This window comes from Leptodactylus fuscus, chromosome 7 (genome assembly GCF_031893055.1).
Source record: "Leptodactylus fuscus isolate aLepFus1 chromosome 7, aLepFus1.hap2, whole genome shotgun sequence".
NCBI lineage: Eukaryota > Metazoa > Chordata > Amphibia > Anura > Leptodactylidae > Leptodactylus > Leptodactylus fuscus.
The window spans coordinates 23,460,532-23,748,889 of NC_134271.1; the positions used below are offsets into that span (position 1 = coordinate 23,460,532).

The 288,358-nt window shown below is 45.3% G+C and overlaps 4 protein-coding genes and 1 long non-coding RNA gene across 15 annotated transcripts; 3 read left to right on the forward strand and 2 right to left on the reverse strand.

The window, feature by feature from the left end:
• Window positions 1-5,722: 5,722 nt before the first annotated feature.
• IFITM10 (interferon induced transmembrane protein 10) lies at window positions 5,723-12,738 on the forward strand. Its single transcript, XM_075281420.1, has 3 exons — window positions 5,723-5,972; window positions 6,981-7,328; window positions 12,109-12,738. Exons 2-3 carry the CDS (start codon window positions 7,068-7,070, stop codon window positions 12,256-12,258), a joined length of 411 nt encoding a protein of 136 aa, XP_075137521.1. The 5' UTR covers window positions 5,723-5,972; window positions 6,981-7,067; the 3' UTR covers window positions 12,259-12,738.
• An 11,821-nt stretch (window positions 12,739-24,559) lies between these two features.
• LOC142212531 (uncharacterized) lies at window positions 24,560-34,555 on the reverse strand. The gene is made up of 4 exons (XR_012717199.1): window positions 34,511-34,555; window positions 34,368-34,416; window positions 34,073-34,158; window positions 24,560-24,609 (listed from the first exon to the last, which is right to left on the reverse strand). It is a non-coding gene; the product is annotated as an uncharacterized LOC142212531 (long non-coding RNA).
• A 14,627-nt stretch (window positions 34,556-49,182) lies between these two features.
• Window positions 49,183-88,444, forward strand: MOB2 (MOB kinase activator 2). Of its 3 annotated transcripts, none has more exons than XM_075281416.1 (5): window positions 49,183-49,328; window positions 84,945-85,105; window positions 85,650-85,743; window positions 86,424-86,548; window positions 87,423-88,444. In XM_075281416.1, exons 1-5 carry the CDS (start codon window positions 49,312-49,314, stop codon window positions 87,713-87,715), a joined length of 690 nt encoding a protein of 229 aa, XP_075137517.1. In that variant the 5' UTR covers window positions 49,183-49,311; the 3' UTR covers window positions 87,716-88,444. The 3 variants fall into 3 exon arrangements, with proteins under 3 accessions (XP_075137517.1, XP_075137516.1, XP_075137515.1); XM_075281415.1 differs by lacking the exon at window positions 49,183-49,328 and adding an exon at window positions 73,732-73,902; XM_075281414.1 differs by lacking the exon at window positions 49,183-49,328 and adding an exon at window positions 84,434-84,600.
• A 13,695-nt stretch (window positions 88,445-102,139) lies between these two features.
• On the reverse strand, window positions 102,140-201,114 carry BRSK2 (BR serine/threonine kinase 2). Of its 8 annotated transcripts, none has more exons than XM_075281367.1 (21): window positions 200,716-201,114; window positions 159,311-159,405; window positions 139,398-139,483; window positions 138,286-138,426; window positions 136,412-136,528; window positions 136,161-136,194; window positions 135,987-136,055; window positions 129,604-129,750; window positions 128,203-128,234; window positions 127,652-127,816; window positions 125,708-125,805; window positions 125,453-125,603; window positions 123,661-123,721; window positions 119,879-120,395; window positions 118,911-118,959; window positions 117,204-117,327; window positions 116,901-117,081; window positions 115,202-115,291; window positions 111,798-111,845; window positions 106,160-106,196; window positions 104,087-104,262 (listed from the first exon to the last, which is right to left on the reverse strand). In XM_075281367.1, the coding sequence occupies exons 1-21, from the start codon at window positions 200,807-200,809 to the stop codon at window positions 104,202-104,204; spliced, it is 2,397 nt and encodes a 798-aa protein (XP_075137468.1). In that variant the 5' UTR covers window positions 200,810-201,114; the 3' UTR covers window positions 104,087-104,201. The 8 variants fall into 8 exon arrangements, with proteins under 8 accessions (XP_075137474.1, XP_075137475.1, XP_075137467.1 ...); XM_075281369.1 differs by having other exon boundaries at window positions 104,232-104,310; XM_075281373.1 differs by lacking the exon at window positions 106,160-106,196 and having other exon boundaries at window positions 102,140-104,262; window positions 119,879-120,086.
• A 25,498-nt stretch (window positions 201,115-226,612) lies between these two features.
• Window positions 226,613-257,633, forward strand: TOLLIP (toll interacting protein). Of its 2 annotated transcripts, none has more exons than XM_075281411.1 (6): window positions 226,613-226,729; window positions 242,194-242,343; window positions 242,688-242,870; window positions 245,101-245,253; window positions 245,881-245,971; window positions 254,026-257,633. In XM_075281411.1, exons 1-6 carry the CDS (start codon window positions 226,616-226,618, stop codon window positions 254,235-254,237), a joined length of 903 nt encoding a protein of 300 aa, XP_075137512.1. In that variant the 5' UTR covers window positions 226,613-226,615; the 3' UTR covers window positions 254,238-257,633. The 2 variants fall into 2 exon arrangements, with proteins under 2 accessions (XP_075137512.1, XP_075137513.1); XM_075281412.1 differs by lacking the exon at window positions 226,613-226,729 and adding an exon at window positions 237,241-237,370.
• The last annotated feature ends 30,725 nt before the right edge of the window (window positions 257,634-288,358 follow it).

Sequence of the window (288,358 nt, forward strand, 5' to 3'; positions counted from 1 at the left end):
GTGCTGCTGCCACTGGAAAGGAACTGGTGATGTCACTTACATGTCACTACGGGTTTCTTTACGGATTGGCCTCAGCAGCCACATGTAGTGCAGGACTAAGACTACTGGTGCCCAGGGCCCCTTTATTCATTGGTGCAACAGAGTTACCTTCAGTTTCCCCGAATCGAGTGGGAGAGTCCCACACTTTGGATCCTGTCCTGATGTTCCTCCCCAAACCATGTTCCCACAGACCTGCAGGCTCTGACTGTAATGGCTGCAGACATTACAGTCAGTCTATGGGAATGTGGTTCAGTGAGGTGTGGGTTTTTAAAAAAAAAAAAAAAAAAAAAATTATTATATATGTAGATTGTGCCCCATATAGGGCTTACAATGTACTTACAAACTCCTTGCAGATGATGTTCCTGGTGGCATTCGAACCCAGGACTTGAGCATTGCAAGGCTGCAGTGCTAAGTCTGAGCCACAATGTTGCCCTGTGTTTTTATTTTTTATAGCATTTGGGGAGGGGGGATAAATGTTGTGGAGGGTCTACTTTCAAAAAGTTTGCACAAGGCCACCAGTACACTAAAGCACCCCTGCTGGTATTGGCTAGTCAGTTAATTGAGTGGGGGAATGACATAAAGCACTGCAGGGGGCAGTATGTTTTCAGCTCCTAGGACGGGTAGGCAGCCTTCGGCACTCCAGCTGTTGTATGATGACAACTCCCAGCATGCATACTTGTTCTTGGAACTCCCATGGAGGTGAATGGAGCCTGTTGGGAGTTGTAGTTTCACAGCAGCTGGAGGGCTGAAAGTTGCTGATCCCTGTCCTAGGAGCTGCAAACCTACTACCCCCAGCAGTCCATTGTCATAGAATTGTATGCACAGAAGCTATAGACCTAGAACTATAGGAGCGCACTTCTGCAAACAATGTATATATGTATTCATTTAACACAGAAGCGAACATCGGCTTTATAGGGGCTATGCGGAACTAGAAAAAAATGGTTCCTCTTCCTCTTTTTAGGAATTGTCTTCATGTCTGTTGGTCACATGGCCATGCTCCATCTCAGTCCATTGTAAAGGCGACCGGTCCCCTCTCCTGACATGTCTCTTTTAGTAAGTAATGGATTTCTCCCAGAGATGACAATTCTGGAGGGGTTTTTTTTCTTAAGCTGTAAATTTTTCCGTTCCTACCATGGAATTTCTCCTTGACCAAATTCAGAGGCAGAATTTTCAAATTTCACCCCATCCTGATGGAATTTCTCTGCTATCCATTTACTTCAATTGGAATTATCTGACTCCATTAGAAGATTGAGTAGGACGCTTATTTAAAAAAAAAAAAAAAAAAATTTCCCACTAGTTGAAAAATTCCACATCTGATTCCCATTGAATTCACTGGAGGCTGGTTTCAGGTGAAAGTTGATCTTGAGGCTCCAAATTCTGCCACGTGAACATACCCTTAGGATTTTATTGACATCTGCATTGGTATTCCATTCGGGGGAGTCCACATGGGACGGGCTACTAAATACATTTGAAAGCGGTGTGCAGCAAAAGCACACGGACCCCATAGACTATAATGGGGTCCGTGTGCTTGCCATGAGATATCAGCACAAGTTATGCAGACAGAAAAGTAGATTGTGAAGTACCTTCCTTTCCACATGTTCCCTTCGGAGATCTCACGGCAAGCACACGGACCCCATTATAGTTTATGGGGTCCGTGTGCTTTTACTGTACAGCTCTTGAGATTGCGTTTGGTACTCCTTTCGGGGGAGTCCCCATGTGGATGTGAACCAACCCTTAGCCTGTCTGAGGGTGAATGTTCCTGCACAGTCTGACACTCCCCAATCGTTGCTGACAATTCAGATGGCAGGGGCACACCCCTGTGACGAGAAGTCACACCCAGTTGCCAGTTTAGTTAGAAATTTCTAGGAGGAGTAACAGAGGAACGTCCCAGTTCGTAATTCTGAGAAAAGACTCTCTAGGTGACCTAATGGGGAATCCCAGTATTTACTAAGCAGACGTGAGAGCTGACCGATCCTCTTTGTGGCCTATCATCCTATAAAGGGGATTTTCATATCATAGGTAGGAACTGTAACGTGGTCATATTATTATTATTTTTATTTTATTTTATTTTTATTTATTTTTTTTACTTTGTTCTTGTTCACACAGCGTCTGTAATTCTACTACTGGGTAATTGAATTTGCTGCCATGAATAAGCCCCATCAAAACCCATCACCACCCGGGAGCCTATGACAAGGATGAGAGCGTTGTAGTAAACGTCTTGTCTTCTTCTTGGCTTGGGGTGAAGCCAATCTCCATTGTGTTAATAGAAGCCGATTTCTCCTACGGTGCCCCCTGATTAACAGTAAAGCGGAGCACAGCAGGCACGCTTGACAATTTATGCTGCAAAACCAATTGCCGTAGTAAAATTAGATTAAAATTGGACATCCTGTTGACTACAATCTAGCGTAGTAATAAAGTGTCCGGCAGCGGAGTGCTGTTCTATCCTTGGCTCGCCGCCATGGAGTCTCCAGGTGCTGTGGCAATGCTGTTGGGACTTGTAGTGCCACCACTGCTGCAGAGAAGTATCTCCTGACTCGTACTGTACTGTAGAGGGGGTAGTGTCTGCACCGAGACATCCTGAGCGCTCTGCAATTTGGGACGGGGATATTTAGGCAATACATCACACCGTAGCACGGCAATTATACTGTTGGCAGCGCGGACATATTTCATCTGTGATTACATTGAAGACGATTTCCACCAGGTTGCACAGCAATGAATTAAAGCTCACTGCAATGCAGGGTCTCCACTGTTTAATGGAGTTTTGTTCCAGGCTTTCATTAGGGCGCATTGGGGCAGAGAGAACACCGAATCCGGCCAGCAAGGCTTGGCTCATTGTAAGTACAGATGAGGCGGTGAGGAGACGCCGCAGCAGAGTCATATCTGTTTGTGTAACATTTTACTGCTTGAATAATATGACAGCCAGATGTCACATGCATCGAAATGGGAAATTAGGAAATCTCATTTCCAGATTGTACGTTGGCCTCTTTATTAGAGACATCCATCTTGTAACGCCTTGGATCTCGCAGCAAACATTGTGACACAGGCCCAGATTTATGGTTGTGGTTACGACTAGACACTGGCGTAAACCTGACGCATCTAGTTTGGGCTAAAAATTTTCACGTGGTGTTGAATTATCGAAAAGGGGACATGGCTTAAAGGTGCCAAAATTCTGGGTCAAATCAGCCAACTGAAAGATGGTATAAGCGTAGAATAGACAGCCTAGTTTATCATCCAGCATCAGTCACTGCTTGTCTGAGTGAGTTCACACTACTGCTGTTAATGTCCGTTGCTGTCATCCATCGGAGGATGAGAGCAACAGACAGAGCAGATAGAGACTCAATGTAACAAAAAACCTTGGCCTTGCAGGGGACCCAACTGACAGTTATACGTGGATACCGGTAAACCCTATTGACTATAATGGGGGTCCATCAGGTATCTGCTGTTTTTATACAGAAACGGGACAAGAGAGAAGTCTGTCTCTGCCTCCAGCTCTGTTCTCCCGATCCAGGTGCTGCGCCCCAGCCCTTGCCTTTTGGGAGTGCAGACCTCACAGCTCAGCATTTTTGACGGTACACTTCTATAGTCTTGTACTGTGAATGGGGAGAGGAGGTAGAGCGGGTTCTCATATATTCTCAGCTATATGGCTGGCCCATCCAACAGTTCAGTGATATCGGTAGCAGTAATGGCACCAATATCTCTGGAACTGGGGAAGAAACCTGCAAAACTAATGGTAGACTGAATTCAGTCCACTGTCAGCTTTGCAGTAGCATATAACATTAAATGTCCTCCTTAACTCAGCTTTTCCCACAGGAAGCTGCCTGAGCAATTTTGGTTCCTAGCTTGCTAGTTCCCTGTCATGGTGTGTCTGTGTCCATATCTGTGGTTAATCTTGTTTGACCTCAACCTGTCATCCGATTCTGAACCTGTGCCCCCTGCCCTGCCCTTGGCCTGGATTACCATTGTGTTGCTGGCTCTGACCTCTGGGCTCCCCTCGCAACAATATACTGCAGCAACTCTAGCAGTGTCGTATAGCTGCAGTGACAGGTCGACCCTTACAAAAACTCAACCTTATACTACGTGAGCCTGACATTGACTCCAATTAAGCAGGGTGAGGCAGGTGAACATTGAGGGCAACTGGGGGTTGGTATGTGGCAAAAAGGAGAAAGGGGCCCCAAGACCTTTAGCTATATCTCTGCCATTATGAATAAAGATGAGCAAGTACTGTTCGGATCAGCCGATCCGAACAGCACGCTGCATAGAAATGAATGGATGCACCTGGTACTTCCGCTTTGATGGCGGCCGGTCGCTTAACCCCCCACGTGCCGGCTACGTCCATTCATTTCTATGCGAGCGTGCTGTTCGGATCGGCTGATCCGAACAGTACCGCTCATCTCTAATTATGAACTCCGCCTGCCCTGACCTCAGCCTGTCTCCTGACCATGCATTGGCATCTCTTGCTCTTCCACAAGTACTGTGACTACTAGAGGTAGTGACTAGGTGGGAAAGTTCAGATCCCTGTATGGGGCTAAAGAGAGAAAATCAGGGGCCGATTTAGTCAACACTAGTAGCTCACAGTATGTCGTCTAGTTAACCCACATGTTACAGCTTAAGGCTAAGGCCCCACGTAGCATGCTACAGCAAAAAAATGCTGCGGGGAAAACTGCAGCGCTTTCGCAATTTTTCACTGCAGATTTTCTGTTTCCATTATACCTATAGGGAAACCGCCAGCAATGGTTTTGGAAGTCGCAGCATTTCTGCTGCGGGTATTTTTCTGCCCGTGAGGGCTTACAATGTATGAGGGAAGGGGGTAGAGACAGAAGGAGAGGGGGAGACTGTACAGATGGCAGTGCGGTGATAGTGTTATTGGGGGTTGTAGGCCTTCCTGAATAGGGGAGTCTTCAGGGTCTTCTTGAATCCTGTAAGTTGTACCAGTTTGGTCGGTATTATACCAAATGTGACCAATCCAGCCAAGGCTTCCGGCAGGAGCACATCACATAACATGGCAGGTCGTTCCTTACTGGTATTTGTTGGTATATATGGGGGGATGAGATTTATGGGTCCCTAATAAAGAGGATAACTGCAACCTATGAAATATTAAGACTGTGTTTCTGCAGGTTTCAAGTACTTTTTCCTGAATCTGGATTTAGTATATACGTGACATTCTGTACATCACGGCCATGTCAGTAACACATGCATTCACTGACGTAGTGAGCGGTGGATAGAATTTGACAAGTGACGCCTATTTGTTGAATTGTCACTTGCTTGCTCTCCAGCAGTGACATGATTTGTGCTTGCTGCTGGCTCCCTCCAGCTTTCCCTGCGGCTATGCTTTCTTGGACAAGGAGCAGAGTTACTGGGGGATTAGCATTGTATCCTGTGTGCAAGTGACTCAGTCTGCAGGAGCCGGGCATTGCAGTATTGTCAAGGAGACTCTGCCATTCTTGCACAGGCAGCAGTAATGTATACCTGCTGTCTGTTCATCCAGGCATGGCATCACAGAGGTGGCAGAAGCTATTAGGCTGTACAAATGTTCTAACCAGCAGACGGGCTGGAATTGCTCCCTAAGGTAGATATTTAGAGGTCAACTTACTTTTATGTTTTATTATGTCCGTCATCCCCATTGCAAACCATTCACGGATGTAATATTTGATTGATTCAGTGGTTTAGAAGGTGTTTACATGAATCATGTGTGAATCTTTCTATGGACACCCCTGTCCGATCTCCTCCCTTACTGCTCCTCCTTCCTTTCTTTCGGTCATTCCAGCATCCTTGGACACCCCCTTTTTCCTCCTCCCTCCTCTATAGTCTGTCTGACTGATACAGACAGTCTCTTGTTTTAAGACATGCAGCTGTTCCTATCTGCACTCTCTCCCTGGGGGTACCCACTTGTCACGGACAGGCGGTCAGAGTGGTCCTAACAAGAGCCCTGCGAGGTGAGTAGAGAACCTGCAAATAACCAGAGCATCACGGTGTAAGCTGATACCAAAGGGCATAAAGGTGTGATGTTCTGCAGGGGTCAGACTGAAAATCCATGAAATGCAGAGTGTCGTCCTTGTAATTGCTGCAGTGCTTTGCAATAATGATTCACTGTTATAGACAAGTGTATTGTGTCATTTCTTCTGAATCCGTCGGGAGACTGAAGACAGGGACTCTGTTGTTTACCGCGATGTAGTGGCAGTGACACACTTTGGACAAGGCTCAATACTTTTGATGAAATGTTAGTTCTGGTAACTATAGGAAGCCTTGGTGTATTTTGTATACCCGGATGGGTTCCGGTTGTCTCGGGCTGGAATGTTATGGGAGATGCTGGAAAAGTCTGTTGAATATAACAGGATCCTTAGTGCAATGGGATCCTGTGATAGATATGGATCAATGATCTCAATTCTGTGGGGCGCAGCGCAATAGGCTGCAGGTTATTGACAAGTTAAGATTTCTCCTGCAGTGCCCAAAGCAAAACAAAGAATGGATGTGTTGCTGCAGGATCATACTGCAGAACAGGAAGATGGGAGGATAGTGCATGGAGATGGATGGATGGATGGATGGATGGATGGATGGATGGAGAACTACTTATGGAAAGAGAGAAACAGGTTTATATTTCACTCTCTACGAGATGACTCGGACGTGCAGGAGCCCGGCTCGGACAGTGTATATGTATTCCTATCTATTACCGAAATATTAGTCATCCTGCTATGTGTACCTTTACCAGGTCACTTTGCTGCCTCCGTCACCCAGTGCACTTTCCGATAACCGCCATGACCTTGCCTGTATCACATAACCATATTAGACTGCTATCCTTATCCTCTGTGTCTCCTGTGTGATATATATGTTATGCCATTACATAGATGTATACTAAGTGTACAAACCGACAGAATGGATCTCAATAAACAGAGACCATCTATTCATATGTCATTTCTCTGTTACTTTCCCTCTTTTGTCTCCAGCCGCTTCTGCTCCTCGTGGGCGGGCTTAGGCTCTGGGCCTCCTCAGTAGGAATAGCACTCCCATTTCTTGCCTTCCTTCTATGAGACATGGAAAATAAGGCATATAAAGTTGAAGGTACGTGGCACCTACCACAATGTAAACACACTCTGGAGCGTGAGAAGAAGAAGACCAAGCCTCCTCCAGGGACCGTGTCCGTGGCCACCGGGAAAAGTGGGCCTGCAGTTACAGTCATAGAGATTTCCCCTGAGACAACCGAGGTCAACGATTATTACTTGTGGTCCATCTTCAACTTTGTCTACCTGAACTTCTGCTGCCTGGGCTTCATTGCGCTGGCCTACTCTCTGAAGGTGAGTGTTATGGTAATATTGTAAGAAATTGCAAGAATAGTGAGTGCCACTTGTTGGAGTAATCCAAACCTATTAAAAAAAATAAAGGGCGGGGGCAACAGCCAGGCCCCTAAAGTTGCAGGCCACATAGCAGTACATTGACCAGCTGCTGTAGGTCAAACATAGTCCTCTGGCAAGTCTTTATTGTTGAGGTTTCCGAGTACATGGCCATTACTGTGGCTCCAAAGCGCAGATTTGCTAATTCTGTTAGATCGCATGGAGTTTTTTCGCAGGTAGTATTTTTTTATGCCTTCTTAGGGCTAGTTCACACGTGGATAAGCGCCGTGCATTTTCGTCCTGATTCTGATATGGGAAGCCACATCAGAATTGGACCAAAATACGCCTGCCACGACTGCCGCGACTTCCAACAGTCGTGCCTTCCCCTTCCGGAGTAGGCTCAAATGAATGGGCTTAGTCCGGAGGGTGCTGTTGTGAGGCGGACGCCAGGGCTGACTCAATCGCGGAATCCGCCTGAAGAAAGGGCAGCTCGCTTCTTTTTTTCCGTGAGCCAGAACATACCGCTCACAGAAAAAAGGAAACTAGTGGTCTACATAGACCTCTATTGTGAGGGGGCGGATTCTGAGGTGGATTCGGCGTCACAATCCGCCCCCTCTTACCCCGAGTGAACGAGCCCTTAGGGTAAGTTCACATGGGGTTTTTTGGACCGGATTTTGGTTTGGCGTGGAGGCCGCCTCAGAATCCAGTCCAAAAAACTGCTAGCTGCGACTGGATGCCGGTGTAGTGCACCGGCATCCAGTTGCGGCATTCAGCTCCGGATTAGGCCCAAATGAATGGGCCTAGACGGGAGGGAGTCTTGCGCCGCAGAATCTGCAGCAAGAAAGGGCAGCTCGCTTCTTTTTTCAGCGAGCGGAATAAAACCACTAGGGGAAATAAAGAAGTGAATGGCTCCCAATGAAGTCAATGGAAGGTGTTTTTTGGAGCCGAATTCTAAGGTGGATTCCGCGTCAAAATCAGGTCCAAAAAACCTTGAAAGATATCGTAATGATATAATGCCACCTCGGCACCCACAACTCCGTCTCCCACAACTCTGTGGGTGCTGTGGTGGCATTATATCATTATGGCGCTGTAGTGGCAACAGGGAGAGGTTAAGTCTGTGACATCCCTGTATATATGTCCTCTGGTCTATTTATCTGCATAAATTTTAGGACTTGGGACTACTAAAGATTTGGGATCTCAAACCTATATTGCTTTTGGGTTTTGGAGGTCTTTTTGGAATGGGAATAGTAGAGAAAAAAAAAGACACCAGTACACAATCTGGAGAGAATATTTTAATAAATTTAATATATTTATACCCAAGATATACATTTTTTAACGCATATCAATAACAATTTATTATTTTATTATTTTTGCCATTTTTTCACATAGAAATGGACCATCTGAATACACCCCTATTTTAGCGGATCTGTAGCTTTTTGGAACGGAATTTGCAGCACTAAAGAGCAGGCGCTTATTATTTTGTCATGAAATTTCCTGTGTGAATTGGGTTTACATAACGCTATTTACAAGCGTTGCCAGCAGAATGTTGGCGGATTACCATGAAATCCACACCTAAACCCTAACAAAATCGTCAGCATGCAAACGTGGCATAGGAACAGGGATCCAGATTGTGTACTGGGGCTCAGGAGGTTCATAGTATACCTTTGCTTAGGAAGGTAAGAGTATGGGAAGAATATGCAAATATGACTTCCATGATGTAATTAGGATGCCCCTGGCTCAAGTATGCACACCAATAGAGGGCGCTGACTGAGAATGTGCAAGTCTATCTTCCATGATGTAATTAGGAAGACAGAGTCTCAGTCAAGCAAACCAATAGAGGGCGCTCCCTTTAACATCATGCCGACCTTCTCAGAGGCCTTTGTTTGCAATGATGTTGGGATTATACCAGATACAGTCTTCTCAGCCAAGGACAGCTGTTTCGATGTACTTGGATCTCGTCAGCTTGGCGCAGAGAGGACTGATCTGGTGGGAGCGCCCTCTATAGGCTTGCTTGACTGAGACTCTGTCTTCCTAATTACATCATGGAAGACAAACTTGTACATTCTCAGTCAGCGCCCTCTATTGGTGTGCATACTTGAGGCACTGGCATCCTAATTACATCATGGAAGTTGGATTTTCATATTCTTCCCATGTTCCTTTGCAGTGGAGCGCTCATGGCATAATAAGACTCCACACACATATATGGTGGTCACTCCCTATGGAGTGATGATATCCCCTTAACGAAGGTAAGAGTAGTTACATTTCATAGCAAACATGCACTTTGCTATGGGTAATGTCATATATTCTCTTCTCAGTAGCATGGGGGATAAGTGTCCGATCACTAGGATCAGCAATGATCACAAGAATAGGGACTGACACGTTTCCCTTAGCGTTCCATGTGTATGGTGTGGCGGTATACATGGGTAAGGAGCGATCTGCAGCATGCACACCATTGCTCCATTGGCATAGAAGACTTGTAGGAAGTGGTGGACCCCTGTTTCCAAGACTGGGACACTCATCACCAGTATGTTCTCCTATAGCTTCTGTGGTTTTCCCCTGACAGGTAACGTCTAATTTTCTGATGTTTACGACAAATATACTGTTGAGGGTAAGCCCTTGGGCTGAGGCCCCAAACTGCCAAAAATTAGCCTTTTTTGTTGCAGATTTTGCTACTTTTTTTTGAGCCAAAGCCAGGAATGATTTTGGTAGAAGTATAAGGAGCTTCCTATATATCCCATTCCTTTTGTAGCCACTACTAGGTTTGGCTCAAAAAACTGCAGCAAAATCTGCACAAAAAAAAATTAAAAAATCTGTGTTTCCGCAACGTGGAAGCCCCCGTATTATAAATGCGCACCATGGCTAAAAAAAAAAAAAAAAAGGCAGCGTTTTGCATCACCTGCAAAGTGGATGAGATTCTGACTAATCCCAACCACACATTGCAGAAGAAAAAAATCTGCCGTCGGAAAAGCCGTGTTTTCAAAATGGCAGCATGTCAATTCTATCTATGGAAACCCCGGTATTTACCATAGTATAATAGGGACAGAAATTCTGTAGAGGAAAACTCTGTGAAAATGTGTTTGAGCTGCGTTTTTTCCACAACATTTCTCTACGTGGGGCTTACAGTGTAAGCCTAAGGCCCCACGTTGAGGAAACACAACTTTTTTGTTGTTGCAAATTTTGTTGCATTTTTTTGAGCCAAAGCCAAAAATGGCTACAAATGGAATGGGAAATGTATACAAAATTCTTATACTTCTAAATTCTGCCCAGTGGCGTAACTACTGCCATAGCAGCAGAGGCAGCTGCCACAGGACCCGGGACATTAGGGGCCCGGTGACAGCCGCCACCGCTGCTATCATTATACTCGGGGGTCTTTTCGGACCCCCGAGTATAATGATCGGCGGACCGGGAGAGGTAAGAAACATAAAAAACACTGTTACTTACCTCTCCACGATCCTGCCAGGCCTCCTTCCTGACGTCTCTGACGTCACATGAACCCGGCCTGCGCCCCGGGTCATGTGATGTCCGACATCATAGAAGAAGGACGGCAGTGGAGAAGACGGCGTAGGAGCCGGGGGACAGGTAAGAAACAGTGTTTTTTTATGTTTTTATTCCCCGGTCTCCGATTATTATACTCTGGGGTCTGAAAAGACCCCAGAGTATAATAATTGTTTACGAGTGTCCCCAGTGGGACATAATACTGTGTGCAGGAGCCACTATGGGGGATAATACTGTGTGCAGGCGCCACTATGGGGTACAATACTGTGTGCAGGGGCCACTATTGGGGATAATACTGTGTGCAGGGGCCACTATGGGGCATAATACTGTGTGCAGGGGCCACTATGGGGGATAATACTGTGTGCAGGGGCCACTATTGGGGATAATACTGTGTGCAGGAGCCACTATGGGGCATAATACTGTGTGCAGGGGCACTATGGGGTACAATACTGTGTGCAGGGGCCACTATGGGGGATAATACTGTGTGCAGGGGCCACTATGGTGTATAATACTGTGTGCAGGGGCCACTATGGTGTATAATACTGTGTGCAGGGGCCACTATGGGGGATAATACTGTTTGCAGTGGCCACTATGGGGGATAATACTGTGTGCAGGGGCCACTATGGGGCATCATACTGTGTGCAGGGGCCACTATGGTGTATAATACTGTGTGCAGGGGCCACTATGGTGTATAATACTGTGTGCAGGGGCCACTATGGGGGATAATACTGTTTGCAGTGGCCACTATGGGGGATAATACTGTGTGCAGGGGCCACTATGGGGCATAATAGAACGCGCAGGAATGCGTAGGAGGGGGTTAGTCAAGGTCTTCGGTGTTGGTTGGGGGGGAGGGGGGGCCATGTCAAAAAACTGCAGCAAAATCTGCAACAACAACAAAAAACCTGTGTTTCCGCAAAGTGGGGCCTCAGTCTAAATGCCGTTTCCCTAGCAAGATTCACCCGCTGTTGCCAGATATAGCAAATATCAAAGGAGGGTATTACTTCAAGTGGCTGTATCTCGGGTTTTATACCATCTTGAAAGCCGCACCATATAAAAAAATCACCTTCCCTACGGCCGAGCACAACCCCTTGTACTAATATGCCAATACACATTTATTACCATTAAAGAGATTGTGGCTCTCACTGGAGCACCACTGATATTTGGGGGTCGTAGGGGTATTAGGGAATCGCATGCTGAGCCGCCATATCCTAGACCTATCATTGCTTACCGTCATGACTTTTTTTTGTAGGTCAGAGACAAAAAACTGTTGAACGACCTGACCGGAGCTGTGGAAGATGCAAAGACGGCACGACTGTTCAACATAACAAGCTCAGCGCTTGCGACCCTCACCATCATCATCGTGCTGTTGTACCTGCGCTCCCCACCTGCTCACTATTAGGAGCGCGGTTCTCTGTATACAGACTGAGAGTGATGTCCATTTTAGGGTGAGATAGCTCTTCATCTTATACTGAGACAGTGAGTTCTGTGTGGTATAACTAGTAGCAATGAGCGACCGATATCTCCTTTCCCTCTAAAATTTCAACCACATCTTTCTCCGGACCACACTGTGATGTCATCATGCCGTGCCGTATGGCAGCCTCCAATTGGCTGATGGCAGCTTATATGCAAAACATCATCAGCGGGAGAGATATACACCTCAGCACCGCAGGGGGAGGAGGCCCGTTCTGTGAGATTGGGCTGTTCCCTCGGCCTCTCCCCTACTGTGCCTCGTCAAAACTGACCAAGCCTGTGAATTTAGAGTGTCATCTCTTTGGGCAAGTGATCACATCCTATCCAATAAAGGACTAATGTTTTCTTAAAGAGCGTGTTGGTGTCAGGGGGGCAGGGATATGTTTGTAGAACATGGTGTCTTTAGATGATAGTTGCAGTTTTCTTGACAACTGGGGGTTAACTACGGTGACATTACTAGTTTATTAAGTGTATAGTCAGATATTAATGGCCTTGTGCGGCAGAATAAATTTTTTTTTGCCAAAGTGGCAGAATGGGTTAAAAGAATGGTCCTGCATTACTGCCATTCCAAAACTTTTTGCACCCCCCCCCTCCTTCCAAGTTTCTCTGGACCACAGGAAATGGAAATACCCATCAAGTCAGTCATTGGCTGAGGCAGGTCAATCGGCACTTCCTGTTTGTAGACACAAAAACAGGAAGTAGAGACTAGAAGGCATCCATTCTGCCCCTTTTACTAAAAAATTTTTTATCCTGCCTGACAACCCCTTGGTTGACTGTCCAATAACCCAAAATATTTGCTAGTCCAGCGCCCGTCAGATCCCATTGAAGATGAATTAAAGGATTTTTACATTGTGTGAATGGAATATAAACAGCACATGATAAAATTAATAGGAAAGGACAACTGCAATAGTATATAGTTTGTTGGATTGAAAACTAGATAACAACTTTGTAAACTCTGGATAAAAAGTTCAAAGAATAAAATATATGAAATGTGTCTTTAAAATATGATCGTGAAGTTCGCCATATCAGTAAGTCGTATTATCGTCGCATGGTTGACATTGAGTATTGTTTCCTACCGTAGCGATGGGCTATTGCTACCTATCAGATTCTTAGAGGGAAGCCTTGATACAGGTTGGTGCATCATCTTGCAAGTAAAATGCTGAAGGGACCGTCCTCTCATTTTGGGATCAACAGTTCCCAGAGGTCCAATGCCACCCCCCTATCCTAACATTATGCCATTATATTCTAAGATGGGAATACATCTTTAATACTGCACATATTAGTGCAGGGGCGTAAATATCAGCGTAGCCGCTGCCACTGGGTCTGAGACATTAGGGGCCCAGTGCGTCTATGATGTATTTTTTTTTAATAGGAGTTACTCCAGCAGGTAACGGGCCCTAATTACTTACCTATCCTGGCTCCTGGTCACGGCTGCCCCCTTCTGCAGGTACGGCTGTAAGTTAGGCCGTGGGCCACAAACCCCACAAACACAGCCATATTTCAGACCCCGAAATATAATGATCAGAGGCCCAAGGGAGGTGAGGGAACATAAAAACACTATTACTTACCTCTCCTATGCTCTGGAAGGCTTAAGGGATGTTTGGTGACGTCACAGACATCATATGGGCCAGCATCATTATGCATCACGACCTTGCCTGAGTCAGGTAACATCTGGTCCAATACTAAAGAGATCTACTGGGAATGCGCCGGAGCCCGGAAGAGGTAAGTAACAGTGTTTTTCATGTTTGTATCCTTCCCTGGGTTTCTGATCATAATACTAATATAATAATAATTGTTCATGGGTGATCCACAATGGGGCATAATACTGTGTGCAGGGGCCACTATGGGACATAATACTGTGTGCAGGGGCCACTATTGTGCATAATAGTGTGTGTGTGTGTGTGTGTGTGTGTAGGGGCCACTATGGGGCGTAATAGTGGGTGCAGTAGGTGGGGTCAGGGGGTTGGGAGGGCCCCATGTCAAATGTTCACCTTGGGGCCCCACCATTCCTATTTACGCCACTGTTATTAATGGATTTAAAAGGGTTGTCCCATTACAGACGTTTAAGACAGACACAAGTAGTATCACATCACCGGGGGTCCGACCACTGGGTCCCCCAGTGACCAAGAGAACAAAGGACTGAAAGACCCCTTTCATCCTCCCAGAACGCTTGCATGAACGGCGCTCCATTCACTGCTATAGGGCTTTGTAATTTCCATCAGACCCATAGAAATGAATGGAGCGCCTGTCACACAAGCACACTTGTGCTTCACAAGGAGGATGCAGGGGAACGTTCTGTAGTCCCCTATTCTCCTGAACAATGGGGGATCAAGCGGACAGACCCCCAGCAATGAGACAAACATGATAGGGAATAAATGTCTCTAATGGCACAACCCACGTCAAAGACGTATAGAAAATGCAGTTTTATATATTAGTTTGTGAATTAAAAAGTTTTTAAATTTTTTTTACTTATTTTTTTTTTATAGATTTTTCTAATATAAATACATTTATGATCCTGCTCAAATATAGTTATTCTATCAGTGCAAAAAAATAAATAAAAAAAAATCAACGAATAAACTGAGGAGATTCACGAAGAACAGAATAAGATTTTCTGCTCTACAGACATGATGATAGGATGGTGCTGTAGTAATACTGGATGCCTTCTGCTCCTTAATATATTACTAATGACCCTTCGTCCTGGACAAATGAATGCCAGGGATCACATGACTGACGCCATGTTTCATCCTATTCAGTTCTCCCTTTCACAGGACCAAAAAAACCGTACCATCCCATCTTTAGGGCTGGACTACTGTACGGATAAAGATGTGTGAGCAAAAATTTACATTTTTAGTATACGATATCCTGTTCTCCACATATGTCAATGATGTCATGAAACTCTCTTTAAAAGATGGGGGACCTCCGATCACAATACTGAGTGTCTCTGGCGCTGGAGGACCTGTCCTATCCACCATTACACAGATAACTTGAATTGGCACAGTGTAATGCTTAAATTCTCCTGCGGTGGTGCTGTAGGGAAATTGAACACTTACGGACAGATTTCACCATAGACTATAATTGATCACTGGAGGACCAAAACTTTGTGATCAGTTTATTTTTATGGGATTATTGACCTATTATGAAGAACACAGCAGTGTTCTTAATGCAGTGGTAAACAGATATACTAATATACGTGCCAGTCCACCGTCACCCCAAATCTGAGTTTGCCATAGCATGGCGGGGGTGACAGAAGTCTTCTAGTCCGACATCCCTGGTCAAACTCCAAATCTTCATCACATGACCAACCCTGCAGTACTCCAAAGTCAATGTGTAATGTGTAAATGTAGGGCCATGGATTGAAGATCCTGCAAACAAGAAGGAATAGGTTGGGTACCACATTGTCAGACAGCTGGGGACCCCGAGGAGAAGACAGAAGCTCCATTCACCCAAGAATGTAGGTTTAATCTATCAAGGTGACCGAACACAATAGAGAACCCCTTGTAGCTCCTTATGTATGGATCAGCTGATCACACATACACAGCTGCTCCATTCATTCCTATGGGACTGCCAGAGATAGCTGAGCACATCTGCTGTAGTATCATAGAAAGTGAACGGAGCGTCAGCGGGCAGGTTTGATCTGCTGATCCATAGCATTGAAACAGGGAGGGGAATGGAGTCCTCGTTTTTATAATTGGTGGGGTCCAAGCAGACACCCCCCCCCCCCCACCAGTCAGTTAGTTATCCTCTATGCAGAAGATACCCCTTTCATGACATATAGTAGGCAAAGGCCCTATTACAGATTTTGCATTTGGGCAAGACCTTCAAGTTATACCTCTGCCCCCAACTCGTATGTCATGTCATGTCTTATTATTACTGTTATAAACAGGATCTGTGAACTCTCTTAACATGTAATAATGTAGTAATCATGCCCACCTTATCTTAGGCTACAAGCACAGGACCATGTCCTTAGTCAACCTGATGCCATGTATTTTACCGCTAGCACACTGACGCTAGGTTCACATCTGCGTTTGGGTTTTTGTTCTTCGGGTCCACTTAAGAACTAGAGATGAGCGAACACTGTTCGGATCAGCCGATCCGAACAGCACGCTCCCATAGAAATGAATGGAAGCACCTGTGACGCTGACTTTGCTGGTGGCCGGCCGCTTAACCCTCCGCGTGCTGGCCGCTTCCATTCATTTCTTAGGGAGCGTGCTGTTCGGAATGGCTGTTCCGAACAGTGTTCGCTCATCTCTATTAAGAACCTGAAAAATGGAAACTCAATTCATTTAAAAAGTGGTTACACGAGGAAACCTCTGGACCTCAGACTATAATGGGGTCTGCTGGGTTCCTACCCGAAAAATGCAGAGAGAAAAAGGACTCTTTTCCAGTGGATCTAAGGATGAAATCCCCGAATAGAATCTGGGGGCAGCTGTGAACCTAGTCTGACCCATTAACTTTTATGTCCACATACACACGCAAGTGTATTATCACAGGCCTGTGTATGTGGCAGTGAGCAATGAATGGAGATGTGTAGGCCCAGGCGGCATACAGGTGCCATCCATGCTTTTTAATTACCCTAACTACATGTAGCCTAACCCCACTGTTTCCCATTCCAATTTTTTGGTCCCTGGCCAGTCTTGTGTATCCATGCTTATATGGCGTTTATGACCTGACACATATGTGTGACTGCTGCAGCCGACCACTAGCTGTAGCGGTGACATGTCAGCTCCACCAACGTCACCATTGCAACCAGTGGTTGGAGGCCGTGGTCACATGGAGTTCAGGATACAGAGACTGGTTCCCCAGCACGGCGAGGGATCACGATCCAGCAAATAAAATGGGATTACAAGAATAGGAAAGAATAATACCAAACAAAGTTGTGGTCTGGTTCTATGGGCCTCACTCCTAGGCCTCGGGGCACTTGCTTAAGTCAATGGCGCGACTTGTTTCCTAGGACGGATCAGAACAAGCATAAAGGGTCTCTGCCAAGGAAACAAAATCAGAACACTCAACCACATCAAGAAGTTAAAGCTGGAGACGGTGTGACAGGCCTGGGGCATTGGACCTATTGTCCCAGGGAGACCATACCCTTCAAAATGTTTACATCCCCTTTAAGAGAACCAAAGAAATGTGTCTTAGATTAAAATGTTTTGCGTTAAGGAGAACCTATCACATACATGCAATTCAATCTGCAGCGTATTATACAGCAGACGGAGCTGAGGTATAGTTTGTGGAAAAAAATTCTGAATAAACCTTATAAACACCGCTGAATTGGAAAAAACTTGATGCATAAAATTCGATACATTCTTCGAGATGTGATTCAAACATAAAGAACCACCTTTCACACCCTAAACCATATCCGGCCCTCTGACTGATGTGGAGCATGTCATAACATACTGAGAGATGTAAGGAGAGAGAGAGAGAGAGAGAAGGAGAGAGAGAGAAGGAGAGAGAGAGAAGGAGAGAGAGATAAGGAGAGAAGGAGAGAGAGAGAAGGAGAGAGAGAGAAGGAGAGAGAGAGAAGGAGAGAGAGAGAAGGAGAGAGAGAGAGAGAGAGAGAGACACTATATGTGTGTGTGTCTATATGTGTCTGTATGTGTGTGTGTCTATATGTGTGCCTGTCTATATGTGTCTGTATGTGTGTGTGTCTATATGTGTGCCTGTCTATATGTGTCTGTATGTGTGTGTGTCTATATGTGTGCCTGTCTATATGTGTCTGTATGTGTGTGTGTCTATATGTGTGCCTGTCTATATGTGTCTGTATGTGTGTGTGTCTATATGTGTGCCTGTCTATATGTGTGTCTGTCTATATATGTGCCTGTCTATGTCTGTCTGTCTATATATGTGTGTGTGTGTGTGTGTGTGTGTCTCAGTAACCTAGGGGCAGAGATGGAAGGGGAATGTTATACTAGGGCAGAGATGGCAGATGGAGGGGGGGACATGAAATGGGGAAAATAAAGGGGGATATGAAACTGAGGGAGAAATGGAGGGGGGGGGACATGAAACTGGGGGTAGATGAAGAGGGCACAGACTGGGGGGACATTAAACCGTGGAGGAAGCTGTAGGGGGACTTGTCTGCCTCTAGTTGCCCCCAGTTTAATGTCACCCTCCAGCTACCCCTACGGTTTAATGTCTGCTTCCAGCTTCCTGATTTTAATGTCCCCCTCTAGTTGCCCCCAGTTTCATGTCCCGCTCCAGCTGTCAATTTATTGCCGCCCTCCAACTACCCCCACTGTTTAATGTCCCCCTCCAGCTGCTCCAGTTTCATGTCCCCTCTAGTTTCCACCAGTTTATACTGGGGCAGCAGGAGAGGGGCTTAATACTGTGGGGCAGTTGGAAGGGAACATTATAATGTGGGGGCATATAATGTACGGGTGACTGTAGGAGGATTATACTGTGTGGGGGCACATGGAAAGATGATTGGGAATGGGCGGAGTCAACGTAGAAGTGGGTGGAGCTAAATTTGTCGTGGCACGGCCCTCTAGCATAGTTTCAATTTCTTATACGGCCCCATGGGAAAATTAATTGCCCACCCCTGCTCTAGGGGTATTGTTGTGAGAAAAAATATAAATGGCCACGACTGTTCTCTACAGTAACCCTGCTGCTGGAGCGGAGGGGAAGAGTTGTTGTGGGAGCAGGGAGAGTTCAGGCCAGGATGTTCTGTTCAAGCTGTGTATCAGTCTGGTAGGATTCTAAGGCAATAATAATGGCTGCACTAATACCAAAAGATGGTGAAGCAGCAAAACCTCTTTTCTCAGCTCCATATTTTGGTATTAGTGCAGCCATGGTCATTGCTTCAGAGGTTATTTCACAGAATAGCTCAAATGCAGATGTGAACCGGGCCTCTGTACTGTATATTGAGATGTTAAAGGGGTTGCCCAGGAATTACAGTTTTCTGCAAGGAGATAGGGGAAGGGGAAAAATAAGAAAAAGAAAACCCGTACTCACCTGTCTCCGATGTCTTACGTGGCTGTCTGGGGCAGCGGCGCAGGCTTTTTCTGGCAGAAGTCCTTGCCGCACATGACTGGTGAGGCCAATCAGCAGCCAAAGGAAAGGACATGTCACAGGTGACCTATGTGAGACATCCCAGTTCCTTTCTTTAGGCTACTGTGCCCCCTGATTGGCGTCACTGGTTACTTGTGGCAAGGATTGCTGCTGGAACAAGCCTTGGGGCGCCGCTGGACCAGACAGGGGTTGAAGGACCAGGGACAGGTGAGTGTGGGTTTGATTTTTCACCTTCCCCGGCCTCCTTGCTGAAACCTGTAGTTTCTGGACAATCTCTTTAAGGCTGGGACCCCACAGGAAAAAGCTTGGCATTTTACAGTCAAGGAAAAGTGGATGAAATTCTAGCGAATCCCATGCCCACTTTGCGGTAAACACTGCGGTGCGGACACGCCGCAATTTCCAAAACTGGTGTGATTTTAGAAATTGCAGCATGTCAATTATACCTATGGAAACACCGGCAGTTTCCCCATAGGTATAATTGTAAGAGAAAGTTTGCAGGGGAAAACTCTGCAAACTTTCCGTCTAAAGCGCTGCAGGAAGAACCGTGATGCATTGCTGCCGCAGTTATTCCCACGGCGCTTTTTTGCTGCGGGACGACCTGTGGGGTCTTAGCCTAAGGATTAGGTCAAGCACAGCAAAACGAAGCAAAAACAACACAGGAGAAAAAAAGCAGCAACAGGTTTTTTTTCGCCACAGTGTTTTTCATTGAGCTTTTGCTGCCTTTTTCTCTGCAGTTTCTTCCCCTATTAAATACATGTGGTAATGCTCGCGACCCCACAGCTAAAATTAACCTGCTGTGGATTAGATTAAAATACGACATTTTGTACACTTTGCTGGCATTTTCTTCAGCCGCTATAAACGCTGTGTGTCATTACGGAAAATCTGATTTTTTTTGCAGATTTTGCTGCATTTTTTGTGCAATGTGTGTATGGGATTAACCAGAATCTCCTCCACTTTGTAGGTACTGTAAAATGCTGTTTTTTGCTGCAATGTTTTTGCTGTGGCCAAAATGGTGTGTTTTCGCAATGTGGGGCCCTGGCCTTAACCACTTCAGTACCGGGCCAATTTGTGGTCCAGGACCAGACACATTTTAGGTTTATTATGTATGTGCGGTTTTGAGGTCTGTAAAATTTTTCTCGTGTGTCTTAGTCAACTAATTTTTTCGTCTTTTTTCGGGGACACATAGGGCTTTATTTTTATGTTATTTTTATTTTCAAATGTGTTTTAATTTTTTTTATATCCAGGAAAATATAAACAAAATAGGAGGGAAATTGTGTCTGGTTTTCAATTTATAATTTTTTTTAAATTTAATAACACAAAGTGTCACTGAAAAACTTTATAAAATAGTTTTTCCTCTCCGTTACGGTAATTTTTATTTTGTATGGTGTCGTCGGGGGCGGGGCTATAACCTTTAATAACGGCGTTTTATTAGTGTATTATTTATTTATTTTTTATTATTATTTTATTTACATTTTTTTAAAACTTTTTTATTATATTTTTATTTTATTTTTTTTCCAGATTGTGTCCCCATAAGGTAATAAGAGACCTTTGGGGACATCTGATCACTTATTTTTTTGTACTGGAGGCTGATTTCTCCTATAACTGGGGCTGGTACATTTAACCCCAGATACAGGAGGAATCCAGCCTCCTGCACGCTGTATATACAGCTTACTGAGCTGATCTGAGTCCTGTAGGACCCAGCAGCTCTGGTAAGACTCTGCTCCCAGCGGATCACGTGTCTGCCAGGTCAGAGGGCAGCTGATTTATGGCTGCGTCCATAGCCGTGTATACAGCGTTCATTGAGCGCTGTATACACAGCGATCGAGAAGGCAGGGGAGGTAATAAATCTGCCCTGTCTTCTCTCTGGGAGCTCCGGCTGAAGTTACAGCCGGCTCCTAGTGAAAGCAGCTACACGATCTCTGTGAAGCTGCTGTGTTCTGATGGACGTACAGGTACGTCCTGGCAGAACTAGGCAACCACTATCCGGACGTATATAGTCTATGGGCGGTCCGGAGGTGGTTAAAGACCTTGGGAACACTTCACTAAATACCAGTGATAGGCAGTGCAGGACATCAAATTAATAATATAAATATGTAGTAGGTGGGGCCCCACTTTTAATTTTGCCCAGGGCCCCGTCTTGTCTAAAACCGGCCCTGAGTGTAGTTTCACAACAGCTGCAGGTTTCTGATCACTGTCACACACAATGAATGGAGAGACAGCACAAATGTCTGAACACTGCAGTCTGGCGTATACATGAGGAGAACACTCCCGTCTCTCCTTTTCTGCCCCTCTTAGTGTTGACTTATGGCTGGCTGCTGTATATCTACATACAGAACATCCCGTCCAGCATTGCGAGGAGGGTGGGGAGGAGCGTGCCCCTCATGAATACACCGGACTCATAACTCTAAGGACCTGTCCCAGTGGCGTAACTACCACCATAGCAGCGGTAGCAGCTGCCACAGGGCCCGGGACATTAGGGGCCCGGTGACAGCTGCTACCGCTGCTATCATTATGCTCGGAGGTCTTTTCGGACCCCCGAGTATAATGATCGGGGCCCCCTGTTGGTGGAATACTTTCCACCAACAGGGGGCCCCGAAGCTGCAGCAACGGCTGAGACACAGGAGCTGCGGGTCTGTCTCCTGTCAGCGCTGCAGGACGCTCCCCCTCTCTCCCCCCTCCCTTTCTCTGCTGTCCTCTGCCCACCAATGAGAGGAGGAGGCGGGGCTTATCCCTGCCGTCCAGCACAGAAGAGAAGAGGAAGAAGCTGCTCCAGGAAAATGAAACTGAAGCTACACAGGTACGTACTGGGGTTACTTATTACTATCAGGCATTTGGGGGGATTACTTGTGTTTTAGTAACTCCATGTGCCTCATAGTAATAGCAGTTAACTCCATCATCTCCCTCACATTAACCCCTGTTTGCCTCACCATAAGAGTTACTGATATGTGAGACATATGGGGGTAATAATAATGAAGATACTTTATTATTACCTCCATGTCTCTCACATATCAGTAACTCTTATGTGAGGTACACAAGGCTTAATGTGAGGGACATGATAGGGTTAACTGCTATTAATATGAGGCACATGGAGTTACTAAATTGTAATGCACAGGACCAGATTTTTTTTTATCCACAATTTGTCCTGGTATAGCGGTCAGCGGGTGACAGTATTTAGTCCTGTAGGGGCCACTAAGGGACATAATACTGTGTGCAGGGGCCACTAAGGGACATAATACTGTGTGCAGGGGACACTATGGGACATAATAGAGCGCGCAGGAATGCGTAGGAGGGACTCGGTCGAGATCTTCGGTGTCGGGGGGGCCCCATGTCAAAAGTTCGCCACGGGGCCCCGCCATTCCTAGTTACGCCACTGACCTGTCCCCATACTATGCTGCTCCTAGGGACAGTGAAAATGTATAACATATATGTGAAATGTTTGTAGGGAACAAAAGGAGACGACACATAGTTACACTAATAAGAAATAATTTATTTCTAACAATTATATTACCCTAAATGATGCTATAATATTTTGAAATTAATTTTTTGGATTATTATATATAATAATAACTATCATTACTAATATTTCTTTTATAATTCTTCTCTGAATGCTAAACTACATCCCTATCCCTAAAGCTGTTGATCCAGAAGAAGGCGAAAACCCCTGGACACATTCAGCCAATTCGTGTCACAGGGGGAAAATTCCTTCTTGACCCCGGGAAAAGGCGATCAGTCCGAGGACCCCGGATCAAACCTGCTAAGTCCTATTAAGGACGTATTAAATATCATATATATTAAGTAAATTATGATGAATATTTTCTTATTAGTAACTGTTACTATGTTATTTTTGCTAATATTATCATAGCTATCCTTATATTATGTATTATCATTATTACTAATAATTCTATTGATATAGTGCTATAAATATAAACTACATCCCTATCCCTAAAGCTGTTGATCCAGAAGAAGGCGAAAACCCCTGGACACATTCGGCCAATTCGTGTCACAGGGGGAAAATTCCTTCTTGACCCCGGGAAAAGGCGATCAGTCCAAGGACCCCGGATCAAACCTGCTGAAGTCTATTATAATAATAATTATTATAGTTAATTAACTTAAAACTTCTAATATTAGAATTATTATTGAAATCACTATTACTATTCTATATTGTCATTTTATAATTATCACTATCAATATTGTTAGTTGCCTATTATATTTTTTTTACTAGTTTTATTCCTGTTTCTATTATTATGTTACTATAAACTACATCCCTATCCCTAAAGCTGTTGATCCAGAAGAAGGCGAAAACCCCTGGACACATTCGGCCAATTCGTGTCACAGGGGGAAAATTCCTTCTTGACCCCGGGAAAAGGCGATCAGTCCGAGGACCCCGGATCAAACCTGCTGAAGTCTATTATAATAATAATTATTATAGTTAATTAACTTAAAACTTCTAATATTAGAATTATTATTGAAATCACTATTACTATTCTATATTGTCATTTTATAATTATCACTATCAATATTGTTAGTTGCCTATTATATTTTTTTTACTAGTTTTATTCCTGTTTCTATTATTATGTTACTATAAACTACATCCCTATCCCTAAAGCTGTTGATCCAGAAGAAGGCGAAAACCCCTGGACACATTCGGCCAATTCGTGTCACAGGGGGAAAATTCCTTCTTGACCCCGGGAAAAGGCGATCGGTCCAAGGACCTTGGATCAAGCCTGCTGATTCCTATTCTAATTAATAACTAAGTAACCTTGATATTAATATTATTTTATACTATTTTTCTCTAAGATTATTATTATACTACTATTACTTTTATTAATATTCTATGGCTATTAATATAATTACTATTAATACTATTATATCTGCTGCTGATCTTATTACAGCTTGGGACTCCCATACTTTACCTGCACCATGGATGGAGGAGAATATTGGACAGGATGTTTTTCTTTCCTCCAAGCATCATGTGGATGTACCGGAGGAGGGCATATAGATGAGTCTGGCTGGTTTCTCCATCTTCCCTTTTCTTCTTCCTCGCCATCTCTTCTTCCTCTTCACTGGTCTCCTCAGGGGTCTTCTTTTCTTCTTTCTCTACTCGCTTCCTCTTCACTTGACACTTTTGAGCCTTTTCTTGTATCTTCTCTGTCTCTTCCTTCTTCTCTTGGGACGGCCCAGGTTCTTCCTCCTTCTCTTGGGACGGTCCAGGTTCTTCATCATCCAGCGGAAAAGGCAGATATTTCTTCTGGGCTTCACGGTTGGTCGGCATGAGGCGCTAAAGAATAAGGAATTAGTCAAATGTCTATTGAGACTTTCTTATACAACTTTTACATCTATAGTAAGGACATGTGTGAATCTAATGATAACATAGTAGGCAGAATCAGGGGTGAACCTAGCCCCATGATGGCGAACCTGTGGTACACATGGCAATGAGGGCATGCAGAGCCCTCTCTGCTGGCACGTGCGCTGTCGCCCGGATCGCTCACTATCGAGGAATCTGGTTCAGATTCCCTGTTAGTGAGCAATCTCTGCTTTCAGCTGTATGTGCAAATTCACATACAGATGAAAGCTGTCAGTGTAAGCTGCGGTTTGCACGACTGCGGTCTACACTGATTGCAGAGAGTGTTCTCTGGCCTGACGCAAGTGCGATGACATAAGTCATCAGCGCCTTCTATCAGAAAAAGGAGGATGCCTGGCGGCTCTTCATGGGTAAGTTTAACCCCTTAGTGGCCAGCCTATTTTGGACCTTAATGACCAAGCCAAATTTTGGAAATTTGCCCTGTGTGACTTTATCAGTAAATAATTCTGTAACAGTTTTAGGCATCCAAGCGATTCTGATATTGTTTTTTCGTGACATGTTGTACTTTGCTGAGAAGGTAAAATTAGACTGATATAACTTGTATAAATTTATTTAAAAAACTCGCAAATGCTGAAAATTTTGAAACTTTTTCAATGTTTTCCATTTTCAGCTGCGATATCTCACATATGCACAATAATACAGGGCAAAAAAGTTAGTAGTTATATATTTCTAAATGTTCCTTTTGTGTTTCAAGCATATTTGAGTAATTTAGACAATTTACAAGTTTATAAGAAAATTTTGGAAATTTGGAGTATGTGATTTTTTCCTGTATGTTTGCAGACAGGAATTGGTGGCATAATGACAGAAACTCCCATTAAATGACCCAATTTGTAAAACTAGACCCCTTCAGGTATTCTTTGAGGGGTATAGTGGGCATTTTGATCAAACAAATATTGTTTTGCAAGAATTATTACAAATGATGAAAAAAATTACATTTTCATTTTCTTCAAATATGTGTCATATTAAAGCCAGTTTTTTTGCACACAACACATCAAAAAGAAGAAACACACTCCAAAAAATATCACCCCACTTCTCCTGTGTTATAAAATGTACACTTTGTGGCCTTAGTCCTATGTACGCACATACAGTAGGGCCCAAGAGGTAGAAAGGGCCGAATGGATTTCAAAACACAAATTTTGCTTGCAGATATTTTAGGCCCATTGCACATTCAAACAAGATTTCAGTTACCAAAGCAATTGAAAACCCCCATAAATGACACCATGTTATAAACTAGACCCCTTGAGGTATTCATTGAGGGGTATAGTGAGTACTTTGACCCCATAAGTTTTTAGAAAATTTGCGTCAAACAAAAAAATTTCATATTTTTTTTACACAAAAGTGTCATTTTATAGGCAGTTTTTTTTGCACTGAACACATGAAAATGAAGAAAAACACTCCAAAATAGATGACCCCATTTTTCCTGTGTTCAAAAATGTACACTTTGTAGCCTTAATTCTATGTACGGACGCACGGTAGGGCCCAAAAAGAAGGGAGCACCAACTGGATTTCAAGACACAAATTTTGCTTCTAAATGTTTCAGGCCCATTGCACATTCAAACAAGATTTGAGTTACCAAAACAATTTAAAACCCCAATAAATGACACTATTTTATAAACTAGACCCCTTGAGGTATTCATTGAGGGGTATAGTGAGTATTTTGACCCCATAGCCATCTCACAGATTTTACTAACCTTGGGATGTGTAGGTTAAAATTTACTAAAATGTCCTTTTATCTCCAAAGTTTTCATTTTCACAAGGGGTTAAAGGAGAGAAAGCCCCCCACAGTTTGTTACACAATTTCTCCTGAACACGGCAATACCCCATATGTGGCCATAATCTGCTGTATGGGTACATGGTGGGGCTCAGAATGGAAAGAGCGCTATTTGGGTTTTGGACGGCAGATGTTGCTGGAATAGTTTTCAGGTGCCATGTCGCATCTGCTGAGCCCCTAAAGTATCAATACAATGGAAACCCCTCAATAGTGACCCCATTTTAAAAACTACACCCATCAAAGAATGTATCAAGGCATATTATCATTTTGAGCCTAAAAATGCTTCCCAAAAATTAATGTACAAAATGAAAATTGAAATTTTGAAAGAAATATGCCATTTCGGTGCCCAATACGTTGCCCCCACTTTGTGTTGTCAGAGACCTGCACTCCTAAAACTATTAAGGGGCCATCCCGAAGGGCAAAAAATTACATATGTGGGTGTAAACTGCTGCTTGGGAACACAGCAGGGCGCAGAAGGGAAGGAGCACTGTGCTTTTTAGCTTTTGGGGTACAGATTTAGAGGGACCCTCTGGGCGCCATGATGTTTTTGCAGAGCCCTGGAGGTTCCAGTATACTGGAATTCCCCAAGAAGTGACCCCATTTTGTAGGGGCAATTTTAGGGTCTCTGCAAATGTGACATGGTGTCCAAACACCAACAATCTAAATCTGCACTCCAAAAGCACATATCGCTCCTTCACATCTGCGCCCAGCTGTGCACCCAAATGGCGGTGTATGCCCACATGTATGACACTGGTGTACTCCGGATAACGGACTTCATGCCATATGTGGGTAGAAAGGCTGTTTGGGCACAGCCGGGCACAGAAGGGAAGGAGCGCTATTTTGGTTTTTGGCGCATAGTTTGGTTTTTGGAAGTCACTTTTGCAAAGCCCCTGAATTGCCAATAAAGTGGAATCTGCAGACATGTCACCCCATTTTGGACACTACCCCACTCATGGGATTTATCAAGTGGTGTAGCGAGCATTTTTAACCCTTGAGTATTGCATTTATTTAGTTTCCAGAAATGAAATCGCAGCTGATAATGAGAAGTTAAAAATGAAATTTTTCCAGAGATTCGCCATTTTAGTGCCCGATATGTTGTGCCCAACTTATGTCAGCAGAGATACCGTTAAATATTATATTTACAATATTCTCTAGCAGACATGGGGTTAACACTCTACTGACATCATATCTGTAATATTCTGGGAACATGGGTGCGGTTAGAGTACACCATTTTAGAAATCTCCTTACATAGCAGCAAGATGGAAGGTAACACCCCCTCTCATGAATATAAATGAGTAAGAAATACACATGTCTGGGTCTGTCTTTGGGAAGAAGACCAGGAGGTCGGTCGTAGGGAAGACCAGGGTAGGTGGTCCTGGCAGGTCGTCATCATCCATGAGGGGAATCCATGGGGAATCTATGGCAGGTCTGTCTGCTATCCCTCTCTGTCATCCTGGACAAGATGTCATGAATATCCCAGATGACCAGACCAGATGATCAAGCATGAACCAAGCTGTAACCACAAAATATCCAGATAGAAACCTAACTTATCTGAAGATGTAAGCTATTGACATTGACTGATATTTGTGTTATTTGGACATTTTCCCTGTTCCTGTGTTTTCCTTCAAGATATTAATAAACCCCTACATTTTTATAACAAGTTGACTCCTTCCTATCGTGGATAAGGCCTATAACACGTGGCACGAGTCTCACCCGCAACTTCAGAGATATTTAACAGATACACACTCCAAAAACTGGTAAGCGGGTATCCCGGGCACAACAGCTTTCAGAGCGTTCATCTCTGATACAAGTCGGACACAACATATTAGGCACCGAAATGACATATTCCTGGAAAACTGGTCATTTTCACTTCACACAATCAGCTTCGTATTCATTTATGGATAAGTTATAGCGACACTTGGGGGTTAAAAATGCTCTTTTTACCCCTGGATAAATCCTTCAGGGGTGTAGTTTCCAAAATAAGGTCTCATATCAGGGGATTCCACATTACTGGCGTTTCAGCTCTACAAAAGTGTCATGGCATCCAAAAACCAAACCGTCTGCGCTCCAAAAACCCAATAACCCTTCTTCCCTTCTGTGTCCGGCTGTGCCCTAATTTCAGTTAATACTTACATATGACATTACGTCCGTTATCCTGGGTACACCAGTGTCATACATGTGTCATACATGTGGCATAAACTGCAGTTTGGGCGCACAGCAGGGCGCAGAAGGGAAGGAGCGCGATGCGGCTTTTGGAGTACAGATTCAGATGTTTGGTATCTGGACGCCATGTCATGTTTGTAGAGCCTGTAAGGTACCAGAAAAGTGGATTCCCCAAAGGAGTGACCCCATTTTGAAAACTGCACCCCTCAAAGAATGTATCAGGGGGTGTAGTGAGTATTAGTATCCCGGACGTGACTGCACAGCGGATGGCGAAGAGGGAATATATAAGAGGTGCGGAGGACATTGCAGACACCAAATTCCCTACTATGTTCCAGTAGCTCCTATGATTGGGGGAGTCACTCTGGGGGTCACTTCTGGTGTCTGTTCCCTCGTAAGCTGTAAATATGGGGTGTCCCCTGATATTCGCTCGCACCGCTTATATATTCCCTTCCTGCTGCAGCCAGTTGTGTTCTAATAATTTGGCGATTTTTGCGGGTTTTTGTCTTCACATTACTAGATGTTATATTTTCTTTATTTTTCTGGTGACGTGGCCATATAAGGGCTTGTTATTTGCTGGATGCGATGTATTTTGTAATGACACCATCTTGGGCGCCTACAACTTACTGATTACATTTTATTAACTCTGTTTTTGCTGGATTTAAAAAAATAAAATCAATTCTGGCATTGCATCTTCCCTTTTAAATTTTGCACCATGCGGCGTACAGTATAAGTAACATGTTCCCTTTATTCTGCGGGTCGGTACGGTTACGGCGATACCTCATTTATAGTATTTTTTTATGCGATACTAATTCTGCAGAACAATAACACATTTGGGGACATAAATCAGTGATTTTTGCATAGCATCTTCTGCGAGTCGTAACATTTTTATTTTTCGGTTGACAGTGTTGGTTGGGGGTTTATTTTTTGCGGGAGAACCTGTGCTTTTTATTGGTACTATTGTGGGGTGTATATGACTTTTTGATCACTTTTTATAGCATATTTTCTAAGGTGAGATGGCGAAAAATCATTACTTCCGGCGGGTTTTTTCCAACATTTACCGTATACATTAAATATTATTTCAGTTTTATTGTACAGATTGTTACGGACGCGGCGATACCAAATATGTATTGTTTTTATTAATTTTTAGGTGTTTTTTTTACATAACTCATTTTCTATAGAAAAAAGGAGATTTTGGGGGCTTTATAACTTTATTCATTTTTTTCAAAAGCTTTATTTATTTATTTTTCACTTTTTTTTCACTTTTTATTTCACTTTTTTGTGTGTCTCTTTTAGGACACTTGATTCAGCAATGATTTCAATGCTGAATCAATGTTACAGGCTGGAGACACAGGCTGCACGTGTCTCCAGTCTGTAACAGGAAGCCAAGCGATGTAGACGCATCGCTTGGCTTCCTGAGTACTGGGGCAGGATCAACCAGGTAACGGGGGGCTTAGGCAGTCTGGGGTCACTGGCCAGACCCCAGGCTGCATGTTTTTCATATCGGCACCCCCCGATCTGACCGGCACCATCACGGAACCGCTTCAGTTCCATGATCATGTTTGATCACGGAACTGAAGGGGTTAAAAAAAACCCATCGGAGCCCCCTCCGATGGGGGGTTATGAAGCAAGGTCTTAGCTATAAGATACAGCTAAGACTTGCTCCAACTACGTGGGCACTGACAGGGAATCCTTCCTTGACTGCCCCACGTAGTCTTCCTATAGGGCAGTCAGGAAGGACCTGTCAGTGCCGACGTAGATTTCCTATGGGCCGGTCGTTAAGGGGTTAATACTGTGTGTGTGTGTGGGAAGAGGGGGGGTGTATTGAGGAGCATATAATACTGTGTGTGTGTGCTGGGGGGGAGCCCTACTAAACAGCATATAATACTGTGTTTGTGGGGGGCTACTGTAGAGCATATAATATTGTGGGGGGGGCTACTGTAGAGCATATAATATCGTGGGGGGCTACTGTGGAGCATATAATATTGTGGGGGGGGCTACTGTAGAGCATATAATATCGTGGGGGGCTACTGTGGAGCATAAAATACTGTGGGGGGGGCTACTATAGAGCATATAATACTGTGGAGGGACTACTGTGGAGTATATAATACTGTGTTAGGGCCCCTTCACTATTTGTATCACACAGTATCTGTTGCATAGCAGACATGATATTATTACAAGCTGTAATAACATGGCACGGTGACTATAAAACAGATCCTGTGCAATGTAAATAGTGAACATTAATTGTTCAAAAGTACCAAATGCAGAGACCTTTACCTTTCAGTACAAAGTTGTTGGTATTACTGAAAGCTCTGCAAAGCCCCATTCATGTGATTTGTGAGTCCATATCTGTCTGCAATTGTGGATTCGCACAGTATTAAGGTTAAATAACCGTGTTGGCACTTTGCGATAATTTTGTGGGTTGCAGTTTGGGCACTCGGTCTCATAAATAAACCTTACTTACTTACATCACTGATCTAGCCTCTCTGCTGCCTGAGGCGAACTATAGAAAGGTGACCCCCATACCCTTCCCCCAAAAAAATAAATAAATTTGAGTTTACATCCGACTAGCATCACATACTCCTATCGTCACACAATAAATGTACTATAACTCATGACAGAAATCTGAGAGGAGATCCGTGCTGCGGAGGGGAGACTATAACGTACTGACAGCTTCACTGTAAAATTATTTAGTAACGTTGTACTACGCAAATGTTCATTTGGAAAAAAAAAATAATAATAAGACCGCACACAGACCCATTATGGTCAATGGGGCCTCTCACATATCCACTGTCTTTCAAGGATGGAGAGACACTGAGAAAAAAAAAAAACCTGTCAATTCCACCTGCCACCTCCCACTTCAATGCAATTGGGTTACTCGCAGTCATATTGACAGTGACACAGCTAGTGCAGGGATTCCTATGTAGCATTAAGGGTATGTTCACACTGACAAATTTCCCGCTGAATCTGCCTCTCATTTAGTATCTACCTGAGGTACAAGCCGGATGCTTCCTTTTTCTGCTAGCTGGAAAAAAATCAACTGCCAGAAAATTTCTGCTTCTTTCTTCCATTAAAATGAATGGGAGGCAGATTTCAGGTGGCATTTGGAGGTGATTTTGAGGCAGAATATGGTCCAAATTTCTCTGTATGAACATACCATAAGAGTTCTTGCAGTAATTCATTCTGACAGGGGACATGCAGATGCATCAGTATTAACTAGTGACTCCTAAAGCTACAAAGGAATCCCTGCATTAGCTGGGTGACTGCTGTTACTGTCAGACAGATTAAAATTAACCTACTGAAGTGCCTTACTGTCATTGTGACCAGGAGTAACCCAATCCCATTGAAGCATTAGTTGGGAGGAGGGGGGAGCAGGAGCAGGCTATTCATAAGAATTGCTGGGCAGCTCCTGACATACAAATAAACAGGGACCACTCAGCAATTCAAATGAATAGCTGGCATCAAGATAACACTAACAACATACTTTTTTTCTGAATAAGGGGTTCTTTCTTTACTACTATTTGCAGCAAGGAGGCATCTTTTTACATAAGGCTGAGGCCCCACATTATAGAAATGCTGCATTTTTTGTTGCAGATTTTGCTGCAATTTTTTTTTTTTTTTTTTGAGCCAAAGAGTGGCCTGAAAAAGTGGAAAATATAAAAGGAGTTCTTAGACAATACTCTTCTGTTATATATACTCCTGACTTTGGCTCAAAAGAAAAGCTGTGTTTCCACAGCATTGAGCCTCAATTTAGGGCCCCACGTGGCATAAATGCTGTAGTTTGCTGCAGCCGAAAAGTGAGGGCAAAAACCACAATATTTTACAGTCCTTGCAAAGTGGATGGGATTCTATTGAATTCCATCCACACATTGCAGAAAATTAACCAAAGCAGAAATGCTGTGATTTCCAAAACCATTGTGTTTTTGGAAATCTCAGCATGTCAATTATACCTATGGAAATGGTTTCCCTATACATATAATTGATGCAGAAAAGCCCTGCAGAGGAAAACTGCTGGCTTTCTGTGAAAAGTGCTGTGTGAAAAACCCGCGATACCTTGCCGCCACGGTTTTTCCTACAACACTTTTTCACTGCGGTCCACAACATGGGGCCTTAGCCTAAAGGAGTTTATGCCATGAGAAATATTTATCCTCTACCCTTAGGATAGAGGATAAATACCTAATTGTTGGGGGTCTGACTGCAGAGAGCCCCAGTGATTCTGAGGACGGGTAGGAGTAATGGTAATTATTATCTCCATTATGAATTCAGCCTGACTGCAGAAAGCATGACTATAGGAGTACCACTTGGCGGATATACAAACCTGCGCTCCTATTCACTTGGATAGCAGTGCCAAAGATAGCCGAACTACAGTACTCAGCTATCTGTGGCACTCCCATTGAAGAGAATAGGAGCGAGGATTTGTATATCCACCAAGTGACACTCCTATATTCAGGCTGGCTGTAGTCAGGCTGAATTCACAACAGAGGGAAAAAGACCCCCGTCCTCAGGATCAGTGAGGATCTCAGCGGTCAGACCACCACCTATCCAGTATTTATCCTCTATCCTAAGCATATAGGATAAATACACTTCTTAGTATTACTAGTATCTATATTTACATAGTATTGATGCTTTCGTGTTGTGTAAGGTGGTGAACCAGGGGGCACAGGGAGGGCTCCAGGCAGACAGAAGGACTAGACCAGATATAGTTGGGGTGAGAGAAGAGAGACTGCAGGAGCCTTACAGCAAACTAGTGCTGGACAGACAGAAGGAGTTTTCCCCACTGTAAGAGTATGTTCACACAGAGTTTTTTTGCAGGCGGATTTTTTTGTGGAATCCGCCTCCAAATCTACCTGCAAAAATGGCTCCTATTCATTTGAATGGGAGCCGCTCGCTAGTGGGAAAAAGAAGCGAGATGTCCCTTCTTCCTGCGGATTCAGCGGCGTGAGACTCCCTCCTGGTTAGGCCCATTCATTCAGGTCTAATCAGAAGCAGAATGCTGCCACTGAATGCCAGTGCACTGCATTGGCATCCCGTCGCGGCTAGCCGCGTGCAGTTCACACGGCAGAATTTGGTGACCTGGGCTGTGTCACGTCACTCCACTGCTCAATTGACCTGGTTGATGTGGCTGATGGCAGCAACAGAGAGATGCACTGAGGAGGCGGAGCCAGGGGAGCAGGGATAAGTCATCATCCAGGAGGCGGAGCCAGGGGAGCAGGGATAAGTCATCATCCAGGAGGCGGAGCCAGGGGAGCAGGGATGAGTCATCATCCAGGAGGCGGAGCAGCCCTAATGGAGCAGGAGCAGTGCTGGTGATGCTGCTGCTGAGCGAGTGTGCAGCGCTGTGCTAATATCTGTCTACACACTGCCGAACTCCCTTCATGTCCGTCTACTCCCCTGGTGTCTACACCTGCCCAGCACTGGTCCCGCTCAGCATGTTTTGAAATCACTAACCTCCATATTGAAGATAGGTAACGGCAGGAACTTGACGGAGTAGATGAGGAGTTGTGCGTTTCTTTCTTCCACGGTGCAGGGATAATCTGAAGAGAGAAAAAATAAATAATGGGATCAGTCATAACAGTAATCATAATATCCAAAAAAATACAGTAAAATTCATTTATCCACCAACAATGCAGCCTGCTAGGTGCTGGATTATCAAATATGCTGGATTATAGGATGGGCATAAAAACATATAAATAAACAAATCATTCCATTTCATCAATGAGATTATGGGGTTAAAAATACTCACTTAAGAAGGGTGTCAGTCCGTACACGCACTCCTGGCGGCGGTAGACGTGCTAAGGAGAAGAGAATACAGTAAGTGTCACTTATCAGGGATGGAGGAGCAGAGGACAATAGGACAAGGGATCAGGGTATAATGAAGACACTCACCTCCATTGATCTGCAATCCATAACTGTAATCCGTAGCAAAATCTGTAAACCCAAAAACAAACTCACAGATGTGATAAAGTCTCAAACACTGCAGCTTTCCGATGTACAGATAGGGGGTGTACGTCCTGGTGTCGCCCCCCTGTATAATGAAGTACTGCTATACTATCCCAGTGGTGTTACCCCTCTCATTTCTTATTATAGCTTTATAGCAGTCAGACAGTTTCTCTCCCCTGAAATACCACAGAATAAAACTATAAATTCTAGCTGCCTGCAGCCACCACTAGGGGGAGAATAGAGGCATACTGGTGACTGTTATGTAAGTTCAATGTCTAAGTCAGGGATCGGCAACCTTTTATGTACAGCGTGCTGATTTAAAGCAACACTGATTCCTGATAATGTGAGTGAGGCCCCATGGGAGATAAATCGGGGTCAGTCCTATCAGATGATGGGAAGATCTTACCTCGGCGTCGCTCTGTAACAAACTGAGGAAAACTGGCAGTTGTTTTTTTTTCAAATTCTTTTCCAGCGATCCTATTGGCTGCTGGCCAGTTATGTAAATTTAACCCTTTAATGACCAGACACTTTTCTAGCATTTCTCTGCACATGGTGGTTTATTGGCCCTTTCTCATTGGTTAGGCTACCAGAATAATTTTACAACATTCCTTCATGAAATATAGGGCAGTGTATTAACACATTACTTAAAGATTTTCTGTCTTGCTAGCTTTATTCTGGGTTACCTGTATAAAAGGTGAGAAAGCTAGCCTCTTTTTTAATTTGTAAAGTTGGGTATGCCTCAGTTCTGCCATGCCAAGGGGCACCTGGTAAATATGTAATGGCTGAGTCCTATAGAGACAGTGGCTCTGCCCCCTCCGCTACTCACTACATAGCAGACACTGAGCGATATTTACCCTGGTACAGAAAAGACAGTAGTGTTTATCTGTGTGACGTGGGCACTAGATGTGCTCGCCATGTCCCCTTTTCAGACGTGATCAGAACATAAAGTGTACAAGTTACATATAACATGTCTGCTACTCTGCTAGCGTAGGAGATTTGCCTGCTGTTTGTGAAGACATTCCTTTCTTCACAAGCTAACTGTATATATGGACACTGTACAGAATCACTTCTCCTATACTGTATATGTGGACACTGTACAGAATCACTTCTCCTATACTGTATATATGGACACTGTACAGAATCACTTCTCCTATACTGTATATGTGGACACTGTACAGAATCACTTCTCCTATACTGTATATATGGACACTGTACAGAATCACTTCTCCTATACTGTATATATGGACACTGTACAGAATCACTTCTCCTATACTGTATATATGGACACTGTACAGAATCACTTCTCCTATACTGTATATGTGGACACTGTACAGAATCACTTCTCCTATACTGTATATATGGACACTGTACAGAATCACTTCTCCTATACTGTATATGTGGACACTGTACAGTATCACTTCTCCTATACTGTATATGTGGACACTGTACAGAATCACTTCTCCTATACTGTATATGTGGACACTGTACAGAATCACTTCTCCTATACTGTATATATGGACACTGTACAGAATCACGTCTCCTATACTGTATATATGGACACTGTACAGAATCACTTCTCCTATACTGTATATATGGACACTGTACAGAATCACTTCTCCTATACTGTATATGTGGACACTGTACAGAATCACTTCTCCTATACTGTATATATGGACACTGTACAGAATCACTTCTCCTATACTGTATATGTGGACACTGTACAGAATCACTTCTCCTATACTGTATATATGGACACTGTACAGAATCACTTCTCCTATACTGTATATATGGACACTGCACAGAATCACTTCTCCTATACTGTATATATGGACACTGCACAGAATCACTTCTCCTATACTGTATATATGGACACTGTACAGAATCACTTCTCCTATACTGTATATATCAGACCTGGGCAATGTGTGGCCCGCATAGCTACTGTAAGATTCTTCAAGGACCTGTGATGATGTCACCAGGCTGCTGGCAATGGGGGCTGCTGAATGATAGAGAGAGGACCTGTGATGATGTCATCACAGCCTATCACCAGGATAGGTTACGGCTCGTTAGTGGGCGGAGTCACACGGGACTGTGTGCTCTCTGTAAGCTGCCGGCAATGGAGGCTGCTGTACAGAGAAGAGACAGCATGTGTGAGCATGAAGAGAGCATGTGTGAGCATGAAGAGAGAAGAGACAGCATGTGTGAGCATGAAGAGAGAAGAGACAGCATGTGTGAGCATGAAGAGAGAAGAGACAGCATGTGTGAGCATGAAGAGAGAAGAGACAGCATGTGAGAGCATGAAGAGAGAAGAGACAGCATGTGAGAGCATGAAGAGAGAAGAGACAGCATGTGTGAGCATGAAGAGACAGCATGTGAGAGCATGAAGAGAGAAGAGACAGCATGTGTGAGCATGAAGAGAGAAGAGACAGCATGTGTGAGCATGAAGAGAGAAGAGATAGCATGTGTGAGCATGAAGAGAGAAGAGACAGCATGTGAGAGCATGAAGAGACAGCATGTGAGAGCATGAAGAGAGAAGAGACAGCATGTGAGAGCATGAAGAGAGAAGAGACAGCATGTGTGAGCATGAAGAGAGAAGAGACAGCATGTGAGAGCATGAAGAGAGAAGAGACAGCATGTGAGAGCATGAAGAGAGAAGAGACAGCATGTGTGAGCATGAAGAGAGAAGAGACAGCATGTGAGAGCATGAAGAGAGAAGAGACAGCATGTGTGAGCATGAAGAGAGAAGATACAGCATGTGTGAGCATGAAGAGAGAAGAGACAGCATGTGTGAGCATGAAGAGACAGCATGTGAGAGCATGAAGAGAGAAGAGACAGCATGTGTGAGCATGAAGAGACAGCATGTGAGAGCATGAAGAGAGAAGAGACAGCATGTGTGAGCATGAAGAGAGAAGAGACAGCATGTGTGAGCATGAAGAGAGAAGAGACAGCATGTGAGAGCATGAAGAGAGAAGAGACAGCATGTGTGAGCATGAACAGAGAAGAGACAGCATGTGTGAGCATGAAGAGAGAAGAGACAACATGTGTGAGCATGAAGAGACAGCATGTGAGAGCATGAAGAGAGAAGAGACAGCATGTGAGAGCATGAAGAGAGAAGAGACAGCATGTGTGAGCATGAAGAGAGAAGAGACAGCATGTGAGAGCATGAAGAGACAGCATGTGAGAGCATGAAGAGAGAAGAGACAGCATGTGTGAGCATGAAGAGAGAAGAGACAGCATGTGTGAGCATGAAGAGAGAAGAGACAGCATGTGAGAGCATGAAGAGAGAAGAGACAGCATGTGTGAGCATGAAGAGAGAAGAGACAGCATGTGTGAGCATGAAGAGACAGCATGTGTGAGCATGAAGAGAGAAGAGACAGCATGTGAGAGCATGAAGAGACAGCATGTGTGAGCATGAAGAGACAGCATGTGTGAGCATGAAGAGAGAAGAGACAGCATGTGTGAGCATGAAGAGAGAAGAGACAGCATGTGAGAGCATGAAGAGAGAAGAGACAGCATGTGAGAGCATGAAGAGAGAAGAGACAGCATGTGTGAGCATGAAGAGAGAAGAGACAGCATGTGAGAGCATGAAGAGAGAAGAGACAGCATGTGAGAGCATGAAGAGAGAAGAGACAGCATGTGAGAGCATGAAGAGAGAAGAGACAGCATGTGTGAGCATGAAGAGAGAAGAGACAGCATGTGAGAGCATTAAGAGAGAAGAGACAGCATGTGAGAGCATGAAGAGAGAAGAGACAGCATGTGTGAGCATGAAGAGAGAAGAGACAGCATGTGTGAGCATGAAGAGAGAAGAGACAGCATGTGTGAGCATGAAGAGACAGCATGTGAGAGCATGAAGAGAGAAGAGACAGCATGTGTGAGCATGAAGAGAGAAGAGACAGCATGTGTGAGCATGAAGAGAGAAGAGACAGCATGTGAGAGCATGAAGAGAGAAGAGACAGCATGTGTGAGCATGAAGAGAGAAGAGACAGCATGTGAGAGCATGAAGAGAGAAGAGACAGCATGTGTGAGCATGAAGAGACAGCATGTGTGAGCATGAAGAGAGAAGAGACAGCATGTGTGAGCATGAAGAGAGAAGAGACAGCATGTGTGAGCATGAAGAGAGAAGAGACAGCATGTGAGAGCATGAAGAGAGAAGAGACAGCATGTGTGAGCATGAAGAGAGAAGAGACAGCATGTGAGAGCATGAAGAGAGAAGAGACAGCATGTGAGAGCATGAAGAGAGAAGAGACAGCATGTGTGAGCATGAAGAGAGAAGAGACAGCATGTGTGAGCATGAAGAGAGAAGAGACAGCATGTGAGAGCATGAAGAGAGAAGAGACAGCATGTGTGAGCATGAAGAGAGAAGAGACAGCATGTGAGAGCATGAAGAGAGAAGAGACAGCATGTGAGAGCATGAAGAGAGAAGAGACAGCATGTGTGAGCATGAAGAGAGAAGAGACAGCATGTGAGAGCATGAAGAGAGAAGAGACAGCATGTGTGAGCATGAAGAGAGAAGAGACAGCATGTGAGAGCATGAAGAGAGAAGAGACAGCATGTGTGAGCATGAAGAGAGAAGAGACAGCATGTGAGAGCATGAAGAGACAGCATGTGAGAGCATGAAGAGAGAAGAGACAGCATGTGTGAGCATGAAGAGAGAAGAGACAGCATTTGTGAGCATGAAGAGAGAAGAGACAGCATGTGTGAGCATGAAGAGACAGCATGTGAGAGCATGAAGAGAGAAGAGACAGCATGTGAGAGCATGAAGAGAGAAGAGACAGCATGTGTGAGCATGAAGAGAGAAGAGACAGCATGTGAGAGCATGAAGAGACAGCATGTGAGAGCATGAAGAGAGAAGAGACAGCATGTGAGAGCATGAAGAGAGAAGACATAGCATGTGTGAGCATGAAGAGACAGCATGTGAGAGCATGAAGAGAGAAGAGACAGCATGTGAGAGCATGAAGAGAGAAGAGACAGCATGTGTGAGCATGAAGAGAGAAGAGACAGCATGTGAGAGCATGAAGAGACAGCATGTGAGAGCATGAAGAGAGAAGAGACAGCATGTGTGAGCATGAAGAGAGAAGAGACAGCATGTGTGAGCATGAAGAGACAGCATGTGAGAGCATGAAGAGAGAAGAGACAGCATGTGTGAGCATGAAGAGAGAAGAGACAGCATGTGAGAGCATGAAGAGAGAAGAGACAGCATGTGTGAGCATGAAGAGAGAAGAGACAGCATGTGTGAGCATGAAGAGAGAAGAGACAGCATGTGTGAGCATGAAGAGAGAAGAGACAGCATGTGTGAGCATGAAGAGACAGCATGTGAGAGCATGAAGAGAGAAGAGACAGCATGTGTGAGCATGAAGAGAGAAGAGACAGCATGTGAGAGCATGAAGAGAGAAGAGACAGCGTGTGAGAACATGAAGAGAGAAGAGACAGCATGTGAGAGCATGAAGAGAGAAGAGACAGCATGTGTGAGCATGAAGAGAGAAGAGACAGCATGTGAGAGCATGAAGAGAGAAGAGACAGCATGTGTGAGCATGAAGAGAGAAGAGACAGCATGTGTGAGCATGAAGAGAGAAGAGACAGCATGTGTGAGCATGAAGAGAGAAGAGACAGCATGTGAGAGCATGAAGAGACAGCATGTGAGAGCATGAAGAGAGAAGAGACAGCATGTGTGAGCATGAAGAGAGAAGAGACAGCATGTGTGAGCATGAAGAGACAGCATGTGTGAGCATGAAGAGAGAAGAGACAGCATGTGAGAGCATGAAGAGACAGCATGTGTGAGCATGAAGAGACAGCATGTGTGAGCATGAAGAGAGAAGAGACAGCATGTGTGAGCATGAAGAGAGAAGAGACAGCATGTGTGAGCATGAAGAGAGAAGAGACAGCATGTGTGAGCATGAAGAGAGAAGAGACAGCATGTGTGAGCATGAAGAGAGAAGAGACAGCATGTGTGAGCATGAAGAGAGAAGAGACAGCATGTGAGAGCATGAAGAGAGAAGAGACAGCATGTGTGAGCATGAAGAGAGAAGAGACAGCATGTGAGAGCATGAATAGAGAAGAGACAGCATGTGTGAGCATGAAGAGAGAAGAGATAGCATGTGTGAGCATGAAGAGAGAAGAGACAGCATGTGAGAGCATGAAGAGAGAAGAGACAGCATGTGAGAGCATGAAGAGAGAAGAGACAGCATGTGTGAGCATGAAGAGAGAAGAGACAGCATGTGAGAGCATGAAGAGAGAAGAGACAGCATGTGAGAGCATGAAGAGAGAAGAGACAGCATGTGTGAGCATGAAGAGAGAAGAGACAGCATGTGAGAGCATGAGGGGGGAACTAGGGGCAGATGTAGGGGGGCAGTTAAACTGAATACACATTAAACTGGGGCAGCTGAAGAAGGATATTATACCATGGGGGGTAGCTGGAGGGGGACATGTCTGCCTCTAGTTGCCCCCAGTTTAATGTCCCCTCTAGTTTCTGCTGGTTTATACTGGGGCACCAGGAGAGGGACTTAATACTGTGGGACATTTGGAGGGAAACATTATAATGTGGGGGTGTATAATGTTAGGGTGATTGTAGGAGGATTTTACTTTGTGGGGCACATGGGAAAATGATTGAGAATGGGCGGAGTCAGCAGAGAAGTGGGTGGAGCTAAATTTGCCACGGCGCACATGGCCCTCTAGAACCATTAAAATTTCTCATGTGGCCCCATGGGAAAATTAATTGCCCACCCCTGCCCTAAACCCTACATGCTGGATCCAACCTCATATAAAATAAAAAGGACTAAAAATATCCGGACATATACCGTATATACTCGAATATAAGCCGACCCGAATATAAGCCAAGGCCCCGAATTTTACTACAAAAAACTGGGAAAACTTATTGACTCGAGTATAAGCCGAGGGGGGGAAATGCAGCAGGTACTGGAAAATTTCCAAAAATTAAAATGGTCGGAGTTTTGGGGTGCAGTAGTTGCTGGGGAAGGGGAGGGATACAGAGATACCTAATGTATTTGTGTCTCACAGTCATTTTCTACTTTTATATGTATTCTAGGGAAAGGAGGGATTTAGAACTTTTATTTACTTTATTTTTTTATTATATATATATTTTTTTAAAGCTTCTTTTTTTTGGGACTATTTTATGGGAGATTCTCTACATTACTATTGCGGCTGGTCATAGACATAGAAAATAAATTGTTCCCAGAAATGTCTATAGGATAAAATGAGAGGGTTCCCACTAGATGGCAGTACAGAGCAGGCAGATGGATGTCTTACTCGGCTGCTCCTCCAAACTTCCCAGTAGTCGCCAGCTGCTTCTATAAATACTTGTCAGTCTTGGGATTGCTGACTTGGCTCCTGAGCACCGCAAATGTCCAATGAAAACAATTTAGGTCTATCGAGTGATTTCTCTTTCTGAGCAATGACACACCACTGCCACTTCTAATATTGTGGACATCTAGAAAACTGACAGCCCTTTTATGTGTCCCAACCGCCCTGTCACTTGTTCTGCGTTACAGTCGGCAAAACAACATCTGATACTTAATAGTTGTATTTGTGCCGGTGTGACCCAACCAAGTGCAATCAAACATTGACCCCAATGCTACCATACACTAATACAGCCAACACTGGGGCAAATTGTTGGCATAATTTAACGGGGTATCCACCACTCTTATGGCCCCTTCACACGGCGTAAGCGCGCCGCTCATTTAGACACGTATACACGTGTCCGAGCGCGGCACTTCAAAATAGAGCCCATTGATTTCAATGGGAAGCACGCGTATATCGGCATAGAAATATAGAACATGTCCTATTTTTGGTCCTCCGTACACTCATGTATGGGTGACCCGTAAAAGAGGGCGCCCCCTCGGGTGCAAGATGGATATGAAAAATGGACATTATTCAAGGCTCACCTTAGGCTATCTGTACACAAGATATTTATCTGCAGATCATTGGCACATTATCTTAGTAGCAATCCTATGTGTATGACCACCACAGGCAGCAGAGTCTGTCAGAGGATCTGCCGAGGGTCTGCAGATAAATATCTTATGTGTATGGCGAGCCTTGTTGGAGGTAAAACAATCACAGCATGGGAACCAGAGCCATTCGCCCTGCACTCCAGATACCAAGCCATGCCGCTAAGCCAAAACAGACCATGGCAACTAAACAGCCATGGTGTCTACATACTTAGTCTACATTTACATCTACATTGGGGTCTCCAATCTGCTGGTTACAGGGGAAGTCATGGGGGTGCATGGTTGTCAGATACCGCAACCTGTTCTTAGGAATATACTTGTAAGAACGACATATTTCATGTCTAACCACTACTTGTACCAGGAAGAAGTTTTTGCAGTTCACTGGCTTCACAATACAATACATTCCATCTTCTCCAAGCCCAGTGGTAGTGGCAGGGTCTCGGATAACCAACTGGCCAATCTAATCCTGCAATGGCAGTGCGCATATACACAGAATAACAAGGCGGTAATGTGCAGGGACCATGGATGCAGAATAAGAGGATGTGACACTTATTGTACAGATACAAGACCCAAACTTAATACATAGATACAAAACCAAGTTTTTGCCATAACTATGGCATTGGAACCATGCAGTACCAGGACTAAAACGAATGCATACATACAGTAACAAAACCTACGTGTCAGCATAGACACAGCAATATTACCAAGCTTACTTGATATACAGGATAAGAGAAATGGAACAGTGCAGTGACCATATACGCAGGATCAGGGGTACGATTTGACTACTACACAACCTACACCAAGGAGATCAGGGGGTCCCCAAAGCGGTGGGTTGCATTATAGCCTTTAAAAAAATAAAAAATCATCAGGCCAATATTTAAATCATCCATTTCTTCTCACCTCTACTGTGGCCTCTAGGGGGCACTACATACTATTGCCAGGTGTTGAACACAAGACATGGTAACTGGTACTGGGCAGTGACAATATACACAGTCCAGTCATATTAATGTGACCACCGCCTACTTTGACGTCAACGTTAAAAACCCAATGGCAGAAGACACGTGTCATCAGCCATCTGGGTGCACTCATCATTGTGGAAGGCACGATGGATCAACACAAGTATGCATCTATCCTTGCGGATCATGTTCACCCCTACATGCGAATTGTTTTTCCTGAGGATGATGGCATCTACCAGCAGGACAATGCGACGTGTCATAAAGCTCACAGTGTACGTGCATGGTTCGAAGAGCACCAGGATGAGGTTACCGTACTCCCTTGCCAGCAAATTCCCCGGAATTGAACCCAATCAAGAATCTGTGGGACCTCGATTGGGTTGTTTGCGCCATGGATGCTCAACCACATAACCTAGCGCAGCTGGACACGGCACTGGAGTCGGCATGGCTCAACATCCCAGTGACATCATCACAACATCCACTCTCTTCCTGCACGTCTCGCAGCGGTCCGCTCTGCCAAAGCTGGTTATTCTGGATTTCGACAGGTGGTCACATTAATGTGACTGGACTGTGTAAGTAGGATAAGATTATGGTACCTGCCCATATACACACAGGACAAGAGAAATCATAATGTTCAGTGCCCAATCATATACAGGATAAGAGACGTGGTACTAATGGTGGCCATACATATACAAGATAAGAGACGTGGTACTAATGGTGGCCATACATATACAAGATAAGAGACGTGGTACTAAGCATTGCCTATACATATACAGGATAAGAGACATGGTACTAAGCATTGCCCATACATATACAAGATAAGAGATGTGGTACTAATGGTGCCCATACATATACAGGATAAGAGACATGGTACTAAGCATTGCCCATACATATACAGGATAAAAGACGTGGTACTCAGCGGTGCCCATACATATACAGGATAAGAGATGTGGTACTAAGGGGTGCCCATACTTATACAGGATAAGAGACGTGGTACTAATGGTGGCCATACATATACAGGATAAGAGACGTAGTACTAAGGGGTGCCCATACATATACAGGATAGGAGACGTGGTACTCAGCGGTGCCCATACATATACAGGATAAGAGACGTGGTACTAAGGGGTGCCCATACATATACAGGATAAGAGACGTGGTACTAAGGGGTGCCCATACATATACAGGATAAGAGACGTGGTACTCAGCGGTGCCCATACATATACAGGATAAGAGACGTGGTACTCAGCAGTGGCCATACATATACAGGATAAGAGACATGGTACTAAGGGGTGCCCATACGTATACAGGATAAGAGACGTGGTACTCAGCGGTGCCCATACATATACAGGATAAGAGAAGTGGTACTAAGTGGTGCCCATACATATACAGGATAAGAGAAGTGGTACTATGTGGTGCCCATACATATACAGGATAGGAGACGTGGTACTCAGCGGTGCCCATACATATACAGGATAAGAGATGTGGTACTAAGGGGTGCCCATACATATACAGGATAAGAGACGTGGTACTCAGCAGTGCCCATACATATACAGGATAAGAGATGTGGTACTAAGGGGTGCCCATACATATACAGGATAAGAGATGTGGTACTCAGCAGTGCCCATACATATACAGGATAAGAGATGTGGTACTAAGGGGTGCCCATACATATACAGGATAAGAGACGTGGTACTCAGCGGTGCCCATACATATACAGTACAAAAGAGAAGTAATAGTGTGCAGTGCTTGTATACCTGTATCCTACGCAAAAACGACTGAATGGATTTAGATGTAATATGGCACATAGATAGTTTGTAACCTTGATTAAAACAAAGGCTACTTTTTATCCCGGTAAATGACATGTCTTCACGACTGTTATGAATTTATGTTCACATACTATATTAAACTGCTTTTTCAACAGCTTATCTCAGGTTCTGATTTTTCAAAGGTTTGGATTTTTTAAACTATAAACATTTGGTTTTGCCATAATTGTAATGAATGTACACCACAAAAAAATGCAGTAAACAAAAAACATATATCTTTATTATTAAAAAAAACATAAAAAAAAACATAAAAAAAACCCCTGTTAAATACATGGTTAACCCTAAAATAGGGGCAACCCACAAAATAGTGTAAAATCCACAATAACACTAGAGAAGCACCTAGTACAAAAATAGTAGAAAATGCCCATAATTACTAAGAGACGGGACAGGACTGGTTCTATAGTTCATGAATATAAATGCAAAATTCACCATAAATAGATACACCTATAGACATAAATATACACACCTGTGAATATACCATATATGATCAATGATGCGACTATATACCTAAATGTAAGCAAAGTTCAGGCTCAAATAAAAATCCATAAATGCAAAACAAATAAATACGCCAAAGATTTAGCCCATGCAAACACTGGCTGGGAAATGGGCAAAAGGTAGGTTTCCGTTCAGGGGGTCCCCAAGCAGACTTCCCAAATGGAAACCCGAACGCAGATGTGAACCGGGCCTCATACAAAAAGGACATGTATACACAAGTGCTGGATGAACCAATTAAAAATTGTACAAAATTTTCAGCTTCTACGAAAGCTGAAATTTTAGGGAGTTGTCTTGCATGAATTCCGCAAAGTTGATTATTCCCTGTTTTTTTTTACGGGGCCCTGTGGTATAATGATTGAGGCCAGGAAACGTGTCCACCATATTCTCATTGACACCCCTATGTGGATGCAAAGGTCCAATCACAGGCCCCAACAGTGACCTGGGCATACCTCCCAACTTTTGAAAAGTAGAAAGAGGGACAAAATGTGCAGATTCATATCCCTCCATCTCTGCCCCCAGATTCAAGTCCCCCATCTCTGCCCACAGATTCATGTCCCCCCATCTCTACCCACAGAATCATGTCCCCACATCTCTGCCCCCAGATTCATGTCCCCACATCTCTGCCCCCAGATTCATGCCCCCCATCTCTGCCCATGATTCATGTCCCCCCATCTCTGCCCACAGAATCATGTCCCCACATCTCTGCTCCCAGATTCATGTTCCCCATCTCTTCCCCCAGATTCATTTTCCCCCATCTCTGCCCCCAGATTCATGTCCCCACATCTCTGCCCACAGATTCATGTCCCCTCATCATTGCCCCCAGATTCATGTCCCCCCATCTCTACCCCCAGATTCATGTCCCCACATCTCTGCCCCCAGATTCATGTCCCCCATCTCTGCCCCCAGATTCATGTCCCCCATCTCTGCCCCCAGAATCATGTCCCCTCCATCTCTGCCCCCAGATTCATGTCCCCTCCATCTCTGCCCCCAGATTCATGTCCCCTCCATCTCTGCCCCCAGATTCATGTCCCCACATCTCTGCCCCCAGATTCATGTCCCTCATCTCTGCCCCCAGATTCATGTCCGACATCTCTGCCCCCAGAATCATGTCCCCCATCTCTGCCTCCAGTGTCATGCCATCCCCTCCTTCATCTGCCCCCAGTTTCATGTTCCACCTCAATGTGTACACACATTAAACTCACCTTTTCCTCGCTCCCCCGCAGCTCTCTCCGCAGTCTTGCTAATACTGTTGTAGGCGCGATGTGACGTCATCACATCGCATCTATGCAGCCATTAGCCGTAGCACAGCGGCAAAGCAAGGAGCTGAACTGTGACAGCTCCTTGCTTTAGTTGCGTATGTATTCAACTCAGATCTGCATCCTCCGGACCAAGATCTGAGTTGAAATTGGGACACACCTCCCTCCAACCAGGACCGCGGGACACGTCACCGAAATCGTGAATGTCCCGCGGAAATCGGGACGGTTGGGAGGTATGGACCTGGGGGCCAGACCAGATGTTGGATGCCTGGGAAGAAGACCCGATCACTGGAGGCTGCTGTGGCTGAATCCAGGAAAGAACTAATTTTTTTTTTTATTTCTATACACCCTGGCCTCAACCATGAGCCTTGAAGATTCTCCAGAATATAATAATCAACTTTACTCTGGACTTCCAGTTTGGAAGTTGGATCTAAAACAAAAATTCCCCACGGAATCACAAATATTCGCAAAGCAAAGCTTGCAAGGTTCGCTCATCACTACTATGTAACAAACACTGTCACAAAGACAGCACTTAAAGGGGTTGTCCCATCATGAGGATCCTATCTATACTGCTAGTTTATGTGGATTTAAGACTTTTACTAAATGCATTGCTTTATCAAAACTGCTTTGTTTGGCCGCTATCTTAATTTATTCACTTCATTGTTTACACTTCATTTCTATGGCCCTTGGGATTATCTGCTCATTTGTCAAGTGATGTAGCTGCCTGCTCTCCAGGGGGGAGGGAGGGGCTGGGAGCAGCTCTGAGCTATTTGTGTCTTTTAAGTAGTGGAACTTCTCAGAGCTCTTATCAGTCAGTTTAATTGAATTTGGCTGATAAGGGCTGAGATAGGGAGCCCTTTACCTCTGCATGTAATGCAAACTGACTCAAATCCAGCTCTGCTACATCAGCTTCACACTGTGGTAATTCATTTACAACCAATCCCGTGCAAGTGAAACCCTGCCCACCAATGTGCCGAGAAAAGCAGGAAGTGAAGAGAGCAAAACAGCCTGCAGGTTAGTGAACAAGCGTCATGGGAATACCCCTTTAATCCTCCGTGGTCTGATCCTGCAGTCATGCTCCATTCCATCTGTCCCCTATCTCTTGATCACTTAAAGGGGTTGAACCAAGTTTTAAGGTTATTGATATTCAATAGGATTGGTGATAAGGTCATGATGAATGAGGATCCGACTGCTGGGGCCCTCACCGATCTCAAGAATAGGGATCTAATTCTGCCCTACTATTTGCTCAAAGAAAATTTACAGTGCAGCACAGTCCTGCTCCACCAGGACGAAAGGGATAAAGCCTCATTCTTGAGATTGGTGGGGGTCCTAACGGTCGAATCATGATGTTATCCCCTATCGATGGGTCCTGACTGCTGGGATCCCCATTGATCTCAAGAACTGGGCTCTGGTTCTTCCCCCAGTGATGTGGCAAGTCGATCTCCCATAGAGAATTAATGTCTTCTCCTTATATCAGCTTCCTGCTTCTCTATGGGGGTGTTGGGTGTCAGCCCGCCTATGAACTCAAATCGATTGACCCATCCAATACGTTTTTTGTTGCAAATTTGTCATAGACTTGACCCTGTTACTTGCAATGAAAATTCTTGCCCCGGGTCAATCTGCACGGGAGATAAATGTAGTATACGGATAAGATTTGGTAAAGTACACTGTCCATTAGGATTGGGCGATCGGGTTCGGAAAAGATCGGATCCTGATCGGCGATCGAGCAAATTTCACGATCGCGATCGGCTGGAAAATGATTGAAAATCGGATTTTGAAATCAATCCTGAAATCTCAACCCTACTGTTCATCCTTTATCACTCTGCACCTGGGAAAGCTGGGTGGCTTGAGTGAGTTCTGAATTACAGTGTGGGGGAAGGATGTGGGAAAGCTGGGTGACAAAGCCTATGACAGCATTAATGGCCGTCACATGGGTTGTCACCCAGTCTCTTCCTGTGCCATGACTCAGTAGAAAGCAGCAGCCTGCAGCCAGTGCTAAGACTACAAATCCCAGCATGCCACTAGTGGTAGCCCCGCCTCCAGCTGCAGCACTGCCAGGAGGCCCCGCCCACCAGCCGCAGCTGTCACTACTCCTCCCACAATGCCCCGCGCCGCTCTCACCCACCTCCCATGCTGCACCGCGCGGTGACGTCGGACCCGGAAGTGTGCGTGCTGCGGGCGGTGCTGTGTTTACTTCCGCCGGAGCCTGAGCCGGGGAGCGGGAGACACCGAGGATGAGCTGAGCCGGAGGGGGCAGCAGACATGGAGTGGCTTATGGGGTAAGACTGGGGAAGCTGGGCATGTGGGGGCATCAAGGGCAATGGTGGGATTGAACTGGTGCAGGGGGTAATATGAAGGGCAAGGGGTGAGAGGTGATACTGGGGGCAGGAGCTGAAGGGAACATGTTATGGAAGGTGCAGGGGGCCCTGTGAGGTAAAAGGGCTGCCAGGGGGGCAGGAGGTAACATGGAGGGCAAAGGGGTGACTGCTGAGCCAAGCCTCATAGGGCATCATGGAGGGCAGAGGCATGGCAGGTGATGTGGAGAGAAGACAGCACCAGGGGGGGCAGGGGGTAGTAGTTTGCATTGGGCAATCTGATGATATTTCTGGGGGACAGCTATTTTGGGGGTGACTAATCTGTCACTGAGGGCAGAACGGTGACAACTATAGTGATGGGGCCAAATAGGGGAGCAGCGTCTCTGGTATGGGGTGAATGAAGCAATAGAATGGGGGATGTATAGCTGTCAGGGGAGTGGGATCATAGGAAGGAGACCATGGCCCTAGTCAGACCAAGGGTACATCAGTTAGGGGTAAGTCCACAACTTTAAGGAATAAATAGCGCCACACCTGACTAAGGGTTGCCTCTGGTATTGCAGTTATGCTCCTTTTAGACCAAGGGGACTGAATGGCAATACCAAACAACACCCATGGACAGGTGTGGCGCTGTTTCCGGGAGAAAGCAGATGATACCGGACCCTGATGGGCACCAAAGGTCCATCCGTCACATTAAATATACCGCTATTCTAAGTGCCAGAGGAGATAGGTAGGGGCCCGCACGGCCCTATAGTGGATCAATGGAGAGAGAGAGAAAACCCCACAAGGCCTGTCTATATGTTGTGCTGCCATATTGTGCCTTTGCTGTTCCTCTGACGCTGCACTGATACAACCCTTTTACGGGCCGGACAGGAGACAACTGGAAGTTGGCATTTATTTTTAGACAAATCCTATTAATAATGCAGGCTGAGATGGGAATGGCATGACACCGCTCCTGCCAAGCTGCGTTTTGCTTTCTCGGCTGTCAGCACGGTGCGGAGCAGCTGGGGCAATTGAGACAGACTGGTTTGTATGGAGACCCTGCCTAACATCCAAAGACTGTTGATAGGCTGTATGTCCCTGGCAACTGAATCGGAGGGAAACAACGCTTGACATCAGTGACCACGTTATAAGAGAAGTCCTGGAATATGAAATATGTATATTTATACATAAAAATGTGAATTGAAATGACAAACCTAGGACAACACTTCCTGTCGCTGCTCTGGCAGATTAGTGTTATGATTGGGTCACATAGAAAAAAAAATATGTATCAGAATTCAAGTTTTGCAACATTACAGATATTAAACATCATGAGAACCTATGAGGAAATGTGCCTAGGCAGGGGTGCAGGAAGTGTTGTCATGAGGAACGTACCAAAAAACTGGAGAATGGCTGTAGTGAGGGACGTTTGATGATTCTTTTTAGGCTTCATATGGATTGTATCATGGCTGGATTTCCTGGACTGAACGGTGAGGACCCGGTTTCTCAGTATCATGGCCATCTCCGATGCTGTGGGTCACTCCGGACTGTACCATTCAGCATAGTACAGTAGTCCTGCAGGGACGGGGTATCTGTCATCTTATAAGTCTGGGTCACCGACACTGTTCAGTCTGGGAAATACAACCAACATACTGTCTGTACAACATGGATTGAATATTCCCATATAAAGGAGTTTGCCAGGACTTGTATATCTGATACCTGGGGCCCCACAGATCCACTGTTTGAAGAACCTGCAATGTTTGGGGGAGTGCTGTGGCCCCTAACTTAATATCACGCACAGTGTCCTATATTGCTATGTACCTAAAGGTGACTGAGCTGCTTTTATACCATTTGACCAACAAAAGTGATTCCATCAGTACAGGGAAGACTCTGCAGCCTCTTCAAGTAGCTAATAAGACAGGTCCTGGTTATCGGACTGTCACTAACCTTATATATATATATATATATCTATATATATATATGTAGAATATATATGTAGATTGTGAGCCCCATGTAGGGATATATAGGGATCACAATGTACATTTTCCCCTATCAGTATGTCTTTTTAGAATGGGAGGAAATCCACACAAACACGGGGAGAGCATACAACTCCTTGCAGATGTTGTTCCTGGCGGGACTCGAACCCAGGACTCCAGTGCTGCAAGGCTGCAGTGCTAACCACTGAGCCACCGTGTTGCCCCCTACTAATCTGATATTTCTGACGTATCCTAAGGATCAGTGTTTTAGACCCAGAGCGCCCCTTTAAGGTAAAGCTTTCTGCTTGGTTTGGCTAATAATATTCTATGTGACCTGTAAGAGGGATTTGGTGGTGGCCTCTCAAATAAGCTATATACAGTGTAAGAAGCATCATTATCTCTCTTTATAGTGGTAGGGGGCAGGTTTCCTTAGACTACGGCCCTTCCCCCCCCCCCAGTAAGGAGACTCTGATCACCCAGTATAGCAGTGGTCACGTTCTTGCACACGGTCTGGCAGACTTCAGGCTTTCAGTTCCACTTGAGGTTACTTATTGAGGATGTAGCGGAGGTGCCGATGACTGGGCCAGGACACTATGGCGGACTGTGCACTTCTCACATCACTTGTGTTATTTCTTCATCGCTTCTTCTGACATGTATTATTGTATTCCATCTGGTGTCCTTTCTGGATACAACTGGCCAGGGATCCGTACGGCATAAGTCTCATTACATTCGTGTGTCTTTACCCATCATATATCTTTGTTTTGTGTGGCATCTATACCTTGCTAGGGTGCAAAGTGAGTTATTTGCTCGTTATACCATTTGGTGGAGATTGTTATCATCTTGCACATAATAGATCACTTTTATGGAAATCTTGTCTTCAATGAGGTCATGTGGCTGCATTAACCCACTCCCTGAATTGCTACTTAGGAGGAGAATGTAATGTCGGCCGCTTATATACACAAGCATCGGCTGCCATGTAGGCTCGTCCCCGAGCCAGTGTGACTGTATCATGGCGTGCCCTTGACTAACATTGGTGGCTCAGTAATGGGATGTCCACACAGCAGTATACATTAACTGCACAATGTCAATTTAGGTATTGACCCTCAATTGACTCTGCAAGGTCCTCTTTGTAAGTGCAAATGCATTAACTGGGGGTAGGGCTGGAATATTAGTCAATTGAATAAATTGCCCAGCCCCATCCCTGTTACGGTGCTGCTGCCGCCGGCCGGGTGCATTGGTCCTCCTGCAGGTTCGCACACTTACTGGAAACCCACCGGAGGCAGCAGAAGGCATCTTGGGCTTAAGAGACTTCTCTAAAACAAAAATATCTGATCTGTCTGCATATGTGTAGTATATAGTTATAGAGAGCAGGACTAGACCTCCTACAAGTGGCATATATAATGATAGAGCCCTGCTGCAGTATCTTGCTAGCTGGGGTCTGTCTGTAGCAGAAGAGCTGGATGTCCCTGGGACCTCTACCAGATATGACCCTATCCTAGACCTTACATCTTACAGACAGAACTTACAGATCGGTGTGAGGGCTCGGGTGGGATCAGGGGCAGTTGGATCGCCCATCCTTTAATTCTCCAGGATATAAGCCTGTGACCAGCATGTCTGACTGTGGCTTTGTCTCCCCAATTCCCAGGTCACATGCAGTGGAGTATACATGTGAGGATGTTGTAGCGACACCTTTATAAAGTGTATGGAGGAACGTGATGGCGGATGCTCCTGCACAGATATACCAGCGTCTATAGATCTGGTTGTATAGAAACTGAAGGTGCTTTACGTAGATCATACACAGAATGCAATGATAATGTCAATGGGACCGGGCATACTTCTGTATAAAGATAATGTGGTATAGAGATTGTACTCTGTCCTAGGTATATTGTGCCCCAAGTATACGGCCATGTTGGGTGCTAAACCGTGCTTTGTTCTATTCACAGTGTTATACCCGACTGAAAATACCGTATCTGTAAACCAAGTCGGCTGGTATAAAAGTATCAAGGCTTTCAGGAAACCTCTCTTATGGGTGTGGGCTGGTTTTAGTGCTAAATTATTGACACAACTGTAAAACCCTGAAGTGCGTAGCCGCGTGTTCAGACTATCACCTCTGTCTGTTCATTGCCACATCCTGGAGCTGAGGTGTGTACAGGGTTATATAATGTGCGGCCTACACAATGCCTGGTGGAAAGGATTCTTCCAGGATTGTCACCTTATCTATCCCACCAGGGGGCCAGGGGTATATTTAGATGTTGATGTCATAGGATATGTGTGGCTGCCTTAGTTTAAGCTATGCTTAGACAGCCATATAGGCTACAATGCTCCTGCTCGATCACACGTAGGAATAGCCTTAAGAAAGGCTATTCTTCTTCTACCTTTATATGGCTTCTCTGCGCCACCGTTCTGTAGAAATCCCGTTTTTTGTTTGTGTGCAAATAAGTTCTCTCGCAGCAATGGGGACGTCCCAGCGCCGCCTCCATCTTCTTCAGGAACGGCCTCTCTGCACGTCTTCTTCCAGAGCTGCGTTCAAACTTCTAGGCCTCAGGCAGAGCCGAGTGCCGGTGCCCACAGGCCACAAGAAAATGGCTGCTTACTTGCTGTGTAATCGGGCATTTTTCTTGTGGCCTGGGCATGCACAGTCGGCATAGAAGTTTGACCGCCACCGCCGGAAAAAGACGTGTGAAGAGGATGGAGGCGGTGCTGGAGAGTTCTCTCGCAACATTGGGGACTCCCCCAGTGCTGTTTGAGTGCTAGGGCCCGCCACCAGTGCTGCGAATGAGCTCATTTGCATACTGACGAAAACCGGACTATATACCGAACAGCGGCGCGAAGAAGACATCTTTGCTGTAATACATCGTGGCTAGAGATGAGCGAACACTGTTCGGATCAGCCGATCTGAACAGCACGCTCCCATAGAAATGAGTGGAAGCACCTGGCACGTACACTTTGCCGGTGGCCAGCCGCTTAACCCCCACATGCCGGCCGCTTCCATTCATTTCTATGGGAGCGTGCTGGTCGGAACGGCTGTTCCGAACAGTGTTCGCTCATCTCTAATCGTGGCCTCAAACCCCCTTCTGACTTCAGGTCCTATGACTCTGTGATGCAAGTTTGAGTCACATGACCCACCGTCGGGACAAAATTTTCAGTTCCTTAAGTGCTTGTTCACACAGGTCCATTTTACACGTTGGTCCATGAAGAAAATAACAGAGACCTGCTCTGTTTCGGATCAGTCACCCCCATTAATAATCTAGAGGTCTGTGAAAGTCATGGATGCCGCCAGATCCGAGACCTTGTCAAGTATAAGCAACTTTATTTAAGGGGTTCTCCAAGTCTAAATGAATTTTCGGATATTGCTGAGCTATCCCCGGGGTAGACCATCAGTCTGTGACTTGTGGGGTCCGACTCCTGCACAAACTGCTATAGTGTAGAAACCTTACTGTAACCGCCAGTAATACAGAAAGCATCAGCAAGCAGTTTGTTACACGACACAGACGGGGATATCGGCCATTTCTTCTATCACCTCAGGACCAGCTGCAGAAACCCTCGGCCGTCAGCAGTTTCAGTCGGGAGAAGCTGCCACATTACGTCGTATCACAAGGTGCCCATTCATGTATTTGGCTGATGGTGTAAATTATGGGCAAGCTCTGCGTAATAGAGGGCGATCCTGAGTGACCCCGTTCTATAGTCCGTAGGCTCTAAGATAAGATATATGGACGTCATTTGTCATGGATTAGGCTTCCTGCACACAACCAGAGGCCGATAAAACTGCGTCCCCGGTCATTCCTATGGACCCATACACACACACAGTTTTATTCAATTTATACCACAGTTTTTCTGGCCATGTGTCCACGATGAAGCAGGTCCATGTTGGCGGCACAGACAAGTGTAGGGGATGATACAAGTCTTTGCAGATGACAAACTGACATGCTTGTTGCAGATTATTCGTAAACCGTAAAAGCTACTATGGTCATTCACACGTGGGGTGAATTTTGGCACCGAGAGTGACGCGGGGAGCCGTGTCACTCTTGGGTCAAACCCCTCCTGCCATGACTGTCGCGGTCACGGCTTCCCCCTCCGGAGTTGGCTCAAATGAATGGGCCGACTCCGGAGGTTGCTGCCACCAGGCGGAAGCCACGGCTCAGCGGGCCGCCGAATCCGCCTGAAGAAAGGGCAGCTCTCTAGTGGTCTCCATAGACCACCATTGTATGGAGGCGGATTTTGAGGCGAAAGCCACTGTCAAAATCCGCCTCCTTGCCCCCGTGTGAACTAGCCCTTAAAGGACAAGTTCTATCTATATGGCCTACTAGTGGGTCTTGTTCTGATCCGTATATATGTATTACATGGACTGCTATTTATTTCAATGGCAATTGCAGCTTTTAAGGCATTATGAGCCGTTTGCAGATGGACTCAGGAGTTAGATCCATTGTGGCTCTTACAGTAAGACCTGGTTCACATCTGGGTTCAGGTTTCTGTTCGGGGAGTCTACTTGGTGATCTCCCCCCCCCCCCCCCCCAAACGGAAACCTATCCGCATAAAAAGCCATTACCTAAGACTAGGCTGTAATGGGGTCTGTGTGATTTCCGCATGAAAAATGCAATTGTATATACAATTGTAAGAAATCTAATGAAATAAGACACATCTAGTCTACTTTTAGAGGAACCACAACTCCTGGAGAACATCCCGTCAAGACGTCTTGACACATATAGCTGGAAAAGAAGACGTAGCAGAAGGTGGCGTACATCTCCTGTGTTAGTCGGTACGGCCACCACATGTACGTTGTTCTCTGCTCATCACTTACTGCAGCCATTGCTCTATTATAAGGAGGATCAATAGATACGAGGTTGGACGCTGCGGCAAATGGCCATAATGGTCCTCAGACATTGATCCGCGCTTCATTCAGGGGATAAACACTTTCCAGTTCTGATCTCACACCAAGAAATCTTTACACAGATTCGGACCCTTCATAGTTTTTAAGGGGGCTAAGGACCAAGTGGTTCTAAATAATAAGGTGTAATATATGTATCACTTAGATCCCAGGTTGTTACCTCGCCCTCGACATCACCACTACGTATTGTATATAGGCACAAGGCCACATAGGCGACTTGCCATATCACTTGGCTTTCAAAAAGATCCAACCAGAATCTTAGGAGCAGACCATATGAGCACGATAACGCCATCTTGAATGGTTTATGGGGACGTATAGGAGGACATTCTCCATTTTAGGATTTTTGTAGGCCCACACATTGGGGGTTATTTATCATTGGCACAATTTATTGAGCCTTTTTTATTCCTCTGCATTCAGTGTGCCTAATAGAGCAAAGCCGGGCGAGCCTGATGTAAAAGGGGGGACGGAAGCCCCAACACAGATGTGAATAGGACCTTAGATGTCCCTCGATGGTAGACGTTGGCTCAGCTGAGTACGGGGGCTCGGGAGGAATAACTGGTTTAGTTGTAAAGCAGGTCCATGGAACGTGCCGGAACAATAGATCCTATATTTCTCTCCGTACAAATATTAGTTTTATTCTAATTAAATACGGCCCATAGCCAAGTACCGTGTTTATGGAGGTGTGAGCGTGTCTGCTATAATAATTTATGGGTACATCGTGTACAGGTCTATCCTGTCGCCCCCACCTGCTTGTACTTTACTCTATTTGCAAACACTTTTTTTTTTTTGGCTACTGCGCGTGCCTGTCAGCAAAAGCGACATAAGAAGTCTAGAAATGAGTTTCTTATAGACCGAGCAGGTTTCAGCTGCAGCAAGCTGCTCCTGTGTCTCATCTTTAGATGGCTGAATGTCTATACCTAGTGCAGGGTCCGCTCTGTGCCCGTAGGCCTTACATGATGTATAATGCAGTGGAAAGGAGCGATTTATAGTTATACCCTGTCTCCCTGAAAATAAGACAGTGTCTTATATGAAATTTTCTTCCGAAATATGCGACCTGTCTTATTTTCGGGGGATGTCTTATGCAGTGTCTGGAGTGGGGGACAATCTGCTTAGCAGAGCCCCGGCATGACTGTCGGTTGTAGATGGTCCAGGAGGTGAAGGGGGGGGGGTGTCTTATTTTCGGGGAAACTGTATATGGTATATAATGGTATTTTTGGAACATTTAGTCTCCCAGTCTCTGCTCACATCTCTGTCAGAGGCTCGCTGCAAAGTTCAGTGATATTTGACAAGTAATGTTCACTGTTCTCATTGAAGTGATGGACACCAGGACAAAAACCCGACTGACCTGTTTTTTTGGATGACTCTATTGACAGCAGAAAACAGCAAAGCCACCGAAGTGTGAACAGGAGCAAGAACGTAAGGGTACAACAGGTGCGGCATGTCCTGTTAGGCCGAGTTCACATGGAGTTTTTTGGTCAGGAAAATTCCTGAGGCGTTTTTTTTTTTTTCAGCGTTTTCCGCCTGAAAAAATCAATGGGAGGCAGAAAATCCACCTGTTTTATTTTGAGGCAGTTTTTGTACAAAAAAACGCCTCAGAAAAACGCTAGTGGTTTTTCCGCCTCCCGTTGACTTGCATTGATTTTTTTCAGGCGGAAAACTCCTGAAGAACGGACATGTCACTTCTTTTTTTCCTGCTAGTGGAAAAATAAAAGCAGGTTACATAGGACTGTATGGTGAGGTGTTTTTTGGAGGAGGATTTTGAGGCGGATTCCTGACTAAAAAAACTCTGTAAACGCAGCCTAAAGTTTTTCTGGTTCAATAATTTTTTTTTATTAAAGAAGTGTTTAAATTTAACGCAGCCTATAGTTAAGGAATGGGGGCATCTAAGGCTAAGTTCATATGGGTTTTTTTTGGCCGGAACCTGAAACGGAGGCTGCCTCAGGCTCCGGTCCGAAATACAGGTAGTTGCGACTGAATGCCGCCATCCAGTCACACACTCCGCTCTGGATTAGGCCCAATGAATGCGCCTAGTCGGGAGGAGGGAGTGTTTTCAGGCCGAACCGTGAGGCGACTCAGCCTGAAGAATGAGCATCTCAATGGGAGCCGTCCTTTTGGTCAGGATTTCGAGGCGGATACGGCCTCAAAATCCTGACCAAAAAACCCCGTGTGAACTTACCCTAAAGGAATTGTGGCCCGGACAGTCTAATTTTATTCCCATTCATCTTATTTTATTTCTACCTAAATTTAAAGGTGTATACCCTAAACTTCACCCTTAAATGGTGACATTTATTACCCAATGTGCTATTAGGTGTCCCTATCACAGGGGTCGGCAACCTTCGGCGCTCCAGCTGTCGTGACACTACAACTCCCAGCATGCATACCTGCTCTGCTGTTTTTGAAACGTCCATAGAAGAGAATGGAGCATGCTGGGAGTTGTAGTGTCACAGCAGCTGGAGGGCCAGTGCTTGCTGACCCCAACACTAGTAGATGGAGATTTCAGCAGAAAGATGCCTAAAAATGGCGCAGCGGCCTTGCGTGACTAGAGATATACGTCAGGCATGTTTTCATCATAGAGGAGGGATCTCCGCTCAGGACACCCTCTGTGAGCCAGGACAGAGAGACGCTTGTAAGAACGTCACTTGTTTGGCCAAGCAAACCTTGTAACAAGGCTCTGTCAATTATACCTACCCATTCCCTTATAGGTATAATAGACACAAAGTCCGCAGAGGAAAACTTTTTTTTTTCTGTGAAAAACCCTTCAGAAAAAAAAAGCGATGTTTCCTCAGCGACTAGCTAGGCTAGCTATGTGTGGCCTTGGCCTAAAGGGGTATTCCAGCCCCAAACTGATTTTTCTCACTGATGACGTATCCACAGGACACACGGACCCTGCACAAATCAGCTGCGGATGGGCAGCGTGCGTAGCAATGCCAAACCGTAGATCCACTAACAATCTCCGGATCTGTGCGCGGGTCTGGGTGTCGGACCCTGGCAGACCACATCCTGCGGATAGGTCACCAGTATCTAAATTTGATTTTGGCCAGAAACCGCTTTAGGGTAAAACCTTACGTTGTGGAAATGCAGCTTTTGTTGTTACAGATTTTGCTGCAGGTCTTCGAGCCAAAGCCTGGAGTGGACTGAGCAGTAGGGAGAAGTAGAAGAAGTTTCCTATAGATCTGCCTTTCCTTCTGTAGCTATTTTTGGCCTTGACTAAAAAAAACCCCCAAAACAGCAAAATCTGCAACAAAAAAAGCTGCGTGGCCGCAATGTGGGGCCTTAATGTTGGTTCTATCTGTTTATTTCAGCAGGACTAGCCAACCATTGAATGGGACCTCTCCGCTCTCCACTATGGAGGAGATAAGGATTGGGCAATTGGTATTGATCTTTCCTGATCCTTTAGTTCCTCCCCTCTCACCATTCAGATGACATACACTTCTATGGGGCAGGTAAGGAGTAGAGATGAGCGAGTACTGTTCGGATCAGCCGATCCGAACAGCACGCTCGCATAGAAATGAATGGACATAGCCGGCACGCGGGGGGTTAAGTGGCCGGCCGGCGTCAAAGCGGAAGTACCAGGTGCTTCCATTCATTTCTGTGGAGCGTGCTGTTCAGATCGGCTGATCCGAACAGTACTCGCTCATCTCTAGTAAGGAGATGTCGGCCATATGTCTGTATATGCTCCAGCCTCCCTTTAACACATCTAGAAAAAAGGATGTTGGACTGTAAAGACCCATTATATATTTCAGGATTATACCTAAATGATGCCACCAAGATCCATTCTGTGTACATGAATACGTCCGTAGAGTCTCCGTCCCCTCCAGACCTCAGGCAGCCGTCGCCTCGCAGGCTGGAAGGAAGCCCTCTGTGGGCGCTATTGTTACCACACAATGCAATGGGATTCTTTATATGTTTTTGTGTTTCAGTGAAGCAGGAAGGGTGGCGGACTCACAAATACCGGCTCCGGCTTTGATTCCCTTCTCAGTAGGACATTGTTCTTAACTTTTTTTTTTTGCTTTTATCCTGACAAATATAACCAGCTGTTCTCCAAATGCATCTGCAGCTCTGCCGTATACTAGGGTATGTCGGCCTATTGACTTCAGCTGTAAAATCTAGATTTATTCTAGTATATACGCTCTGCCAGAATAAAACCTTTCATCTCTTACAGGGCCCCACGTCGCGTTTTACGGCGATACAGAAACTTATGCGTAGTGGAAGCGCTGTAATTTCCAAAGCCGTCGCTTTTTGGAAATTGCAGCGTATCCCTATAGGTATAATGGAAGCGGAGAGAGGAAAACTCAGTGGACGTTCTGTGAAAACGGTGCGGGAAAAGTCCTGATGTGTTTCCGTCGCGGTTTTTAGCACAGTGTCTTTTGGCTGCGGCCTGCTAGATTGGGTCAAGACAAGCCCTGTCCATATGTCATCTGAAAGGCTGCGGTGTAGCTCCCATGTGACACGACATGACCAGACTGTCCATGTGCCAAGCATGCATGTGTTCTGAATGGGGGGAGGGGGCCTTATCTCCACAAGCAGGGTAGAGTCAGGCATGTTGAAATCCAATGGTCCAAACCTTACCTCCGACTACATCTACATTTGATGATACTGTTGGTTCGGCCAGGATTGTTCTCGTAATGAAACTTCACAGTCATACGTGTTTCTCCATCAATGGTTCCTAGTCCCTATGTATCTAGTGCGGTCAATAGTTTTGAGGGGTACGGGGTGTGTTTTCCCAAGAAACATGGCTCCTACATACACTAAGATCTTGAGGTCTGGAGGGGATGGAGACTCTATGGACGTAGGTCCTGTGTTTGCCAATGATGCATATACATTTTTCACCAACTGTGTAGGACATTTTTCTTGTTTTTTTGTACATCGGACTGGTCCATGTACCTCTGGAGATCCACACAGAATTGGGCAATGTTTCCCAATTACATCAGAGACGACACTCCTTGGGGGAAAAAAAAATTCCTCTGTGTACCCCTATCATATTTTTTCCCAAAAAACTGGTGGCAGGTAATGTTGACTGAAGACTTGTGGTCATCTTCCCAACCCAAGCGGCCCCCTGGTGGGTTTCGAGGCAGCCCTGTTAGGAATTGCTGGAAATGGGCCTGTACATCCATCTCTAGTAGGCTGTGGCAGTACTGCCGCTATGGGACCCGCACTCCTGTCTCTGTTCTCTTTTCAGCCCTTCAGGGGCCCCATGAGTCCCCACATATTCAGCATGACGCATGGGACCTCCTGGGGGCTGAAGGGAGGAGCAGGGATCAGTAAGTAGGGCCACAGCACTTAGAATATTGGTTGGACGAGTCTCATGAGGTTCACCCAATGGTTTTGTTTCACACCTGAAACTATTTTATACCCCGGGGTCTCTCCAGAATATATTTTATACCCTGGGGTCTCTCCAGATGGCAGAGTATAATGAGCGGAGGCCCTGGGAGGCCACAAACAGATATTTGGGCCTGTTCAGTGATGTCGCAGACCTATTACAGGCATCAACGGTCTGTGATGTTATTGACATGGCCCACAGACCGGCCCAGGACAGGTAACACTTTTTGTGTATGTTTTTCCCTCCTGGAGGGGTAATTCTGGTTTTCGTTTTGTTTTTTTCCCCCGCTAGCAATAAAAATGTTTTGTTTTCACTTTCTACCATGGATGAGGTTAGGACGCGATAAGAAAACAACAGCGTATTATAATAATAATAATAATAATATTATATAATATTAAATATATATAGGGTATAATAATAATAAATATATAATAAATAGAATAATAGCGTATAATACTTTTTTTTTTTTATATATGTATATTTCAAGAACTATAGGGATATGAGTGGTTCCAGTGTATGTCATTTGAGTAGGGGTCCTGAGTTCCCCGTTGCACATGCCTATAATCCTCAGCCCTTGGCTTGTGATGCCTCTGCGTTCTCCCATTGTATAGTATGGGGCCGGTAGTACTCTCTATAGGACTGCAGTAGCCGCTATATACTATTTATAACTTTGCTCGGCTTTATAAAATCCTGACAGCCGCTGATCTCATGGAAAATTCTCCCTCACTACAGGCGGAGCGGCTTTCTGCTGAGTGAAGGTGTTGAATGGAGCAGATTATCCTCCCTTTTCCCTCCAGGTCCGTGTCTGCTCCCGTCTCCCCCTGACTCTGCTCTGCTATATTTTGCTGCCACAGTATTTATAGCAGGTGGGGTGTGGTCCTCCCTGCCTGGCACCCCCGCCCCTCCTCCTGCTTCCTGCTCCTCTGGTTTAACCCTCTGCGGCACACGTTAGATAGATGCCATGCCCCCTGGCACACACTCCTCTTACTGTGCCCACTCCGTACATGCCGGATCATACAAGTCCACAGTCTGCTATATAGTTGTATACCTTTCTAGGTGATGAGCACTCAACCCATTGAGAAATCCTGCAGTCGCCTTTTTCCCCCAGTCAGAAGTGGTTGATAACAGAGAACAATAGAACAGGAAAAAAAAAATGTCGTTCTAGGCAAGTTTTGATTCTGGAGGTGAAATATGTTCAATAAAATTAGGAAACTGCAACAAAAACAAAGAAACCTGAAACCTGCATGCAGTTATGTGACTGTACCCGGCCGTGCCATAGGGAACGCACGCTAAGGCCTTATTCACACAATGTGTTTTTTTTTTTTTTTTTTAAATGCACACGCTGCAGATTTTTTGTTGTTGTTGATTAGAATACAGACGCGATTCATCAATCCGTTTACGCCAGTTTTCTTCCCAAGCCCCGATCCTGTGGGAATGTGAACATGGTGCGACAGATTCATTATATCGCACTCCGGGATTCGACGCCAGTTCCTAACCGGCCCCGGGGCACCAGACTGATATTAAAAGACCCCACGGCCTCTTCTTAAGTCTCGTTGCCTGCGCCAGTCGGGGCGTTTATTAAGACTGGCGTACAATACTCCCGTTTTAATAAATGGAATGAATGAAGATTCAGCTATTCTCCCCCTGCCATGATGATTTTGGTGTAACTGTTTAGTTGCAGTCCATAGACTTGCGCTGTGTTGGTCTATTTTACATGTTACGGACACTCATATATGGGTCAGCGGAAAAAAAACCGGACAGCATACGTGTCGCATCCATTTTCACTGATCAGACACGACATAGAAAGCATATAAGCTTACAAGGCAGTTTTCAGCTGAGGGGTCTTTACAGATAAAACCTGTAAGGCCCGGTTCACATCTATGTTTGGGCCATTGCGTTCCCCTTTCTGCATGAGAAAAGTCCTGCAAGCAGCAATGTTCTCTCTCCATCTTTCATGTGGCACACGGGACCGTGAAAATCACAGTCGTGTGTACAGGGCCATAGAAAAGAATGGGTCCGTGAAATACCCAGCACACTGACCTACACCATGGGCGTCTTTAACCAGCCAGACCTTTAGGGTAAGGTCACACGGGGTTTTTTGGTCCGGAACATGAGATAAGATAATCCTTTAATAGTCCCACAGTGGGGAAATTTCAGTATGTTACAGCAGCATAGTAATACAGATACAGGATAATACACAGTAATATATTACAGACGTAGTCACTCACATATGCTGAGAAGATATACAAGGAGTCCATAGCAGCTAAGGAACAGAAGAAGAAAGAAGGAAGACTTCAGAATCATTTAGTTCTCTGTGCAGAGTGATCTTCGCTTGGTCTGATGTAGATTATACAGCCTGGTCGCAGTTGGAAGGAAGGACTTGCGATAACTCCTTCTCACACTTGGGGTGGAGCAGACGGTCACTTACATGCTGCCAAGTGCCACCTCAGGTTCCGGTCCAAAATACGGGTAGCTGCGACTGAAAGCCATTGCACTGCATTGACATCCAGCTGCGCACTCCGCTCCGGATATGAATGGGCCTAGTCGGGAGGAGGGAGTGTCTTCAGGCCGAATCGTGAGGTGAAACAGTCTGAAGATTGAGCACCTCGCTTCTTTTTCTGGGAGCCGTCTTTTTGGTCAGGATTATGAGGCAGATACGGCCTCAAAATCCTGACCAAAAAACCCTGTGTGAACTTACCCTGAAGTGCAGTTCTCCTGACTGTGTGCTGCAGCTCCCTACACTGTAGGGCTCCGTCTCTGCTCCTCCCCGGCCTCATCAAGTGATTAATTAGACACAATTAACACTGCAGTGAAGCTCTGGCCTGGTGATTGCTGGTGCAGGATAACGGGGCAGACAAGGCCGCCACTCTGGAGATCTGGGCCAAGTTGCTGGCGCTTATGATGAGCATCAGGCGCAGCGGCTCCTATAAGATCAGAAAGTAAGCGGTGAGCCTGTAACACATAGCGGGGATGTAGCAGAGCTGGCCTGGTTATTACCATATAGTGAGGTGGCCATGTGTTATCTATGGTCTTACACAGGACTGCAGGTGGCTGGAAATCACAGGTGTTGTGACCTTGTTCACACAGTGCAGTGTTTTGTAGTCTTAGTTCCAGGTTTATGATCAAAATCTGCCTGCAAAGCTCAATGCATTTGTTTGAGATTGTGCAAAAGTTTGCAAAAACAGCCTGACCTGCTCTGGAAGGAATTGCTTTATGATGATGTTTATAATCATGTTCACACTGTGCATTTTGTTGCTGCTTTTTTAATGCATGTCTTGCTGAGGTAAAAGCAGGAGTGCCGGCCTCCTTATTACATAGCCTAGATCTGGTGCTGTATCTGTACAGGGCTGGCCAGGATATAAAAAAAATTAATCTAAAAGCAGGAAATGGGTGAAAATAACAAAGGACCCCCCTCCCCTCCCCCACCCACATGTCTGTTTAACCCTTTCCCACTGCATCCACGATTTGGTTTTTGGGGGTTTTTTTTTACACTAAAAGCCAAATTTCTCCCCCCGGGGCTTCTTTTTTGCAGGACAAATTGTACTTGGTAATACTAATGGGAACCATTTAATATTCCATGCGGGGGGGCGGCGGGCATTTATCCTTCACACGATTGCATCACAGATTTTTGCCCAAAATTGCAGTGCTGTCAGATTGAGTGGGGGAGGGTTTACGCTACCTAGGTACGGGAGTGCAGTGGTCCTTTTTTTTTTTTTTTTTTTTCTCTTTATTTAAGGGACGTTTTATATACTACAGATAAGCCACATCCACGTTTGTTCCCTAATAAAGTATGAGCGCTAGCACATGATTTATTTTGCTCAAACCAGCAGGGGGAGCCACAAAGGTTTAAAACCCACCCCCTTTTTTGTGGGACTTGTTGTTATATTGGCCCTATTTTAGGTAATGTGTGATGTTTTGATGACTATTTATTAAATTTCTTGGTAAGTTAGTGAAAAAAAATGACAATTTGGCTATAAAACCAATATGATGATCGGTGTATGGGATACAGATTTTTCGATTGTGCTTTTGGATGAGGAAATATTTGATATGTATTTTAGGGAAGATGGTGAGTGGAATTTTCTATTTTTTATGTTTCTAAGAATATTTAAACTTTTATTTTGTATATTGCTCACACAATATACTGCAGTGCTACTGTATTGCTCATACAATATACTGCAGTGCTTCTGTATTGCTCATACAATATACTGCAGTGCTACTGTATTGCTCATACAATATACTGCAGTGCTACTGTATTGCTCATGCAATACACCGCAGTGCTACTGTATTGCTCATACAATATACTGCAGTGCTGCTGTATTGCTCATACAATATACTGCAGTGCTACTGTATTGCTCATGCAATATACCGCAGTGCTACTGTATTGCTCATACAATATACTGCAGTGCTACTGTATTGCTCATACAATATACTGCAGTGCTTCTGTATTGCTCATACAATATACTGCAGTGCTACTGTATTGCTCATACAATATACTGCAGTGCTTCTGTATTGCTCATACAATATACTGCAGTGCTGCTGTATTGCTCATACAATATACTGCAGTGCTACTGTATTGCTCATGCAATATACCGCAGTGCTACTGTATTGCTCATACAATATACTGCAGTGCTACTGTATTGCTCATACAATATACTGCAGTGCTTCTGTATTGCTCATACAATATACTGCAGTGCTACTGTATTGCTCATACAATATACTGCAGTGCTTCTGTATTGCTCATACAATATACTGCAGTGCTTCTGTATTGCTCGTACAGTATACTGCAGTGCTACTGTATTGCTCATACAATATACTGCAGTGCTACTGTATTGCTCATACAATATACTGCAGTGCTGCTGTATTGCTCATACAATATACTGCAGTGCTTCTGTATTGCTCACACAATATACTGCAGTGCTTCTGTATTGCTCATGCAATATACCGCAGTGCTACTGTATTGCTCATACAATATACTGCAGTGCTGCTGTATTGCTCATACAATATACTGCAGTGCTGCTGTATTGCTCATACAATATACTGCAGTGCTACTGTATTGCTCATACAATATACTGCAGTGCTACTGTATTGCTCATACAATATACTGCAGTGCTACTGTATTGCTCACACAATATACTGCAGTGCTACTGTATTGCAGTATATTGTAAAATCCCCAGACTTCTATTACACGCTGCTTTCGACAGTGTGTAATAGATATTCTCTGTTAGGCCTGGGAGCCTTCAATCGGGAGATCCTCATACCCCCGGCCTTCCCCTTTGTAGTATCACGCCAAGTGCCAGGATAGGGTTAATCCCCTCCCCCAGTGATGTCTGTCAGTCTCTGTTATCTGTGCAGTTGATCAGTGGGAGGATTTTACTATGGCTGACCTTACCTGCCCCTGTCCTAATATATTCCCGACTACATGATATTCATGTGGTAGTTTTAGGTCTTTGGTCGCCATAGGGGTTTATGCAGGCGACACAGTGAAGTTGTGGTTTGGACCATGAAACCATGTCCGTATGTTGCGGTTTTGTCCATCTCATGGCATCAAGTATCACAATGATGGCAGTATTATCTGTAACCTGACCACACCGTCTGACTTATGCTAGGTGTGTGCGGTGTCTTTACCCGCGGCGTGCCCAAAGATCACCACACCGCCAAGCAACACTAAAACTGATATGTGAAAAATCCCCTATATACCGCCTTATACTATAGGAGATATACAGATACAGTCTTGTGATGGGAGCAGAGTATTGATGGTCTATCCTTAGGACCGGTCATCTGTATGGGGTCTCTATGGGTCCGTCTCTCGCTGTCCCTTCTGATCAGTCAGACATGGCAGCCTCTTTATTGTTCACCTTGGTCTTGGTGATGGATATAAACCATGAAGAGGCGGCTGTGAGCACTGTGGCCCTATAAGCATTGTCCAGTCAGCGGCTACTAAAGAGGACCTTTCAGCAGCCCTGCCAAGCCCAGCTCTTTCCATCATATAATAGTCGCCGCTCCACTGATCCTGGCACAGTTGGAGTTTATTCTCTAGCCCGCAGTGTTTCCGCCTGGTGTCCTGTTTACCTGACGTATCAGGATCATTGGGACGTACTGTAGGGTCTAGTCCATGGTGGGAGCAGGATTGTGGCTGTAATGCGGCCCATATAATACTGACATTGCATGGCCTCTCCTCCTTATTCTCCCTTCTGTAGTATGGCTTGCCATGATGTATACCGTGCATTTCTCCTCGCCCCTATATAACAGTACGGATAGGAGACCCTCAGTGTGACTTTCCCTTAGGTTCCCCTCACCCCTATATAACAGTACGGATAGGAGACCCTCAGTGTGACTTTCCCTTAGGTTCCCCTCACCCCTATATAACAGTACGGATAGGAGACCCTCAGTGTGACTTTCCCCTTAGGTTCCCCTCACCCCTATATAACAGTACGGATAGGAGACCCTCCGTGTGACTTTCCCCTTAGGTTCCCCTCACCCCTATATAACAGTACGGATAGGAGACCCTCAGTGTGACTTTCCTCTTAGGAGACCCTCAGTGTGACTTTTCCTGTAGGTTCCCCTCACCCCTATATAACAGTACGGATAGGAGACCTTCAGTGTGACTTTCCTCTTAGGTTCCCCTCGCCCCTATATAACAGTACGGACAGGAGCCCCTCAGTGTGACTTTCCCCTTAGGTTCCCCTCGCCCCTATATAACAGTATGGACAGGAGCCCCTCAGTGTGACTTTCCCCTTAGGTTCCCCTCGCCCCTATATAACAGTACGGACAGGAGCCCCTCAGTGTGACTTTCCTCTTAGGTTCCCCCCGCCCCTATATAACAGTACGGACAGGAGACCCTCAGTGTGACTTTCCCCTTAGGTTCTCCTCGCCCCTATATAACAGTACGGACAGGAGACCTTCAGTGTGACTTTCCCCTTAGGTTCCCCTCGCCCCTATATAACAGTACGGACAGGAGACCCTCAGTGTGACTTTTCCTTTAGGTTCCCCTCGCCCCTATATAACAGTACGGACAGGAGACCCTCAGTGTGACTTTCCCCTTAGGTTCCCCTCGCCCCTATATAACAGTACGGACAGGAGACCCTCAGTGTGACTTTTCCTTTAGGTTCCCCTCGCCCCTATATAACAGTACGGACAGGAGACCCTCAGTGTGACTTTTCCTTTAGGTTCCCCTCGCCCCTATATAACAGTACAGACAGGAGCCCCTCAGTGTGACTTTTCCTGTAGGTTCCCCTCGCCCCTATATAACAGTACGGACAGGAGCCCCTCAGTGTGACTTTCCCCTTAGGTTCCCCTCACCCCTATATAACAGTACGGACAGGAGCCCCTCAGTGTGACTTTCCCCTTAGGTTCCCCTCGCCCCTATATAACAGTACGGACAGGAGCCCCTCAGTGTGACTTTCCTCTTAGGTTCCCCCCGCCCCTATATAACAGTACGGACAGGAGACCCTCAGTGTGACTTTCCCCTTAGGTTCCCCTCGCCCCTATATAACAGTACGGACAGGAGACCTTCAGTGTGACTTTCCCCTTAGGTTCCCCTCGCCCCTATATAACAGTACAGACAGGAGCCCCTCAGTGTGACTGCGGCCTTAGGTTCCCCTCGCCCCTATATAACAGTACAGACAGGAGCCCCTCAGTGTGACTGCGGCCTTAGGTTCCCCTCGCCCCTATATAACAGTACGGACAGGAGCCCCTCAGTGTGACTTTTCCTTTAGGTTCCCCTCGCCCCTATATAACAGTACGGACAGGAGACCCTCAGTGTGACTTTCCCCTTAGGTTCCCCTCGCCCCTATATAACAGTACGGACAGGAGCCCCTCAGTGTGACTGCGGCCTTAGGTTCCCCTCGCCCCTATATAACAGTACGGACAGGAGCCCCTCAGTGTGACTTTCCCCTTAGGTTCTCCTCGCCCCTATATAACAGTACGGACAGGAGACCTTCAGTGTGACTTTCCCCTTAGGTTCCCCTCGCCCCTATATAACAGTACGGACAGGAGACCCTCAGTGTGACTTTCCCCTTAGGTTCCCCTCGCCCCTATATAACAGTATGGACAGGAGCCCCTCAGTGTGACTTTCCCCTTAGGTTCCCCTCACCCCTATATAACAGTACGGACAGGAGCCCCTCAGTGTGACTTTCCCCTTAGGTTCCCCTCGCCCCTATATAACAGTACGGACAGGAGCCCCTCAGTGTGACTTTCCCCTTAGGTTCCCCTCGCCCCTATATAACAGTACGGACAGGAGACCCTCAGTGTGACTTTCCCCTTAGGTTCCCCTCGCCCCTATATAACAGTACGGACAGCAGACCTTCAGTGTGACTTTCCCCTTAGGTTCCCCTCGCCCCTATATAACAGTACGGACAGGAGACCTTCAGTGTGACTTTCCCCTTAGGTTCCCCTCGCCCCTATATAACAGTACGGACAGGAGACCCTCAGTGTGACTTTTCCTTTAGGTTCCCCTCGCCCCTATATAACAGTACGGACAGGAGACCCTCAGTGTGACTTTCCCCTTAGGTTCCCCTCGCCCCTATATAACAGTACGGACAGGAGACCCTCAGTGTGACTTTTCCTTTAGGTTCCCCTCGCCCCTATATAACAGTACGGACAGGAGACCCTCAGTGTGACTTTTCCTTTAGGTTCCCCTCGCCCCTATATAACAGTACGGATAGGAGACCTTCAGTGTGACTTTCCTCTTAGGTTCCCCTCGCCCCTATATAACAGTACGGACAGGAGCCCCTCAGTGTGACTTTCCCCTTAGGTTCCCCTCGCCCCTATATAACAGTATGGACAGGAGCCCCTCAGTGTGACTTTCCCCTTAGGTTCCCCTCGCCCCTATATAACAGTACGGACAGGAGCCCCTCAGTGTGACTTTCCTCTTAGGTTCCCCCCGCCCCTATATAACAGTACGGACAGGAGACCCTCAGTGTGACTTTCCCCTTAGGTTCTCCTCGCCCCTATATAACAGTACGGACAGGAGACCTTCAGTGTGACTTTCCCCTTAGGTTCCCCTCGCCCCTATATAACAGTACGGACAGGAGACCCTCAGTGTGACTTTTCCTTTAGGTTCCCCTCGCCCCTATATAACAGTACGGACAGGAGACCCTCAGTGTGACTTTCCCCTTAGGTTCCCCTCGCCCCTATATAACAGTACGGACAGGAGACCCTCAGTGTGACTTTTCCTTTAGGTTCCCCTCGCCCCTATATAACAGTACGGACAGGAGACCCTCAGTGTGACTTTTCCTTTAGGTTCCCCTCGCCCCTATATAACAGTACAGACAGGAGCCCCTCAGTGTGACTTTTCCTGTAGGTTCCCCTCGCCCCTATATAACAGTACGGACAGGAGCCCCTCAGTGTGACTTTCCCCTTAGGTTCCCCTCACCCCTATATAACAGTACGGACAGGAGCCCCTCAGTGTGACTTTCCCCTTAGGTTCCCCTCGCCCCTATATAACAGTACGGACAGGAGCCCCTCAGTGTGACTTTCCTCTTAGGTTCCCCCCGCCCCTATATAACAGTACGGACAGGAGACCCTCAGTGTGACTTTCCCCTTAGGTTCCCCTCGCCCCTATATAACAGTACGGACAGGAGACCTTCAGTGTGACTTTCCCCTTAGGTTCCCCTCGCCCCTATATAACAGTACAGACAGGAGCCCCTCAGTGTGACTGCGGCCTTAGGTTCCCCTCGCCCCTATATAACAGTACAGACAGGAGCCCCTCAGTGTGACTGCGGCCTTAGGTTCCCCTCGCCCCTATATAACAGTACGGACAGGAGCCCCTCAGTGTGACTTTTCCTTTAGGTTCCCCTCGCCCCTATATAACAGTACGGACAGGAGACCCTCAGTGTGACTTTCCCCTTAGGTTCCCCTCGCCCCTATATAACAGTACGGACAGGAGCCCCTCAGTGTGACTGCGGCCTTAGGTTCCCCTCGCCCCTATATAACAGTACGGACAGGAGCCCCTCAGTGTGACTTTCCCCTTAGGTTCTCCTCGCCCCTATATAACAGTACGGACAGGAGACCTTCAGTGTGACTTTCCCCTTAGGTTCCCCTCGCCCCTATATAACAGTACGGACAGGAGACCCTCAGTGTGACTTTCCCCTTAGGTTCCCCTCGCCCCTATATAACAGTATGGACAGGAGCCCCTCAGTGTGACTTTCCCCTTAGGTTCCCCTCACCCCTATATAACAGTACGGACAGGAGCCCCTCAGTGTGACTTTCCCCTTAGGTTCCCCTCGCCCCTATATAACAGTACGGACAGGAGCCCCTCAGTGTGACTTTCCCCTTAGGTTCCCCTCGCCCCTATATAACAGTACGGACAGGAGACCCTCAGTGTGACTTTCCCCTTAGGTTCCCCTCGCCCCTATATAACAGTACGGACAGCAGACCTTCAGTGTGACTTTCCCCTTAGGTTCCCCTCGCCCCTATATAACAGTACGGACAGGAGACCCTCAGTGTGACTTTTCCTTTAGGTTCCCCTCGCCCCTATATAACAGTACGGACAGGAGACCCTCAGTGTGACTTTCCCCTTAGGTTCCCCTCGCCCCTATATAACAGTACGGACAGGAGCCCCTCAGTGTGACTGCGGCCTTAGGTTCCCCTCGCCCCTATATAACAGTATGGACAGGAGCCCCTCAGTGTGACTTTCCCCTTAGGTTCCCCTCGCCCCTATATAACAGTACGGACAGGAGACCCTCAGTGTGACTTTCCCCTTAGGTTCCCCTCGCCCCTATATAACAGTACAGACAGGAGACCCTCAGTGTGACTGCGGCCTTAGGTTCCCCTCGCCCCTATATAACAGTACGGACAGGAGCCCCTCAGTGTGATTTTCCCCTTAGGTTCTCCTCGCCCCTATATAACAGTACGGACAGGAGACCCTCAGTGTGACTTTTCCTTTAGGTTCCCCTCGCCCCTATATAACAGTACGGACAGGAGACCCTCAGTGTGACTTTTCCTTTAGGTTCCCCTCGCCCCTATATAACAGTACGGACAGGAGACCCTCAGTGTGACTGCGGCCTTAGGTTCCCCTCGCCCCTATATAACAGTACGGACAGGAGCCCCTCAGTGTGACTTTCCCCTTAGGTTCTCCTCGCCCCTATATAACAGTACGGACAGGAGCCCCTCAGTGTGACTTTTCCTTTAGGTTCCCCTCGCCCCTATATAACAGTACGGACAGGAGCCCCTCAGTGTGACTTTCCCCTTAGGTTCCCCTCGCCCCTATATAACAGTACGGACAGGAGACCCTCAGTGTGACTTTTCCTTTAGGTTCCCCTCGCCCCTATATAACAGTACGGACAGGAGACCCTCAGTGTGACTTTTCCTTTAGGTTCCCCTCGCCCCTATATAACAGTACGGACAGGAGACCCTCAGTGTGACTTTTCCTTTAGGTTCCCCTCGCCCCTATATAACAGTACGGACAGGAGACCCTCAGTGTGACTGCGGCCTTAGGTTCCCCTCGCCCCTATATAACAGTACGGACAGGAGCCCCTCAGTGTGACTTTCCCCTTAGGTTCTCCTCGCCCCTATATAACAGTACGGACAGGAGCCCCTCAGTGTGACTTTTCCTTTAGGTTCCCCTCGCCCCTATATAACAGTACGGACAGGAGCCCCTCAGTGTGACTTTCCCCTTAGGTTCCCCTCGCCCCTATATAACAGTACGGACAGGAGACCCTCAGTGTGACTTTTCCTTTAGGTTCCCCTCGCCCCTATATAACAGTACGGACAGGAGACCCTCAGTGTGACTTTTCCTTTAGGTTCCCCTCGCCCCTATATAACAGTACGGACAGGAGACCTTCAGTGTGACTTTTCCTCTTAGGTTCCCCTCGCCCCTATATAACAGTACGGACAGGAGACCCTCAGTGTGACTTTCCCCTCAGTTTCTCCTCGTGCAGCGGGTGTCTGCAGGTGCCGGCACTTTCCTTACATAAGTGAGCCATCTTGTGCATCCTGTTATTCTCCTGCCTTGTGCGGCCGCTCCGCAGGGACACCGCATGTCCTTCCTACCTGAACAGAGCACCAAATAAATATTAGAAAAGTCTTCCCGAACTTTTGGCTGTGGCTGGTGTTGAGGAGGAGGGAGGGGGTCTTGGATGTGCGCGCTCTCCTCCTCTCTATGAATAAGACCTTTCAGACTGTTTGTTTTCCTCCCTTTCTCCTCCTCGCTCCACCATTGGAGGAAGGTCTGGGAGGGTTTGGTTTCCCCCTTCTGTATGTGCTTGGAAGTTTTGGAGCAGGTCCTGTCACTGTGTATGGTAAGGTGGAGGGGGAACCCTCTGATGTGACAATGCTGGGGGACCCCGCACCTCTGTCTGCAGACAGGACCCTGCTGGTGGCTGGCAACAAATCGGGATTTACTTGCAAGATGGTCCTGCAGGCAGTGGGGAGAGTCTTAAGGTACGATGCTTGGGGTTGGCTTCATGACATAGCCCTGTGAAGAATTCGCTGTACTTCCAGACATGTTGGGGATTAACCGCTTACTTTCTGGTCTGCTGTACCTGGCATAGGTGTTGCCCATCCTGAGCTTGTTTTTTGTAGAGTGTGTGTGTGTGTGTGTGTGTGTGTGTATATATATATATATATATATATATATATATATATATATATATATATATATATATATATATACATTTATTTATTTATTTTATTTTTATTTATTTATTTTTTTAAAATTGTATTGTGTTTTGTGATCTGTTTTTTGCATTAATTTTGAATCCAGAAATTTGCTCCTAAACTGGCAGGAGCGTCAATATGCATGTATGTAAGGAAAATGGGAAAGTTAGGTATTAGGTGGACGAGCACGCAGCCGACGGGTAACCTAAATGTATGGCCGGCAATAGTCTTTGGGTTGTTTTGTATTGATGTCTATGGAGGTTCTTATCGTCTTGTTCTTCTAGTCTCCGCCAATGTCTCCTGACTTCTTTCTGCACATGAATTATTCTCTCCGCTTGTTACATCCTCACCTGGAGCCAGAAATCGCAATGATCAGATATGTTGTGTATCTAAATGTCAGCCATATTTCTATTGTATGTGACTAGTGTACCTATATGGCTATCTGATCAGGTCTATAGGTGTAAAGGTGGCCATAAACACCCAGAGTAACATTTATAAGCCTTATGGACACAAGCTCTTTCTTCTCCTCAGGTTCTGGCTGATGGAGGGGTCAGTATGGAGTATGTATAGTCATAGAACGCTCTATAGATGCCACACTGTCCACCTACTGCTCTCTAATGTGTATGGCCACCAAAAACACCACTAGTCTGTTGGCTGCGTCTGGTAGTGTAGATCAACGGCGATACCAGACACAACCTATGAACAAGAGGGGGGCGCTGTTTCTGATGTCAAGTATTTTTCCTGTTCTATAAGACTTGGTTATACGGCTCCATAGATGGCATATAGGAAATATCCCAAAAAGTTAGGCTTCACTGATGTGATTGAGGATATGGAAGTATCGCTGCTGGTATATACTGCACTACCTCACCTATATATAAGCACTGCCGGTATATACTGCACTACCTCACCTATGTATAAGCACTGCTGGTATATACTGCACTACCTCACCTATATATAAGCACTGCCGGTATATACTGCACTACCTCACCTATATATAAGCACTGCCGGTATATACTGCACTACCTCACCTATGTATAAGCACTGCTGGTATATACTGCACTACCTTACCTATGTATAAGCACTGCTGGTATATACTGCACTACCTCACCTATGTATAAGCACTGCTGGTATATACTGCACTACCTTACCTATGTATAAGCACTGCTGGTATATACTGCACTACCTTACCTATGTATAAGCACTGCTGGTATATACTGCACTACCTCACCTATGTATAAGCACTGCTGGTATATACTGCACTACCTTACCTATGTATAAGCACTGCTGGTATATACTGCACTACCTCACCTATATATAAGCACTGCCGGTATATACTGCACTACCTCACCTATGTATAAGGACTGCTGGTATATACTGCACTACCTTACCTATATATAAGTGCTGCCGGTATATACTGCACTACCTTACCTATATATAAGCACTGCTGGTATATACTGCACTACCTCACCTATATATAAGCACTGCCGGTATATACTGCACTACCTCACCTATGTATAAGGACTGCTGGTATATACTGCACTACCTTACCTATATATAAGCACTGCCGGTATATACTGCACTACCTCACCTATGTATAAGCACTGCTGGTATATACTGCACTACCTCACCTATATATAAGCACTGCCGGTATATACTGCACTACCTCACCTATATATAAGCACTGCCGGTATATACTGCACTACCTCACCTATGTATAAGCACTGCCGGTATATACTGCACTACCTTACCTATGTATAAGCACTGCTGGTATATACTGCACTACCTCACCTATGTATAAGCACTGCTGGTATATACTGCACTACCTTACCTATGTATAAGCACTGCTGGTATATACTGCACTACCTCACCTATGTATAAGCACTGCTGGTATATACTGCACTACCTTACCTATGTATAAGCACTGCTGGTATATACTGCACTACCTCACCTATATATAAGCACTGCCGGTATATACTGCACTACCTCACCTATGTATAAGGACTGCTGGTATATACTGCACTACCTTACCTATATATAAGTGCTGCCGGTATATACTGCACTACCTTACCTATATATAAGCACTGCTGGTATATACTGCACTACCTCACCTATATATAAGCACTGCCGGTATATACTGCACTACCTCACCTATGTATAAGGACTGCTGGTATATACTGCACTACCTTACCTATATATAAGCACTGCCGGTATATACTGCACTACCTCACCTATATATAAGCACTGCCGGTATATACTGCACTACCTCACCTATGTATAAGGACTGCTGGTATATACTGCACTACCTCACCTATATATAAGCACTGCTGGTATATACTGCACTACCTCACCTATATATAAGCACTGCTGGTATATACTGCACTACCTCACCTATATATAAGCACTGCTGGTATATACTGCACTACCTTACCTATATATAAGCACTGCTGGTATATACTGCACTACCTCACCTATGTATAAGTGCTGCCGGTATATACTGCACTACCTCACCTATGTGTAAGGACTGCTGGTATATACTGCACTACCTCACCTATGTATAAGCACTGCTGGTATATACTGCACTACCTCACCTATATATAAGCACTGCTGGTATATACTGCACTACCTCACCTATATATAAGCACTGCTGGTATATACTGCACTACCTTACCTATGTATAAGCACTGCTGGTATATACTGCACTACCTCACCTATATATAAGCACTGCTGGTATATACTGCACTACCTCACCTATATATAAGCACTGCTGGTATATACTGCACTACCTTACCTATATATAAGCACTGCTGGTATATACTGCACTACCTTACCTATGTATAAGCACTGCTGGTATATACTGCACTACCTCACCTATATATAAGCACTGCTGGTATATACTGCACTACCTCACCTATGTATAAGTGCTGCCGGTATATACTGCACTACCTCACCTATGTATAAGTGCTGCCGGTATATACTGCACTACCTCACCTATGTGTAAGTCCTGTTTTGGCAATGTTTAGGGTTTCTTCCTAAGATGTCCTCACCAATGTCTGACATGAGCTTGGTTGTTATGTTGAATTTGCTATAAGCATCTTAGTTCTTCCTTAAGTGTCACTAGTTGTCGGAGATGCCCCAAGTATACGGAGCAGAAGTGCTGAGATACACATATGTGGGGCTGAGATACACCTCGTATTACCTCATTCCTCAGTGTTAGACAGGACGGCCTGGATACAAAATCATCCATTCGTTGCACCGACTATTTTAGGTTATTTTACCATTTATTGCCCAGCCCTGAGACATCCTGAGGAGAGGGCAGGTCTGAGGTGAGCGGGCGAGGTCCTTGTTGTAATGGAGCGACACTCGTGTATGTATCATCTCGTCCGTCCCATATATTTTGAATGGCGCGATAGTGTGCCTATAGGGACACGGGACCCTCAGTAGGTGCTGGAGCTTTATGGATGCAGGTAGAGATGGCTGGATGTGAGCTCATGTTGTCTTCAGTGCCCGGGACATAAGGACTTTGTGGGTCCTCGGCCGCTCTCTGCACTTATTCATCGGGATTTTCTGCCAGATCTGTGTGAGCAGAACAGACCTGGACTTGTGTGAGAAGGGAAAGGACACATCCGGTTTTGCGGAGACTCTGTATAAAGGGCCCAGTGTGAGGCCGCAGGTAGTATAATAACTGGGCGCTACGTGTACAGCGTGGCCATAAGCTAGAGAGTGCCGCTGAGCACGGCTATAGGGCCTCTATAAAGGCTTATGATGTCGCAATGACTGCATAGATGAAGAGTCTGAGGCTACGCGTCCACCATCGTCGTCCTGTACAGGTCGGTGCCATCCATGTGTCCTTTGTGTTTTCTATGGACCCGTGAATTAGTCCAGACTACAGAACGGACAGGATAGCGCTTGTGCTGACTTTAGTGGTCCGGACTCATTGTACTGACATGGGGCCGTAGAAATGAAATGTTGGCGTCCTGGAGGGGAGTACATGGGATCCACGGTATGGACGATGTCACGATTTGGAGTAGAAGGATAGGTATAATGGTGGTGCTCCTTAAGGGATTGGACATTGACATCCTGTGCCCTATAGGGGCACACTTGTGCTTTGGAGGAGGCTATATTGTACAGAAGTGGTGAAGTAATGGGAAAGCTATTGTACGGAGCAGATGTAAACAGGTCATGATATGGGGAAGTGAAGAGTCTGAACATGTACCAACACCACACGGTGCAGTCTGTGATGAGGCGGGGGGGGGGAGGGGTACCCGCATAAAGTGGACATGGGGGTATCATATGTTCAAAAGATTTGTCCTGACTCCATATCTTTATTAGATTGGTGCTGTGAAGCGTCACCATTGTGTAGACAGTCAGAAAAACAAAATCAGAAGCCTTTAGGAGTCCTGATGCCATTTTCCCCTCTACCTCCCCACCCCCCGTTACCTCTAGAGATGAGTGAGTAGTATTCGTATATTCGATGCGCTTAACCCCTCGGTGTTCGGCCACTTACACGCATTCCTATGGCGGTGAGGTATTTGATCGAATACTACTCGCTCATCTCTAGTTACCACCGATCACTGGGGTGTCCTAGTAAGTAGTGAGGATCACTTTTTTTTTTTTATCATTGGGACATCCTTGTAGCAAAAAAGGATTTCTCAGTATAGCTCCCCCCTCTTTAGTAATGCAGTCCTGACCTGTGCCAGCAGTGTGACTCCATATGTGATAAGACGCTTCAGGCCAAGAAGATTGTGCTAGAGGAAGTGAGTAACCATTAGTAGTGTTTCTCCTACCCACACCCTCCTGTGCTCAGTCAGCGCCCCTTTAAGGTAAACCTTTTACATTTGGGAAAGAAAGCCGTGTCTGAATTGCTGCAAAAAACGTCCACAGAAGTTCTGCAAGAGTCTGCCGTATCGGACCCAGACCAAATAGTCCAGGTTCTGATGTAGATTGGTTTGCAGGAAAAAGCTCAGCAACAACAACAAAAAAAAGAAATCAAAACAATACTGTCCCCTCCTCGGGCCTCTCACTGCTCCTCGGGACTCGGCCTCCCTCTGCCCCCACGGTTCTTCGGGCCTCCCTCTGCCCCCACGGTTCTTCGGGCCTCCCTCTGCCCCCACGGTTCTTCGGGCCTCCCTCTGCCCCCACGGCTCCTCGGACCTCCCGCTGCCCCCACGGTTCTTTGGGCCTCCCGCTGCCCCCACGGTTCTTTGGGCCTCCCGCTGCCCCCACGGTTCTTTGGGCCTCCCGCTGCCCCCACGGTTCTTTGGGCCTCCCGCTGCCCCCACGGTTCTTTGGGCCTCCCGCTGCCCCCACGGTTCTTTGGGCCTCCCGCTGCCCCCCCACGGCTCCTCGATCCTCCCGCTGCCCCCCGCGGCTCCTCGATCCTCCCGCTGCCCCCCGCGGCTCCTCGATCCTCCCGCTGCCCCCCGCGGCTCCTCGATCCTCCCGCTGCCCCCCGCGGCTCCTCGATCCTCCCGCTGCCCCCCGCGGCTCCTCGATTCTCCCGCTGCCCCCCGCGGCTCCTCGATCCTCCCGCTGCCCCCCGCGGCTCCTCGATCCTCCCGCTGCCCCCCGCGGCTCCTCGATCCTCCCGCTGCCCCCCGCGGCTCCTCGATCCTCCCGCTGCCCCCCGCGGCTCCTCGATCCTCCCGCTGCCCCCCGCGGCTCCTCGATCCTCCCGCTGCCCCCCGCGGCTCCTCGATCCTCCCGCTGCCCCCCGCAGCTCCTCGATCCCCCCGCGGCTCCTCGGGCCTCCCGCTGCCCCCCGCGGCTCCTCGGGCCTCCCGCTGCCCCCCGCGGCTCCTCGGGCCTCCCGCTGCCCCTGTGCCCCTGGCTGCCCTGTGTAGGTGCTGCAGATTCTGATGATGTCATCACCACACCAGGTGTACAGAGAATAGCCTGGGCCATGGCAGTGGAGCATCGGAGGTTTCTGGGAGAATAGTGTAATTTTTTTTCTTTAACATGCTTTTATTCAGGATTTGTGGGTCATCTGCAGCAAAATTCAACACAATTGGGATTTCTTGGCAGTTTTGACCTCCCAGTTACACCCAATGCGGAGTCCACAGCACAGGTCTGTTTCTACTGCTGCATGAACAACTTCTCCGGTTTGTTACTACCGTGTTACGCCGCAGTTCAAACTGACAATCTGCTGCATATCTGGTACAAGTGCAGATAAGATATGGTGCAGCAGACACCGGCCGCTCCTCTCCACGGCCGCCCGCGCTTTCCCTTTGACAATATATTATATGGCGTTGGGTCATTGTGCTACGTGATGGGTGTTTTTATTTTTATTTTTTGAGGAAAAATTTCCACCTTAATTTTTGCAAATCTTCCATCAGTGCTGCGTGTAACCTAGGCGGCCTTTCTGCTCATCCTTTAGGGATCACTTCCACACTCCGATGGGCCCTGTGATACAGTAAGTCAGGGATGGAGCAATCCGATAACTGAGAGCAGAAATAATCCGGCACGCCACTGAATCAGCTTGTCATGTGATCACTGTAGGCGCCATTCCTGTACACGGGGACGCTTTATGTAAACGACGAATATTTTCTACGTTGATGTGTTTGGTTGACATGACTATTGCATCAGGTTGCTGTTGTGTTTTTGCCATATGTCTTCCCCTGGAACAGAGGGGCCTGCACTGGTTATAGGTTTTTGGGAGCAGTTTAGGCAACTACAAGGGATCTGAATGGTGCACAAGTTCTTATACAATGTACCTGTAAGTCCTTTCTATTGTCCATCAGGTTTCATTTGAAGGGTTTGTCCACTATACACACTACCTTGATATATACCATAGTCTAGCTGATCGCGGAGGCACCTGCTCGGGACTTCCCTACTAAGTTAAAGGGATCCTATCACTAGATACCGTTTTTGTTCTGACTAACACATAGGAATAGCCTTAAGATAGACTATTCTTCTCCTACCTTTAGATGTCTTCTCCGCGCCGCTGTTCAGTAGAAATCCGTGTTTTCTTCGGTATGCAAATGAGTTCTCTCGCAGCACTGGGGGCGGTCCAAAGTGCTCAAACAGCAGTGGGGGTGTCCCCAATGCTGCGAAAGAACTCTCCGGCGCCGCCTCCGTCGTCTTATGGAACGGCCTCTCTCTGCGTCGTCTTCCGTCCTGGGTTTCAATCTTCTAGGCCTCGAGTAGAGCCAACTGTAAAACCAGCAAAGTCCCCCCAAAATAACTGCAGAAATGTACGACGGGGTTTAGAAAGTTTTTGTCTCTTCCCATTCACTTTACCAAGTCTTGCCGGTAACATAGCGGGATGTCGGGATCGTTCGTCTCACTTAAGACAGTCAACATCTTCCAGATCTTAGTAAGAAGGTGACATTGTGAGTTACTAGTAAAGGGATCTTCTGTACTTCTTACTCACCGCCTGGAAGGTAATGGAGCGTTACATCTAGTCATCTTGTAAGAAAGGTGAGTGGGGGTGGGGTGACATCCTTTGTGTTTGTTCCGCTTCTCTGTCCATGCTTGTCCCTGTGAGGAGCGAGTGCTGGTCCGGAGCCAGGTATATAGCAACAATGTGCTGAACAGATGTAACGTCTGTAGGAGGCGCTGTCCTGTGATGTGTAGTATCACGGCGTGCCAGTTAGTGCTATCCCTATTTGTAGGTCCTCTTCTGTAGGACTCAGGCTATCTTTGTATTAAATGGATGGCCCTTTACAGGAGTGGCCGCCTTGTAATACTTCACTTCTCCTGCAGTGGCCACTGTAGGGAAGTGCCTGCCGATCCGCCAATCACTGCAGTGCCTGATCTATCCTCTCTCTTGTTTTTGGGGCTGACATATGTTGCGGCTTTGGGGTGCCACAAGGCCAACTATACCAAATGCTCGCTGCAGATCCAGGGCAATGGTGACTGATGCTAGGCCCGCACCAGCATTGCATCTCCATCGCTCAGGTCCGGCGGGGTGCACTCCATTGACTATCATGGCTGTCGTTTTTGAAGCTGACACCACCTCTGTGCTGGACTTTTTCCTCTGTTAATTTTCGGCTGACCGTACAACAGAGACAGCAACGAAGACTGGCGCGGATCTGAACACGGCCTTACTCCTTGCTCTTGGAGTGAAGACCCAACATGAGGGCTTATTCACACAATAACCAGCTGCGGTGAAGTCACGGTACGGGGGTCACACACACGTGCACCATCCGGGAATCCGCGGCCCCTCTCATTCAATGAATAGGAGTCGTGGAATCGGACAGGAATAGGACCTGTTCCATATTATGCAGCCCCCACATGTGACCGTGTAATTCGTGCCCTGTATAAATATAATTCCGTCATACGGCGTCATTGTACGATCCCATGCCCTGTCACTGATCCGTGGACCTGCAGTCTGGCCTGTGAATGAAGAATCCGCGCACGCCATAGTGTATACTACGTCTATACGACATGACGCACTTCGCTGCCAGCACATGAAGTCGGCTTTGTTAGTGTTTCCCGCTGCAGACGTAGTAAGGAAAACATCTGGAGACCTCGGTGTGTGAACCGCGCCATTAAACAAACTCTGCAGACCCGTCTGTACATGTCCCATGGAGGCGCATTTCGGGGGAAGCAGCTAAATAAGGGGACGTCTGTGAATAGATGTCACATAAGAAGAGTCTTTATGGCTGTGTTAAAGGGGTATTCCAGTCAGAATCCTTCATAGCATCATTTTTGGTTGGCGCTAACCTAGGCTGTCGTACTGGAGAAATGGCGCCAAAGTGATCAGACAAGCAGTGAGACGAGGTGAGAGGTCCCTGGGCATAGGAGCTTGCAATCTACGTGACCCAGGGGTACCTGGTGCTAGCTTTGCATGCTGTCCATCCACGTAAGATTATGATGGCCCCAGAATGAAGTCCACGGGCTAGTTTGCACGAATGAGCTTACCAGACCAATCTAGCCGATCAGGTAGACAATCCTACTCCTGTGTTCAGCCGGTCGCACCCTGTTACTTGTCATCCAGGGCCAAAATTTCTTAAACTGATTTGCCCTCAGATTTGTGTCGGCCATTGCGAACGCTCATTCACATTGAAGACTCAGCGTGTCTGCCGGCGTCACGTGTACGGTGCGGGGAGCAGTATATTTGCCAATGGATTAGTAGTGAGGAAACATAGATAGGATTCGAGTGGAACTCCTGAGCACCAGCTGTGTGAGTGGAACGCACTGCAACGTAGTGAGAGGATGGCCAGAGCGCGCCGGACTGAACGCACAGTGGTGTTGGTTTAGTACAGTAGTGACCCGGCTGTTCTGGAGCCGACTGTATAATAAGCCCTCACTATAATGTCCAGGAGACACAGAATGGCTCATGTGAATAAGCGCCTATACAATGGCATAGACACACACTCCCTAGAATATTTTTTTTTATATATATATATATATAGAGATCCTATCATTGGACACCCTTTTTTTTCCCCTAACACGTAGGAATAGCCTCAAGAAAGGTTATTCTTCTCCTACCTTTAGATGTCTTCTCCGCGCCGCCGTTCGGTAGAAATCCGGGTTCTCTTCGGTATGCAAATGAGTTCTCTCGCAGCACTGGGGGTTGGTCCAAAGCTGCATCTTCTTCAGAAACCTCCTCTTCACGCGTCTTCCTCCGGCACTAGCTTCAAACTTCTAGGCCAAGGGCAAAACTTACTGCGGATGCCTGTCGGCCACCAGAAAATGGCCGCTTACAATACTGTGTAAACGGCCATTTTCTTGTGGCCAGTGGGCATGCACAGTTGGCTTTGCTCGAGGCCTAGAAGTTTGAAGCCAGCGCCGGAAGAAGACCCGTTCCTGTAGATGATGGAGGAGGCGCTGGAGAGTTCTCTCGCAGCATTGGGGACGCCCCCAGTGCTGCGAGAGAACTCATTTGCATACAGATGGAAATTGGGATTTCTACCGAACGGCGGCGCGGGGGTATAAGAATACACCCCTACTCCATGTACAGAGGATACATTTGGGCACAGATGAAGTCTATAGATATGTGAAGGTAACAGACATAAGAACTATATTCAGATTTCAGCAGTTTCTGCTAATTCCTTTGTACTATATGTGTATGGCGTACGTACGGGCACAGATTGTTGGCCAATGGCCACTGTTCATACTATAAAATGGCTGCCTGCGGGTTGTTCAGGTCCAGGTATTGTACGCCAGCACATGCCAGCCTTCCCCTAGTACTTCCCTCCGCAGTGCCGCGTCCCGGACTGTAATGTGCGGCTTCAGCCCTCGGTTTCCTTCCCGCGCAGGCCCCAGTGTTGGCACCTTCCTGTGCTGTGTCCCTGGGTGGCACTAGTGACGTGGGACCCTCCTGTGCCAGTCTGTGCCCTCCATCCTGCTCCCCCTGTCTGTTTCCTGTGGCTGTGGTATGTGTAACATGCCTGGGCACTGCCCCCGGTCTCCCCGTCCTCCCCCCGTCTCCAGGAGTCACTGGCAGCCTCGGGTATTCCTTTTAAGGAAAAGACTCCTCCGTGAGAACAAGAGCATGGGAAAGCTGGGCTGGCAAGGGATCTCGCTTCTCTTAACCCTGTTAGTACCACTTGTAAGGTGCAGCGAAAAAACAACCCATCACGTAGGGTAGGCCGGGGGCAGAGCTACGTGGTCCAGGCCGAGGTGCCCCCGGGGTCCTGCTGATCTTCTTCTTTCCAGACATTTGTTATGCTCAGGAAAAGCTGGGTGACAACCAGATAAAGCCGCAGCTTGCCTGGCTTCTCAAGACTGCTTAATGACTTCACTTCCCTTCCTACCTATTCATTGACACAACCCCAGTGACCAAATGACTTGACTTTCAGGGGCCCAGGAAAGCTGGGTGAGGGCGTGGCTTACTGACATCCGATGATTTAACTTTTTTTTTCTCTTTTTATTTCACGCAGAAAATCAAAGACTAAGCCCAACGGTAAGAAGCCAGTGTCCGAAGAGAAGAAGCTGTACCTGGAGCCCGAATACACCCGCGTCCGCGTCACAGACTTTGAATTCAAGCAACTAGTGACATTACCGCAGGAAATCGACCTCAACGAGTGGCTGGCCAGCAATAGTGAGTGGTCCTAGTGCCCGCGGATATAATGTATACACGGACCCCAGACCCAAACTGTGCAGCCCATAGGTTACATGGTAGGGTTAGAGGGGTTGGACTATGAGCAGTGCCGATCCAAAATATAGGAAAGCCCCCGTGCAGACCACTGAGTATTATGAATGGGTACGTGTGGTATCACCCTGGCCTTTCTATGGCTCCATATTACATGGACAGTCTGGGCCACATCACATAGGACGAGGCCGATTTTGCAGCCCCGCTTCGTTAAATGAAGGGGGCCATGGAACTATGGCCAGTGCACGGGTGACACACGGGTACATCACAGGTTCATTTACGGCAGGGGGCGGGGGACATGTTGGAATATATTCTAGAGACAAGTTTGTGATCGATGTGGACAAACTGCAGTGCATTCAGTATGAGGGACTCGGGAACCTCCCCGTTCTCATATTTAGGGGTCTCCGCGTTCGGACCCCCGCCATTCAGACATTTGGATCGATTTACAGGTCACGGCTTTATTCTTAATGCTTCTCGTCTGGATTTCTTTCAGTTACCACATTCTTCAACCACATCAACCTTCAGTACAGCACCATCTCAGAGTTCTGCACAGCGGAGACTTGCCAGACCATGGCTGCCTGCAACACGTGAGTCGTCTGCCTGTTACTAGATCCAGGCCTTTGGTAATGTTATATAGCGTTGTCTCTGCACCATTTCTCTCGGAGTCTGTTTCCCACATACCCAGGGCGTATACCGTAGCGGGCGTCCTGTACAGCGGGCACCGTGCCAGGCCACACTATTTGCCTAGCGTAACTGCCTCAATGCAATGTGAATGGGCAGCTGGACTAGGTAAATAGCAGAAGAGCGAAGGGATTGTCAGTGAGCAGGAAGCAAACACTCGACATCTGGATGCCAAAAAGGGTTGGGGCTTCCCATAGTGTACTCCGAGTCTCAGGCCTGGGAATCTATAGGACTTGGAGAATCTCCCGTATGCAGTGGACTGAAGTTAAGGGGAGTCTATCAGCAGTAAGGGGGTTATAACCCAAACCCCAGTATCCTGTAGGGGAGACTCTACAGTTTCCGAATATACATCTTCTCTAGCTTTGTAGCCCCATTGTCACAGAAATCCGTTGTATTCTTATGCAAATGAAGGTAAAGCCCTTTATTCAGGAATCTAAAGCGGTGACCCAAGCCCAGACCAACTATGGCCGACCCCTATTACCTACAATAGCTTTCAGCGAGCCGCCCCTTCTGTTTGTATGGGGTGTTGTGGGTCCCCCCAGCAGGTCCCCTGTTTCGTGCTGACTTCTGTGCCCTTCTATTACAGACAGTACTACTGGTATGACGAGCGGGGGAAGAAAATAAAGTGCACGGCCCCTCAATATATCGATTTTGTCATGAGTTCTGTACAAAAATTGGTGACAGACGAGGACATCTTTCCCACCAAATACGGTGAGTGGAAACTTTCCTGCCTTGCTTTTTTTTTTCCATATGGACACATGTATAACTGTTGGGACCCCCCTGATAATAACAGGGCTCCCCGATATATATAAGTTGGTAGTCAGTTCTGTGGGACTGGTAGAGTGTTTGTACATTCGGTCAGTCCCATAGAAGCGAAGGGAGCGATGGTCATTTGGTTTGGGGATCTTACCAGAAATCTGATGCTTATTATCAACTCTATGGAGAAGTAACTTTTTCCCCCCAATAAACCTGTTAACCCTTTGTTATATATCCATTGCAATTGCTTTTAAATGAGTATCTCCATCTTAGAAATGTTATGGCGCACCCATACACCTTCAGGGCCCCCTCCCTCTATATAGGGTGACATTTTGGGTCCCCACAATCCTCTTCCTGCCTGACCATTACATCCAGGCAGTGCTCAATCCCATATAAGGGCCTGGAGATTCAGATGAATGGCATTATTTTATGTGGGGATCACGTTATGAGGCTGGAAGGGGTCTTGGCTCAGATCTGTGATGCGGGACCCACTTCTATGACACATAAAAGGGGGTCTCGCACTTTTACACTTCATATTGGAAATAGAGAGCAGTACAATTTGTGTAGTTGGATCCCCCCACATTTCCTGTATACAATGGTCTGTTCCACAAGGATGCTCTCAGTTCAATAGAAATGGCTTCAGTGTTCTGGAATGAACCATTGCATAAAGATAGTGGGGGATGCCGACTACAAAATAAACCTTGTATACTGATTCCTACCACACGTTTGGGATGTACTGAAGCCGGCACAGCCCGGCCGGTCTGTAGATGGACGTGTGTGTGATGTATCTGTATCCGCCATTAACTTCTTCCTTCTCTTCTTGGTGCAGGCAGGGAATTCCCGAGCTCTTTCGAGTCCTTGGTAAAAAAGATCTGCAGATATCTATTTCACGTTATCGCTCATATTTACTCAGCCCATTTCAAGGAGATTGTCGCATTGGAACTCCACGGACACTTAAACACTCTCTTTAGTCACTTCCTCCTCTTTATTCGGGAGTTTAACCTACTAGACACCAAGGAGACGGCCATTCTGGACGACCTGTCGGAGATGCTCTTCAGTGAGGACAGCAGGGAGGCCGGAGGGGCCACGGGAGGGGCACAGAACCACGTAAAGGAGAGATGAGGCGTCCTCCACACCCCTTCCCCTAAATGTCCCTCTTCCTCTCCTTCCACTGCCCCCCTCCCAGCGTGCCCTAACCCCCTATAAAGAGCTGGCTGACCTACCGGCTCAAAGCACAGGGGACATGGGTTTCTAGGAACTGCGCTGCCGGTTTTGGAGTAGGGGAGAAACCATGCCTGTACTACCCCAGCCTGAAGGGGAGCAGACCTCGCTCTTATCTTTAGCAGGATGTTGCACCAAGTATCACCTTATTTTTATTTGTGTCTTGAGGTTTTTTTTTCTTTTCCTTTCTGTTTTCCCTCCTCCTTTTTTCTCTCTTTTACGATCTCCTTCTTTACTTCCTTTTCTTCTCCCGTTTCTTTTTATGGGTGGCACTGCCGTTTCTGGCTTCAGTCTATTATCCTATCCAGAGATAATATTTGCATTTTTTTTTTTTTTTTTTTAAATTTTATTTTGCCGTGGCTTTCGAAGAATGTTAGTGGCACCTACGTGGGGTGAGAATACAGTGGGCTGGGCTGTCAGAGCATAGAAGAGGCCACCTGCAGTCCCCCGCTCTGGAATGAACCAAGGCCCCTCATGTCACCACCTGCCGTGGACATCTGCTCTTCCCCTCCCCCTCTTCAGGAGGAATGCTGGGTGCTCGCCCCTTGTCGGGGTGGAATGATAACGTTGGCTTCTTTTAGTTTATCTGTTAAATAATGATAATATTAATAATAAAACAGATTCTATCAACCTGTGGGTTGGATTTGTGTCTTGTCCGTGCTCGCAGGGGTAAGTGGTTGTGCCGCTAGCCATTACCAATATGGAGTCCTGAAAACCTTCTCTAGAACACTGAGGTCTATACACAAGTTACCCTTTGTTCACATCTGCATTTGGTATTTTGTTTAGGGAGTCCGCATGGGGACCCCCCCGAATGGAATACCGAACTGCAAGCGGTGTGCAGTAAAAGCACACGGACCCCATAGACTATAATGGGGTCCGTGTACTTTCCGCGTGCTGCCGGCACAAATCATGCGGAGAGGAAAGGAGATTGTGAAGTACTTTCCTGTCGCATGATCCCTGCGGAGATCTGGCGGCAAGCACATGGACCCCATTATAGTCTATGGGGTCCGTGTGCTTATACTGCACAGCACTTGCAGCTGAGTTCGGTATTCTGTTTGGGGGAAGGGGTCCTCTTGCGGGCTCCCCTGGATGGAATACCAATGCAGATGTGAACGAGGCCTTACATAACTTATACATGTTGTAAGTATGGATAAGGTCAGTGGACTGGGTTATGCTTCAGCCTTTCTCCCATGCCTCCTGCTTGTGATGGGCGTCTCCATGTCAGCTCTTACAAGCAGAGGGAAGCAATGGGAGGCTGCATTTTTTTTTTCCAGCTGGCCAAATACTTAGATTGCAAACAGCTGCAAATGAACGATACCACTGTCAGTATTAACATCGTGCAAATGTGAAGAACTATTTGGTGTCTTTATGTCTAAAAACTAGCAAGAAATCTAATGTGTATGGCTAACTATGGAATACACTGGAATGCTGCACACAGCACTCACTAATATCAGACATTAAAATCACTCTGTCACACAGCAGCTAGTTATTGCATGGACTCGCTTACTATATCGTAGCATACCTGCTCCCTTAGCTAGGGAAGGCTATAGAGTAACAAGGAAGGTGGGGCTAGGTGGATGGGGGCGGGGTCTAAGCTGCCAGTAGAGGTTTGGTAGGTGAGGATCTAATGCTGTACTACACAGTAGTGATTCACCTGCCTATAGGAGAGTAAGGTCAGGACAGGTGGCACCGCTGCCCATAAAGAGAGGGTTCGCAGTGTATGGGTGGAAGTGAGCTGCACTACTGCTGGTAAGTTAGCATTAGATAATAGATTTCACCTGAATCCATCAGTATTTTCCCAATGTGAATCGGAGTCTCTTGAGACAGCTGAGATATTGCTGTCTTGTCACTCTGCAAATGAGCTCTTAGACTCCCTTGTTTGCATATGGACAAAACCTGAAATATCTCAGCAATGGCGACTCCCTAGTGCTGAGCAGCTGGACCAAAGCACTTTATCATGACCTATTGTTCTCTGGTGTACACCGGTAAGTAGTAGGAGCCAAATCCAATCTCCTGTACGTCTTCAGTCTGTTTACAAGTCGCCTCAGAGTTTGTGCGGTCTTAAATTTTTATGCAGCAACCATTGACCCAGCCAAGTGTAAGACTCCTTGAGTAATGATAGCCCCCACCCATTGTAACATTGCACGTAGGATGATGCGTGTTGTCTGGTAAGATTCCTGGAAGATCACCATGTAAGGCTGGACTTACCTGCAGTCATTCTCCCGTGCTCGCCATCTTTGATACTGCTTTTAGTTGGCACAGGCAATGGTGGATGGTTCAGGGGGAAAAAAATACCTGACTGGTTTCCTTTAAATGGTTAAAACTGCCACTAAAATGGGAATTGAGTTGCGTTGTGTGTGGTTCAGTATGTAAGTATATGGTCTATATTGTGTGTGGTTCAGTATGTAAGTATATGGTCTATATTGTGTGTGGTTCAGTATGTAAGTATATGGTCTATATTGTGTGTGGTTCAGTATGTAAGTATATGGTCTATATTGGGTGTGGTTCAGTATGTAAGTATATGGTCTATATTGGGTGTGGTTCAGTATGTAAGTATATGGTCTATATTGGGTGTGGTTCAGTATGTAAGTATATGGTCTATATTGGGTGTGGTTCAGTATGTAAGTATATGGTCTATATTGGGTGTGGTTCAGTATGTAAGTATATGGTCTATATTGGGTGTGGTTCAGTATGTAAGTATATGGTCTATATTGGGTGTGGTTCAGTATGTAAGTATATGGTCTATATTGGGTGTGGTTCAGTATGTAAGTATATGGTCTATATTGGGTGTGGTTCAGTATGTAAGTATATGGTCTATATTGGGTGTGGTTCAGTATGTAAGTATATGGTCTATATTGGGTGTGGTTCAGTATGTAAGTATATGGTCTATATTGTGTGTAGTTCAGTATGTAAGTATATGGTCTATATTGTGTGTGGTTCAGTATGTAAGTATATGGTCTATATTGGGTGTGGTTCAGTATGTAAGTATATGGTCTATATTGTGTGTGGTTCAGTATGTAAGTATATGGTCTATATTGGGTGTGGTTCAGTATGTAAGTATATGGTCTATATTGGGTGTGGTTCAGTATGTAAGTATGTCCTGCTGGTAATATGTATATGTTATGTGTAATGGGCCGATGTACTGATGTGGTTATGACTTTATATCTTGGTGTATTTTACTACATTTAACATGAAATTATTTTTAAGATGAACTTGGCAAAGGGGCGTGGCTTGGATGAAAAGGGGTTTGGCTTAAAACATGACAAACTTACGTCCCAATTGTGCCAAAATCATCAAATTGGCATCAAATTCTGGCTAAAAATAATCCAGCTAATAGGCGGTATAAATGTGACAGTATATCCTTATTATACAGCTGGAGAGAACGCAGCTCTTACTGTATACCATGGTGTATATAGCAGCCTCGTGCAATACTCTATGTATAGTAATGATGGAAGATAAAGCAAGGTGTGAACAGGGCCGCCTCGTCTATAATAGTTACTACAATCGCTTTACAAGACTTGCAGACATTGGAGCTTAAATATTGGAGACAGTGGGGCCGTGCTACATGTATGGGGCATTCACATCAAGGTATATTCTAATATAAAGTGGGTAAAATCAGGTGCTACTGGTCTGGTATGTTGTGGGTCCAGTAGGTGGCGCTGCCTCCTGTGACTGTAGTGTATCCACATCAAACCATTGCAGGTTAGGCTTACATATAGGAGAGACCTAGTCCAACTCTACTTCACTAGTGCAACACCCATAAATACTGAGGCTCTGGGTGCGCTCACTGTGATGTACTGGCTGGTGGAGCCCACAACTCAAGGAGCCAAGGCGGCGCCACCTACTGGATCCACAAAGCACCTGACTTAAGCCACACCTTTTTAGATTTAACCTTCACTTCAATGGGAGTGCTGGAGATAGCGGAGTGCTGGAGATAGCGGAGTGCTGGAGATAGCGGAGTGCTGGAGATAGCGGAGTGCTGGAGATAGCGGAGTGCTGGAGATAGCGGAGTGCTGGAGATAGCGGAGTGCTGGAGATAGCGGAGTGCTGGAGATAGCGGAGTGCTCTACTTCATCTGTCTCTAGTGCTCCCATTGAAGTGACTGAGTGTCATTCATGACTAGTCTGTGCTCAGGCTGTAGTGCCACAAAGCTCCTGCAGATTTCTCCGGGTGGGATCATCTCTTTCGATTTCTTTTTCTATCTTCTCATTTATGTCGCACGTTATTTCATAGCTTTATATCAAACTAGCTTTTACCCGCGACTTCGTCTGCGGTGATTTGAGAATTGGGCGGACACAGACGTGTGAAACTGTAAAAGTGCTTTAAAAAGTTTGGTGGGCTAGCAAATGTGATGTGATGTTATATTGTGTATGTAGTGATACAGACAATGTGATGTGTTATATTGTGTATGTAGTGATACAGACAATGTGATGTGTTATATTGTGTATGTAGTGATACAGACAATGTGATGTGTTGTATTGTGTATGTCGTGGTACAGACAATGTGATGTGTTGTATTGTGTATGTCGTGATACAGACAATGTGATGTGTTAGGAAATCTATATGTAAATGTGAGTGAGTAGAGTGAGGGCTACTCCTGAGGAGACAGTAAGGAGTGTGCAGGCAGGTTCAGGCAGGAAATGCCAGGCAGTGTGTGTGAGTGAGTCTATAGCTGGGGCTAGGAGTCCTGCTTTTGTGAGTCTCCTGCTAGGAAGCCATGTTGTTTAGTGGCACCAAAAGTAGCCTGTGACTGAATCCTAAGGGAAAACTATGTTTGTGGAAAATTTCACGCAAATCCGTCCAGGCGTTTTAGCGTGATTGAGGAACAAACATCCAAACTCACAAACATCCAAACACAAACTTTCACACTTATAATATTAGTAGGATGTCCTGGGTTCAGTGGGACCGTACTGGATTTTGGGTGCTGTCCTGCCTCCAACTCTTAGTACACTGATGTACTAAGTGCCACCAGTCCTATAAAATATCAGAACGGAGAGTCTGGAAACCCTTGGTGTGCATTAAGTCATGTGCGTGAAGCCTTAAAGGGGTTGTCCATGCAAAAATTGACAACCCCTTTAATGTTTAAATCAGCCGAGGGCAGTGATAAAAATTTAAAAATTCATACTCCCCTTTCCATGGTGCTCCGGTGCCTCCAAGTGTGATCCGGTTTCGGTCCTGTGATGTCGTGTGGCGGAAGTCCCAGCCACGTGTGACTGCGGAGGCCAAATCGGCGGCCTCGCTAGAGGACATGTGATATCACTAGCTGTTACATCACGGGTCTCTTCCTGAGGCTGCTGATCAGTGACTTTGGTGGAACTCGGGAAGAAACCTGTGAGAAGACGCCGGAGCAAAAGTACCGGACCGCACTGGAGAACTGGGGGCAGGAAAGTGTGATTTTTTTTTTTTTTTTTTAAGAGCCCCCCCCCCCCCCCCCGACCTCAAGACTTCGTATTCAGAGATTTTCTCTTTATTTGGTTTTCAAACAAACCTAAGGAAATGGGGGAAAGGAATGTGACAGACACACGCGATTCACAGCGAGGAAGAGCGCTCACGTGTAATGTGTGTAGAGACGAGTACAAGTGAATCCCTGCTGGAATGTACAGGGGTCAAATGATGGGGGTAAGGGGGTGTCCAGATGGGCTGTAGGGGCCACATTATAAACCTGATAGACATTATATGCTCAATAAACAGCTAAAGAAGCGGCACTGGGGGAACTGGAAGACCGTCACTGCACTCACTATATATATATATATATATATATATATATATACTAGAGGGAGGACCCGGCTTCGCACGGGTATATTACATTTTATGTTTGTGTAGTGGCCCCATACGAATTGTCCAATTTTGCATTGGTGTATTTTGTATGTGGTTTGTGTGTATGTCCATAAGCGTCATGTGATTATGTGTATCTCATTTTGGATGTCAGTGAAAAACCTGTGATTACTTGTTATGGATACCTGGAGTAAAGCTGTATCTAATCCTTCCCCGTGTAGTACTGTGTTTAGATGCAAGTATCTAATCCTACCGCATGTGGTACTGTGTGCAGACGTGTGTATCTAATCCTATGGCGTGTACAACTGTGTGAAGACACGTGTATCTAATCCTCCCCTGTGTGGTATTGTGTGAAGAGGCGCGCATCTAATCCTATGGCATGTGGTACTGTGTGTAGACGCGCGTATCTAATCCTCCCCCGTGTCGTACTGTGTGCAGATGTGTGTATCTAATTCTCCCCCGTATGGTACTGTGTGCAGATGCGCGTATCTAATCCTCCCCCGTGTGGTATTGTGTGCGGAGACGCGTATCTAATTCTCTGACTTGTGGTACTGTTTGCAGAGGCATGTATCTAATCCTCCAAAGTGTGGCAGTGTGCACACACACGTATCTAATCCTCCCCTGTGTGATATTGTGTGAAGAGGCGCGTATCTAATCCTTCGGCTTGTGGAACTATGTGTAGATGCGCGTATCTAATCCTTTGGCATGTGGAACGTGTGCAGACGCGCGTATCAAATCCTTCAGTGTGTGGAACTGTGTGCAGAAGTGCGTATTTAATCCTCTGGTGTGTGGGACTGTGTGCAGACCCGTTTATCTAATTCTACGGCATGTGGTACTGTGTGTAGACGCGCGTATCTAATCCTATGGCGTGTACAACTGTGTGTAGACACGTGTATCCAATCCCCCGGCATGTGGTACTGTGTGTAGACGCGCGTATCCAATCCCCCGGCATGTGGTACTGTGTGCAGACGCGCGTATCTAATCCTATGGCATGTGGTACTGTGTGCACACACACATATCTAATCCTCCCCTGTGTGGTATTGTGTGAAGAGGCGCGTATCTAATCCTTCGGCGTGTGGAACTATGTGTAGACACGCGTATCTAATCCTACTGCATGTGGTACTGTGTGCAGACGCGTGTATCTAATCCTATGGCGTGTACAACTGTGTGCAGACGCGTGTATCTAATCCTCTGGAGTGTGGAACTGTCTGTAGACGCATGTATCTAATCCTAAGGCCTCTGGTACTCTGTGCAGACGCGTGTATCTAATCCTATGGCATGTACAAATATGTGCAGATGCACGTATCTAATCCTCTGGAGTGTGGAACTGTGTGTAGACGCCTGTATCTAATCCTTCGGCATGTGGAACCGTGTGCAGATGCACTTATCAAATCCGTCAGTGTGTGGAACTGTGTGCAGAAGTGCGTATTTAATCCTCTGATGTGTGGGACTGTGTGCAGACCCGTGTATCTAATCCTCTGGCATGTGATACTGTGTGCTGATCTGTGTATCTAATCCTATGGCGTGTACAACTGTGTTAAGACACGTGTATCTAATCCTCCCCTGTGTGGTAGTGTGAAGAGGCACGTATCTAATCCTACGGCATATGGTACTGTGTGCAGACGCATGTATCTAATCCTATGGCGTGTACAACTGTGTGAAGACACGTGTATCTAATCCTCCCCTGTGTGGTATTGTGTGAAGAGGCGCGTATCTAATCCTACGGCATGTGGTACTGTGTGCAGACGCGTGTATCTAATCCTATGGCATGTACAACTGTGTGAAGACACATGTATCTAATCCTCCCCTGTGTGGTATTGTGTGAAGAGGTGCGTATCTAATCCTACGGCATATGGTACTGTGTGCAGACGCGTGTATCTAATCCTATGGCGTGTACAACTGTGTGAAGACACGTGTATCTAATCCTCCCCTGTGTGGTATTGTGTGTAGACGCGTGTATCCAATCCCCCGGCATGTGGTACTGTGTGCAGACGCGCGTATGTAATCCTATGGCATGTATTACTCTGTGCAGACGTGCGTATCTAATCCTCTGGAGTGTGGAACTGTGTGTAGATGCCTTATCTAATCCTTCGGCATGTGGAACCGTGTGCAGACGCACTTATCTAATCCTTCAGTTTGTGGAACTGTGTGCAGAAGTGCGTATTTAATCCTCTGGTGTGTGGGACTGTGTGCAGACCCGTGTATCTAATCCTCTGGCGTGTGATACTGTGTGCTGATCTGTGTATCTAATCCTCTGATGCGTGTATCTCAGTTTGGATATCAGTGTTGTATTGTGCATGTGGAGTGACCATGTGTATTGCAGTTGGAATATGAGTGAAAGTCTTGCAGGTTTGTATTGGCTAAAGGGGGGCACTGTGTTTGGAATGCTGTATCTCAGCAACGGTATGTCCGAGCGAGTTGGAGTCTCGTCTTAAACCTTCCCGGATACCTGAAGTGTCTCTGTACCAAATTTGGTGAAGATCGGTCCAGTCGTTTGGTTCGCATTAGAGCACAGACAGACAGACAGACAAATTCATTTTTATAATATAGGGAGATATATATATACACACTCACACACACACACACACATATATACATATATATATACACACATATATACATATACAATACAGGAGATTCACCTTTTGCTCGGTTTGTCCTCATTGAAGTTAAATGCAATATTACAGAGTCTTTCAGAGAGTTGACACGTACCTCCAGTTACACACATGAATAGTACAGATTTATATAAGAAACTTTGTAATATATCTGTAAGAAATAGAAATATGTTGTGCTGAGTTGCTTTTTACATATTTGTCTATGAGTAGGTGGGAACTGCTAGAAAAGACACACAATCGCTGCTCTTATACTGCTAGGTTGTAGATAAGAGGCTACTAGTACACAGAATATGGCAATAAATCAATGAACTAGCTAGAAGCAGCCTCCTCCTCCACCACTCCCCTCCCCATAGAGTGTCAGGCTGTATAGGCAGACAAATATAATGTATACAAGCAGTATGATTGAAGGTAAGGAGAAGATTTGTTACAATGTTTCTGATAGTAACCTGTGCTATTCATTCGGAGGTAAAACGCTTTAAGTATTGATGATTTATCCATGGGATGGGTCATTTATATCTGACGGGTGGGCCTGAGACCCACCATCCCTCAACCGCAACAACATTCTGCTGAGTAATGTGCTGCTTTTGCTTGGGACCAGGCATAGTGCCGTACATTGTGCAGGGACTGTGCTTGGGATTTGCAGCTTAGCACTATTCACTCGAATGAGACTGAGCAGCAAACAGACCACGCAAAGAATTACCGTGACTTCACCAGCCTGTGAAGTGGAGATGGTGCTCATCTGAGGGCTGCGGCTTTGGGCAGTCGCTCTGTGGGGTCTTAGGTGTTAGACCCCCACAGATATTGATGACCTATTCCAAAGATAGACACATACAGATGTTTAACACTTGGAAACCCTGTTCAGTCCCCAGCAGATCTTACCTGGTGTAGCGGTGAAACTGGCAGCGAAATCCTCCTGCAGTCCAGATACCGTGCCCATAAATGATGCAGCCAATACCATATTCTATAGGCATTCTCCTTATAAGTATAGCTAATAATGGTGGGTACCATACAGTGCCCCCCCTAGTGGCCACTGCTCCATAGTACGCAGTCACAGGGACTCCATACATGTCTGTCTATGCACATGGCTATAATCTGTGCACACTCATGTTTAGGTGCGGTGGAAATGATCGCACTGTGGATATGGCAACATATTGTACTGGGTGAAATCTACAATATAATGGGGGGGGGGGGGGTTGGGTGGTATCTAGGTGCAGTATATAAACTGTATATCCGCTTTTTTTCCAGACACTTTGGTCCATGGGTTGTGTCTGCAGCATTCACTGACTAAGAGTTTGCTGCAATACCAAATACATCCATCAGATAAGGATAGCACTGTTTCTGGAAAAAAAAGAGATTTAGGCTGAGGCTCCACATTGCAGAAATGCAGCTTTTTTTTGTTGCAGATTTTGCTGGATTTTTTTATGAGCAAAATCCAGGATTGGATTGAGCAGAAGGGAGAAGTCTAAGAACTGATATATTTTCCATTCCCTCTGTAGACATTCTTGGCTTTGGCTCTAAAAACCGCAGCAAAATCTGCAACATAAAAAAGCTGCGTTTCTGCAACGTGGGGCCTCAGCCTTAAAGGAAAAAGTCCTAGGCAACCCTTCTAACATACTTTTGTATAATGCACCTGTAGGGGGGGGGGATATCCTATTTACTGTGGCAAGGCTAGTAGTGGTTAGAAGTATGGAACCCAGTAAAGTGACATTAGACTTATGCTTATTTACTGCATGTTTTACTACCTTACATTAAAGTGACACTGGACTTAAGCATATTTGCTGCACGTTTTGCCACATTACAGTAAAGTGATATTAGACATAAGCATATTTAACTGCACGTTTTACTACCTTACAGTAAAGTGACACTGGACTTATGCATATTTGTTGCATGTTTTGCCACATTACAGTAAAGTGACACTGGACTTATGCATATTTGTTGCATGTTTTGCCACATTACAGTAAAGTGACACTGGACTTATGCATATTTGCATGTTTTGCCACATTACAGTAAAGTGACATTAGACAAGCATATTTACTGCGTTTTGCCACATTACAGTAAAGTGACACTGGACTTATGCATATTTGCATGTTTTGCCACATTACAGTAAAGTGACATTAGACATAAGCATATTTACTGCGTTTTGCCACATTACAGTAAAGTGACACTGGACTTGTGCATATTTGCATGTTTTGCCACATTACAGTAAAGTGACATTAGACATAAGCATATTTACTGCGTTTTGCCACATTACAGTAAAGTGACACTGGACTTATGCATATTTACTGCACGTTTTGCCACATTACAGTAAAGCGACATGCTGTTCTCCATCAGTCCAAGCCAAGTACGGCAGATGAATCCATATTTGCGACCTTGACGACTCCACCCCATGAAATGACCACACCAGAGCGCGTTGCGTACATACTGAACAATTTTATTGGCTGTTTTCAGACGTTCATTTTTTTTTTTTTTCTCTTAGAACGCCAATGCGGGTGGGTAACATGCCGCAGTGTGCGCCCACTGGCTTTACAAAACACACAAGGGGAATATTGCTGTCCAGATGCCTACCACCGCCATCCCTACCCTGGAGCCATCCATGTCTGGTCTCCGGGAGGTCATGGGGGCGTAATACTGTAAAATGTGCAAGTGTAGAAAGGCAGGAGGTCAACAGAACATTGGCATTAACTCTTTCAGGAAACCGGCACAAGTAAAAGAGTTACCGCCGGTCACATGCCCTGCCCTTACGTCTCTCCTGCCCCAAAAATTCAGCACCTCATAGTACGTAATACCCTCAGATCATTGTCATTATTTTTCTTTGTTGTTGTTCAAACATATATACAATGGACTAGATATTAAAACCGTAGGGACAAGAGAGAACGAGGAGGGAGCTCGGTGTATACCAAAGATTGAGGCCTTGTTTGATTCTGAAACCTTAAGATGGCGGCAAGATGCGATTTCTCCTGCTGTACCATAGATAAGTATTGTGCTGTCTCTCCCATTCACAGGACATATTCTCAGAAAATCAGATTATTTACATACCAACGGATTCATTCATTGCAAACGTGATCCTTGTACAGCTAATAGCTTAAATATATATATTTATATCGTATTTATAAATAACAGAGACTTTCACACCACACACTGTGCGAAAGGCCTGCGGAGCGATGCGCTGCGTACACAGAGAATGCAGAGCGTGGGGCGGTAGGTATACAGTCTGCAGGCCGGGGGCCAGCCTCTGTATACCATACCAATTCAGCATTGCAAAATATTGTATATACATGCATAGGGCCCTGGGGGTTACGGAAGGACGGCGTGTGGCACAATCCCGTACTTGTAAATTTTACCCCTATCTTTAGTTATTTCATGTTCTAGCGCCAGTCGGTCACAGGGGTAAATAGTTGGTCCTCATTTACCGAAACGTTGTCTTACCCAGAGTTTTTGTTTTCTGAATTGCTTTGGGCAACGTGGCCATAGCGGAAAATGTTAAAGGAACTTTTGTATTAGAAGACTCCATTGAATCATCCGTGATCTGTGATGGAACGTCACAGCAAGTGTTTGATTCTCCCACAGCAACCCCGCAGGAGAAATGAAGTATTACATGGTGTCCACTGAACTGAATGGGTTGTCAGAGCAGTCATGGCTACTCCCTGCTAAACCTCACTAAGGGCCCCTTCACACGGATTATACGCTGACTGATTCGGAACATGTAAATGTTCCGAATCAGCGGCGTTTAAAACAGATCCCATTGCTTTCTATGGGAGCCGGCATACGTGCGCTCCCCATAGAAATGAATGGGCTGCTTTTTTCCATTCATTTCTATGGGGAGCGCACGTATGCCGGCTCCCATAGAAAGCAATGGGATCTGTTTTAAACGCCACTGATTCGGAACCTTTACACGTTCCGAATCAGCCAGCGTATATTCCGTGTGAAGGGGCCCTAATAACTGAGGCCTCATTCACATCTGCGTTGGTAATCCGTTCGGGAGAGTCCACATGGGAACGGACTACCGAACGCAAGCACACGGACCCCATAGACTATAATGGGGTCCGTGTGCTTTCTGCATGGAATATGCGGATGGAAAAGTAGTTCACAATCTACTTTCCTGTCCGAATGACTCATGCAGAGACTGTGCGGAAAGCACACGGACCCCATTATAGTCTATGGGGTCCATGTGCTTTCAATGCACACCGCTTGCCAATACGTTTGGTAGACCGTTCAGGGGGGGGTGTCCCATTGTGGACTCCTCTGAATGGATTACCGACGCAGATGTGAACCAGGCCTTAGATGGAGGATCCTATAATGGATTCTGCTCTAATATTGAAAAAAAGGGTCAAGATGGAAAAAAAAATCATTAAAAAAAGAAGTTCTAACCACCCCATTGTTCCCCCTTATGCTCCCATTCCAAAACTTCCCAGTTCTCCATTGGTTTCTACTTCCGGGTCCGTCTTCACACCAAGGAAAGGACGGCTCAGCTGAGTCTTCACTGCGGCAAGTGATTGGTTCACACTAACGTTCAGGTTTCCGTTCTTTGGGGGCCACTTGGGAACCTAAAAACTGTAAAGCCAATCCACATAAACAGCAGTAAAGACTATAATGGGGTCTGCTGGGTTTTCGCCCGAAAAAGGCAGAGAAGGATCTGGCAAGCAGGACTTTTCTCTCTGGATTTTTCAAGTGGATTGGGGGACAGAATCCCTGAATGGAGACCGAGTGCTAGTGTGAACACAACCTTAGCCTCCATTCCCTGTGTGGTAGGAGGGACCCGGGAGATCTCGCACCTCCTAGCACAAGGCCGGGATCTCAGGAAAGATGGATTCACATGGCTGTATGAATGTGGGGAGTCTACTATTCCTTCTATGCCAGACAACGCTATCACTTATCTCTTCCCGCTCCTTATACCTCATCCCGACATCTGTTACTATAACTCACGCCTTATCGGTATAATACATAGTTAGGATGGTATATAGGGGATGTACGCCAGTTCCGGACTGGAGTAGATCGCCATTCTGGCAGACAGGCCAGAGCACATATAGCACCAGTCGGCGTCTTCATTAAGACTGACATACAGAATGCCAGTCTTTATAAATGACCCCTTATGTATGTCAAAATGTGGGACACGATACGGTACCAAGACCTCATTGGTGGAAATGAGGAATGAGCTCTAGCGCCACCTATTGGAAGGTAGATCCCTATAGATAAATGCATGGTCTTCAAATAAACCTAAGGGCGTAATCTGGGAATAACAGCCAAGCCCGAATAACTCCTCCATCTATCACATAGTATATGATCCCATATAGACCATTCATACAGCAATGTAAATGATGGCGCCCCCTATATACAGATATATAGATTTATGAGTTTCTTCAATCTTCACAAACTCTGTGGGTGATCTAGTGGCTCATGTGCCCGGACCGCCATCCTGACACCATGTGGCCATGGGTCTGAATGACAACTACGACCACATACAGTTTGCTCCCTGTAGACACTCCAAATACAGACAGCTTAGCTCACTTACTATAATAATTTGAATATATGCAACTTAAATGGAAGGGGTGAGAAATACAAGTCAGTTTCTTTGATAAACAGCGCCACACCTGCCCAAAGGTTGAGCCTGGTATTGCAGGTCATTGTCATTGATGTGTATTGATCTAAGCTGCAATACCAGACACATCCCGTGAGCTGGTGCGAGTCAAAGAAGACATGTTTTTTTTATTTTGTCCTAGAGCGTCTCCTTTAAGTGTCTTGTGGCTTTTCAGGTGCCGTGTCACTACAAACCTCAGCATGCCGTGACATCTACAGGCGGGGGGTTCTAGCGTCACGACAGCAGGAAGAACCACGGACTGGACTCTTACTGTTGCACTAGATAAGTGTCTAATATGGCGGCACCTCATCTCATCTCTTATGTGCTTATGGGGGAATAAACCCACCTCCTGTCCAGTTTCCTGTCCATAGGTTAAATGAGCGTAGGTGTGGTGGTGGGACGGGCATTGTCCAGGACACTGATTTGGGGATCCACGCCACATTTCAGTAGCCCCCTGCAGAGCACTGTGTGCAGATGCATATACATATAAGAACCTATGTAAACACTATTTGCAATGCTTTGTGTGCTGCTGGGCTCCGCACGTCTCCCCCTACCATCCGCAGCGCCATCCACAGGCCAGTCTTGCAGTTAGCAGTTAATAATTTAAACACAAAGGATTAACACCCGACCCCATAACTTACAAACCTTATAAAAATAGCCCCAATATTTCACATTATGCAACAGGACATGCCACCCCCCCCTGTTTACATCCCCCAGAAATTATTCCCCACCCCCCGCAAGATGATGAAGAGCTGAGTACCAGGGCACTGCCCTGTATGGGGGGGTGGTGGTTTTTCGGTACAGAACGCAGCTCCTCTTGTAACCCTCTCTGGATGTAGCAATGTGTTCTCTGCACGTGTGTGTGTGTACGTGTGATGTCTACGTGTAAACATAATTAACCCCTTAAATACATTCAGCATTTAAAAACCCTTAATATATTCTATTTAACCCCCTTCGGCCTGAAGAGCCGCACCAAACCATAGGCATTACATTATGGTTCTCGGTTTCTTGAGCGGTGCCGCTAAGCAGGTTGTCCAGGAGTAGAGTTATCATTAAGGTAATAGTAGGAGAGCTCCGGCGACAGAATCACGTGTTCCGACCTTTCGTTCGCTTGTATTACTACTTGATGGTAACCCAACTCCTGCTTGCCTTATTGCCCATCTCAGGAGGAGAGATGTCCCTGCCGCAGGCTTCGAGGAGGAGGATGGCAGGCGCAGGGTGGAGTCGGGGGTCATCTTCTGGCCAGGCGGACAAGAATAGGAGGAGATGAAGGGCGGCTGGTTAGCTTTTTGGGATAATTCCTAGGGGGGGAGGGGGGGTAAAGTGAGGGAGAACACACATGCGAGAAGGAAAGAGTAAAGGATGGAAGAAAGCGGAAGATGGCGGCAATTCGGTGGCCCAAAATGGGACGTCATAGAGAGATGAAATGGAAAACAAACATATAGGACAGAGAAGAAAAGTCATTAATTTGGGAAAGTTGCACCCCGCAGGCAGCAGCCAGCAACGATTGTGCTCCGAGCTCTCTATATACATATTTATAGCCGTATATACACAAACATTCAGTGTCCAGACTATAAAATGATGCACCCATAGCTAGTACTAATACTGGAGATAAAGGCGTGTGCGCCAGTATATACACACGTCCATATATATATATTTACAAAGCAGAAGATACATATATATATATATATATATATATACTTAAGATAAATCCATGTCCATAGTCCAGTCCTATCTACATTCGGGTATAATGGAGCGGATGGAAGAGAACCCATTTCTCAGAGATGGATTGTGCGGTCGGACTGATGAAGATGACGGGTCTGGAAATGGTGGCGATCGTTCCTACCGCAACGTAACATAGTGAGTCGTCACCCTGTGCCCAATGGATATTGCAGTTTAGCTACTTAAAGGCAATGGCGTCTGATGGAGCGCATCAGGGTAAGGCAACCCGTCGCTCTGGCAGCTGCTGTGGTACAACTAGTCTCTCTATGCTGGCGCTTAGGGCATGCTTGGACTTGTGGTTCTACAACAGCTGGAGAGCCAGACGTTGCCCGCAGCGTACCAAGACTGAAATGGTTGCACAATGTCACTGTGTGTACTACAGGCATATGAGACGTGTACCAATTGCAACATTCTCCATGATTATATAGAAGGTCCTTATTCATTTCAGCGGGGTGACACTACAGGTTTTTCTTCCTATAGTGACACTGCCACCTGGTGTTCACTGAGTGCATTGCAGGGCATACTCCCTGTAGTATCATTGGGCTTTAGTGACATCTTGAGGTCACAGTAGGGAATTCCTCTGTTATGTGCCCTGTTTGCTGGGGGAAGAAGCAGGGACAGGGGTCTCCTGAGTGATGACGGGGCTGGTTTTCCTGGCTTTCTCCTTCCCGCTGGCTCCCAGGGGCCCCTGCTCCTTATTATCAGTCGGACGCTGCTTGCTGAGGGGCCCAGGGGCGGGAGAAGCGTGACCATTCTTCTCGTCTGAAAAAAGTTGTTTAAGTACGTCAAAGAAGTTACTGATTGGGCGGCCTAGAGATAGAGAGAAAAACAGGGAAGGGAGAGAGGGGGGGAGGGTAAGAGACAGGCAGAGAGAGAGAGAGAAAGAGACAGCAAGAAGGGGGAAAAGACTCAAAATGAACCCGTTGCCCATACAGACGGGCGGCAGCCATTTTGTCATCCTAGAAAATTGGCAGTCCACGGAAGCCGGGCGAGGGGGTCGTATTTGCAATTTCAAAATGGCTGCCGCTGTTGTTGTATGTGGACAGCAGGGACACTTTAAAGAAAGGGTAAAGAGAGATAATGTAAGGGGCAAAATGGCGGGAAAAGAATAAGGCGAAAAATCAAGATGTGCGAAATGAAGGGGGAGAACCATAACGGAACGAAATGACAACCGAAAATGAGAAGAAAACAAAGATGGGAGTAGGAGTCTGTTCACACCGGCCAGAAAAACAAACGTTTTTCCATTTTTGTCAATGAGACAGAGGCACGGAAATGGCTAAAGACATCTACTAATACTACACTGCCTCTAGGTCTACTTAAAGGGGATGACCAGGTTAAGAAAAACATGTCTGCTCTCTCCCAGAACTCAACTAAATGGAGCTGAGCTGTAATACCAGACACAACCTGGAGTGGCGCTGTTCCTGGGAGAGCGCAGACAAGTCCTAAATATAAATAATATAAATCTGAAAATTTTAGACTATATTTTCTGTATTACGGTTTTCAATATCTCTGTTTGCTGTCATACAGTAAGAACATTCACCGAGTATCAAGTGCTGGAGACCTCTCATATCTGCTCTGTAAGGATTTACCTCTTTAGGCCGGGGCTCCACGGGACGTAAACACCGCGATTTACCCCCAGCGGAGACGCTGCAGGAAAAATCGCGGTGTTGTACAGTGCAAGCAAAGGGGATGGGATACATGCGAATCCCATGCTCACTCTGCGGAAAAAACCCCAGTGCAAGCACGCTGCGATTTGCAAAGCCGTTGCGGCTTTGCAAATCGCAGCATGTTAATTATATGTACGGAAACGCCGGCGGCTTTCCTGTAGATATAATGGGAAGAGAAAGTCCGCAGAGGAAAACTCTGTGAACTTTCTCTTCAAAGCGCTGCGGAAAGAACCGCAATGTGATCACACAGTGGTTCTTTCCGCAACGCAAAGCAAAGCTTGAGCAGGACGCTTGTTTTTTTTTGCCCTGCCTTCCTTTGAAAAATTTGGCAGATTCGGGGAAGAATTTGTTGTAGATTTTGAGGTAGAATCTGCCTCAAAATCAGCGCCAAATTCCTACATGTGAACATACCCTGATACCTGTGTGTCCATCACATGACCAGGACAGATTTTTATCATTGATGAAAAGACAGCAAGTAGAGATCTTAAAAATCCATTAGGAATTTATAAGTAAATGGGACAGAGCTACGGCCCCTACAAACAGCTGATCAGTGAGGGTACCGCAGACCCTCACCAATGTGATATTACTACTGTTACTACTGACAAACCCCTTTAAAGGGGTTGTCCAACACTAAATAGATTTTTTTTATTCATCAGTATGGAATCTGTGGGGGTCTGACACCTGAACCCCATACAGATCAGCTGTTCTAACATCCTAGTGGATGGCTGACGTGTGCAGTGCTGCTCCCATTCAAGCAATAGTAGTGATGCTGCAATTCCCCGGACCCGCTGTTGCACCGCTCCTATTATTCAAATAGGAGGAGCCTGCACATGTTCCCCATACACGCCAACAGTTTCTGGCACCCAGCTGATCTGTACAGGTCCTTGTGTCAGACCCCCACAGATCCCAAACTATGCTAAGGGAATTGCTATATATGCACTAAATCCTAAATCTATCATCATAGACTTGCCACATGTGATCCCACAATTTACCTAAATTTCATCATGTAACAGCCAACGTCTCTGAGTTCTAGTAAGAAAAAAATAGATGTAAAAGAGCATGCCGAGGAAATAATATAAGGAGAGTGAAGCGGTAAGAAAGAGCGGGAGTGATCAGTGACACGGGGATGGACGGGAGGGAGAGAAGGACAGGAGAGGGACAGAGAGATGTCGCAGAAGGAACACTGATAGGCAGAGACAGCCATAGACAGATATGAGACAACATGGCACAAATCATTAAGAGAATGCGGAGCATGGAACATTATACAAGCCGTCGTTCAGCTCTGTAGTCAATGGACGTCGCCAAGTGCTGCAGCCTTTAGAGCCACGGAGCTGAATGACACGTGAAGCAGATGTGACGGAGATGGCGGCATTATTTAGGAGCGTGTTGGCACCGGGAAAGAAGCAGCAAATGGGGTGAGGAAAGCAGAGCAGGAGCCGGTTCTATAGCGTGAATAAGTGTCTATGTTTGCAAGGGATTGTGGGATGCCGTATATTATTTCTGGTGCTGGTTTTCGGCACTACGTCCTGTTGGTGGTAATACAGGCCCGTCCTGTGATGTCAGTGGGAGGTGATGGCAACGGACTAGGCCCTGACACTGTCAGCACATTGTAGTCTGTGGCTAGGGGACTAGTTGGGGTCATATCTAAACCCAATGTGCCCGGGGGGCTTGTCATGATGGTGAGGTAATACGGCCGGGGGGCCCAGGTAAGCCCCTTACTTCAAGGGGGCGATGAAAATGGCTGTCAGGGTCTTTGACGTTGCTCCTATGCTAACATGTATATCCATATGTGGATTCTATTTACATGTATGTGTAGGTGGACGTGACCTTTAGATTACCGCGCTTCATGGATAATGGTGATAAATAGTTGTAGACATTGTATTAGAAAACGGCAGATTTATGAAAGCCGTCTATAGCAGCCAATCATAGCGCAGCTTTCATTTTGAGGAGAAGAAGATGAAATGAAAGCTGCGCAGTGATTGGTGAGGAGGTTTATGGACTGGTCTGAAAAAGAACAGTCTGTTACCCATCGCAACCAATCACGGTGCAGCTTCCATTTCTAATATTGCTCTTGGAAAATGAAAGCTGTGCTGTGATTGGTTGCTATAGAGAATAGAGATGAGCGAGTACTGTTTTGATCAGCCGATCCGAACAGCACGCTCCATAGAAATGAATGGATGCACCTGGTACTTCCACTTTGACGTCGGCCGGCCGCTTAACCCCCCGCGTGCCGGCCACGTCCATTCATTTCTATGCGAGCGTGCTGTTCGGATCGGCTAATCAAAACAGTACTCGCTCATCTCTAGTAGAGAACAGTTTTTTTATACTTTGTGTATGTTCACATGCTGATAAGGCCTGGTTCACAACTGCGCCCCGGTCACCGCTTTTAGGTTTCCGTCTTCTGCCGACAGGAGACGGAAACCCGGCAGTCAGTGTCAAATGAATGGGTTTGAAAACTGACTGCCGGTTTCCGTCTCCTGTCCAGTTTCTCGGGCAGAAGACGGAGACCAATAGCAGAGACCGGGGCGCAGATGTGAACCCCCAACTCTCCCAAACTGGGTAAACTCCCAGACTCCTGCAAGAGTGGACACAATTCCCGGGCCCGGCGAACTGCTACATCTGCCAGGTTTCCAGTCATATAATACCTGACATGGGTACTTTATGTGCCAGTCACGTCTCAAAAAAGGGGTACGACTCGCATATTTGGTAATGGAGTTCGGCGTACAAAAAGAGGGCGTGCTATGGCACAACAGGGTGGGGCTTTTCCAAACGGGGACGCACTTTTCTCTCCGAATATTTCATGCGGGAACCGAACGGAAACCACACGGACCCCATTGTAGTCTATGGGGTCCGCGTGTTTTCCCAGGTAACCAATTTTCTTTGCGTATAGGTTTCCATTCAGGGGGTCCCAAAGCGGACTTCCTGAACGAAATACTAAACGCAGATGTGAACCGGGCTTCAGCATGCCAAATCAACTGTGTGAACATACCCCAAAGCCTTATATGCACAACTGTTCCATTTTATACATCCCAAGCCTCCTTGAAGGTTTTCAACACCCGTCAAAACGGATTCTTATTTGTCTACTGGCCATTAAAAACGGACCCAATGACTTGCATTGAGTATTGATGGCCATCAAAACAAACAAATATAGGACGTCCGCTTTTTTGATGGACTTTTTTCACAGTTCACATGTGAATACACCCGTAGACTTTCATGATTTCTTGTGATAGGCTTTAGGGTGCATTCACACGGAGTAACGTGCCGCGTGACCTGGTACGTATACGCTGTGTGAGATTTTGAGCGCCGTATACGCTCCCATTGATTTCAATGGGAGCCTGGATCGTATACGCCGCGTTATTTTGCAAAATCACGGCCGCAAAATAACGCAGCGTATATGAGACTAACTCCCATTGAAATCAATGGGAGCGTATACGGCGCTCAAAATCTCACATGGCGTATACGTACCAGGTCACGCGGCACGTTACTCCGTGTGAATGCACCCTTAGACAGTTTCACAAATCTTCCCTTTAAAACCGCATCTCCTTCAGCACCGGCGCCAAGTGTGCCGCCGATATTGGAAGTATAGGTGTCAGGCGCGGGTTTATTACTTCTTCTGAGGGCCGGACCGCGCCATTCTAAGTGTTCACAGGAGCCACGTTAGTCCTTGTAGACATTATAATGACATATAGGTGATGTATCATTCAGGTCACTGCTTGTAATGTTGATTTCAGAGAAATGAAGTGACTGCCAGGAGCCATATGCAGGGAAATAACAGATCAGGGGAAGATGGAGATGCCATCATGAAGGATGGATGACGGGAAGTGATAACGGAGGGTGAGAAGAAAAATGGATGGAATAACATGAAGGCAAAATAAACAGAGGGGGCCGAGAGTGATGAATGGACAACATAAGAGGATTGGAGATGACAGAGATATAGGAATAAGATAGGGGGAGGAAAGAAAGAAAGGCCAGGCATAGTGGGAGAGCCGCAAGTGTTAGAATTACATATTACAGATTTTCAGGGTCCTCGCCAGAAGCAGCGCCTTAAAAAATTTCTGCCTCAACTTATCTGGGAGAAGAGCAATGGTTTCCAAGAAGTGCACTTCTAAACGTGCCAAAATCTATGACAATCCAGTCATGCAAGGGAAAAGTTCAGGCCTCGGGGTATATCCGGGGGAAAAGCAGCTGGTGGCTATAGGTGGGGGATGGGACGTGCGGGGCTAGGTCACTGTGCAGGACTCACTGGTAATATATTTATTACATACATTGCATAATTCCGCCACGGGCATGCATCACTGCTTAATGACTCCAAAAATTTGGATTGCCACCACCCCATTAGGAGCAGTCGTCTGCCATCTCTTTCCGAGACGCAGATATAATTGTAGGGGGTTTGTTTTACTTCCAGAAAATAATTTATTGCAACACGGGAAGTCATGCAACTTTGTAATGTAGAGGGGAATTTTTAGCCATCGGTTTTGCTGGAGTCTACATTGGTGTAATCTGCGCCAAATTGATCAAATATCTCAGAATTTTAGATAAATTTGGAGGCTCCATAAATCTAAGGGCCCATTCCCATGATGTAACGCGGCGCTCATTCTTACACGTAAACATGTGTCAGAGTCAGCGCTTCAAAACAGAATCCCATTGACTTCAATGGGTTCTGTTTAACATGCGTAACACATTGAAATCAATGGCTTGAAAAGCTTCCCATTGATTTCAATGTGTACAGCGCGCATAAGACGGAACCCATTGAGGTCAATGGGATTCTGTTTTGAAGCGCTCACTCTGACACGTGTTTATGTGTCAGAATGAGCGCCGCGTTACATCGTGGGAACGGGCCCTTATACTTCTGTTCTTACTCCTGAGGCCTGGTTCACAGCTCTGTTCGGCATTCTGTTCGGGGAGTCCGCTTGGGGAGCCCACAAATGGAATACCGAACACATTGACAAGTGGTGAGCTTATGAAAGCACATGGACCCCATAGACTATAATGGGGTCCGTATGTTTTCCGCGCGGTGTCTGCACGAATCATGTGGAGAAGAAAGTAGTTCCTCTCCGCCTGTTCATGTGGACACCGCGCAGAAAATACAAGGACCCCATTATAGTCTATGGGGTCCATGTGCTTTCATAAGCTCCCCACTTGTCAATGCGTTCAGTATTCTGTTCGGGGGGTTCCCAAGCGGACTCCCCAAACGGAACACTGAACGCAGATGTGAACCAGGTCTAAGATTGTGCCAATTTAGGTAGTCGGACATACAGGCTAACCTCGCCCACTTTCCCACCCCTTTTCAAAGTGGAGTATGTGGTGTAAAAATGAAAAAAGCTGCAAAAGTTTTGAGCACATGATCTCAAAAAATGGCAGATCCATATTTTTGCCAATTTTTATGCCAAAATTTTGGCGTGCAGGGTTCGATACATTCCCCCATTGTGCCTCAAATGTTCACTAGCTTAAAGATCTCGGTTTGTGGTCAGCGAATAGAAACTTTATTGTCTCAATCATGGCCAAGTAACACAGAGGCACAGCTCACATCTGAAGAGACAACGCTGACCAATATTGTGGCACGGCCATAACCTGCAATTTTGAAGGTAATGATACAGCCATTGGCCACCATGGGAGGACAAATACTTGTGCACCCTTTGCTTGGCTTTATTTTACTTGCTGCTCCTTGTATCACTGTTATTAACATTCAGTGACTCTGTGGACAAACTACATTTCCCATTATTCATCTGCCTCCTCTCAGTCTCCGTGTTTGATGAGCTTGCAAACAAAACATCACAGCATCATGTGACCTTGCACGAAAGGGCGATTTATTACCTGTGATTTCATTGCAGGGTAGCCTGGAGAAGTGAGGGGTATACAGAGAGTGAGAGCCGGCAGATGAATCATGGGAAATGTAGTTTGTCCACAGATTCACTGCATGTAAATAAAAGTGATACAAGGAGAAGCAAGTAAAATAAAGGCAGTAAAAGGCTGCACTCCCTATCCATGGTGTCTCTAGAGTCTCTGTGTGAATGGAACAATTGTCATGCACGTGCACTACTGCGTAATTAACCCCTATGAGACTGCCTGAGAGACGCTGAGTACATCACTACTCTCACGATCCACAGGATTGGAGTGGCGTGAGGACCCGGTTCACTTATCAGTGAGTCCTGACAGATGGGCCGGTGGTTAGGGGATAACTTGTTATTACTTTAATACTCTTTTGAGATTAATTTACAAGAAAATGGTAACCCCTTTAAGAAATTTCAAGTTACAAGAATTCCATTATTGCAGATAGTTCTATGGATATAGTGGACTATATCTGTATATACCTGCACAGTGACACAGCCCCTTTAAGTGGAGAGTAACTAGCATGTATTACCTTGGTGTGTATGGTCCTATGCAAGTGTATATACACAAGTGTTTGGTGTATGTGTATCTGTATGCGTAGAGTAGGTCAGTTCTCGCCTGTGATGGTGCAGTTATAGTGCATTACCCTGGGAGGGGTAGGTGGGATCTGAGGAAAGGAGCTGTCATGAGCAGGGGTGGGTAGGGGTTGACTTAAGGGTTATTTGCGTGGGAAGCAAGGGGGGGAAGGGGAGCGATAGCAACAGCAGCGGAGATATGAGCACACAGCTGGAGGGTCCTTACCACATTTTGAGATCTTCCCACTGAGATACTCCATACAGTTATTTGTGTCTGAACAGCACAAGGGGAAAAACAGGGTGGGGGGACATGAACCAAACATTCCCACACAAAACAGCCGCCCCCCTTTTAACGCACACACCGTTCATCAAGAATAAGACGGATGGAGCGGTGGCCTCGTGTGCCATAAACCCATTCAATTTTGAAGGTAACACCTAAGTATGACCCACAAAATCACGCAGCCATTGGCCGTTGAATGGGGGCTATCGAATATGGTAAACACTCCATCTCTTCTTACCCTTCAGCCTAACGTCTTGTAAAAAGCTGGAAAATTCAGGTGAGATTGCAGTTCACCCCAATATTGCCGCAGAGAATTTGGGCGTTATTTGGTGGGTTCCTATTAGGCCAGGGCTAAACGGCAACTTTGGCATTGGCTTCACATGACTCCTTCCCAATGTAAGTGTATGGGATCACACTACGGCCCCGAGCGTGCTACGACTATGACGTCCGGTTACATAAAGATCGAGCACTGGTGGATTGTTTTGCAACTAGAAATCGCAACACCCTCAGGGCCACAATGCAACTGCATTCACTTACATTAGGGAAGACATGACAAGGCGACATGACGGTGTCACAGCCAAAGTTGCCATGCAGCCCTAGCGATATGTGAACGGAACAAGGTGATCTCCCCCCGCCCTTCCTGAGGTCAGCTGTAATAACACCAGAATTCACAAATTTTTAAAGAGGTTAGGCTTTAAAGGGGATGTATAAGATGAGAATACATATATCTACCTTCTTCCACAAGCAGCACCACCTTTGTCCATAGGCTGTATCTGGTATTGCAGCTAAGCCCCTTTGAATTGAACAGAGCAAAGCTGCAATGCCACATACAACCTGGGGAGAGGGGTGGCGCTGTATCTGAAAGTAAGCAGTCATGTTTTTCTCATCTCATTCAACTCCCTTAAATATACTACAATAAACAAGCAATAGGTATAATGCAAAGTATGACCTGAGTATTACTATAAAGTGCACCTGTCACCTCTCGCTCTGTATGGGGGGCACAGTATATATACTATATACTGTCAGGTACCTTACGAGGGATATATTCTCCCCTAGAAGGAATCCTACTATGGGTAAGCAGGTGATAGGTTCACTTTCAGTGTCTGTTTTGCTCTTAATTTTTATATATTCTGCTGATGGCAGGTTTAGAATATTTTCACTCTTTGTAGACCTTCCAGATACATAATGGGATTTGCACGTTGTTTTTGGCGACTAAAGGCCTGTAACACACACAGAGTAGGAAGGTTGTACTAATGGATGTTTTGGATGAGAGATGGATTTATGTTGCCAGGTTAGCCAGGTAAAGGTAGTCACAAGTGGCTCCTATCGGGGCTGTTTGGGGGCCTAGATCTCATCCTTAAAGTTCACACTCCAAAGATGACAAAGTTAAGGTACCCATACAGCTCCAATACCTGTTTGTTTGGATGACAGCTATTCCTTGTCATACCTCCATATACATACATGCTCGACTTGGCCAGGAGTGCATGTGCTTTCAACAAGGAAAGGGAAAGACACTGTCAGACACCTCGGGTAGCAGTTCATCTTCTGGGAGAAAACCAACATCTCCATCCATTTCACCTGCTGTTGAGACATCCTCATACAGCTGATATAGTGGATGTGTATATACCCCTTGTTCACATCTGCGTTGGTATTCTGTCCGGGGGAGTCCGCATGAGGACCCCTCCCTCCAAACAGAATACCGAAAGCAACTGCAAGCGGTGTGCAGTGAAAGCACACGGACCCCATAGACTATAATGGGGTCCATGTGCATGCCGCCAGATCTCTGCAGGGATCATGCAGACAGGAAAGTAGTTCCTGTCCGCATGACTTGTGCGGGCAGCGTGCGGCAAGCACACAGACCCCATTATAGTCTATGGGGTCCGAGTGCTTTCACTGCACACTGCTGCAGTGAAAGCACTTGCGTTCGGTAGTCCGTTCGGAGGCTCCCCATGCGGACTCCCCAGACAGAATACCGAACACAGATGTGAAACAAGCATAAGAGAGGAGGGAATTGTGTAAAGGGTGAGATCATCCCAGAATAGGGGCTCCAATATCATAAGAAAACTTCAAGAATAGGTGAGGGCAAAAATATCACTGGAAAACCATGTCTTCATGGCATGACAAGACAGCTGTGTTCCAACAAAACGACACCGGCCCTTTAAATGGCTCATCTGGCAACACTAAGATGACATGGTACACACATCTAGAACAATCCTATAACACATCTAGAACAATTCTACATCATTTCCAACAATGAATCCTTGGCTAATGTAGGAAGTATTATAATAATAATTAATAATAATAATAATTCACAGCGTCAGAGAAGTCTTTCCAAAGAAAGAATATGCAGAGTACAGTATGCTGGGAGTAAGATGGAAGGTGAACTGAGGGATAGACTCCAGGTATTGTAATAAAACCTCATTTATGATCATTCACGTTCTTTATTGTCATATTATTAACCAGTGCAATGAGTATACAATGCACAGTAGATGCTGCCTGTGTATATAATGTATAGCAAACTATATACCTGGCTGTGCCGTAACAAACTGCTCCATAGAAAGTAACATAATCTGGACGCTATTCTTCCTATGGAAAGATCTCTAGACTGCGGCTGTCTCTGTTCTTTCTGTGCTCACGTCACATGTTTAACCCTTAAGTACTATATGGCAGTGGTGTATGATAGACACCATGATAGTACTTAAGGGTTAATGTTATCATATATAAGTGCTGAAAATCGTATTAAAGGTTGGAGTATATTACAACTATCAGAACATACTATGACTATCCTTGGGGTCAGATGGGCGCTTTTCCCCTGGGCTTCCTGTATTCCCAGCAGATTCACTGATATGACTGATTTCGAGGGTCCTAACAGCAGCATACCCAATGATCGCCTTATCATCAAGACCCTGTTAAAGGGAGTCTGTCAGTGCCTTCCTCACCATAAATAAAGCAGGATTTACATAGGACAGGCTGAGCACTTGCCCTGATTGGGACCACCCACTTGGCAACTCACTTGCATATGATATTTCAGACCACTACCTGGCACTGTATTCAGTTTTTGAAAGGCAATGGCAGACTCCCTTAAAGTGAGATGTGCTGTACACCTGCCAGCATGCAAAATGTATTGCCGCTAGTTGTAGTCCAGCGCTATAGCGTGTGTATTATATATCTGCACCCGGGGTTTTACACTTCCATCTTAAGGGCCAGATTCTGCCTCCCTGGGCATCAGTGGCGTACTTACCATAGAGACACAGATCAGTGCTCGGATTTTAATGTATGGTGCAGGTCACTTGCTTATGTGCTTTGTGTAAGGCATATAGTAAGGTAGAATACACCTTCTATCCTCTCACCTGAAAGCTGCAGTACAGATGGTTGCTCGTGGGAACTCAAGAGCTGAGTCTGAATTGTCTCCACAACCCGTTTGAACCTCCTGCTGGGACCTGAAGCAATTACAGAATGTAACATATGTCAACATGCAGAATGGCAGACATTGTACTGAATAGTCTGCATATAGACCATATAGGTAAAATAGGATTTTTTATGCTGACAGGCACTGCCCACGTGGATGTACAATGGCACGAATCCCCTATAAACAATGCTCATAATTACTTAGTTAAGGGGATATTGTCACTCCTTAGGGAGAGACCACCATATAGGTGTGTGGAGACTTGTTAAGCCTTTAGCACTCCACTTTGCAAGGAACTATGGGAAGAATATGCAAATCTGCCTTCCATGATGTAATTAGGAAGACAGTTACTTACTAACTGTACCTCACTGCAGCCACGTCTTATTAACTGTGCCTCACCGCAGCCATGTCTTATTAACTGTGCCTCACCGCAGCCACGTCTTACTAACTGTGCCTCACCGCAGCCACGTCTTACTAACTGTGCCTAACCGCAGCCACGTCTTATTAACTGTGCCTCACTGCAGCCACGTCTTACTAACTGTGCCTCACCGCAGCCACATCTTACTAACTGTGCATCACTACAGTCACGTCTTACTAACTGTGCGTCACTGCGGCCACGTCTTATTAACTGTGCCTCACCGCAGCCACATCTTATTAACTGTGCCTTACCGCAGCCATGTCTTACTAACTGTGCCTCACCGCAGCCATGTCTTACTAACTGTGCCTCACCGCAGCCATGTCTTACTAACTGGGCCTCACCGCAGCCATGTCTTACTAACTGTGTATCACTGTGGCCATGTCTTACTATCTGTGCCTCACTGCAGCCATGTCTTACTAACTGTGCCTCACTGCAGCCACGTCTTATTCACTGTGCCTCACCGAACCCATGTCTTACTAACTGTGCATCACTGTGGCCATGTCTTACTAACTGTGCCTCACCGCAGCCATGTCTTACTAACTGTGTATCACTGTGGCCATGTCTTACTATCTGTGCCTCACTGCAGCCATGTCTTACTAACTGTGCCTCACTGCAGCCATGTCTTACTAACTGTGCCTCACTGCAGCCACGTCTTACTAACTGTGCCTCACTACAGCCATGTCTTACTAACTGTGCATCATTGTGGCCATGTCCTCCTAACTGTGCCTCACTACAAATGTGTGTCACTAATTTACTCTGCCACATAAGGTTATATCAGTGTATATTCTGTGTTCTGTAATACTACTGATCATACCTTTACCGTGAAATAATTGTATAAAATTCCTTTAAAATAAATTGCTGCTTTATCTCTCTACTGTGACATTACGTTGATACTATGACATCACTATGTTTGATACTTTTACTTTTTGACATCACCCCTGTGTTGTGACCTCATGATTTTTATTATTCCCCTGCAGAGATATCACTGTATATATTGGAACATGTCGTACATATACTAGACCTAGTACCTGACAGGGCCCAACAGTCCCTCCGTCACATAAGAGAATATAAGCGCTGTATGTTGCATGTAGAGTAGAGGGCCTTGTTACCCCTACCTGTGTCTGTATATCCAAAACAGACCCAACCACATTCTTCCCCGGCAGATAATAGTATGGGCACTTAAAGGTGTAGAGCAAGGTAATAAACGTGAGCGGGTCAGCGCTACCTGATAGCAGAGTAAAGGTGACTGAGTAAATCCCGCAGTCCTTCTGCTTCTCTCCACTTTCTGTATATGTAATATCCACTTGAAACTTCACTGGCTTCTGGAAGACAGATGGACCCCCTGTGGACTTGTACTCCGCTCGGAAACTGGTTTGTGATATCACGCTGTGACTGAGACTTGGGATCTACAGAAGACACATTATAATGGGTGGGTGACTGCTGCAGCTAAAAAATAATATCAACATGCCGGCATTGAGATGAAGTCTTCATGGGAAACCGTGTATAAATAATATATATATAGTCTTACCGACAGAAAGGCTTGTACTATGTCAGCTTTAATGGAGCTTAAAGGCTTGTCCTTAATGACCACAAAGATTTGATCTTCTTTCTCCAAGGTGAGGAAGTTACCAAACCAAGACTTTTTGGCCAGTCTGGGAAGGAATCAGATAGAAAATAGAAACAGAGAAAAGAAAGGAGACAAGACGTGAGAATAAAACAAAGGCTGAATAAAGCCATACAGATCAGCGCAACGTTATAAGAATCCAGCCACCTCTCCAAGAAGGATTGGGCATACTGGATTACAACTTGCCCAATCCTTTGCTCTCACAAGAGATAAAACACCAGAAATGTCTGGCTGTTGTATTCTTCTCCCCCATTGCAAACACATGCATACTTAGCCGAACCATGTGTTTATGTTTGGCCTCATTCACATCTGTGTTGGTAATCCGTTTGGGGGAGTCCCCCCACCCCCCCAACGGACTGCCAAATACATTGGCAAGCGGTGTGCAGTGAGAGCACATGGACCCCATAGATTATAATGGGGTCCGTGTGATCTCCGCATGGAGCATGTGGACAGAAAAGTACTTTGTGATCTACGTTCACGTCCACATGATTCGTGGAGAGCACACAGACCCCATTATAGTGTATGGGGTCCATGTACTTTCACTGCACACCGCTTGCCAATGCATTTGGTATTCTGTTTGGAGGGTCCCCATACGGACTCCCCGAACAGATTACCAAACGAGGGGTAAGAGAGAATAGCTGCGGATTGCTATTGAAAACCTATAGGCTCTGAAACTACATCCACAAATAGCTATGGCAATGGTTTGTAACCATAAGAACATTGAGGAATCCATGGACAAGTTTTCTTCTCCATAGCCTTGTACCCATTGCTACCTCGAAGGGTAGATAAAACATTCTATGTAGTGACTGGTTTGCTGAGCATCTTTAAGAAAGTGGATCTCTATGCTTTATGGTGAAAGTGATGGATCTTAACTCTGTATGGTACAAGTAACAGGTTCCATAAGTTTCAGGAAACTTATGACCAGCTCCTCAATCCCAAGGGCTGAGGGAGTCATCGCTGGGAAACATTGCTGTACGGTTATCTCAGAAACAATTTCACCAATGCTCAGTAAGACCCATTAATAACCATGCGATCCATATAATAATACAGACGAGCAAGACTACACTGATCTATATATCGCCCAGATTTATGGAATATTCACAAGACACGTGTATTTGTCATAAATTACCGCTGGGACACACATCCATCTTGATAATAGATATTGGGGACACCCATACCATGGCTGCTGTGAATGAAATGGTGTTTGCTCATATTTCTCTATTCATTTCTATGGGAGTTCCAAAAACAGTCAAGCACATTTACTTGGTTGTGTTAGGACCTCTGATAGAAACAATAGAGAACGCCACGCTTGTGCCACCACTCCATTCACAGCGGCCATGGGATGGGGGACCCTAACCCCATATGACCATGTGCCAGTGGTAATTTATGGATATGGGACCCATAGGTGGGACAAACATCTGTAGATTTGCTATAAATGTCTTTATTTTTCAGATCTGATGGAAACTTCCTACATTTACCATCGTGACACAGACTGTGGCTGGTAACAGGTCACCTGTTAAATTGAGTAGGTGGTCTGAGTATAAGGTAAAAGGCGGAAAAGGTTGAGTAGAAAGGGTCGGCAATAACTATGGGGTACAACAGAATACTCACTCTGGAGATGATTCTGGGGTCAAGTTGGTCATTTCATCTGCTGTGGGAACTGAACACATAGGATAGATTAATATTAATATGGTCATCTCTCATCAATGTGCTTATTATATCATATACAGGCTCGCACTTCCTCCGTCCCATCCATGCAAGCTTTTTGTCGGAAATACATCCTAACCTATACAAAGAAAATAGTCACTAAATACCTAGACTGTATAGGGGTACACAGCAATGATAAGGGGAATGTAACACGCAATTCCCTGGAGGAATAATAAAGGGATCGCAGAGAATGGCACAGAGGTTTAAGAAAATTTTCTCCAGAATTTTAGTATTTTACGGGGAATGCAAATATTTCCAAAAGCAGACAAGTCCTAGATAAAATAAACTGAATAAATAGTAAAATAAATTAATATAATAATAAAAAAATATATTCCATCTCCATCTATTATTACTTTTACTATTTTCAAGGTAGGCCATAAAAATTTGAGAGACGTGAGTTCCACTTCTGGGACCTATACCTATCTCAAAAATGGATCCCCTGACCCCGGGCCTGTCTGTATGTCATATTCGGGAGTTACGTAAAGACTGTGCGTATAAGTGAATGGGGGTTACAGCTATAACTAAGGCTGACTATACACAGACCACCGATCAGGCCTCAGCTATCTTCCCCAGTTCCCCCCATACACATGCACACTCGGCTTGGTTAGATGTAGGGAAGTGAGTGGTGGCCCAAGTGCATATAGATTGAAATCGAATTCTCTTGCCCACCACCTTCCTTCATGAGGACGGTAAGGAGACCCCTATACACATTAGAGTCAGCCAGTCCTGTTTAGGACCTCTGATGTGTTCCTCAATGTCATTGACAGGGCAGCTAAATCAGCATCCTGAGCCCTTCAGATGACTCGAGGTTCTAGCACACGATTCAGTCGCCCACTATTCACTTGTACTCATTCTTAAGAATTCTTTCTCACCTTGAAGTTTGCGGCGATGGAATCTCGGTGACCCCAGGAAGTTGTTCTTGATTGAATTCAGTCTTGTCCTCCAAGGCATTCCTCCAATACTTGGGCTGGATGGAGGGGTAGGGGAAGGGGTGCCCGCCGGACTTTCCTTGGGCGTGTGTACAGGCGTTCCCTTGGGAGTAGGGAGGGGGCTGCCACGGGGTGACGGATGAGGGGTAACCTGTATAAGGGGCACAGATTTGGGGGCCAGATCAGATGGGGGCAATTTGTTGGATGTTCTGCACGCATTATGCCCAGCAGGAGAGTTTGGAGCCCTTGGTGGGACACTCGAGTTATTTGTAGCAGGAAGGGGATTGGAACGAGTTGTCTGAAGGGGTTTGTCTGACGTTCTGGGCTTGGGGGGGAAGGTGTGGGTTTTGGGATGAGTTAGGTTGCAGTCACTGTGCCCTGCAGAATCAGAGGCTGGGGTGGTATGAGGTGAAGAAGACGGGGTAGGGGACTGGGGAAGGGCAAAAAACCTCCTTATAGGCTGTGAGAGAAAACGTAGTAAGGAAGGCAAGAGGTAACAGCAAAGAGAGGACAGCAAAAGAAGAAGATGAAGGATCCCAAAGAACCCAACAAAGAAAAGCAAGGAGCGGAAACACGGTCATACAGATATGGGAACGTAAAGAAGAACACGATATGAAGAGAAGATAAAGGACGGACACCAGGGAAGAGAAGTGAAAGATGAAAAATAAGCAGAAAAGAAATAAGGACATTCATCACGGGGAGAAGCAGAAGCGAGAAGGAAATAGGATGAGAATTGGAAAGCCACGAGGAAGAGGACGCGGATTGATAGGTTTAGTGGGTCACAAATAGAGACATTGAAGCAAAGCAGCCATGGGAGGAGGAACGATCATTTGTCAAATAGGGGTACAAAGGGTCAATGGAAGGAATGACAGCAGCCAAAATGAGAATGAAAAAAAGAAAAGAGACATGCATGTTAGAAGCAGCACCCCAAAAACCAGCCAAAGCGAGAGAGCAGTCCCGCAGCAATGAGAAAGCCATCAGCCATATTACCTGCCATACCACAGATAGGGAATAAACCAGCAATCCTACAAACTACTGTCCAGTCACTGTATATATTACTGCCATCACTGTCCTAGGTACATGGGAACATCAGAGAGTGACCAAGACTGACCGAAAGTGGTCTACACAAGTAGATGTGTACTTCAGATTTATAACTGGGGTGAGGATTGTGCGTTCACTTCTATGTGAGTTTTTATACGCCGACTACTGAGGACCGTCTTCTGAGCCAAGTCGCAGTCAGGAAAGAGCCGGGACACAGAGGCTGGTGGTGGATCCTAAAGGTGTGGCCACTCTGATCAGACACTTAGGCCCTATTCACATTTGTGTTTGGAATTCCACAGACCCCATAGAGTATAATGAGGTCCCTGTAATTTCCACACAAAACATGCAGAGAGAAAAGTCCTCTGAGTCCTTTTCTCTCCACAGGTTTCATGCAGAAACCACACGGACCCATTATAGTCTATGGGGTCCGCGGGTGTCCTTAGGTAGCCGCTTTTTATGTGTATAGGTTTCCTTTTCTAGGGTCCCCAAGAGGACCTCCTGAATGCAGATGTGAATAGGGCCTAATGGTATATTCTGTGGATGTCTTTAGTGGGGGAAAACCCTTTAACAAGATTTTGTTGCTGTTTTTTAAGCCAAAGCCAAGAATGGCTACATAAGGAACGGGAAATATATAGGAAGCTCTTATATTTCTCCCTTCTGCTCAATCCATTCCTGACTTTGGCTCAATAAACTGCAACAAAAAAAGCTGCGTGTCCAGGCCCACGGGCCAGAAATGCTGCAATTTGGCCACCGTGGAAACACGGCAGTAAAAATCACAGCGTTTTACAGTACTTGCAAAGTGGATGGGATTCAAGCAAATCTCATGCTCACTTTGCAGAAAAAATTGCAGCACGGACACGCTTCGATTTCCAAAAACGTGGTTTTGAAAATCGCATCATGTCAATTATATCTATGGAAACACTGTTGGATTTCCCATAGATGTTGTAACAGAAAATCCGCGGAGGAAAACTCTGTGGGCTTTCTGTTCAAAGCGCTGCGGGAAGAACTGCGATGTGTTCACGTCGCGGTTGCTCCCGCAGTGCTTTAGCGCAGTGGTTCTGGCCCATGGGGCCTTAGTCTAATGCTCTCGACACCACATTCGGAAGCACGTGGCCACACCTGTCGCAGCACCCATTTTCCATACTCAACAAACTTCCCTAACATAAAGACTGACAGGGCCAATGTGCCACGGCCACAAACAACCACTGATGCCAACCCGGGTATAAGAAGAGATCAACAGCACACGGATTAAAAGTTTTCTTGTATGTTCACTAGGTCCGCAATATTCCCTACAGTAGCAAATAGTTTGTTACTGACAGACTCCCCTTAAGTTATATAAGAATATTTTTTATATATGGTTTATGGTATAATGTTTCTCCATTAGCCATATGGATGCTGTATTTGTATACAGGGGGAAACGCGATGGTTTAACACTGGCTAACATATGGGTAAATATGGCTGGGAGTATAGAGAAATAAGTAAGGAGGATTGCCATGTTTATGCCGTAATGCATAGATGCTGTAGTATAATGGAAGCATGTGCTGAATTACACAGAGGACCAGGGCTACTTCTCATTCATCCAGACATGACTACGAGCCAGGCATCCCAATTACATGATAAGTGATTGTACTGTCTAATAAAAAGCCAGCCATCACAGGTTTTGAGTAGAGATGAGAGAACACTATTCGAAACAGCCGTTTCGAATAGCACGCTCCCATAGAAATGAATGGGCGTAAGGGGTTAAGCACCCGGCCGCCGGCAAAGTCTGTGTACTGGCCGCTTCTATTCACTTCTATGGGAGCGTGCTATTCGAAACGGCTGTTTCGAATAGTGCTCGCTCATCTCTAGTTTTGAGCAATTGTCCATCTTAAGCTGACGTTACACAGAATATCTGTTGGCTGGACACACACACTGACTCAATATAGTCTAATAGCCCCATGCACGTGCCGTATATTATTATAGGTCCATGCATGGGGCTTCAAGCATTGGGCAAAACTCAGAACAAGTCCAATAGCTCTCTGTTTTGCGGCCCACCAAAGGAAGTGAATGGGCCAGATATAGGTCATGTGCCATTTTCCCACGGGCCTGGCACATGCACACGACCTCTACTAAAGGTCCACAAGTCGCTATGGATCCTTATATGTAGGTATGCCTGGCTAGTGTTCACATTGTCCACATTCTGCCATTACCTATGTGTCACAGAAATCCCACAAATACACACATGCGGGTTTCACTTGAGTTACTGAGCCATGTTTTATGGGTAAAATATACATTTATGAAAGTGGAAGTGGTGAAAAAGGCTCCAATATAACATCTTTGGTTTCAGGTTATGTGTTTGACAGCTCTATATAAATACGCTGTTTATTTCAGTGAAGTCTGGGCTTCATTATCTTATATTGCGTTATAACTTTTCAGAGCTTAGTAACTCAAGCAGCATATGTGTGTCTACTGTCTAGGTAAAATACAACATATTACATTAATGGCACGTAATAAGGATGACTAGCGTGAGCATGGGGTAACAGAAGAATGGCTCCCATTATCAGTTATAGTGGTTGTTACATTATATGGAGGAACAACTGTATGTGGAATATAAATCCCCGCTATTGGATATTACAAAGGAGGTGTAGGTGGGAATAGGTAGGGGATATAATAAGGAATAGAGTAATGGAGAAGGGAGCACTTACCCTGGGACTGCTGATAGGGCTGGTAGAAAGTCCTGAAGAAGCACCACTGATAGATCGCGACCTGAAAGACACAACACCTTGTGATATTTTTGTCTTTTGCTCCTTGAACTAAGCTCCCTTCGGATATCTATCACCTGCAAGTCTTTTATGGTGTCAAGTCAATGACAATAACCTTAAAGGGATTCTATCATTGGATATCCTTTTTTTCTCCCTAACACGTAGGAATAGCCTTAAGAAAGGCTATTCTTCTCCTACCTTTAGATGTGTTCTCTGCGCCGCCAGCACCAGGGGCATCCCCAATGCTGCGCGACAACTCTCCATCTTCTTCTGGAACGCCCTCTCCCAGTGTCTTCTTCCGTCCTGGGTTTCAATCTTCTAGGCCTTGGGCAGAGCCGACTGCACATGTCCGGGCCACAAGAAAATCGCCGCTTACACCAGCTTACTGTATAAGTGGCCATCCTCTTGTGGCCCGGGCAAGCGCAGTCAGCTCTGCCCGAGGCCTAGAAGATTGAAACCCAGGACGGAAGAAGACACAGGGAGAGGCCGTTCCAGACGATGGAGGCGGCGCTGGAGAGTTCTCTCACAGCATTGGGAACGCCCCCAGTGCTGTTTGAGCGCTGAGGACCACCCCCAGTGCTGCGAGAGAACTCAACTGCATACCAAAGAAAACCTGGATTTCTATCGAATGGCAGCGCGGAGAAGACATCTAAAGGTAGGAGAAGAATAGCCTTTCTTAAGGCTATTCCTACGTGTTAGTCAGAAAAAAGGTTATCCAATGATAGGATCCTTTTAAGATTCTAGACGCACCAAATTTATCATCCAGACCCAGCCACTGTGATAAATTTGGCGTTTCTTTATACTGTCTAGTCTCAATGTATGATTTGTAAATTAGTCAGGATTAGTAAACATGCCCCAAAGAATATTTTATTATAGATTTATTTACTTTTAAAGGGGACCTTTCACCACCACCATTAACACCAACTCTTGGCATCTTTCAATAGGCCCTGTTCCACTGATTCTGGCACAGCTGGAATTTTTCTTCTAGCCTCTACTGTTTCCGAGCAAGCATTTCTGTATTTATAGCACACTAATGCTCTCTCTGCTGTCAAGTGGGCGGTTCCTGGCTAGAGCTGAAAGATAGAGACTGCCCACCTGACAGTAAAGAGCATAGCTGTGCTGAAACTAACAGCAAGGACTGCTCGGGAAGAGGAAAAGATAGAGAAAAAATTCCAGCTGCGTAAGATTCAGTGGAGCGGGGCCTATTAAAGGATGCAGCGATCTGGAGTTGGTGGTGAAAGGTCCTGTTTATTGGGGTTCTAGGATTGGAAAAACATGCCACTTTCATCAAAACCAGAGCCAAACCTATTCACAGCTTTTGTGTAGTATTTTATCACAACCCTATTCACTTCACTGAAGTTGAGCTGCAAAACTAGACACAACCCATGAACAGTTGTGTTGTTGTTCTGGAAGAAAGTGGCTAAGTTTGGGACTTGAATCCATCTCAAGAATGGCGCCCCATCTGGAAAGTGAGAGGGGCCACACATGCATTTGTACGGAAGTTTTGGGAAATAGCTCCTATACAAATGAATGAAGAGGTTGTATCCTATGGATACAGCTATAAATACTGAGATGGGGCCATCCCTTTAACTTGTCACTAAAATGTAGCACCACTTTCTCATTAGGATCCCGAGACCCGCTGCTTAATATTGTTATCACGCTACCCACTATCAGGGTTAAAAGCAACCCCCTTTAACGGCTCATTGTGGTGTATGAAGTAAGTGATGAGATTTACCTCTGCCCATGCTGTGCCATCTCAATAGCTCTGCGTGCGGGTACTGGCGAACCACCATCTGTTCCACTAAGCACCTCCATAGATTTCCTCTCTGGCCTTCTCTTTCCATGGCGAGTCAACATGGGCGAGTCCACTCTTTTTCTAGGGGGGTCTATTAGAAAAAATTGTGAGTGACTAAATGTGAGTATCTTTGAAAAAATGGCTAGAAAATGAAATATGTCAGAATAACAATGAATGCGAATACAGATCCATTACCGATGTCCGCTCTTGGAGGAAGATCTTCATCTTCTTGGCTGGGATACCTCTCCTTACGATCCAATAACAAAAAATAAATCATCTTCTCCTGGTTCTCTCTGAATATTAAGTAAGAAATGGTTTAGACATAGCTCGGCTTTTGTTTCCTATTATAAATGCTATGTGTGTTATGTTCTATGGCTTATGACAAGCTGCCATGTTGTAGATGCGGTCCTATCTGGGGGGCAGCATGCAGGTTACAGGGGGTGCAAAAGTGAGGTCGGGAAAGGAGCCCAGTAACCCCAAGCAAGTTCTGCTTTCTATTGAAATCTATGGTGAGTCAGAAAGTCATAAGCTCCTTTAGGCCTGTGGTCTACAAGAGCATATAAGCAGAGGTCAGTAACCTTTGGCCCTCCAGCTGCTGCGAAACTACAACTCCCAGCATGCTCCATTCACTTCCATGGGAGTTCCAAGAACAGTAGAGCAAGCATGCATGATGGGAGTTGTAGTTTTACAACAGCTGGAGAGCCGAAGGTTGCCTAACTCTAATGTTAGAGGATGTGAGGGTCCCAAAACATGTTATTACGTGGGGCCACAAGGTGTGTCATTTTTTTTTAGAGATGTACTGTTATTGTGTAGGCCTAAAAAGGGACAAAACTGTAGAGGAAGAGCATTGGGGCATTATTACCATTTGGGGCATTATTAGCATCTGGGACACTACAGATGGTGAGTTTGTCTGGAAAAGTGAATAGCCAAAAAGTCTGGATGTTTTACATAGTAGGAAAATTGATGATGGTGGTCTGGGCCGGATCGAGAACAAAACTCAAACTGAACCATTCTAATGATAGAACATAAGGCTGAATTCACGCTGAGTTTTTGGTCAGGAATTCAGGAATCCGCATCAAAATTCTCCAAAAAACGACTCACCATACAGTCCTATGTAACCTGCTTTTTTTTTCTTTCCGCTATTGTATTTTCTGCTACCGCAAAAAAAGAAGCAATATGTCCGTTCTTCAGGTGTTTTCCACCGGAGAAAATCAATACAAGTCGCAAGGCGTTTTTGACAAAAATAGCCTCAAAAAACGCTAGGCGGATTTTTCGCCTCCCATTGACTTGCATTTATTTTTTGCAGTGGATTTTTCCTGACCTAATTCCTGACCAAAAAACTCAGTGTGAACTCAGCCTAAGTTCACACGGGTTTTTTTTTGGATCAGAACCTGAGGCGGATTCAAAAAATTGGGTAGCTGTGACTGAAAGCAGATGCACTACACCGGCAGCCAGCCACGCACTTCGCTCCAATGAATGGGCCTAGTCCGGAGGAGGGAGTGTCTTCAGGCCGAATCGCGAGAATGAACATCTCGCTTCTTTTTTTGCTTGTGCCGGCTCCAAGAAAAAGCTCCTGAGCAGCTCCCATTGATTTCAATGGGAGCCGTCTTTTTGATCAGGATTTTGAGGCGAATACGGCCTCAAAATCCTGACCAAAAAAACTCTGTGTGAACTTACCCTAACACTGCGAGGCATTGGGTGCCACTTCTATGGAATAGCTTCAGGAGTACAAAGACCAATGGTCACATATTGGTGACCTTAAAGTGATAGATACCAGTATTAGTGATATGGTCTGTAGATCACCTGTGTAGAACTGGTTTCTACCGCTCTATGGTCACTGTATAGCACCAGTATTGCTCTCGGCACACGTCTGTCAGTTCCATAGAGATGAATGGTGCATGACTGGCACTCCACTCAAATACAGGAACAAGGGATGCCATGACCGATGGGATCCCAACAGTTAGATCCCAGCTGACTGTATAGTATAGGAATATATTGTCTTTCTAGACAGACCCCTTTACCTGGAATGAACTGCACAAGCAGACACGTACAAAGTGGATGAAGTCAGAGAACTAAAAGGCAAAGCTGATTTTCTCATTTTCCTAAATTACATGAAAAAAAAACAATCCGGGCTCTTACTCTTCAGACAAGAGGTCCTGCAGCAATTTGTTGCGGTCTCTAAAGCAGCCTAGGGAGTGCATACTTTCCAACACATCGGGGTCTACATCCTCCAGCGATGGCAAAGACCCCATCTGTACCTTCCTGGGCACCGCCTGCTCTGGTTCTGGTTCATTCTTCCCCCCACTGTATTGAGAAAAAAAAAAAGAAGGTCTGAACATCATGCGTGTACACACAGCTATCTGTCACAAATCTTCATGTACACGGCCATCTGTCAATGTGCTATATGTACGCACTGTTGCCAACCATCTATCTGTCAGTAAGCTTAATATACACACACAGCAATCTGTCACCGTCACTAATCTTCATTGACATGCATATCCTATTTACAGACATGGACAGCACTTCCGATGAACACGCGGGGCTACGGCCAGTTCACTCATAGGATCTCTGTCGTATAGGAACGGGTCACACGTAGGCGATGCAAACACACATGCAGGACATAAAGGTAGACGCACAATACATACAGCACATGTATATATAGTCATATCTGCAATGGTTTATATACTTACATGTACCAGCTGTGCTTCTGAATGTTTTCTAACTGCAAGGGAAAAAACATACAACTAACACATACTGCTGTACGTCAGCCATGCTACCTCTAATAGTGATACTACACAAGGCCCAGTCTTCAGGACGGTGCACACCTTACAGATATCGGAAGGAACCGTGTAAAATAGAGACATGGGAAGGGTATTGGTGTGATTCTGGGCACCGCTTATCTAAATTGGAGGTGACTATGAAGTAGCAAGATATACCGCATTACATTAATAAAGCACAAGTCTGGGCTGGGCGAGCGCCTGTCTCAGCACAAATATACCATGATGTATTATTCCTGAGGAAGGGGCTTGTCCAGGCCAGAAAAGTATTGATCCTACAAAGGGGTTGTCCCGATTGCTGAGGCCTCTTCACTACTTGCCAAGCTCAGCGCCGTACAATGTATAGTGGTCATGTTTGGTATTGCAGCTCAGCCCTATTCATTTGAGTAGGACTGAGCTACGGGATGGCCATGTGATCAACGGATGTGAAGAAAAGAGGAAGGGGAGCTCGATATCACAATCTCAATAAATAATATAAAAGTTAGTAAGTCCTATTATTATACTCTGGGGTCTGAAGTCTTCACGATCGCAGGGTATAATAATCGCAGGCCTGTGGACAGGGAGGAAATGATTTAAAAAAACTCCATCATACTCACCTTTCCTAGGCTCCATCACCGGATTTGATCTTTTTTTCCTGGGTAGCATCTTATTGTCACTACTAAGACATTAGCAGCCCCAGATAATGCTGAGGCCCAATCACAGTTTCGCTCATCTCTAGTCACCACATTTATCATTTCGACAGATTATCTTTCTATGATAGAACATTTCCCACAGGTTCCCCTAAAGATTAGTCATCCTTTGTCTGCAGTAACACTGTACAGCCACTAGAAGGAGTATAGAGCTGTCTGCTTTTCAAGGATTCCAGTCTTCTTTTCAATGCAGGCATTACTAGTAGATTGTAGCATGCAGGATCCGCTCTGACACAGCCTATGCAGAGCTGAAGATCATCCCGTACGGAAAAGCTCTGCATAGGCTGTCAAGGCTGATCCTGTGTACGGCAATCATCTAGTAATGCCTGCAGGAAAAATGGCGTCCAGAGAGTGTAATCCCGTACCAGTGGAGGGAATGGGGACAAGGGCACAGTGGCTGGAACTGAGGGCATCAGATGGGTGTGCTTAACATGGATATATCATCACTAAATTACATTTTACAGGCGGAGCGTCACTTTAAGGATGGGATGGCAGCTGGACAATATAATGATATTATAACCCATTATAGGGTTATAGCTCCAATGACGTGTTCTCAAGTCTGTGCGTAACTGGAGTTACTGTTAGGGGGAAGAAAGTCGTCTTTGGGTCGCTCCATATTCCTCACCGTCAATCTCTTGATTGGATCCACCTCGATCATCCCGCATAGGAGGTTCTGACAGTCGGGGGGAATAAAATGTGGCATATGGAAGACCCCTCGTTTCACCTTCTCCAGGAGTTGCCTTAGATTGTCATCATCAAATGGGAGAGCACCCTAAAATACAAGAGAACAGTCATTTAGCCAACCCTCCAGCGGTGGCAGTATATCCAGCCAAGAAGGAACGTATGGGGGCAGTCGCGCAGCCTTGGACACAAACTGGATAAGTTACATGTTGCTGATGGATTCCTTAGCACTATGTGTTGGCAGTGCCAGAGGTGTCACTGCCCAATGTTATTGGGTTTGCTTCTTAATTCTGGTTGAGGGTTTAGTATTTCAGTCCACGTTCTGTGCAATTTCAGGGACCGAGTATCTGATGTTGACGTTTTGGGTAAAAAAACCTTCATCAGGCATCGTTTATAGCTCTAAGTGGGAGACCAATGCTGGAGAAGTTGATACAGGGGTGTCATTAGGGCTGCCCTTGGGCGACAAAGCCTTAGTGGGCATCTTTTGGAGCAACTCATGTGCACCACAGTAAAAAAAACAACCAAAGTTGGTTGTTTTTTGCTGAGGCAGAACTACTGGAAGGGGCTGTAATACAGTCCACTCCATACAAGTAGATACAACCTGTTCAGATGTTGGAAAGAAAAGAGAAATATTTGACCCAGATTCTTCTTTATTTCTTTATTGCTTACAGTTACTTAATATTGCTTACGGCTCACAGTGGAGTGTATATATATAATATACATATATGTATACACATACACATACAGAGGTATAACTACCAAAGACTGGGCTCCAAACCGAACATTTATTCTGCCTCCCCCCCCCCACAGCATAGCCACCCCTTTCTTGACCCCTACACAGCATAACGCCCCATTTACACACACTATAATGTTCCACAGTGGCCCCTCCACACAGTATAATGTCCCACAGAAACCCCTCCACACAGTATAATGTCCCATAGTGGCCCCTCCACACAGTATAATGTCCCATAGTGGCCCCTTCACACAGTATAATGTCCCATAGTGGCCCCTCCACACAGTATAATGTCCCATAGTGGCCCCTTCACACAGTATAATGTCCCATAGTGGCCCCTCCACACAGTATAATGTCCCATAGTGGCCCCTCCACACAGTATATTGTCCCATAGTGGCCTTCCACACAGTATAATGTCCTATAGCAGACCCTCCACACAGTATAATGTCCCACAGAAACCCATCTACACAGTATAATGTCTCATAATGGCCCCATGATGTTTGTTGCACATATTTCAAAAATTTCAGGTTCAGCTATGTGCTATGGGACACACAGGGCCCCCAAGAGGGCTGAAGGTGAAGCAGGTAACAGTCTATTTTTTTAAAAAAAAAACAGCACGGGTCCATCGTACCCCATAAGGTGAGGAAGTGAACACCCTGCAGGTGAGTGGGCCTCCTCGGGAACTGGGTGCCCCTGCACTTGCCTGGGTTTACTGGATGCTGGAGCCAGCCCTGGGTGTCTTGCCATAATGGAGAGAAATGTAGTTTGCTTGATACCTGAAATTGTCTAGAACATGTACTGATATACTATACACCCACACTGTGTTTCATGAGATTACAAACTAGAAATAAAAGCAATCCTTACATTAGTCTACTGTTCTACTTCTTGGATAATACAAAATACTGGGAAAGTGGATGATCCCACCCGAAATGTGCACCCTATTAAATGCAATCATTGGGAGAGTGTTACCTTCTGCTTTGTATTCGCTGAACATTTGTGCAGACTTGGGAAGGGAAGATGGTCCTGGTACCTGGGATGCTTCTCTACACTAGGGGGCGCTGTATAAAGCCCGATGCAACAAACTACCCCTGATGGTGACTGCAGGCAGCTCGGATTTTATTATGTAACATGGCTGTGTGGAAGGGAAATAGGGATTTGCAGCTTTGTATTTAATAGTCTTTTCACGCTGCATGTGCATTGTACATTTACCGTGAAAGCTCCTTTAAAAGCTGATTAAAAAAGCTCCATTAAATAAACCCATAGGCTCCTATTATACTGACGGAGGCTAAAAGATTTCCTCTGTCGGGTTTTCATCTGTACTATTCCATACAGAGACATTTATACAAAAAAGCATAGGTCATGTAGCTCCTATGGTTGACGGATTCCAACGGATGGCATCCAAAGTAGGTATCTGTTTGATTGTTTAATGCGTTTGCTGGGAACTTTCCCGGTGTCTACGGCAAATATACACGGCAGCATCTCAATGAACCCCTTGACGTTGTCAACCACCAACCAAGACTATTAGGCTTTAGCTCTTACATTGCCCTACATACCAATAATATTATATAATATCCCCTTAGACCATCAAAGGTACTGGAATAACCTGCTAAACTGTTCTAGATCACTAGTAATATCACAAGAGTACTACGCCCTTCTGACAGTGGGCAGAGACCGGTAACGGCACCAATATCTCCAGCCCTGGGGCACATATGTCGGAAACACGTTGAATTCAGCGGTATATAAAACCGCATATTCCCGAGGACATGAAAAGTCCCCTTTAGGCTGGGTTCCCACCAGGCTGGGTTTAGGCTTGTAATTTGGCACGTAGACGCCGCGGGAGCTTTTGCGGGTCGTATACGCTCCCATTGATTTCAATGGGAGCTGGGACCGTATACGCGGCACTATTTTGCAGCGGCTGCAAAATAGCGCCGCGTATACGGTCCCGGTATACGGCCCACAAAAGCTCCCGCGGCGTCTACGAGCCAAAATACATCATGTGAACCCATCCTTAAGGGCCCATCTCTATACACAGCATGGTCATGTGAATTCATCTACAGAAGCATTTTTACTTAAAGGGATTCTATCATTAAAATCACATTTTTTCTCGATCACACGTAAGAATAGCGTTAAGAAAGGCTATTCTGCTTCTACCTTTAGATGTCTTCTCCGCGTCGCCGTTTGGGAGAAATCCCCGTTTTCGTCGAGAGAACTCTCCAGCGCCGCCTCCATCTTCTTCAGGAACGACCTCTCTGTGCGTCTTCTTCCGTCCTGGGTTTCAATCTTCTAAGCCTCAGGCAGAGGAGACTGCGCATGCCCGCGGCCGCATGAAAAATGGCTGCGTACACAGTATTGTCTTGTGGCCTGATGGCAGAGCCGACTGCGCACGTGTAGAAGTTTGAACGCAGCTCCGGAAGAAGACGCATAGAGAGGTCATTCCTGAAGAAGATGGAGGTGGCGCTGGAGATTTCTCTCGCAGCACTGGGGACACCCCCAGTGCTGTTTGAGTGTGTGGGGACTGCCCCCAGTGCTGCGAGAGAACTCATTTGCATAAGGACGAAAACCGGGATTTCTACTGAACAGCGGCGCGGAGAAGACATCTAAAGATAGGAGGAGAATAGCCTTTCTTAAGGCTATTCCTACGCGTGATCGAAAAAAATTTGATTTTCATGATAGAATCCCTTTGATATATTACAAAGTTTTCTTCTGAGAAATAATGGTCAGGCCATTTTCCTCTTTACTGCTTTTAGTTTTTCTTCTAACATAGAAGTCTATGGAGAGGGGGAGTAGGAGGTGGAGTCTGCTGGAAGGAGGGGAAGCAACACACACATACACATCGCCTATGGTTCTGCTATTCTTAGGAAGTAAGATAACTCTTTGAGCTCTGCTGTGTTTGGTAAGATAGCTTTCTACCAATGAATCACTTGTTAGTTAGTCTCCTCCCCCCTGCCCTCTCCATAGACTTCTGTGTACAAGGTTGGCTACCAATATAGATTCTAACAGTGATAAAATACTGAAGAAAAGGGGGAGGAAAGTAGCTTGACAAGTGGAAAAAGAACTATTAATTTGCAAAAAGATGTTTTTTAATTGGAGATGACTTTATAGCATCTTCTATTTCCCCTACAGCAATATATAAAATATGCATTAGCAAATACTGGATTATAATAATAATGATTTTATAGACACTGATATTGCTGTAGACTTCCTGAGCTTCCAATGAATAACCTTTTATATTCCACAGGATACATAATGAGGCCGCTCATTGCTGATAAAAGTTAGCGGTTATATCCAACTAACTAGAGAAGAACAGCCGGATAATAAAGTTTTTTTAAAACTATATTATGACATTTTTTTTCCTGCCACAGCAGTATTCATAAAAGTGTTGAGTTGTGCTGGCGATGCAATAATCTGCAGGGAGATGTTATGTGTCCACAGAGGAGGCTGCAGGAGAAGAGTCAGGCCGTGGTAAATGCAGATAATTACATAATGTACTGAAGGATCAGATGAACGAACAGATCGGGAGGATTCTTCATAACGGAGACTAAAATGTACCAGAAATGTCCCCAAAAAAAAGAATTTCGTCCTTATAGGGGTTATCCAGATTCTTACATTGATGGCCTATCCTATTAGATCTGAGGGGGTCTGACACCCGGGACCCCTACAGATCACAGGTATCTACACGCCGCAATTTGCACAATATTGATTACATACCATTAGAATCTATGTGGCACCTGTGCCATTAGAATACCATTAGAATCCGCGCTGTATAGGTACCAGTGATCTGCGGGGGTCCCAGGTGTAGGACCGTACAGATCTACTATTGATGGCCTATCCTAAGAAAAGGCCATCAATATAAGAAACTGGTTAACCCCTTTAAGGCTAAGGGGGTGTTCACACTACGGTTGGAGGTCCGTTATGATGGGGCCAATTAAAAAACAAACCAAAAAAACCCAGACGTCGATCATAATGGACACTAATGCCCCTTTCACACCTGTGCTCGTGGTCCAGTTTTTGCAATCCGGCCGGTTTCCGTCTTCTGCCCCACAAAACTGGACAGGAACATCAATATACTTTGATGTTCCACAAATCTTTTATTTGGTGGCCTACTCTTTGTTTTATTACTTTTAAGAGGTTGGTTTTACAAGAACGTGTTCTAACACAATATTCTGTCCTCTTCCAGCCTGGAGGATCCAGGAGTGCAATGCCTCACTTCTACTGTGGGGGTGCTGCAGAAAGACTGAATACTTGTCAGTTTCTGGCAGATCAGAATGGAATGCCTTTTAACAAAACGGAATTGTCTAAAGATGACAACCCCTTTACGGTATTGATGCACATGACAGAGGGTGCCATCTGATTTTGCAGCAGAGTGCACTCGGATAGGAGTGACATCTGAGTAACTTCCATGATGTGCTCACCTTGGAGGGGGTTTCCAAGCTATTTTGTTCTAATGACACAGAGATGGATTGGACCTGCACTACTGTATATTCATCAGAATGGAACATCGTACGCCCCCTCGGGGGAGCCTTGGCCTCTTAAACATATCCTATAGCCCGGCTATTTTACTGTTCTCCTAATTACTACTGTGCGCCATTATGGGACCACATCTAAAGCTTAGTAGGGGGAAGTTTAACCCTTTACGCTTCTCACTACCCTGTCTACAATACTGTTTGTAGGTCACTAAAATAATACCAGTCGTTAAATGTAAATTTTATATCTTATAATGTAAACTAATAATACTAATACAGTACATTAACATGAGCGCAGGTGCAGTGGGGTGAGGGTAAATGACTGGGCCTGCGCTAGCGTTTGTGGTCCTGAATGTTGAAAGGATCGTAGGCATGGGCTAGAGTGGCTTTTTATAGTCTATTACAACACAGAGACAGAACCCATGTGATCATAGACATGCTGCGTATGTCTAGTGGTTGCTCACTTTGCACTTTCCATGTCAGAGAGATGAGTGAGCAGGAAGTCGTAAATACTAATGGTGCACTCTCTGGTCTCCTCTGGACCCCTATACATTGGTAGAATATGGATCTTCTGACTCTGGTGTAGCACGCTATAGAGGAGGAGGCATGTGTGCTGCTATCCTTATTGTGCTTTATGGGGGTAATGAAATACATCAGCAGCTCATAGGTAGAACGCCGCATGCACACATGGTCTCCACTATTCTGGAATGGACACCCATTCTTTCGAAGGTGAATGTTTTGGATATATGCCACTTCTATGTTCCTAAGATTTATGGCGACCCTTAGGCCCGGTTCACATCTGCATATGGGTTTCCGTTCAGGAACCCCCTGAACGGAAACCTAATTCACATAAAATAGTGGTTACCTTAGGAAACCAGCAGACCCCATAGACTATAATAGAGTCCGTGTGGTTTCCGCCTTAGGATTCGTTCAATCTCACATTGAGTCACTTGGACCAAGAAAGATACTCAATCCCAACTTCACAGTCTATCCCCTATGGTAACCCTAATGTAATGCTGCTTGTGATCTCACCCATGTCCTATAGCCCCTGTAGTCCCCCATGAGCCTTCTAGCGATGTGTTAAGGCATAATGTACATACAGATTACATTGTATATTGGTTGCAATCTTACCACAAGTAAAGCGAACAAGATGACGCCACAGCTCCAGATGTCTGCCTTTCTGCCATCGTATTTCTCGCCCTGTAAAGAATGTAAAGGGTTAAGTGACATGGCAGCCCGGCAGCGCCCTCTAACCCTTTGTATTGGTAATGCACACTGGTGTCTATTACATTACATGAGACTCACCCTGATCACTTCTGGACAGGCGTAGTGTGGAGATCTGAAAGGAAGGAAGATCTCTATAAGAATCCAATATATAGGTTCACTACAAGTCCTAACACTGTATATAGTATGTGACCGCCGAGCCTCAGCTCCTCGTATCATACACCACTATGCTGCTGGGAGTAAAGGTCTTTGGAAATCCAGCCAATATCTGGACCAGATTTTCCAGACCACATCTCCCCACGTGCAAGAGGTCTATCTCTCACTATACTTACCCACAACTGGTCTCCAGCAAACTGTCTCCGACCTGCAGAGAGGCCATCCCGAAATCTGCTATTCGGATATTGTTCTTCTCATCCAGAAGTAGGTTCTCAGGCTTTAGATCTCTGTGGCTGATAAAGAAGGAGAGATGACTATCGATAGTCTAAAACTCACTATTTTTGATCACTTCAACAGTTTGAAATTAACCCTGAAATTCAACAATGCAAAAACTCTTTCTACAAGTCAACATGGAGAAAAGTGAATTCATTACCTTTCTTCTCATTCAGGGTCCCGCTCGACCTATCAATCACAGTTTCCACGGCCTCGAATGAACTTTTATTCTGCATCTAAGCCCTTACAACTTTCTACTACTGTTTCCAGCTCATAAATGTATTGTGAATCCTGTGTACAAGTCATCAAACACGATAGTGGATGTGTCCTCTCCTGCCTAAACTACTAGAACATCCTCAGCAATGGCCTTCCATCTGCTCTCTCTTCATCTCTGCTGCCGGTTAATCTAGTACTTTTCTTGTCTCACCCTTTGCCAATCCCTTCACTGGCTATTCATTGGCCAGCAAATTCACTTCAGAATATAATAAGGACACTCAAAGACTCACTTGTCTCCTCAATATGTCTCTCAGGCCTGGTTCACAACGGCGTTCGGTATTCCGTTCGGGGAGTCCACTTGGGGACCCCCCGGACGGAATACCGAATGCATTGATAAGCGGTAAGCAGTGAAAGCACACGGACCCCATAGACTATAATGGGGCCCGTGTGTTTTCCGTGTGGTGTCTGCACGAGTTATGCGGAGAGGAAAGTAGTTCATGACGTATTTTTCTCTCCGCATGTTCCGTGTGGACACCAAACAGAAAACACATAGACCCCATTATAGTCTATGGGGTCTGTGTGCTTGCATTGCTCACCACTTGTCAATGCGTTCGGTATTCAGTTCGGGGTGGGGGGTTGTCCCCGAGTGAACTCCCCGCGAACGGAATACCGAACGTGGATTTGAACCAGGCCTAACCTACCTTCCTGATACCTCTTCATACATCATCTTCACTCTCCACGTATCTCCTCTTCACACAACCATCTTTACAAATACTCACGTACATCCCCCATACTCAGGAACCTGCTATCCAAAAAACATCAGACTCCCCACCACTTTAGGAGCAATCTGAAACACACTTGGGTTTCAGGAACACCTCCACCGCCAATACCCCTACCTCCAGTACAATACAATCTAAGCAGCTCCTCCTTCCCTTGTAGATTACAGACCCTCGTGGGCAGGGTCTTCTCGCCTTCTGTACCAATCTGGCACATATTTAGTTCAAGTGTAATGTACTTGTCCATGGCTTGTGTACAATCTTTTCCTGAATACAGCACCCTGGCATCATTCGCACTTCAAAAATAGATAAAAATAATAATAAAAATAATGATAAAAAAATAATATATTGCCACAGTGGGAACAAGTTTGCACCTGTCGGACCATATACTGATGCAACCATTATTTCCAATAAAAACAATGTTTTTAGGACAAAATGTGTTTTAAAAAAACCAAACTTTAATGTAAAAGAACCTCAAGGAGACTTTGGAAAAAAAAAGAAAGAAAAACAAGCAAAAATTAAAAAAAAAAAAAAAAAAAAAAATTTGTGGTATTGAAATGATGCAAAAAGTGACTTGTTTGGTGTCTTGCAATGTAAAGCTCCGTAGCTGTTTCACAGCTGGAGATCCATGGCGTCAAGACTGTGGCTACAGAAATTCTAAATCGCTTGATCTCATTGGTCATGAATTGAGAGCGGACACACAAATTTTTAATCCGTTTTATACCATGATTTTCCAAAAAAAAACATCCGAATGCAGGCCGGTCTCTTTTCCAAAATCCACTTACCAGATGGAATGACTGTGACAGAAGTCCAGAGCTGAAATGATCTGACGGAAGAATTTTCGTGCTTCCTTCGGGGTGAGGCGCCCTTTTTTTACCAGATAGTCAAAAAGTTCTCCACCAGATACGTGCTCTAGCACCAGGTATCTAGAGAGACCACAGAGCACAAATGTGATATAAGCAAGTATATGTACATGGAAGTCGTAAAAAAGAGGCAAGCTAAGGCCCGGTTCCATTTGGAAAGTCCTGCATAGAAAAGCAGTTACCTTAGGAAACCCGTGGACCCTATAGACTATAATGGGGTCCGTGTGGTTTCCGCTCGGGTTCCACATGAAAAAGAGAGAAAAGCGCTTCTTGTAGGACTATTCTCTCAGCATTTTTCATGCGGAGAGCGGGACGGAATGGCCCGAACGCAAATGTGAACCGGGCCTAAGAATGGCAAAGTATCTGGTGAACCTATTTATATTAGGAGTTCTTTTGCCCTGATCAACCGACCAATGGAACTTTCTATGGTCGGGCACTTGTCACATACCCACCATGATGTCCTTATTGTGGGCAGATTATCAGGCAGGGGCACTACATGTATGAGAACCTGGCCACAATAAGGACATCATGGCTGGGTTTCTGACAAGTCCCAGACCATAGCCCGTTCCTACATTCATGGTCATATCCATTGGTATCCGACCAAGACAACAGATGTCACCACTGATATGGTTAGAAAAAAAATCTCTAAAACTCTGCAATTATATTTGCCAAAATGTTTCACTTTTAATTGTCTACATATCTAAATATGGCTATGTTTATAGGAAAACTCCTTTAAGCCGCCCCTCTAATCTGTCTACCGCCCGGTCCCATCTCGACATACGGGAAATGGCCGCTCAGCCCATTACGATCACCAATTTTCTTCCCGCTTGGAGACGGCGATTTATCTTTGTTCTACATAATTTGTTAGCCCCATTTACAATAATTTTCTTCTGCATTGTACAATCCCTATTAAATGGAATGAACACGAGCATATAAAATTATAGAACAGCCATAGATTATAGAACTACTTTCTAATGCATTTTAGAATATAATGTGCCGCTACATACACAATATATTTTATAGAGAATACTCACAGATACTTCTTGTTCTCATAGACATCATGCAGCTTTAATACATGCGGATGTTCAATAAGTTTAAGTATAGCAATCTCACGCTCCACCTGTGATCAGAAATACATGGTTAGACAAAGTAATATTCAGGGCAGTCACTGGATATATATTACACAAGTACAAGTGTACAAGTCCCATAACCATAGCGCTACAGAAGATTAGATAGGGTGTCTACCCTTGGAAAGCCATGGTTAGGGTCAGTGATATCTGGTGGTCCTAGTGGCCGGAGACAATTGCTAGCACAGGGCTATAGAAACTTTTTGACCACTCCATTAAAATTTCCCCCTAGACCAAAGTCTACAGTAGATTATATAGGGTGTCTACCCTTGGACAGCCATGGTTAGGGTCAGTGATCTCTGGTGGTCCTAGTGGTCGTAGACAATTTGCTAGCACAGGGCTATTGCAACTTTTTGACTACTCTGGTAAAATTTCCCCCCTAAACCAAAGTCTACAGTAGATTATATAGTTTGTCTACTCTTGGACAGCCATGGTTAGGGACAGTGATCACTGGTGGTCCTAGTGGTTGGAGACAATTATTTGCACAGGGCTATGAAAACTTTTTGCCTACTCTATTAAAATTTCCCCCTAGACCAAAGTCTACAGTAGATTATATAGGGTGTCTACTCTTGGACAGCCATGGTTAGGGTCAGTGATCACGGGTGGTCCTAGTGGTCAGAGACAATTGCTTGCAAAGGGCTATGGAAACTTTTTGACTACTCTATTAAAGTTTCCCCCCTAAACCAAAGTCTACAGTAGATTATATAGGGTGTAGGGTTGAGCGATTGGTATTGGAAAAGATCGGATTCTGATCGGCGATCGAGTAAATTTCACGATCGTGATCAGAATTCCGATCCCGATCTCTTCCAGCGGGATCGAGGTCAGAGGTTATCTCAAGATCGGCTCAATCCTAAAAGCGACTTTTCCCATAGAGAAGCACTGACTAGGGTTGAACGATCGGGATCGCAAAAGATCGGATTCCGATCGGCGATTGAGCAAATTTCACAAACAATTGGCTTTGGCTGGAAAATGATCGAAAATCGGATTTTAAAATCGATCCTGAAATCTCAAGATCGGCTCAACCCTAATAGGGTGTCTACCCATAGACAGCCATGGATAGGTTCAGTTATCACTGGTGGTCTTAGTGGTTGGAGACCATTGCTAGCACAGGGCTATGGAAACTTTTTGACTACTCTATTAAAATTTCCTTCTAGACCAAAGACTACAGTAGATTATATAGGGTGTCTACCCTTGGACAGCCATGGTTAGGGTCAGTGATCACTGGTGGTCCTAGTGGTTGAAGACCATTGCTAGCACAGGGCTGTGAAAACTTTTTGACTACTCTATTAATATTTCCCCCTAGACCAAAGTTGTGCGCGAACATACGAAGACTGCAACTCTAAACACTAAAAGAAAGAACTGAAGGAATCGGGAATAAGGGAATCTGATAGATACAACACTGACAAATTTGCTTCTGTGCAGTATATTTTGCATGCAGTTATGCTTGTTTGCTCGCATTTTTCTACAAGCGGCATTTGTAAAGGGTGATGAGCGTCTTCAAAGCTGAATATTTCCCATAAGGCCATGTTATGCTTGTCAGTTTTTAGATGTTTTTCTAAACTTTCAAGTGGATTGAAGTGTGTGGAAGAAGATATCATTTACTTGGAGCTTTTTCCTGCTAAAAATAAAAAATATAGAACCCCAGTGAGAAGAAGAATGGAAGATGTGCATAGTCGGCGAGAGTCCCGTTTTCACAAAGGGGCGTGGTTTATACTAATTCAATTTGGCAGGATACGGAGATGTAACATGAAGCTCTGGATTTCATTTCAAAATCGATACCAGACCACCCAACTACCACTACTACGCCGCTCCCTCAGCACCCCTTCAAGTTACACCCAGATAGGAAAAAGGAGTGGAAACAAATATGGCCAACATTTTTATTTGCAAAAAAATTGTCATCCAGTTTTTCCATATTGTGCTGTATTCAGGTCTCGGCCATGTACGGTCCCAGATTGTGTGGAACCTTATTATTTCATTGACCCCTTCACCTAAATGAAAACGTGAAAATAGTCCCAATGGTCCATCCACCGGAGCATGTTCTATTTTTCCATGGTGTCATAAGGCCAATGTACTCAGTCGTGCCAACACACCACCTCTGACCTAGGATGACTCTTAAGACAAAAAAATTCTCTAAAGATAGATATAAATATATCCCAGTTCTTCTTCCCTTTATCTTCTCCTTTTCTTTGGTCCTATTATGCCTCATATCAAACCGTTGAGAACATAATGAAATCGTCCATCTGTGTCCTAGAAGCTCAGTCATTCCTAGTGGCGTAACTTAAGTCTTGTGGGCCCCGATACAATCTTTTGTCCGGGGGTCCACTACCTCATCCTTACAGGGAATTCTTGATAGTGATGGTTACGGGTACTAAGGAGTTTAATCCACCTTGGTGTGGTTCGGGTAATCTGTGGGGCTCCTTGGTTTATGGGCCAGATGGAAGCTGCAATCTCAATACTGATGCCAGTGCTTATGGGCCCCCTAAGGCTCCTGGGCCCCGAGGCGACTGCACCCTCAAGTTATGCCCCTGGTCATTCCCCTTTTCCTCCTTACCCTTACTGTCCTATGTCTGGCTGTAGTAGGAGCCTCCCTGCTGTGCTCCATCTGCAGCGCACAAGCCCAGCCCCTTTGCTAAACCACTCCCTCCAGCCAAAGATGGTGCCGATCAGCAGATTAGCCCATGCAGTCTTAGCATCAGGATCTAGAGGAAAATACTGCAAACTGACAATGACTGAGGGCAACCTTATTCCTGTTTTCTTCTAACATTCATTTTTAGATTTCCGTTCCTTTAAGGATTGATTTTCGGCTCCAGGAACAAGACTCTATTCACATAGGTCCATATCCTGGGGTCACATTGGATGGAGTGACTGGGATAATCTCATGTCACATTCCCTAGCAGTGCATCCGAAAACAAGCCCCCGACACCCCAACCTGATTAGCATCATTATCAGCCTGGCCTCAGGAGGGGACTGCGCAGAAGGAGGGAATGATTACTTCCTAATCTTTAATTATCCACTTTCTAATGTACAGACACATCAAAGGCAAAGGGTGGGAGGTGGGGGAGGGAGAAGTGAAGGAAGAAGAGGAAAATATCAAACTAGAACGAAAGGGACTAAAATATCACAAAGTGATGAAATAGGGAGAGAGGAAGCGTGAATTTAGGAAAGTAGTGAATGGGGAGATTGTGGGAAGGAATCAGGACGGGGAGACAGAGAGAGGAATAAACATGAGAGTCTACTGTGATCTAGTACAAGCAATGGCAATGTCTAACTTCACTCAAATTTAGTTACGACAACCGCTTTCTAGAGATGAGCGAGTAGTGTTTGATCGAATACCTTGCTGCCATAGGAATGCGCGTAAGCGGCCGATCACCAAGGGGTTAGGCGCATCGAAGATGCGATGCGCTTAACCTCTTGGTGTTCGGCCGCTTACACGCATTCCTATGGCAGCTCATCTCGCTCATCTCTACCACTTTCCTATGTATTTAAAGGGGGACCCACATTGAGGACCTCCCTTAATTTACCAGAAACAAGAGCTGCCGGCTCAATACGACCATATAATATGTGTCTGTCCATTCATTTGAAGGGTCTCCGTGCAATACTACATTTCTCCTGTAGAGGCAGTTGATGGATGGAGCATCTTCAATCCATTTAAGCAACCCTTCTAATTCCATAACACCAAACCCATCACGTAGTGCTCACTTGGATCATGGAAGGTCTGATGGTTACGGCTCGGTTCACATCTGCTCGAGTACTGCGTATGGCGATTCCGACCCCTCTCTGCATTTTTTTCCCTTTTTGGGGGAAAACCGAATGGAAACCACACAGACCCCATTATGTTATGAGTGTGATCACCCCGTACTCTCTGATTCCACCCTATTCCTGTTATGATGCTTCTTAGCTTCCCTGCTGGTCTTTTCTTCCTGATCACTCATAACGGCTGCCCGGCAAATTTGGGCTGAAGTGGGTCACTGCCATAGACGGTGATTGGGTGAGCGGGACCAAGGACAGAGTCAGAAGGGACCAGGAAGTAGAGACTGGTGAGGGACAAAGTAGAAACTGCTCAGGCAACATTGGAATAGGAGCAGCAGGGAACTGGGAAGGTGAGTATTACTTTTCTGTATTGTCTCGGTTCCTTTCCTTAGACCTCAGTGTCATGTGAGGTGAAGACTTCCACCAGAAAAGCGCTGGGGCGCCACGGGGACTGGACAGCGGCCTGGGACACGGAGAACTGGGTACAGATGAGTGTGGATTTTTTTTTATTCATCACCTACCCCTGCTGCAATACTAAAATATCCTTGACCACCCCTTTAACCTATCCTGAGCTTTCAGTAAAAACTTTCATCCGCCAGAAAACCCCTTTAAGGGGCGTAAACACCATGGTTTGCTCGCTGCAGAAAAAAACCTATTGTTTTACAGTCTCTGCAAAGTGGATGGGATTCTAGTAAATCCCATCCAAATATTGCAGGAAAATACCGTACATGCAGCGTAAACGTTGTAATTTCCAAAACCGTTGCAGGTTTTGGAAATCGCAGCATGTCACTTTTACCTACAGAAACGTTGGCGGTTTTCCTACAGGTATAACAGAAGTAGAAAGTCTGTAGAGGAAACCTTTATGTGAGAAATTCTGCGGGGAGAACCACAGGGGCCTTGGCCTAAAGGGGATGCCCGGTTCCTATTTTTATTCTCACCTCTCCACGGGCTTCTATTTCCACCGCCAGCAACTCCATTTGTTGCTATACAGGTGACTGTTGTGACGTGACGTTTGTGAAGATGTCACCGTCGGGGTCTGTATTTGGCTGCAGTGATCCCCTCACACAAACAAGACATATACAACCTGTATACAAACAAAAGGAACTGGCAGCGGTAGAAACTGAGGCCTGCGGAGAGGTGAGTACTCATTTGTTATGTTTATATTCCCTGTAGCAGCGGTATGACAGAATTAAAGCAGGAACTGGACAATCCCTTTAAGTACTGTGGCACTGCATAGAGATTCATTTGGTAGTATCTCTATTATTGGACTTGTTCTCCTTGTAAAGCAGCTGTTCTAATAATAGAGCTGTTTTATGACAGAAGTCTACCGCTGCTCCATAGAGAGCGTACAGACTGCTATAAAGCGTGCCTTCTGGCAACGAGTCTGGGTCTGTCTCCGTCCCAAAGCTGTTACCAAGGCATACCTGCCTAAACAGGGGGGTATCCCCCAAAATATACTCCTATAAGAGAATGTGCAGAGAACTCTTCCACCTATTCCATTCTATTAACCCTTTTTAAAGGGGTTTTCCCGACCCCAAATGGAGTTTTCGTTCTGGTGACCTATCCAAAGGATGGCTCATAAGTATCTGAGCCATATGGATCTGCTGTTTCGGCAGCCCCCAGGTACCAGAAGCTGGTGCAGTGGATGGGGAGCGCGTACAGGCCGCTCCTATGCAGTGGATGGAGATGTTGCACCACTCTTATAAGGCCTGGTTGACATCTGCGTTCAGGCCATTCCATTTCCCTCTCCACATGAAACCACACGGACCCTATTATAGTCTATGGGGTCCCTGGGTTTACTTAGGTAACCGCTTTTTTATGCAGATAGGTTTTTGGTTGGGGGGTCCCCAAGCGGACTCCCCAAACGCAGATGTGAACTAGGCCGTACTTGGGTAGGAGTAGCCCAGTCACCCGGAACAGCAGATCTGTGCAGGATTTAGGTGTCGGAAACCCGCAGATCACATAATGGTGACCTATCCTGTGGTCTAAAGATACATTTTTGTATAAAAAACCCCTTTAACTATATGAAAAAAGCCTTGGTAACAACATGGCTGCCATGACTGGTTATCACTTGGTTTTTCTACACTCCTACATCTCACACCCCATGGCTTTTCTGGTGGAAGTCTCTATCGTACATGACGTTGAGGCCTATCATCAACCTAAGGAAAGGAACCGGGACATTACAGAAAAGTAATACTCACCTGCCCAGTTCCCTGCTGCTCCTATTCCAACATTGCCTGGCCAGTCTCTACTTTGACCCTCACCAGTCTCTACTTTGTCCCTCACCAGTCTCTACTTTGTCCCTCACCAGTCTCTACTTTGACCCTCACCAGTCTCTACTTTGACCCTCACCAGTCTCTACTTTGACCCTCACCAGTCTCTACTTTGACCCTCACCAGTCTCTACTTTGACCCTCACCAGTCTCTACTTTGACCCTCACCAGTCTCTACTTTGACCCTCACCAGTCTCTACTTTGTCCCTCACCAGTCTCTACTTTGACCCTCACCAGTCTCTACTTTGACCCTCACCAGTCTCTACTTTGTCCCTCACCAGTCTCTACTTTGACCCTCACCAGTCTCTACTTTGACCCTCACCAGTCTCTACTTTGTCCCTCACCAGTCTCTACTTCCTGGTCCCTTCGGACACACAAGAAATGACCGCTCATCGAATCGCCATCTGCGTCAGTGACCCACTTCAGTTATGAGCTCGGCATCCTCCTACCTATCCACCCGCATGAGTGGTCTTTGAGACAACTGGGCGACCATCCCTTCAGGCATCGCAATAGCGGCCATAAAGATTGTTCCGCCGCCCTCCCATAATCAAATCTACGGAGACAAAGAGAGGACATCCCAAATATTCCTTTACTACAGATCACTTTATAAACTTGCTATCTAATATATATATATATATATATTGCAATGAGTGTGTCACAGCAGCAAGCATGCCAAGAACAGTCTCATTTCCATTTATCACCCGTCTCGTTCTCTGACAGTCCAATCTTTTCTTATCCCCTTGCTTGGAATAAAATAATAGGCAGTAGCGAACCTTGCATATATTGAATTCGTGATACCACAGGTAGCACTGGGGGTGATGGATCACCCCTGAGTCCGGTGCCAATCACACATCACTCCCATTTGATTGCCGGTTCCATGTAGACTGGCGGCAGAATGGGATATGCCAACTGCAGACTTTCCTCTAATAACAGGCATGTGTACGTCAGCCTTCATTGTACGGGGAGCCGCGGGACGCCTATTATACGTAAGATTACATGGTTCTATCACCAAGCTATTCTGGTACTCTCCTGCGCCCCTCACACTTGCTCCATACTAGGATTTCAATTCGGAAGTGGGTGTACGAATTTGTATTAAGAAACGGATTTCCTGTTACCAGGGAAACAAAGGGTCCTGACCGACCGCGCAGAAAATAGGTTGCTAATATATCGGCTAAATACACCTATCTATGCAGATACCAGGGGCCCTATATAGCAGGGGTAGGGAACCTTCGGCTCTCCAGCTGCTGTGAAACTACAACTCCCAGCATGCTCCATTCACTTCCATGGGAGTTCCCAGAACACCAGAGCCAGTATGCATGCTGGGAGTTGTAGTTTTGCAACAGCTGGAGAGCCGTACGTTCCCTACCCCTGCTATATAGGATTCAAAATCCATAAGGAACAAGGGTCCGTAAAAATAAGTAAGGGCGCACAAATATGGCGAAAATGTAATATATGTGATAATATATTCTAATATAATAGAGCGAACACAATCACCAACAGAACAGACTGCGACATATACTAAATAGTTCAATGAAAATTTGTCAAATATTTATAGGTGGCGTCCACTGCTGATACAGGTTACAATAATGATATTGCCATGGGAGGGAATATCTAGTATTATAGTATTATTATATCACGTGATAGGTCCTTAGTAGGTGTTTTAAAGGAACACTCCAACCAAAACATATATACTGTGATATATATATATATATATATATATATATATATATATATATATATATATATATATATATATTATACCCTGTAGGAGTGGGGGGTCAGTGCATGACATGACCATGATGAAAGGGTGAATACCTGTATCATCTGACCCCCAATGACCTCAATGGAGGGTTCCATGTCAACCCATTCTGATGCTACGGACCAGCATAGACCCTGCTCTATAATCATCAGAATGGAACGGAGCATCGGACCCCCCCCCCCCCCCCCCATTGGGAGAGCTGCAGCCTGCACACTTGGGCGGTCCTGTACATGAGGCCTTAGTTAGAACTTATACACAGTCCAGTCAGATTAATGTGACCAGCGCCTACTTTTGACGTCAACGTTAAATAACCAATCGTAGAACGCACGTGTCATCAGCCATCTGGGTGCACTCATCATTGTGGAAGGCACGATGGATCAGCACAAGTATGCATCTATCCTTGCGGACCATGTTCACCCCTACATGTGAAATGTTTTTCCTCAGGATGATGGCATCTACCAGCAATGCGACGTGTCATAAAGCTCACAGTGTACGTGCGTGGTTCGAGGAGCACCAGGATGAGTTTACCGTACTCCCTTGGCCAGTAAATTCCCCGGACTTGAACCCAATCGAGAATCTGTGAGACCTCCTCGATCGGGTTATTCGCGCCATGGATGCTCAACCGCGTAACCTAGCGCAGCTGGCCACGGCACTGGAGTCGGCATGGCTCAACATCCCAGTGACATCATCACAACATCCCCTCTCTTCCTGCACGCCTCGCAGCGGTCCGATTTTGACATGTGGTCACATTAATGTGACTGGACTGTGTATATGAGGCACCCACCGTCTGCTATGAGCCTATACTGCATATCTATCAATACAAGTATATGACATTTCATAAACGTGTCACAAAAGTGTCGGTGGATCCATATGGACTCTGTGTGCCCCTGTACATTGTCTATGGGGCAATGCAATGTGCATGATCTTGACGAAACCTATTGAATTTGATACATGGGTGAGTATCCCACATATGATCATCAGATATCAGTACGAGGTTCACATGCCCTGTGGTTATCTTACAAAGATTTGTGCAAAATTGCAATAAATCAGCCATGAAATGTGATGGTAATCTATTGAAGCCTCAATGTAGTATTCCTTTTATTTTTCCTTATACATGGGCTGATTTGCACTTGCTTGTATGTAAATCTTTATTGCTGTAACGACAATGACTAATACCTGTATTAGCCGGGTCCATATTCTTGTATACGCCCCACATGCGGTATATGCGGCTACTGGAGCTCCGACTGTGGCTCTCCTTTACAGATTCATGCTAGAACAATTTATGTGTATGTGAATCATATGTCAAAGTGATAAATGGGTAGCGCGGTCGCCCCCAGAGGGTTGTATTGTGCTGTTCTAGTGGCAATGAAAAAGTTTATTGGGAAATCTATATGACATTGTTCTTAGGTTTCTACAATGTAAACAGTTGAATAAATAACAATTCCTTAAAAATGGGTTAGCAGTAGGAGGACGCTAGCAAGCTGGCATTAGAGATTAGAGATCCACTTACTATGTCCTAAACATCAAACCGGGACTAATATCAGTCCTAAGAGATGACATAGTCAGATGACGGATAAGAGCCAGGGATTGTATTCTATGGATGTGAGTAGGGGGGCAGCCATCTTTCCTGAGCTGTAGTTAACAGCATGGACAGATATGCCTTACAGCAGCCACATGGATCATAAGTAGTCTCGAGTTGTTCATTGTCTTGAGTCTTGTATAAGGTTTTGTGGGTATGTTGTGGGAGTGCTCTGTGACCTGTGTAGAGGTCACTGTACTCAGAGCTGTGATCAACTAGATCTCTGTAGTGAATGCTGCGGTGACGGTCATGGGGATGGCATGTAACATAACGTATCAGCAAAGCCATTCAACAACATTGACAGATATGCTTTACTGCAGCCACATGGATCATAGGAACCTGTAGTTTGTCTTGTCTTGAGTCTTCTATGGGGTTTTGTGGGTATGTTGTGGGCATGCTCTGTGACCTGTGTAGAGGTCATTATGTTCGGAGTGAGAAGAAGTGATCTGTGATCACCTATTGTGAATGGCAACCCTTGCAAGGCTAGAACTAGATCTCTGTAGAGAACGCTGCGGTGACCATTATGGGGATGGCATGTAATACAACATATCATGAAAGCCATTCAACAATGTTTAGAGCTATGCTTTACAGCAGCCACATGGATCAAAGGAACCTGTAGTCTGGAATTGTTCATTGTCTTCAGATTGTATGGGGTTTTGTGGGCATGCTCTGTGACCTGTGTAGAGGTCATTGTGTTTGGGGCGAGATCTCTGTAGTAAATGCTGCGGTGACCATTGCAAGGGTGGCATGTAATACAACGTAGCATTCAGAGACATGCTTTACAGCAGCCACATGGATGATGGGAACGTGTAATCCGGACTTAATCATTGTCTTATATGACACTTATATGGGATTTTGTGATCGTGCCCCTATGTTATCTGTATGATATTGGACATTGTAATTCTACCTGTGAAGATAGTGACATTGCTGCTGAAAACCATTCTCTACAGAACAGGAAGTGTCAGGAAGGGAAATCCTGCCCCCTCCATGATCCCAACCCCATTACAAAGGAGCAAATGACTGAATATCAACTATTAACTCTTCACATCCCAATTGGGATTGTACTTGTGCAGCCCTTTCTCTGGCGACCATAGGAACTGGATCCTGGAATGGGGGGTGACCGGATCTTCAGCCATAAGATGTTACTAGGATCTAATACACAAGCAGTATATAGATGTGTGCTGTGTGCAAAACTCCTTTATGCCACTTTGGAGAAAATATAGCTGCTCAATGTAATTTAGCTGTGTAAGGCAAGTGTATTCTCTAGGGGAAAATAGCTGTATAGTACCAGGGTATAATGTACTGGAACCTGGCGCATATTTTTAATGTTGATAAACCCCTCTCTATTGTGGGCGACATTAGCATCACATAGAATTAGATGGGTGCTCTATTAGGGCGCTGTAAAAAGCCAGACTTGTATGGAACCATAATATGGCCTTTAGAGACACAATACCGCCATATTACATTAGGCTCACACTAGCGTACGGCCTTGGGTCTGCCTTGGGGACCCGAGAAACGAAAATCTAACTGGGGCACCAGGAGAGGGACTTAATACAGTGGGGCAGTTGGAAGGGAACATTATAATGTGGGACATATAGTGTACGGGTGACTGTAGGAGGATTATACTGTGTGGGGGCACATGGAAAGATAATTGAGAATGGGCGGAGTCAACATAGAAGTGGGTGGAGCTAAATTTGCCGCGGCACGCATGGCCCTCTAGAATAGTTTAAATTTCTTATGCGGCCCCATGGGAAAATTAATTGCCCACCCCTGCTATAGACTGTAATGGGGTCCGCCAGGTTTCTGCCTGAAAAATGTGGAGAGAAAAGTCCTTCTTTCTTATTTTCTAAGCAGATTTGGGTATGGTGATCAGGCAGAGGTGTGAACATAGCCTGAGTCACCTGACACAATGAGTCACTAAGGGTCCCCTTACATAGAAGAGAACTTAACAATTTTAGTGGGGCCAGCCAACTATGTTGGGGGTCTTTTGACTCTTCCCTGACAGATGATATCTGGGAAAGGAAGTATATGGCTCAATGAATCTTATCATGGCCCGTTGTTTGTTCCCCGGGGAGATAAGTTGCGTGCTAGAGGTGCCTGGCAGCGGCTTCATCTCTACGCAGGATTTTGTAAAGGGAATTGCTCAGGCTGTGACAAATTAGCTTATGTTTGGCCATGCCCCTTAACCCCATCCATTGATCGTACCTAATACCTTTGTGCCCTGCATACAGTAATCGTGAACGTTTTTGTGTGCCACACAGTTTGACATCCTCTTTGTGGACTTAACACAGTATAATGCCCCCCTAGTATCCCCACACAGGATAATACTCCACAAGATATAATGCCCCCGTAGTAGCCCCCCACAGTATAATACTCCCTTACTGACCTTACAAAATATAATGCCCCCGTAGTATCCCCCCACAGTATAATACTCCCTTACTGACCTTACAAAATATAATGCCCCCGTAGTATCCCCACACAGTATAATACTCCCTTACTGACCCCACAAAATATAATGCCCCCGTAGTATCCCCACACAGTATAATACTCCCTTACTCATCCCACAAAATATAATGCCCCCTTAGTAGCCCCACACAGGATAATACTCCCTTACTCATCCCACAAAATATAATGCCCCCTTAGTAGCCCCACACAGGATAATACTCCCTTACTGACCCTACAAAATATAATGCCCCCCTTAGTATCCCCACACAGGATAATACTTCCTTACTGACCCTACAAAATATAATGCCCCCTTAGTAGTCCCACACAGTATAATACACCCTTACTGACCCCACAAAATATAATGCCCCCCTAGTGGCCCTGCACAGTATAATACTCCCTTACTGACCCTACAAAATATAATGCCCCCTTAGTAGCCCCACACAGTATAATACTCCCTTACTGACCCCACAAAATATAATGCCCCCTTAGTAGCCCCACACAGGATAATACTGCCTTACTGACCCTACACAATATAATGCCCCCATAGTGGCCCTGTACAGTATAATACTCCCTTACTGATCCCACAAAATATAATTCACCCCTAGTGGCCCTGCACAGTATAATATTCCTTTACTGACTCCACAAAATATAATGCCCCCCTAGTGGCCCTATACAGTATAATACTCCCTCTACAGTTAAATGTTCCCCTCACATAAGCTTTGTCTGCGGCAGGCTTGGGGCAGCCGGCGTGATGATGGCATCACATAGAACCTGCCTGTGCCAAGATGTAGTCAGCGCAGGTTCCATGTTCAATAATAGAGCAGGGCGCTGACAGCTCTATCGCTCAGCTGTCTGCGTCCTGAGGATCGATGTGTCAGGACAGTGCGAATTTCAGCCTCAGCGCAAGTGAACAGGACAATGCTAAACCCAAAATATGGGACTTTGTGAAATCTAGTTGGAACTGCAAGAGGGCGGTTGTCACCCTGAAACTGCCCCCCTTGCAGAATAGGATGGCAGTGCTTTCAATGGGATTGAGGTTCTTTTTTCTTTTTTTTACCGCACTTCACAGAGATCGCCATCCGTCACATCAGCCTGATCTATTATCTCTATCTCCAACAGGACCAATTTCATAGAAAGCCAATTAACCTATAGTGAAAAACTGGCACGGTTTTAAGTTTTCGGGGGAGGCGGAAAAGCAGCTTTTTTTTTTTTGCAGATTTTGCTGTGTTTTTTTTTGAGCCCAAGCCAAGAGTGGATGCAGCAGAAAGAAGAAGTCCAAAAGCTTTTAAGCCAAAAAAAAAATCTGCAAGAAAAAAACCTGCTTTTATGCAACGTGGGAACAGTTACAAAAAGACATGAATTTGGGTGAACAATGGCAAAAAACGGACCCATTTCTGCACCATTTGTCCAGTCCGTTTAGAACATGAATGTGACATTAGTCCGTGCCGTCAGTCGCTAGCCCTTTGTGAAGCCACTGCATGGTTGTGGAAGCCAAAGAGTTAACAGCCCGACACCTGCCTATCACACCATTGGGTACCATCTGCTCCCTACCCCAAAACCATTAAAGTGGCCTGCTATATTGGACATCTGCTGCCTCGCCTGCCGCCGCGCACAAAGCCAGCCTGTCACCTTCACCCTTTGTTTAACTGCTCAAGGCGTTTAACTCAAGGTTTTGTTTGGGGTAGGTCGCACACAACCCGGGGCAATGTCCCCAAAGGATCAGGGGCCCCGACTTATTATATACTGGAATATTTATAACCTACATTAATAAATACACTTAGATATTACACGCCTGAGTCATATAAACCGTATATAGCGAGGAGGGATCACGAAATACATCTTCTTCCTCTGTTATAGCTTTCTATAGGAGATGTCACCCAACTTTCCTATAATGGGAATTCTACCTGGATGTATACCGGTATGGGAGCGTTAAAGGGATATTTTTATTTATAAGTTCTGGCCTCTCCCTCTCCCTTGAAATCAATGGGAGCCGCTCAGGAGATTTTTCTGGGAGTCGGCTTGTGACGGTTCCTGGAAAAAGAAGCGAGGTGTTCGTTCTTCAGGCCGTTTCGCCTCACGATTCGGCCTGAAGACACTCCCGACTAGGCCTATACATTGCGCACGGCTGGATGCTGATGCAGTGCACCGGCTTTCAGTCGCGGCTATCCGGCTTTAGGATCGGAACCTGAGGCGGCCTCCGCCTCAGGTTCCGATCCAAAAAACCCTGTGTGAACTTACCCTAACTAGGATCAAGGGCCACTCCCGACACCATAGAGCCAGAAGAACAAGCTCTGTAGTCTGGCTAAAAGTTTCTTAAAGGCAATGAGGCAGTTAGTGCACTGGGGGCGGGCCTTCAGCTCTCTGGAGCAATGGTCTTGTCAGTCAGACCTCTACCATTTCCTGCTTGTGACACCCCATGTAGTAAGAGATGATCCTCCCGCTGTTATGATATCACCCATCCTATCTGAGCAGCAATAGCAGTCCTCCGAGGCCTAAAGGCCCGCCCCCAGTGCACCAACTCCCTCATCTGCATAAGACTACTAAGATGTTTCTGTTCGACATACATAACAAAGCCATGATGTTTATCAGTGTAATGCACTCTGTAACTCCCTTTAATGGGCAAGAGGGGACGGATTTTGACGCTGATCCCACCTCAGAATCCGCCCCCTCACAATGGAGGTCTATGTAGACCGCTAGCTTCCTTTTTTCCGTGAGTGGTATGTTCCAGCTCACAGAAAAAAGAAGCGAGCTGCCCTTTCTTCAGGCGGATTCAGCAGCTGATTCAGCCCCGGCCTCCACCTCGCGACAGCACCCTCCGGACTAGGCCCATTTATTTGGGCCTACTACGGAGCGGGAAGCCGCAACTGTCGGAAGTCATGCAGGCGCGTTTTGGTCCTATTCTGACGCCTTCACTAGCCCCCTTAGGGATTAGTTCTAATAATAACTCCACATTGGGACTATCCAAGCAATTACTTCTGATATAACATGACTGGCTTAATGTGGTTTTCTATTGGCTATTCATAGAATATTAATGTGTGATCAGTAAAGCAGTTCTGCAGCAGCGGGCACACCACATATATAGCTGTGCTGTTGTATCTACAGAGACATTTCTGGGGTTGCGATGCTTCAGCCTCTTTGCTCTGCTGCTCAGCGGAGGTCCCAGGATTCAGCTCTCTGCGGATATCACATCCTAAGAAGAGGTCATCACTGTGTATTTCTGAATAACTCTTTGATCTGTCGTGTCTATGGAAGTTCATCAAACGCTCTTGTTATTCTCCATAGAAGCATCGAAACCCTCTCGGTGGTTCCAGTTCAGTGCAGTCTCTGACACGGCATCAAGCCTTGCTTGTATCAATTGTTTCTTCCTAAAAATTCCGTTTGTATCTATACAGACCCTATAAATAAGTTTTCCCTGGGTTATTGTTGGAAGAGCACTGCGATCCCATGCTTCACTTCGTCCATGATCAAACTCTGATCTCTAAACCCTGGAGAGGTGAGTTGCTGCCCCTCACCAGGATCATCACAAGCATCTGCTAAGGCGCTTTCCCCCTGCAGGATCCACAGCAAGTACACTGAGGCCTGGTTCACATCTGCGTTCGGTATTCCATTTGGGGACTCCCTTCGAACGGAATACTGAATGCCTTGACAAGCGGTGAGCTTATGAAAGCACACGGACCCCAGAGACTATAATGGCATCTGTGTGATTTCCGCGCGGTGTCCGCACGAGTCATGTGGAGAGGAAAGAACTTCATGAACTACTTTCCTCTCCGCATGACTCGTGCGGACACCACACGGAAAACACACAGACCCCCATTATAGTCTATGGGGTCCGTGTGCTTTCAATGCTTACCACTTCTCAATGCGATCGGTAGTCTGGTCCAGGGGTCCCCAAGAACAGAATACCAAACGCAGATGTGAACCAGGCCTAAGGGTAAATTGACATAAAATGAATTTGGGGAATATTCCACCTCAAAATCAGTTCTAAATTCAGTCTGGAATCTGTCTCCTACAATAGAAGGAAGCGCTGGATCCTTTATTTTTCAAGACACTGAACTAAAGCGTCCTGCTCGCTTTTACTGCAACTGCAGTCGCAAAACCCGCAGTGCGAGACACTATGCTGACTAGCCCCATTGGCTAATATGCCAAGGAAACCACATGGCTGGAAGGTAGAGGCTTCATATTAACCGCCTCATATTATTCTTCACTTTCCACTGTGTGAACCCAGCCTAAGGATAACCCCTGAACGGACTACTGAACGCATTGACAAGCAGTGTGCTGTGAAAGCACATGGACCCCATAGATTATAATGGGGTCCGTGTGCTTTCGGCACGGTCTCTGCACGAGTCATGCGGACAGGAAAGTAGATCATGAACTACTTTTCTGTCTACATGTTCCGTGCGGAAAGCACACGGACCCCATTATAGTCTATGGAGTCCGTGTGCTTTCACCGCAGACCGCTTGCAAATGCATTCGGTAGTCCGTTCGGGGGGTCCCCATGCTTTTTCTAGAACAGGGACTTGGCTTCTGCGGCCATCTTGTCAATGGAACTTTAGAAATTGATTATTTTGTATTAGAGAAGTTATTTGCATATCTTTCCCAGAATTCTTCTCTACTTTCTGCTGCCTCTCCCTAAGGAGAGTGAGACGTCAGTGCGGCAGCAGCTACCAGGGGATAAATGGGTTAACGCACAGACATCATTTAATCCTATGACATATATCGGCTCGTATAGCGGTGTTCTGTTTTAGTAAAACAACATATGATGTATGATGCCATAAAGTCCGGCTCGGACGGCCGGTGTCTGGTCTTCCATCTGTTCTTAGTGTCAGTGCTGATGTGTTAGCACCCTACATTCATGTTAATGCCAAGAATGATTACTGTCAGCGGAGCGCCGCGCTGCATCCCAATATCACTTCTATCATCCGCTCACTACCCCTGATCACTAAAGGCCCCTATAAACATTGTGATTTCTCTGCCCATGTGCCCGATAATGAGCGGCCTCCACCATCGTCTGACGCTAGAGATGAGCAAAGCGATTATTCAGGGCAGATAAAAATGTCATTTATCATATACCGGCCTCTCTACGAGGCGTCAGCAGTCTGGCGAAGGAGAATCCTGCATTCATTGTCTTGACATGAGGACAGATCGCTAAGGGTGAATATGTGACGACACCAGCTTGGGACTATATTCACACACTATAGTCAGACAACGTCTACATATGCTGCATTTTCTTGGTTTTTGGTATTGTATTCAAAAAGACACAGGCTCCGAGTTTTATGTTTTTCTATATAAGGGTAGTTCACACTGGCGTGTATTTTGGCGTTTAATTTTATACGTGTAAAATAAGACTCCCATTGACTTCAATGACCTTTTACACGTGTATTTTGGTGTGTATTTTTTTACACGTGTAAAAAGAAATGTCATTGAAGTCAATGGGAGTCTTATTTTACACGTATAAAATTACACGTCAAAATACCCGCCAGTGTGAACTACCCCTAAGACTTGAAAAATGTTATAAAAAAAAAATGCTGAAATTAAGAATAAAAAATGTAAATTTTTATAAAATAATAATAATAAAAACACCAGCAAAAGTGCCTTATAAAATGCTTTAGAGTTATGGTATTTTTTAATAAAAATAATGAAAAAAGCGTGAATATGTGAGGAGTCTGTTTTTTTTTTTCTAAGAAAGATTTTAGTACATGTGAATACGGCCTTATGGACATGGACTAGCACACAGTGCTTCTCAGAAATATGAAATAATATGGTGTATACGTGTCCGTCACCAATTGAGGGCATAAGGGGCTATAGCGCCTGCGGAGGTGGCTGTGAGCAGGCGCTGGGGGATCGGTAAGTATGGCCACGGCCTCACAAACACTATTATTATACTCGGGGGGGTCTTTTCAGACCCCCAAGTATAATGATCAGAGGCCCAGAACAATATAAACTGTGTTACTTACCTCTCCGCTCTCCAGGCAGGCTTCGGGCCTGCTTGAGTGATGTCCCTGACGTTGCAACGCAGGCCTGGGTCGCGTGACGTGCCATACGTCATTGAAGATGGCTTGATATCAACAGGGATCGCATCGAAGCCATGCAGAGGTAACAAACAGTGTTTTTTTATGTTTGTATCCTCCCCGGGTCGCCGATTATTATACTCCAGGGTCTGAAAAGACTGCAGAGTATAATAATTGTTCATGGGTGTCCACAATGGGGAATAATAGTGTGTGCAGGGGCCACTATGGGGAATAATAGTGTGTGCAGGGGCCACTATGGATTAATAATAGTGTGTGCAGGGCCCACTATGGATTAATACGGTAATAGTGTGTGCAGGGGCCACTATGGGTTAATAATAGTGTGTGCAGGGGCCACTATGGGTTAATAATAATGTGTGCAGGGGCCATATGGGGCATAATAGTGCGTGCAGGAATGTGTGGGAGGGGGGCGTTCGGTCAGGGTCTTCGGCGTTGGTCAGGGGGGCCCCATGTCATAAGTTCACCACGGGGCCCCGCCATTCCTAGTTACCTCACTGATATGACCCGATATGCATGTGGTCTTTGGCTGTGTTCACACGATGCTGTGGTGGGATGAGTCGATGCAGTTTTCAAATTGAGTGGCGCTAAAGCAGACAGGTCAGTATTGTAATCCGGGCTTAGTACTGCAGGACTACGTGGCCATTAGCAATGAAACAGTTTTTCGCTGCACTCTATTACAAAGGCATCTTAACTCATTTCTGCACGGTTTTGGCTGCATTGCAGCAACAAAGTGTGAATACAGCTTAACACTGATGACCAAGAAGAAAGAATAGCTTGAGAATCCCATGTCTGCTACTAAAACTACTGTACAATAAAGCACAATCTGCCCTACCACCAGTGCAGCAGGAACCCATGTCAGGTCCTTTATCCCTGAAACATGGTTTCGAGCACACCGCTATAAGCCTTGTATTCGCCAAGTACAGTGACCAAGGTCTACAGACTAAACAGGACCCTTCAAGGCAATATTTCACCTCAACAAATTGCAGTATGGGGCCTCACATAAAGCCCCCCGTCACACAGACGTTCATATAGCTATAGGTACTGCAGATGTTACAATCAGAGCCAGACCCTACATAATGTCACCCACATAAGACATACTGATACATATATCCATGACCTCACAACTAAGATCAGAATTGTGATGACATCCTACAAACGGCACAATGACATCATGATACGTAAATACATCAATACGGCATTGTATATAGAACCTAACAATGGGATGTATATCTTATATAGGAAGGATCTGACATATGTGGGTAGGTAGGCGGCTCCGGTGCAGGTTTGTCCATTGGGTTCATGAAATTTCAAGCCATGTAGTAGCCTTAAAGGGGTTGGCTGGATTTTTAAAGACTCAGAATGAGTCAAAAACATAACAGAGCAGTATTCACCGAACACATCCCATTCACTCCTGTTCTGATACTTACAAACTACGCGTTGGTCTCCAATTTCTGGTCCTGTCCAGGCTCATAAGAAAAGCCGAAAAATGGCTGCTCAGTTGCAGAAATGACCCATAGACGTACTGAGCGGGCATTGAGACAGGACCAGGAATTAGAGACCAATGGAGACCAAGTAAGGGAGCGTCGGGATATTGGAGCTTCTTTCATGTCTTTAAGCCATTCTGAGTTGGTCTTTAATATCAGAGGTCGGGTCTCCATCTTAGGCCCGGTTCACATCTGCATTCGGGCCATTCCGAAGTAGCACTTTTCTCTCTGCATGTTTCGTGCGGAAACCACATGGACCCCATTATAGTCTATGGGGTCCGCGGGTTTCCTTAGGTAGCTGCTTTTGTATGTGGATAGGTTTCCATTCGGGGATCCCCAAGTGGAATCCCCAAATACAGATGTGAACCGGGCCTTAGAGGGTAAATGAAGTTTAAGGAATCTTCTGCTTTGTACCAACAGGCCCATGTTAAGTGCACCCACAGCTGAATGTATAGTAATGATAATAATATATTTCATATATTGATCTACATGTTTCATAGATTACCTTCATTAACACAGACTCACTAAGCTTCTCCCGGTTGACAATTTTGATGGCGACTTTTTGACACGTGACACAGTGGACACCAAGTTTCACCAGACCTGTAACAGAAGAAATGTACATAATAGTAAATGTGGGGTTATATAAAATGAACAGTAATAAAATTGAATATATATACAGTATATGTCAATCTCATATTGAATGCACCAAGTAATGAAACTTTACACAAGTAAATTTAAAGGGATCCTATCATTAAAACTCAATTTTTTGTCCCTAACACGTCGGAATAGCTTTAAGAAAGGCTATTCTTCTCCTACCTTTAGATGTCTTCTCCAGGCCGCCATTCGGTATATAATCCGTTTTTTGTTGGTATGCAAATGAATTCTCTCGCAGCACTGGGGGCGGTCCCCAGCACTCAAATAGCACTGGAGGTGTCCCCAATGCTGCGAGAGAACTCTCTAGCGCCACCTCCATCTTCTTCAGGAACGGGCTCTCTTTGCATCTTCTTCTGGTGCTGGCTTCAAACTTCTAGGCCTCAGACAGCCGACTGCACATGCCTGCCGGCCACACTTAATACACGCTTACAATACTGTGTAAGCGCCCATTTTCTTTTGGCCGGCAGGCATGTGCGCACAGTCGGCTTTGCTCTAGGCCCGAGGCCTAGACGTTTGAAGCCACTGCTGGAAGAAAACGCGAAGAAAGCCCGTTTCTGAAGAAGGAGGCGGTGCTGGAGAGTTCTCTCACAACATTGGGCCCGCCCCCAGTGCTGCAAGAGAACTCATTTGCATCAACGAAAACTGGATTATATACCAAATGGCGGCCTGGAGAAGACATCTTAAGGTAGGAGAAGAATAGCCTTTCTTAAGGCTATTCCTACATGTTAGAATTTCTACATGACAAAAAATTGAGTTTTAATGATAAGATCCCTTTAAAGTTTGCTCAGGCTGACGGTGTTGATTCTGCAACTCTTATTGGTTGATGCTTTGCAGCTGCTCACTTTATGGCGTAGTGTATATGGCAGCGATCTAACGTGTGTGGCCCACTAAAGGCCCCCATGAGCAACGTTCGTCTGAAACATCAAATGTTTGTTCACGATCATCCAACATGTGAGCAGATAAAAATCATTTGTCCTATATAAGCAGGGACGTCCTGCCGACAATATCTAAGCTGTATGAGGACAAATTATCGTCCTGGCAATTGGTCGCCCGTTTTCGGTAAGTGGACTGCCCCATTTATGTGTATTAAGTGATAATATTGTTAACTGGCACTTGTTACGGGCAAGAAATCTGTCCATGGAAAGGACAGGCTAAGCGAATAACCTTATAGAAATGTTCTATCTATGCTAGTAGGGCCATATATACTCCTGATATATATTACTGGCATGATAGAGAGTAATGGCATCTCGGTATTATGAAGCTGGTCGCTGCAGGCATGTCTTCACCTAAGGTCACCAGTGAGGAATTGTCCTGAGCGTTCTCCGCTGTTATAACATATTAAACATCTAGATCATTATTCAGACTATAGGTTGAGATCTTGTTTCAGCATCTCAGTCAATATCTGTCTAAATGACCAACGGGTTAACCAAGGTAATTCTGATGTGACTGAATAGAAAGAATGGCCTCGTACATACCCCTGAGGTTAAGAACCGACAATCCCAGATTCTTGGTGCAAGAGGGACTTATATTATAAATATCTATAGAAAATATACACCCTATGCCGTATACACATGCTCCCCCAGGCACAAGAAATATAGTCATGGTAGCACTAATTGGCATCATTTCTCATAATGAAGACTCGGGGGATGGTGTTGGTTGGGGGCTGGAGGGAGTGGCGGAAGCTGTGTGTGGGAGGGGGTCCCATATCGCACCCTTTGAAGTTAGTCACAGGCGGCAGGACAGAAAGTGCTCCTGGGAAAGGAGTAAAGAGAAAGTAGGCCATGGAAATCGAAGGAAGAGGAGAACAGAGAGATAGGTTGGAAGGTGAGGCGACGAAAGAAAATGGCCCCGGTTGTGAGAAGGTGAGGAGAGGATGAAGGAGGTCTTAGACAGACTGAAAGCTGAGACAGAGGAAATGGGCACGGTGGGAGCGGGAGGTGGAGAGACGGAGACATCAATATCCATCACATGGCTATTGTAGTATGGCTACATGAAGAACACACAGGAAGCACAGGAGAAGGAGCGGACGGTCTAGAGACTGCCATCAGCATCTACTAATTGATGTGTATGAACTGACTATCTTGGAGGGGCTGATATCTGATCCATCAGACTGAGCATGTGTAGAGTATATAGGTTCTACAGAAGACCTCAGAAGTGTACACGAGAGATTTCCCCAGAAGTGACCATCATAGAGAGGACCAAATCTGGTCCATCGGCCTCTAAAGTGTATATAAGAGTTTTCCCCAGAACTGACTATCTTAGGACGAAAACTGGTCCATTGGACTGAGCATGTGTAGAGTATATAGGTTCTACAGGAGACCTCAGAAGTGCACACAAGTGATTTCCCCAGAACTGACCATCTTAGAGAGGACAAAATCTGGTCCATCGGCCTCAAAAGTGCACACAAGAGATTTCCCTAGAACTAACTATCTTAGGACGAAAACTGGTCCATCTGACTGAACATGTATAGAGTATAGGGGTTCTACAGAAGGCCTCAAAAGTGACACACGAGATTTCCCCAGAACTGACCATCTTAGAGAGGACGAAATCTGGTCCATCGGCCTCAAAAATGTAAACAAGAGAATTCAGCAGAACTGACCATCTTAGGACGAAATCTAGTCCATCTGACTAAACATGTATAGAGTATATGTTCTACATGAGTCCTCAAAAGTGCACACAAGTGATTTGAACTGACCATCTTAGAGAGGACGAAATCTGGTCCATCGGACTAAACATATATGGAATATATAGGTTCTACAGGAGGCCTCAAAAGTGCACACAAGAGAATTCACCAGAACTGACCATCTTAGGACGAAATCTGGTCCATCTGACTGAACATGTATAGAGTATATAGGTACTACAGAAGGTCTCAAAAGAGCACACAAGAGATTTCCCCAGAACTGACCATCTTAGAGAGGATGAAATCTGGTCCATCGGCCTCACAAGTGTACACAGGAGATTTCCCCAGAACTGATCATCGAAGGACAAAATCTGGTCCATCTGACTGAACATGTATAGATCTAGTATATAGGTACTACAGAAGGTTTCGAAAGAGCACACAAGAGATTTCCCCAGAACTGACCATCTCATAGAGGACAAAATCTGGTCCATTGGCCTCAAAAGTGTACACACAAGATTTCCCCAGAACTGACCATCTTAAAATGGACTGAACAGAAGGCTTCAAAAGTACACACAAGAGATATCCCCAGAAGGACACCAGAAGTTATTTGGACAAACATGGCCATATAAGAAGATCAGTAGATCAGTGGCTTCTTCTTTGAGGTCTTCTCCTGCACTAACCGAAGCCTTGTAGGCCGCTGATAGAAATGACAAGCCATCCCTGCCATGGTCATGATTCCAAAGCAATGAGGGGTTAACGCAGAAGAAGAAACTGCTGATCATTCGGTGCGTGAAGCTCTCTCCTCCAAATGAAGGAGGAATTACGTTCCTGGCTCTCAGATGATGTCCCCTACAATCACCTGACTTGTCCCCGCAGCTGTGAAGATGTGAGAAGCAGCACACGCTCAAAAGGGGGCAGCTGAGGTGATGGTGTATAACATGGCAACCACAGAGACGCTGGGCCCCCTACGGCGTGCCAAAGCAAGAGCCAAAGCCCTGACTACCTGCCCGTCCTATTAAAGGAACATATGCTCACAGCTAGACTACAAACACTGTCTTGTTACAAGGAGTTGCCAGGACTCACATCGCCAATAATCATCCTTGGCAAAGACGTGATACGAAGTGGTCTTCATATATTAAATTCCCAAGTACAGTGTTATACCGCCTACCCGTCCAGTGCGTAACCTCGCACTCAGAGGAAACTATTGTGTCAATGGGAAAATACAGGAAAGAGATCAGGAAATACTTCTACGTATGATTTGGACACATTTGACATATGGCAGTGCAGACGTATAAGATCTGCACCTTCACAATGTAGACCTGCACATCCATCCCATATATCAAAAACGCCTGGTATAACGTGCCATAGAACAAGTTATTGTGAGCCGTCATCGGCCTGAGGTCTACCGGCCCTAAACACTGAATTCTCCTCAGTCAGTCGGATGATGAGTGATGAAACGCTGATGTAGTCGGATGCTGCGGAGGGTGCCATATAAAGCAACCCCTGGGACATCGAAGAGGAGGAGGAGAGGAAGTGAGCAATGAAAAAATAATGGAAGATGAGACATGAAAAAGTCCTAACGGGAAGCCGGGAAGGGAAAATGTAGCCGCTAGAAAAGGGAATGAACAGATGACAGAATCATGAGAGAGGAGGAAACAGAATCTGAGAACAGTGATCAGATAAGGGAGCACACCGAGGGTATACGGGAGCCGGGGAGAGGGATATAGAGACAGGCTGCAAAGATGTGTTAAATATGGAAAGTACAATAGGGGTAATTCATGAAGACTGGGGGTCCGTGTGCCTGGCGGGATGTACTGTGAACCGAGGTCAAGAAGTGGCATCAATAAGGGGCATCCCTGGGTCTCCATGTACCAAAAAGTCACATCTATGCCAGTCGGAGTCCCCTCTTACTAAACCATGGCAGCGTTAAAGGTTAAAAGTCACTACTTTTTGTGCACAAACGGTCCTGTGCAAAAATTTGCGCTACTTTTTTGGCACACGGGGCTTGTTGAATTATTGTATTTATAGGGAAAAAAAAGTATTCATTGTTTTAGGATAATGGGAGGGGCTATGCAAATTGTTAATTTTCCTTCTCCTATTATACTATGAATAAGAGATCTCTTATTTTGGGGATTTGTGATATGGAATTCACTTTGGGCTGAGGGACAATGCTGCACATCTGCTGAGGCTATGTTAACTCATCATGTTCTACCTCTACATATCACTCACCATAAGAAGAGCAATACATACATGGACAATACTACACATGGACAATACATACATGGACAATACTACACATGGGCAATACATACATGGACAATACATACATGGACAATACTACACATGGATAATACATACATGGACAATACTACACATGGGCAATACATACATGGACAATACTACACATGGGCAATACATACATGGATAATACTACACATGGACAATACTACACATGGCCAATACATACATGGACAATACTACACATGGGCAATACTATATATGGACAATACTACACATGGGCAATACATACATGGACAATAGATACATGGACAATACTATACATGGACAATACATACATGATCAATAGATACATGGACAATACTATACATGGACAATACATACATGGACAATACTACACATGGGCTATTGAAGTGCTTGGCTTGGACATCGCTCTGGTTCCTATCTAAGGATTACATCTCCCCCTCGTGTATTCTGGCTAGGGACAATATATGGAATTTTTATGGCGGGACGTTTGGGATGTAGCATGCCACATATCTATTATATATCATGGTGGGTACACATTCCAAATTTGTTTGTCACAGGATCATTCAGGATGTCATACCCATATGTATATCTAAGAGGCTGTGTATGGGGCCATCAGGTGTCTCTGCCCTTCACCTTGACTAAATCGTTTTTGGACAGTGGTGGGTGCCAACCCAAGTGGAAGCCAGGAACTACATGGGATCTCTCCAAGTAAGTGCAAAGGAAGACCATAGATCTCGGACCTTCTGGCACTGAATATTGGAGAAGGTCATTGGAGGCTTTTCTTTTTTAGGAAAGGGTTAGCTCAGCTGTAGACTGCATCCTTGTACAGTCCGATACCTATCAGTCTGGAATCACGCGGATCCCTGACAGCAGACGACTATGGTTTGGGTTCATAGCATCAAACTGTTGCTTTGGATCATCCAATATGAAATATGGGCCATAACCATCTTCTACTATGGATATTACTTTTCAGCTATACAATACTAGAGGATCAACGCCATTGTATATCGGTATCATATCCTACACCTGCCCTAGCCCATGATCTAAAAGCCTTGGAAAAACCTGCATGGAGGTTACCAGGTCCAACAGGGCTGGACTGGGCAGATGACCATAAGGGACTGGGCATTGGTCAGTGACATTCACCACAGAGTAATAAGTAGCAGTCCAGTGTGGACCTGGCCTAAAAGCTGATCATTGGTACCTACCTCTTTGGGTAACCTTCTTGGATGGGCACGGCTCGCTCCTACACTATTTTATCCATCCTTGCATAAGCTAACCCTGAACCTTACACACTTGTAGACAGTAAAAATGTAGCTCGGCCATGAAGCTCTCACTTTTCCAGAAAGACAGTCGAGACTAAATTGTCTCCTTGGCAAATAGAGATGCCACTGATAAAAATAGACAAATATCACATTAATATTTCATAGACAGAACCTGATGGGCATATTTATGAAACCGGCCCCGAGCTACAGCTTATTCATTAATCCCTTTCTGGGTGTAAGAAACATTCAAGAAGTTTCATGTAAGATAAGCGCTGGATATTGTATTATAAGGAACATCGTACCAAAGTAGGAACGTCTAAAACATGTTATTGGAGCATTGCTCACTACTAAGGCTGGGTCACATCTACGTGGACACTCCGTGGTGGTGACCACCGAAAATCGCCAGATGAAAAAGTCCGACTTTTTTCTGTTTAAAGGAACAGACACCCGACAGAACCCATTATAGTCAACTGGGAATGGACCCCATTATAGTCAACTGGGAATGAATCCCATTATAGTCAACTGGGAATGGACCCCATTATAGTCAACTGGGAATGGATCCCATTATAGTCAACTGGGAATGGACCCCATTATAGTCAACTGGGAATGGATTCCATTATAGTCAACTGGGAATGGATCAACTGGGAATGGATCCCATTATAGTTAACTGGGAATGGATCCCATTATAGTCAACTGGGAATGGATCCCATTATAGTCAACTGGGAATGGACCCCATTATAGTCAACTGGAAATGGATCCCATTATAGTCAACTGGGAATGATCCCATTATAGTCAACTGGGAATGGATCAACAGGGAATGGATCCCATTATAGTCCACTGGGAATGGATCCCATTATAGTCAACTGGGAATGATCCTATTATAGTCAACTTGGAATGGATCCCATTATACTCAACTAGGAATGGATCCCATTATACTCAACTGGGAATGGATCCCATTATACTCAACTGGGAATGGATCCCATTATAGTCAACTGGGAATGGATCCCATTATAGTCAACTGGGAATGGATCCCATTATAGTCAACTGGGAACCGATAGTGTCAGATTTAGCAGTCCATGTGTCCGTTACTCTGGTTCTCCGAGGGACCAGAACAATAGACACAACAGTGTAAGCCTAGATTTACAGGACCAAGTTCAACCTTGACCAAGGCTGCTTGTACATGACCATGGGCTAAGTCAATGCTATCTGGGAAGAACTCTGACTTGTTCATTTCTATTGGACCATGCACACGACCGTGTATAAGGTCTAGTTCACACGGGGTATATTGGGCCAGATTTTGACGCGGAATCCTCGTCAGAATCTGGCTCAAAAAACCGCCTCCCATTGAAATGAATGGGAGTCGGTCATTTCCTTTTTCCGTGAGCAGTTTGTTCCCGCTTGCGGAAAAAAGAAGCAACCTGCCTTTTCTTCAGGCGGATTCTGGGGCTGATTCAGGCGCAGACATCCGCCTCGTGACACCTCCCTCCCGACTAGGCCTGTTCATTTGGGCCTAATCTGGAGCTGAATGCTGCGACTGGATGCCGATGCACTGCACCAGCATCCAGTCGCGGCTAGCCCTTTTTTGGATCGGAATCTGAGGAGGCCTCCGCTTTAAATTCCAGTCCAAAAAACTCACGTGTGAACTAGCCCTTACACTGATCAGTCCAGGCTGCAAAACTCAGGACAGATCCTATTGCTGTCCATGCTTGCGGCCATGCTTCCGCAGAGTAGGGCCGGAGCACGGATGACATCCATGTGCCGCCCCCTGCACCAGCTGTGCCATTCAGTCACGGCTGGCTGTCCACACACAGTCATGGGCAACAGGCTGTATGGCAGGGACTCGTGGCATCATAGATAGGAGTCCCTCTCCCTGCACGCTGTTCAGGCCAGGAAATCCGGCACTCACATGGAGTGAGCTTAGCATGTGAAACTCAACTGTGTGAATTTAGACCAACAGTAAATTACTCCTCGACACATAGTCATGCAACGTAAACTCTCAAAATACCCTACATTCTGGAATCTTTAATCACTGTTCATCCTGAGAATCCCGTTTCATGAACAGAATGCAAGCATCACAGTGATGACTGCCACAGAGGCAGATGAAGAGTAGAGAAGAGGCGGAGCGTATAACAATTCAGTTTTACATACTATATGGAAAGATCAATGTCAAACACATTGCAACAATTGATGCCCTTCATGGCCGTTGCATTTAGAAATCCAGCGTCAATACAGTCAAGACAAGTCAGAAGAGACTATCACAAGCTTTTACAAAGGACATCTCAAGGACTTGCTTGTTTTTAGATGTAGGTGGCTCTGCTCCTTGCATTGCTAACAGGAGGTGTCTTGTATACTGCTATATCTAGGTGTTGTTGCGCTTTAGCTGCTTTAGTATGCACTGTGGAATAATGAATAGTAGGATGACGCCAGGTACCACCGCCCGCTTGTTACATATACAGGAACAGACAAACCAATGAGGCAAACGCAAGAGCTACTCCTTGCCGATGGCAAAATACACCTATAAAAGGATCTAATTGCGTAGAATTCCCATATCCATCCATCTACGGCTCGAGGAACTCTTTCATTGACTGTACTAATGAAATACAAGCGAGTACCAGACGTGAAGATGAGGAGTGCTAAGGGTTAACACCGGGTCTCATCTCCTTATCGTATCGCTATTACTATTTCCTATATAATAGTATATATGATCTAGGCTCCACGGCTTTATATCCATAGAAGTCAATGCAAACGTGGCATTATATATCAAAATCTAACAGATCTTTGGGACCATTTGTATAGGACCAGAAAAACATGGCTGCCTTGTTTCAGGAATGGCGCCACTCGTATCCATGGGTTGTTACTGGTAGTACAGCCCAATTAAAATAAATAGGGATGCAGTACCTGACACAACCTTTGAACAGGTGGGGCGCTGTTTATGGAAGGGAGCAGTCCTATTTAGTACAATTTAGTTAAGGTAGCGAGTGGCAGCCAAGAAACGCTGATCGCATTGCCAATCAATGCAGAGACACACCCATTTGACAAGTAAAAAGGTAACACCCACTTGTCACTGTATTTATGCAAGTATTTACTAAACTAGGGAGGTAACAGGTGCTTTTTGAACATAATATGGTTGTCTTGGAAGGGAACTTGTCAGGGCTTTTTGGGACACCAAACCAACAAAGGTCCTCATGGGGATTTGGCGCCCCACATCACCATGTTATACCGCAATCTGCTGCAAAAACATTATGAAAAATGCAGTGAAAAAAATGTGAAGCTGCGTTTTTTCCCGCAGTTTTTTTTTAGCTGCGTGGGGCCTTAGCCTTAAAGGGGTTTCTGCAGGGCTCTGATATTGATTGCTGAGGCCTGTTCACTACTTATTAAGCACAGTGCCATACATTGTATAGTGGCTGTGCTTGGTACTGCGGTTCAGCCCCATTCATGCGATGGAGTTAAGTGACCGATGGAGGTGATGTCAATGGCATCAGAAGAAGACTTGGAGCTCAATATCAATGTCCCAGAAAAACCTGTTTTTTTACGTTTTACAGTATCTGCAAAGTGGATGGGACTCTAGCGAATCCCATCCACACCATGCAGAAAACCGTAGCGTTTTTGGATACCGCAGCAATTATACCGATTAGGTATTATAAGTATAATTGCCGCAGAGGTAAACTCTGCAGACTTTCTTAGAAAAGCGCTGTGGGAAAAACCGCAACGCGTCCCTACAGTGCTACATAGGAGGCGTGAGGCCACATCGGAATAGGGCCAAAATGCACCTGCCACGACTGTCGCGGCTTCCCGCTCCGGAGTAGGCCCAAATGAATGGGCATAGTTCGGAGGTTGCTGCCGCGAGGCGGACGCCGGGGCTGAATCAGCCGCAGAATCCGTCTGAAGAAAGGGCAGCTCGCTCACGGAAAAAAGGAAGCTAGCGGTCTACATAGACCTTTATTGTGAGGGGGCGGATTATGACATGGATTCAGCGCCAAAATCCACCCCCTCTTTCCCCGTGTGAACGAGCCCTAAGATTGTCTGATCAGTGCCAATAATGTCACAATGTGTAGAGACAAGAACCTTACACAAGGGGAATGGTAGCATCCACTTGTCAATTTACTCCTAAATTTCAAGGAGGAATAACAGAGGAACGGCTCAACGTAGATTTCCAATATAACAGGATCCTGAATTGTTAAAAACAATTATTTACTAAAAAAAACAAAAAATAAAATAAAAATCAGGAGTGGCGATAGTCCAATATTCCAAGAAATAAGGAAAAGTGCTGAAGCCTTGATGCTAATGCTTAGCTATCCTCACATTACACCTCCTGGCAGCCACAAATGTCAAAAATCTCCTATTGTTTTGTGTACGCAGCTCTCATGCAGACCCATGTGTGTCTATAGTTACGGACTGCCACCACCCTTGTGTACTCCCGCAGTCGTACATGTCATACAAGTCAGCCATGTTATAGCTCCAGCAATTGTGTCGCTCCGAAACACCTCAATAGTCCCTCTCGATGCACCTACAAAGATCTTTTATTCATTCCGAAAGCCCGGAGCGAAATCCTTTCTGCTGTAATTGTTAGACCAAGCGATGACAACTGAAAAAACCCATCACTCACCCGATGTGCAGCGAGAAAAATGAGCAATAAAATCATTCTCAGTATTAATTTAAGGGGTTCTCCATCAGAGATCTGAATTATTAAAGTCGCCGGAATAATTGAATTCATAATTTAACTTATAAATTAATTTTGGAGTTTTATAATATATATTATATGAAAAAATAGACATTATACATCAAACAAGAGAACCTATAAAATATTGGCGCTCACTGGCGTCTGTGTCTGGAGGGCAATTATTGAAATGCGACCCCCCCCCCCCAGCTATTTATTCATCAGTGCCGACCCCTGCCCTAATATAAGTGGGTGGATAATATAATGTGTGTTGATAATGGTTGCCCGCTCACAATGGTCCCTATATACAGTAGAAAAGAACCAGAACTGAACCCATGTAATATTACAAAGTATTACGGCTTACCACGGAAATGGCGCTACATTTTCGCTACGTGGGGCCCGGCCTGGTTCACCTGTTCTCATCTTTCCCACCTTCTTAGCGTGATTAGCCTGTGTGATCTATAGGTCTGGATTGTGCTTGCTAAAAAGGATTTCTGGATAGAGGAGGACGAGAATAGGGACAGATCACCATCCCGGCCACTGCTGCTACATAGCAGAGGTGGTCTGGAAACTAAGCAACAAGCTGCAAACACTCAGGATACGAGTTTACGATCGTCCAGGATGTCAGATTGTATGGCTTATCCTTAGGATAGGGCATAAATAACTCATAGGTGGGGGACAAATAGCTGGTCCCTATACTGATCAGCTGCATACGATCACTTCTGATGTCTGTACTATACACAACACCGTTGGAAGCAAAAAGCTCCGATCCCTGTATAGTGGTTGGGCGCTATCACTGCAGTACCAGTACCCACTATATGGGGCAGTGAGCCAACTGCTACTTGCCCCGTGTTGTGTATAGCCCCTTACAGCTGATCGGTGTGGGGGCTGGCTGCTGGTCCCTCACAGATCAGATAGAGTCCAGTGTCCTGGATATCACGTCCGGAAGATGGGAATACCTCATATAGGATGTTCATATACATTAAAATTCACTAATTGATAAAAGACCAATTCTCCCGACAGAGTTGGGCACACTGAACTGACCATGCCAACCCTTTTATTCTCAGGAGAGATATGTCACCATCAGAGGTGACTGGCAGCAGATTAGCCCCCTCTGCCCATTCAGAACATAGGCATGCTTGTCCAAAGTAAGTAAAGAGGAAAGGGGGCGCAAATTCCTGCCGCATTCAGATCATGGGGATCACAATCTAGGGTAACATAGTATATAGCAGGATACACATGATGGTGCGGGTTACTGGGCCATGTCTGTACGGCACTGACGTCATCCGTGTGTTGCCCATGCGCCGCGTCTCCATTCATCGGAATGGGACCAGTTTTTCGGCAAAGACTCTCGCACATAGATCCGTGGAATAAACAGCTGAAGGCCTAGGCCTATAGAAATGAACGGGTCAGGGTGCAATCTGGGAAAAACCCAAATAGCAAACTGAACTGAGGCCTAGTGTGTGTGTGAAGCCTAAGTAATATTTTTTTTCTAGATGGATTAACATCACAGCCATGGTAACGTGCATTCCTCATGTAAAGGCAATGGGTGAGTTATACGTGACATTTCCATGAAATACATGGCTGAGGAGAAGAAAGGCAGGCAGAGAGGAAGGAAAGAAGTCTCTTAAGACATTGATTTGTAGGACAGTTCTGAGTAATGTAAAGCTGATGGACATCTTGATTGCCGGAGACAGCGGGATGAGAGGGCGAGGATGATTTATATCGATGTCATTCCATCCTGTACGCCATAGTCAGGTTCATGTGAAGCTCCAACCACAAATTGCATGGTGGCTATAAAGCTGTCATGGACTTTAAGGCTGAGGCCCCACGTTGCGGATAGGAAGCTTTTTTTGTTGCAGATTTAGTTGCGCCTTTTTTGAGCCAAACCTAGAAGTGGCTACAGAAGGAATGGGATATACTGTATATAGGAAACTCTTATACTTCTCCCTTCTGCTCAATCCTCTCCTGGCTTTAGCTCCAAAAACCGTAGCGAGATCTGCAACAAAAAAAAGGTGCTGTTTCCGTAATGTGGGGGCCTTGGCCTAAAGGGGTTATATAGGTCATCAATATTTGAACAGTGGGACCCCCACAAATCAGCAGTGCTTGGGTGACAGTTCGTCATTTTCATTCGTCACTGTTTGCAACTCAGTCCCATGCAAGTGAATGGGGCTGAACTGCAATGGCAAGCACTGTTTATATGCAGTTGTACAGTGTTGTGCAGGGTATTCTATGAAGAGGCCACAGCGCTTAGCCCAACACTAAGCCCCCAAATATATTCTACACATTGCAGAGCACATTATAGCGATACATAACATACCTCTGTTTTGTATGTCACTTTTGTAGATTTGGAGAAAAACTTTGAAGTTATATGCAAATGAGGCAGTTAGTGCACTAGGGGCAGGCCTTCAGCCCTGGCAGCACTGCTCTTGTGGCTCAAGTAGGGTGCATGGTGTCATAGTGGAGGAAGGATCAACTCCAAACGCACAGGGTGGAACAGGCAGGAGATGGGAGGAGTCTGAGTGGCAAGAGCAGTGCTCCAGGACTGAAGGCCCGCCCCCAGTGCACCAACTACCTCTTTTCCATAAGGCTTCATGAATAGGGTTGAGCTGATCTTGAGGTTTCAGGATCGTTTTTAAAATCCGATTTTCCAGCCGATCCCGATCGTGAAATTTGCTCGATTGCCGATCGGGATCCGATCTTTCCCAATCCCCGATCGCTCAACCCTATTCGTGATTGTTTTTCTCCAAATCTATAAGTGACGACCAGAACAAAGCCATGTTATTCATCACTGTAATGTGCTCCGTAACCCGGTGGTGACAGCTGAATACGCTTGGTGGAGGCGATAGCGGCACCCGCACCATTTACACACGTAAATAATATCTCTGTCGGCTTTCAGAACCGGAGATACGTGACACTGGCTGATAAGAGAGAACAATAGCTTACATTGTACTGCACAGCCACTGTAGATAAGACCGGTTTTAGTGAATTAGCATCTTGATGGGATGCTCCATCTTATAGTGTTACATTCCATGACACAACGCGTTTCGCAGATGTTATAGTAAGCCGTATTGTTCTAGTAACAATTAGTGAGTGGGATCTTGGTGACATTGCATACATTTTATTCTCCGTAGCACTTCGGTTTAATATTTCACTGTAGTCGGACTCTTTCGTCGTGGCTATAAATCATCACCTGGGAAGAATTGGAGGAGAAACGCGATGGGATTGGAGGTAGAGTTATGGACAGAGGTGTATGTGTTTTATGCATCACTTCAGCACCCTGGACAGAGCTTAAAATACATGGACCTGCAGCACATTGCATCTATTGCACCGTCAGCTCATCCCTCCCTCTCACAGCAGTCATCCTCCTCCCCCTCCTCCCCCTCTGTCCCATCAGCTATACCCTCCAAGCTTCCTTCTCCGGCTCTCATCTTCCCCTTAGGCTCCTGCTGACTCAGTTCAGGCTCCAGGCTCGGTGGCAGTGACAGTATATAGTTGTTCCTTGTCCACTCGCGAATAATAAAAGCATCAGAAAATGCAGAGAGAGAAAACCTAGAGCGCCCGGCGGAGGCGGTTTATAAATCAGATGGCCGGCTTGTGGAATTAGATATATTTCACATTTCATCAGGCGCTATGGATTTTCTATAAGTCAGTGATATTCAGCCCTAGCAACCTCCTAAAGATTTTCTCGCTAGTACTGAACGCGGCTTACGGCTCAAGAATAAAAAATACGTAGATGGCGATTTATCTCATGTCAGGTGGACGCCATAACTCACCCCATAAAGAAAAAGCAGAACCATCTTGAATTCAGATCTGTTCCTGGCCTATGAGGACAGCCACTTAAGACGAAGATCAATTCTCAGCTCTTTAAAGTAAGTTTGCCGGGAATACCTTTAAAGGGGTTTTCCAGGAGTTAAAGGGATTTTTCAGGACTAAGGTCAGTAGGGGGGTCTGACACCTGGGACCCACACAGATCAGCTGAATGAAGGGGCTGCAGTGTAATATTGATTCTATAGGACCATCAATACCAGATCGGTGGGGTTTGACAGCCAGGATCTGCACAAACCAGCTGCAGCCTCTTCATGGATTGCCAAGCACAGCGCCACACACTGTATAGTGGCTCTGCTTGGTATTGCAGCTCAGCCATATTCATTTAACTGGGACTAAGCTGTAAACAGGCCACAAAACCAATAAATGTGACATCACTGGCCTATGAAGCGGAAAAGGCGCTCACCCAAAACCCACCATTCAGTTAGTAATGACCTATCCCAAGACTTCGCGCACAAGACCGCTTTTGCAGTGAACCTATTCTAAACAGTTTCTAAAATTTTTTTTACCAACCATAAAACCCATCTCTAAAGCCAAAATTGTAATTAAGAAACAGCAGAGACACGAGTGTCAGTGTATCAAGCAAGGAGCATTAACCAAAGCCATAACTGCTCAGCAGCGCTCCGCCAGATGAACCGTGCACGGAGATGTTAAAATAGCAGCACGCCGATCACACGGAGTCACACTTCTGTCAAAAAATGCAGATGCTGCAAAACCGGGAGAAGAATTTCCATCCCACAAACGTTTGTGAATTTCTTACATATGTCTGTACGAAACGATAGCGAATGTAATGAAACAGAATGTGAGATATTCCGGCACATGCGGGTAGAGCTGCAGGACAAGCAGAAATGTGTCCGGGAATAATCCATCCGCCATACATACAGCAACTGGGAGTCTCCTATCTATCTATCTATCTATCTATCTATCTATCTATCTATCTCCTATCTATCTATCTCCTATCTATCTATCTATCTATCTATCTATCTATCTATCTCCTATCTATCTATCTATCTATCTATCTATCTATCTATCTATCTCCTATCTATCTATCTATCTATCTATCTATCTCCTATCTATCTATCTATCTATCTATCTATCTATCTATCTATCTATCTCCTATCTATCTATCTATCTATCTATCTATCTATCTATCTATCTATCTCCTATCTATCTATCTATCTATCTATCTTCTATCTATCTCCTATCTATCTATCTATCTATCTCCTATCTATCTATCTATCTATCTATCTATCTTCTATCTATCTCCTATCTATCTATCTATCTATCTATCTATCTATCTATCTCCTATCTATCTATCTATCTCCTATCTATCTATCTATCTATCTATCTATCTATCTATCTATCTCCTATCTATCTATCTATCTATCTATCTTCTATCTATCTATCTATCTATCTCCTATCTATCTATCTATCTATCTATCTATCTATCTATCTCCTATCTATCTATCTATCTATCTATCTATCTCCTATCTATCTATCTATCTATCTATCTATCTATCTATCTATCTCCTATCTATCTATCTATCATCTATCTATTTATCTATCTATCTATCAATCCATCCATCCATCTCCTATCTATCTATCTATCTATCTATCTATCTATCTATCTTCTATCTATCTATCTATCTATCTATCTATCTATCTATCTATCTATCTCCCTATCTATCTCCTATCTATCTATCTATCTATCTATCTATCTATCTATCTATCTATCTCCTATCTATCTATCTATCTATCTATCTCCTATCTATCTATCTATCTATCTATCTCCTATCTATCTATCTATCTATCTATCTATCTCCTATCTATCTATCTATCTATCTATCTCCTATCTATCTATCTATCTATCTATCTATCTATCTATCTATCTATCTATCTATCTATGTATCCATCCATCTATCACATATTTATCTATCTATCCTGAACCATCTATCTTCTTTATCTATCTAGAAACATATTCTTTTTTCCTTCCTTTCTTTCTCATTCTATCTATCTCCTATCTATCTCCTATCTATCTATCTATCTATCTATCTATCTATCTATCTATCTATCTATCTTCTATCTATCTCCTATCTATCTATCTATCTATCTATCTCCTATCTATCTATCTATCTATCTATCTATCTATCTATCTATCTCCTATCTATCTATCTATCTATCTATCTATCTATCTATCTATCATACCACTCCTTACGATACGAGCCCCCTCCATGACTATGGCTGTTATACAACCTTATACTATGACCAATAAATAACATACAAGTAGACGAATGTTCCTTTGCTGGTCATACAATACAATGGGTAATTTTACAGTTCACTTTACTAGCAGATTGTAGCTGTGTCTGAGCGCAGATAATAGTCCTGTCACCTACTACCTACCGATGGCCATTACTTATTTCCAGGACATAAAAAGACCATACGCTCTGCACCAACTTGAGAATTAGGTATGAACAAGACAAGTCACAAGCCTGTCTCACAACGCTGTCATGGAGCTTTATTGAAAGATACTGGAAGGGAAGTGCAATCCGGATTATCTGACAGCAAACAAATTGCCCAGTGAGATTAAAGAGAAGGACACAGAGACCAAGAATGGAAGGGAAGGAGAATACAGAGAGAGGGAAGATGAGGAATACAGGAAAGGAAATCATGTTCAGAGAGGTATCGGTATGGTCAGGGGTATAACTATACAGGGTGCTGGAGCCCCTCTGTCCCCTCCATCATTTTTCTCTATAGCTGGGGGGGGGCCTGTTATACATTTTAGACTGGCTGGGATTTAGACTATTACGAGCAGCACTTTTCTCTCTACATTTTTCCTGCGGAAACCACATGGACCCCATTATAGACTATGGAGTCTGTGGGTTTTCTTAGGTAACCGCCTTTTTATGCAGATAGGCTTCCGCTCAGGGGGTCCCCAAGCGGATAACCCAACGCAGATGTGAACCGGGTCTTATAGATGTGAGAACATGAGTTGGAGATCCCTGTCCCACAGGCAGCTGTGCCTGGAGAGTTGGCTCTCCATTCAATCTTATACGTTTTCCAAAAACCATTGAGCAAGCGTGCTCCACTTTTGCAACTCCCATAGACGTGAATAGAGAGAGAAGTGAATGCAAACCCAAATTCATCTGTTCACTGACAACAGCTGAGATAGGCACGGGTCTGGTCCCAGTGTTGGGACTCACATCAACACCCCCATATCTGGTGAATATGCTATACAAATCAATGGGAACCAGTCAGCTCTTTTTTCCGGGAGCCGTTTGTTTCAGCTCCCAGAAAAAGAAGCAAGATGCTTATTCAGGCGGATTCACCTCGTGACATCCGCCTGAAGATGCTCCCTCTCGACTAGGCCCATTCATTTGGGCCTAATCCAGAGTGGAGAGCACGACTGTATGCCGGTGCACTGTGCAGGCATCCAGTCGCAGCTACCCGTATTTTGGTCCGGAACCTGAGGTGGCCTACGCCTCAGGTTCCGGACCAAAAAAACCCCGTGTGAACTTACCCTTAAAGTCAATGAGATCCTTCTTGTGACAGATCCCCAGCCTTGTCATGTATCAGATACATACTCGGCTGGGACGTATGCCTCTGCAAAAATATACGCCAGCTCATAGATCATAGATTTCTGCCATGATTTGTACCGCAAAAGTGGATGAAAATATATCAAATGTGATATAAGTGATGGCCGCACCTATGCCTAGCCCGCTTGAGAAAAGTGGCAAGGGCTGGGATCTGACTGTTGAGGCCAACACCGATCCTAAACACAAGGGTACGGTAACGACTCTTTGACTAGAGTTGCGGTCAAGCATGGGCATACAACATTCATTGCCTATGGGCCAAGTTCAGAGCTTCGCTATCTTAGTAGTCCAATGGAGTTTGGATGGATAGCACAACCAAGGACAAGGACTCCTGATCCGTGGGGGTCACAGTCGTCGAAGCCGCACCAATAACGCACTTTGCTTCTATCCTGTGGACTGGTGATAAGATTGCCCTCTTGGGAAAACCTCTTTGAGAATAGTATAAGTGGAAAGAACTTATTCTTGAGTACAAACAGATCTTGAAAGGAAAGCTTCCTCTGTCGTCAGCAAAACAAACCCTTCAGCCTCCACATCCGTACTGAAGATATCATTACAATTAAAATGACGAGAGAACTGAGCAAGTATTTGTTATGAGCGGACAGGAATTGGTGGTAGGGGACTGAGAAAAAAAAAGCATCATGCAGACATCACGGTCTCAGGATGTGTAAGGAACGTGCGGCACGGTAGCGAGAGTCAGATGGGAAAGGAGTGCGTTTGGAAGAGGACGAGAGAACATGAAAGGAGAGAAATAACATAACAGAAAGCTTTGAGGAAGAGAGAGAATGAAAAAAGACCAGGCATAAAAAGAGCAGAGTTATGAGTATGGAGAGACGAATAAGCAGACAGCAGATGGAAGAGGAACCTATAGGGAAATTGCAAGAGATTAACTTTCAAAGCCGGAGATACCAGTCGAGGGTCTGGATTTATCAAAGACAGTTCTGTTTTTTTGGAGAGCATTCCTCGGTGTTAGCATTCATACCAAAGCGCACGCTGCTGTCGTACCGCACAAAATTCTGTCGCCAATAAGCCTTACAAACACACAGCATGTCCATATAAGAGTGTAAACATGAGCGTGGAAGCTAGCGGCGTATACGCTCTTAATGAAGTAACACCTACATAAGGCTTTGTATTAGGGCCCATGTACATAGGCAGGTAAGTACTGACTGTAGATGTGGCCGGATGATCGGAGATTGGTTAGCCTCCATTTACATGCAGGATCCATCGTGAGTTTTATAGGGACTAAATGATAGTCAGTCCCATTGTTAGTCCCTATACAGTTTGCGTTAATGTTGACGGCACATGTCCTGTTTGTTCATCTGACAAATAGTGATTTCTATGCCCACATACAAGATACCGTCAATGACAAACAAGCGGCTGATCATTGGGCATGTTTACATGGGGCTATGAACATTTGTTCACGTAATAAGGCCTTTACACAGACCATACACTTATCTAAGGCTGGTCTTACACGGCCGTAATGATTTTACGGTCCGCAAGTTGCTGATCAGCGACATAGACACCCGTGAACTGCCGCACTCACCCATAGAGTTCTATGGGCGAGTCCGTGCAGTGCCGTGTATTTGTGGCCTGTGCGGACCTGCTCTATAATGTGCGGACCTCGGTTGCGTCCCGGTACACCACGGATAAAATATCCGATGGTGTAAGAGGCCGCACTGAATATAATGTGTCCGCAAACGGTCCGCAACTCAATTGCAGACGTGTAAGACCGTCCTATTTCTATGGCTGTGGACCCCAGTGATCAGGAACGGATGTTTCCAGAAACGTTTGTTCCCGATCTGTACGAGTATCATTCATCCTCACAATATGAGGACGAAGAAATCGCTCACGGTTTGCATTTGTCGGCAGCCCGTGCCCTGTTTACATGGGGCTGCTGACAAACCATAAAAGATACAGTCCTATGAAAAAGTTTGGGCACCCCTATTAATCTTAATCATTTTTTGTTCTAAATATTTTGGTGTTTGCAACAGCCATTTCAGTTTGATATATCTAATAACTGATGGACACAGTAATATTTCAGGATTGAAATGAGGTTTATTGTACTAACAGAAAATGTGCAATATGCATTAAACCAAAATTTGACCGGTGCAAAAGTATGGGCACCCTTATCATTTTATTGATTTGAATTCCCCTAACTACTTTTTACTGACTTACTGAAGCACAAAATTGGTTTTGTAACCTCAGTGAGCTTTGCACTTCGTAGCCAGATGTATCCAATCATAAGAAAAGGTATTTAAGGTGGCCAATTGCAAGTTGATCTCCTATTTGAATCTCCTCTGAAGAGTGGCATCATGGGCTACTCAAAACAACTCTCAAATGATCTGAAAACAAAGATTGTTCAACATAGTTGTTCAGGGGAAGGATACAAAAAGTTGTCTCAGAGATTTAACCTGTCAGTTTCCACTGTGAGGAACATAGTAAGGAAATGGAAGAGCACAGGGACAGTTCTTGTTAAGCCCAGAAGTGGCAGGCCAAGAAAAATATCAGAAAGGCAGAGAAGAAGAATGGTGAGAACAGTCAAGGACAATCCACAGATGACCTCCAAAGAGCTGCAGCATCATCTTGCTGCAGATGGTGTCACTGTGCATCGGTCAACTATACAGCGCACTTTGCACAAGGAGAAGCTGTATGGGAGAGTGATGAGAAAGAAGCCGTTTCTGCACGTACGCCACAAATAGAGTTGCCTGAAGTATGCAAAAGCACATTTGGACAAGCCAGCTTCATTTTGGATGAAGGTCCTGTGGACTGATGAAACAAAGATTGAGTTGTTTGGTCATACAAAAAGGTGTTATGCATGGTGTCCAAAAAAACAGCATTCCAAGAAAAACACTTGCTACCCACTGTAAAATCTGGTGGAGGTTCCATCATGCTTTGGGGCTGTGTGGCCAATGCCGGCACCGGGAATCTTGTTAAAGTTGAGGGTCGCATGGATTCCACTCAGCATCCGCAGATTCTTGAGAATAATGTTCAAGAATCAGTGACGAAGTTGAAGTTACGCCGGGGATGGATATTTCAGCAAGACAATGATCCAAAACACTGCTCCAAATCAACTCAGGCATTCATGCAGAGGAACAATTACAATGTTCTGGAATGGCCATCCCAGTCCCCAGACCTGAATATCATTGAACATCTGTGGGATGATTGGAAGCGGGCTGTCCATGCTCGGCCACCATCACACTGAACTGAACTTGAATTGTTTTGTAAAGAGGAATGGTCCAAAATACCTTCATCCAGGATCCAGGAACTGATTAAAAGCTACAGGAAGCGACTAGAGGCTGTTATCTTTGTAAAAGGAGGATGTACTAAATATTAATGTCACTTTCTGTTGAGGTGCCCATACTTTTGCACCGGTCAAATTTTGGTTTAATGCATATTGCACATTTTCTGTTAGTACAATAAACCTCATTTCAATCCTGAAATATTACTGTGTCCATCAGTTATTAGATATATCAAACTGAAATGGCTGTTATAAACACCAAAATATTTAGAACTAAAAATGATTAAGATTAATAGGGGTGCCCAAACTTTTTCATAGGACTGTATATGCGTTTTGGCTTGTCCGTGACTATGGCTGGCACTATTACAATGGCCAATTATCAGGACTGACCGTTCCTAGGAAATCCTGATAATTGGTCCCATAATGACTAAGGCCACACATTGCGGGAAAACTGCAATTTTTGTGACAGGGACAAGTATATGAAATTCTGTTATATTTCCAGTTCTCTTTAAGACTCGAAAAACTCCAAAATCTCCAACAATAAAACCCCAGAGTTTTTACGCAACGTACGGCCTTCAGGAGCAGCCAAACAGTAGCTGAGCTAAAGAGCACTTTTGGCAACTGCAAATGGTTTCTTTCACAAATGGAGATTTTTCGAACATTGGAAAATCTGTGCACAATGAAGGTAATACTTGTTCGTTCGCACAAAAGGTTCAAGGCTAACACATAAGCGGTGTATGGGTAGTTGTACAATAAGATGTGTCATCCACCTACCAGCCATAGAGAGGCAGGCATAACTTCATGTACCTCATTGGTAAGGGCATAGCTGCTACCTATTTGGTTCAAGACGCTTCAAGACGTCTTTGGCGGAGACTTATTTCCAAGGATCGGGTATTGAAACTCAACATGCTTGGTATAGTCAGAAGGTCCCGTACAGAGCCATTCAGTTGTTTCTCCCACAACCCTTACCACCCCCATGCACCCTATTCCCCTATAGGATACCGAATCCCTTAGAATAATTTAGTAATGTGATACGTAGCGAGATCTATTGAACATAGATAACCCATACATCCCACACCGGAGCACTTCATATTGTACGTATACTAATGACTGGAAATTATGACTCACGGATTATATGTCGATTTTATTACTATTCAGATCAGACTGATGTGTTACGGCCATGTTCAGGATATTACAGGCTGGCGGGGACAATGGAATCTGGAAAATTATCCTGTATATTAATTGACTTAATGCAACTCAATGGATATCATTGAACGTGGTTATATAAGATTCTTTTCTTCTTACGGAAGATATGTGGGTAAGGTGGGTGTAGAGGTTGTTACGGCACAAAGGACCTTATGGCTGCAAGGCTGATGGCCCCATTAAGGAAGCGATGTGGTAGGGTATCGATGGGGGACCAAGGCTAGACACCCTAAGGGCTAGTTCACACGGGGCTAGTGAGCACGTATTTCAGTCCTGATTTTGACGCGGGAAGCCGTGTCATAATAGGACCAAAATGTGCCTGCCGCAACTGTCGCGGCTCGCCGCTCTGGAGTAGGCCCAAATGAATGGACCTAGACCAGAGGGTGCTCTCACGAGGCGGACGCCGGGGCTATACATACCACTCATGGAAAAAAAGAATGCTAGTGGTCTACATAGTCCTCTATTGTGAGGGGGCGGATTTTGAGGTGGATTCTGCATCAAAATCTGCCCCATCTTACCCCGTGTGAACGAACCCTTACCGATCAAATGTCCACCATTGTGGATCAGTCCGTCTACCTGCTCACCACCAACTTAGTAGCAAGGGTATTAAGCGAATGGGACACATTGGATGCTATTATAGATGAGCGAGTACTGTTCGGATCAGCCGATCCGAACAGCACACACCATAGAAATGAATGCATGCACCTGGTACTTCCGCTTTGACGCCGGCCGGACGCGTAAACCCCCTGCGTGCTGGCTACATCCATTCATTTCTATGCGAGCGTGCTGTTCGGATCGGCTGATCCGAACAGTACTCGCTCAACTCTAGATGCTATCAATGGTGTCCAAGTAGAAAGACCCAATCAAACTGAATCGGTCACCTGAGCAACATGGCCGCTTCCAATAGCTGATCGACAAGGTGCTGAAAATCGAACCCCCAACTTTCTGATATAGTCTATCAAATATATTGTGAATCTAAAAAACCTCTATAAACCTTTTATATCCTTGATGCCATACAAATATTCGATGTGTTCCATTTTAAGGATGGCTATAATACATTTAGTAGACCGCTAATATATGACATTTCTTTATTTTTGTGGTACTCCTAAGGTTTTCTACTTACCAAAATGGCCAAAACCAAGACAATTATCATTTATCTTATCCCTACATCTTGTGTTCCAAGATACAATGTTCTTTTCCCTCAAATGAATCCTCTAAGACTTAGACCATGTTTAGTCGTCTGATGGGCTTCCTGCCAGCGATATATACTTGAATGCCCAAAAGTGATATTGAAATTTACTCTGTGACGTATCCATTCACTTTAATGAGGTAAATGGAGTTCAAAGGTATAAACTGTGGACTTTCTGCACTATACTGTCCAGCATTCTGTAACCGTGTTATTCTGGGACCTGAAGAAGTGGTCAAAGGGGTTTTCCAGGACTTTTTAATCGATGACCTATCCTAATGATTGAGGCAGGACTGGCGGTTGTTTCACAGGCCATGTGAGTGGGATGAGCCACGGCTGCTGCACAAATGTACGGTGCTGTGACTCTTCAAACAGCTGATCAGCTGGGGGCCTGGGTGTCAGACCCCTGCCGATCTTTGATGACCTATCCCTAAAAAAAAAACCTTAATCCTACCATGTAATACGTAGTCCAATCAAAATTTGTTTCCCTGTATCATCCACTGTGGAGCTGGAAAACTCTGGCGGCGCGTTCCTTTCTTCATGCAATTCTGTCCAGCACAACAGCCAGAAATAAACAGTAAACTGAACAAATGAGGTCTAAAAATGAATCCTTTGGACTCCATTTGCCTAGTTAAACCAGAACCCATTGCGATATACATCTGATCAGCAGAATACGTCCTACAACAGACGGTGAACCCGGCCTCACTCCCCTGTGCATAGTCATATAGTCAAATCTATGTACCCAGTCTAATATATGACGTCGTTCTAGCACAGAGAACAGACTCCATTTGGGCATTAAATGTATTTCTTCCCTTAGCTTTTACAAGAAGCGTCTGCACATGAATGATAATCATCCAGGCAGAGCTATTTTTTAGCCTACGTGCAAGAGCAGATAGGGTCGAGGAGAGACAGACAAAAATTGGTGGCCGGGGTAATTACTGTATGTTTATGGCAGCGTACAATCTGCAAGATGCGAACCTATTACTGTGTGAGCGCCTGGCGGCCATACAAAATGAGTTTATGTCTAGTACAGGTTTGCGTAAAAAAATTTTCATTACTTTATTACTTTTCTTCATCGAGGACAACACCATTACAGTCATAACTTGTGACGACGGGGACACGAAGAGGTTAAGAACGTAAACTCAGAACAAGAGATTGGCAAACTGGACGTACCCAGGCGCCCAGACGTACCCAGGCGTAACTACGTGACCCACTTGCTCATGTAAGATAATCATTTGGGGAATCCTTTGCCTTGATACTATTCAGAAACGAAGACAAAATGGACAAATAACATTACAATAGTCCAAAATATACATAAAGGGAGCGATGTCATCACTGCTACGCGCCTCTATGGGTAGACTATGTAATATTTCCATTTCGCCCATTCAATTATCTCCATATTCAGAGAAGTGAATTACAGCAGATAAAAGAGGAAGCCAGACAAAGAGGATGGAGTGAAAGAGAGAAAGGGATAGAGAGATGAAGTTTGATAGAGCACCATCTGCCCACCCCTCCGTCCTATACAAATACCTCCCCCTGTAATCTCCCCAGCACAGCTTAGCCCTGATCTGCTCAGTATCCATCTGCTTTGTGATTTCTGTGGATTGTAAATGATCTGGGAAACATGGGACGCCGTGACGTGCGAGCGCCATGTTTCGCAGGTATCCTTCCTCCTCAATCGATGTGGGCTTCGACGAGAGGTACGTCTAAAAAAAGAGGCGATAATAACACAAGGACGCTACGGCCGCGTACGCTACGGGAAGAGGAGAAATCCCTTGCAGTTACAAATCTCCTTCTCTTTATAATTTACCTTAGAACCCAATGCAATCGATAGGTGGTATGGATCTTCTGACAGTGGAAGCCGTGGCATAGCAATGAAGGCCGGTGAGAGGTGCGTACATCAAAGAGAGACAGTACACGCAACTCCTGCAACGCCATATTGTGAATGTAGGCGTTATATCATTTAGTAATACATGTATATACTATAGATTAGAGCTTAATGTACCTCAATACTAAGGCTTTGTGCACGCTTTGCATTTGGGACGCTCTATTGTATGCTACACATGGTCACAATGGTGGTACAAACCTATTGCAGCAATAATAAGTTATCCCCTATCAATTGGGTCCTGAGTCAGACATGTAGGCCGCCGCTCCAATCATCGGGGTCTGCTGAATAGAAGAAGAGTGCAGCTCTGCCAGTCCCATAAAACTTAATGGGGCAGAAGCGAACAACGAAGCTCCATTCGAGAGGACTCCCCCCTTCTGCCTTTTCATGATCAGTGGGTCTCCCAATGGTTCAGTCGATGGTTTTACCAAGATACTAGAGATGAGCGAGTACTGTTCGGATCAGCCGATCCGAACAGCACGCTCCATAGAAATGAATGGATGCACCTGGTACTTCCGCTTTGACGGCGGCCGGCCGCTTAACCCCCCGCGTGCCGGCTACGTCCATTCATTTCTATGCGAGCGTGCTGTTCGGATCGGCTGATCTGAACAGTACTCGCTCATCTCTACAAGATACCCCTTTAATAGGAAGTATACTGCATGGTGGTTATCTGTATACTCTGTATACTGTCATACACCAGCCCAACAGAGGCCAGGAGAACACTTTTTGTGTCACCTTCGGGTCTATAGAGCCCTATGGATATGTTTAACATAACTTTTCACAGCATATTGTATATGCGAGACAGAGCTGTGTGCACGGTGCACATACGGATGAAGCTTTATCTTTTCTTCAAGTTTTTTGGAGAAAAAAATCTGAATAAGCTAGAAAATGCTGCCACATATCCAAGAGGACGGCTTCCTATGATCCATGCCTTATGAATCCTGTCCTAGTCCTCCGCTCTGTAGCTCTAGTCACTACGGACATCAGGTCACGATACTGTGGTTGGCGACTGATGCAAGTCATGATGGACGCAAAGACGCTTATACGATGTGCAGGGATCAGCGCAATAGTTACATAACACCATGATAATCATGGGATGGCTGAGTCTAGCCAGCAACAACATGGATGGGGAGAATCGCAGATATCATAGGCCCGCTTCACATCTGCGTTTGGGAGCCCACTTGGGTAGCCCCTTGAATGGAAACCTATCCATATAAAAAAGCGGTTACCTTATGGAAACCGGCGGACCCCATAGACTATAATGGGGTCCGTGTGGTTTCCGCACGAAAATGCGGAGAGAAAAGCACTGCTTTCAGGATGTTTCTCTCCGCATATTTCATGTGGATAGGGGAATGGAATGGCCCAAATCGGGCCATACACACTCCATGGAGAATCTGGAAGACCCACCAAAAAAAGAAGTGGGCGAAGGACTACTTATAGGGTCAATAATGGGCATAGTGGTTCGCCATACCGCTTATCTACCTGCCGAGTGCTTCAGATATGAGAAATCGGAAAATATATTGGATTCGGATCTCCTCCTTATATTTATCGGTTAGTAATGGCATATTCCTTACATAACCTACGGAGTCCATGTCTCACTTTCTATCTAGCAGACTACACCTATGTCAATTGCTGTCCAGGGTCCTGAACGCAGGACCTTTGCTATTAAAGGTGGTGCTAAGGAGGAAACGTTTGTCCCCCTGGACGAGAGTCAAGCGTAGCTAGAGAGAGGGAGCCATCACTACTGGGCCCTGGAGGATGAAGGGGCCCAAAGGTAATAAGACACCAGTATTACCAATAGCAAATAAGAAGTGGGGGCCCCATTACAGATATTGCATTGGGTCCAGAAGTCCTAGGACGACTTCTTATCTCAACAACGAGAAACAGATGTAATGTGGACGAGTGCCCCCATACCAAGGAGAAACAGTGACCCCCTAACCAGGGGTCGGTAACCTTTGGCTCTCCAGCTGTTGCAAAACTACAACTCCCAGCATGCATACTTGCTCTGCTGTTCTTGGAACTCCCATGGAAGTGAATGGAGCATGTTGGGAGTTGTAGTTTCGCAGCAGCTGGAGAGCCGAAGGTTCCCTACACGTGCCCTAGACCTTCACAAGTAAAGGAGACAGCCCAAATAAGTGGACCCCATATAGGATATAGTAATGACCTCTTAACCCCTGCCGCTACTCGTTGTTAATATTGCTAATTACAATTAATCCATTAACAGTGACTAGTCTGACCTCAGTTTTCCTCACCGTTTGCTGAATATTAAGCAAATCTCTATATATTACATTGAAAAAAATGACGGAGCGGACGGGTGAGAAAGAGAAGTCGTGAAATGAATGGAGAATCTGCAGTTGTCCGCTGTGGAAGGAGTTAATCCTGCTTTGTATGAGCCTGACCTCCATCGGTCTCTGTAATCCTAGTGCACGGAGGCAGCACTGAGACTGCAGATACAGGCTCTATATATAACTCTGCAGTGCTGAGCAGTGACAAGGACCCGTGCAGGCACCATGGTATAGACACACACCGTCTGCGTACTACAGAGGCATCGTATACAACGCAGAGAAAATCGGATTTTCCACATTGCAATAATCCTATACATGACGTCGTGTTATGGGAGGAAATAAAGCATGAAAAGTTCCAGGCCGCAAGGTCGTATATACTATAGAGATACGGGGCTACTTTTAGGTTGAGGGTAATGGCGAGGGGCAAACAAATACCAGACACATACACAATAATTGTCCAAATTTGACCTTTGCAATGAGGTCCCCTCTTTTTTACGTGCGGCACTGCCATTACATATATAATATACGAAAGAAGGGGACCCCTCCATCACAAAATTGACATATTTAGTGTTGCCCACTGGTTATAGTGAACTGGTGAATCCGGTTCTTAAAAAAACATAGTTTTTCTCTACGTATCAAATAGTCCAATCTGCCAATAACACTAATGCGCTATCATTACGGAAATAAAATTAAAAAAAAGCGTAAAAAACAAAAATCCTGCTGCTGTCTGTAATGGGAGGCCTGGAACAGTGATTTACGCCTCCATAGTGAATTCTCCCCTCTCCTCTCTTCTGCCAGCTCGGGGACTTGATGGAAAGCTGCGTAACGGAGAGATCTCATTGGCTGCGATCAGCTGCTATGACATCATAGAGCCTCTTACAGTAAAAGCGAAGCTGTAAAAGCAGATAAGTGGGCGAGAGATTTAGAAGCAGATTTGCTTCTATAGGTTTCTGGTCACATATATATATGTCCTGCGCTTTACGTACGGGGTTAGAGATCCCCCCACTGTCTCGGCTAGAGAAGACCCGGTGAGCAACGCAGACGCGCAATGTGTCCCCAGATTATCTGCTAATCTGGAGTCAGAAGGTCACCTCTTGCAGAAGTCGCCTGTCCTTGGTATTACGCAGTAATTACACCAAAACCAGGCCTTTCCGAGCCCGTCCTCTTAATCTTCTCTCAAGAGGTTCCCTGGATTTCTTACTTCTAGTAATCTACAACCGGCGTGATGTTCCTGCTATTGTCACATTAGGGGAAAAAAAAAAAACGCCATATACTACAGTCATATACTCTAGCCATAGGCTACGGTCGTATACTCTAGTCATATGCTACAGTCGTATACTCTAGTCATATGCTACAGTTGTATACTCTAGCCATAGGCTACGGTCATATACTCTAGCCATATACTACAGTTGTATACTCTAGCCATAGGCTACAGTCGTATACTCTAGCCATATACTACAGTCGTATACTCTAGCCATAGGCTACAGTCGTATACTCTAGCCATATACTACAGTCGTATACTCTAGCCATAGGCTACAGTCGTATACTCTAGTCATATGCTACAGTTGTATACTCTAGCCATAGGCTACGGTCATATACTCTAGCCATATACTACAGTTGTATACTCTAGCCATATACTACAGTCGTATACTCTAGCCATATACTACAGTTGTATACTCTAGCCATATACTACAGTCGTATACTCTAGCCATATGCTACGGTCGTATACTCTAGCCATATACTACAGTTGTATACTCTAGCCATATACTACAGTCGTATACTCTAGCCATAGGCTACAGTCGTATACTCTAGCCATATACTACAGTTGTATACTCTAGCCATATACTACAGTCGTATACTCTAGCCATAGGCTACAGTCGTATACTCTAGCCATATACTACAGTTGTATACTCTAGCCATAGGCTACAGTCGTATACTCTACAGTCGTGTACTCCTGCTTGGATTGTGATCTGCGAGGAAAATCCAAATGGAAACACTGACACTCCCTACATTCTATATCGTCTTTGAGCTAAACAAGCAATGCGTCATTTCAGGGGGCTGTGAATTTCGCGGGACGACTAGGAGGGGGGGTGAGGAATACTGATCCTTAAAGATAAACAATGGCAGCTATTGTGATAGGAGCGAACGACAAAACCAGGCGTCTGTGCTGTAGCCGGAAACCGTCCAGTGGCACAGACAAGTATGTATAGCTAAGTGGTTTGAGGCGTAAAGGGCAGCCAGGGTTCCGAAAGGGCACTATGTTATTTGGTAACATCCTGTTGTGGCTGGCCTGTATTATACCCTTAGTATTATAGGAGGGGGGAGCGTGAAAGATGATGAGACCGGGCAAAGGCTTTCCTAATGCTGCTTCAGCAAGTCCCCTCTGTTTGTGTTACCATCATCATTAATGGGAAACCCGATCCAGCGGTGCTGTCAAACAATGAGGCCACCCCATGCAACGCTCCAGACGGATGAATGGAAATGGATCACGTTCAATACATTTCATGTATGTTCCAGTCACTTCCTATGGTCCTTAAAGGGGAAACACATGTCAGGGCCATAGATGATGGCTGCACAGTGATCCTCTATGACATGTGCCTGTCAGATTATAATAGGCGGAAAAATATACAGTTTATTCACGTCGGAGCCTGGGGAAAAAATATCAATGACAGCCGCTGTGCGTGCCATAGAGAGAACGGCCCCGGGGTCAGGTTGTTGCCCTTTATCTCTCCATTACATCCCCAAGCCCCTCCACTTTAACAAATGAAGGACTCTTCAGGGTTTTATCCCCCCCCCCCCCATTATTATGGGATCTGTGGATTGTACTAGAATAGGACATTTTGATTTTTTTTATAGACTCCCCCTTCTCATTGCATTCCCTGGTAAGCAAAGACTAAGGTTGACCATACACATTAAATCAATGTCAAGAGAACTTGAAGATTTCTGCGGCATTGGGTGACCATCTAATGAGTACTGGGGTGTCCCGAATTGGCACAGTAACTAGGAACAGGAATCGGGCATGTTGGATTTTAGGTGCCCGGTTATTCTTCTCTTCATGTACAGATGCATGTGTATGGGGGTTAGGAAGATACATATGCCAACCATTACGGGGTTTTCTCATCTGGGCAATTTATCCCCTATGAACTTGCACATCGGTGCTCAGGTCCCCACAGATCAGGCGATCGGGTGATTTATGTTTCTCGAAATGGAGCATTGGATGGGTATCACGCACATGGCTCCCTTTACTACATTGGGAGTGCTGGAGATCTCAACAATATCTGGTACCTCCATTGAAATGAATAAAGTGAACGTTGCCCAACCACGGCTTGACTACCTCCCCATTCAGAACAGAGGACCAAAATCTCCTAAACAGCCTGAGCACTCGGGTCTGGTTAACACCTGCATTCGGGTCATTCCGTTCCCCTATCAGATTGAAAAGCGGAAACCTCACGAACTCCATTATAGTCTATGGGGTCCACCGATTTCCTAAGGTAACTGCTTTTTTATGCGTATAGGGTTCCATTCAGGAGGCCCAAAGTGGACTCCCTGATCGAAAATATGAACCAGGCCTCACCCCCCCACCGACCTGCAAATATTAACTGACCCAACTTTCCCTAGTGTTTTTTGGAGCCAAAGTCAAGAGTGGCAACACAAGGAATGGGAAATATATAGGAAGTTTTTAGAGTTCTCCCTTCTTCTCAATCCACGTCAAAAAATCGCAGCAAAATCTGCAACGTGGTGCCTAATCCTAATAGAGCACATAGTAGATATTAGTTTTGGGTGGAGTGTCCCTTTAATATCTGAACTGAAAAACATGTCAGCAGCTGTCTCTATCTGAAGGTGTTTGTTCTTAAGATAAAGAAGAGACCTTCTGCACGTATCTGCCCTTCCTTAGATGGTCCTTTTCATTCTTTGCTGCTAAATCTGCTTATTGTAGCTGTGACAGCGGCAGGACATCCCCTTAGTTGCTAGGAGAAACCATCTACGTCGTAGTAAGTGTGTGAATGCGGGACCTCTCCCCATTGTGATATTCTCCCAATGTCACCGAAAGCAAAGTCCCGACACAGCATGCCCCATGGATGTCGCCTTTCGTGCACACGTCCTATTCACATATGATGAGGTAGGCGGCGGCGCCGGTTATCGTAAGACATTTGTATTTAAAGTAGGAGAGGATGAATAGACGGATGACTAAGACTGGCCGAGCGCATATATTAGCTGTCAGTCAACAGCTATCTCTACTGACCCCCCTATATACACATATACATAGGCTCCAAGTGTTCTGAATTGGGAGAGGGGAGGGGGCCGTAGCCTCGCACCTCTTATCTCCCCGAGAACAAAAGGATTGGACCCAAACGGCTGCCATCGGGGGAAACAATATATATCACTTCTCATGGCTATGTGTGGGCAAGTGAGAAAGGGGTGTATGTTTTTGGTAAACCTATCCTTAAGGTGCCATATACTATGGATGATATATATCGGTGTAGGCAGGACATTGTTAACAAGAGGTTGGTACGAAGAGGTTTTACTTTCGGAATACATCAGTATTTGCCTAGTTGGGTGCCCTGGTGGTGCCCTGGTGGAATGACTATAATAAAGTTGACATTTGTCATGCACTTTAGTGGCACATAAAAGGTACCAATAATAAGCTAAAATAGTCTATATTGGCCTTTGGAGCTATTGAAAATCAATAGTGTAAGGTACGGTTTTATATATCAATATGGAGTCATGAATGCCATGTTAGGGTTGGTGGATATCCAGAGAGGAATCTCCCATTTGGGATACTCTCTATGATCCAGAGGAGAAGTCTAAGAGCGTATTCAGATGAACGTCTTAAGTTTTGTACACTCGAGGGTAACCTGTTTTCAAGGATGCCTCATAGACTTGAGTCTATTGAAGGATCAATGAAAATGGCCCCAGAAATTCTATGTTCTATTAAATGGAAAATGATCGGAAATCGGATTTTGAAATCTCAAGATTGGCTCAACCCCACTGTATATATAATATACAATTAGGGTTGAGCGATCGGGAAAGATCGGATCCCGATCGTCGATCGAGTAAATTTCACAATTGGGATCGGCTGGAAAGTGACCGGAAATCAGATTTTAAAATCGATCCTGAAATCTCAAGATCGGCTCAACCCTTGAGAAGTATAAATCTAAGGTCTTGTTCACATCTGCGTTGGTGATCTGTTCGGAGGAGTCTGCATAGGGACTCCCCAAACGGATTACCAAACGCAGATGTGAACCAAGGGTGAGGCCTCACGTAGCAAACCGCACCCAAAAAGTGCTGAGGGATAACCTGCAACGGAAACGCATTGTGTACTTATCACACAAAGTCCACCGAGTTTTCCTCTGCAGACTTTCTGCTTCCATTATACCTATAGGGAAACCGCCAGAATTTCCGTAGATATAATTGACATGTTGCGATTTCCAACAGTTTTGGAAGTCGTAGCGTTTCTGCTCTGGCTATTTTTTTTCAATGTGTGGATGAGATTCGCCATCCATTTTGCAGGGATTGTAAAATGCCAAGGTTTTTGCCTCGCCATTGACGCCGTGTGGGGCTTTAGTCTAAGGCTACATTCACACGACTATAAATACTGCCCTATTTCTGGCCGTTTTTACGGATGTCTCCATACACCGAAACGTATCTGTGATCAGAGAAGATAATTGTCCCTCGGGTGCAAGACGGACACGAAAAATGAATAACAAAAAAAGCTGCTTTTTGATAATGTGCAGTCTCGGCCTCAAGCACGTCTTGGCCAGGTTTTGTCCACTGCCAAGAAGACGTAAACTTGCGACAGATGTCGCCTCGCTCGCTTGGTAGCTTTTTAGGTGTCAATACTTTCTTATTTCGGCATTAGCCTTCATCTTACTAAAGGCTGAACCAATTTAGTGCATTGATTCAGTGCAGATGGGGTGCAGCAGGGGTCTGGAACCACAGAGAGCTACAAACACCATGGAGGTATGGGCTAGAAAAAAGGAAGAGTGGCTTGGGGGCAAAAATGTAAATGTGAGCTTTTACAGCCCCACCGTGGTGGAAGTAATCAGCTTTTTCTACGAATGTCAACAGAATTCCTTCTGCTTCATCTGGGTGAAATGTATACCAGTATTAATATGGGAATGGAAACAAACATGTTGAAATTTGACATTTGAGATGGTGCCAGCGCTTATTTCTCGGTGCCGCCTGATTCTGATAAATAAGGATTTACTGTAGGAAGAAAATGTAAAGGCTACCGGGACAAGAAAAGGGCACTAAAATATAGATTAGTATATTGTAGTGATTTTCCAAATGCAGAACAAGCGCTTGGCTTATGGGATCCACCAGACGTCAACGACAGGCGGAGACTTCAATTACCCAAATAATATAGTACAAGTGAATCAGCAAACAGGCCTAATAAGGAGATACACGGCTTCTTATATATAATTATCTGTATAAGGCCTCGCCCATACAGCGGGTGCGGATGTCTGCTCCTTAGCTAAGCGACGAAACACAAATGATAAAAGCTGCAGAAATGTGTATTATATATGAGAGTTTTAGGCTTCGGCCTAACGCGACATCTATGAGAGTCCTCAAAATTGTCACATTATTAAAACCCTCCTTATTATATTATGGAAAAAAAACTGTTGTAAGCGACCATCGATAAAAGCAGACCAGGCTATCATGGCGTCCTAGTCCCATTTGGATGAACCCTGAAGTCACCAATAATGGCTATGAACCGGGCTCAGGAAGCCGCTAGTGATATCCAGATGGTCATACGCTGTCAGTAATATTACAGTATAGACTAGAGATGAGCAAGTAGTATTCGATCGAATACCTCGCTCCCATAGGAATGCGTGTAAGCGGCCGAACACCAAGGGGTAAAGTGCATCAAATATTCACTGCGCTTAACCCCTTGGTGTTCGGCCGCTTACACGCATTCCTATGGGAGCGAGATATTCTATCGAATACTACTTTCTCATCTCTAGTATAGACAGTATAGTTGGGTGTGGATAAAACCGTAAAAAAAAAATTGGGCAAGAAAAGAATGGGGGTTTGTCACAGTTTTTGGTGTCTTTTTTGTTTTCGACAGATAAAAAAAGTTAGATAAATTTATTTTTCCTGTAAAAACGGCAACTGTATAAGAAAAAAATCTGACAACACATGTGGGGTTCTGATGTCGTTTTAACCGCACTTAACCACAGAGTCTGAATAAATCCTTACACATGCCCATCAAATTCAAGACTATATAATACATGGCAATATGAGGTCTGCCAGACAGAGCACGAGTTGTGCTATACTAAGGTCTCACAGCGCAAAAACGCTGCGGGGGAAAAAGGCACCGCTTTTCGAAGAAAGTCTGCCGCGTTTCCTCTTCGTACCAATACGAAAACTACCAGCGTTTCTGTAGGTATACATGATTGACATGCTTGTGAATTCCAAAAACGTGCCTCAATATTTCCTCTGGGGGTATTTTGCTTTAATGTGTGGATGGAATTTTCTACGTGGGGCCCCGGCACATATTCACAACTCGCGTCAGAATCAGCGCTAAAAAAAGACTCCCGTTGACTTCAATGGGTTCCGTTTTCCGTGCAGAACCCATTGAAGTCAATGGGAGTCTTTTTTTCAGCGCTGATTCTATCGTGCCACTTTACGCTGTTTGAATGGACCCTAAAAGGAGTTCTCTGTTTTGGACGATTTATACTTTTGAAAGGATTCCTTGACAAAAAGGTGTCCCCTACCTGAGACCTACCATATAGGATCTCGAGAGAATGAGACACTTAAGCCGGGTTCACACGGGGGTTTTTTGGACCGGATTTTGAAGCGGGAAGCCGCCTCAGAATCCAGTCCAAGAAACGCCTCCTGCTGCTAGCCGCGACTGGATGACGATGCAGTGTACCGGCATCCAGTCGCGGCATTCCGCTCCGGATTAGGCCCAAAAGAATGGGCCTAGTCGGGAAGGAGTCTCGCACCACGGACGCCACGGCGGATTCAGCTACAGAATCTGTGTCAAGACAGGGCAACTCACTTATTGTTTCCGCGAGCAGCTAAAAACCACTAGTGGAAAAAATAAGTGAATGGCTCCCATGGAATGCGTTTTTTGGAGCCAGATTCTGAGGCGGATTCCACATCAATATCCGGTCCAAAAAAACCCCATGTGAACTCAGCATAAAGAGGACCCTTCACCTCCTGGGGCACGTGCAGTTTTATACACCGCCGTTCTGTGCCCCCAGTGAGGAGCTATCGGTGCCGGTACCGTAGCTCTTCACTGTCAGAAGGGTGTTTCTGTCAGTCAAGAACGCCATTCCTCACAGTAGCGTCTATAACGCTGTACTGTGAGAGCGGTGAGGAACGCCTCTCTCCACTCCTGATAGTACTTGTCCATAGACGAGTACTGGGGGCGTTCCTTACCACTAGGCGTCATCACTGTGCGGTAAACAACGCCCCCTCTCACAGTACAGTGCTATAGACGCTGACTGTCAGAAACGCCCTTCTGACAGTGAAGAGCTACGGTACCGGCACCAATAGCTCTTCACCGGGGGCACAGAAAGGGAAAGCCGACAGTGCGCTGAATTCTAGCGGTATATAAAACCGCATGTGCCCCAGGTGGTGAAAGGTCCTCTTTAAGTATGTACGGTAATCTCCATCCCAGCTAAAAAATGAGAATCCTAAACATTAACTCAAAATTTACAACTATATAGATAAGATTTATACTTTAGATATGATCTGCTCTACTAGACTTCATATGGATGACCTCAGTAATAAATTTCATTGCATGCCATTCTATAATATCTCCTTGAAATATATATATATATATACACAGTATATATATATATATATATATATATATATATATATATATATATATATACAGTGTAATACTCTATATTCATTCATTCCTACGAACAGTTCCTGTCCTGAAAGAATGGGAATCAGCATCTGCAGAACAGTCGGATATTATCGGGAGGCCTTTAGAGAATACATGCACAAAGGTATATGAAGGTAATGGATATGTGCACAGGTGTGAATGTTTCCAGGAGGTCATTCTTAAAATAATATTACCCAAGGACAAAAGTCTAAACTGCAGTGACTGCTGCACCTGCTGAGGAGGAATGTCACTGTATGCGATCCCTCACCAGGAAAGGATTTTTTTAGGATATTAAAGGTCGTTTTTTCCTATGTAAGCCGTAGACTAGTAAACATAGACATAGCACCGTAATGTGTCTAACAGGGCGTCTAACACCTCCCGCAGCTGCCTCCGCCATGATACACAGCCTACTACAGTGATAAACATTGTACCTATGTAATGTATGTCACGTTTATAGATGTGGAGTAAAACAACTTCAGTGTGTTATGTAAATGAGGCAGTGGGTGCACTGGGGGCGGGCCTTTAACTCTCTACAGCACTGCTCTTGCAGATAGGACTCCTAATATGTACTTCGCAACCCTGCACCGTGAGAGGATCCCAAAAAATCAGGATACATGATGGACGGCACGGTATCCTTTTTTTACCCATGAGGTCTATGGTGGTCAGATCCAATGTCTATAGCCAACTGTGGTACCATGGGAGTGCTTGGATGTGGCTGCTGGGGGATGGTGACCCTCACTCTAGACATGATCGTGGGTCCTAATGGTTGGACCCTCGATGATCAAACACTTACGTAATGTCTTATGTATAAGCCATTAATGTTTATAGTCAGGACACCACTTTAACTTAAAAGGTTCTTCCTATTCACAGCACAGGATAGGGAATAAGGGTCTGATCGCTGGGACACCTGATGGGACACCCAAGATTATCAAGTATGCATGACTGCCACGTCTTTTCCTTCTATGGGACTGCCATATACCATAACCCTTGAATTATGGATAAGGAAACCCCTTTAACCATAGACATGAATAATGGCTGACTGATCCCATTGCTTGGAAATCACCGACGTCCATGATATCCGGCATGGTTGGCTTGTATTGAAGAAAGAATAATCTAATGGAAAGAAGGAGAATGTTCCAGATAAATTCCCCTGCTATAGACATTGCAGGAGGATCTATGGCGCCTGCCCAATGACGGACTTGACACGTTGCCCTATCTTCAGTTCCTCAGAGAATGCCTGAGGTGTTTGGCAGCCATGTTTCCCCCTAGTCTACTGAAACAACACGCACTTTAGACCGATCCAAGCATGCAAGTTTATGGAAGAACTGGACAGGTTAGTCAAAGAGTTCTCAGTTATGGAGCCAGCGTGGACTATATAACAAAAACTTCTGACCGATGGAGACTCTCTAAGTTACCAACATCCTTCACTCCTGACATAAGCAACGTATAGATCGTATAAGGAACCGGCGAGCGCTACTGTGGCATAGAGGGACCCATAAGATGGGCAGATGTCTTATCTCCTGCTGGTGATGGTAAAACATCTGCACATTTACGGCCTACCTAAATATTTCAGCAGCTTATTAGAATGACATATATCTGAGGGAAATTTGTGATTGCGGAGGGAGCCGTATACTATATACCTCAGACTTCCTGTACTCAGTAGCCAGGCTAGTAGGAGACTCCACTAAGGCTATGCTCACACGTCCATTAGTTCTTCTCTCATACTACATACTGCTACAATATTCTACCGAACCAATAGCGTCGGCAGGATCCACAACACAATGGATCACAATGGATCCGTCATGGCGCTTGTAAAATTGGAAGACTTGACACGAATAAGCCCCGGGAGATTTTTTTTTGTCATTCATTCATTGAGCATCTCTCTTATATCCTTGTATGTATGGTTACACCTATCTATCTATCATCTATCTATCTATCTATCTATCTATCTATCTATCTATCTATCTATCTATCTATCATCTATCTATCTATCATCTATCTATCTATCTATCTATCTATCTATCATCTATCTATCTATCTATCTATCTATCTATCTATCTATCTATCTATCATTCTATTATCTATTCATTCCATATCTCTCTTATACTTATGTGTCTAAGATTATATCTACAAATCTTTCTATCACATATCTATCTATCTATCTATCTATCTATCTATCTATATCATATCTACTGTATCTATCTATCTATCTATCTATCTCTAATATCTATTTATCTATCTATCTATCTATATCATATCTACTGTATCTATCTATCTATCTATCTATCTATCTATCTATCTATCTATATCTATCTATCTATCTATCTATCTATCTATCTATCATCTATCTATCTCCTATCTATCTATCTATCTATCTATCTATCTATCTATTCAGCTATGTTCTTTAATATCTATCTCTTCCGTCTATATAGCAGCACTATCTGAGCACAGTAGTACGGTATAGCAGGTCGGAGGTGCCATCCAGGCCTTTGTTTGTTAGAAGACAATTAGATGTGTGTGTATTTGGTGTCTATATATTCGGCAGAGGTGAGAGGTGTATCTCTGAGGCGATATGTCCTGACATATTGTGTGTGTGTCTTTGTGAAGGGGGGAGCGGGTCATCTGCCTTTGTGTGTGAACTGACAGAAGGGGGGCATATGGATCATTTTCACGTTGCCTGCGAGTCTCAGCTGAATAATTGCCCCGGGCTAATTACACACCGGTCAGTCGCAACACCTGCTTCTCCTTCTACAGAAAAAAAGACAAATAAATGGCTGTACCCTGCTATCCCCTAGTCCTCCTTGGACACGACACATCCCCCCTTCACCAAGCCCTTGAGGATCTGAGCTGTGGCTATTGTTCCCCTGTATGACGGATGGCAAGACGCAAGCAGGCATGCTACCATCGCTGTCAAAATGAGAATTTACCCTTGCACTGCCAGTGTGTAGAGCAGCGCCAGCCTCTAATGTGAAATCACGAGATCGCTCAGATTCACCTATATGACCGGGCCAACCATAGCAGAAGGGAAGCCGGTCTATGTTTGATGTCGTCGTCACCAGTGCATGTCAATGAGAGCGGTCTACACACGGCCATGCACATCTGCCCTTATAATACCGTACAGTCTAAATGCCCCTACTACGAGAAAAGCCGTATACTGTACAACAGCCGCCTACCTGACGGTCTGTCAGCACTTTAGAAAAGTTTGGTATATAAATAGGCCGCCCAATATCCAATGTCGCTAGCGGTTCCTACACACGGACATAAGATAAGATCTAAAGATACGATCAAGGGGCAAACATTTATACTGAACTTCTCGTCAGTCAATCCTACATGGCTGATAACAGAGAACAACAGGCGCCATTCAACCCTATATACGGAAAATCGACACACGACAGACATAGTCACGATAATGGGAACGCACATTAATCAGTCACCCCATCCCATAGACAAACTCTACTGTCAGGGAAAATAGTATGCCTAGTAAGCAAAGCAGATACGGACGGGACATATTTTAGGAATGGTTTCTCTAAGCAAGTTTAGGATGGATCCGGTGTCGTCCACCAAAATGCTGGGAGTTGTAGTTCTGCAATGCAGATGGGTCGCTTACAGAAAGTTGGCCCGGAGGGTCGGCATGGTAAATATATCATTACTACGAGGTTAGTAAAGCCTATAGGACGGGTACGGATGGAGGTTCCTCGGTCACTGTGTACTGTCACTACTCACTACAAAATACCCTGCAAGCAAACAAAGGCAATTGTCAGCTCTCTCCCAGGTCTATCCCGTCCTGAGAACTAGCCCTACACAAAATATAACGCAACGTTTCTCAATCACAGTGTACAAACGGGAGTAAGCGCACCGAATATTATAATGGTCATAAAGGTCCGGCGAACTACAACCCATGTAATAAGTCATCTGTCGTAGGGGCCGTGGCGCGATATTCACGTATGACAAAGTTTACAGCCCTAAGTGCGTTTCTAAAGCAGCGAAGGTGCAATGACAGTGCACTTCTAGAGATGTATTTCGTGACTTCTGCGAAGAGTGGACGCATCCCGGTGTCTACATGACAGATCAGTTTCTGAAGTGTCGCTGCCCCGGCGGCTTGTCTAGCTCTGTCCTCTCGTGACACCCAAGACGTTACTACTGTCCCTTGAACTAGGACATCTTGGAAGTTTCTACATATCTTTGGATTAAATAATGGTTGTCTCCACCCCACTCCAGGCCCATAAGCCTCCACTAGCTGTCTAGGGAAGCCAGCCTGCAGGATTTTATTGGCTTATGTAAAAGGGCATTTTCCAGCACCGTGAAGAGCATTTTTGATCACAGGTCCTCCCAGGGAATCATGGATCGCTCCCACCCAGTCCTCCCTCCTACATCTTTGTTTCCGGCAGCACTCACCTGTCTGCCCCTTTCCCAGTGTCTTCTCAAGCCGGTACGGCCCAACATACTGCATGTGCGGTGTTCCACCACCATCTTTCCCAACCGTGGTCATCTTCTCTCCTCTCTTTCCACTGGGATCCAGATGCAAGGAAAATCCTCAAGAGAAAAGGGGGGAGGAGGGCTGGGGATGGAGAGGGAGGGGGGGATGGCTGTCTTTGCTTCTTCTCCCCCCCCTCTCTTGCTGGATAAACCTGTCCGTTCTTGTGACGCCCAATTGAGATCCTTTTGGTCCTCACCATCAATAAAGACTTGCTTTTCTCTCCGTCTGCCGGATTCTTGTCCTAGGTCTTGTCTCGACGCAGAGCTCCGGTAGGACTGGATGTAATGAATGAAACAAAAAGAAATAAAAAAAAAAAAAAAAAAAAAAAACACACCCCTGTGGGGGTAAAAAAAAAACAAAAAAAAAAACCCCCAGTGCACACTCCCCTTTTTATGAAAGGAAAATATATAATGCGGTAATGATGAAGGTAGGTTGGGGGAAGGGAGGACAGTGCTAAGGTGCAGGGAGCATGGTGTGGATGCTGCCGTGTTACATACAAGCAGCTCAGCAGGGACCTGCTGATCAATCCTCACGCTCGCTGCTTAGAGGTGGGGAGTGAAGGGGGGGGCCTGCAGCCCTATGGAGCCGGGATGTTATCCAGACAACCATTGGCGGATGCAAAGCTGTTTTCTGGTTGGTGGCAGAAGGATGCATTTTAATTGGACTGAGGAGGGGGGTTACCTTGTGTGTAGGGATGTGTGACTGTGATTGCAACGTTGGATCTTAATGTGTTTTGTGTGCAAAATCTGTGCAATTAAATTTGTGCAAAAAAAAAAGAAAAGAAAAGAAAGAAACTGAATCACCCAGAACGGGAGACTTGTACGGATAATGAATGCCGCTCATTGTGTGGAGTGGGGGCATGTAGGGTAATGATGGATAATGTTCATTCCACACACGAGACAATTACACATCTACAGAAAGACTAATATCATAGATGGAGACAACCCCACCCCAAATATTACACATATATACATATATATACACGCTGAGGCCATAATATATGGACTTCATTTGTATGTCCTACACTTATAAGCGGCATATATTGATTTTCCAGTTGAGACGGAGCCATGCACACACATATTACTTCCATATCACTGCCCTTGATACTAATGTTCCTTGCACCTCCCTCAAGGATGTGCTACAGATGCTCTGTGCTGCTGTTTTCCTCTGTGCTGCATATCTCACCTCACTCCTATAAGACCTAGTTCGGGCCAATCTGTTCCTCAGTCCGCATGAAAAATACGGAGAGAAACATCCTACAAGCAGCACTTTTTTCTCCGCATTTTTCATGCAGAAACCACACGGACCCCATTACAGTCTATGGTTGTGATGGTGAGCCTGTGGCATGGGTGCCAGAGGTGGCACTCAGAGGCCTCTCTTTGGGCACCCTTCCGTGGAACAGATTATACTGTGTGGGGACCACTGTGCAGCAGATTGTACTGTGTGGGGACCACTGTGGAGCAGATTATACTGTGTGGGGACCACTGTGGAGCAGATTGTACTGTGTGGGGGCCACAGTGGAGCAGATTATACTGTGTGGGGGCCACAGTGGAGCAGATTATACTGTGTGGGGGCCACAGTGGAGCAGATTGTACTGTGTGGGAACCACTGTGCAGCAGATTATACTGTGTGGGGACCACTGTGGAGCAGATTGTACTGTGTGGGGGCCACAGTGGAGCAGATTGTACTGTGTGGGGGCCACAGTGGAGCAGATTATACTGTGTGGGGGCCACAGTGGAGCAGATTGTACTGTGTGGGGGCCACTGTGGAGCAGATTGTACTGTGTGGGGGCCACTGTGGAGCAGATTGTACTGTGTGGGGACCACTGCGGAGCAGATTGTACTGTTTGGGGGCCACTGTGGAGCTGATTGTACTGTATGGGGGTCACTGTGAAGCTGATTGTACTGTGTGGGGGTCACTGTGGAGCAGAAAGCTCTATAAAGCCCCATTCGTATGACCATATTTTGCAGGTCTGTAATTGTCTGCACTTGTGGATCCGCACATTATTAACGTTAAATTGCCGTGTTGGCACTTTGTGATAATTTAGTGGGTTTTGGGTTGCAGTTTGGGCACTCGGTCTCTAAAAGGTTCGCCATCACTGGTCTATGGAGTCTGCGGATTTCCTTAGGTAACCGCTTTTTTATGCAGATTAGGTTTCCGTTCGTGGGGTCCCCAAGCGGACTCCCCAAACAGAAACCCATGTGCCGATGTGAAGGGATTTTTCACAGAAATGGTAATAAACTGAAATTGTTTAGACCGGTGTATGATCATTTTACCTGAAGCAGTGATTTAGTTTGCTGCCCTATCTATATACTCGGGACAAGGCCGAGTGACTTGTTGGTGGTCTCTTTGCACCCAGGGTACAATCACCACAACCGGCTGCTACCGTTTCATTGTCAAAGTAACCGTGCCGCTCATAATCTAAGCAAATACTTGTAATAACGTGAGTGATGTCATTTACTATAAGGCCTGGTTTACATCTGTGCATGGGTTTCTGTTCCCCCCCAAACTGAAACCTATCCGCATAAAAAAAGCGGTTACCCTAGGAAACCCGCAGACCCTATAGACTATAATGGGGTCCGTGTGGTTTCCACACAAAAATACGGACTTTTATCTCTGCATTTTTCATTCGGAGAGGAGAAAGGAATGACCCGAACGCAGATGTGAACCGGGCCTTAGGCACATGTAAGTAATGGCCATGGCCAAGAACCGTGCACAGGTTTCAGGCAAGTACAGGTAACGTGTTATCTGTATGTGGCTTCGCTGTATGGCAATTTATGGCAAACCACATATTTGCCAGGAATATATAGAGTATTTTGGAATATATTTACAAAAGAGTATTACCATTTCCTTTTGTCAATAGGGAGTGTTCTTGAACATCAGACAGTGTCAGGACACAGCTTACTGAAAAGGGAAAAGTTAATACCCAACTATTAATTTATTGAAAATTTCCAGGAGGAATGACAGAGGGACAGCACAATGCAGAGTTCTACCAAAAATGCTTCAGAATTATTATTTCCCTTTGTTTACTAACTGACTGGCTCTGTGTCCAAGCAGGTAGCCCTGGCCCAATAATGTACTAGAAGATTCTCTGATGGTTCCAGATTCTGAAACAATACTGGTACCAGCAGAAGACAACCCCATGTCAGGAAAGTATACAGGTTGCCTTTAAAAGCGGCTCCCAATATTGCACTCACCTTACTCTTTCACATTGCAGCTCCATCTTGGATATACTCTCTTTGGCCACAGGTAAATATCCTGCAGGGCACTGATGGAAATATCTATTTCCTCTGGCTAATCCATCAATAGGATACCGCATCTGCAAAGCAAGAATAAACAGATTTGGACAATGTACACATGTAGGGAGGTGAAGGTTAAACTTTTAGCTTGGCGACCTTTTGTGGGTGACAGTAGATAGCTATATACTGTGTCCCTACCCCGGACAGGACAGCAGCCACTATATAAAAGTATATAAGAACGTTTACTGTCCAGTTGTTGCACCACTGCAGGAGTTGTTTAGGTGGGTCCTATAGAAAGACCGCACATTATATAAGTGCAACCGTCGCATCTTCCCTGAAGTTGAAGAGTAGACGGACATAAGGCTGGAGTGTGCGAGGAGTCTGATTGTTTGACCGCACCGTTCCAAGAAGGGAGGTCTAGTCTGGGCAAACAGAAGGAAGTATTGCCTATGACAGTGATGATGAACCTGTTAGAGACCGAGTGCCCAAACTGCAACAAAGTGCCAACACAACAATTTAACCTTAATACTGTGCGGATCCACAAATATGGACAATTACGGACCCGCCAAATACAGTCATGTGAATGGGGCTCTACAGACCTTTCAGTGATACAAACAACTTTGGTAGAATTTTGAACAATTACTGTTCACTATTTACATCTCACAGATCTGTTTTGTAGTGACCGTGCAATGTTATTATGACCTGTAATAATATCACATGTCTGCTATAAAACAGATACTGTGTGATATAAATAGTGAAGGGCCCCCACACAGTATAATCTGCTCCACAGTGGCCCCCACACAGCACAATTTGCTCCACAGTGGCCCCCACACAGTACAATTTGCTCCACAGTGGCCCCCACACAGTATAATCTGCTCCACAGTGGCCCCCACACAGTACAATCTGCTCCACAGTGGCCCCCACACAGTACAATTTGCTCCACAGTGGCCCCCACACAGTATAATCTGCTCCACAGTGGCCCCCACACAGTATAATCTGCTCTACAGTGGCCCCCACACAGTACAATCTGCTGTACAGTGGCCCCCACACAGTACAATTTGCTCCACAGTGGCCCCCACACAGTATAATCTGCTCCACAGTGGCCCCCACACAGTATAATCTGCTCCACAGTGGCCCCCACACAGTATAATCTGCTCCACAGTGGCCCCCACACAGTACAATCAGCTCCACAGTGGCCCCCACACAGTATAATCTGTTCCACAGATGGGTGCCCACAGAGAGGGCTCTGAATTCCACCTCTGGCACCCATACCACAGGTTCGCCATTGCGGCCTATGTGTACAAAAGAGGGAAGCCCGCCACCTCGTGGAAACTCCAGATGACTGAAGTCGTTTATAGAAAGTGTTGTAAGCGTTACCTTATTTTGTATCTCTACTATCAAGTCCAGTAAAGTTTTGGTTCCTGTAAATCAATGTCTGGTGGTTTTCCTTTCTGACATAACTACATGCCAGCTCTGTGTACGGCCTGACCAGTGGTATTGCGCTGACATGGTTATTACACACCTACAGTACAAAACAGATAGAACTGTGATCGTGGACCAAAGACGTTCAGGACTACAACCATCACAGTCACTACATTGAGCCTAAACTGGAGGGTAATGGGGAACAAAAAACTGTATTCAACTGTACACACAGCAAAATATTGGATAAGAGTGTGATCACTGGGTTCTGACTACTGAGACCCCCAGGAATCATGAGAACAGGGGTCCCCTATCAAAATGGAGTAGTGCAACTTCATTCACTTCTATGGAACCAACAAGGCGCTGTACTTGGCTTGTCAGTCCCATAGAAATGACTGGAGCGGTAGTCATGAGCATCACCTCTCGTGATCAAATACCTTAATCCCATCCTGTAAAAAGGGATACGTCTTCTACATGGGATACCCCTTTAATTGACCTTACACTGCAAAGTCACCCATCCATAATGAACCCTAGGACAGTATATTCACCTATTAGAACTTGTTTGTTCACGTTATAACGTCTTAGGTATATTCTTGTCATTTCATGTCTATATCTATGTCCTACTATCTCCTTGGTCAGTAAATATCATAATATATTCTGATTCCCGGCATGTTTCTTCGGGGACGTCATAAGCGGTATTGATACAAGCTCACTATTCATCCAGTCTGACTACACGTTGCCGAGCCTTATATGAAATTCCACCCCCTGATTTCCCCACGATATTAGCTCTCTGGATACATCTGACCTATTCTTCCTCCGAATTCCTTGCTTTCTAGGATGAATGAGGCCTAGTAATGCTCATCTGGCAGCGCGGCTAGAACGGGGACATCGGAATTAGACATTTTCATTATTATCGGTTCTTCCGCATTGATCTGCTGTAGTTATTCGAGGAGCAGATCTGTGGTTTTTCTCCACCGCCGCTGCGTCCTTTATATACTTACTCGCTTGTATGAGACTTCTGATCACCTGCCATCTACAGTATCTGACATAAAGCGAGGCACAAGTGGAGCTCGTGCGGCGCTGCCAGTCAATTTAATATTCCGTATCGCTAACCTCGCCATGGACGGGCTTGACTACTGCCAAACTGCTTTCCCTCTTCTCTGCTGGCGGCGTAATCCAGCTTTCTGCTGAACAGATGAGTCCTTTCAGACTGGTTGCTAGCCATACCCATAGATAAGGTTGTCAGACAAGAAATTCATGGCGACCAATCTGTCTCAGACTTACTGAAGTCTTTGGTGTAGGAAGCTATACTTCATCCAAACCATTTAAAGAAGACCTTTCACATCCTCAGGCTCATGCGGTTTTATATACCGCTAGAAAGCCAACAGTGTGCTCAATTCAACGCACTGTTGGCTTTCCCGATATGTGCCCCTGGGTTGGAGATATTGGTGACCATTATAACAACACCGATGTCTACCCTCTGTCAGAAGGGCGTTCCTGACAGTCTAGTTGGGCTGAGAAGAATGTCCTCCATGACTGTACACGTCCATAGACTAGTACTGGGGGGCGTTCTTCACAGTTTAGTGTCAACACAGGGCAGTAAGGAACGCCCCCTCTGACAGTACAAGGCTATGGACGAATACTGTCAGGAGGGGCATTCCTCAAAGTCCAGTCAAGAATGCCCTTCTGACAGTGGGCAGAGATCGATGCCGCCACTGATATTTCCAGCCCTGGGGCACATAATAGGAAAGCTGACAGTACACTCAATCTAGTCTAGCGGTATATAAAACTGCATGTGCCTGAGGACATGAAAGATCCTCTTTAAAACCGGGGCCCCACAGGCCGGAAACGCCGTGATTTGCCCATGGCGGAAACACGGGGGGAAAATCGAGGTGTTTTACAGAATTCATGCAAATCCCATGCCCGCTTTGCTTTTCAAACTGCAGCGTGGACACACTTCAATTTCCAAAACCGGCGCGGTTATGTTAATTATATCTATGGAAATGGCGGCAGCTTTCCCATAGATATAATGGTAACAGAAAGTCTGTGGAGAAAAACTCCATGAACTTTCTGTTCAAAGCGCTGTGGGAAGAGCCGCGATGTGTTACCGCCACGGTTTTCCCGTGGCGCTTTAGGGCTGTGGATCATCCTATGGGGCCTTAGCCTAAGGCTAAGGTCCTATGTGGCGGAATGCATCACGTTTTTCCAATACTTTTTTTATTATGTTTTTCTCTGCCGTCTTTCTTTCCCTGCTAAATCTACAGGAAATATGTGTTCCGCAGGTAAAACTGACATGTTGCTTTTTTCAGCAATGTGTGGATTGGATGAGCCTGAATCTCATTCACTTTGCAGGTACTGTAAAACGCAGTGTTTTTCTCTGCTGCCTTTCCTCAACGTGGGGCCTTGGCCTAAAGGGGGTTTTCAAGGTTAAAAACAAAGATGGCCTGTCCTAAGAATAGGTCCTCCATATTAGACTGGGGAGATCCGGATACCAGGGACACCCAATAATTGGCTGTTCTCCGCAGCTGAAGCTCAAAGAATGGAGAGAAAGCAGACAGCGCTGTTCTCTGTGTAGTGGCCAAACCAGGTTACTGCAGATTAGCTCCCATTTACTATGGGAGCGTTCACACTACCGTCTGTGTCCGACAGGTAGTGTCCGCTCAAAATCTGGCACGGACATTAGGAGCGGACACTAGCTGTGTCCGTGACACCTGTCATTTATGTCATTTATTTAAATGGGCATTGGGTGCGTTCTTTTGCACTCCGTGCCCTTCCTTCACTGTCCGCAAGTAAAGATGTCCGACTTTTCAAGCGGACAGAAAAACCCACACTAGAAGCGGACACTACCTGTCGGACACAGACGGTAGTGTGAACGCCCCCTAAGCTGCAGTTACTTGGTTTGGCCACTACACATTGAACAGCGCTGTCTGCTTCCTCTTGATTCTTCCTGTCCATTGTGTATCCACTGAAGGGTATGTTCGCACCATTCTAAAACCTGAAAAATTCTGCTTCAGGAATTCAGAAGCAGATTTTTTCCACTCTGCCACATCAAATCTGTTGCGTAATCTGTGGTGGAATTTACAAAGCTCCTCGCCTCAAAATCAGCTCCAAATTCCCCTGTGTGAACATACCCTACGACTGTCCTTATTCTCCATAATAGCCAATCAGAGCTCTGCTTTCATTTCTTAAACTTCTGTAGAAGAATGCAAGATCCGTTACTGTCATTTTTTGCGTACGGACACAAAGATAAGGTCTCCTAGGTTTTGTATCCGACATAAAAAAGACAGAAATAAATCCGTTTGTTCAACATTGGGGCACATATATTGTTATTCTACGCCAGTACTAAATGCCAGTCTTGATAAATGGCCCCCAATGACTCTATGCAAGCAAACCGCCATCTGCTAGCATCTGTTTTTTTTGCATCCGTTATACAGATCTACAAAACAGATGTACCGAAATGTACTCTTAAAGGGGTTGCCCACTTTATTTAAAAGGGTTGTCTGGCCCAAAACTAAAATTTAATACAGGATAGATCAATAGAATGTGATCTGACACCCGAAATCCGCACAGATCATCTGTCCCAGCAGCCTCCGAGAGTCAGAGACTACTAGTGCGCCATGCTGCTCCCATACAAGTAATAGGAGTTCCTCTTAACCAACAGGGGAGTTGTGCCGTTCCTATTACTTGTATAGGGGCGCTGCTCGTCCACTAGCAGCTTTCAGCACCCCGAGACTGATACAATAGACGATCTGTGCAGGTTCTAGGTTTTGGGTATCCTGAAACCCGGCAAGTGCTCATACTCGCCTCAATAAACCCTGCCCTGTGGTCTTTGGTACAGTCTGTAATCACATGTGCATTAAAACTGGGCACATATGCTAAGCGTTTAAGGATAGGGGGCAGAGGGTAGTACAACAGCTCCCCAAGTGAATGGGAAGGGGCCGCAAAACCAAACACAGTATGGACCTGTCCTAGGTACTCAGTGAAGAGGCTGCACCACTTACCTGAACCTTATGGTCTCTTCAAACAGGTGATCGGAGTGGGTCCTGGGGGTCAGATCCACACTGGATAGATATTGATGACTTATCGTAAGGACAAGTCATCAATACTTAAAGGGGTTGTCCAAGAAACAACCTGAAGATTGGAAAAGGCTTAAAGAAACAAAAAAAAACCCAAAACATACTCATCTGTCCCCATTGCTCTGGTGTCACAGACTGCTGTCCAGTCCAGTGGAGTCCCAAGGAGTGTTGCAGCAGAAGTCTGACCTCAGGACACTTGTGAGGTCCCGATTCCTTTCTTTAGGCCACTGATGGGGCTCAGTGGTCACGTGCGGCTTGGACTTCCATCTGAACAATCCCTGGACCGCCTGGGACACTGGAGCATCAGGAACAGGGGAATATGTCTTTTTTTTGTTTGTTTATTTTTTCACATTCCCCCACCTCCAGGAAAAAAACCTGTATTTCCTGGACAACCCCTTTAACTCTCAGAAGACCCCTTTATAAGATATCCCATGCAGTGAGGAACAGACAGTACATGAGGGTTGCATGGCTGGTACTTTACCTAGAGATGTAGTGGTCGCTGATGACTTTCTTACCCTAGATCTTATTACCCGAGAGGGCATTGGGGCACTGGCATACCACGGTCACTGGATTTTGAGTGGGCTTAAAAATAAAAAAATACCATAAATATAGTTTTTTTAAAAAATCCATGATGGATTATTGAAGGTGCTTCCACTGATGCCATTAGAGTACTGCTCATCCACCCGTGTCATCATCCACATCAGCCGCATCTACTGCAGAGTGAACACCACTGAACCACATCCAAGTATAGGGTTCAATGAATCCTACGAGAAACAGACCAGCAATAATCCGGAGTATTCTTCTGTATGCTTGGCAGATCTTGAACGCTGCCCGCACTATAGTCATATAGTCGATCATGAAGTGTTCTAGAAATAACATCACAGAACATAACTTCACCTGTTATTCCACTGCGTCTTGTATACACAGACATACTTGCTGGTGTAAAGTGGTGTGAACATAACCTTGTACACTTTGCTATTTCGCCTGCAAGAGTCAGTGGTTTGCATAGGACTGCTGCATGAATAGTTAAAGGTGAGGCGCAGGACTAAGAGAGTTTGGGGTTGTGAGTCGGTGCATTATAGTCACGTCTTGCACTTTTCTATTGTGCACTGTGTATCCGTTGTAACGGCCTGTGCATTATGCATTGTATTTGGTATACTTGGCATCTGCAAGTGTGATGTGGCTTTAAGAGGTGCAGGTCATCGTGCGGTCAACTGTACTGGAGGTATCTGAAGACTGCATCTTATGTTGTGCCCATGAATTGCACCGAGGGAGAATGGTTGTTACTCTGCCATAGTGAGACTTACTAGCATCTGGTTATCCAAGGATCGGTATTTAAGGACCTGTTTCCACACTTTGGTAGAGGGAGTCGGGTTGGGGAGACAGTCTGCAGGAGAAGCAAGACTGGTGAAGGAAACATCTAGAGGAGTCGACAGCTTGTAGGAGGGACACAGCCAAGAATTCAGCTGGATCCAATGCGCATCTAATCTGTGGTCATTAAGTCAGGGTATGGGTCCTCCGGTGGGGCACTGCATCCCCCGTGTCAGCGAAAGAGTGTTTCTTACTGACATGGCCTAGAGACCTGCATGGTTATTTTACTACCACAGCTGATTTGCAGTACCAGTTCTGGCCACTACACAGAGAACGTTGCCGTCTGCTTCCTGCTCTATTCTCTGTGTATCAGCTGCTAAAGACAGCTGATCTATGGGGGTGCCAGATGTCAATGACCTATCCTTTAGGACAGATTTTGTTTTTAAGCAGGAATACTGGTGTAGGCAAATGATAAATCTGCCCTACTGGGGCAAGCACTGGAAGGCATTAAGTTGACACCAGGGGGCGCTTTGTTGAGATGGGTGTTCATGTCTAATGTACAATCGGAAGGAATAGTTGTTGACTGAATGGTTGAATATCTCTTCAATGTTGATGAAAGACCTTCAATCCTTTGGATGTAGAGGATGTCCCTTTGGTGTCCACGTCTGCTATTGTAAACCGGCAGAGCTACTTTCTTATCAGTTGCATCTAGCTTTCTTTTCATGCACTCTATGATCTCGCTTGCTTTAGCAGCAGCTACCTGGCACTGGCTGCTATAGTATACTGTCCTCTTTTATCTTGGTCACTACACACAGTTAGGTTGATATTTGTAAAGATTGGCCCATTCCAAACCAGTCCATCATATCCCATGTGCCCGTGCTAAAGTCCATGCCACCGTGATTTCAGTGATCATTTGGACCAATAAGGCTTTCCATTGCTCAGGTTCGCCAGGGGGACCTAATGACGGAGACCTGGACTGCTAACAGACACCGGCAGACCCCATAGACTATAACGGGGTCCGCCATTTTTATACCTAAACTGATTTCTGCATGAAGTTAGACTAGACTAGCATAAATGATATTAAATGATGTGAACTGACAACAGTGCTCCATGTAGGACTTTCGCTGTCACCACCTCTACAAATCTGGCAAAGACTCCATTATAATTCTGCCCCATAGTTTTCTTTGCAAATGAAAGACAATAGAAGGTCAATATTGCCCCCTTTTGTACCCCCCCCCCAGTAATGGTGATCCAACAACCGTGTATTTCCTATCCCTGCATCAGCTACTTACCCCCTTGCCCACATTTCCCCCCAGTCCAAATATTCTCATTCTATATATCAACCTTTAGTACTATGAAGTGTCAAAAGCTCAAGATGGCTGACATCCAACACTCACCTCCGTCCAGTCTAGAACTTACCTCCTCGTAGAAGATGATCACTTTAGATTAATAAGACCGAACCCTCACGGCACCTACAAAGAGGCGAAGACACGGTAAAGATCTTTCTGCATATACTTCATATTGGATATAACTTGGTACAAAATTAAAGTTTCCTAAATACTAAAAAAGGAACAAATACAGGGAAACATAAAGTAAACTGACCACGACTTTGGTCATTACTTATTATGGGACATACCCAGACCAATCCCTTGTGCATCCATCCTGATATAGTGTTATACATTTACTATTATTATTGTTGTTCAAGAGAACCCATTTTTTGATATGAGGCCGAGTAAGGTGAAAAAATAAACCAAAAAACAACCCATACTCACCTGCCCTGGTGATTCCCACCGGTGTCCTGCTGCTCTGGTTTCTTGTTTTGGTGGAAGTCCCTGCTGCACGTGACCATTGAGGCTAGTCAGGGCCTAAGGAAAGGACACAGGACGCCACAGGTGATGTTGCGAGTGCCGTCCCGATTCCTTTACTTAGTCTGTTGCAGAATCCGCTCAAAATCGGTGAAGATAAAAGTCCTACATGGAGCACTGTTGTCAGTTTGATAACGATGAACCCTATTATAGTCAATGGGGTCCGTCAGTGTCTGTGTATAAGCATTGTTTTTGCGGTCCGGCTCTCCATCTCTAGTGAAAACCTAACATGACATGTGCTATTCATTACCGCAATTTTAAAAAAACAAAACAAAAACATGCAGTTCTTAAAGGGATCCAATCATTGGAATCCCATTTTGTGTCCCTAACACATAGGAATAGCCTTAAGAAAGGCTATTCTTCTCCTGCCTTTAGATGTCGTCTCCGCGCTGCCGTTCAGTAGAAATCCCGGTTTTCGTCTGTTTGCAAATGAGTTCTCTCACAGCACTGGGGGCGGGCCACAGCACTCAAACAGCACTGGGGGCGTCCAAAATGCTGCGAGAGAACTCTCCAGCGACGCCTCTATCTTCTTCTGGAATGGCCTCTCCCTGTGTCTTCTTCCGGCGCTGGGGTCAAATATCTATGCATGCACAGTCGGCTCTGCATTGGGCCTCGGGCAGAGCCGACTGCGCATGCCCGCGGCCATTTTCTTGTGGCCGCTTACACCGGATTACTGTGTGTTACTGCATGTACAGTTGGTAGGGTTGAGCGGAAAGATCGGATTCCGATCCCGATCTTTTCCTGCGGGATCGAGGTTGAAGGTTATTTCCTACAATACTTGGCTACTGGCCAATCATTGTGGGAAAAAGCTAACAATGATTGGCCAGTAGCCAAGCATTGTGGGAAATAACCTCCGACCTCAATCCCGCGGGAAAAGATCGGGATCGGAATCCGATCTTTCCGCTCAACCCTAGCAGTTGGCTCTGCCCGAGGCCTGATAGAAGAGCTGACTGCGCAAGCCTAGAATTTGAAACCCAGGTTGGAAGAAGATGCATAGAGAGGCATTCCAGACGAAGATAGAGGCGTCGCTGGAGAGTTGTCTCGCAGTATTGCGGACAACTCCAGTGCTGTTTGAGCGCTAGGGCCCGCCCCCAGTGCTGCAAAAAAACTCATATGTATACCGATGAAAAACGGGATTTCTACGGAACAGTGGCACGGAGAAGACATCTAAAGCTAGGAGAAGAATAGCCTTTCTTAAGGCTATTCCTACGTGTTAGGGAGAAAAAATGGGATTCCAATGATTGGATCCCATTAACTTCAAAAGCACTGTGTGAACAAAGCCTTACTGTTTTAGTCCTTTAACTGCTTTTTTTTTTTTTCATCTTCCTTTATATTTTTTCTTTCTAACCAAGAAGAGATCGTCCCCATTTTACACTCATACTTACTATACTGATATATGGTTTGCTTTACAGTGCCATAGACGCAGGTTATTGTGTTCCATCTGATGCCATTTCGCGCACTCTCTCCCCCTCTATACACACATTTATAGGATCCATTTTGCTATATTTTATACCACAAGCACCACTGTATATTTTGATACCTCCTATTCCCATTTTTACTATTTTCGGCCACTATAACCTTTATCTGGGGCGCCTTATTAGATTTTTTGACACGTAAAACACGGTTGTCAAGTTGTTCATGAGCAATACATGCAATATATATTCATGGCCTGGGTCCAGCTACAGTCTAATGTCGCGCGCCAGAATTTATGAGGCAGCAAAACCTTCTGGATGTCAATTCAACCTTCTGAAATACCAATAAAGACACATATTTTAAGATGAAGACCAATCCGACGCTATTGTTGCTGCAGGTGAACCCGGAGTATAAAACGTTTGGGGGTAAAGGAAGAGGAGACCGTAAAAGAGACCGAGCGCAAAAAGCTATGCAAACAACGCCGTCTTCGTGTAATTTATAACTAACAATATCGCCGAAATAGAAAAGTGACAGATATGATCCGACAGACCTTGTGCAGGCTGTACTAAGACTAACATCGCTGAACGTGATCCTGGGAAGCGATTTGCCATATAAAGAAAGAATTAAATCAGAGATTCTTCCATTTTATCTATTTTTAATTTGTGCGCCATCTGTTATGCACAGGCTAGTCACTAAACAAAGCGAACGCCAGGATATTAATGCCACATAAATTAGTGACAAACCTGAAATTATTTTATACATATTTCACAGAATGAATTCTTTTCAACAGAATCGAGCACGCAAGGGCCTGCGATTTTTTTTCTCAAAAAAAAAAAATAGCATAAATCTTGTCCGTGGGTTATACCTGGTATTTTGGCTTGTTCTCAGTCAAGTGAGTTGTTCGGAGCTGCAGTTCCAGACTAAGTCCATGGTGAAAAGTGGCGCTGTTTCTGGGAAAAGCAGATCCTTCTTTCCATTCTGTTATGTTTCTAAACATCTTCAAAATGCACTAAAAGAGACAGGGGTGCAAATGTATAAAGACTGGTGTGTTGTATGCCGGTCTTAAAGGAGTTTTCTGGGCAGAAAATATTTATTTTTAGAAAGGTCTGTTAGTGCTAGTAATGGGTTAATAAGTACACCCATATACCTTAAGCAGTGTTTGGAGTGATTTCTGGCTGTCTCTGGCAGCTGCTGCATCTACTGCCTTTGTTTACATGGTGTTAGCTTCCTGCTGTGCAGCTTCCCGTGTAGCTTCTACACTAGTTCCCTCTCACTCAGCCCCCCCAACTCTCTCACTCTATTACAGTCCCCCTCCCTAGCTAAGCTATCCCGCTCACTACTAGTACTGTATCTCCGCCCTAAATAAATAATAATAAAGTTGCTGAAATTTTACAAAACTTGTAGAAAAAAACGTGCAAGTCGATTTATGCTGTAGGCTTTCTCCATGGATTTTTAGCTTCTGCAACGCATATTATGCTACTTTGGACCCTTCCAACGTGAACAACCTTAAAACACCCGTCCTCTGCTAACCCTGTCTCAGCCTACACAGCAAAGCTGTCCAATAAGCTAGAGAATGAGATCTGATCCTGCTCTTTCTACTTTACTGTCCACTGTAATAACTGGAACATCTGATTATATATATTCACTGTCTATCTATGCGTGGGATGTATATCTTTCTAAAGGTATAAAAGCTGCAAATTGGTGTTTTGTAGTAACTTCCAATCAGCCGTACGGTCTCAGCTTGTGCGGACTGCCTGCTGCTGTGATGAACTCCTTCAAAGTGGGCAGAATTCAGCTCCGCATGCCGCCAGCATGTATATTAATGAAAACCTCCTCTGATTGTCTATTTCTCTTAACCCGTTCATTCTTGGTGTACAATAACAACTATTGTCGTTCACTGCAGATAGAAATTGGTCCCAACACTAGAACGGAGATATACAGAATTCTAACACGTATCGCTCCGTAATGGGGCAAACACATCTAACAAAAGCAATCGACACTTTAACCTCCAATACACTTCAACATAAAACCTCTCGAAAGCGTTGTGCATCTGTAACTTAAATGGATCTGTCCCAAATGGACTTTTCATACTGATGACCAATCCACAGAAGTGTGTGGGGGGCTGATATCTGGACCCTTCACAGACCAGTTGTTCCAACAGTTTCCAGGCGCTGAAAACTCTTGTAGTGTAATAGGAGCGTCACTATAACCTTGTCCTCCATCGACGTAGATATAGAGGATGGAGAGTAACAAGGTGCTACCGGGCCCCAGACTCAAAGTTCCCTTGGCCAAATAAAATATATCACAATTCTAAATGGCAAAAGTAGGTAGGAACCCCCTTATAGAGTCTGCATTGGGAACCAGGAACATCAAGTTATGCCTCAATGCATTGTGGTGGTTCTAGAGATCTGTAGCTCCTATTACATGGAGGCTGCCAGAAAAGCTGATCTGTGTGGGGTCCATTTGGGACTGGGAAAACCCTGCAAGTGGTTTCCCTATTTATTTAACGGGGAAGATATAACACAGCAAAAACTCAAGTGTTTTTAGCTGCCTTCTGCTACATGGGGCCTTAGGGTGCATTCACAATTTAATGGAGGAAAATGGCGCTGAAAAAAAAGCCTCCCATTGACTTCAAAGGCTTTTTTTCAGCACTGAAATTCCACACCAAATTCCTCACCATTTTCTTCTGTATGAATGGACCCTCAGGGACCATTTACATGGAGTTTTTTGGCGAGGATTAAATCAGCTTCAGGAATTAGGAAATGTTTTTTTTTTCCTCCAGCACAGTGTATGGACCTTGAAAAAACCGCTAGCGGATTTTGCCAATTCCACATGGCTTTTCCACCTCCTATTGACTGAATTGGTTTTTGCAGGTGGAATCAGCCTGAAGGAAGCTTTTTTTCCGCTAGCAGAACCCATAGAGTTCTATGGGGAGGCATTTTTTCCATGTGGATTCTAACACGGATTCAGTGCCAAAATCCTCGCCTAAAGACCCAGTGTGAATGGACCCTTAGGGTAAGTTCACACGGGTTTTTTTGGATCGGAACCTGAGGTGGAGGCCGCCTTAGGTTCCGATCCAAAAACCGGGTAGCCGCGACTGAAAGCCGGTGCACTGCACTGGCATCCAGCCACGCACTCTGCTCCGGATTAGGCCCAATGAATGGGTCTAGTCCGGAGGAGGGAGTGTCTTCAGGCCAAATCTTGAGGCGACTCAGCCTGAAGATTGAGCACATCGCTTCTTTTTTCCAGGAGCTGGAAGAAATGGCTCCCTGAAAAAAGACCTGAGGTCTTAAAGGGGTTTTATTATCTCAGAATGTGGTATAGATGTGAGTCCTGCCTTGACAACAGGGATCGGTGGCCCCATTACATGAACACTGCGAATTGGCTGCGGCTATGCATGTGCGAGAGATAGGTCTTCAAGTCTTGAAAATCCCCTTTAAGTCAATTTATTACTATACAACCCAATGAAAAGGATTGCAGAGAATTTTACACGGCCATAATATTTGATATGGTAAAAAGAGGGGAAAAAAAAAAAAGCAGCCCCTGTACTTTGGACATACACAAGGCCCCTTGTGATCCTCTAGAGCAGGGGTCCTCAAACTGCGGCCCGAGGGCCACATGCGGCCCGCCAAACACTTCTGTCTGGCCCCGCCGACAACGCCGGCAGGCGTGCATTTATAATGAAGCTCCTGGGGAGCTCGGGCCAGGCCATGGAGCGCACTTCACTTTACCTATTGGAGGGCACCGCTCCCGATGTCTGTGCGACCTGCTCTGCCTCCGGCCCACTGTTTAAAAAGTCTGAGGACCCCTGCTCTAGAGGGTGCGTTCTGACATCGCCATAGTCACGTGTGGTCGAACCCCTACCCACAGCAGTGGCCAATGATCATAATTCTGTTTACCTGCATAGTAATAAGTTCATTGGCCACCGCAGTCAGCGGGATTTCATCCGTATGCGACTGTGGCAACGTTAGATCACACCCTATAGAGACCAAGGGCCTCCTGTTACAGCGTTTTATTCAGCACAGCAACAGCTGAACAGATTGCAGATCAAGTGAGAATGTCAGCAGGCAGAATGCCCATTCACACACAATGTAGTTGGGACAAAACTAGGAAATATGGAGACTGTATTTTGCCCGTTTTCTGTTTAGAATGCACTTGTAACAAAAAAATGCCAAATTTCATTTAAAAAGAAATCTGGGCGATCTATAAAAACGAGAAAATTAAATTTTCGATTTAACAAACGTAATAAAAACCGCATGATCGTGAAGGGATTGCATCAGGAATTTGTAAAATATGCATGAGCATGAAGGGATTGTATAAGATCTCACACTGTGACGCAAATGCACATGGGGACCGTGTTACGTGTGATTTCTTCTGTCTGGGAACAATATCAGACTTACATGGACAGAATAGGCATAACCGTTAATTCCAAGGCTTAAGCTGGATAACTGATAACGTAAGCACGCATGTCTGCAGCCGAGGAGATAAATGTGTTACGCTACAGATATACCGTATAGCCCTCACCTGTGAGTGTTGGACAGTAGTTTTGAGTCAGGTCAAAGAGTCCAGGGAACAGCCATGCAGTGAGGAGCCAGTGTAAGACTGAAGAGTGCCAGGCAAGGAGACCGGAAGACCTCATTGACTATAAGGCTAAGTTCAGACAGAGTTTTTTGGTCCGGAAGCTGAGGCGGAGGACGCCTCCGGTTCTGGATCAAAAAACGGGTAGCTGCGACTGAAAGCCGGTGCACTGCACTGGCATCCAGCCGCGCTCTCCGCTCTGGATTAGGCCCAATGAATGAGCCTAGTCCAGAGGAGGGAGTGTCTTGTGAGGCGAATCGGCCTGAAGAGCGAGCATGTCGGTTCTTTTTTCCAGGAACCGGCTCCTGGAAAAATAAATTCGGTGAGGATTTTGAGGCGGATACGGACTCAAAATCCTGACCAAAAAACTCAGTGTGAACTTAACCTAAAAGACTGAAGAGTTTGCAATGTGGTTCACACTAGTGCCGAGCTCTCGTCGTTCGGGTCTGTCAGGGCCACTAAAATAGTGGTTAGACAAGGAGACCGGAAGACCTCATTGACTATAATGGGAACCGCCAGGTATCCACTGTTTCAAAACAGGACTTTTTTTTTCGTGGACTCTGATTCAGATGTGAACCTCGCCTTAGGTGAGCAAACCTTGAACAGGTTCACAGAAGAGCTTGAAATGATAGAAAGAAGAAATGTTTCCAAAGGGAGTTTATGGCCCCCAGGTGGTTTGTTAGGCCTTGTTCACATCTGCATCAGTAATCCGCGGGGAGTCCGCATGGAGACTTCACTGCATAATGCATTGAGAAGCGGTGTGCAGTGAAAGCACACAGACCCCATAGACTATAATGGGGTTCGTGTGGTGTCCGCACAAGTCATGCGGACAGGAAAGTAGATCGTGAAGTACTTTTCTGTCTGCATGTTCTGTGCAGAAAGCATACGAACCCCATTATAGTCTATGGGGTCCTTGTGCTTTCACTGTACATTGCTTGCAGTCTGTTCAGGGGGGTACCCCATGCCATCTCCCTCGAACAGATTACAGTGCAAATGTGAACCAGACTTTATTCTGACCAATCCACAGAAGGTAACAGGCTCAGAGCTGCAGTACTCGGTGCTACAACTATACAGTGGACAGGGCTGAAGCTCTGCACCTAATAATAGGAGCGAAGCTGCTTTCAGCCACGTTGTGTGCGGTAACTTAGACACCCCAGATGCAGCTGGATCGCTGTGGATTGTGAATGGAATCCCTATGGATAGGCCATCAGAATATAAAAAAAAACTTTGGTCTTTACTCTGACTCCACAGCCCTGGCTCAGGGAAAAGTCACCCTTATGAAAAGGATTTCCATAAATTAACATTAGGTATCACAGCAATAAATAAGCTGAATAATAGCAGACACCATTTAGGGTAACACTACTTACAACCTATATGTTATTATTTATTTATTACGCTTACTTGTATAGCGCCATCATATTCCGCAGCACTTTACAGACATTGTCGGTCACTGTCCCATATAGGGCTCACAATCTACATTCCCTATCAGTATGTCGTTGGAGTGAGGGAGGAAACCCACGCAAACACGGAGAGAACATACAAACTCCATGCAGATGTTGCCCTTGGCAGGATTCAAACCCAGGACTTCAGCACTGCAAGGCTACAGTGCTAACCACTGAGCCACCGTGTTGCCCAACCTAAGAACAGTCATTGACCAACACTCGCTGGGAATGATCATGCAGCCAGTTGTCAATCCAAGTGCAAACTTTAGTTTCTAAACCTTATACCTTATTTTACTCAAGTCCGAAAACCCTATCTCCACAGTAATCCATCTTTCCGAGATTTTACTCACCTCTGGGGAGTAACCATCATCTCTCCTTACAACAGAATCCTTTGAGATTAAGTAGACGAGATTCTCCCGAATAAATTTGGAAGATGAGAAAATGTTCAGTGGTCTAGAAATCTGTTCAAAGCCAAATGATACAGATACAGAAAGTACTTGGAATGTGGAGACCGGGAGGAAGCGAAAGATTGTAGGTCACTGGGTCGATAAATCTAAAGACCTTGAAGTGGCCAGTCAAGCATACTGGCAACTGGAAGAAGGGAACCCGTAATCTGATATTCTTTAATGATAACCAAACTCGGTGAAATATGGCAGGGCCGCGCAGACAAAACCGGTCTGAGGATTTAATTCTAGTTTAAATTGTGGCCTGTTGTACCCTTCTATTACAGACGACATTGACTATGGGTATTCCATACGGACAAGACAAGGGAAGCAGAATGCCAGAGACATGGTTACTATGAGCAGATTCTTCCCATGGCACATGATTGGAGCGGATTCTTAGTGCATAATCTGCTAGTGACCAGACAACATAGAGTAATACATCTACTTCCTGGAATTGCCAAGATGTTGCTACAAATGTGAGACTGTTAGGAGAAAGTCAAGAAAAAACTCCCATATGAGCTAAAGTAAATTGGGGATCTACACGGTCCAGTCATATTAATGTGACCAGCGCCTACTTTTGATGTCAACGTTAAATAACCAATCGCAGAAGGCACGTGTCATCAGCCATCTGGGCGCACTCATCATTGTGGAAGGCACGATGGATCAACACAAGTATGCATCTATCCTTGCGGACCATGTTCACTCCTACATGCGAATTGCTTTTCCTCAGGATGATGGCATCTACCAGCAGGACAACGCGAAGTGTCATAAAGCTCGCAGTGTACATGCGTGGTTCGATGAGCAGCAGGATGAGTTTACTGTACTTCCTTGCCAGCAAATTCCCCGGACTTGAACCCAATTAAGAATCTGTGGGACCTCCTCGATCGGGTTGTTCGCGCCATGGATGCTCAACAAGGTAACCTAGCGCAGCTGGACACGGCACTGGAGTCAGCATGGCTCAACATCCCAGTGACCATCATCACAACATCCCCTCTCTTCCTGCACGTCTCGCAGCCATCCGCTCTGCCAAAGGTGGTTATTCTGGACTTGGACAGGAGGTCACATTAATGTCACTGGACTGTGTATAATATGCACAGCATCTTCTGGCAATAAGCTGACCTATACGTGCATTGGAAATCAAAACTTATCAAGAAGAGAGACCAGAAAGCTTGTAAAAGGTCTAGTCTCTGGTTGCCTAAAGGCATTCCAAGATCTTCAATTCTGTATATATCACGACGAAACGTTTACACCCCTCCAAGAGACTTCGCTGTCAATGGAATAATTATGTTCTGCGGGAGAGAATTATTTAGAGAAGAAAGCACAAGGGTAGAGCTCATTGTTGGCCAATTTCTGAAACGTGAAGGGAAAAGCCATTCACTTTGACAAAGAAAGGCCTGAGAACATCTGGGTGAGAAAGGACCAAAGAACGAAGAATCCTTTGACTTGTTCACAGGCAAAAACTGTAACTTTTGGTAAAGAATGACAATTGGCCATTTTACATGTAAGACCAATAATGGGGAAACAAGCTGAGAAGGATTAAGGAAGAAGTGACCTTTAGCAGTTAGAGAATCTTAGAAAGTGTTGCATCTCTTTTAGAACCACAGCGCAAGACCATTAAAGGAAGGCAGAAACCTTGTCTGGATCATCTTCAAAATATGATCACATGAGAAGGTCTATTAAGCCTATTTTCACTGAGGCTTTGTAACACTGTACTTCTGGAGATGACACACTGTAGATACTGATAGGTACACTATGATACTGTGATAGAGAACGGAACACCTCATTCACAAAATGTTAGAAGATAGTCAAAGCTTTACAAAGACTGAAGCGATGTCTAAGTGTTTATAGTAGAGTTGAGGATCATCTATCACCTTGAAGGATGTCTAGGTGTTGCAATAGAGTTGAGGACCATCTTCCACCTTGAGGGATGTCTAGGTGTTTATAATGGAGTTGAGGACCATCTTCCATCTTGAGAGATGTCTAGGTGTTGCAATAGAGTTGGGTGATCATCTCCCACCTTGAGGGATGTCTAGGTGTTTACAATAAAGTTGGGTGATCATCTCCCACCTTGAGGGATGTCTAGGTTTTTGGAATAAAGTTGAGAATCATCTCCCACCTTGAGGGATGTCTAGGTGTTTACAATAGAGTTGAGGATCATCTCCCACCTTGAGGGATGTCTAGGTGTTTGCAATAGAGTTGAGGATCATCTTCCACGTTGAGGGATGTCTAGGTGTTTGCAATAGAGTTGAGAATCATCTCCCACGTTGAGGGATGTCTAGGTGTTTACAATAGAGTTGAGGATCATCTCCCACCTTGAGGGATGTCTAGGTGTTTGCAATAGAGTTGAGGATCATCTTCCACGTTGAGGGATGTCTAGGTGTTTGCAATAGAGTTGAGAATCATCTCCCACGTTGAGGGATGTCTAGGTGTTTACAATAGAGTTGAGGATCATCTCCCACCTTGAGGGATGTCTAGGTGCTTGCAATAGAGTTGATGATCATCTTCCACTTTCAGGGTGGAGTTGAGGATCATCTCCCACCTTGAGGGATGTCTAGGTGTTTACAATAAATTTGAGGATCATCTTCCAACTTGAGGGATGTCTAGGTGTTTACAATAAAGTTGAGGATCATCTCCCACGTTGAGGGATGTCTAGGTGTTTACAATAGAGTTGAGGATCATCTCCCACCTTGAGGGATGTCTAGGTGTTTGCAATAGAGTTGATGATCATCTTCCACTTTCAGGGTGGAGTTGAGGATCATCTTCCACCTTGAGGGATGTCTAGGTGTTTGCAATAGAGTTGAGGACCATCTTCCACCTTGAGGGATGTCTAGTATTTACAATAGAGTTGAGGATCATCTCCCACCTTGAGGAATGTCTAGGTGTTTATAATAGAGTTGAGGACCATCTTCCAGCTTGAGAAAGACCAGGTTGTAAACTTTACAAAGAGATAACATGGGATAATAATCTTTAACTGAATGTTATTTAGTCCTCCATTGTTTATAAGGAATCTAAAAATGTCATCTTCCTTTTTCAAAAATTAAGAGCAGTTCTGGCTGGTAATGTAGACTTAGAAATGAAGGACCCCTGTAAGTTCTCTTGAGTATAAGTGGATAGTGCCTCTTTATTGGACAAAGAAAAAGGATAAATTTGACCCTAAGGCCCCACATACAGCACCACAGCATAAAAAAGGACTGTGGCACAAACCATGGTAGGAATGTGTTTTTTTCCGGCAGCACTTTTCACAGAAAGCCTGCAGAAGTTTCCTCGGCAAACTTTCTGCTTCCATTACAACTATAGGGAAACCGCAGGCGTATCCATAGGTATGACCGACAACCGCAACGGTTCCACATCACATATTTTTCCTCAATCTGTGTCTAGGATTTGCTAGGATGCTTTTAACTTTTCAGGGACTATAAAACGCTGCATTTTTGAGGATTATGCCTCAAAATCCTGACCAAAACAACCCGTGTGAACTCAGCCTTAGACTTTGGTAAATGGGAAGACTACTGGCATTGAGGGAGTTCTGTGATTCTCAATGTTATGAATGACAGATGTAAGGGAACACGAAGATGTTTTACTGTGGCTGCCACTTAGGAGCAAGTGTTAACATGTCACTAGGATATTCCATGACATTTTGAGTGTGTGTGTGTGTGTGTGTGTGTGTGTGGGGGGGTCCAATCTCTAGAAAATTAAGGGAATGCAGCACTGATTTAGCACCCTGCACCCCTTGAGGTCCCCCTGACCAGTGCCGAAGTCCCTCCATTCTCATCACTGTTGGGTGCCCTCCACCAATTCTAAAGTGAAGACATATCCTAGGAGTCAGGCGTCACTTTATAACATTAACCATTAACTGAAAGCATATAATAAATATCTATAAAGTAAGGCTGACCAATCCTTTGCAGGTCCCACTACACATTTCCAGGGTCCCCCTCCAGATCTTACATCTCATCCTGCACCAATTGTTGCGTCTATCAATGGCTGAGGCCGGTCATTGACTGATCACATCAACTGTGTGGAGGAGGACCAGAAAATAGAAACTCGTGGGGGTCAGGCACCTGTAAGAATGGGAGCAGCAGGGGATTGGTCAGGTACTACTTTTATTTTTTAAGCCACACTGACTTTTTTTTTTTTTTTTACTAGACCGACAACCCCTTTTAGTGTGCACCTTGGCTGTCACTATTAAGAGTGAACTGTGATTGGCATTATGAAGGGGGTACTTTGGTTTCTACTCAGAAGTGTAACTTTAAGCCCATGGACCCCAATCCAAATTCTATAATGCGGTTTCTACGTACCATGTGCCATTTAGAATAGCGGTGTCTTTATGTGGCAGAGGGACCTTTGAGACCCCTCAGGTTCCAGGGCCTGGTAGGGACTGCTACCCCCATACCACCTATAGCCACACTCCTGCTTCCACTTTCACAGATGGACTGCTACCATCTTTATTAAAGCGTTACTTAACCACTGACTTCCGACATCCCCTGTAATGCACAGCCAAACAGACATTTCCCCTTCTTGGCAGTAAATGTAAGACCTGGCGTCCGACATACAGGGAATATGGGAATGGAGAGGGTCTTCATGGAACAACTCCTCTAAAGGGAACCAGTCAGTTGGTTTAGGACCCAGTATGCCACTGAGCATTGGGGTTTAGGATCCCATCCCTGTGAAAACTTCCACTGGTTAGGGATGGGGAGATTATGACCTGAATGAAAATCACAATTAACTGAACATTTTACTTCAATTATGAATAATGAAGGATTATTTTAGGACACTGCCCTTTTATACACTACAACTCCTATTTAGGTGCCACGGCTGACCACAGAATTATTTTTTTGTAATTCCATAATGAGCAATCCTCATTGGATAGCGTACAGCTCGTAACTAGAGATGAGCGAGTACTGTTCGGATCAGCCGATCCGAACAGCACGCTCGCATAGAAATGAATGGACGTAGCCGGCACGCGGGGGGTTAAGCGGCCGGCCGCCGTCAAAGCGGAAGTACCAGGTGCTTCCATTCATTTCTATGGAGCGTGCTGTTCGGATCGGCTGATCCGAACAGTACTCGCTCATCTCTACTCGTAACATATCCTTTAGGAGGATGGAAATGTAAGACAGGATGCAAAATAATTGATGTTAGGCCCGGTTCACATCTGCGTTTGGGTTTCCGTTCAGGACCCCCCCCCCCACCACCGAATTGAAACCTATACAGCTTAAAAAGCGGTTATGTAAAGGAATAGAATATAAAGGGGTCCGTGTGGTTTCCGCTCAAAACATATGGAGAGAAAAGTTTGGTGCGGAAACCATACGGACCCCTTCTATGGGGTCCGCAGGTTTCCTTTAGGTAACCGCTTTATAATGCATATAGGTTTCCATTCTGGGGGTTCCCAAGCGGACTCCCCTAACGGAAACCCAACCGGGCCTTAGACTGAAAAAGCCCGGGGGTCCACTGAGGTATTCTGGCATATGTGAGTCTGAGGTCAGTGCCCCCCACTTCACAGCACAGGCGCCCCATATATTTAGCATATGTACATATATTTACGTGTAATATGTGACGGACAGGTTTCTTTTGATGCCGCACAAGGCTGACTCGGTAAGACTCTGTTCACATTTGCATTTTGAGATTAATTTGAAGTTTTGGCTTTTTGCAGGAGCCGTCACATGACTAACCCCATTGGCTCATATCGCTTCATTGTATTCCCCTCATGATGATAGTAAACTCCTCCAAATAACTCTGGTCCCTGTTAATATGGCGGGAAGACCCTGTGAACAACGCCTCAGGTGCCAGAATACACCATATTACACCACAAGCGGCCATGGCATGCAGAGTACCAGGGAAACTTTGCCATAAGTAACCCTCCATCATCACAACACTACATGTCACCGATATACACCTGCTTATCACGACATTGACCACGACTACTACCTAGTCACACTCCTGCTGTCCACAGCGGCGCCACTGTCCGTGCACATAAAGTTATTGTTGACCCCCTCCGCTGCAGTTCTACGCCTGCGCACCAATCCGGATCATGTGACCATATGTCAGACGGAGCAGGCATAACAGGAAGTGTCCGAGAGAGGAGAGGAGAGCAGAGTGGAGACAGGAGCCGCCCGAAAACCATGGCGACCAGTGTCAGCACGCATCGGGGACCGGTGAGAGCCGGGGGGTGGGGGGACTGCTGGGGAACTACAAGTCCCAGCATGCTGCTCATTACATCGTGTGGTGGCTGTGCTGGGATTTGTAGTTCCACAGTGCCTGTCATGTCATCTACAATATGGTGCAGTGATTGTATAGTAATGACAGGACACAGCTGTGTCCCAATGTAATCTGGGACCCTGCACCCTTCTATTAAAGGGGGTTTCCATAATGACAGCTGACCCACTAGATAGGATGACTGATCACTGGGGGTCTGACTACTGGGGACCTCATCCATCTCCTATGTGAGTGCAGCGCTACTGAGCATGTGCGACCACTCATCCATTCATTCCTGTACGACATGACACAGTCACTATGAATCACCTGACGCTCACCATGAGGAGGTCACCGGGTATGGGCAAGTGCTGAGATTCCTTCAAACATTAGCTGATCATTAGGATAAGTCATCAATTAAATAAAATATATATGGACACCCCCTTTAATGGACACTCTGGCATGGAAATCTGTGCTTATCCCACAGGGTTTAGGGTACGTTGCGACCACCATGGTCTGTATAGAGGACACATTTGAAGATCCATGTTTGCAGTGACTTCTCAGGGCAAGTCTTTGTGTTCTGTGATTGTATATTATTACCAATGCAAGACCGACACAAAATGCACATCAAACTAATGTCTGTAGTGGGTGTCCAGGAGCCCTAAGCCAAGTGCACCCTAGGGCGGTGCTTCTCAATTGAGTAACCTGTTCAGGGATCCCCCATTAGATGTCGACCTGAGATGTTCCCCAGAAAGGGAGTAGATAGCGGAGAGTTGGATTTCTTGCCCTACTGATATAAATGACATCACAGCGCCCACAAAGCTATGACCGAACACTAAGCAGCCATGTGAGAGCCCCCGAGTGAAGAAAGTCCAGCCACATGATCTCTAATGATTGTCTAAGAACCCGCACGTGACCTGTACTTCCTCCTTCCTCGATGAAAGGGCTCGATCTACTCAGTACAGTCACTTACTGTATAATACACTGGCTTCCCTTAGGGCAGGAATTCTCATAATTCATAAACTAGGGGGCTCAGTGATTAGCACTGCAGCCTTGCATCGCCGGAGTCCTGGGTTCCGATCCCGCCAGGAACAACATTTGCAAGGAGTTTGTATGTTCTCCCCATGTTTGCGTGGATTTCCTCTCATTCTACAAAGACGTACTGATAGGAAAAAAAAAATAATAATTCATAAACCAAGTACCCTCTACTCAAATGGTTCCAAGGCTATGATTAGTATGATTACTTGTATCGCGCCATCATATTCCGCAGCACTTTACAGCCATGACCATCACTGTCCCATACAGGGCTCACCATCTACATTCCCTATCAGTATGTCTATGGCGTGTGGGGGGGAAACCCACGCAAACATGGGGAGAACATACAAACTCCTTGCAGATGTCCTTGGCAGGATTCGAACCCAGGGCTATGATCATATACTGAGCGCTACCCATTTACCTCTTCACTGCAGGGGCTTGTACACAAAGCACACTTTAAAAATAATAGGTGGAGGAGAAAGCCCATATATTCCCCAAGTGTCTACGTATAGGGTCTACAAGATCTTGTGCTATCTAAGATGCTGAAATAGAGGCCATGTAATATTTGTCGAGATATATATATATATATATATATATATATATATATATATATATATATATGCGCATAAAGCAAAAACCTCCTATAATCTGAGCGTGTGCAGCATACTACATATAAAAACAATGCAGTCTTCCAATACTGAGAACATGGATAGATCATCAGTGGGCGTTCAATACCCGGATCCTGCACCGATCAGCTGTACAGGGGATGATGCCAAAGCAGAAGAGTAATGGCTGTGTCCAGTGTAGTGTGTGATTAAGAAACGCCAAATGCTATAAACCCATAAATAGAAATCCTTAAACCTAAGAATAGGTTGTCCTAATAATATCTCTTTAAACGCGCCCTGTTTTTCGGATACAAGTCTTTCCGGGCTAGAGAGACTTATTGTTATGACAGTAACCTTTGGGATTGGCACCTCCTAGGAGACTGGGTCAGGGATCCCCTTGCTTTGGTCACTGTATTTGGAGAGATGGGCGCACACATGGCTCTCTATAGGAGTTCTGTACTCCACTCTGGTCCCTCTCCATTGACAGTAGTTGCAGGGTGAGGGTTGGCGGTCCTCTATTATTGAGGTGGAACCCAAATCTATCAGGACCTATGGCATATCCTATAGATACGCTATACATTCTGAGATGGGGAGGCCCCTTCAGTATATAGTACTGTATATCATTACTTCTAGGCGTTCCTACGTTCCCAAATCCTCCTTCATTAACAATGTAGCCAAACCTACTGCCTGCACCGTGTCAGCATTTTGCATGGGCTTGCCAAATAGGTCAGATAAGGTTTGGGATGGCAGTGTCTGTGTCTTGGCCGCCAGAACAGGTTATTATGTAAATTGCATTTTATATTCTTAGTACATGATGATACCTTCAATGTTGTTTCCAGAAGTCAAAGTGAATTCTATTTTTACCCCCTAAAATACTATATGAGGGATACGGATTGCAGTGATTGGATGGAACGAACTTTACTTATCCTATCCAGTATACAGCGCATTATCTTACATTACCCGACAATACTATGTATACACACCATTATAGAAAGTAAAAATTATGGCGTAAATGTTGCATCGAATGGTGACTGATACGAGCTGTGTTCTTCTTGGGATGCTCTCGGCATGTTGTGCGACCGAAAATATCTTGCAAAATGGCGGCAGGTTGTGTTAAATTGTATGTAGATGTTTACAATGCTGGACTCCACTTCTTGATCTAGTGATGACATGTGACACCACAAAGGTGACCACTGCAGCTATTTGGCAGTGGTGGCTGTGTAATTTCCTTTGTTATTTTAGCAGTGTCTAGGGTGACCTTTAAAAATCACCAAAATGGCCGAAACCAAAAATGTATGGTTAGTGAGATCTCCGTATGTGACCGTTGTTGTAGTGGTCTGCCTATATGGCTTATTGGTCAGTGGGTAGGCTGACAGCAGTGTGACTCTAGTATATGTTGTATGGTTTTATTTTTTTTTTGCAAATCCCATGCCTACTTTACGGTAAAAACTACACTGCGATTTCCAAACCCGCCGTGTTCTAGGGAATCACTGCATGTCAATTATACCTACGGAAATACTGGCGGTTTCCCTATAGGTATAATTGAAACAGAAAGTCCTCAGAGGAAACCTCGGCAAACTCTGTCTAAAGCGCTGCAGGAAGAACCGCAATGCGTTGACGTCACGTTTTTTCCGGCAGCCATGTTGGGCCTTCGCCTCTGGCCGGAATTTGGAGTTTTTAAAAAAAAATTTTTTACACTAAAATTACACTGTGTGAACTCACTCTTAGGTCTCTAAGCATATCACTGTCCATATGCTGATAGAAGTCGGACCAGAAGTGATGGCGTCACATTCACAGCTCATGTTGCCGCTTACCAGTCGGTCGTTCAGACATAATAGTTGAGGCTAGTGATTGGCTGATTGGGCTTGTGAATGATGACTATGATGTCATCGCTTTTGGCCGGACTGGAGCAGAAGGACCTTAATAAGGTGGGTCGTATTTTTTTTTTCTTGTATAGGGTTTACTTCTATCCGTAAACTTGTGATGGATATTGAAATGCTGCTTCTTAATAGTGTCTATGTCCGATGTGAGAAACGCCGCGCCTCCGAAATAAAACATTTAGTGTGTATCCTTGACAGAGGCGTCATCGGCTCCTTGGACTGTAATATACTCAAGGATTAAGGGATTTTCATCCTGAAAGTTAATTATGTTTAACAAACAAGGAGAGCTTTGCGAGTGTCACTTTGAGAAGAATATTAAAGAGGACCTGTCACCCCTCCTGCCGTCTACTAAATAACAAGCATCTCTTCTCATAAATCTGCATTCTGTTATTCAGCCTGGAATATGTATAAATAAAATGTCAATTAGGGGTTTGTGTCCCTACACAGTAAGGCTGAGTTCATACAGGGTATTTTGGTCAGGATTTTGAGGCCGCATCCACCTCAAAATCCTGCCCAAAAAGACAGCTCCCATTGAAATCAATGGGAGCCGCTCAGGAGTTTTTTCCGGGAGCCGAAGCGAGGTGTTCATTCTTCAGGCGGAGTCGCCTCGCGATTCAACCTGAAGACACTCCCTCCTCCTGTCTAGGCCCTTTCATTGGGCCTAATCCAGAGAGTGAGGCTGGATGCCGTGCACCAGTTTTCAGTCGCAGCTACCCAGCTCTTGGTCCGGAACCTGAGGTGGAGGCCGTCTCAGGTTCCGGACCAAAAATCTCCGTGTGAACTTCATATGAGGCATATTTTGACAGCAGATTTCGCCTCAAAATCTGCCTCCATACAACGGTGGTCTATGTAGACTGCTAGCTTTTTTTTTTTCTTCTGCTAGCAGTTTTTTTCTGCTAGTAGAAAAAAGAAGCAGCATGACCTTTCTTCAGGCAGATTCTGCCTGAGGAAAGCAATAGAAGTGAATGGGAGGCGAAAAACTCCTAGTGTTTTGTTTTTTGCAAAAAAACGCGACTGAAAACGCTTAGGGCTAGTTCAGACGAGGCCAAAGGGGCGGATTTTGACAGCGGAATCCATGTCATAATCCGCCCCTTTACAATGGTGGTCTATGGAGACAACTAGCGTTCTTTTTCCTGCTATTGGCAACTGCCGATAACGGGGAAAAAAAGAAGCGAGCTGCCCTTTCTTCAGGTGGATTCCGCAACCTCCAGCGTCGGTCCATTCATTTGAGCCGACTCCGGAGTGGGGGAAGCCGCGACCGCAACATCGTGGCAGGCGGGTTTTGACCATATTGTGACTTGGCTCCCCGAGTCAAAATATGGTCAAAACCTGCCCCACTGCCTCCCGTGGGACCCCCGTGCGAATGAGCCCTTAGCGGTTTTTTTTACAGTCCATTCACTTTACGGAAGGGGAACACTGCCTGGCGTTTTCTGAGGCAGTTTTTACCAAAAACTGCTCCAGAAAATGCTCCTAAAAACGCCTCGAGGTCAAAAAACAGCTTTCTAATTAGGAAGCGTTTTTTTTTCAGGACCAAAATAAGCCAGGCGGTGAACTAGCCCTTAGCCTAAGATAGGACAGTGTCAGTGTGTGCAGGTTCACACCCAACAGGTACGCCCAGCTGTTATTATATTCATATATTCCAGGAGGAATAAGGGTAAGTTCATATCCGCCTCAAAATCCTGACCAAAAAGACGGCTCCCATTGTAATCAATGGGAGCTGCTCAGGTCTTTTTTCCAGGAGCCATTTGTTCCGGCTCCCAGAAAAAAAGAAGCGAGATGTTCATTCTTCAGTCCGAGTCGCCTCACGATTCGGCCTGAAGACTCTCCCTCCTCCTGACTAGGCCCATTCATTGGGGCTAATCCAGAGCGGAGTGCGCGACTGGATGCCGGTGCAGTGCATTGGCTTTCAGTTGAGGTTACCCAGCTTTTGGTCCGGAACCTGAGGCAGCCTCCGGACCAAAAAAACCCGTATGAACTTACCCTTAACAGAGGAACGAAGAATTCTAAGAAAAGACGTGTCGGGAGCGGTGACAGATCCTCTTTAAGAAGGCCTCGTCACTGCCATGGGATTGGCACGCGCACGGTTAATTTAAATATCGTTACTGCCCAAATTAGCGATTTGGTGTAAACTGATCATTTCTTTTCTACTCTGAAAAGATAAATTGGGAAAGAAAAAAAATTTCCGCTCCTGCAGTAATGATCACTGTACGGCTTCCCTGTTACATTTACCAATTCAAGCGGATTGTGTCATAATTACGGTGTTTGTCACCCACCGATTCAGGGGAAATTATCTAATTTAGCAGACTGTAAAATGCACAATTTGCAGCGACGTGCCATTTATACGTCACACCGAAGCATACACTGCGCCTGAAGGCACGTACGATAATAAAATCCGAGAGCCTGGGACCAGACCCTATTAATCGGCTGCACGGAGTGGAAGGATGAGCGAGCTCAATGTGGCTGATCCCGACACCTCCTCACAAGTACGAGCGGCCATTTTGTAGGGTAAAGCAATGTGTATTAGGCTAAGACCCCACATCTGAAATTTCCCCAATGTGGGACTATTAAAGAATTATCTTATCTTATTATGGAAATGCAGCTTGGTTTTGTTGCAGTTGTTTGAGGTAAAGCGAAAAATGGCTACCGTCCAAAGGGAATTGGAAATATATAGGAAGTTCAACCGCAGCTTTTTTTTGTTTGTTTGTTGTTTTGTGTTTTTTTTTGCTTTTCATAGGATTGAGCAGCAGGTAGAAGTCAAAGGGTATGTTCACACGGTGGAATTTGCATTCCGCATATGAACGTTTCTGTGCGGCTAGCCGCGACGGGATGCCGGTGCAGTGTATCCAGTCGCGGCAATGGACATCGTGCGTGGACGAAATCCGTGGCAAGATAGGGCAACTCGCTTCTTGTCTCTGCTACTAGCTAGCGGAAAAAAGAAGCGAGCGTCTCCCATTGAAGTCAATGGGAGGCGGATTCTGTGTCAAAATCCACTCCACTCCGTGTGAACATACCTGAAGGGTGAGTTCATATAGGGATTTTTGGACTGGATTTTGACGCGGAGGCCGCCTCAGAATCTGGTCAAAAGACTGGAACGGCATCCAGTCGCATCATTCCCCTTCGGGTTGAATGGGCCTAGTCAGGAAGGAGGTGTCCACCGCGGAATCTGCGGCAAGAGAGGGCAGGTTGCTTCTTTTTTTCCGCAACCGGCACAAAACCGTTCACGGAAAAAAGAAGTGACCAGCTTCCATTGAAGTCAATGGGAGGCATTTTTTTTTCAGACCGGATTCTAAGGCGGCTTCAGCGTAAAAATAAAAAAATCCCTGTGTGAACCCGGCCTTAGAGGGAACCTATTCATTGAAGACTTCATACACTCCGTGACTGACCTAATATTTGTCCTTTATGACTCCCCCCCCCCCCCCCAGCCAACCATACTTGGTATAGCCAAGCATGCATGTGTTTACAGTAGGGAGAGGGCCATCATAGAGATTTCAGGTCCTTGCGTTGGCCAGATTTACCAGGCAGGATGGTATGCTAGTAGGTATGATACTACCCATAGTTTTGGCTACTGATATCCCTGCACTGACATAGGGGTCGACATCACAGCTCCGCATCTTTAAAGGGTGCCGAGGATTGCTCTAACACCCCTCTATCCCCACCTTCTTCCATGCCAGTATCCTTTTGTAGTATTGTACTTTGAAGGGAAGCGTTGTCTTAGATGGAGGGCCTTATCTTACAACACATGAAGCTTCCTCTTTAGGCCGTGTAATATATTAGGCTATTGCATATATATATATATATATATATATATATATATATATATATATATATATAGCAATTCCCCCTTGTAAAGTAGGTGCTACTTTTGTTCATTTGATGTCTACCATGATGTTGGATAGTGAAGTAGTTTCTCCATATTCTCCACTCATCTTGAGTCTTTAGTAGGTCACAGATTGGGTTAAAAAAGTAAATTAAAGAAAGCAATACTCGCCTCACTCATTCCCTTACGCTCCGTTCCACTGCTTTCCAGGTTCCCTGCTGGTCTCTGTCACACAGGAAGTGGTTCCCACGAGTTGAGGTGGGTCACCGGTGCGATCAGTGATCGCCTGGCCGTCACTTCCTGTGTGTGGAGAAGGAACTAGTAGGTAACCTAGAAAATGGCAGCACCGGATCGGCAGGAGATTGGTGACCCTTTTTTAGCCTTTTTGCACTCCGGCAACCCCTTCAACATCCTGTAGATGACACAGAGCTGCATCCTAAGCAGTGATTTGATGTTTTTTGTCCCTTGGCACAGAGCGGGCAAATAATCTGGAGAAAAAAAGGGAAATGGCCCTTTCAATGACCTTCCTGTCAAGTGTATTTATTACCCTACAGAGCTGCAGTCGCGAGTCAGCACAGAACAAAGGCGCACGAGCCCGTAAGTCGTTTTCTCCCAGCAGGTAGAGCTCAGTCCTTTGTAAAGACGTCACACAGCGTTTAGCCTATAACTAGTCCTAAAAGAGCTGGCAATGTCGTAGCTGCGCGGCCGTACAATGATTGTGTCAAATTGGGCCCAAAACCTATTTATATTTCCTGCGGCAAAAAAATGACTATCTCACCGCACAACAGAGGGCAAGACGGAGGAAGAGGAACGCGATGTGTCTGAGACCTCGAAGGTGACAACGTTGGGTACAATGGATGAAAGTGACACTTGCTTATAGACACTAAAGAAGTGGTTGTGGTTTTTATCTATCAGCCATGAGTAACACGTCTAACAGGAATGTGGAGCCGTAGGCCAAACCACCAACTCCGACTCCTCTGACTGCCATCTATCATTCTTCACACCATCCACAATATCAATGACCCAGTATCAGAACCAGAATGGAAGTTTAACGTTTCTGGATCACATGACCTGGTATACAAGTGGGTCATTGAATTTCTCTGGACAATCCCTTTAAGCACTTGTAGCACTCCTGGGCCACTTGTTATTGTAAACCATTTCCTTGTTCTCATGGACTGTATGTATAAGTATTATCGCTGGCCGCCTCTTATCAGAGCTGTTTGTTAGATACACAGGGCAAGGGCAAGTTAAAGGGACAGACTAAAGTAAACCAAGTAAAAGTTATTGTCTGTGCGCTTGTGGCCCGCAGGCCTCTGTACGCTTGCCTAATGAAATCTGATAAGCTTTTATAGTAGCTTAGACATCTTTAATAGCAGGGGAGGGCACTACTATTCTTATCAAAAAATGTCCATACCCCAATGGATTAGTCAGTGACTTGCTCATTATAATAATACATTGTACATAATGCATGAGCCTTGTGCAATTTGGAAATGCACCTTTGGATTAGGGCATCTGCATACCTCCCAACTTTTGAAGAACCGAAAGAGGGACAAAATGTGCGGCGCACGTAAATTTAGCCCCACCTACTTTTGTGTTGACTCCGCCCATTCTCATTAATTTTTCATGTGCCCGCACACAGTATAATCCTCCTACAGTCACCCTTAAATTATATGTCCCCACATCTCTGCCCCCAGATTCATGTCCCCTCCATCTCTGCCTCCGGTGTCATGTCGTCCTCTCCTCCATCTGTCCCCAGTTTCACGTTCCACCTCCACATTACACTTCTCCTCGTTCCCCCGCTGCACTCTGCACTCCGTTCTCTTTCTCACTGGCGCACAGTTGTAGACGCGATGTGACGTCATCACATCTCGTCTACAGGCCAGTAGGCGGCGTTCAGCGGCGAAGCAAGGACCTGACCTGTGTTAGCTCCTTGCTTCAGCCGCGTATGTGTTCAACTCAGATCTGCGTCCTCTGGACGCAGATCTGAGTTGAAATCGGGACATACCTCCCTCCAACCGGGACCGCGGGACATGTCACCAGAATCGTGAATGTCCCGCGGAAATCGGGACGATTGGGAGGTATGGCATCTGCTAAATTTTCGGTCTAGATTGTTCTATGGAGACTGGGCAGACTGGTTTGTCAGGACAGAGGGGCCATCATAGATAGATATTGGTTTCTTTTACGGATCATTTGGCTATATCCTCTTATGCTGCTTTGCCACATATGCAAAGTTATCTGGCCATAAACATTACCTGGTCTGTCTATTTTGGGGTGACTGTCATCGCGTACCCTAGTATTGATCTGATTAATTGGATTTCGCTCCCACATGTGAATATAGTATCTATCTATCTATCTGTCTGTCTGTCTGTCTGTCTGTCTGTCTATCTGTCTATCTATCTATCTCTCTATCTGTCTGTCCTCTGTAATAGGTAAATAAAGAGTAAACCTATAGTCTTACATTTCTACAAAGGGGTTGTCCAGGATCAAGGAAGTAAATCAGTAAGTGTTGCAAAATTGTATAAAACTATAAAAAAAAAAATAAAAAATAAAGCAGTACTTTTCTATATCTCCCTTCTTTTCAGCGCCGCTGCAGCTCCGCACCAGTGTTTGTTTATTGCGCTATAGGACTGGTGTTAGGTTGTAGACATATCACTGGCCTCCGCAGCCTCGCCAGAAACTTCAGGGGATCGGCTACATAAGTCCTGCTTATTTTATTATTTTTCAGGAAATTACCGTTAGACGTCTTATCCTCTAAAGTGGAGGGAAGGGGGAGCCACTGGGGTGCTGGTTCTGGTCACGTGAGCCAGCCCAAATTGGAGGTTAACCCCAGTCATAACCATGGAGGGTGAACACTGCTGTTATCTACTTCATGAGACTTCATATTATTCTGTTTGATACACCCCCCCCCCCCAAAAAAAAAAAAAAATATAATAAAAAAATCCTTTATCTCTATCTTGTCACCCAATTGTGTAACCCTGATACTAAGTGCGTTACTCACATTACTTTTATGTCTTTTGTATACTTGAAAAACCACTTGTCGGCATAGTTTCCTCATTAACCATTGCCTGGGTGGGTTTGAGGCCGTCGTCCACACCTTACATACCGCAGCACCGCATTCCTCCCTCTGTGTTGTGACCGCAAGGCTGCTGAGATTTTACATACGGAAGTCAACATGTTGTAGTGAGGACGTGAGCGTGAGCAGTCGCTTCTCTTAGTGGCCGATACAAGACTCTGCTTATCGTGGAGGACTAGCGAAATCTGTGGAGGGTAAGACTATTAGCAGAGGTTTATTGGGGTACATATTGGATCACCTTATGCTGGACATATTTTGCATCAGCCTCTATGGATGTTGATGGAGTCGCTCTAAGCAGAACCTATAGGGTCTACCTTCCCTTCTGGCAGACTGCAGCAGCTTATATTATTCGTTGCTGACTGACTACCCTTGGCAATGTCTACGTTTTACCAGCGTGCCAAGACCTGATAGTCTTGGAGGGGGGGGGACACATTCTGAAAGTGGTCCTCTGATGGGACAACCCCATTAAATAATATTCACTTAAGCCCCATGTTGGCGCACCACTGATCCTCCACCCTTGCCAATTTCTGTACCTCAGAGGATTGGGAACATTGGCTGCTCTTTTGGAGTGGGTTTGGGATAGACCACCTCCTTGTGCCTGTACACTTTGGTTTTATATGAAGAAATGATTTCTTATGGTGTTGTTTTCGGGGGGGGGGGGGAGGTGTTGGTGTTCTAGCGTGTGCTGTGACTATCCTGCTTTCTACCCCGAGGGATAGTCACTGTTTGTACAGGGTTTCCAATGTTTATAGAGTCTTACGCTGAAAACCTCTCAGTGACGTTTAAAGGGGTTGTCTCAGAGACGGCACCTTGCAAAATTAGGTTTTTGATGGTTATCTGGACCTATTTCTGCCGCACCCAACAAATGGTGGATTTTGCTGGGTAAAGGCCAGAGGCAGGACCGTCCGATGATAAATGGCCATCCATGTTCTACAAAGAGGTCTTGATCCTGCCAGAACTTGAGCAGCTCTGTTATTGGTCTTCGTGGGGTCCTAAGCTGAGCAGCCCCTCTGTAAATGTCCATATACTTTATTAGGACATATGGACAGGGGTTGTCTTCTGGAGTCGACCGCTTAGGATGTGTTAATCTCATGTCTAAGGGTCAAAATGCCTCCCAAATCAATAATTGCCATATAGGGTCCAATGTGTACCTCTGTGGCCCCAAACCAATGAAGCATTGCAGAGATTTTATGCCTGCAAGTGCATCGAGGGCGGGGCCTGATTTACCAGATTGGCCGACAGACCAAGTGCTCCCCCTCTGCACTGGAATCGTCACCTCTGTAGCCGTGAATGACATTTCCAGCCTCTGCCTCCATCAGGGCAGTCTGTAGGCACTTCAGACAAAACGGGTCCGCCCCCAGTGCACTTACAGAATGTCTTATATATCCATAAAAAGATGATTATCTCTGCATTGCTTCATTGGTTTGGCCACAAATTGGTTGACTCTTCTAACAAATCTCTGCTTGTGAGTGGCCATAAATATTAGATATGCGTTGACCCTATTAGCAAATTCCCGCGGTATTCACCGACCATTTAATGTGTATGGGGCCTTGTGACTTTCCCCCCAATGGCAGAAATGGAGAGAGTAGTGTCAGCGTGTTGAAATCCATTAGAGATCTATTGAGAAGGTATACAGGCTTGTGTATGTATAGCTGTCTTATGGGTACGGCCAGCCCAAAGCTTCCTCTGTACGTCATGGTCCTGTGGACTTTCCCACCAAGGTACCATTACTGGTGGAAGAACCTTATATACAGTTCGTACATGTATAGATATGACCAGACCCATGTATGGATCTCCAGCCTGACATTCACTGTATATTACCAAATAGAAAATGGTGAATCTTCAACTTTTGATGTTCTGCCTTATTTTTGGCAAGTATCAGACAAGTAAGACCACCCTTACGCTTGTACCCCTCTTGCAGCAGCCTGACCCTTTACCCCTCACATATGTTAAGACCTTGTATCCTCTTCTATCCCTTGATTGGTGGACAGCTTGCCATGTGATCCTGTTTTCAGCGCTATAAGCCATTTGTGAAGGAGTCGGAGTTGGTGTTGGGCTCCCGACTTCACCGCTCTGCCTATAATCCATTGGGTTGTCAGTTGTATGAGGTTTCTTGTAGTGTACAGCGCAGGTGATGGTTATCTGCATCATAGGGCAGCCTTGTAATGGAAGACTAAAGGTAATAACCAGTGAATGAGACGAGATAAACGCGCTCGCTGCCGGAACAATACAAGCGAAAGTGAAGACCTTTGTACTAGGTCATTGAGCAATAGATAATATGGAAAATGTTCTGCTTTAGCTGTATTAGATAATCCTATCACTGGCCAGCCCTCTCTGAGCAGCACTGAGCACGCTCCAGACTTCACCTGGGGGCGTGGCATAACTGTAAATGACTTGTCTTGACTTTTAAAGGGATCCTATCATTGGGTACCCTTTTTTTTTTGCCTATCACGTAGGAATAGCCTTAAGAAAGGCTATTCTTCTACCTTTAGATGTCTTCTCCACGCCGCTGTTCGGTAAAAATCCTGGTTTTCGTCGGTATGCAGATGAGTTCTCTTGCAGCACTGGGGGCGGTCCCCAGCGCTCAAACAGCAGTGGGGGTGTCCCCAATGCTGCGAGAGAACTCTCCAGCGACGCCTCCATCTTCTTCTGGAATGGGGTCTCCCCGTGTCTTCTTCCGTCCTGGGTTTCAATCTACTAGGCCTGGGGCAGGGCCGACTGTACGTGGCCGCTTACACAGTAAGCCGGTGTAAGCGGCCATTTTCTTGTGGCCTGAGCATGCGCAGTCAGCTCTGCCTGAGGCCTAGTAGATTGAAACCCGGGACAGAGGAAGACACAAAGAGAGCGTTCCAGAAGAATATGGAGATTTCTTTCGTAGCATTGGGGACGCTCCCAGTGCTGCGAGAGAACTCATTTGCATACTGAAGAAAACCTGGATTTCTACCGAACGGCAGCGCGGAGAAGACATCTAAAGGTAGGAGAAGAATAGCCTTTCTTAAGGCTATTCCTGTGTGTTAGTTGGAAAAAAAGGGTATCCAATGATAGGTTCCCTTTAAGCAGAAACCAAGATGGCAGCCATCATGACTGGTTTATAGTGGTGCCTGAATTGCAGCATGTGTCTATAACATCCTGTTCACACTAGTATTAGTACTAGTAGTATCCTTATCCCTTTTCTGATAGATCCCTTTAAATCCCTTTCTTGTCCTCAGCAATGCCAGCGCTGTAGGTTCTCCTTACCAGCCATGTGCCGAAAGTGTAGGCAGATGACTCCTAATCTCCAGAGCCAGTGATACAGCAGGGGACGTCTGGTATGAAGCGCCCCGAGGTTCTCATTTTTGATATATGACCCTTTTATCAATGATTGCAGTTACTGCTTCCCATTTCATTAGCTGCAATTACATTGATGTTGCTGAAGCCGCAGTTTTATTGCTGATTCTATCACAATTGTGTGTCCAGCAGATGCTATCTCTACAGTCTACTGTGTCATGGCGGCTGCACTTATTATACTACGGCTCCTATGATACCTGTTGCTGAAAGTGAACCCCTCGCCCCTCCTGATGTATCTGCTTTCTGTTGTTCCTCCTCGGTGTTACCATCTCTATACAGTTGGATGTTATTCGCACTGATCACATAGTGAGAGACTAAACATAGACACAACCCCAAGTGGTAACATAAGTTACTGGAGGAATAACAGAGGTACAGCACAATGCAGAGTAAGGCTGTGTTCACATTTGCATCAGTGGGGTCCATTGAGTCCCAATGATAACGGGATCTTGCTGTTAGGCTGTGTTCACACCTTCTCCAGTCATGCGATGGATGATGACTAACTAAAAACTGATGTCACAGAGAAGTGAATCAGCGATCGTTCTCACTTGAGAGGTATGGGCACAGTTGGCACACCTTCGTCTTTACATTTTGGGTAGGGCCAGGCTACTCCGGGCATTTTGAGCCCACTCCATATTTTTTGTCGTCCAGTTTTTGTATCTGGTTAGGATTCCATATTCCTTATTGGATCTCTATTACTGATATCAGGTCTGGTTTTGCAGAGGGAGAGTGACACCTGGTGGTAGGTTTGGGTATAGGTCATTTAGTTGTATTCTCACATGTATATAGAAATCAGGGACTATCCACCAGTGACCATGCGTAGAATGTCAGCTCAGTGGGGTCTGAGATCACAGAATGCGTAGTAATCTGTAACCGCCAGAATCTTGGCGTTTATTAAACCAGTCCCCTATTATAGAGCAGAGGATCTAGAGATTTGTATTGATATTGCAGCCGTCTGTGGGTGGAAGCGGTCAGTCCCGGTGAACATTTTGGGTGTTGCCGCTGGTCGTCTTGTACAGACTTGTGAGCACTCCCTTGCCTGCGTTGACTATATGCTGAGTGTCGTATCAGTCAGGAATGCTGCCATGTAGTATCACTCAGGTATGCTGCCATGTAGTATCACTCAGGAATACTGCCATATAGTATCACTCAGGGATGCTGCCATACAGTATCACTCAGGGATGCTGCCATATAGTATCACTCAGGTATGCTGCCATATAGTATCACACAGGGATGCTGCCATGTAGTATCACTCAGAAATGCTGCCATCTCGTTCTGCCATCTCGCTCTACCCCTGATAGTCTACTGCAGGGTTCACACCACATGGCCTGAAGCAATATCTGACACTATAGATGAAGGGCAGGTTTAGACTGACACCTGCTGTCACTTACCTCTAACTACACATTAGTCTGGAAGTCTAAATGGTTTTTACAAACTTGTGTAAAACAGAAGAGGATCCAGATATTACTCAGTCACATCCTCAAACTACAACCGTTCTGCAGAAGGAAGTGGCTTGTCCAGGGGACCGGACATGTACCGACATTGTACATGATACTCGCTAGCCATTGGATTTGCCTCCTAGCTGCCAGAAAGTAGTCGTGCCCCTTACACGGCATGTTTGATCCTACGGTAAAGCCCCTTTAACTTTCTTGATCTTGTCCAGCTTGTAAACGGTTTGTCTTTGTCTGTGCAGGTATTCATTGGTGATCTACCCCAAGACTTCCTGCGTATCACGCCCACCCAGCAACAACAGCAGATCCAGTTAGATGCCCAGGCGGCACAACAGCTCCAGTACACTGGAACAATGGGCACCATGGGCAGACTTAGCATCACAGTAGTGCAGGTAAGTCCTGTTCCACAACACCCGGCATCTTAGAGGTTGTCCGGGACTTTACATTTGATTGACATCAGATGGTGAGGGTCTGACTCCCAGCACCCCGTCACAAACCTGATGGTTTCATTTACCAGGAACAGCGCCCTCCACTTGGTACCTAGAACTGCATCTCTTTCCTGTTCGGGACTGATTCATGTGTAGTACCAGGTTCAGCCACTATACAGTGTGTGGCGCTGTGCCTGGTGGCTACAAAGCTCCTCGGATGAGAGCGCCGGTTCCTTGACTATACTTGCTTGGTTCTGATCTATACTAATATTTTACATCTACTTTATTTGTTCACACTTTCTTTCCAGGCCAAGCTAGCAAAGAATTATGGTATGACCCGAATGGATCCTTACTGCAGAATACGTCTGGGATATGCCGTGTATGAGACACCCACTGCACATAATGGAGCCAAAAATCCTCGATGGAACAAAGTGATCCAGTGCACCATCCCACCGGGAGTGGATTCTTTTTACCTGGAAATTTTTGATGAGGTTTGTAAGCAGAAGCTGCACCATTAGGTTACATGATGGCATTGGCAAAGATCCATCCCAACTAAAAGACCTCTGAATGGAGAGGAGCTGATGGGAGTTTCTACATTCATAATGTGCTTCCCCCTTATGGGCCATGCAATTGGGTAAAGGATGTCCGGCACTATATGGAAAAAGGAAGAACCACTTCTTAAAGGGATTCTATCATTTAAAATAGTATTATTTTTATGCCTATCACGTCGGAATAGCCTTAAGAAAGGCTATTCTTCTCCTTCCTTTAGATGTCTTCTACGCACCGCCGTTCGGTGGAAATCCCGTTTTCATCGGTATGCAAATGAGTTCTCTCACAGCACTGGGGGCGTCCCCAATGCAGCGAGAGAAGTCTCCAGCAACACCTCTGTCTTTGTCTGGAACAACCTCGCTTTGTGTCTTCTTCTGGCGCTGGGTTCAAACTGCGCATGCCCGCCGACCACTTAGGGGGCGTTCACACTACCGTCGGTGTCCGACATGTAGTGTCCGCTCCTAGTGTCCGCTCAAAATCTGTCACAGACACTAGGAGCGGACACTAGATGTGTCCGTGACACCTGTCATTCACTTGAATGGGCATCGGGTGCGTTCTTTTGCACTCCGTGCCCGTCCTTCCCTGTCCGCAAGAGAAGATGTCCGACTTCTCAAGCGGACAGAAAAACCCTGCATGCAGGGTTCCTCTGTCCGCTTGAGAAGTCGGACATCTTCTCTTGCGGACAGGGAAGGATGGGCACGGAGTGCAAAAGAACGCACCCGATGCCCATTCAAGTGAATGACAGGTGTCACGGACACATCTAGTGTCCGCTCCTAGTGTCCGTGACAGATTTTGAGCGGACACTAGGAGCGGACACTACATGTCGGACACCGACGGTAGTGTGAACGCTCCCTTAGTGTGTAAGCAGCCATTTTCTTCTGGCCGGCGGGCATGCGCAGTCTGTTTTGTCCTAGGCCCGAGGCTTACAAATTTGAACCCAGCTCCGTAAGAAGACGTGAAGAGAGGCCGTTCCAGACAAAGATTTCTCTCACAGCATTGGGGACGCCCCCAGTGCTGCGGGATAACTCATTTGCATACAGAAGAAAGACAGATTATATACCGAACGGCGGCGCGGAGAAGACATCTAAAGGTAGGAGAAGAATGGCCTTTCTTAAAGGGGTATTCCCATGTCGCATACTCATCAGTCTTCGTTGCTGTAAAATGTTCTGTCTTCCGGCTTTGTTGCGTCATTGGTGGGCGGGGTTACATTTGCAAAGCCAGCGGCGAGATGCCGCTGGCCCTGCGTTCACGCTCATAGATAGTGAGACCAGTCTAGCCTTCACAATGTGAATACAGACCCGGCATCCGCTGTAATAGAGAGGCGGATGCCGGGGAGTGTTAGACGCTGGCACAGGTGCCTGCAACATCGCTATGCTCCTGCCCTGCATGAAGCCAGCAGCGGCAGAAGCGATGCTGCTATTTCGCTCCTCCGCCCCCGCCTCCGCCGCTTACATTCACATTAACATGCAGTGTAGATAGGATCCTTGTGATGGGACAACCCCTTTAAGACTATTCTGACGTGGTAGGCAGAAAAAATACAATAGTGTTTTTTGATAGTATCCCTTTAAGTCCTCTATAAATAAATTTTATATAATTTTAATTATTAATAATTTTTTTCTATATAATATGTCCACAAGATGGAGAATGGACCAAGAGAATATTTTGACCTTTATAAGCTTTGCCGTTGGTGACTTATTCCACTGTATGCGTATACCGAAGCATATGTCCATCTACGTCAGGGCTCAGCAACCTTTGTGCAACTAAGCCCCTCCGCTTGCACACTGTAGGAATGAGTGAGGCATGCTGGGAGTTGTAGTTTCTCAACAACTGGAGTGCTGAAGGTTGCTGACCCCTGGTCTAAAGTATATATCAGAGCCGTCCATCAGATGTATACAGTGGATGTACTACCTAACGTGATGTGGTCTGGGCTCACAATTTCCACCTGTATTATGCTCTTCTATATGTCAGGGTTGGTTCACACTAGCATATGTACTCCATCTGGGGAGAGTTTGCACGGACCCCCCCCCCGGACAGAATACAATTGCAAGCGCTGTGCTGTCAAAGCCCATGGACCCCATAGACTATAATGGGGTCCGTGTGCTTGCCGCTCAATGGCAGGGCTTACCTGTTAAATAACTCTTACGTCTGACACTTGTCCTTACCTCTTCACAGAGAGCCTTTTCCATGGATGACCGCATAGCGTGGACACACATTACTATACCAGACACGCTGAAGGAGGGCAAGGTGGTGGACGAATGGTTCAGTCTGAGTGGAAGACAAGGCGATGACAAGGAAGGCATGATAAACTTGGTGATGTCGTACACTGTAAGAGCAGATCTTATTCAATACAAAGCCTAACAAGTCATAAGTACTATATAAATAATATTAATTGTGTAGTGACGCAGGGACACGGTGCAGCTGAATGGTACGACCGCTATACAGCGAGCATTGTCTGTGCTATATAAATCTGTATATCGTGGGCTGTGTGAAAAGCGAAGACTCCGTCAAGGACTTTCTATCAGAATCTTCCTTTTCACTTCCTTGCATAGAAATCCTTCCAGATCTATGAATAACACAATGCAGTAGGTATACGTGTAATAATAGTGACTTGTAACCCTAGCGGAGGAAAAAGGATCATTCTATGAAGTGTCATCCTATTATGAAATATCTTACTCGGGATTGACTAATGCGAAGTTATATAATGTGTAGATTCTTGTATGTGCTGCTGGTCATGAACAGAAGTAGGGCTTATTCACATGCCCCCAAAAAGCAGACAACATATAGAATTCAATGCGTATATTCACATGGCATCAAAATAAATGACGTGCAATCTTTGTCCTTGAAAATGAACATGAGTAGGGGCATCTGAATAGACCCGTTGCATTGAAAGTCATGGGTTCTGTCATGGCCGCTTCAAAAACTGACTTCTGTGTACATTGCCTTCTCTTTTAGTCTCTGCCTGCGACAATGATGATGCAGCCTCAGCCTGTGGTGTTAATGCCTACAGTCTTCCAGCAAGGTGTTGGCTATGTACCTATAGCAGGTGAGTATTAGTAACATGAGTGGATAATGTAGTGATATGTATTCTACAGAGCGTTGTAGGTATGGACGCCAAGTGCTGCCTATAGTGTATGTATATATATAGTTTAAGGGATATCCCTGCATTTTTATATTGATGATCTGCGTTTAGAATAGGCCAACAACATCAGATCATTGGGGGTTGCACAGCTTATCAAAAGAGCCACATCACTCAAGTGACTGCCGGGACCTCTCCTCTATATACTGGACACAGTGCCATACATAGCTTTGCAGCTGTGCCTCATATTGTAACTCAGTCCTATTCACCTGAATGAGACTGAGCTATAGAAGGATCACCTGATTGACAGATAAGGCATCTGATTGATAGACTCCCTGTTTCTGGGGGTTCCAGCATTCAGACCCCCAACTGATTAGATAGTGAGGACTTGGCTCCTGGCTCCCTGCGGATAGGGACGGATTGTTTGTTCACAATACAGGATCACCGATTACCCAGAGACTTCCTCAGGGGGGCGGTCTACCATCCCATCCCTCCAGCTAATAACTGGCTCCCACCTATTCTAATTTGCACAACTTGCGGTTCTTATGTGTCAGTTCTGTTTCATTTGTAGTCTCCTTGTAGTAAAATCATGCTATGGTCCTGGATTCACTACCTAGATTCTGAACAATCTGTAAAGAGGGAACAACCCGAACCTAAAGGCAAATAAGATTACATAGTGAAATGACTGATGTGTCCCAGTTGGCGGCTTTCCCATTTTCCACCCATTGCTATATATATATATATATATATATATATATATATATATATATTTACTGCTGTGGCTGTGACCTCTGCGACCGCCCCTATGATATCACTGGGGGGGTACCAAACTTCACAATGGTACATATTTGGTCAGGATGTGGTAATGCACAGAGGCCGCAGCGTGTCACACGGTCACAACATCTCATCCAAGATAGCCCATAAGCAATGATTCCATAGAATGGGGCTGAGGTGGATCTAAGAGAGGTTACATTGGTAGTCATTTGCTCTGTATACAAAAAAATATAAGAGCGGTTGACGTGAAGCCCGACTTCATTCACTGGGGTCCAAAATACTTTCCTAATCTTTACTGTGGTCTTTATAGTACATGGTTGTGTTCACTGAATCCAGTACTCTGGTATGATTTTCTCTCCCTATATCTAGCTCTCATTGTATATAATGTTCTCCCTGTATCTCTTGACTACACACTATGTGTTATATACCCCAGTATGGCATAAGAGCAGCCTTAGGCTATGTTCACACTGTCATTGTCTTTCAGTTACTTTGATAGTACAAGAACAATGGACTGAAAATTGATAAAATGACAGCTGGAGACTGACTACCTTCCGTCAGTCATCATTGACTCTGTGGTTTTTTTCGGGGGGAGGTCACTGATGACAGGTGCAGAGCTCAGTTTTTCAGTCCATTGAAAATCAGAACACACAAGCCAATCCCATCCCCCATTGTGAGCATGAGCTTGGCCAACCCAGTTGGGTCCATTCTTTGGATAGAGGATACGTCTTGTTTTGAAGTACAACCTTTTTAGCATATTGCTTAAAAAGGACCTTTCTTGTCCTCCTGCACATGCGGTTTTACATACCGCTAGCAAGCCGAAGCCAAATTCAGTGCGCCGGTTTCCCTGTTATATGCCCCCTGGCTGGAGATATCTGTATTGGTATTACGTCACCGATCTCTGCCCACCGTCAGTAGCTCATTCCTGACTTACTGTGTCCATAGACTTGTACTGGGAGTGTTCCTCACAGCTCAGCATCATTCCTGGGCGGTAAGGAACACCACCTCTGTCCGTACAGGACTATGGGCAAGTAGGGTCAGGAGGGGCCTTCCTCACAGCACACCTAGACCGCCTCGAACGCTCTTCTGACAGTGGGGAGAGATTGGTGCCAAAACTAACGTCACCGATATCTCCAGCCCGGGGGCACAGAACGGGAAAGCCGACAGTGCGCTGAATTCAGCGCACTGTTGGCTTTCTAGCGATATATATAAAACCGCATGTGCCTGAGGACAGGAGAGGATCTCTTTAAAGCATACCTCTAGTTGTATATAAATAGTACTGGTGAATATAAGAAACCTCGCAATATTCCTTTAGGCATATGTTTCGTACTCTTATTTATCAAGCTGAGCTACTTTTAACATATTAGTCTATAGAGAGGGGAGGAGGGAGGAGGCTGCTGGGGGAAAAAACAACATATAAATAAGTTTAGCAGCTGCACTCTGTTATTCTCCACATCAGGTAGCTCTTTTAACACTTCTATGTTGCTTAATAATGCACAAAATAAGGCAATAAATCAATCAACAGCCTCCCCCTCCACTCTCCATAGAGTTCTATGGATGAGTTGGATACAGACTCTATGTAAACAAACAGCCTAATAGGTGGAGAAGGAGACGGATATCTTACAAAGTTTCTTATATTCGCCTGTATGAAAAATGTTTTAGGATTGGAGGCACACTTTAAGATTTAACCCTACAGGAAACTTCTACTTGCACTTTTTGGCCATAGTATACAGCTATCTTTATATACTTCTCCTGAGAAATCTGCTCTTCAGAACCGTTTGGCCGTATGCATGCTTTTGTTGGCTCACTATCCTGAAGTCACACAATGTTAGTGATAGGGAGTTGGGATAGACAAAGCCCATAATCTGCTGGTACATGCCCATGTTACCAAGGGATTATCATCCGCCATACCGGTCTTTCTGGTTGTCGCTGCCCTCCTTATTCTTCTTTCTTATCTCTGCCTATGTAAGTGTATGTTTAGCTTGTATTGTATGTGGTACAATAACGTTGTCTCCGCTCATTTCTATCTCTATTGCATACACACCCACCCAGGACTAGATTACTTGTCTCTGGGTAAGTCTGTATCGCTCCCTGCATGATCCCTTCTCGCTCTCCATAAAACAATGGGGTTTGCTTATATCACACTGAATATTGATGCCGCGATGACCGTGGCCATTGATCATTTTTCATTTAGTGAAAATTGCTGAAAACCCCGTTGCATTATATACTGCATAGATATTATATCCAACTTCAAAGCGGCATTTGTCCTAGTTGTAGTTAATCTGCGTGAGCGCTGCCAGTATGCCGCCATCCCTATTGGCAAAATGTTCTTTTTGGCTCCGGGCATCTGTGTAGTGTGATAAGCAGGCGACCAGACCAATCTAACTTTCTGTCCTCATGACCTACAAGAGCGTGTCTTATGTCTGGTTTCCTATTGAATATCATGTCTCTCCACGTGTACATACATAAAATCTAACCTGCATTCTTCATGCTCCCCCCCCACCATCATTCTGTACTGAATAATCCATAATTAGTTTTTCCTTTTTAACACATTTGTAAAAATTTCTAAAGGTTTGTACGGACATAAGTATTTAGACCCTTTGCTATGACACTTTAAATTTTAGCTCTGGGACCTCTTGATCTTCTTTGAGATGTTTCTACACCTTGGAGTCTACTAGTGGTAGGTTCATATGACTAGGCCTGGTTTGGAAAGACTCATCCCTGTCTAAGCTCTTAGGCCCAGTTCACATCTGGGATTCCATTCGGGGAGTCAGCTTGGGGACCCCCTAAACGGAAACCTATATGCATTACTTTCAGGAAAACCATGGACCCCATAGATTATAATGGGGTTCGTGTGGTTTCCACTCGAAACATGCGGAGAGAAAGGTGCAGCTTACAGGACTTTTCACTCCACATGTTTCGTGCTGAAACCACACGGTCCGTATTATAGTCTATAGGATCTGTGGGTTTCCCAGGTAACTGCTTTTTAATGTGAATAGGTTTTCGTTCAGGGGGTCCCCAAGCCGACTCCCCGAATGGAAACCCAAGGGCAGCTCAAGGCGTTTCAGGCTCTATAAGCAGTTCTTGTCTCCTCTCAACTTGGTTTTTGTTCTAAGACCGGACTGCGTGGAGAATAGATCTTGAGAATGGTACAAGAAAGAAGACCGTGGCCTCCATAATTCTTAAGTGAAATAGAGCTGGCCACTCCACCCAACTAAGTAATCGATGAGAAGGACCTTGGTCAGAGAGGTGACCAATGACCATTGTGGTTGAGCTCCCAATATCCTGTGTGCAGATGGGAGAAACTTCCAGAAGGTCCACCATCACTGCAGCACGCCACCAATCTGGGCTTTATAGCAGAGTGGCCAAAAAGAAGCTTCTCCTTTAGTAAATGGCATATGAAAAAGCTTACGGAAAAAAAGTGCCCAAAGGACTCTGACTGTGAGAAACCAGATTCCATGGTCTGATGGAGCCAAGACTGAACTTTTTGGCCTCAATTATAAGAGCCATGTCTGGAAGAAACTTGTCTAGTGCCATCTCTATAGTGAAGCATGGTGGTGGCACCTTGGAGTGAGGCTGCTTAATCAACCACTGGGGCATGGTGACTGTTCAGGGTTGAGGGAAAGCTGACTAGAACAAAGTACAGAGTTACTCTTATTGAAATTCTTATCCAGAGTGCTCTGAACTTATACTGGACAGAAGGTTTATCTACAAACAAGACAATGACCCTAGGCATACAACCAAGGCCACACCGGAATGAATTAGGGACAACTCTGAATGTTCTTGAGTGGCCAAGGCCCAATTGAACCTGAAAACTATCCGACAGTCCTCGTCCAACTTGGCAAAGCTTGAGAGGCTCTGCAGAGAATAATGGCAGAAAATCCCCAAATCCAAGTGTGAAAACTTTGTGGCATCATACCCAAGATGACTGGAGGCGACAATTGCTGCGAAAGGTGCTTCACCGTAGTACTGACACAGATCTCTTAGGTTCATGTTGTCATTTTGGGGTATTGAGGGTATTTAATACACACACATATACAGATATATATATATATATACATATATATATATATATATATATATATATATATATATATATATATATATATACACCCTGCTACGTGGGGGTCGGGGTCTTAATCTAGAAATGAAGGATCAATGAAAACGAGAAACCTGTGTATCCCCTCAGTATGTAGGATTTTCCTCTATACAGACTTTCCATGCACAGAGGACGGAAGGATGCCCAATCTGAAGGGGATTGGGGGCAGGTGCAGTGGCCAAAGGTGCAGGTTAAGACCGTGAAGGCGCGCATTTATTCTAGAAGTTGTTGAAACCCAGGCTATTGTAAAATCATGAAATATCCAAGCAATATGCCTTCAAGATGGGAGATTTCTTTCTTTGTCCCCCTTCCCCCCTGTTATGGACAGAGCAGTGGGAGAAGTAGAAGGAGAGTTGCTGATCTTTGAGGGCATAACCCCCTGTACTATATCTTCTATTGCTTTGGAGCATCTAAACCATATTAACTAACCAATAGATCAGCAGTAGTAGTATAAAAAAAAAAAAAAAAAAAATTCTGCCTATGTGTCTCCATGATTACAGACTACTGTTGACACCCTGCGTAGTCTGATCTGCAGCCGTACCTCCTCCCTACTGCACCTTCTTTGAACTGTTCCCAACTAACGACCAGATTTATCTTCTGTTTGCGCCAAAAACAAGGCTTATAGGCAGCACTCCTCGCTTTGCTTTTTTTTGTGAAAAATGAAAGGGCTACAAAAAATGGTAACAAACCTCTAGTATAAAAAAAGAACCTACAAAAACAGTGAAAAGTCAACTCTGCTAAACATTGTAATAACTTTCCCAATACACAGTTATAACTTGGGATAAAGGGTTACATAGCGAAATGTGCAAATCTATACGGACAAAGAGGGTGAGGGGTTGTGATAGGATTTTCTGGAATCCGTTTAATTTCTGCAAATAAATAAGCCATAATAAGCAATTGATATTTACCCGTATGTTAAAGGGATCCTATCACTCAGACATGATTTTTTCTAAGTACCATGTCGGAATAGCCCTAAGAAACGCTGTTCTTCTCCTACCTTTCGTTGTTTTCTCCGCACCGCTGTTCACCTACAATCCCGGTTCTTGTCGGTATGCTAATGAGCTATCTCGCAGCACTGGGGGTGGGCCCCTGCGCTCAGACAGCACTGGGGGCGTCCCCAGTGCTGCGAGAGAACTCTCTCCAGAGCCGCCTCCTCTTCTTCAGCAGCGTCATCTTTAGCCTCTTCTTCCAGCAGTGGCTTGTAACTTCTAAGGTCTCGGGCCTTGGGCAGAGCAGACTGCGCATGCCCACAGGCCATGAGAAAATGGCTGCTTCCAATACTGTGGAAGCGGCCATTTTCTCGTGGCCTGTGGGCATGCGCAGTCTGCTCTGCCCGAGGCCTTAGAAGTTACAAGCCACCGCTGGAAGAAGAGGCTAAAGATGACGCTGCTGAAGAAGATGGAGGCGGCGCTGGAGAGAGTTCTCTGGCAGCATTGGGGACGGTCACAGTGCTGTCTGAGCGCTGGGGCCCGCCCCCCAGTGCTGCGAAAGAGCTCATTAGCATACCGACAAGAACTAGGATTGTAGGCGAACGGCGGCGTGGAGAAGACAACGAAAGGTAGGAGACGAATAGCTTTTCTTAAGGCTCTTCCGATATGGTACTTAGAAAAAAAATCATGTCTGAGTGATAGGATCCCTTTAAGTACTCGGGAAATGGAGCATGACTACTTCAGATATGTTTGTAGTCTGTAACCGTGGAAACACAATTACATAGTAGAATACATAGATAGATAACTGGTAAATTGTGTTAATTTTTAGTGGAGCATGGCTGACACTAAGTGTTGTGCTTTTCGCTAGGTTCACACATGCGTTCGGGTTTCCGTATGTGGGGTCCCTAAGCAGACCCCACGAACGGAAATCTAATCTGCTTAAAAAGTGGTTACCTGTGGAAACCATCAGACCACATAGACTATAGTGGGGTCCGACGTATTTCTGCCCGAAAAATGCGGAGAAATAATTCCTGTCTTATCTGCGCCAAAATAAAGGAACTGTGACCATTGTAGTTGATCTTTGACACATTTTTCCATTGTTAACACTTTCTGATGAATACTCACAATGGTAGTGTGAATGCCGCCCCTAAGGACCAGTTCACATCTGCATTTAGGTTTCCACTTGGGGACCCCCCCTTCTCGAACGAAAACTATACACATAAAGCTGTTATCTAAGGAAAGGAAAGACCCCATAGACCAGGGGTAGGGAACCTTCGGCTCTCCAGCTGCTGTGAAACTACAACTCCCAGCATGCTCCATTCACTTCCATGGGAGTTCCCAGAACAGCAAAGCCAGTATGCATGCTGGGAGTTGTAGTTTTGCAACAGCTGGAGAGCCGTACATTCCCTACCCCTGCCATAGACTATAATGGGGTCCACGTGGTTTCCACACACAAGTCCTGCAAGCAGCACTTTTTTCTCTGCATGTTTCGTGTTTCCATTATAGTCTATGGGGTCTGCGGTTTTCCTATGTGTATAGGTTTCCATTCGGGAGGTCCCCAAGTGGAAACCCGAACGCAGATGTGGACTGGGTCTAAGCTGGTCACACAGTTTGAGTCCAGTGTATTCACGAGTAGAGTTCTCCCATGCCTACCCTTCTCTGTGTATCTGTAAACATGGTGGTTGCTATCCTAATGGGTGGTGGGAGCACCCTCCTCGTGAATTCACTGGTCTCATGAACTTTGTGAGATGTTCCTCCCCTCCTAGGGCCAGGCCAGGCGCTGTAGTGACCTGTTGCTGCACTCTCGACAGCCTATTGAGTTGAAAGACCTGTTATATTGTAACTAAGGAGTCTTTCCATATTGGTCCCTTTGCATTCACATTTTTGGTTGCATCCCCCCCTCCCCCTCGAGCCTGTGAACTCTAATGTCTCTGCATTGTCAGAGCCCTGTACAAAGCCTTCTCCAGGAGTGACCCGTTTGAAGACGGCGCTTTGTTCTTTTTTCCTTTGAGGCCGGTGACGGCTAATAACAACCCTTATTTTTGTGTACCGTTCTTGTTGCGCCAGAAACTTCTACGGAATAAAAGTTGCTGTTTTGTTCTCCTTTTTGACAGATCCGAATCAAACAAAAGTTTAATCTCTTGATAAATCATTAAAACAGTATCTTTAAAGAGAATCCATCATGAGCCGTAATAACCCAGACGTCTTTGTTCCCCCTCTAGGTATGCAACCTGTTTACAACCCGGGAATGCCAATGACTTTACCACAGCCTGCCGTCAACCCTCAGCACCAAACACGAGAAGAAGACCTAAAAGCCCTCAAAGATATGTTTCCAGATATAGACCAAGAAGTCATTAGATCTGTCCTGGAGGAACATCGAGGCAACAGAGAAGCTGCGGTCAACTCCCTACTCCAGATGGTGGAAGACTCTTAGTGACAATCTCGCCGTGCCGTTTCCCTGCCAGTGTCCTTTTTGACTTGCCAAGATGGAATCTCCTTTGATCTTTTTTTTTTCCTCAACTCATGAATTGTTATGTTTTTTTGCTTTTTATTGTGAGCTCTGTCAATCTTCTCAATCTTCTCCACCACTTGGGGATGTGTGGATTCCCTTACATTATCATTGACCCTACAATCCTCTCATTCATGGGAATATGTTGTACGTCAGTTAGCGCCTGAGCTTATTGTACAGCTATCTATTTAAGATGGGAATGAATGGTAGAGTGTATCGGAAGATTGATGGAACGGGATCTGTATATAATATGGCTGAAGTCCGCCAGAAGACCTTATGTGGTCCCATCACCCGTGGGCTACAGAGTGGCTCGTCTGTTTTATGTGTTGACAAGAATAGGAAACCAAAAGTAAAGTATATAATGTGAAGAGTCTTTATTTTAGTTTGATATCCGTGCAAATATTTGGAAAGGGGTCGAGAACTGCCACACAATCGCTTTTTTTTTTTTTTTGAGCAAGAGAATATGCTGTATATGCAACAGTGTAAGCGTACCACTATGCAAATCCGAAATATAATCCGAATAGCAGAGTCTTATATTAGATTCTGATTGACAATCTAAAGTTTAGGGTGGTCCCCAGACTGTGTTTAGGGTGGTCCCCAGGCAGCTTTTAAACTCCTTCAGTAACTAAAATCCCCAGGTTAATGGCGGCCTCACTACCCTTCTATTTGAGCCGATTTCCTGTCTGTCGTAAGTTGGTCGAGACTTGTTAAAACTTTTCATAAATGAATAGTACATGTGAATATAGGAAAGTTTGTAATATGTCTCATTAAGGAAATCTGTTTGCGTCTCCTCTTGTTTAGCTGCTCTCCTTTTATCTTCACTTAGTCTATTTGTTTACATTCAGTTGTTATACAACACACACAGAAGTGTATGGAGAGGAGAAGGGGGAGAAGGAGGCTGATTTATTGCCTCATTTTGTGTAGTGGTAGAGCTACAACAGTGTCAGAAGGGTTCCCTCACTTGTAGAGTAGGGTAAGTTCACTCGGGGTTTTTTTTTTTGGACCGGAACCTGAGGCGGAGGTGCAGTGCAGCGGTATCCAGTCGCACACTCCGCTCCGGATTAGGCCCAAATGAATGGGCCTAATCGGGAGGGAGTGTCTTCAGGCAGATGTCGCAAGGAGCCGGAACAAACAGCTCTCGGAAAAAAAGAACTGAGCAGCTCCCATTGATTTCAATAGGAGCCATCTTTTTGGTCAGGATTTAGAGGTGGATACGGCCGTGTGAACTTACCCTTAGGGGGCATTTACACGGATTAACGCCGAGCGTGTAGCACAGCCGTACACGCCGGCGTTACGGCAGACTGCCGAACACTTCCCATTCACTTCAATGGGAGCGCTCGTAAACGCCGCTGTTCTTATATTCACCCGTACTATTCTTTTATGAAAACTTTCCTCATAATTGAAGCTATGCTTACATTCACTAGTTGTCATGCTATAGTGGGAAGAACGATTGCTAATATCATTGTTGGTCTTCATTCGTTTGGCTGATTGTTGTCCATCTTCCCACTGGGCGATGTTCAGTACAGGTCCAAAATTCGTTCCTGTATTTGACCTGAGACAGGCTCTGCCAATGGGCACCAACACATTTGTTCAGCTCCTGGAACCGAAATTATATGTACAGGGTGGGGCAGTCTGCTGACAATCTAGTGTGTATGGGTGTCAGCAGACCCCACTAGCTGCCCGTTTGTAAGTATGACCACCTTTATTCGCTGACCTATTGGTTATGAGGATATTAGTCATAGAACAACTTCTCTACATTGTGTGTAGGGAACTTAAATCCACTTAAGGCTGAGGCCCCATGGAACGTCCCACAGTAGTAAACGTCCCGTTGCAGGAAAAACTGTGGCGGCAATGCGGTTCTTCCCGCAGCGCTTTAAACAGAAACCATTTTCTTTCGCAGACTTTGTTACAATTATACCTATGGGGGAAACCACCGGCGTTTCCGTAGGTATAATTCACATGCTGTGATTTCCAAAATGGACCGGTTTTAGAAATTGCGGCATGGTGGTTTTTACTGCAAAGTGGGCATGGGGTTCGCTAGATAGCAGAAACTCCACTACCACCCAGCACCAGCCTGTGCCCAGTCACTACTAGGCCTTGTGCAAGGTCCCGGGTCATTAGGCCTATGTTACATTGCACCTTCATGGCCATTGTACTAACACATCGGGCCAATTTCCCTTACGAGTCTGTTGTAAAAATTGGATTTTTGGGCCTCCCATGTCATGAAAGCAAAAGTGTAGGAGTTGAGCTACATTTAAAGGGGTTTTGCAGGTGAAAGACTGATGGCTTATTCTCATTGAAGTCTATGGGGCTTCGCTGCAGTACCTTCATCTTGTACAGTATGTGAACATCATGCCGGTCCTGCTGCCGGTGACCTGCAGGGTCCCAGCTCTCGAGCCCATAGTGATGGCCTATCCTGAGACTAAACCATCAATCTTAGTAACTGGATGACTCCTTTAATATCACTTGCACTAGTTTACTGGTGCAAGCTGGCGTGAATGCTGGGACTAGTCCATGACCCAGTAGAGGAGACGCCATGTTTTTGGAGAGGTGCGTGCCTTGTCGTCAAGGCTGATGTGAATCCAGCCTTAGGCCGGTTGCCAGTGTGCTTCCTGACAGCCATGAATTAAAGGCACGGGGAACACGCTAAGGTCACGCGTGCACTGGCTTTGCTTCCGCTGCCCCTTTCATTAATGGAATAGGAGCCAGGGAAGCAAGGCCGCAAAATAGAACCTGTTCTATATTTTGTGGTCCAGACTGTCGTGACCGTATGATTCAAAACCCGAATAGTTCACTGATCTCGCCATCAGTCGTCATCGGCTCTTCTTCCCATCAAAATGACTAACGCTGTGATTGAACTTCTATGGCCGCCATTAGACTCTGTCGTTTCACAGATCTGGCAGACCCACGGGATCATCCATGGAAGCCGTAACATACACTCAGATTCACATGGCAATAATATATCTGTATTATATAGATCCATATTATAGCTGCTAATCCTGTCCCAACAGGCCGACACAAATTTACAGCATTGTATATCCCTAACTTTGTAAATTAGGATTTGTGACCTTAAAGGGATTCTACCATTAAAATCTTATTTTTTTTTCTCCCTAACACGTAGGAATAGCCTTAAGAAAGTCTATTCGTCTCCTACCTTTAGATGTCTTCTCCGCGCTGCCGTTACGCAGAAATCTCAGCTTTTGCTGGTATGCAAATGAATTCTATCGCAGCACTGGGGGCGTCCCCAATGCTGCGAGAGAATTCACCAGCGTCGCCTCCATCTTCTTCAGGAACAGAGTCTTCATGCGTCTTCTTCCAGCGCTGGGGATCAAACTGAGCATGATCGCCAGCCAAAAGAAAATGGCTGCTTACACAGTATTGTAAGTGGCCATTTTCTTGTGGCTGGCAGTAATGCGCAGTTGGGTCTGCACGAGGCCTAGAAGTTTGATCCCCAGTGTCGGAAGAAGATGCGTGAAGACCCTGTTCCTGAATAAGATGGAGGCGTCGCTGGAGAGTTCTCTCGCAGCATTGGGGACGCCCCCAGTGCTGTTTGAGCGCTGAGGCCTGCCCCCAGTGCTGCGATATAACTCATTTGCATACCGGCAAAAACTGAAATTTCTACGGAACAGCGGCGTGGAGAAGATATCTAAAGGTAGGAGACGAATAGACTTTCTTAAGGCTATTCCTACGTGTTAGGTAGAATCCCTTTAATACAGACATATTATGGCTATTGAAGACTGCCTTATACAATTCACCTGCTTTATCCCAGAAGTGATAATGATGTACTCCTTCCATATCCCATAAAGGGAATATATATATATTTTTTAAAATATTTTTTTCCTATTATCTTAATAGAACGTGGTTTTTTTCAAAGCCTGACCCTACTCCTTTGTTCAGTGAACACTGCTAGTTAGTTGTATTTATCAATATATATATATATATATTTGCATATTTATTTTATTTTTTTCCGCTTTTTCTCACTTTATTACAGTTTTGCTGGTTCCTGGCAGGGGATATATAATGGTAGTTTAGCTCTTTTGCCATTGCATCATTGCAGAAATGGTTTTGTCCAGGAAATGTGTATATAAAGAGTTCCCCTTTAAGGTTTGTATATTGGGATGCACATCGATTGCTTTAAAATAGGGGATACGGGAATGCTGAATATATTATAATGTGAGTAATATCTATCAATCTTAATAAGCATTAGGACAGTATTAGTTATTATAAGTGCTATAATAAGTCAGTTACTAGATCGGCGGGGGTGGAGGGCTACACCCATCTTCTAATACCGGCCTCTGACTTGTGCATGATGTCATTTTAATGTACAAGTTGATGGAAGTCAAGTCTATCTTCATCAGGATTAAGGAGGTCTTCTGGACTAATGATAATGATGATGAGCATGGATCTTATTTCCATAAAGACGTTCTTTACGGTTTTGATTGTGACGCTATTTGACGTACCACCACACTGTTTGCTCGGAGGACCATGGAGCTTTGAGGACGGTGTAGAATAGTGAGTAGCGACAAAGCCATTGCTTTAAGGAGACCCGTCTAAAGGTTCATCTTAGACCTCACGCACATGACTGGGGTCGTAAAGAGACTAATCCTGAATACAGTAGTAATGCACTTTAATGGGGCCGTGCATGCTATCCTGTAACAAGATGGCAGTATACCAATGTTTTATGTTTATGTGTCAGGATCAGATCAGGTCTTCCTCCAGTATCACTGTTAAATGTCGGCACAAACACGAAACGCATTATGAAACCATAAGGCTCACTATATGGTCCCGTATTGTAGTGTGATCCAGAATGCACATGCAACCTAACCTTGATATTAAAGGGATTTTAATATTGATTACCTATCTTTATAATACGTCATTGATATCAGATTGGAGAGGGTTCGACTCCTGGCACCCTCACTGATCAGATGATTGAAGGGGCCGTGGCGTTCGATGAGCAAGCACAGTTCTGTAGCATTTGTTATGGCTGTGCCTTATTACAGCAGCTCAGTCCCATTCAATTGAATGGGACACTCTTTCTCCTGTCACCCTCCCTATAATCTCAATAAACTATGGCCCCAAAATTCTTAGATCTATTGCATCAAAAACAAAAGATTCTTCATGCTCTGCCACATCTTCTGTAGAAAGAGATACTTCATGCTGGAAATCTAAGGAGTATGTACTATGTAGAGTGTTATGTTATTGGCCGAGCATGGGGACCAAAAAAAAAATAAAAAATCCAATATTGCTATATAGGGACCCCAAGCTCCGATTCTCCATTGGATATATTGATTTTGGCAGCTCACTTCAATGGTGTGGAGTGTAATACCGGACACAGCCTGTAGTCAGAAGTAGCGCTGTCTGTGGAAGGAAGAAAGGAGATCTTCTTTTACTTATCCTGGCTAACCCATTAAAATATTACAGGCCTAAAATTGAGCTTAAAGTGGCACGCCCACAAAAATTTGTATTCTTTGGCATGGTAGAAAGGCTTATGGTGTAGCTGTAGTGAAGGTAATTGTCTGACCAGTGACTGTAATTGTAAGTTACCTAAGATAAAGGTGGCTGTTTGAGTTATCTTTGTTCCGGTCCTCAGCAATGTCACATGACCAGCAGCCTTTGAGTCTTTAGAATTGTCAGTTGGAGACTGTTACTCATGGTCATGTGACACAGCTCAGGACCGGAACAAAGATAACTCACAGCCATCGGTAACATTACCTTCATCATAGGTAAATTCACATCAGCTTTACTGTACTGAAAATAGAAAATCTGATTGTAACGGGGTCTGTCGGATATCCGCCATATTTTCGGTCATTTTGCCGAATGAAAGATTCTGTATGCAGTGTTTTTTCGGCTGTGATTTTGGACGGTTTTTACGCCGCAGTTGTGGAGCCAGCATTGGCTTCTGGTTTACCATTACAGATTACCATAGTAGGGGAATGGGGAGGACGGATAGACTCTTCCCTATGCGGGTGCGTACTTTTTCCTGTTTATGCCTTATTACTCTGTATAGGAATAGTGTCAACTTATGCAAATCGTTCCGTTCACAGTTCATCTAGTTGGCGAGAGCCGCAAAGAGTCATCGTCGTCCTATACTTTTTACTTTCTGTGCAATAATGAACTGTCATGGCTGCCAGTGGTTCAATGGATACAGGACTGATCGGTAATCTGCAGGGCTCTCGTGTTCATCCATTGTATACTCTATCATGGCCTCTGCTCTGTTATATATAATGCTGCCTGCAGTCCATTGTGTACTTTGAGGTGTTTTGTGGTGCCTATATATATATATATATATATATGTAACATATATAATGATGTAAAACCTAATTTTGACCTTTTTGCATTTACTTTTCCAGTTGTCAGTGGAGTCCCATTGTGCTGTTAATGTCTGTCTGTCATTTCCATTAGCTGTCCAAGGTAATAAATGGCTGATTATACTATACATTATATTATCAAGAGCATGGCCGTCCTTTCCATTCATTTATGGGCTTTACCCCTTTACGCAAAAACGGGAGGTCATTTCCCCCTCTGAATGTGGGTGTGACTGGTGGTGGGGGACATGCCAAACCCAATCAAAGGAACCAGAGGATGGGAGTAGTGGTTGTGTTATATTGGGAATAGGATATAAACAATGTGATTACCACTTCAACACAAGCTACGTCAAGCTACTAGGAATGGAATGGTGGGACCCCATGACGAACTTATGACATGCCTTCCCCCCGACCGACTCCGCCGAAGATCCTGACCGAAGAACTTCCCCCGCATTCCTGCACACAGTATTATGCCCCATAGTAGCCACTGCACATGGTATTATGCCCCATAGTGTCCCCTTCACTCAGTATGATGCCTCATAGTGTTCCCTGCACTCAGTATGATGCCCCATAGTGGCCCCTGCACACGGTATTATGCTCCATATTGTCCCCTGCACACGGTATGATGCCCCATAGTGTCGCCTGCACTCAGTATAATGCCCCATAGTGTTCCATGCACTCAGTATGATGCCCCATAGTGGCCCCTGCACACGGTATGATACCCCATAGTGGCCCCTGCACACGGTATGATACCCCATAGTGGCCCCTGCACACGGTATGACACCCCATCAAGTGAGTAGGGGCTTGCAACGCATAAGGATGCAAGCCCCGGTCATGTGACGTCAGGGACGTCACACAAATAGGCCAGGAGAGGTAAGTAACAGTGTTTTTTATGTTCCCTCACCTCCCCTGGGCCTTTGATCATTATACTCAGGGGTCTGAAAAAAAACCTAAGTATAATAATATTCTTTGTGGGGCCTGTGGCTTCACTTACCAATCCTGGCTCCTGATCACAGAGGCCTTCGTAGAAGGAGAAGTGCCGGCAGCCGTGATCAGGAGCCATGGTCAGTAAGTAGATAGGGCCCTTTACCTACTGGAGTTACTCCAGCAGGTAAAGGTTTATTTACAGAAAAACCTGCAGCGGTAGTGGCTGTCGCCAGGCCCCCTAATGTCTGAGGCCCTGCTACCACGGTAGTTACATCCCTGCCTAAATATGAGAATTCCTGGATAATAGTGTAGAAAGAAGGATTGTTTCACTATCGCAGGAATGACTGTCCCCTGTACAAAACCATCTTGGCAGTGAGACTGCGCTACTGGGCATGTGTGACCATAATAACAGACACAGTAGGTGGACGTTCTGAGAGGGAATGAAGAGAAGACTAGATGGCCCCATACCAATACATGACAGTGACAGCGACATGTACACAAAGCATTTATTTTAAATTATTCTAAGACAACAGATATATTTTACGTGATGGAACAATGAACTAGAAATGGAATTATCTCACCAGTAAATGTTAAAGGGGATTTCCTCAATATAAAAACTTTTATACAGAAAAAACTTGAAAATAGTAAAGTATACGTCCCACTCCATCCATCAACGAGCTATGGTTCACTGGGCCAGGATTAGTATATATGGCTGCTCAGGGCGGTCTCCGTATTCACCTATCACCACTGCCGCCAATCATCATACTGTATACTGCTGAGCCTTCTGGTAGGCTACGGTGGTCATCTGTATACGGACTTCTCCCTGCAACAGCCATGTAAACAGATCCCAAGATGGACAACCAGAGTTGACCGCTGGAGGCAAATGGTAATGTATAACTGCACCAATACGCTTGTGTAGCGGATCACTGGAAAATGGTTGCCCAGACATGCGCAGTTGGCTCTGCCTGAACCCAAAGTGGCAAATACAATTGCACATGCGCGAGGTTTGATCTGCATACAGTGCTGCGGCCGATGCCTGTGAAAGGCAGGTGTTCCGGGGCGATGAAGAGTTATGACGCGGGGGTGCTCGGAGCACTGGGTGTTCCATAATCCTAATTTGGATAACAGAAAAAACAGAATTTTGCAGAAACAAGGTAGATAAGGTTATTCCAATGTGCCATAGTTAGAAATGTGTTTTTGGAATGATAGACTCCTGTAAATTTATTATGGTTGTGGACGAGTTTCCAAATGATGGCAAATATTGGAGTAGAGGTGATCTCAAAGGTATCAGAGTAAGTAAAAACATGGCAGTGTATATGGATTTGCCTTTGGACTATGGACAGTTTAGTTAGGAATCATCCCAGAACCTTCTTCTGTTTCATCCAATGCGTTATTCATCATCACTAATGTTTCCGTCTTGGGAGTCACTGAGACGTTGGCATCACAGTTACAGCACGAGAAGCGGACTTCATAATCCGGACATTCACCATTTTCTTGGTTTTCGTTGAGACACACAAGTCCATGGGATGTAGTGCACTCCTGGATATAGTACAGATGATCTAGTGGTACATAGGGGAACCTAACCAAGCGACACTCCACTTCTTGTGGAGCGGTACATACGGAATAACCCCATTTAGTAATTTCGGTGACGTTTTCAAAGTCTCCACCATGAGGACCAGGAGTGGGGTGGTGAATGTTAAACCACTCTGTCCAAGTACAATCGACATTGGGGCAGGAAGCTGTGATCCCTGCTAAAAAAAAAAAAAAATTTTTTTTTTAGTAAAATACATTGGGATAAAATAGTAAAATCCTATCTGGTACAAACATATATTTTATGAACATATACTTGGCACAAAGTATCATCCAGAACGTTACACTTAAGGATCCTTCCATGCAATTTTTTATTCAACCATGGCGGGGGGGGGGGGGGGGGGGGTTGGTATTGAGGTATTGGCGTTTCCTATCTCCGCTGGTGTAAAATGTGCCAAAATTATTAAAAGGATTCTATCATTAGAATCCCTTTTTTAACCAATACCACGTAGAAAACTCTACAGCGCCGCCTCCATCTTCTACAGCCATGCCTCTCCACCACGTCCTCTGGTTTGTCTTCTTCTGGAAATCATGTCTTCAGGATCTAAATTCTGCACATGCGCAGTTGGCTCTGCCATCGGCCTTCGGGCAGTGCCAACTGCCCGGCCATTTTCTTGTGGCTGCATACACAAAGCTCGATGGTGGAGCCGACTGCACATGCGCAGGAGCTAGATCCCGAAGACAGTATCGCTGGACATTGGTGAACCTAGCCTCTCTGCTGCCTGAGGCGGACGATCAAAAGACGCCCCCCTAGGGTATTGAGTCGGGGGGAAAGGGGTGTTCATCTTTTGATCGTCCGCCTTAGGCAGCGGGGTTGCTTGCAGTAACATTACAATAAAGACAATGCAGTAATATTTGTGCAGTAATACTCACAGGAGACGTCTTCCCGCACTTCCCGTCTCTTCCCTTTGGACCGCCATGACCACTTCTTCCAGCTGTGAGTTGACTCTGTAAATTTTGCAACACGGACATCGTTGACTCCTTACTTATCCACGCACTCAAACCCTATCTATCTATCTATCTATCTATCTATCTATCTATCTATCTATCTATCTATCTATCTCCCACAGTGGCCCCTGAGGCCTATATTATGCCCCACAGTTGCACACCCATGAACTACCGTATTATTATACTCAAGGGTCTTTTCAGACCCCCGAGTATAATAATCGGAGCCCCAGGGGAGGTGAAGGAACATAATAAACAGTGTTACTCACATCTCAGTGATCCGGTGTTAATCCTAGCAGGCTTCGGGCCTGTATGATAATGTCCCAGATGTCACGTGGTCTGGGATATTACCATATAGGCCCAAATCCTGTGCTAGCAGTAACAGCCTGTTACCGTACAGGCCCAAAGCCTGTGCTACCAGTAACAGGCTATTACTACTAGCACAGACTTTGGGCCTATATGGTAATATCTCAGACCAAATGACATCTGGGACATTATCATACAGGCCCGAAGCCTGCTAGGATTAACATCAGATCCTGAAGAGGTGAGTAACACTGTTTATTATGTTCTCTCACCTCCCCTGGGGCTCCGATTATTATACTCGGGGGTCTGAAAAGACCCCTGAGTATAATAATAGAGGTAGTAGGATCGCGGCCTGGGCCCAGGCCTGCTCACTGTCGCTCTCCGCGGTCTATAGTAGAAGGAGAAGCGGGAGGTTGGGAAATAGGCCGCTATCTGCTGGGGTGGGATTGCCGCCTGAGGCCGTCGCCTTATCTCGCCTCATTTGAAGTGTGGCGCTGTCACTGGAAGAAGACAATGCAGAGGACACGGTGGAGACGCATGGCTGTAGAAGAGAAGAGGCGGCGCTGGAGAATATACACACAGCATAGTGGATGAACTGTGGTGAGGAATAGCCTTTCTTAAGGCTATTCCTACGTGGTATTAATTAAAAAAGAGATTCTAATAATATAACCCCTTTAAGAATGCCCTGCCTGTTCTCGGAGGTCCCACGTGCCCATTATGAAATCTATGTCGGCTAGAGTAGAAGCTGGTTTAAGTATTGCAGCACCATCCCATTGAAGTCTATGGAGAAACGCTGCAATACCCAAACCGGCCACTACACTTTGTATGTTGAGTGAGCAGCGCTGATCCTGGCACGTTGGATAGGGCACCGATAGTAGAATGTGGATAGCCCCTTTAATGAAGATTTAGCAATGTCTCGAAGGATATTTCCACTAAATGATACCTAGCAGAGATCTTGAAAATCCTAAGGAAATGCTAAAGAAATTATAATACAAAGTTGTGTATCTGTTCATTCTGTACAAAATGACTTATTAATTGAAACCGGAATACCCCTTAATGTACTGCTGAAATGTACCGCACAAGTGTACGCATTTGGAAATAAAAGAGGAGGGGTAACTTAGTGGTATAAACAACCCCCCATTACCTGTTGGTATCTGCACGGTTGTGTATGGCGCCTCCTCGCAGGAACAACAGAAGAATTGGACCTCAAAGTCTATACATGGTGCATCATTGTCCTTGTTGAGGCAGTTCAGCCCTGTGCTCTTCTCACATTGGGCGTTGTATTTAAGATCCTCAAAGGGTATATACGGAAATCGGACAGAGCGACAGTTAATGTTTTCGGGGTCTTGGCACACATGAAATCCTTGAGCTCTGATGTTACCAAGTGTCTCCCAGTCTCCATCATTTGCATCTGTTGTTGGACGGTCAGCATTGATCCATTCTGTCCATGTACAAGAACATGTAGGATCGGCAGGTAACAGTGGAGTCACCGTGGTTAGATAGACTGGTGAATCTGGCTCAGTCTCCCAGTCTCCACCATTTGGACCTTCTTGTGGAGGGTCAACATTAAACTCTCTTGAGTCAGTTGCCACTAAACAGGAAAGAAGCCAAAAATTATTATGATTTGCATCCAAAATGTATGGGAAAAATGATTCTATATATTGTAATCTTAAATGAGTTAAAGGGCAGAAATGATTGACAACTTATCCTAAGAATAGATCATCAATATTAGATTGGTGGGAGTCCGACACGTGGCACCTGATACATAGGGGACACAGCAGGAAGTAGACAGCTCTGTTCTCTGTATGATGGCTGAACTAAGTCACTGCCACTTCATTCCCAAAAGCCAATAGGAACTGATCTGCAATACCCTGATCTGACCACTACTCAGAGAACAGCGCTGTCCGCTTCCTGCTCCATTCTCTGCTATTCAGCTACTGAGAACAGATAAGGGTTCCGGGTGTTGGACCTTCACCAATCTGTTTCAATTGAGGCATCTTTAAGAAAATCCATCAATATTTTTATCCGAGAAAACCCCTTTAAATCAGACCTTATTTTGTGTTCTAATCGCCTATATGAATATTAGGGGAAATATCTGTCCAGAATCGGCTTCTACTGCCTATATAATATGCACAGTTCCCAAATAGCAATGCCATACAATGCTTTAAAGGGATAACCAGGATTAAAGAGCTCCACTTCCTCGTCTCAGGAAGTGACATCATGCTTGTTGTGATGTCACTGCCTAAGAAGAGGAAGCCGAGATGTTTCTAAAGGAAAGCAGCCATGTTTTCTAATCCAGGATAATGGCTTTTAAGGGGTTGTAATGCAAATAAATATTACTTAACTGTCATGCAATATGTGAAAATTTTGGTAAAATTGAAATATTTTTGAAAAATACCCCTGTGTTGCTATTAGTTTTACTTTTTGTGATGCCCCCTGGTGTCATTTTGATTCCTTCTCAGAATGTCCACCTAATGAGTCCAGTGCTGGTGGTCACACATGCTCAGTAGCTCTGCCCTACTTCCCATATATGCTTGTACTAAGATAGATGGGTGATTTCCTATTATACAGGCAGTGCCTTAACTAAGAAGGTGAACATTTGACATGCATACCTCCCCTCCCGATCGATCCAACCCTCTCCCCCCCCCAACCAGCAAGACCCCCCTGCGCGCACACAAACCGCATTCCTGCTCTCACTATTATGCCTCATAGTGGCCACTATTCACACTATTATTCCCCATAGTGGCCCCTGGACACAGTATTATGCCCCATAGTGGCCCCTGTACACAGTATTATGCCCCATAGTGGCCCCTGCACACAGTATTATGCCCCATAGTGGCCCCTGCACACAGTATTATGTCCCATAGTGACCCCTGCACACAGTATTATGCCCCATAGTGGCCCCAGTACACAGTATTATGTCCCATAGTGGCCCCTGCACACAGTATTATGTCCCATAGTGGCCCCTGGACACAGTATTATGCCCCATAGTGGCCCCTGGACACAGTATTATGCCCCATAGTGGGCCCTGCACACAGTATTATGCCCCATAGTGGCCCCTGCACACAGTATTATGCCCCATAGTGGCCCCTGCACACAGTATTATGTCCCATAGTGACCCCTGCACACAGTATTATGCCCCATAGTGGCCCCAGTACACAGTATTATGTCCCATAGTGGCCCCAGTACACAGTATTATGTCCCATAGTGGCCCCTGTACACAGTATTATGCCCCATAGTGGACCCTGGACACAGTATTATGCCCCATACTGGCCCCTGCACACAGTATTATCCCCCATAGTGGCCCCTGCACACAGTATTATGCCCCATAGTGGCCCCTGCACACAGTATTATGCCCCATAGTGGCCCCTGCACACAGTATTATCCCCCATAGTGACCCCTGCACACAGTATTATGCCCCAGAGTGGCCCCTGCAAACAGTATTATGCCCCATAGTGGCCCCTGCAAACACTATTACACCCCATAGTGGCCCCTGCACACAGTATTATGCCCCATAGTGGCCCTGCACACAGTATTATGCCCCATAGTGGCCGCTGCACACAGTATTATCCCCCATAGTGGCCCCTGCACACAGTATTATGCCCCAGAGTGGCCCCTGCAAACAGTATTATGCCCCATAGTGGCCCCTGCAAACACTATTACACCCCATAGTGGCCCCTGCACATAGTATTATGCCCCATAGTGGTTCCTGTACACAGTATTATGTCCCATAGTGGCCCCTGCACACAGTATTACATCCCATAGTGGCCCCTGCACACAGCATTTTGTGCCATTGTGGACCACCCATGAACAATTATTGTCCACTGGGGTCTTTTCAGACCCCAAAGTATAATGATAAGAGTATTTTTTATAAATAGGTCTAGCAGAAAACTTTATGGTTTGAGTGATCTAACAGAACATGTCATTTTTAATCACGAGACAATCCCTTTAAATAACTTTGGCCATACACTGAACTCACACTATACTAATATACAATACAATAAGTAGCTGTGCAATGCCATATCCAGATAAAACGGTTGCAAAATTTTACAATTCAATATTTATAGGCCAATTTCCGTTGCAGATTTTTTTGTAAATTGGTTAAAATCTCCGGCATAGACATCCCTTGTGGCCTTCCCCTTAGTATTAAAGCTCATAGTGGTGACAACTCTCTGCTGGTTCCACTTTCAGGGATGTGTGGCCGCTTATATTGCGCACCTTATAGGCTACTTTTGTCCTACAATGCATTACTTTTATAGAAATCCACTTTATATACAATATACTACAATAGAATTCTGAGTTTAGCAAGGTATGATACAGAAAAACCAATATAAGGGTATAAGGATGTCTCAGTTGGCCCAGACTGGACCAGCAGAAGACCCAAATATGAAGAGTACTATGGTCTATGTCCTAGGAGTTATTGGAGGGTGGGCTCTCAGAGTCATTTTATCTGGTGTCCAAGGAACCTCTATCCAACACTGGGTATTGTTCACCCTTCTTATACACATAGCTTACGTATAATGACATAGATGGACTTACCTGGGATTGAGAAGACCTGAATAAGGCAAGAGGTGGTGAGGGCGAGGAGGAACGTAAGATGCATTGTGATTCACCTCTAGGGCTCAAGTAAGGTATGAGAAGAGTGTAGAAGAGGCTTCTTTATGTAGAACGATCGTCCTTATCAGTTAGAAGTGTCAAGAAGGTGGACATGATGTGAACTCCTCCCAACCAGAGGTGGCTTATTGTGGTCACATTGTAATGTAAATGGTGGTGTAGTGAACACCAACAAGCTCCGGTATATTCATATTCCCTGCTGCACAAGCTCCATGGGTGACCCTTAATAGTTTGGAGTTGGGTTTCATCCCCATGAGATTTGGCTGTTTGGTTCCAGTGTATTGGGATGGACGGACGGACGGACGGACGGACGGACAGGAGATAGATAGATAGATAGATATTAAAAGTTGATTTCCTTCACAATCTCGCTCTGATAAAGTGTGGCTAAAGTCAGTATGGCTTTCCACCTACAGCAGAACCATGTTCGTGGAGTCCGCACCATATGGGGCTTCAGAATTGCCCCATGTGATATGAAAATATGGGGAAATATTAAGACTTGGCACTTCATTTGCCAGACTTATACTGAAGTCGCCATGAGTACAGTGTGCCACGTGTTTATAAGAAGGAAATCTTAGGCCATCCTTTGGGCCAGAAATTGAATCCTAGAGATAGAGTTGCCCTATAAAGTCATATTATACCCAATTGTACAGTGTGTAGTGTTAGCTACTCGCTTCACATCATCCTCGTCGATCCTTTTTTATGCCTAAGGTTAAGGGACTATGCTGGGTCCAAAATGGCCACCAAAGCAATAAAGGATCATGTAGGGGCCTTTACAACAAACCTTTGTGGCCACAAACCGATGAAGTAATTTTACATAATAAGAAAGCCGTGTTACATGTACGCTAGCCATATATACAGATAAGAAACCATAATAAGATGCACAATTTTTGGTAACTTGTCCCAAGGACCGCTCAACACTCCCCCATTCATCTGAATCTGAGGGGCAGACATTGGAGAGGAAGTCCACCTCAAATTTCTCATCACTTTCCACAATGTGAATGGGCCATAAAATTGCTTTACAGGTACTAAGTGACAATATAATGGTCAATACAAAGGGAATAGGGAAGGCAATGGTGGACCACCACCAAGCATGGGATCAAAGGCGGGCGCACTACTACTCTATTCATCTCTATAGGATTGTTGTACACTGAGGCCTAATTTGAAGCTGCGAGTCCTGTAATGGGCCCCGACTGTAGAATAGTGGCATATTTTATCTTTGGGGCCTCTCAGGCGCCCCTTACAGCTACACCCCTGGTTGAAGAGTAGAGTACAGTGCTCCGCCATCTCTGGCAATCCCATAGAGTTGAATTGGTGTCTGCTCAACTATTACTGCATTCAGACAGGGGTATGCAGAACCCAGGCCCTGGTGAATTTCATAAAAATCACTAAAATACAGAAATAAAATAATTTCAGTCACCCACAAGAGAATTATTAATGCCAATGACACCTTATAATAAACTCCTTATAAATACAGGAACAATGGACGAAATGCTTACACAATACCCCCGCCCCCCATGAGCCATGGAGTCGGAGTCGCACAATATGAATAGATACAAAGAACAGAGTAATCTAGGCAAATTATCTAAAACGGGCCCCAGGGAGGGGGACAAGATGTTGACTTGGATTGAATAGAATCCACTTGCATCTTGATGAGGTTTCGGAGGGTGTGGTGGGCTATTGAGAGAGGTCTCTGTCCATGATACAGGATGGTCTATAGAATGTAAGGATCTGAGAGACACCTGAAGATAAATGACCCTTTGCTAACCCCCTATGTCCCGCCAGCCTAGGGTAGAACAATACACACCAAACATTAGAATCTATAGGGATTGTTCATGTGTTATCTGAAATTTTAAGACATTCTTCAGTCTGTGTTTTGAGGCACCCCGAAGGGTCTTAAAAACTAAAAAAAACATATTTTAATCTACTACGTAGGTATGTAGGTCTATTATGTAGCAGCACAATTTACGTTCCCCATAAACAGCACTTGGCACTCTTGACCCCATACAATAATCCGTCCACCTAACATCTGCCAATTGTTTGTATGGAACGTATAATAGTCTTATGCTTAATTTCTCATGATTAGGGTTGAGCTGATCTTGAGATTTCAGGATCGTTTTTAAAATCTGATTTTCAATCATTTTCCAGCTGATCCTGATCATGAAATTTGCTCGATCGCTGATTGGGATCTGATCCTTCCTGATCCCGATCGCTCAACCCCTAATGTTAGCTTTTCCACAATGATTGTCCAGTAGCCAAGCATTGTGGGAACTAACGTGAGAAATCGATCCTGCCTAAAAAGATCGGGATCGGAATTCCGATCGTGAAATTTGTTCAATCGCCGATCAGAATCCGATCTTTTCCGATCCTGATAGTTCAACCCTACTCATGATATGTATTTTTTTTTTTTTCAGATTTTTTCTTATGAGGGCTGGAAGCTACATCTTTTTCTGGGGTGTTTTCATCTAGCAGTGGGTCCAATGTGATAGCCCCTGCTGCACCCCCCTTAGTGCACCATCTCGGTGCCCCCACAAACATCGCCAGCTGAGTTCTGTAACGGTTTCAATAGTGATGATGGGGACATTGCAGACATATTTAAAAAATTAAAAAGTCCAGCCCTTGTGGGTTCTTCATAGAATGGGGTGCCATCTTAAGGACTTGTCAAGCCTTGTACCATCATGAAACATATTAGAGGCTCTCCAAAGAGAGATAATTGAAAACAGAGAGGGCATATTTATCAATAGAAATTGGACACATTGAGTGAGCAGCATTTACGACATTTATGAACACACCAGAAAGATACGACTGCTCGACAACTGTCAGTGGGCAATTTGATAGAATTTTCATATGATTTGCTTTCTATTTATTGGACACTAGATGGCGAAGGCACACCACTTTTGGTCCTTATCTAAACCTCTGACCCCAGTTTTACGCCAGGTTCACACTAGCATTCGGCTTCCTTCTACGGGTCCACTTGGTGACCCTAATAACGGAATTCTTATCCACTTAAAAATGATAGACTATAATGAGGGTCTGCCGATTTTCCACCTGGTTCGTAGATTATTTCTGCAGTATGTGGATGAGATTTGTTTGCATGCAGCAGAGACCGGGCCTCATTGCAAACTTTTGACTTGGACCCCCCAACCCCCACATGGCATACCGCTTCCTTTACCCCCTATACCACACAGTATAATATCCCAGAGTGGCACCCAGCACCGCACCTCCCATGAGGCGACCTGAAGCGACCGCTTCAGGCAGCGCTATGCCAGGGCCCCGGGGAGGGCAGCATTTTTGCTTACCTAAGCCAGTCCAGGACAAGCTGTCCTGGACTGGCTTAGCGTCACGGAGCGGTGGATTGGGGAGGCCGCCAGCCCCCTTTGCTCCATCCCGCCCCGCTTAGGGCGGCGAAAAAGGCAGGTTCACCCCTGGTGGCACCTATGGTGTTCATTGCAAAGATTGCAAAAATGTTGGGCTTAGCAGAGCCCCAAATTCTTAGGGTTCAATACCCACAAACTACTATTATACTTTATGGTCTCTTCAGACCGATTATAATGATTGGAGGCCCAGAGGAGGTATAAAAAAAATAACTTACAATCTTAGGCTGGGTTCACATGGGGTTTTTTGGGTCAGATATTGATGCAGAATCTGCATCGGTATCTGGCTCCAAAAAACGTCTCCCATAGACTTTAATGGGAGCCGTTTGCTTCTTTTTTCCACTAGCGGTTTTGTGGAAAAAAGAAGCGAGCTGCCCTTCTTTTTATGAGGATTCCGCGACGGAATTCGCCGCCGGAATCCACGGTGCGAACACTGCCTCCCGACTAGGCCCATTCATTTGGCCCTATTCTGGAGCGGGATGCTGCGACTGGATGCCGGTGCAGTGCAGTTGCGGCTAGCCGTTTTTTTGGACCGGATTCTGAGGTGCAAAAACCCCAAGTGATCCCAGCCTTACCTCTCTAGGACTCCGGCGCCGGTCTCCAGGCCTCTTCGATGACGTCACAGACCGCTGAGGCATGTAATTAACCTCAGCATTAACGTAGGTTACGTTGGCATCATTACAAGTGGAGTACCTCAGCAGTCTGTGACCTCCTCTTTCCCTTCACCCTCCAGGGTCCCCGGCATGTCCCATATCATGTCACTGTCAGTGATGTCCTGACGTTGTTCATGTGATATGAAATGCAAGGGGCCCCTTGGATGGTGGAAGGGGATGCGGAGGCGACTTTGGACAGGAATGGGGATCAATAAGGTAATAAGGACCATTACTGCTGGATTTAGCACTACTGTGGATGTATTTACAGATAAGTTTTGGAAACTGGATAAACCCTTTAACTTCTAAAAGCACTCCAAATAATTCTTTAAAGTCTTTTACCTTCCGTTATAAATAACTTATCATAATTGAGGATAACATGTTAATATAAGAAACTTCTGAATCTGTTTTCTTCTCCACTTTTCAGGGAGTTGCTTTCTCCATATTAATCTATGAAGAGGGATAGAAAAGACTCAAATATTTGCTGTTTCTTCACTCTGATATTCTAAACTCTTTTAACATTGCTAAGTTGTAGATAAGAGGCAACTAGTACACAGGGTAAGGCAATAAATCTATTAAATAGCAGGCAGGACAATCCTACTCCACCCTCCTTTCTCCATAGAGCTCTGTCTTTGAAGATTAATACGGAGATGAATGTAATGTAAACCAGCAGTCAGAGTGAAGATAAGGAGCAGGAGAATAGCTTAAAAAGTGGTGAGATTGACTTAAGATCTATTATAGAGTTTCTTATATATACTTGTACTATGTTTATAACCGGATGTACGCTTTTAGTTTCCTTCTTAAAGGGAGTCTGTCAAGTCCAAAATGACTTCCAAACCAATAATAGTGCAGTGTAAGAAACTTTAATAGGAGTCGAAATATACATATAAACCAATGCCGTGATAATCACATATTTATGCATATGCAAATAAGTCTACAAGTGCACTAAGGGCGGAGCCTGATTTGGCAGATTTTCCTACAAATCACTGTAATGCAGGCAAAGTCTGAAAATGTCAATCATGACTAAAGGGGAGTTGTTGTAAGTTGGAGCACTAGTGACTGTCTGTAGGCAAATCTATCAGACCCCTTTAAGCAGGATCCATATTCTATAACCTTCTAAGGTCTCTCCCTGGTTTGTGAGAACATTGTAGAAAAAAGAATTTGGAAACATAATGGTGTGGTACTAGAGATCTTCTCTTTGGGGCTCTACGTAATGTCTATTGTAGATCTTGCCAATGCTTGGTGGTGGATTCATTCCATGCTTGCTACACTAACAAACATCTCGTGATCTTTTATCCTTGTTTTATGAGCCAATGCGTAGCGCCGTCCATCTCAGATAGAAGCTTTGTTAAAAGATTTTTATTCATCTTTTCCTGCTCTGTGCCAGAACCAGAACCTTCATCCCGCTCCACTGGTCCAAATCCAGAACCTGATCCGAGACCTTCAGGTAATGGTGATCCTGTAGCAGAACCCTGGTCTTGATGATAAGTTTTCAATATTGGTCCCATGCCAGAACCCAGGGCTTGTTCATGACCGGAGTCCATACCCGAGCCCAAGTCTTGACTGGAACCTGTTTCTGAACCAGATCCTTTGGATAGATTTTGCCTATTCTCTTGAAGATTAGTCATGTTGTTTTCACAGTTATTTGTACATGAAGTTGTAGGAGCTGAAACAAGAAAAAGAAAATTATTTCTCAATAGTACCTTATGGGGGCAGAATAACATAACTCAAGCTCAACATATTAAAGGGATCCTATCATTTGAACACTTTTCTGGTTGACACGTAGGAATAGCCTTAAGAAAGGCTATTCATCTCCTACCTTTAGATGTCTTCTCCGCGCTGCTGTTTGTTTGAAATCCTGATTGTCGTCGGTATGCAAATAAGTTCTCTCGCAGCACTGAGGGCGGTCCTCAGCGCTCAAACAGCACTGGGGGCATCCCCAATGCTGCAAGAGAATTCTCCATCACCGCCTCCATCTTCTTCAGGAACAGGGTCTTGACGCGTCTTCTTCCAGGGGTTGGCTTCAAACTTCTAGGCCTCGGGCCTAGGGCAAGAAAATGGCTGCTTACAGCCATTTTCTTGCCCTAGGCTAGAAGACGCGTCAAGACCCCTTTCCTGAAGGAGATGGAGGTGGTGATGGAGAATTCTCTTGCAGCCTTGGGGATGCCCCCAGTGCTGTTTGAGCACTGAGGCCCGACCCCAATACTGCGAGAGATCTCATTTGCATACTGGCGAAAACCGGGATTTCAAGCGAACAGTCGCCCGGAGAAAACATCTAAAGGTAGGAGACGAATAGCCTTTCTTAAGGCTATTCGTACGTGTCAACTAGAAAAAATGTGTTTAAATGATAGGATCCCTTTAAGATTACAATGGAAAACATACAATAACAATATCACAACCAGCTCCAACAGGGGGCACCATTTCAATGTTTCTAAAGGGGTCTTTTCTCCTCTGTGTACATCCTTGGGTCAGGGCTGTGTTAATATACTAAGGGGCCCTGTTAAAACTTTTGTAAGTGGGGCCCCCTACATAATTTAATTTCCCCATAACTAGCCCCCCCCCCATAAGGCCTTCTACCCCCTCAACCAAGCAGCACTTTTCTTTCCACATTTTTTGTGCGGAAACCACACGGACCCCATTATAGTCTATGGGTCTACGGGTTTCCTTAGGTAACTGCTTTTTCGTGCGGATAGGTATCCGATCAGGGGGTTCCCAAGTGGACCCTTGAATGGAAATGTGCATTTCAGTTTTTAGAACAGGAACATTTGGGGAGATTTATCAATAGTAGGAAGATGCCCCATTTTACCAGCCTTAAGTGATGCAATTTTATGAAAGTGGTGCATGTGACGGGAGAACCTTTGGCTTCCTTAACCCATTATGATTGTCAAAACCAGTGCATGCATATTCTTTTCAATACTATATAGAGAGAAAACACCCAATAAATGACCTTTTCTGCTGACTGGTCTGATCAGTCAGCATACACAATCCCCACTACATTGTATAGACTCTTGTCATAGTTGTAAGCGGCATATACAATATCAACTATGTCTATTACAAACACAGCTGTAACAAGGAAACACAAATGTACAACCCGTTTTGCGGGTCCCACCTGCTGTGTCGCTCCGTGACCTATAACGCCAGTGTCCTCTGCTATTTGAAATTCTATGTATTGGGTTATATTTGGACATCAAGGTATTGACAAGTCAAAGTCTATTCATCTCTTGTGCAGTTTCAGAATAGTGGACACCTGCGTTGCCTACATCTTACGGGATGAAGTTCATGTCATGTTAAAGGGAACCTGTCACGGACTACATGGTGTAGAGACGGATTTGCTAAGCAGATTGATATATAGTTTTGTAATATACTCATTGAAATTCTTACTCAATATGGGCCGAGGACCCAATGATTGAAAGTCATCTCTGTATCTAGGCTGAGACTGAGGACCCCCATTAAGGAAACGCAGCATTTTTGTTGCAGATTTTGTTGGGTTTTTTGAGCCTCTGTCTTAGGCTAAGGCCCCACGGAACGATACGCAGCGCTAAAGGTCTGCAGGAAAAACCATGGCGGGAACGTGTTGCGGTTCTTCCCTGAGCGCTTTGAACAGGAAGTCCACGGAAGTTGGACTTTCTATTACCATTATATCTACTGGAAAGCTGCCGGTGATATAATTGACATGCTGCAATTTTCAAAACCACGCTGGTTTTGGAAATTGCAGCGTGTCCGTGTTGCAGTTTGAAATGCAAAGTGGGCATGAGATTCGCATGAATCCCAGCCACCTTGCAGATACTGTAAAACGCTGTGGGTTTTCCTGCAGTATTTCTGCCGTAGGCAAATTGTGGCGTTTCTGGTCCATGGGGCTTGAGCCTTAGGCTAAGGCCCCATGGCAATGCATCGCGGTTCTTCCCGTATTGCTTCAAACAGAAAGTTTGCAGAATTTTCCTCCGCGAACTTTCTGTTACAATTGTTTATGGGGAAACCGCTGTGGCCCCTGCACTCAGTATTATGCCTTATAGTGGCCCCTGCACCCAGTATTATGTCCCATTGTGGACACCAATGAACAATTATTATACTCTGGGGGCTTCTCAGACCCCAGAGTATAATAATCAGAGACCCAGCATAAAAAAAACACTGTTACTTACCTATCCCCAGCTCCGCTGCACTCCCCGCTGATGTTGGACATCTTCGATGACGTACGGGACGTCACATGACCCAGGCCTGCGTCACAACGCATATTGATGCAGGTCCCAGTCATGTGACGTCAGGGACGTCACACTAGTAGGCCCAAAGCCTGCCCGGAGAGGTAAGTAAATGGGGCCCATTACCGGTTGGAGTACCTCCATCCAGCAATGGCTTTTTTTTTTTTTTTTATTTTTTTAAAAACAGAAATCGCAGCAGTAGCGGATGTCGCCGGGCCCCATAATGTCCCAGGCCCTGTGGCAGCCACCACCGCGGCTACCCCAGTAGTTACGCCACTGCTCGGAATATGCCAAATACTCCAGGCAAAACCTATGTAATATGGGATCGCTCACCAGAAAAAGTTACTATTTCACTTGTAACACAGAATGGACGTCATAAAAGGAACGACCAAACATGTTGACAGCTTTGCATTTTTTTCAGAATCCTCCCCACAAAGTGTTAATTAAAGGGGTTATCCAAGCAAAACCTTTAAAATTTAAATCAGCTGGGGGCAGTGAAAAAAAAAAATTAAAAAAATACACACTTACCTGTCCCCATTGCTCCGGTGTTGTCCCGCCAATCCTGGTTGGCTGGAGCAGATGAACCGGAAAGTGCGGGGAAACATCGGAGCAACAGCACTGTTATCATAGCTCTGCTATAAATGGAAGTCATGGAAATAGTGTGAACAGAGCCTAAGTGTAAGCGCACATAAAATACAGAAAAATATCCAGCAGATTTGTAATTGTTAGTACCAGAGAAATTAAATAAATTGAGAAATAAAAGAGAGGGAAGGTACAATATAGATAATATGTTATTGCTAGTAATGTAAGACATAGTTACCAGGTAAAGAGAAGATCTGGTTGAAGCAGCAGAAGAGGAGTATGAAGGGTAAATACATTGCGATTCTCCGGTCAGTGACACAGGTGAGCTGCCTTGTATTCTATAAGGACGGTGCTGCACCTATAGAGTAGGAGTGGAGGAGAGTGGAGGTGGAGTAACACTTGTACAAGCTAGAAATGACATTGCCAAACCATACTTTACATTATTCATTATTGGCGCACAATACCTGCCACTGAAATACCACCAGGGCAATTCCCAGGTGATGGAATTGCCTTTAACCAGTTGTCACCACTGACCTGACTTTTTACGTCCAATTGGTGAGTCACTTGGCAAAAGGACAATGTAACAAAAAGTATTTATCCTCTACCTATAGCATAGTACCCAGTGCTTAAATTGGGCCAGAACTCAGTTCTGGAATAAAAGCAAACTGTCTTTCAAAGTTCCAGTATAAAGAATCCCACAAACACTGTTATCATTATACCCGGGGGTCTGAAAAGACCCCCGCCCAAGTATAATGATCAGAAGGCTAGGATAGGTGAGGAAACATAAAAAAACAAAAAACACTTTTACTTACCTCTCCTAGCTCCAGAATGCTTGGGGTCTACTTGGTGACATCCCAGACGTCACGTGGGCCAGGCTTGCGTTCTTATGCGTCGCAAGCCCGGCTCGAGTGACGCCTCTTCCATCATTGAAGGCCGACGACATCAGCCAGGAGTGCGCTGGAGACCAGGAGAGGTAAGTAACATTATGTTTGCATCCTTCCCTGAGTTTCCACTTTATACTCTGGGGTCTGAAAAGCGTCCCCCCTAAAAAATTTTCACAATTAAAGCATTGATAATTCCTGAATGGTGGGGGGGTGACTACTGACCCCCACCAATTCCAATGCACATATAGCCTGACAGCAGCCAGGCTGAACGTGGGCGAGACTGGTGGTGGTGAAGAAAAGCGCTAAGGTTCTTGATTGATGGCATAACTCCTTGAGGCTAAGGAAAAAAAAAAACAATGTAGGAAAAACAGTGGCAGCAACACATTGCGGTTTTTCCTGCATCGATTTCCACAGACTTTCTGTTTCCATTATACCTATACGGAAACCACCAGCATGTGTGGACGGGATTTGCTAGAACGGCGTGTTTTTTTTCCAGTAGTAGTGGGACAGACAAGACCACCGATCTGTCGAAATTAACCCTTTAGATGATGGGCTCAATAGCTATGGAGACAACGAACTGGTTTTAGAGGGATGGGGCGCATTTTGTATCGGCACCCCCATGAACGTGATTGTGGGGTGCTGATGCCCATACATGGTAATTAAGAGCCTAATGAAGATATCTAGGTCTACTATCAATACATGCCAGGGTCACAGGCTGATACACTGCCGGTCAGTTCAGGGCTGATAATATATTGTACTGTATAAGCAGCACAACATATTATGTAAGCAATCAAAAGATTGCAAGGTCAATCCCCTAGTGCGAACAAAATACCGTGCAAGAAATAATTACACGATGTTGTATTTAAAAAAAAAAAAAAAAAAAGTTAAAATATTATAGGCTTATTGAGCATAATTTGTATTGATATGAACATCTGATGTTAGATGATGATACCCCTGATGTCTTAGATGTTGTGATATGACAAATCCTTAAAGAGGACCTTTCACCATATCTGGGCACAGGCAGTGTTATATACTGCCAGAAAGCTGACAGTGCGCTGAATTCAGCGCACTGTCGGCTTTCCCGATCCGTGCCCGGTGTAAAGCGCTATCGGTCCCGGTACCGTAGCGCTTTACAGTCAGAAGGGCGTTTCTGACCATTAGCCAGAGACGTCCTTCTGCCTCGCGGCGCCAATCGCGCTGTGCTGTGGAGCCAGGAGGATCGCCCCCTCCCTCTTCTGATAATGCTAGTCTACGGACAAGCTGTGTGAGCAGAGGGAGGGGCGTTCCTCCCGGCTCCACAGCACAGCGCGATTGGCGCTGCGAGGCAGAAGGACGTCTCTGGCTAATGGTCAGAAACGCCCTTCTGACCATAGAAGAGCTACGGTACCGGGCCGTAAGCTCTTCACACCGGGCACAGATCGGGAAAGCCGACAGTGCGCTGAATTCAGTGCACTGCCAGCTTTCTGACAGTATATAGAACTGCCTGTGCCCGGATATGGTGAAAGGTCCTCTTTAAGGTAAATTCAGTCTGTCTTGGACTGGCCATACACATTAGAGTAGTAATGTAGTCATCTATCTCTATGACCTCCTATACATATGCATACTTGCCTCTGGAGGTCGTTTAGTGTGCACAAATAAGCAAAACAAAATACAGCCTAAACTTCAGGCAAAAAAAAAACAAATTCCTGCTCGTCCGAGCAACTAACTTAACAGAAGTTATAGCCTAACTATACATGTGGCTTACTACCAGCCACACGAAAAACACAAGCATAAATCAGCCTCACCGGACTCAGGGTTATAGGCCAGATCAGCCACCTCCTCACTTCCTGCATCTGCCCTGAAGTGCAGGCTCTGCAACCTTTTATGGGCCAGTAACAAACCCATGAACCACACCTGGGGTTGAAACCTATTCCAGCCCCGAACTGGACCACACATAAGTCAGGAATCTGGGGCTGATATAGCGGGACTCCAGCACTTTGCCTTTCACCTTCTCACAACACTGACATCTACTATATAGGAAGCTATGTTACGCCCCCGTGTGGCCAAAGAGTCGGCAGTCAACTCTCCATTCATTATAGCTATAGCTCAAATCAGGGACACCTTTGGAGTTGAGAGCAGGTCTCAGGAGTGGCTGCCTTTTCCTTTACTGATTAAGGTAGGGCAACATGGTGGCTCAGTGGTTAGTACTGCAGTCTTGCAACACTGGAGTCCTGGGTTCAACTCCCGCCAAGGAGTATGTTCTCCCCATGTTTCTGTGGATTTCCTTCCATACTCTAAAGACATATGGATAGAGAAAAAAAATGTACGTTGTGAGCTCTATATATAACCATGGTTTTGATCCGGATCAGGACTTTTTTTTTGTGAGTAAAACACAAGACTATTGGGAGCTGTCTTCCAAAAGGTGGTGCTAGAGTGACAGTTTGATTTGTTTCTGCCAAGAGATGCTAATTTGCATTTGTAAGACAATTCTGGCATATCTTTAGCTCTGATTAGAACATCCTGATGTGATTTCATTATTATTAGGGCTTTCATCCATAAGCAAAATACATGCCCATAGTTATATTTAGCTGTCTTATTATTGTGAAAAATCATCTTTTGCTGATTCAGTCTTACCTAGAGGTGAATAGAACGTTTCACTCAGTTTTGGTTACAAACCATTCCATATACTTTCCATAAACATCAACAAAGCCTCAAAATCTATACATAGAGGGTACCCACATTATAATGTCCCCCTGAATGTGGTCCCCACAGTTACCCATAATATGGCTCCATTGTATAGTATCGTCCTAAATATGGCCCCAATCAGTGGCGTAACTACCGCCATAGCAGCAGAGGCAGCTGCCACAGGGCCCGGGACATTAGGGGCCCGGTGACAGCCGCTACTGCTGTTATCATTATACTCGGGGGGTCTATTCGGTCCCCCGAGTATAATGATTGGCGGACCGGGAGAGGTAAGAAACATAAAAAACACTGTTACTTACCTCTCCACCATCCTGGCCACGCCTCCTTCCTAGTTGTCTGACGTCTTTGACGTCACATGAACCCAGCCTGCGTCCCGGGTCATGTGATGTCCGACGTCATTGAAGAAGGACAGCAGCGGAGGCCGACAGCGTAGGAGCCAGGGGACAGGTAAGAAACAGTAGTTTTTTGTGTTTTTATTCCCCCAGGTCTCCGATTATTATACTCTGGGGTCTGAAAAGACCCCAGAGTATAATAATTGTTTACGGGTGTCCACAGTGGGACATAATACTGTGTGCAGGGGCGACTATGGGGGATAATACTGTGTGCAGGGGCCACTATGGGGCATAATACTGTGTGCAGGGGCGACTATGGGGGATAATACTGTGTGCAGGGGCGACTATGGGGGATAATACTGTGTGTAGGGGCCACTATGGGGGATAATACTGTGTGCAGGGGCGACTATGGGGTACAATACTGTGTGCAGGGGCCCCTATGGGGCATAATACTGTGTGCAGGGTCCACTATGGGGGATAATACTGTGTGCAGGGGCCACTATGGGTGATAATACTGTGTTCAGGGGCCACTATGAGGGATAATACTGTGTGCAGGGGCGACTATGGGGTACAATACTGTGTGTAGGAGCCAGTAAGGGACATAATACTGTGTGCAGGGGACACTATGGGGATAATACTGTGTGCAGGGGCCACTATGGGGGATAATACTGTGTGCAGGGGCCACTATAGGGGATAATACTGTGTGCAGGGGCCACTATGAGGGATAATACTGTGTGCAGGGGCGACTATGGGGTACAATACTGTGTGCAGGGGCCAGTAAGGGACATAATACTGTGTGCAGGGGACTCTATGGGGATAATACTGTGTGCAGGGGCCCCTATGGGGGATAATACTGTGTCCAGGGGCCACTATGGGGGATAATACTGTGTGCAGGGGCCACTATAGGGGATAATACTGTGTGCAGGAGCCACTATGAGGGATAATACTGTGTGCAGGGGCGACTATGGGGTACAATACTGTGTGCAGGGGCCAGTAAGGGACATAATACTGTGTGCAGGGGACTCTATGGGGATAATACTGTGTGCAGGGGCCCCTATGGGGGATAATACTGTGTCCAGGGGCCACTATGGGGGATAATACTATGTGCAGGGGCCACTATGGGGGATAATACTGTGTGCAGGTGCCACTATGGGGGATAATACTGTGTGCAGGGGCCACTATGGGGGATAATACTGTGTGCAGGGGCCACTATGGGGGATAATACTGTGTGCAGGGGCCACTATGAGGGATAATACTGTGTGCAGGGGCCACTATGGGACATAATACTGTGTGCAGGGGCCACTATGGGGCATAAGAGAGCGTGCAGGAATGCGTAGGAGGGGGTCAGTCGAGGTCTTCGGCGTCGGTTGGGGGGGGGGGAGAGGGCCATGTCAAAAGTTTGCCACGTGGCCCCACCATTCCTAGTTACGCCACTGGTCCCAATAATATAACATCCGCTTAATTGCAGTCCCCACAGTGTAATGACCCCTTTAAGATGGCCTCCTCTGTATAATGTCCCTCTTAATAGGCTCCTATTGTATATTGTCCACCTTAACAAGCCCCCACTGTATAATGTCCCCTTTCAGTTTGCCGCTGGTACTTATATATTTAAGCTAAACTTACACATGTTCATGACTCAGCTATTCCTCTCTACCTCAGTATAAACATGCATGCTCAGTATATTTCTAATATACATGCCTGTTCACCGGAGAACCACTGCACGTACAACGATTTACCAAAGTATTAGGTCTATTGAAATTCACCACACTGGGATGAATCTACCAGTCCATCTATGGCGGTTTTCTGGTGAGGGGGCGTTATTGTGGCATATCTTTGGTTCACGGTCCCAAAGATGTGCCGTGTTCCTCATTCGTTGAGTTTCAAGTTTCTTAGAATGTGAGTGGATTGGGGTGAAGAACAGGCCGAGGCATAACTCACGCAAGAAAACGGGTGTGAATTATACATCTACGCCAGTGACTGACCGATGTAGATCTTCATTCCGACACATAGCATGCGCCTGATTTATTAAGTCTTTAGAGTCTCTCGATAATTCTGGATCACTTTGCACCATTTCGGGTCTTTATTAGGACTAGCTTAGAAAAATGCTATATATCTATAGGGAAAACAGCGGTCAGTTGTGGGTCACTTTGCTCATATTCACAAGGCAATGTCTCGGCTCCTCCATTTATCCACTTTTAACCTTGGACCAGCTGTAACATTACCTAGTCAACATGGCTGGTAACAAACCTACAAGTCTACCGCCCACTTGTGCGCTGGATTGGAGTCTAGCATGTGTAGCCATCCTTTGTGAAGTTCTTAGCCATTGTGCTTTTTCTATAGATTGATCAGACGCCATTTGTCCTGCGCAGACGCGTCATTTAGGACTCCATTGTTATAAGACAATATAATGGTATCTCAATGTGTCTGAAGAAGACTCCATGTCCATGATTAGTCGTTATCACTTACCTCTGAAATCTAGGCCTGGGTGGAGGAGAATTTACATGTCACCAACATGTAACCCAAATGACTGAATATCCTCACTTCAGGCTATGTGGGTTTTTTTTCCAACCCCCAACATCCCCTATGGGGCACATGAAAAAAAAATGAAAATATAAAGTGCATCAGGTATACATGGGGGAGAATTTATCAAGGGGGGATTTTTCACTTCAGATTTTTTGGAGGAGGTGTTGGCGTAATTTGCATGAGTGCCATGATGAGACGCAGCCTGAGTGTTACTGTAGGGGAGAATGAATAACGTATATTGTCATATGGGTCGCTACCCCGACACTGGCCATGAGGGAAGGTTTGCCATTAAGTTTAAAGGACACTGTGAAGTGGGGAAAGATAAATCAATATTCAGTAAACCTGCTGAAGATATATAGCTTATGTGACACTAGAGGGTCTCGGGGGACATTCACATGTAGGAATTTGCTGTGGATTTGCTCCCTGTTGAGAAAATAAGTGTCCGGCTCCATCTTGCCACAGATTCTACGACTTGAGACTCCCTGCTGACTGGGCCCAAGGGTTCTCATTTCTAGTACCTGTAAATCCTGAACGTCAGCAAGCTTCGTGTCTCATTCCTTGTCCCCAGTACAATCTTGGTCCTCAGCATGGTCTCTTTTCTAGACTCCAATACGGCTACATCTCATATTTGTGGTTCCGAACATGGCTTCCAACTCATTCCTATATCCCAACATGGCTACTCCTCACATTCCTGGTTCTTCTCCTTTCTATAGACCCCCTACCCTATTAACTGAAAAATCTGCTCTATAAATAAATAAAAGTGGTCTTTGGTTGGGTAAGGGGGTGGTCTGTTTATAGAGAGATAGCTTCCATAGAGTATAATATGTCTTTAAGGGGGAGGGGGTCTTCTTAAAAGAGTTGGAGCCCCCTTCTGTTATGTGTGTGGGTTGGAGCAACTTGTGGAGACCATCACAGCCGATGTAGGACTCCAAGTCTAGGCCTGGTTCAGTGTAATACAGTGATGTGATACCAAACATAGAATACATTATTTTAGGTTATTTCACAATTTTTCTGAATTTTGACTCCATTAGAAGAATCCGTTATCCTGGACTGTATATTCTCTTATATACACCCACTATTCTATATAGATTATTCTCTATGCAAATTTGGGCTTCACTATATTTGCATAGCAAGAAGCGACTCAAAGTGAGTGATTTAGTTTTGTTGTAGATCACTCAAGAAAACCATTGAGAAATGAAAATAAGAATGATATAGAATATAGAATTATATTTTTTTAAATCTCAAAACAGCGCCATACTTGTCACTGTGGCTGTGTCTGGTACTGCAGCTACAGTAATGTATTTGGGATGTATATCACATTGAGACAATGGAGCCATTAGAAGCTCCAGGGCTCATCACATGCCTGGTATGGGACTGAGATGAATTCAGCAGTCATAGGTGGAAGAAGTGAGTGGATGATCCCCAAATACATGGACAGAGACCTACAGCTATATAGTACAGCACTATATTGGCTTGGTGTACAGCCGTGCACCATGTCCCATCATATGTTCTGTGTCGATATATAGAAATGAAAGGAGAGTGAGAAATGAATACAAAGGTTGTTGTGTTGAATGATTCAGTGGTTACAATGATGGTGCCGCCAACTAGGCTAGAACCGACTTCATAATTTGTTTATTTTCCCATTGTAGTATTAATAGAACTCATATAAAAACACTGTATATGATAAAATTTACTTTTATTAGAAAAAAAATGAAAAAACAAAATACAACATGGACACAACGGGGTGCCGGTAACATGATGGATGTATGATGACCTTGTATATTATATTACTTTCTCTGCGTTTTGGTCTCTACATGAAATTACTTACACAAACATAAAAGTAGATATAAAAGTAAAAAAAATAACATAAGATGGATCATTCCCTAAATGTGCAAAGATGGTGAATGGTGTACATTTTGTAGATATTTAAAAGATTTTATCAAGGCCAGATCCTTCATCTTGACCTACTGCCAAACCAGATCCTTCATCTTGACCGACTGCCAAACCAGATCCTTCATCTTGACCAATTGCCATGCCAGATCCTTCATCTTGACCGACTGCCAAGCCAGATCCTTCATCTTGACCGACTGCCAAGCCAGATCCTTCATCTTGACCGACTGCCAAGCCAGATCCTACATCTTGACCGACTGCCAAGCCTGATCCTTCATCTTGACCGACTGCCAAGCCAGATCCTTCATCTTGACCGATTGCCATGCCAGATCCTTCATCTTGACCAGACGCTAAGCCTTGGTTCTGAGCAAAGAAGTCTTTAAATTCATTGATAAATTCAGATTCCAGTTCTGGGATGAAGCCTTCAAAAACTAAAAAGAATAAAAAATAGTTAGTAACCATCAACAAGTGGACTAGTCTGCAGGGGCCCCGCTGTGCTTATTGAATACAATCTGCTTTACCTTACAGGACTGGGCCTTAGAAAAGAACAATGGGGGAAACCATCCTATCTTGGGGTATGGCATGTGCTCCACTTGTGGGTACAATTTGGGCACGGAGATTACTGTATTATACATTGCAGGGTTTAGCGATCCTCAGCTCTCCAGCTATGTGACACTACAACTCTCAGCAGGCGCCTCTGATTTCTATGGGAGATGAACAATGTGCTAGTTGGGAGTTGTAGGCCAACAATAGCCGGACCCGCTGAAGGTTAAGACAGAACATTGTTGGAAAACATTGGGGCAGACTAACTAATGAAAATGCCAGAATTTGTGTAATTTACACCCAACGACACTCTTAGCTAAGAGACCTGGCTGAGCAGGAAGAGATGTCGCCAATGTTAGGTGTGTACAGAGGACTAGACAGTGTATAGATGCTCCGGTGCGGGTTTATCCTCCATCAGTCCCTACGACGTATCTGCTGCATTGTAAGTCTAAGTTTACATCTAACTATTAGCCAGGATTAGTAAATCTGCCCCAAGGATATACTGTAGCTCCTTACATGAATATAACGCTATAATATAAGATATAATAAAGTATCTTTTAAGAAGGTGTAAGAAATCAGACCATAAGATACAAATAATGCAACAAGACTTACCAGGAAGGGCAGAGCTCGGGGGGGCCGAGCAGAGAATAAGGAGGAGAGTGAAATGCATTGTGGTCCTCATGTCTGTATGACTGCAGAAGGGAACTGAGGAGCAGAGGTGAGGGGTCTCCTTATATAGGGCAGTCCTGACTCCTCCCACCATGGGGGGGGGTCCTCTGCTAATAGCTCCGCCCTCCTGACTACAAACACTAAACAATGGGATCTAATGCTAATGTAAATTACAGTAAAGGAGGCCGAGTAATATCCGATCTGGGGTTTATACCTTGTGTTATATTTTGTCATTTGTTGGTTAATTTTCTGCTTCACATAATTTTATATTGATTAATATTAATTTTTATATTTTATCTACATATTATATATGAATATAATGATAGTTGTCCACATAGACTCCTGTGAGGTCCTAATGTCCTCTGGAGCAGACTCAGTATGTACCCACTGAGGACACACGTGTAGGCCGATCCATCACCATCTACCCATACCCATATATATATATATATATATATATATATATATATATATATATATATATATATGTACGTTTCTCATAATATATAATAACCAATTGACTTGATTGGAGAAAAAAATGGCCGCTGTAATGACTCTTCCTCCCCATTCACCTTGTATGTTCTGGGCATTAATGAAAATGATCCGGTCTTTAGGATGGGCCATCAATATTAGATGTGTGGGGGTCTGACACCTATGACCTCTGCAGATCACCTATATCAAGACACTAAACTGTCGGTGTGTAGGTATTACAGGACTGTCCCATTGAAATCTATTGAATGGCGCTGCAGTACCTTCACTTGTACGGTGACTGAGCAGCGCGGCTCATGGTATATAGACATTATAGAGCGCCATGCTATCACAGTACAGGTGATCTGCAGGGGTCCTTGGTGTCGGACTCCCCAGAACTAATATTGATAACCCTTTAAGGATTATTTTATTTTCATATTCTTTGCGACCATATTTTTATTCTATTAAAAAGGTTTACTGGGTTATTAAAATTGATAAGCCCGAGCGCCGCTACCCCTGCAAAACAGTACAGGGTGCGGTGCCGAGTCTGACCCTCAGAAATGTGAAATTGATGG

Bases quoted from the DNA above. Each gene is read 5' to 3' on its own strand.
- TOLLIP (XM_075281411.1), top strand. From the start codon at position 226,616: ATGTCAGACGGAGCAGGCATAACAGGAAGTGTCCGAGAGAGGAGAGGA. The intron at 242,871-245,100 runs GTTTGTAAGCAG...ACCTCTTCACAG, and splicing joins ACCTGGAAATTTTTGATGAG to AGAGCCTTTTCCATGGATGA. The intron at 245,254-245,880 runs GTAAGAGCAGAT...CTTCTCTTTTAG, and splicing joins ACTTGGTGATGTCGTACACT to TCTCTGCCTGCGACAATGAT.
- MOB2 (XM_075281414.1), top strand. From the start codon at position 84,440: ATGTGTAACATGCCTGGGCACTGCCCCCGGTCTCCCCGTCCTCCCCCC. The intron at 84,601-84,944 runs GTTAGTACCACT...TATTTCACGCAG, and splicing joins ATCTCGCTTCTCTTAACCCT to AAAATCAAAGACTAAGCCCA. The intron at 85,744-86,423 runs GTGAGTCGTCTG...CTTCTATTACAG, and splicing joins ACCATGGCTGCCTGCAACAC to ACAGTACTACTGGTATGACG.
- IFITM10 (XM_075281420.1), top strand. From the start codon at position 7,068: ATGGAAAATAAGGCATATAAAGTTGAAGGTACGTGGCACCTACCACAA. The intron at 7,329-12,108 runs GTGAGTGTTATG...TTTTTTTTGTAG, and splicing joins CGCTGGCCTACTCTCTGAAG to GTCAGAGACAAAAAACTGTT.
- BRSK2 (XM_075281366.1), bottom strand. From the start codon at position 200,809: ATGACCACGGTTGGGAAAGATGGTGGTGGAACACCGCACATGCAGTAT. The intron at 123,722-125,452 runs GTAAATCTCATC...TGTGTCTTTCAG, and splicing joins ATGGCACAGCATGGGCAGAG to GTCGCGATCTATCAGTGGTG. The intron at 115,292-116,900 runs GTAGCGCTGACC...TAATTGCTTCAG, and splicing joins CACCTTTACTCTGCTATCAG to GTCCCAGCAGGAGGTTCAAA.